The following is a 288,358-nucleotide window of genomic DNA, read 5'->3' as shown; positions in this document are numbered from 1 at the left end:
TTATGGGAAAACTGTTTTCAAGCTCCCTCCTTTTTGAATGAAAACACAGTGCCCCTTCTCTTGGGAGCTCCTTAGTGAGGTATGATGCACTTCATGGCTGAGAGAGAGGAGGTCGGGGAACATGGGCTGATTAAGATATCCAACTGAGGCAACAGGGAATCAAAGGTCAGTTTTCTAAGTGTTGTTTGCAAGCACCATAACTTCAGTTCAGGCCTCCTACAGAGCGATGGGGGAAAAGTCCAAGGCTACGTGGTTTATTTTGCTGTCTTTACTTCAATAATAAAATATCAATTATATTTTAGTGGAGAGTTTCCGATATACCTTTGAACATGTTGCGCTTTCATCCTGGACTCTATAACTTGTGAGAAGATGCTTGAGGCCAATGCAAGGGCTGGTAAAGGGATGGACTTTGTGATTTTTATCATTGAGTGGTGAAAAAAAAGTTGGTTCTCTTTGCATCCAAAGAGCATTTGCTTCGTACACATCGCAGCTGAGAAACTGACAGGAATGGGGAGAGGAGCTTCTGGCTGCTGTAGTTTTATGGAAGTTTTCATCTTTTAAATTATTAGAATCTCTCATTTAACTCATGGGCTATTTTTTCTGAGGAACACTTGAATGTAAGAGTGGTATCTCTGGAGTAAATAGAATATACTTTGTGGAATAGGTTTGGGGTTTCTTCTTTTTTTAACTGAAGTATAGTCAGTTTACAATGTTGTGTCAATTTCTGGTGTACAGCATAATGTTTCAGTCATACATATACACACATATATTCATTTTCCTATTCTTTTTCATTATAGGTTACTATAAGACATTGAATATAGTTTCCTGTGCTATACAGTATGAACTTGTTTGTCTCTTTTAAATATAATAGTTAGTATCTGCAAATCTTGAACTCCTAATTTATCCCTTCCCACACTGTTTCCTGCCTGTGAACCATAAGTTTGTTTTCTATGTCCGTGAGTCTGTTTCTATTTTGTAAATAAGTTCATTTGTCTTTTTTTTTTTTTTTTAGATTCCACATATGAATGATATCATATGGTATTTTTCTTTCTCTTTCTGGCTTACTTCACTTAGAATGACAATCTCCAGTTCCATCCATGTTACTGCAAATGGCATTATTTTTAATGGCTGAGTAGTATTCCATTGTATAAATTCACCACAACTTCTTTATCCAGTCATCTGTTGATGGACATTTAGGTTGTTTCCATGTCCTGGCTATTGTAAATAGTGCTGCTATGAACATTGGAGTGCACGTGTCTTTTTGAATCAAAGTTCCCTCTGGATATATGCCCAGGAGTGGGATTGCTGGATCATACAGTAAGTCTATTTTTAGTCTTTTGAGGAATTTCCATACTGTTTTCCCTGATGACTGCACCAAACATTCTCACAAACAGTGTAGGAGGAGGGTCCTCTTTTCTCTACACCCTCTCTAGCATATATTGTTTGTGGATTTTTGAATGATGGCCATTCTGACTGGTGTGAGGTGATACCTCGTTGTAGTTTTTGATTGCATTTCCCTAGTAACTAGTGATATTGAGCATTTTTTCATGTGCCTATTGGCCATTTGTATGTCTTCACTGGAGAATTGCTTGTTTAGGTCTTCTGCCCAATTTTGGATTAGGTAGTTTGTCTTTTATTACTGAGTTGTATGAGCTGTTTATATATTCTCGAAATTAAGCCCATGTCAGTTTCATCTTTTGCAAATATTTTCTCCATTCCCTAAGTTGTCATTTTGTTTTGCTTATGGTTTCTTTTGCTGTGCAAAATCTTGTAAGTTTAATTAGGTCTCAGTGGAATAAGGTTTGTGTCAGCATCTTTATTTTCTGTGTGGCATGGTGGACTTTCAAAGGTCTTTTCTTTTTTTAAATTTCTCTTTCCTCTCAAAACCATATACATTAGAAAACAGTTGCTTCATAGTATCTAAAAATCAATTACAATAAAAATACTAATTTGTCTGAGTCTCTGCTTTCTCACTTTTCAAATGGGATTGAACCCCTGAACTAACATAATATTATAAATCAACTATAGTTCAATTTAAAAAATGGGGTTGATGGCCCCACAGCATAAGGTTATCAGGAAGAATAAATGAGACAATATAACCACAGCTCTCAGCTCCGGAGTTTAACAAATAGCAACCCTTCCATAAATTGTTCTCATCATTGTTATAATATTATTGTAACAAAGAGAAGGAAGAACACTAAAGAGTTCAAGTCATAGCTTTAAACAACAATTTAAGGAAGAAGTAGTTCCAAAGACATGAATGGTCAAAGAGAACTCGAGCTGGTGGAGGTTTTGTATCAATTTGTACAACTTTCAGATTCAACCCAGTGAAGTGTCATTGCCCTCCCTTTATTATTCAGTAGTGAAATATCATTTTCTTAAAGGCAATTAATTGGTACACTTTTTAACTTTTTACTTAAAAAATACTTTAAAAAATAAGTTTCTCTTTAAAGAAATAGGTTATGCATTAATATGGTTCAAAATTCAAATGACACAAAGGGTGAACAGCAACAATTCTCCTGTCCTCCCTGCCCCCACCCCCATGCCTATTTGGAGGCAATCAGTGCTACTAATGTCTTAATAGTCTAGTTATATACAAAGACTTGTGTATATTTTCCCCTTCACACAAATTGAAGCACAGAGCACTTGCTGTTCTGTATCTTCTTTTTATCACTTAGCAAATTATATCCACAATAATCCTCATTTTTTGTGGTTGTATATGATTCTTTTTATAGATGAACATAATTTATGTCTCCCATTACTGAACATCAAGTTGTTTCCATCAGTTGCAATTGTAGACAGTGTTGCAGTGAATAATCTTGTGAATATATCATTTCTCGCAAATTCGAGTTGACCTGAAGGATGAAGTCATGAAGAGTAATTCTGATGGGAATTGCCAAAGTGCCCTCCAGAGCTGTTACATCAGTTTTTACTCTTGCCAGCAGTGTATGTTTGAGCAAGCCTGTTTCCCCCACCTCCACCAGCACAGTGTAATACCAGGTGTTCATCAGCTCTGCTATTTTGATGGGTAAAGTTTTACTTTGTATTTCTCTTATTATGAGTATAATTGAACATCTTAAAAAATGCGTTTAAGAGCCTTCTCTGCAAACTGTTGGTCTTCTTCTTTGCCTATTTCTTTATTGAGCTGTTGGTAAATTGGGATATTAAAGCTTAGAGTATACAGGGTAGTGGAAAGGAATAGATCTTAAAGTTGGTGGACCATATTCAAATTCTGGTTCAATCTTTTATCAGTTACGTAAATACTTCTGTGCTTCAGTTTCCTCATCTCTAAACTGATGATAACAATGCCTTCTTCACAGGGCTCTAGGCAGGATTAAAAGAGATTATTATGTAGCACACTTAGTACAATATCTAGCCCTTAGGGACTCAATAAATTTAGAAGTGTCTTCTTTTTTCTCCCATTATTGTATGGAGATTACAATAGTTTTCATACTCCTGAGGAGTCACATATAACTTCTCAAAAAGAAAGAAAGGAAAAATGTATGGAGAGGGAGGAACAGAGGATGGGACAGAGGAGCCATGTGGCTTGGTTGGGGCGTCTTCAATCCTTTTTTATCGTGTTGCCTAGCATGCTTCTGAAAACACTCCTTCCTCTGAAGGTGATCAGGGAATACAGGCTAATTTTAATATCAGCACCAGCAAAACATAATTAGGGAAGTAAATCTGCTGTGCCCAGATGCACATTATGTGTTACAAAGTCAATATGTAATGTGGCTTTAGAAAGTCACTTGTGGCCTGGCATTATTTGGGGAGTTATTGGGGCTTGAACAATAACCTTGCAGTCAGCTCTCCAAAATGTTTGCTGCACTGACTTGGTTCGTTACTTCTTTTCATTAGCAAAATAGCAAGAATGTCATCTTCTCAACTCTTCCCTGGGCAGATGTGTGTTATTATTCTCTGTATCACCAGTGCCTAGCTCAGTCCCAAGCACACAGGACAGGTTGAACCCAACTGGATTGTGGACTGAGACTGTGCTTTTGAAATTCAGTATGAATCAAGGTTAAAACCCGAAATGGAGAATTATAAACGTCTCTGACGTTCAAGAAGGACAGCGATGCACTGTTCTGCTCTATATCTATTTCACATGCCAGTTTTGTCTAGAGAGCCGTGAGTTTCACTATTTTTTAGTTCACAACATTTGATTTTTATTTTATTTCAGATTTCTTCCCTCTGACTCGCCAGATGTGATCTGCTGTATATTCATTTGAAATAAAATTAATTGTAAATCTGTTTTGTGAATTCCTTAATATCTCATAGGGTAAATGGAGAGGCCATAAGGTGCTGTGAAATCTGATGGAAAAATGATACTCTGGAGACGCTGGGATGTGATATTTTAATAGCTTCATAGGCGAATGAACGCGGAGGATGACTTTCACATATTTTCTCTTTTTCTAAGCATTTAAAAATCACTTGCTCTGTACTCCATAGGCCTAGGCTGCAGTTTAATGTAAGTGAACAGGGTGTGTGCGTCAGCCATGCATGGTCTTCAAGCTAAGAATCAAAGGTTCTCAGAAGCCCCACCCTTACTTCCTGAAATTAGAGGCTATGAGCTCTGTGGTTCACCTTAGAGAGAGCTCACGCATTGCTGCAGAAGTCTCATCCTGGCTTCTGGCAGCTTGTCTCCTGGCCTATGGAGAGCCACTTCCTCTTTGTGTGTGTACATGTGCGTGTATTTGCGTATGTGTGTATATTTTGTGTGTGTGTGTGTGTGTGTGTGTGTGTGTGTGTGTGTGTGCACGCATGCTCATGCACCGCTCACATACCCCTCCCTCTTTGCTGCGTGCCCCACCCCGACGCTGCGGAGGAGGGTGGGGAGATGCGGCGGCTCCTCTTAGCGCAGGCACACTGAGCTCTGAGGTCTGAGAAGGCAGCGGGAATGAACCCCCGGTCTCTTCCTATGCTTCAGCACACTCTAGCCTTAGGAATATCGGTCAGACTTGGAAGGAAGGTCACCTGTGTATAAAACATTCCTGCCGGGACGCTGAGCCCGGAGGTGGAGTCTAAAGTACCAAGTGAGATCACATTCAGTCCTCGTCGCTCCGGAGATTTGCTGTTCAGTCGTTGGCCCCTTTCTTCCTCCTTATTCCCGTTCTCATTTTTATCCAAAAGGGACAGTCATTGATGTCTTCTTCAGGAGTGTGCAGCGGTGAGCAAGGCAGCACGTCCTGACTAACTCTGTCCCTTGTTTGTTGATCTGGAGAAGAAGGGTGAATCTCAGGGCCGGAATCTAGTTCGTGGTTCAGCATCAAGACCCCGGCCCGCTCCTGAGACCCATAACCACGGGTAGTTGAGCGTTAGCAGCGACGGCCTCGTTAGGCTTCTGGGGCTTGAACACACCTTTCAGGACAGGAGCTGAGCAGGAATTCTCAGGAGGAGGAGTTTGCCAGGAGGGGAGAGTGACTCCGCAGGGGCTACGGGAGCAGGATGCTAAACGCCGGCGGCCTGGCTGAGCAGCCTCAGCGAAGGCTATCTGAAGGCGTAGGGGACGCTCCAGGGACAGCGGTCAGGAGTGCGGCCGTTCAGTCCACAGGCTGCTTTCCTCACCCTGGGCTTCCTTATTTCCCTCCTGCAAGTTGTGGTTTCAAAATCAGCAACAACGTCCCCTCACAACATTTAGGGACTGCAAGTGCACGTGCGCACACGTGAGCGGTATACCTGTGATGTTCAAGTGTTAGACAGCTAACGTGGCGGGATGTGTCGTGTAACTTGTCTGCTGCATGAGAAGAATCCAGCAGAATACAGTCCCGAAGCTTTTCTACTTGTCCTCCTATGGGTGCCTGCGAACACACTTGGTCAGAACTCTGCTTAAAGTGTCCTGAATGCATCTTGCGTTGCCAGGTGGTTCTTTGGCCTCTTGTTACCTTTCTGGGTTCTCTTATCATTTATAATAGCTTTTCAGTGTTTCTGTTGTGTTTTCCAAATATTCATCATATTGAAAGGACATAGTGGAGGTTTAAGTTTCTCCTTTCTAACTTTTATACTTTTAATTTCATTTCTTTCCTAAGTGTGTTTATTGCAGTACAGTGTTAAATAATAGTGATAGTAGGTATCCTTGTCTTGTGGTTTTTAAAAGCATAGCTGAGGCTGCAGTAAAATGCATACTCCTGTAAAATGCAGCTGTAAACATCCATTGTTCATATCTAGTAATTTTGTGTCTAAGAATTTAGTCTAGAGACATACTTAGAGATTCAGACGATTTATTGTTTATCTGGTTCTTCATAGTAATAGTATTTATAACGATGAAAAGTTAGAAGAAATCTAAATTATCAACACTGAATTTTGGTCTGTTCTTATGATGAACTAAAGCTGTATTATTTAGCTATTCATATGTAACAAATTACCCCAAAATTCAGTGGCTTAAAACAATAAATATTTATTATCTCACACAATTTCTGTGGATAAGGAACCCAGGGACATCTTAGCTGGATGGTTTTGCTCCAGGATGTATCATGAGGCTTCAGTCAAGATGCTGCCCAGGGTTGTGGTCATCTGAATGCTTGTCTGAGGCTGGAGGTTCTGCTTCCAATGTGGCTCACAGGCATGCTTGCTGAGTTAGTGCTAACTGTTGGCTGAAGGTCTCAATTCCTCACCCCGTGGACCTCTCCATAGGACTGGAGTGTCCTCTTGTGACATGGCAGCTGGCTTCTCCCACAGTGAGTGATCCAAGAGAGCAAAGTGGAAACTGCAATGTCTTTTATCAAGTTGCACTCTGTTATTTTATAATATCCTATACATTGCACGAATCGGCCCTATCCATTTTGGTGGGGGGCTAAATAGAGTCATGAATACCAGGAGACAAGAATTCCTGGGGGTCGTTGGGGAGGCTGGTTACTGTAGTCTGTACTCTGGCCCCCAGTGATTCATATCTCTCATGCATGCAAAATACAGTCACCTTTCACAAGGCCCTGAAAAGATTCATCCTGTTTCAGCATCTGTTCTAAGTCCAGAACCTCGACCAGCTAAGACAGGTGCAGGCGCAGATGAAGCTCTTACGGTACAGTTTCTTCAGTATGTAGTTCCAGGCACAGTTCAAGTGTAGTTTCTTTCAATCCGAAAACCTGTGAATTACAGAAACAAGTTGTCTGCCCCTTTCCACACCCAACATATGCTGGTGGGACAGCCTTAAAATAACTGCTGTAGATATTCCTATTCAAAATGGGGGAGAAGAGGAGGCATACAGAGGTCACCGCTTCATAGGAATTCTAAAACCCAGCCACGCAAATACTGAAGGTTCCTTAATTAGGGCTCCGGTCTACTCTTCCCTGAGAATGATTCTCTGTGGCTCGTGGCCCTACCCTCTGAGCTCTTGGTTCTGCCCTCTGATTCTTCCTTCCTGCTCCATGATTTGCAGCTAGAGAGAGTCTCAGCCTGCTTCCTGCCTATGAGAGTTTGGGAGTCTGAAAGTCTCTTTTCACTTTGTATGGTTTCTGTCCACTCAGTCCAATCTGACAGTGCTTCTGCCAATATTAATTTAAAAAAAATTTACAGGTCACCTGCAACAGGGCAGTAGGTGGATTTCATTCTGTTAGACAAAAGCCACACCACAAATCTCTTCAAGATAAGCTTTTTCCTACCTTGGGCTTTTGTTGAGACTGTTGAGGGACAATGCCAGTAAGCTTCTCAGAAGCCCTGGAGTTCTCTGAAGTACTCCCTGAGATTTTTCTTAATCATTAAAATAGGATTTTACAGTCACAACCTCAGCTTCATCTTTAGACCATGTTTTCTTGGAAAAGCGCTGGATTTGATCTTTGCCTGGAAGCCATTTTACAATTTTACCATTTTCTGTCATCTGGAAAATTTCAGAAGCAGAAAGTCTTGACTCCTTTTTATTTAACGGTTCTTCCTTTAGCTTATCTCTCCTCTCCCATTTTGCTGTAAGAAGAAACCAAGCAGCCCTTGCAGCTCTCTGCCTGGGAATCTCCTTAGCCAGAACACTTATTTCATTAGATATATTTTCTCCCCACCCCCATATTTTTGCATGTGATAGTGTTGCTAAATTCTTTATCATATCTAACAAGAATCTCTCATATTCTAAGTTCCCAGTAATACTTCCCAGATTTTCCTCCAAGTCTTTACCAGTAGCATCCTTGAAGGTCACCAGACTTCTGCTAAGTTTCTTCAGTGCACCATATGCTTTTACTTCTCAGTCTTTCCTGTCATGAAGGCACCCTCGCAGTTTAGATTCTTTGTTATGGTAGTGCCCCACTTCTGGCACCAAAATTATTATTATTTATCTATGTGCAACATGTTATTCAAAAATTTAGGTATTTAAAACAGGGGAGGGTATAGCTCAAGTGGTGGAACACATTCTTAGCATGCAGCAGGTCCTGGGTTCAATCCCTAGTACCTGCATTAAAAAGGAATAAACTTAATCCGCCCCCCCAATAATAAAATAATACAACAAATAAATAAAATATTTAGATATTTAAAACAATAAATATTTATTAACTCACATAATTTCTGTGGGTCAGAAACCCAGGAGCAGATTAGCTTGGTGGTTCTGTCTCTGAGTCTCTCATGAGGCTGTGGTGTGGACCAGGGCTGCAGTGACTTGAGAATTTGGCTGAGTGGGAGGATCTACTTCCTTGCTCACAAACTCAAATACCTGGCAAGTTGGTGCTGGTTATTGGTAGGAGACCTCAATTCCTTACCATGTGGACCTCTCTCTCTCCGACCCTATCTCTCTTTAGGGATGCTGGAGTCCTCAAGTCCTCGTCTTCTCCTATAGAGAGTAATCCAAAAAAGATGAAAGCTGCAATGTCTTTTATGACATAGCCTTGGAAGTCACATTGTTATTTCTGAATATCTTATGAGTTACACCAGTCACCAGTGTGGGATGGTCCTGCACAGGGTCATGAATACCAGGAGGCCATGATCATTGGGGACCATCCTGGAGGCTGGCCAGCACAATAACGGATAAATAATTATGGTAGATATCAAATAAGGTATTTGAAAGATCTTTAATAATAGGTTAAATAAAAGAAAAGATTCAAAACTTTTAATTCAGTGTAATGTAAAAGTTATTGACTGGGTGTGCCTCTTCATGCAGAAAAGATAGACCAGAAGGAAAACAAAAATGTTAGCATTATTTATTTCTAGGCAAGTGACCTATGAATTTTAAAGTTTTCTTCATTTTTTTGTGTCTTTGAACACAACACTATAGTGTACATAAACAATTTTATAATTAACAAACAGGGATTTTGAGGGCACAATTAGAATAATTATTTTAAATTGTTATTTTCTTTAGGATGCAAACAATATCATTGTCCCTTAGTTTAAAAATTAAAATTTCAATACTCTTTGAAAAAATTAATGATGTTTTTAAACGGCAGGAGCTGTTAACTCCCAATATGGCAAATTGATGACTTATTAAAAGAAAAATCATGCTGCCAAATTTTATTTATATTTATTAATATTTGTATTAGCACAAATGGAATATGTTTGCCTGTATTCATGACTGTGTTCAATAGGAATGATGGGAAAAAAGACTCCTTTAAAGATCATTCCTGAGAGTCATTGCTTATTAAAATATTCTTTGTGCTATTTAATATTCAGTACTAATTAAAAAGTACAAATTTTCATATTTTCTCTTTCATTTAAATACCTACCTCCACACTTTCTCCTAAAAAGATGAAATTTAAAGATGAAATATAAAACATTCCCATAAGATTGTTTGAAACAGAAAGGCAAAGCAAAGTTTAATCAAGCTGGATATGAACTTCCAAAAATATACCAGGCTTGAGATTCTTTGAAGCTCTTTCTGAAAATGAATGCAGAAGTTACTTTCTTTTCTTTGGATGTGAGGACAGCCCATATTCATGAAGCAGAGCTCAGGATGCTGGAAGTCTTTCCCAATTATCTCTGTATCCACTCAGATCAGAGTCACTGTGGCTGTTTCTGTAGTTTCATTGCACAATGAGGGCTGGTGGGGCTGAAATTCCAGCTCACACGTACTTGTCCAAGCATCAGCTATGAGACGGAACGTCGTGTTCCCCCTCCTATTTCACAGAATGTCTTCGGATGGGCTGGGAGTGAGTTCTAGCACTTCTTTGTATTATGAACCCTAGGAAAATGTAGGCATTTTGTCTTTTCTTGTGATCTTCCAGGCATTGCTGTGTAATTATCACTATGGCATTTCACTGTTGTATATTTTGCTTTCTCAGCTCCTTGTATGATCCTTGATGCCAAGGACCACGTCTCCTATTTCTGTTGTTCCTCTGGGTGGCTACTAAGATAGCAAGTGGCAAACTTTAGGTGTGATAAGAAGGCATGCAATTTAAAGTGAATGTTAGACACCAGGAACTGAAGTCTCTGAAATGTTTACGCCCTTGTGCTTTGTGTTATTGTTGCCATATAGTTTATATCTCCACAAATTGTAAATGGCAAAAATAATTTTAAGAGTTATTTGTCTTTTAATGTAATTAATAAAAGGGAAAAATGAGAACCCTTTATATATACCAACATATTTCCATTTCCGGTGCTCTTCATTACTTCCTCCAGATCCGAGTTTTCATCTGATGCCATTTCTGCTCAGCCTGAAGAATTCCCTCTGTCTAGCATTTCTTGTAGGGGTTTGCTGGTGATGACTTCTCTTAGTTTTCACATACTTGAATGTCTATTTCACCCTCATTTTTGGAATGTATTTTCACTGTGTATATATTTAAAGATTGACTTTTCCCCCTTTTAGCCCTTTAAAGATGTCTTTTCTTTCTTTTTTTAATTTCAGTTTTTAATACTTGAAATACCTTCCCACTTCTCTTTTTATGTACTTCATACATCATAATATATTTTTTATTGAGATAAAATTGACATATAATGTTATATTAGTTTCCAGTATACAACATATAAGTCAGCAGCTGGGTCCTCTTGAGATTCCTTTCTTTTGATTATGGGTCATATTTTCTTGCTTTTTTGCATGTCTAAAGTTTTTATGTGGTATGCTGAACATTGTGGTTGTTATTTTGTAGGGAGTTTAAATTATGATTCCTTGTTGAAAGGATTTGAGTTTTGTTCTGATAGGTAGGTGAATTACTGGGAGATTCTCTAAATCCTTTCCAGCTTGATTTTAGGTTTTGTTAGGGTCGTCTATTTTTATATTGTTCTTATACCTATGGTGTGGCCCTTGCTCTAGTATATGGTCATTATTCCTAAAGTGTGGCTTTTCTGGGATCTCATTGGAATACTCAAGATGCTATGGGTCTCTCCATTCTGGCTGAAACAGAACTCCAGTGTCTTCTAGATCTGTACAATCCCTGGTAACCTTGTTTAGCTCTTAAGCCCACTCTCTGCTAGGCCTCAAGAAGTCTCACACTGCCCACATGCAATTAAGAACCTAAGGTGAATGCCCATGCAGACTTCCATGGCCCCTCTTCTGTCCAGCTTCCTCCTGTCTGGTTCCTTGCCTGAAAAAGTCCAGCCACACTGGCAGCCCTGCACTCTCATCTCTGCCTCCTCAGGTCACAAGGCCATGTCTCTTATCTTGGTCTTCATAATCTTGCACTTTGGTTTGGAAGATACCGCTAGGCAGAAAGCAGGAGTGAACATAGTACTCACTTTTAACATGTGCCTTTACCTCACAGATCTAAGTTCTTTGATTCTTCTTTCCCCCTGCCTGAAAAGTATTGCCTCATGTATTTTGTCCAGTTTTATGGTTGTTTCCAGTGAGAGGATAAATGCAATACCAGTTATTCTTTCATGGTTAAAGCAGAAGTCATCCAAGCCTAGAATAAAAGCTATATGAACATGATTGTATCATGCAGTTCATTATTAAAAACAATATATATGGTTCTCTGGAAGGAAAAAGAAATTATGTGAGAGGAATAGATAACTCCTTTAGGTGCGTGAAGCCTCTTTCTATGAATTTTGAACAAAGTGAAGGAAGAGTAACTTTCCAGTCATCTCTATCAAGGTGAACTTTAATGTTAAAAAAAAAAAAAAACTTCATAAAAGGAAAAAAAAATCATGCATCCTGGTATTCTTGTATTTCCTCTGTCCTAAATAACCTCCTACAAACTGATTCTACTCTGAGAAGTAGAATGTGTGTTGAAGGAGCATTAGACTTAATATCAGAAATCCTGGTTCAAGTCACTGTTTTGCCACTTTCTGTCATTGTGAATTCTCTGAGTCTTAGTTTCCATTTGTAAATGGAGAAAATAGTATCTTCCCTGTCTATGGCACAGGATATTTGTGATGCTTAAAGATATGTGAAAAATCACTTGGAACATTTATATTTCATACTCCATATGCTGAATTTAAAAATTGAGTTTGTAGTGGTACAGGTTTGTTACAAGGATCAAATAAATGATTTATGAAAGAAGCATAAAAGAGTGCTTGGCATATGGAGAATGTGTAATAAATTAATATTGTTATCTATAGCAGTTAGCTATTGCTATGTAACAAGTAACCCCACATACTTATCATGGCTTAAAACAACAACTGTTTCTCGTAAGTCTATTTATTGGTTGTCTGGTAGCTCTTCTGATCAGGATTGGGCTCATCTGTGCTCAGTCACATGTGTGGGGCTCATCTGGCTGTCATCTAATCTATGATGGCCTCAGCTATCATGATAGACCACAGCTGGGTCTGCTACATGAGTTTCATCCACCAGCAGACTGGTTCTTACATGATGACAGAGCACAAGAGAGGAGGTAGAAACATGGAAGGATCTTTTGAAGCCCTTACTTGCATCAACATTGCACAACCCCATTGACCAAAGCAAGTTATGTGACAGAAAGTCAGTGTGTGCAGGGCACTACCAAAGAACATGGATATAAGAAGGTGTGAAAGATTGGCTCATTAGTGCAATCAATATACAACATTACCCTTATCACTATATTTTCATTTAATGTTGCAAATAACTCACTTATAAGTTACACTAGTAACTTTCTTCTACATCTACTTTTAGGGCATGTCAGTCATCTCAGAACAAAATAATCTAGGAATGGCAGACAGCACACTGTCTACTCTAATTTTTTCTTGAAAGAATTGGGTCTTATAATAAGTGACGCATATAGTAGCAGAGCAAAGGATGAAGAAAGTGTGTTTTACTTTCTCTCCACCACCTTCCATCTCCGCCAAATTCTCATTAGCAAGAGACAACTGCAGATAAGAGTTTAGTATTGCTGGGGTATTTTGGGGCAATATTTTCCCTCGTTGTCTGTCTATACCATTCCCTTAATCACTGTGCTATATAGCTTATTTATTTATTTTTTGTAGGTAATAAGGAGATTGGGAAAATTTCAGGGACAAGAGCATGGTAGAAGAATTACAAAAACTGGTACTAAAATATAGGGAGTAAGTAGAGGTCGAAGGGAGATAAAAATGCTAAGGATTTGGTAGCCAATTATAGATGGTTCATGAACTCATATGGAACATGAAAAAAAATGAAGTCCTGCATTTTCAGTATAATTTTATTTGGTTTCATTTTTCCCCATTGCCCATCTTTTGAATAGAATGTACTGGCAGAATAGGAGGGGACAATTTCTTTTCAGCTGCTACTTGTATTTCCATTTTCATGGTACCAGAGCAGAGTTCAGCACAACAGAAACAGATGGAAGAGAAGTTTTGGAAGAGATGGGGTTTTAAAACCACCAATCAGTGAGGAAGCACCCTTGTTTCCTCATTTCCATGGAAACACGACTTTGTGGGGCTCTGTAGACATGACAGAAATCCATGACTCCTCTGCTGTTGCTGCCCTCTGTCTGTGTCCAAGGAAATGGATTTCAGATCATGCTTCCATTTGATAAAGAAGATACCCAGTCATTCTTTTCCATGCCCTTCTGCCCGCCATTCCTTTACTGATTTTGATAGTTTACTGTACCATGTTAATTATCTTTTGGTCACAGTTCTCCTTAGAGTCAGAGAACACTGGAACTGGAACTTCCACAGACATCATCTAGCCCAAGTCAAAAACAGCACATGACAAAAAAGGAAGCCTGGACAAGTGGTGCTGAGGTAAAGGGAGATGAGAGCTCTGGTTTGCAGCTCCCAGTCTAGAATGTTTCATATCAACGCTGCTTTCTCCTTGTTCACTTCTGAGTTTCTCATATCTCAACAGCTGTTCAGGCACTGACACCACGCACCCGCCAGGCACACGTGTCCCAGCCCCTGTTTACTCCTTCAGCCACAAACGGCTCTTCTTATGTAAATTGTTAATTCCAAGGACTGCCTACCACTCAGCAGTGAGTTTGAATCCCATCTGGGCCCTAGGTCAGTCATCAGCTATGGTATCCTGTAATGGGACATAGTGTTTTATCTGGAAATCTCATTACAGGCATCCTTTGTTTTATCATGCTTCACATTATTATGCTTCACATTGTGTTTTTCACAAATTGAAAGTTTATGGCAACCCTACGTCAAATAAGTCTATTGGTGCCGTTTTTCCAACAGCGTTTGCTCACTTCATATCTCTGTGTCACATTTTGATGATTCTCACAATATTTCAAACTTTTTCATTATTTTTATGGTGATCTGTGATCAGCGATCTTTGATGTTACTGCTACAACTCACTAAATGCTCAGATGATTGGCATTTTTTAGCAATAAAGTATTTTTAAATTAAGGAATATACGTTGTTTCTTTAGATATATGCTATTGTACACTTACTAGACTACAATATAGTGTAAACATAACTTCTGTATGCACCGGGAAACCAAAAAATTCGTGTGACTCACTTTTTTGTGATATTTGCTTTATTGTGGTGGTCTGGAACTGAAGTCACAGTATCTTCCAGGTATGCATATACAAGAGTATTGGGCCTTCTTTTCAACAACCTTTCTTTTCACTTTAACCAAACTTTATTGTGTTTCTATTTATGTCAAAATTTCCCCAGTCACAGTTTAACAAAGGTGTTTTCTGCCTCAGTTAAAAATGTGACATAGGTGGGGAGGGTATAGCTCAGTGGTAGAGCACATGCTTAGCATGCATGAGGTCCTGGGTTCAATCCCCGGTACTTCCACCTAAAATAATAAATAAATAAATAAATCTAATTACCACCCCCTCCAAAAAAAAGTGTGACATAAATTATAACTCAGTTCATACTTCTGTAGTTATTCAAAGGCTGTGATTAGTTTTAGGGTGGTTAACTTAAACTCACGTTTTAGGATGTTTCTTGGTATTCTTAGAAAAAAACCACACCAAACATCTGGTTTGATAGTAAGACTGTAAGTAGCTTAGAGTTTCTCTAGCTTAGGGGTCTATAGGGTTGGCAGGTTTCTGACCCTATTTTGTTTAGGAAGAAACAGGTTTCATTAATAGAATGAACTCAGGAAACTCAGGGGATAGAGTCAAAGTGAAATTTTCATTTGGACTCTTTGTTTATAAAAATATAAGCCCATATTCCAGTGTTTGGGAAGCATAGGAATCTGAACATGGTTGGGTCTAGGATGATTTGGGGTCTTGCAGAGCCTGAGCGATATCATTACTAGAACCAATGAGCTTTATGGAGTGTTTTGGATATTAATGTAGACAGGGCTGAATGGTATTGATCCCAAGATGTAGCTGGTGGGTTGTTTTGTCTTGAAATATAAATGCTTGATGTCAGATCATTTTTAAATTTATCTTGTTCTCTGAAACCTTCAAGCCCAGCAAGCCTGTTTTGAGTAGAGCCGCCAGCCTCTGGTTCTGATGGCTCTCAGGGAGCCACCACAAGCAGGAGCCCTGGGTGGGTTCTGTGCTTATCTCTCCATCTTAATTAAAGGCCATACCGAAAGGGTTGTGGGAAGCAGGACTGTCCTATAGATGTGAAAGAACAGAATCTACTTAGACCAACTTCTACACCAACAGTCCAACAGAATTTATTCCTTTTAATTTTCAAGGTTTCTAGAAAGTATGAAACTCAGGACTACCCCTTCATCAAGCTCAGATTCGATGCACTATGACAATCTGCTGTGATCAGTGGAAAGCTGGTGAGCAGACATGCAACCTGCAGATGCCATTTAATGATTAAGACATCTGAAAGAACCAGACTCTTTGAAAATAGCTTTTTTTTAAAAGAAGTATTGATATTTAAAAAACTTTATTTTTTTTGATTTATGTTTTTTTGGGGGGGTAATTAGGTTTTACTAGCTTTTTCTTTTTTACATTGAAGTAGGATTGATTTACAATGTTGTGTTAGTTTCAGGTGTACGGCATAGTGATTCAGTTATACACAAACATACATATTCTTTTTTGTTATAGGTTATTACAATGTATTGAATATAGTTCCCTGTGCTATACAGTAGGACTTTGTTACTTATCTATTTTATATATAACAGCATGTAATATGTTAATCTCAAACTCCTAATTTATCCCTCCCCTACCCTTTCCCCCTTTGGTAATCAGAAGTTTGTTTTCTGAGTTTGTGAGTCTATTTCTGGCTTGTGAATAAGTTCATTTATATCATTTTTCAGATTCTACATATAAGTGATGTCATATGATATTTGTCTTTCTCTGTTTGATTTACTTCACGTAGTATGATAATCTCTAAGTTCATTCATGTTGCTGCAAATGGAGTTATTTCATTCTTTTTATGGCTTAGTAGTATTCCATAATATATATCTTCTTTAAACATGCATTTGTTGATGGACATTTAGGTTGCTTCCATGTATTGGCTATTGTAAATAGTGCTTCTAGGAGCATTGGAGTACATGTATCTTTTCAAATTAGAGTTTTCTGTAACTAGCTTTTGGATCAAATTTTGACCAACTTTATTCTTTCACTTATTTATTTATTCATTTGTTCAATGAATGAATCATTTATTTAATAAGTACTCAGTGAGTGCCTGCTTCAGTGATCTTTAATCAAAGGACCTCAGCTCTCTGCTCCACACACGTTTCACACATGAGCTATTAGATTTTGGTCAATGCATAAATTTAATTTTGATACAGATGAGAGCATCTTATTATTACAGTGATGTTGGGTCCCAAAAGTTGAGCAGGTCCTAGTACAGGACAGCCTAGAGTGGGACACAACTTGCTCAAGGGACAACAACTGAGAGGAAGAGTAAAGTCAGTGCCTGAAAGAGACTGTTTCCTGCTCACAGAAGAACTTTGACTTTGAGAGTATGTAAGAGTGTTACCAATGGAGGAAGGACTTAGGGAATGTGGGAGGTGGGGTGGGAGAGGCAGGACTCAGTGTAGTTTTGTGTGTCAGGAGATCGTGGCTGGGTCTGGTGTCTCACAGCAGAGAACATGATGGGCTGGGAGGAGTCAGCCTTGGTCTTAGGAGGCCTGCAGTGAGGTTTGTCCTCTTCTCCATTGAAGAGGGTCCTGCCTCCAAAACGAACAGCTAACTAACTTTAGGGCTGGCCTCTCACAGCCTTGCTCCTGAATCACTGGCCATGCATGGTTATATACACCACTCCCCTGCTCTTCCTCCAAACCACCCAGCTTCTCATTTTGTGATTCATCTCTCAGTTGATAGCTTCATCTTGTCCCTTGAATTTCCTTTGTGAACAAGCTGTCATGTCAGCTTGCTGCCTTGTACCCCTTGCCCTTCACAGAGACCCACCATTGAATACACACCACAGACCATGGGCCACACTTTGGTGGAGCACTCTTGAAATTTATCACTTTTTGTCAAATTTGACAGGTATTCTACTTCCAGGAAGAATTAATGGGAGAATTTCCCCATCCATATCGAATTTTACTGCTATGTTGTTAACAAACTCTCCTGTATTTACTCCCTGCTGGCTGTGGTTGACAATTTGGAAAATTACTTATTTAGAGAAAATAAGGGCTTGAAAACATTCTATTTCCAATCATCAGGAAAACAGCACTTTTTTTTTTTCAACTTTCCTATCAAACCTTTAACCACTCCAATTCTAAGAAATTTCTACAACCATAACTCTTTTGCTTGGTGATGCTGAATGTCAGCTGTCTGTGTTTCCACAAAGGTAAACTATTCATTATAGCCCCATATCACTGCTAAATCCATCTCCCCTGAGAGATTCATTTTCTACCCTTCTCCACCAGCTCTGTGCCCTGGGAGACTGACCTGCATGACTGCACCAGCAGGCTCCCTTGCCCTCTGGCTGCCTGGGGGATTCGGCCAATAGGAGACCCTGGCAGGAGACAGAAGGGGCAAGGAAAGTACAGCAGGGTGTTTGTCCCCGTGCTCCCTCCCCACTGGGCTGCTAAGGGTTTGGCTGCAGACTCAGGAGCACCCCTCTCCCAAAGACCACAGCTCCTATCAGGTGGCCAGACCAGGTATCCACTCAGCTCTTCTCTGGGCGTCAAGTTCAGGTAACTGCTCCCTCCCTTCATTTCTTTTCTCATGGCACTGGCTCCCCACTGCTACTTTTCATGGGGAACTGCACCTTCCCTTGTTGGTTTCTCTAACTCTGTCCCTCACTTTTGTAGATTGCTCCTTTACTAAACTGCCCTCAGTTATCTAGTTTCAGTGTGCCATATGCTTCCTGCTGGAAAGTTGATTGGTTCAGTGATTAAGCTAGAGTTGTATATAACGCACCACAGCACATGGACGCTGGAAGGGGGCTAGTGCGTTAGGCGTATTCGCTTGGTCTAAATGACCTGGTTCTGACCAGGGGCCCAGCTTCACCTCATATATTTTTGGTCACTTCTGCAGGGCAGAGGACTAGTTTGTCCAACCTTACTGTGGGCATGGCCCTGGAACACATGCTGCTACAGGCACAGGAACAAATGTCTCTCCTCCCCACAGAGCTCTCTTTCCCCAGGGAACTTTGTTCTACCCCTCTCTCCCTGTTTCCCTCAAACCCTCCTTGCATCTCTCTGTCTCTGTCATTCATCCGTCCATCTATCCACCCATCCATCCATGTGCCTATACAGACAAATACATATATACATGTGGATATAGAATTCTTTTTTCTGAACCAATTCTTTTTTCTGAAGGTAAATTACATATGGTGTTTTGCCTTTAAATATTTCAGTGTGTGTTTCCTAAGAATAGAATATTCTCTTATATAACGACAGTACAGTTATCAACTTCATAAATTCACATTGATATAATACTTTCATCTAATCTGGCAGTCAGACCCCGATTTTGTCAGTTGATCTAATAATGTTCTTTTCAGCACTTCATTCTCCTCCAGCACAGGATTTGGTCCAGGGTTGGGTTCCTGCATTTAGGTGACATGCTCTTCCACAGCCTTTCATTGTCTTTTGTGACACTGACATTTTGAAAAATAGAGTCCCACCTCCCACACAGGCACCCTTCTTTTTAAAAATAGAACAGTCCTCATTTTGTGTTTGTCTGGTGTTTCTTGGTGACACTGTTGGGGTTATGCATTTCTGGCCATAGTGCCCCACAGGCGAGTTGTGTCCTTCGCAGGGTGGTGCATCAGGAGACACACACTGTTCATTGGTGAAGGCAATTCTGATCTCTGCTAAATAATTACTAGGTTTTATTTTCTCTCTTGAACTAATAAGCAGTCCATGAGGAGACATGTTAAGACATGTATGTATCCTGCTCCTCATTAAAATCTCCCCCTGGATTTAGCATCCATTAGAGTTTCTTGCTGACCTACTCTTTACTCCGTGGCTGCAAAATGTTTTTCCCTCTCCAGCACTCCCTGCACGTTGGCCATTTGGCCCTCAGCATTCTGCTGCAAACAAAATAACCTTCCCCTTCGTTTATGCATACGTCTTTTAAAAATGGCGACAGGGATTGATTTTTTCAACCTCATTTTTCACAAGTTTACTACTGTACTTAATGTCTTGGTGCTCCAGTTGTACCTGATCCGGCCAGTGGGAAGCCTTTGAGCTGTCTCCCTGGTCCTTGTAACACGCTCCACTAGTTTTGTGTTTGAGTGCATTTCTTTTCTTTCTGGCTTGAGATTTCTTTTATAAAACGCATTCTTCTTCTTAGTAGGTATGATGGTTAATTTTATGTGTCAGCTTGGCTAGGTCACAGTACCCAAGTATTTGGTCAAACACTAGTCTAGATGTCACTATGAAGTTGTTCTAGGCTCATCTTGTACCTACCCGCCCTAGCCTTCGAATCAGCCTTTTTCTGAGTAGTCCTGGTCAGTGTTTGTGAGGAACATGAGAGACCACCATCTGGGCACTAAATGTACTCATTGCTGCTGCTGGGGTGTATTTGCTTGTTGGTACTTTCAGGATGGAGGACTAGGGTGTATGAGCATGTGTATGCACTTATCCATACATGTACACACACATTAATGCACGTACACAGGCACACAGACACGTGTATAGACATTGACATATATATATTTCAGAAGTCCTGAGTTTGCACAGTACCTCCAGTTGCCATCCATCCATCCCCATGGCGTTCTTGCCTTGCCCCATTCCGTTTCTGTGCAGCCCCTCGTGCACAGCAAGAACCCAATGAGACCAACACAATTGTTCTTCTGCTCACATCTGTATTACATCTAAAATATTTCCCAAATTGTTACCCATAACCCTAAATTTAACAAATCCACTGTATTAGTCAGGGTCCCCAGAAAAGCAGAGCAAACAGAAGGTGAAGAAATAGAGATTTATGTAAAGCAGTTGGCACACAAGATTGTGGAGGCTCGCAAGTCCAAAATCTATAGGGCAGGCTGGCAGGCCAGAGGCCCAGGGAAGAGTTAATGTCACAACTTGAGTCAGAATTCCTTCTTCTTTAAAGGGCCTCAGCCTTTTTCTCTTAAGGCCTTCAACTGATTGGATGAGGCCCACCTACCCACACTGGGGAGGGTCATCTGCTTTACTCAAAGTCTACTGATTTAAATGTTAATCTCGTCTGAAAAACACCCTCATAGTGACATCTGAACTGGTTTTTGATCAAATATTTGGGTACTGTGGCCTAATTAAGTTGACACGTAATTTTAACCACCATACGTACTAAGAAGTATTTTTTTTAAAAGAAATCTCAAAGGGAAACCTGGTATGTAACATAGAGGAATTGGGAACACCCCTATTTAAAGGTGAGGGAAGGGGTAGAACACGTCCTCTGCTGGCCTTGCTTGTCCTGAAGCCCCTAGAATTGCATGCAGCTCAGACTGAAAACTACTGCATTAGCCCAAAGGGGTCATTGATGACGGAACTGAAGGCAATGTCACTGGGGAACTCCCTTTGGGGAGGAGGGGTCAGGGAGACCTTTCAGACCTCACCCATGCCTCTGCACTGTGAAGCAGGTCCTACCCACAGTTCTCATGGCTTCTCCTTTTCCCGTGCTCAGGTCGGGGACCAGGACACACACTGGACAAGCTCTTTTCAAATCCTCCTCTCCCCTGACACTCATACACTTCCTCTGAGCCATAGAAGGCAAAGAAATACACACTGACTTTTTTTCCCTTAAGTCTGGGGATGGAGAGTCGCTGCTGATATGGAGTTCCCTAGGAAATTTTGTTATCTCAAAGTACATGGCTACAGTACTCCTCAGATAAAGGCTTCTCTCCTGGGTAAGGAACAGTATTCCAGATAACCGTGCCTCCCACAGCCCAGATCACACGCTTATCTGTGCTGTGCGACCGTGTCGGTTTTGCTTCAGTAGAAGCATTTTATTCTGCTGAGACAGTGGGGAGCAGCTGTTTGATCCTTGACCAAAGATAACCCTGGGGATGTTCTGTCTTACATGCTGGGAATTCTCAGTGAGATGGCCATCTACAGAATCCTGGAGAGACAGGAGGGCCTCAGTTCCAACCTAAAGCACATCGTGGAGATCTGCACACATGTGGTCACCCGGCAAGATTCTTCAGTGCTTGGCGTGGAAGGGAGTCATTGGATTGGAGCAGAGGGACCCACGTTCTTCCGTCCTTGTGCACTTTGGAAGGGCTCACGGGCACAGCCCAGGCTGCAGCTGTTCTGAGTCTTTGGGCATCACGGTGACCCATGGTGGGCAGTCTGTGCCAGGGCATTCTTCAGGGGCCTGGAGCAACGAGGCATGCCCACCGTTGTCACAGGCGGTTAGTGACCTGCTCGGAGGAAAAGAGCTGCAGAAGCTAAGAAAAGTTCCTGCAGCTGTGGGGAATGAGGGAGGGAGGCTGACAATAAAATTCTTTCCCCAGGGCTGGCTGTTCTTCCCAGGTGCACGCACTGCCCCTAGTAGGACCGGGTAGATTGTCGTCTGCAACCCAGATTCAGTACATCTTTCCCCTGATCAAAATTCTTTAGGATATGGCCCAAACTTGTCTCTAATCTGTGTTGTTTGGCCTGACTCTGGGTCCCTTTCCAGACCCTCTGTCCCATAAACAATATGCGTCTGCCGCACCGTACTGTTCTCTGTTCAGGAAACGTGCCCTGTTCCCACGGGAACGTGCAGCTTTGCGCTGCGCTTCCTTTTCCTATAGTGTCCTTTCACACCCTCGTCTGGTAAATGCCTCTTCTTTAAGACCCAGTTCAAACCTCACTCCCCCCCATCACTCTCTCTGACTTCCCTTCCCTAAGTCCTTTTCTGGGCTCCGTGGCATCTAGGCGTGTCCTCCCATGGCTACAATTACTCATTACTACGGCTGCCCCTGGCTGCCCGGCTGCCTGGCTGCTGCCTCCCCAGTGTGTCCATTTGTCCTGTGAGGCCCTGGGACGTGAAGCCGGTTGGCTGGGCCGGGGCTGCTCAGCCAGACCCTGTGCCCCGCCGTGTTCACAGCCTGGGTCTGAAGGACCCTCTCTGCTGCAGCTCATGCTGACTCGCTGTCCTGCTGGGGGCCTCTGCACCTCCTTGCTTCCTACTTTGCCCTCCATCCCTGGCCTGCTCTTCTCCTAGATTTGTGGCTGGGTGTCTTTCCTTCAGGACTAAGCTTAGATTTTAGTTCCTGTTGGTACTTGCCCTTTGGTTGTGATTGCTTTTGGCTCCTTTAAGTAACATCTGTGTTCATTCCAATCTGGCCTCCAGCATCAGCTCCCAGTGTCCCTCCTCTTCCCGTTGAGGGACCCTGACCCCAGAGACAGAAGCCAGGCACCACCATACCGTCAGCTCTAGGGTTGGAATAGCATCTGCATGGCGGCCGGCACAGCGTCTGGCGTGTAGTGGGAATCAGTGCTCGTTGCGTAAGGGAATAAATAAATCCTGTTAGTCTCACATGATATGATTTAATACAAAACTCTGTTAACAGTACGTATCTCAGAGGAGTGATTACAGAGAGTTCAGGGGAGAAGAGGGAAACTAACATTTTCATTCTATACCCTTTTCTACTTTTAGAATGATTTTTTTTACCATGAATATCTTTTAATTAGCAATAACAACCACAATAAAGCATTCAGACAACCACAGCATCAACACGGTGCCTGTGCTTCCTGTATGAGTTGGCTACGGCTGCCCTAACAAACACCGCAGACTGGGTGGCTTAAACGACAGTTTATTTTCACCCAGCTCTGGAGGCTGGAAGTCTGAGATCAAGGTGTCAGCAGGGTTGGTTTTTTCTGAGGCCTCTCTGCTTACTTTGCAGATGGCTGCCTTCTCACTGTGTCTCCAGATGCTCTTCCCTCTCTGTGTGCTTGTGTGCTAATTTCTTCCTCTTATAGCCACACCAGTCATATCAGATAAGGGCTCACCCTCACATCTCTTTAAGGACCATGTCCCAGTACAGTCACATTCTGCACTGTGGGGGTTAGGGCTTCGGCATATGAATTTTGGGGCACAACGCTTCCCAGTGGAAATTAACCCCCTCCAGTGGGGAGCAGGCATGGGAGCTGACTGTAAAGCCCCCCTCCTCTAGCCTGCCCTGTCTCACCATCAGTAGCAGCACACCTCCCTGCCTCCCTGCTGCCTGGAAGACCACCTAGCAGTTCTCACTTGTGCTGGTGCAGCTAAGCCAGCCTGGTGTTCATTCTCCATTCTGGCTGCACCCAGAATCACACAGGAAGATTTACAAATTCTGATGTGAGTCTAACGTGCAGCCAAGGTTGGTCATCATGGGTGTAGACCCTCTCAGCCAGGCCTATGGACGTGGGTAGAAACTCAAGGTACACGCAGCCGCTGCCCTGCTCACTCTGTTGCCAGTGGTGATTTCAGGCAGGTGGAAGCCACGACCGGGTGCAGGTTTCTGAGGCGAAGCTTTCAAATGAACTCTGAAGTTGCTCAAGTCTGTGTCTAGAGAGTAAAGAGAGGAAATCCAGAAATTCATCTTTATAGGTCTTCTATTTAGTAATAAAATTGCAGATGCTTGATAAAAGTTTGTTGAATAAATGGACAAGGAGGGGAGTGAACACAATGAATGAATGAACAGTCATCTCCCAACTATGCAATACTCTTCACTAATTCCTTTATAATAACATCTGCCAGGTATGGAGTTCTGGCGTGAGTCTGGATGAGCAATTTCTCTTTTCATCTCCCCTTTTCTGTACCTCTGAAGACCACCGCTTACAACACTGTTACTTTAGACAGGGTCCAAGGCCATCTATTATGTAACAGCGTCCTTTAACTTTGTAGTTTCTCTTCAGCCGTGGCCGTGGGAGTTGGCAGCTACCTTGGATCAAGCAGCACAGTCTGCAGTTTTTACTCCTTCTACTTGCAGTTTCTTGAGACTGAAGTTTCTTCTGGTTTCTGTCCACTTTGGGATGCTTCCAGATGTTTCACATATTGTTTTCCACTTTGTCCAGTTTGTATATGAATCTGCTAGGGGTTTGCATGACTGCTTAACTCCTCGTCTACTAGTGACGCAACTAGTATCCAAGCTGTTTGACAAGTAATAACAACTAAGCTAAGCTTTTAATGAGCACATGGGCCGAGGTAGTCACTGGACTGAATTCTTTATATGGATTGTCTCCATTTTATTCTCAAAATGACCCTATTCTGTGGATCCTTCTACTATCCCACTTGACACATATGAAGACAGAAACTCAGGTTTCAGCGTTTACCCCAGGTCACATAGAATAGTTGTCAGTGCCCCTCCTGTGTCTTAGCCACACAAGAAGCCCTTTTATAAAGAAAAAAAAAAGCTTAGAGCCCACATAGTTATAAGGTTATTAATTTAGTGTGCAAACAGTAGATTACAGCTACCGTTTATAGATAATGGATTCACAAAGCCCTGGCAACAGCCCTTCACGGTGGTTTTGGAATCTCTGTTATGATGTTGACTTTGGGTTGAGCTATTGTTATGCAAATTGATTTATCTACCAATTTGCAAATATCTTGGTGTGGCTCACTCTACACTAGTCAGTTTTGGTTAGTTTTACCCCCAGCAGAAACTACAGAGCTCCTAAATGAGGAGCTATCACCCCACACGCGCTAGGATGGCCAAAATGATAACACTGATAAGAATACCAAGTGTGGATGAAGCTGTAGGGTGACTGGAACTCGCACACCTTACTAGAGAGCAGTCTGCCATGGAGCCATCGGACCCTTTAAACCATGCTCATGGATAATTTTGATAAATATCTATTTGCTCTAATTCTCCACATTAACATTTTATAAAAGAAAAACCATATGGTTATCTCAAAATTTAACCTAAGAAGCATTAGATAAAGTTGCATATACCTTCCTGAAAAAACCACTTAGAAAACTAGTAAGAGAAGAAACTTTCTTAACCCGATAAAGGGTTTCTACCAGAACTCACTGATAACATCCCATGTAATCATGTACAAGAAAAAACATTTCATTACAAATCAGGAAAAGTAAAAAACCCATTTTACTGTGTCTATCTTATCATATACCCTATGAGTGTAGTGAGTTAAAAAAGAAATAAAAATAAAAAGAAAGGTATGTAGGTTGCCAAGGAAGAAGCAACACTGCCATTGTTCACCATTTACGTTTACATGGAAAGTCCAGGGGAACCTACAGGCTAATTACTAGGACTGACCAATGAACTTGGCAAGAGTGCTGGATACAAATGCATAAAAAATCAATTGGCAACATGGACGGACCTGGAGATTGTCATTCTAAGTGAAGTCATCCAGAAAGAGAGGAAAAAAATACCATCTGTTATCACTCATATGTGGAATCTAAAATATGACACAAATGAACTTATTTACAAAACAGAAACAGACTCACAGACATAGAAAACAAACTTATGGTGACCAGGGGGGTAAGGGGGTGGAAAGGGATAAATTGAGAGGTCGAGATTTGCAAATACTAACTACTAAATATAAAATAGATAAACAACAAGTTTCTACTGTATAGCACAGGGAACTTTATCTCATAGTAACCTATAATGAAAAAGAATATGAAAAGGAATGTATATGTGTGACTGAAACATTATGTTGTACACCAGAAATTGATATAACATTATAAACTGACTATACTTCAATTAAAAAAAATCAATTGTATTCCTACACCCTGGCAACAAATGTAAAAAATGTAATTAAGAAAGACTCTATTTTAAACAGCAACGAAAATACCATAGTACATAAGAATAAATCAAAAGATATGCAAGACTGCTTTGGAGATAATTATAAAATGTAGTAAAAATTAAAGCCAATCTAAGTAGAAACATATATCATGCTTTTGGATGGGAATGCTCAATATCTTAAAGCTATTAAATGTCCCCCAAATTAGTAGAATCAATCAATGCAATTCCAATAAAAACTCAATGAATTTTTTCCTCTTTTATTGAAAGATTAATTCTAAAGTGTATGAAGAAGTGTAAAAGACCAAGAAGAGCCAAGAAAATTCTGGCAAAATGAAAATTCAGGGACTCACTTTATCATATACCTTATAAAAAAATCTACAGTAATGCAGGGGGAGGTATTAAAAACAACATAAATAGACCAGTGGAACAGAATAAAGAGCCAGCAACAGATTTATGAATACGTGGAAATTAGATATATGACACAGGTGATTGTAAATCATGTTTTCAAATCACTCTTAGGTTTAGTTTTTACATATATAACTTTAATTTTCAGTATAATAAGTGTAAAATAACCATGAGCCCCCAAGGCGCTGTGTAAAGGAAAAACTCTGTTTTGTCTTCTATTCTCATACTCAGTTCTTCTGGCCACCAAATGTGTGTATGTGTATGTTGGGGGGTTTCCCACACTAACCAACTGGGTGTCCTACAACTTTGACTCAGATCTGACACTGTCTGACTTGAGAGCACGTGGTCCCACAGGTTAAGGCTCAGGCCCACAAGACTGCATCCCAGCTTCAGACACCAAATGCAAGTCCAAGTTGTCACCTGGACTTCTGACTGATTGGCTATAAGTCATTGTTAGAACAGCTCATGGAACTCAGGAAAACAGTTTACTTACTTGATTACCAGTTTATTACAAAGGATATAACTCAGGAACGTCCAGATGGAAGAGATGCACAGGGCAAGCTACAGGGGAAGGGGCAAGGAGTTTCCATGCCCTCTCCAGCCACCTTCCCAGCAGCTCCATGTGTTCACCAAACGAGAAGCTCTCAGTGCTCTAGAGATTTTCATGGAGGCTTCGGTATGTAGGCAGGATTGATTAAATCACTGGCCATTGGTAATCAAATTCAGTCTCCAGCCGTTCTCCCCTTTCCAGAGGTGGGAAAAATGGAGCTGACCATTCCAACCCTCTAATCACAAGGCTGGTTCCTCTGGCAACCAGCCCCACCATTAGGGGCTTTGCAAAGGTCACCTCATAAACTCAGGTGTGGTTGAAAGGGCTTATAAGTAACACCTTTCTCTCTCCTTATCACTTGGGAAATTCCAAGGTTTTAGGAGCTCTGCATCAGGAATGGGATGAAGACCAAATACGTATTTCTTATGATAAATCACAATATCACATATTGTTTGCTTAGAAGTCAGTTACCTGAGTTCCGAGCGCCTTCCCAAGACAGCATCCCCCATCACCCAACACTCACGGCCAAGTCTTCTCTTGTTACATTTTATGTATGAGCTCAGTTTACTTAGTTTCAAATGTTGCTTATTATTTTTATAAACTTATTTTCATTGTCCAATACCATTGAAGTATTCTTCTGTCAAACTTCCTTAGGTATCCTCAGTTACGCATGTCTAATACCTCTTCACATTAGAAGTAGTGGAAAGATTTTATTCATCTAACAGCTTTTCCCTAAGCAGCAGGGCTCTCGGGAAGCACCTGTCTGCAGCAAGGCAGAGAAGGATATCTCTTGGTCTTTTTCTCTAGATGGCAAAGAAGTCCTATCACACTTGGAAGGCAGGAAACAAGATAAAGAGTAGAGGAGAAAAATAGGAAGAATGGGAGAATCTGGGACAAGAACAAAAGACTAGCATCTTAAAACAATGAAGAGAAAGCATGTTTTCATTACAGTTCCCTGACTGAAGGACCACTGCTGATCAAGTGTGTATTTATGGAACTGAGTTAGTATTTTAGCATCACAGTGTCCAGGAATTAGGCTGACTGTATCAGCAGGGATTGAAGCAAAGCATCTGTGGGGGATTCTTTCAGCTGAATCTTCCTTAGTTTGATGACAAGTGGTTTGTCGCAAAGTTCAACCAGGTTCCCCTCTACCCTCCAACCTAATGTAAAAGATGCAGCTATTCAAAAATGTTCTTGGTTTTATGAGGCATATGCCTCCCACAAAACAGCTGCTCAACAGATTGGACTAGATAACAACTAGCATTATTAGTAATACGAGGTAACTGGATGACTGAGTTCTCACCACATGCTAAGTGCTCCACGTGTACTTTCCCACTGAATCTTCACTACATCATCACAAGCCCAGTACTATTATTATCCCACATTTATAACTGAGGCCACTGATGACACATTAATATGCCCACCTGGCAGAGTTGGAACGTGGCATGGATTTCAGTCTGGCGTCAGGTACCGCCATGGCTTAGAGCTGCCTCTTGGGAAGGAAGGATGGGTGATCCCAGGAGCCCACATGGCATTTCTGAGAAGACATTCCCAGGACTCAGGGTGAGAGAAAAGCAGGGAGAAATTCTGCCTTCTGTGGGTCTTAGCCATTCAACCTTTCTTCTTGGGAGACTGACTGGTCTGTTTACCTGAGGTTGTCCCCTCCCTGATGGCCATCCTCCTGATGGAGGATGGTGCTTGGGAAAAGGAGAGACAGGAGAACCAGGCTGCAGAAGCTCCAGTGGCTGTGGTGGCAGGTGTCCCCTCTGAGGGTGCAGGGCCAGTTCCAGGCAATGTGGTGACCCAGGGATGTGGACCTCTGCCATTTCTTGGAAATGGCCCCCTATTGTCCTACCAGAACGGTAGACTGGGGACCAGCTGGCCGAGGTTCTGATCCCAGCAGTCACCACCTGGATAAGTACTAACCATAGGTGAGCCTTTTAACCTCTCAGAGACTCAGTTGCCTCTTTAATTAAATGAGGATGTTGGACTAGGTAAATTTGAAAGTTTCTAATCATTTGATTCTTCACTCATAACTTTTCCCCCATATATCTATTAGTGGATTGTAACAGTGATTTTCAAACAATGTTCCATGGAGGTGATTCAGAAATCCTGCAAAGAATAAGATGTTTTCCACTAAGCAAGGAAGCCATTGAAATATCTATTTCTATACTATTATTTCTAATGAGATTTTACTTGAAAAGAGTTCATTGCTATTCAATTTGAAAATCATACAATGGAAACTCTCAAAGACAAGATGAATTTTTAAGACCTAAAGGATGACTTTGTAATACAGGAATTTCAGGCTGAACAGGATGCATGAGAGTTCCACCCCCGACACACACACCCCGTCCCTTAGAGGACCCCATAATTATGCCACTTGAGACACTTCTTCTGCCCACCCAGAGGTCAAAACTCCCTGGCCACCCACTCAGTGGGCACCGTCCTGCAGGAAGAAGTTTTCCATAAGCAAAGAGCCTCTTGTTCCAGAGGTCACTGGCTGACTAGCATGTTTGCCACCCCCCGGGGTAGTGGATCTGCCCATGCCTTCCCTAGCACATCAGTTGACACGTATCTGTTGAAGAACATCTTACAAGAAAAGAAATAACACTACATTAAATCAGTGGTGAGATGCATCCCAATTTCAGAAAATTAAAAGGTGGAAGATGAGTCACTGAAATCAGGGTTGCAAATAGCTTTCTTTGCTGGATTCCCTGCTGTGCTGTCAGAGACCAGGGACCATTTCCTGTGGCATCTTTTCTGTGGACCCAATCATAGATCTGAGCCTGTGTCAGGAGCTCACAGCCTCTCACTAAGTTTCTGAGGTTTGTGTGGGAGCGGAGTTTACTTGCTGCTAGGATGCTGCAAATTAGCTACGCCATCCAATTAAGGGAAACTGCTCACAATGGCCCTTTGTGACATGTTCATCCCACTCCTTGTGAAGAAATTGGCCCTGCATTACTATGATGACACTTTTTTTTTTTAAACCACATCTTGTACAAAGAACAGGTATTCCCAGGGCTCCTTTTGAATAGACAGGAGTGGTATTTCCACTCCTGCAGTCAGTCAGTCAAACACTCTGGCCTGGGGAGCATAGTCAGCTGGTGTTTTTTACCTTCTCCCCATCACTCTGTTTACCTCCACCAAGTAGCCTGCAGGACAGGTGATTGATTCATATTAGTCAGTGAGGGAAAGGAAAAGAAACAGGAGGGACAGCTTGAATAGATGTCGCTGATGTTGAAGAATATTTCCCTCCCTAATCCTGAAAGTATTTCATTATGGAAATCTTAGCGTGCCCTCGTTCTGGTCAGATCTCCTGTGATTGAAGGAATTCCTCTGGCGATCCAGAGGTGCTGTGCTGTTGTAAAGGGGCTTGGTAGGGTGATAGCTCCTTGAACTTCAAATCTCTCCTGCGCCCTGTTTTCATTTTTCTAAAATAGAGATCTGAGCATGACACTCCCCAGCTCAGAAAACCAAGTGGCACCCCAACCTGTTCCCACTCCGTCTTTCTCTTCATATCTCATTTCATTTATATATGAATATCCAGGAATATGTCTTTTTCTTTTTAGTTTCCTTTGTCTTTGCTGTGTCTTGAATGCCCTTCCTTACTTGGTAAACCCCTACTCTTCCTTCAAGACCCAAATCAAATGTCAGAATTCACTTTCATCCTCTGTTCCCCTTCCTTTGTGTTTCCATAATTATTGCTATCATTGCTCTTTTAAAAAAATTTAATTGAAGTATAGTTGATTTACAATGTTAGTTTCAGGTATACAGCAAAGTGATTCAGTTATACATATACATATATTTTTCAGATTCTTTTCCAATATATGTTATTACAAGAAATTGAATATAGTTCCCTGTACTATATGGTAGGACCTTGTTGTTTATCTATTTTATAAACTATCACTGCTCTTAAATCGTCCCACTGCTTCTGCAGCCACCTGACAAGTCTCCTTGCCTTTTCCTGCCGCCCTCTAATTCATTTTCCACACTACATTGTTTCTAAAGCACTAATCTAATCACGTACTCTCCTGCTAATATCCTTCACTGTCTACACTGTCACACAACAGGTTCATCAGAGTATTGTCTCTTCATGTTAGGTGCTCTGCTCTGCTGAGATATCTGCAGTTTTGAGGGTGGTGTGCTCTTCCTCACCTCCCACATTTGTGCAAATCACGTTGCCGAAGCCAGGAATGAATGCTCTCCTTTGCCACCCCTTCAGCTTCAGATCTCAGTTGTCTGATTTGATTCCTCTAGGTCTTGGTGGATGTTCTCTGGTATGTTTTTAGAGCTTCTTAACTTTTTCCAATGTAGTGCTTAAACCTCTGAGGTTTCACAGATTCTCTGAAGTTTCTTAAGGACAAGGGCTGCTTTTTGTACAGTGTTGTAACTCTGGCACACAGATAGGATTCAAATGTTTGTAAAATATGATACCTGAGTTGATTCTTGGGGGATAAGCTGTAGGGCTTGAAGACAGCCATCCTCTCAGCTCTTTGCAATCTTGGTTAAGCCTTAGTTAAAGCTTAGACCTGTAAGCCTTAATTTTGCCTTAACCATCATTTTTAAAAGTTTCTAAAACTTTTGTCATTTGTGGATTATTTACGTTGAGTATGAATCACAAAAATCACCAACAAATATAAACGTTTCCAAAAGATTCATCATAATTTAAAAAGTGAAACTTAAGCATAATATGTTAATGTATCACTGTTAGCGCTATTTAATGGTTTCATATCAGAAAGAAGGATGATACTTGTTTACTACCTTTCACTAAGGGATCTGCAGATGCTTTGAACCATTGGCCAGATTTCATATCCAATTTATATTTTTCTTTGTTCTATTAAATTGTTACATTGTCGCAATGAAAGCTTTGAGAGAGAGTCAGCAAGCGTGTGGTGGATCTTTCCAGTGCTTATGGGGAGATTCTGCGAGGCTTCTCACCAGAGCACTTTCTCCACTCCATTGGCGGTAAACTGGAAGCTCGGGGCTGGATGTGTCACCTTGGGAGACAGAGATGGATGGATTATTAAATCCATCTGAATGAGTTCAGCTTCCAAAAGTATTTCTTCTTCTTCTCCCTTCTTCCTCTTCTCCTTCTCCTTCTCCTCCTCCTTCTCCTCCTTCTCCTCCTCCTTCTTTTTTTTAAAGCATTTTCTTAAAGTTTTAAAATACACTCATTATGTAGAATCAGTTTATTTTTCCAGTGAGTGAAGAAAATCAACCAGGATTGGAAAAAATTGAAACACTGAGCAATCAAACCATTTATGTCATAATTTAGGCTTTTAAAGGAATCTCAATAGCTTATTCTCAACATTAACATTATATTTCATCCCTGAAGTGATAATTTTATGCTAGCTATTTAATATATTGATAATATTATACATGTAATATTCAAACAAGTCACTTGAAATCATAGGGATAGTTTTTAATAAGATAACATATGTCCCTGGGACAGTTTCAGTTTATGTCTATTATCCCAATAAAACCATTAAAAGTGCATCCTTTCATTCTCAAAAGTGTCCTTGATCAGACAATAAATTAGATGGTCTCCCTAGTCCTTCCTGGCATTAATAGTGCTATGAATGTAGAAATGTTTCTATATACGGTCTCACGTGAGTACTTTTGAATAAAATTAAATTTCTATGTATGGTCTCGCACTCACATTTTTTCCTATGACAGTGTGCAAAAGTGGACTTTTTAAAGTTGCTGCCTACTTTTTTCCCCTCCACACAGCATGCTAGACAGTTTTACCGTTAGTGGATATAATTTGATTATATTTTTACTTGCCATTATTTCCTTCAACTCAAAATCAAGATCAAGAGTCATTCAGCATTGAGTGCCAATGAATGAGTGGAACAGTGTGGGGTCAGGTAATCCGGAGCAAATTCTGTTTGTCCTTTCCTGAATGTTCCCACTTGTCAACACTGACCCAAAGGTACTTTCCCAGTCCATATCCCTTTTCACATAGGAGTTTGCAAGTAATGAAAAATCTCTTCTCTATAGTAGCATGGGTTTCAGTAATAAGTGGAACAAATACCATTACGCACTTCTCCCTCATAGATGGACAGCCCATGTGCCAAGTGTGGAGTCATACTCAACATATCAGAGGTTCCATCCAACTGAGAAGAACACACACACACACACACACACACACCCATGAACCTGTTACAGTGCTTCCACATCATATGTCATTGTCGTTATGTGACATCCAATGGTTCCGTTTGATAAAGGAGTTTTATCTAGTAACTCATTCTGTTTCCTCTCAAGCACTATATTTTTATCTACAGAAGTTTTATAAACTTAAAAATAGTATGACTTGTGTCTAATTTTGTAATGAGGAATAAAACTATGAATCACATTTTAGTAATACTGGTGTATGCTTTTTGTGATAGAATGTATCAGTTGTCTCTTGAAATGCATTATGTAGGGCTTGTACTGGAAAACTTCCTTAGTTTACTATAGAGGTCACTCTTCTTTATTTAAAAATTTTGAGGAAGTTCTGCTGACTTCGATACATCTGTTCGACAAAATTTCAAAACAGTGTATCAAGGAATAGGGATAAATGGATTATAAAGCCAGTACATTTCAGTTTAATGTTTCATCACAATGTACTTCCATTTTGCATTTTATTTTTAGGCTGCATGTGGGAAATTATCTCATTCGTAGATCACCTTAAACCAGAGCATGTAAGTTCACATTCTATATTTACATTGAGTTTCTGATTACTATTTACAATTATAACATTTTTATGAGTTCTTATATTTATGATACATTTTATCATTATTTTATTTTTATTTTAGTTTTTATTGAAGGATAGTTGATGTTTAATATTTTATAAGTTACAGGCATATAGTATAGTTATTCACAATTTTTAAAGATTATACTCTATTTACAGTTATTATAAAATATTGGCTATATTCCCCATGTTGTACAATATATCCTTGTAGCTTATTTTATACATAAGAGTTTGTACCTTCTTAATCCCCTACTCCTATGTTGTTTCTTTTCCTTCCCTCTCCCTACTGGTAACCACTAGTTTCTTTCTTATATCTGTGAGTCTACTTCTTTTTTGTTATATTCACTAGTTTGTTGGGTTTTTTAAGATTCCACATATAAGTGATATGATATAGTATTTGTTTTTGTCTGTTCTACTTAGCAAAATACTCTCAAAGTCCATCAACTTTGTTGCAAATGGCAAAATTTCATTCTTTTTTATGGCTAGATAGTATTCCATTATATATATATATATCTCACATCTTCTCTATCCATTCATCTGTTGATGAACACTTAGGTTACTTCCATATCTTGGCAATTGTAAATAATGCTGCTGTGAACACTGGGAGGCATGCATCTTTTCAAATTAGTCTTTTTGCTTTTTCAGATATATACCCAGGAGTGGAATTGCTGGGTCATATGATAGCTCTATTTTTAGTTTTTTGAGAAACCTCCATACTGTTTTCCACAGTGGCTACACCAATTTACTTTCCCATCAACAGTGTATGAGGGCTTCCTTCTCTCCACATCCTCACCAACGTTTGTTATTTGTGTTCTTTTTGATGATAGCCATTCTGACAGCTGTGAGATGGTATCTCATTGTGGTTTTGATTTGTATTTCCCTGATGATTAACGATGTTGAGCATCTTTTCACATGCCTGTTGTCTATCTTCATGTCCTCTTTGGAAAAATGTCCGTTCAGGTCCCCATTTTTTAATTGGCTTTTGTTTTTTGATGTTGAACTGTATGAGCTGTATATGTATTTTGGAAATTAACCCCTTATTGGTCATATCATTTGCAAATCTTTTCTCCCATTCAGTATGTTGTCTTTTTGTTTTGTTGATGGTTTCCTTTGCTGTGCAAAGCTTTTAGGTTTAATTAGATCCCATTTGTTTATTTTTGTTTTTATTTCCTTTGCTTTATTTCCTTTGTCTCCTAGACAGATGGAAAAAGATATTGCTATTATTTTTATGTCAAAGAGTGTTATCCCTATGTTTTCTTCTAAGAGTTTTATGGTTTCCAGCCTTACATTTAGATCTTTAATCCATTTTAAGTTTATTTTGTGGTGTTAGAAAATGTCTAATTTCATTCTTTTACATGTAGCTTTCCAGTTTTCCCAGCACCATTTATTGAAGAGGCTTTTCTCCATTGTATGTTCTTGCCTCCTTTGTGGTAGAGTCATTGACCATAAGTGCATGAGCTTATTCTGGGCTCTCTATTCTGTTCCATTGATCTATGTATCTATTTTTGTGCCAGTATCATACTGTTTTGATGACTGTAGCTTTGTAGTAAGTCTGAAGTCAGGGAGCATGATTCCTCCAGCTCTGTTCTCCTTTCTCAAGATTGTTTTGGCTATTTGGGGTCATTTTACCATTATTTAAATTTTAGAAATCCTAGAATTTTAGTCTGTGGTCCATTTTTATCAATTAGAGAAATAATAAAATGAGTCATAATGTTAGATTTGAGCTGACTCCTCTGATAAAGCATAATGCAAGTTTTAATAATGAGTTGGTTGTTGAGACTATAATAGCTTTTCTGTGAAAATCACAATTAATCTTTTATTTCAAATTTGTGAAATGTACATTGAACCAAAATCTCTTTGCTTATCCCTGTGAACCTGCCAGGGGACTAGCCATGTTCTGAAAGCACAGTTTTAGAACAATGCCTCAAAGTTAGGTCCACCAGTTGCCTCCACATTGACTTCTGTTGGCCAGAAAGGCATAAAAACTACATGACTGTTATTTTCCTGTAAAATAGTACTTTAGCACAGAGAAAGTGATGTTCTCAAATATGGATATTTGAGAAATCAGGAAAGAAAATCATCTGAGTTTGTTTGGTTACACCAGTGTTGTTTCACAATTCTTGCAGCCTGGAAGTTCTTTCTACAGTGCAAGAACACAGAACATTCTACCAGACAATGATGTTAGTCACCAATAGCAACCAAGGGACATATGAACTACAGAACTCTATGAGATGTAACTACAAAATAATGACACTAGTATTGCAAAGCCATACATGAAAACTAATCTTGTTACATTAATTATTCACTTATTCATTCATGTATTGATCCTTCAATGAACATTTACTGAATGCCCATTTTTCTTGACTCAAAACACTGTAATCTCTGCCTTTACTCTCTTTACCTCACACTATTTACATCATCAATTAAGTTTTTGAACCAGGTTTTGAGTCTCAGCTGTTAATCTTTTTTAAAATTGAGGTATAACTTACATATAGTGTATATACAGATTTTAAATACACTTTTGAGTAGTTTTGGCAAGTTAATACCAAGAAGCAGAATAGGTCTAGAAATTAAGTTTTACATGACAATTATTTTTTTTGTATGTAAAAGCCTTTTTTGAATCACTTAACATCTACCTGGTCATATATTTAGGTCTCTTAAATAGCACATTAGACATGACTGAAGAGAGAGTTACTGAAGTAGAAGACAGATGTGAAAAAATTACCCAGAGTGCAGCATATACACACACAAAGCAATGGACAATGTAAAAGGGAGATTAAGAGATACTGAGGCTAGGCTATCTTTGGATAAGCCTACCTTCAGCTCTTGAAGGTGTGCCTTTGCGTTGCTAATAAAGTCTTTAACTGCTCTGGAGAAAAAAAAAGAAATACAAAGAACTCTTAAAAATCAATAATAAAAAGAGAACTCACTCTAAAAATGGACAAAGAAGAGACATTTCCCCAGTGGAGGTATACAAAGTGGCCCATAAGCCACATGATAACATGCTCAACATCATTTGTCATTAGGGAAATGCTAGTTAAAGTCACAGCCAGGTATGACTTCCCACACACCAGGATGGCTGTAATAAGAAAGATGGAAATAACAAGTATTGGGGAGGATGTGGAGACATTGGAACCCCTATGCATTGCTGGTGGGAGTAAAAATGGTGTAGCCACTGTGAAAAAAAGTTTGACAGTTTCTCCGAAAGTTCAATATAAAGTTACCTCATAGCCCATCATATATACTCCTAGGTATACACTCAAGAAAAATAAAAATATGTTAAGTCTTTACAAAAACTTATATATGAATGTTTATAGCAGCAGGCTATTCATAACAGCTCCAGAGTGGAAACAACCCAAATGTCCATCACTGATGAATCGATAAACAAAATGTAGTGTTTCTATAGAGTAGAATATTATTTGGCCATAGAAACACATGAAGTGCTTATATATGCTACAGCATAGATAAATCTCAAAAACATGCTAAGTAAAAGAAGCCAGTCACAAAAGATTACATTTTGTATGATTCCATCTATATGAAATGTCCAGAATAAGCAAAACTGTTAAAAAAAAATAGATTAGTATTTGCCTAGGGTAGTGCTGGAGGTGGAAAGTGATGAGGAATAGGGAGTGACTGCCACTGAGTACATGATTTCTTTGGGAGATGATACAGATGGTCTAAAATTAGACTGTGGTGATAGATGTCCAACTCTGTGACTATACTCAAATTCACTGAATTATAAACTTCAAATGAGTGACTTTTACATATCTCAATAAAACTGCTTTAAAAATATGATATTCAGAACATTCAAAAGAGGATCTTAACCTTACCCAAAACTCTCTTAGTGATCTAGCTTGGTGTGGTCCAGAGAATAAGAAGAGTCAGTGGGAGAGAAACCTGCCACACTTGATTGTAACAGTTACATGCTGACAGGGGAATTTTTAAAAAGTCACATCAGAGTACTCCGCTTCAGTGGTCTCATAGGTAATAAAAACCAAGATGTAATTTCATTTTTACAACCTAGATTTGAGCATTCTTGCTTTGTTGAGTCTGATTAGAAACAGAAAGTCATTCTAAAAGATAATCAATTCTGTTCTTCAGTGGTTTCTCACTTATTTGTATATTATTACCCTATCAAGGGCAAAGAGCCCAAATGTGCAGCAAGGGAAGAGGAGAGAGGACTTTGCAAAACAAACAACTCCCCCAGACATGCACATTCACATGCTTTTATCAAAAAATAGATAGATAGACAGACTGTGTGTGTGTATATGTATATGTGTGTGTGTGTGTGTGTGTGTGTGTGTGTATATAAATAGCAACTTCCTTGTTTATAATTTGATAATAGATTAGTCTGGGTTGAAATTTTTGAATTATGTTTGGGAATAGTGAGCCTGGAATGCTAACCACTTAGAAGATGATCCTAAATCTACATAGATGCATATATATATATATATATATATATATATATACACACACACACACACACACACACATACACACACACACACGTATTTTATATATATACATTCTAAACTTAAATGTGTATGTTGAAAATTCAAGGTATCTGATAATGATAGGGCCCTGCACTTACTGAGCAACTACTGACAGCTTTTGTTGCTCACATATACTAACTTAACCCTCACAGCAATCATGTGAGACAGGTTATATTATTATGCTCAATGGCAACACATCTAACGTTTAACAAGCTCAGAATGGATCTCCTGCCTGCCCCCACCACTAACCTTCCTCATGGAAATTTTATCCTTGTTGCTACACCAAAAACCTGAAAGTCACCTTTAATATTCTCTCTCTCTTCCTCCCAACACGTGTGGTTGTGCAGGTTGCACACTTCACAAGGTAAGGCATTGCCATTCACACTGTAGGCATCACAGTTTGTGCATTAAGTACAATAATTTCCCAGCAGCTGCCAATTCTAGTAAAATAACAATTTTCTGCGAGATGGAAGGAAAGCAGGCCATGAGGCTTCCTTTCACCATCTATGCTGAATTATTACTGTGGCCTCCTCACTTCCACCCTGGTCCTCATTCAGCTGTTCTCAGCACATCCTCAGCACGAACCTGTAAGGTCAAGTCACGCCTTCATGTAAAACCCTCCAATGAGCCTTCACTCAGAGAAAAGTCCAAGACCGTACAGCAGGTCTCCGAGATCGTCCGGACACTGCTCTGACTTCGTGCTGTGCCCTCAGCTCCCACGCTGGCCCTTGTTCTTGCTCCCCTCTGCTCACTCCTTTCCACTTTCAGGTCTTCACACAAACCTCCCCTTCTCGCCATGCCTGTGCCTGGCCACCCTACTTCAACTGCAGTCCTGTCCGCTCCCCATTTGCGTCCTGCCTTCTCTCTCAGTCATGGCACTTGTCACTGTCAAATTTTTTGAGCTATTTTATTTGTTCTGCTAGATTTTATTTCGACATTGTAAACCCCATGGGGGTGGGGATTTTTGTTTTATTCACTGTGGATCTCAGGTACCCAGAATGATTCTTGGCACAGAGAAATCCATCCATCTTGTAAAATGAATACATCTTTGTTTTACAGATTAGGAAAATTAGACTCAAATCATTAAGATACCTTTTAAAGACCAACAGTCAAGAATGGATCCTGTGGGTCCATCCGGTGGTGGAAACAGGGTACAAACTCAGGCACAGTTGAACTCTAAACCCTGTGCTCTCTGACCTCTATGCTCTACTGCTGTACATCCAACAAGACGCCTCTTTAATGCTGATAATGATGATGATGATGATGTTGGTGGTGGTGATGACATGGTAACCATAGCTAGTGTGCCTACTTGTGCCGTGCGCTGTGCTTCACATGTATCATCTCATGTAACATCTAATTTAATATCCAGGAAACATCTCACCTAATTCAGGTCAGAGTCCTTAAACTTTTGGCAAATGAGCCATCATGTCATTGAAGTACAACTAAAGGTGAACAAGACCTTATTCCCAAACCCTAAAGATCAGCACACACGCCCCTTCTCCCTGTGGGGAAGGCAGGAAACTAACAACTTCAAACTGCACATGAGCAAGTTGGAAGTTGTATCACTATGAGACAGACCCAGTGTAATCATCCTATTTTGGTTGGGTTTTTATGCTCAGTTTATTATTCATTTATTCACTCATGCATTTATTTATCCACTCATTCAATAAACATTTATTGAACAATTGCGGTGCGATGTACTATGCCGAGTTCAAAGGCTACAAAGATAAAGACTTATCCTCTGCCCTCGAGGGATTCTCAGCCTATCAAGAGAGACAAATAGGAGAGCAAGTAATTCTGCTGAAGGAGTAAGTGTGATGTCAGAGGATCAGCGCAGAATGCCGTGGGAGCCCAGAGCAAGAAATGCCTGCCTAACCCTGTCTGGGGAGACATGGAGTATTTCTCAGAGAAGGTGACACCAGAGGAGTTTGTCAGGCAGGATGGGGGAGAAGGACCTTGGAGCCGAGGAAGGGGTTTGCGAAGGCATGGGGGTACTGACTCATGCGGGCATTCAGGGCACTGTGTACAGCTCAGTATAACTGGAGCCTGGAAGCCATGTGGGGCTGGGGTGGGAGAAGGGGAAACAGGAGCCAGAGCGACTTTAAATACAGTCATGATTAGATGAGATTTTCATGTTGTAAAAATCCCTCGGGAGTCTGGATGAAAACTAAATTAAGGGGGCAAGGCCAGTCAGAAAAAGGCAGCAGATGCTTGACACTTTGAAGCTGCTGCTTTGATACAGGTGTTTTGATTTGGGGATATTTTGAGGTGGCGTAAAAGTAATTACATTTTCAGCTCTTAAAAATTACCAAGTGACGTGCAGAACAGCAGTATCACCTCATTGCAGAACCTTGCCCCACACCAACTCCTGAATCTGTGGAGGCTGGGGATGGGGTAAGAAAGAGGGTGAGAATTAGACAGCATCTGGCAAATAAGCCACATACAACCAGGAACCATGTGCTTCCTGCAGGTTCTTATCTCAAAAAGAGCCATTAACATGCAGTGAAAAGCCTGCTCCTTCTCTGAGAGTTCCCTTGTGTTTTGCAAGAGCTGCACCTCAAATCCCCTGGTTACATCCTTGTGGTTATAATTTTACCAATGATTTTCTTTTCGTTAATAAGTATTATTAAGTGCTTTAACTAATATGTGTTCTATTTTCCATCAGAGAAATCTCAAGAATGGAAACCTCCACTTTTGCAGGCTTCCATATAATGTTCAGTTTCTTTGGGGGGGGGGGTTCATGTCATACCCTGGAAGGGGAGTTGGAGAGAGGGCATATTAATTTGAAGTAGTTTCATTGTAATTTTTTTTTTAGAGTCATGTCTCATTGAACTGAGGAGTCTGGAATGCAGCTGACTTGAGGCACAGCTGGATTCAGGAGCTCACTGTGGTGGTCCCACTTTGAGACAGGCTTTCTCCACATGGCAGGCTAAGGAGTCACTGAGATCCCAATGCTCATATCCAACCAACTGAGCAAACCCAAATAAAAGAGAATTTTTCCAAAAAAGTCTGTTCCAGGAAGGACTCTGATGGGCTAGCTTGGGTCATATGCTTATCCCGAAACTGCAGTCCCAGATGTGAGCTGTTCTAACTGGCCACACTGGAGGCGTGTGTCTGTCTATGGAGGTTGAGGCTTGAGGGAGTAGCAGGTGGTGTTCAGCCCTATTGGAATCCCATATTATGGGTACTTTCCAAGCAAAGGAATCCTTCTACAAGAAAAAAGGAGGAAGTTATATGAGATGTCCATTCTAAGTATAGCGATGTAACGTTTATTGCCCAAGCTGGATAAATAATGACTATTCCAGGACACCCCAGGCATGGACTGGAACTAGAACGCTCCTTGGTCACTTAGGAAGTATGGTCACCCTGCCCATGGGGAGAGGCTTTCTGGGCACAACATGGTTCTTTATTTTTCACTCCAAACTGCACAGAAAATCCTCAATGAAATTTCTAACAGTTCTTTCAGTATTCTTATAATATATACAAGTTGTATTTAATAACATCAAAACTCATTCATGGTCTGATGACTTTGATACCCTTTTATAGGCTAACTTTGATTTATCAGAATTTAAAACATCATTTTCCTCTGATTATAATAGTCATCTTTTCAAAGGACTCGTGAAAAAATAATATTAAAGAATATAGATGTGATCAAAGTATAAAGTAAAAGTTGCTGTAATTGGGGAACCAGGAAATACTTAAATGTCAGCTATAGCTTTTGGTAATACAAAACCAGTGAGTTCTGACCAGGCAGTTTGACTTAGATGCTTAGAGGTCAAAGAGGAAGTTACCCTAGGAATCCATGTGTGAAATAACCAGTCAGGGTCTCAGCTAAGGTAGTGGTGGTGGCTTTGGAAAGAAGGCATGGAGTTGAGGGATTTACTTAAGAGATAGGACCCAGGACTCGGTGATCGGACCTGAAAGTGCAAGGGAGAGATTAATGTCCAGGATTCTGGATCAGATAACTCCCCAGAAAGGGCACTCATTGCAGGAGTAACAACTATTGGAAGACAAGAAGGACTAAAAGATGTGAAAGAAAGATGGTCCCAAACCTCTTCTGGGTCTGATATAACTTACAACCTCATTCTGGGAAGAAATGAAAAAAATGCATAAGCAATTTTCTGATAAACTTTAATGGAATTAACACTTATTCTGAGAACCAGTCTCCCTCTACTTAGATGACTATCAGTCGGGAGTCTTGGGACCAATAATCAAACCTTCTTTTCTTTCTCTTCCTTGTTTAACAATGATGATTTGACATTCTCTTTACCTGTAAAATGCCTTGCCAAGACTTACTCTTTGAAATGACCTCAACAGGCCTTTTCTTTTGCAGCAAGATCATGATGAAATTCCAAAATTCCAACGTGCTTGTAACTTGGGGGTTGTAGAGGAGAGTAAATGCTTCATTTATAGATATTTTAAGCCTAGTTCCATGGAGCCTTGTAACATGAAAATAATAATTAAAAAATAATTATTAAATTAATACATGTCCGCAGATAATAGAAAGCATATGAATCTTATTTTCAAGTCATCTTTATGCATTCATTTTTTTCCATTATTTGTATTTCTTTCTGTGAATTTCCTGTCTTTGACCATTTTTCTGTTGGTGTGTTGCCTTTTTAAAATTAAATCGTTGTAACTTTTTATAAATTCAGGGTATTGCTCTAGATGGGTTGACCTTTCTAGGTGGGAGCTTGCTTTGTGACTGGGACCTCTGCTTAGAGTTGGGTTCTCTTGTAGTTCCCATCATTGACTGGTTTAATCCTGTCAAAAGCCAGCCGGCCCTCAGCAGTTGTTATGCATCAGACACAGTTACGTTGGCCTCCTGAGAAGAACCTTCTCCTGCTGCAGCTCCGGGGATGAGCACTGCGTCTGCCACATGGCAGGGAGCAAATACCTGATGGATAATGATTGCAGTTACGTTCTTCAGCGATGAGATTTGCCAGGAGTTACTAAGCATGTTGCAAGCATTGTTTCATTTAAATTCCTCATAATAATTCTATGAGGTAAATGCAGTTATTATCATCATTCTACAGATGAGGAAACTGAGCCTAAAGACGTGGGTAATTCATCTGAGGCCTCACGGTAAGAACTGAGATTGAAACCCGGTTCTGTCTTACTTTGAAGTTTAAACTTTTAATTAGGATGCTATCGAGAGAATTGTATCTAGAAGGGGAATTTTAGCAACATGGATGGACCTAGAGATTATCATATTAAGTGAAGTAAGTCAGACAAAGACAAATGTCACATGATATGACTTATATGTGGAATCTAAAAGTAAGATACAAATTTTATTTATAAATCAGAAATAGACTCATGGACGTAGAAAACAAACTTATGGTTACCAAAGTGGGGGTGGGGGAGGGATAAATGAGGAATTTGGGATTAACACACTACTATATAAAATAGATAAACAACAAGGACCTACTGCATAGCACAGGGAACTATATTCAATTTCTTGTAATAAGAAAATTCACTGAGCTGTACATATTAGATTTGTGCACTTTTCATGTCTGTGTTATGCTTCAGTAAAAAGGGTTTTAAAATGAAAAAAAAATGACAACGGAAAAAAAAAATTCCATCTTACTTACAAGTTTCTGTTTTTAATTATGATGCTATCGAGAGAGTTGTATCTAGGAGGGGAATTTAATACTTGAGGCATGGACATCTGACCCTCTGAAGTATTCAGCTTTAATGTGGTCCTGCATCACAAAATTTATCCCCCAAAGTTATTTTGAAGCAGTTTTTTTTAATGAAATTGAGAGCATTGCATTATACAACTAGCAAAATCCCAGATCATAAATTTCATGTTTCTCAAAGCTCTTGAATTATAACATCAGGGAGAATTTGGCAGGGAAAAGACCCAATGGAGGCTGAAAAGACCCCACAGGTAGTAAAATGAGCTAATGATCCCGACTAGCGTCATGAAACTACCCACAAATGCAAGAGGCAAATGGTGGAATTAGCTCTCACTTTGTGGAACTTTCACTGTAGCTCAGACTGAAACCTTGGTCTTACATTACAACCAGTTTTTGTAACACAAGTTAGTGGAGATCATTATGAGTGCTGATGTATAAAATCCTCTTCCTATAGGTAGAATCAAATTCCTAATTGACTTGGCCAATTGAGATTGAGTTCCCTTCTGTTAGCAGAAGACCACCTTCATGGTCACATGAAGATGTCATCCGATGTAGCCCACCTGCCACTTTCTTGGCTCAACACAGACTGACTTGCTGATGGGGACAAGCAGAGAGAGGCCAGCTGACTCCTGTTCCCTGGGAGACTCCGGGGAGTGGCTCCACTTGCAGGGCATTGCTGTCCTGGGGGAAAAAGTGGTAGTCCACACTGCCTGGACCTGCAAACTTAGTCAAAATCAGGAGTGCTGCCTGGGCTACTGACAAAGGCTGCATTTTGCCCATCTTCCTTTCAACTCATTTTCTTTCTCTTTTTTTTTTTTTAAACATTTTTTATTGATTTATAATCATTTTACAATGTGTGTCGAATTCCAGTGTTCAGCACAATTTTTCAGTCATTCATGGACATTCAACTCATTTTCTTTATTGCTAGTTGGTTAGAATATATTTTGTGTTTTGTGGAAAGAGCACAGGACTATGACTCAGAAGATATGGGTCCTTATCCTGCATGATTTAGGACATTTCCGAGCCTCAGTTTCCTCAACTGTAAACTAGGGGTAATCAGATCTTTCTTGTGGGATAATTGCAAAGATCAAGTGAGGCAGTGTTTGAAAATGCACCATAAAGCTCTATGTGCTTATGAATTTGTTTCACACAGAATTTTACACCAATTTTACAACCAAGGATCTTAAAATTTTTGAGATTAAGGCCATACCTCTAATATGAAAGAAGACAGGGATTTGAACTAAGTCTAATTCCAGAATCTCCAATCTTTTTTTTTTTTTAACATGCTGCCTCCTTAAACAAATTCAAATTGTTATCATGAATATAATTTTTTTCATAATGTATGCTGGAAATTTTTAACCCTGGTTTCAAGAGTCCCATACAACCCTCTGCAGGACTCGGCTCCGGCTCTCCCTGGTACCCAGAAAAGAGAAGGTACCCAGGTCTAGAACTCTTTTGATTGCACACAGATTTCTCATAGACCCCAAAATAGGGCACAACATACATGTGTAAATGCCTGTCACTGTGGCACTGGCGGCCACCACTCAGTGTGCTATTTTAACACTAAACAATTCAGAGTGAAGAACATATCCTGTGTTTATTCTTTGCCCATTGTACTCCCGAGCCCTACAAATCAAGGTCATGTAACAATATATGGTTGCAGGTGGCTTTAGAGTCCCTTTTATCAAGATGATACAGTAGGAAGCTGCAACCTTCTGACCCTACCGAACGAAGGAGAAAATGCTTGTTGTCTGTCAGATGAAGTTACTAATGAAAAATATTATCTGTTAGGTAACCCTGAAAAAATAAAAAACTTCAAAGGGGGAGGAAAAGAATGAGATGTTTTCCTGCTTTCTTGCCTGAGAAATCTCGAAGAGTTGACATATGTCTTGAATTTGGGTAATCACAGTTCCTTCACGAGGAATAAACACTTCTTTGTTGATTTACAGTTTCTCATTTGGTATTTTTCTTGCAACTGGCTGTAGAAATTCTATTAATTAGCTGACTCCTTAGTAATTCCCCAGTTGCTGCAATATGGAAAGTTCTGATCAGAACACCTAGAAATAGCAGGGCAGGCAGGGTGGACAGGCAAACGACTCAAACATGCAGCGTCTAAAATGTAAAAACCTGACGTAGCGCAGTCTATCATCGTGTTCGAGTGCCTTTGGGCACCTCCTTTTCCTGACTGGTGAAGACCTTAGCTTTCCTTCTGGCCCAGCACTTGGTGCCTGGCACACCTGAGAGTTGCCCAGACCTCCTGGAACGGGGCTGGAGATAAAGGATGCTCAGAGGGCAGAGCAGGACCCTTTGGTCAGCCCAAGGACTTACCATTGATTTCCAAGCTGCTTAAAATTTAGAGTCCAAACTAATCATGGAACCACTAGTCCACTTCTGACTAGTTTTTTCATAGACCTGGACTGGGGTTACTTTGTTCTCTTTTATTACTATTTTAAAATTATCTTTTCTTTCTTGTATGTGTTGTATGCTTGATGCAGACAGAATTTCAGCCAACAGCAGCAAAAATACAAAAAGAAACAGAAAACCATCCTTTCACTCTCAGAGAGAACTTTTTATTGTGCTGTTTCAGCTCCCCCACCCCCACAATAATGTGCTTAATACTACCATACCGCACATGTAATTTTAGCCTTAGTGACAGGCTGGACATTTTCCATGCCCACAAGTATTCATCTGCAGAATGATTTTTAATGACTGGTGTTTTGGTCTATAGATATCTAATAATTGATATAACCAATCCCCTCTTTTTAGGTATTTAGATTATTTCCAATTTTTCACTAGTTTAAACCATGACATGATAATTATCCTTGTATAACATTACTTCCTTACCATAAATCCATAGAAGTGAAATTGCTGGGTCAAATTAGTATGTTTTAAGTTTGTTGGCACATATCACCTGCTTGCCATCCAGAAAGGCATCCATTTCACTCCCGCCAGCTGGGTAGATGAGGGCTGGTCTTCCCTTACCATTGCCACTCTTATACTATTCTTTTTAATAGCAGTCAATGTGTTTGGTTTGAAAAGGGTATCTCATTGAATTACTTATAAATTTTTCTTGATTTTAGATGAATAGTGAGGTTGAAATTTTTTGCATATTTTAATTTAGTCTTTGCCTTTTTTTTTTTCCTGAGAATTTCTCCTTTATGTTCTTGGTCTATTTTCCTATCGATGAGTTCCTCCTTTCTTTGTTAATCTGAAAGACCAGTTTTAAATTTTAATGATAGCCATTTTTCACATATGCTAGGAAGGTTTCCCCCTAGAATATCAGTTAGCTTTTATTTGGCATGTGTGTGTATTTAACCAACAAAGGCTTTTAACATTTAGATTGTGAATCTTTATTAATCTTTCCTATAATATTTTCCTCCTTTGTTGTTTTGTTTACAGTGGGTTTCCCTGTCCAAAGACTGATTGCCTGTTATTTTACGTTTTCATTTTAGACATTTAATTTATTTGGAATTTATTTTGGATTACACTTTGAAATAAAGATCAAACTTCATTTTTTTCCCAAAGAACTAACCAATTTTCCCAAGATCACTTATTGAACAATCTACTTTTGTCACACATTAAATACTTACGACTGCTCAGGGTTTTTTTTTTTAATTGAAGTATAGACGCAATGTTGTGTCAATTTCTGGTGTTAGGTTTGTTGTTAATAGAGGCAAAGTGGGGAAGATAAGCCCTTTAGGACATGGCAAGTGTTGTCACAGTCACGTCCGTTCCTATGGAGTGTGACTATGGACTAGAAATGAAGGCATGAAAGAGGTATAATTTAAAAAGGTAGATGATGATTTTTCAGAGTCTACAAGGTCCTGAGATAGTTTTCTCCCAATTTTTTGTTGATGTGTTGGTTTTTAAAATGCGATCCCAATTTAATGATTACACATAAATTACATATACACTTTAAAATTCTTTTTCTTACTAGTCCACACTAGCTCTCCTCAAAAATAATGTATTATTAAGAAAGCTATTTTACTTCAGTGTACTTGATTACAAATGCATAGCAGATACCTACATTAAAGCTAGAAGAACCATTATTGGGATTTTTTACTCCAACTAAAAATAGGGGAAATGTCCTTTCTTCCTTTGGTTGGGACCAGTGCTAAACTATCTAGTAACTAACTGACAAGCTGTATTTTAGTGGCCCTTAGAGAAGATTCCATATCCTCTATTGATATAATCCATTTCAATATTTAATTATTTTCATTAATAAAGATATCTCATGCAGCAGTTTAAGTTGTTTCTCCTTTTTTAAAGACAAGCTATTGAGTATAATTCTCTGTGCTATATAGTAAATCCTTGTTGTTTATCTATTTTAATATAGTAGTGTGTATCTGTTAATCTCATACTCCTAATTTCTCCCTCCTCCTCCCTTTCCCCTTCGGTAACCATAAGTTTGTTTTCTGTCTGTGAGTCTCTTTCTAGTATGTAGAGAAGTTCATTTGTATCATATTTTAGATTCCACATATAAGTGAAGTGATATTATATAATATTTGTCCTTCCCTGACTTACTTCACTTAGTATTATAATCTCTAGGTCTGTCCATGTTGCTGCAAATGGCAATTTCACTCTTTTTTATGGCTGAATAATATTCCATTGTATAGATACACCACATCTTTTTTATCCATTTATCTATTGATGGACACTTAGGTTGCTTCCAAGTCTTGGCTACTGTTAATAGTGCTTCTGTGAAACTGGGGTGCATTTATCTTTTTGAATAAGAGTCTTCTCTGGATATATGCCCAGGAGTGGGATTGCTGGATCATATGATAACTCTATTTTTTGTTTTTTAAGGAACCTGCATGCTGTTTTCCATAGTGGCTGCACCAATTTACATTCCCACCAACAGTGTAGGAGGACTCCTTTTTCTCTACACCCTCTCCAGCATTTATTATTTGCAGACTTTTTGATGATGGCCAGTCTGACTGGTATGAAGTGATACCTCATTGTAGTTTTGATTTGTATTTTTCTAATAATTAGCAATGCTGAGCATCTTTTCATATGCCTGTTGGCCGTCTGTATGTCTTCTTTGGAAAAATGTCTATTTCAGTCTTCTGCCCATTTTTTGATTGGATTGTCTGTTTTTCAATATTGAGTTATATGAACTTTTTGTATATTTTGGGGGGGAAAAAAGCCCTTGTTGGTCATGTCAATTGCAAATTTTTTCTTCCAGTCTGCAGGCTATCTTTTTGTTTTGTTTATGGTTTCCTTTGCTGTGCAAAAACTTATAAATTTGATAAAGTCCCAAGTCCCATTTGTTCATTTTTGCTTTTATTTCTTTTGCCTTGGGAGACTGGTCTAAGAAAATACTGCTACGATTTATGTCTGAGATTGTTTTTCCTATGTTCTCTTCTAGTTTTATAGTATCATGTCTTATATTTAAGTCTTTAAGCCATTTTGAAACCATTTAAGCTTTTTAAAAAAATTTAATTCTTCATAGTGACTTTCTTTAGGCTATTGCCCCTCAGACTTCACTTCTCCAGACTGAACAATCCCAACGCTATATGCAGACCAAATCAAGATACTTTCTTTTATATTTATCTGGTGTTCAAGAACATCTGAGCAACTGGTGACACTAACTGAGGACCACGCACACACACATACACTCACATATGCACATGTAATACTCCCTCATTTAAACAATATTTAAAATTGACTCCAAATTTTCCATTTTAATTTTGGCAAAGTGTCTTTTACTTGGCCTAAACAAAGGCCAACTGTAATACAATAAGTTGGCTTTTCATCATAGTGAAAATTTTGAACACAGTCCAAGAGGACCCCTCAGTGTAGAGGGGCCCTGGAGCTGGCTGTTGGGAGGCCAGGACTGCCAGGCCATGTTTGTGGTGAACATAAGCTTCTAGCCCTCACTGTCATTGTGCATGGAGCTCAGCTCTGAGCCTGCGCTTTCAGAAGGAGATTATCTTTTCCTGGGGAGAGAGAGCAAACAAATGACACATCTATGTTACTAGATAGGACAGATATACAAATAATGAATGACAGCTGCAGTGCTAGGTGCTCGGGCGTAGGAATGGCAAATGCCATGGGGCAGAGTTCATGCATTCTGAATTGAATTTGTTGTAAAGACAGATTTTGTAGGTTTGGGGGCTATGTTGTAGGTCAAGGGACCTCAAGGAAATAACTGGGCACAAGGGAGGTTGGTCACATTTAGGCTCTCAACAGGATGCCTTACCCATGGCCCATATACCTTGCCAGCATCTTTGAGAAAGGATTTCATTCCCTAGGCCTGTTTTCCTCCAACTCATCTCTTTACCCATAGCTATCTGCCTTCCTAATTCCTACTGGGGACTTCAGGGGTGGTGCCCAGAGACTCTGTGTGGAGCCAACTCTTCTCAGGTGGGTCTTGGCTGGAAAGAGCTGATACCTAGGGTAAGAGAACTTGGGAGTTGAGTAACCTTACTCTCATTGCCCAGTGAAAATTGGCGAAGTGACTGCACAGGTGTCCTGCTTCCTCTTTTTAACTCTAAAGTAGAGATTTGCCTTGAGATCTCCCCACTTACACCCACTCCCCAAGAGGAAGGTCTGGAACCAGGACACTCGAATCACCTAGTTGAAAAACTGTCCAGATGAACAATGCTATCTCCCCAGGATGAACCAGTCGAAGTTCCAAGATGGCAAACTCCTAAGGTCCAGGGTCTTAGCCAAATGTGTGGGTTTCTTGGCAAGCTAACGTTTTGGCACTCCTTCAACTAATATTTCAAACATACTCTAGACTTTTCAGTTCACTGGTTGAGGGAGATGCCAGAAGCTCTGGCAGAGAAGGAGGACACGGGCTGCAGGACTCAGCCTCTCCTCTGTTGACCCAGCAGTTCTGCTCTGGCCACATTCCACCAGGGAAGACAAGAACTTAGTAATTAATTGCGCTTGTCTTCCTTAGAAGACAGTTGGTTAGAAAGTTAGACAGTTAGTTAGTTAGTTAGTTTCTTAGAAGTAGTTAGTTGGCCGACTGTTTTTATTCAAGGATGCCTCGTAGAGGTTCTCATTCCCAGCCCAGGTGGCTATATGAGAACTTTATGCCTTTGAACCACATACAGCACTTTCCTTCTCCGAGACAAGTTTGGTGAGTACAATTTTCACCCTGTCACCATATTCCCAGTGTGGTTTTTTCCCCACACATATTCACACACGGACAGATTGAGGCTCTTGGAAATCACCCTTTTCGCGTCTTGACGTAATCTGCGTGGGCAGAACTCCACGTGGGTCACCTGTTGCTCTATTTTTGAGTTAGCTCAGTGCAAACAGAAAAGAATACTAGAACAACTTACTTCCTAACCAGTTCAAAGCAATCCACAGGGCACTCAGTTCCAGGTTTTGTTCTCAGATTACATCAGACAGGCAGGAGGTGCTTTTGAGCAGGTGGCTTAGGTTCCGAGGGACTGTTTTCTTTTAGGAAACAGTCTCTTATCATCAGTAAGCTCGAGCAAGGCCCTAGAAAGGGTCTTTGTTACTTTAACTTGGGCACGTTGTGTTTGTCCAGCTGCTCTGACCTTTCCTGGTGCGAGGGGGCCAGTGGGGAAAGGGAGAGGCAGCAGCCCCTGAAGGCAGGCCTAGGGAGCCCTCTGGGAGGGGAAGCAGCCTCTGGACAGAAGCACAAAGAACAAAGGGTGCCTGCGTTTTCACGTCCCTAATGGATGAACCCACTGCGTGCTAGGGACAGCAAAAGGCCACCTGGCCAGCCGTCTGCTGCATGGTCTGCAGGGAGATCAGGAAGTTGTGTGGGCCCCATTTCCTCAAGAGAAGGACTCAATACTTGGCCAGATCTCCCAAGTGAACCTGAAGGACAGCCGCCCCCACGGATGGAATGGATGCCAGCACGTATCTCCTGGGCTGTGCGGGTCGTTTTCTGGGCTTTATGGTTCGAGCTTTTCAAAAGCATTTTGTGTAAACCAACACTGCAAGAGAAGGTCAAAAGTATTTCAAGAGGGTCAAAAATTCCTTGTTCAGGCAAATCAGTTAGTGGTCCTAAATTGGTGATCAGTGGGGTGAATTCAGTGATTGGTTTGGTTTGCAGGATGCTTTAGAAAAAATTTCAAGCCCTGCACAAAGAAATAATAATACTCTAGTGGGGGAGGTCTAGCTCAGTGGTAGAGTGTGTGCTTAGCATGCACGAGGTCCTGGGTTCAATCTTCAGTACTGCCATTAAATAAATAAAGAAAGAAACCTAATTACCTCCTCCCACAAAACAAAAAATGAACCCCAAATAATAATAATACTCTTGTTGAAGTTCAGGATTTCGGTGGAGGCCCACAAGTGGTTCCTTGAGGAAACACACGATGGGGCAGGCTTGCTGGTAGAGGGTTGTTCCATTGCGCTAAGAGCAATGGAACATAAATCACATAACTGAAGAGCAAAGGGCCCCACCTTCTGAGTGCTTGAGCCTCTCCCCTCCTGAGTGTGACTCAGAGCAAGATGTGGAGAATGGCGTGTTGGCATCAGATAAAGGAATCAGCGGAGGCAGGAGCAGCGGAGGCCTTGCGGACATTTACATAAGCCTGCTAGAAGTCGGGGCTCAGAGGCCCAGGCGGGACAAAAGGGCACCAGACCGAAAGAAAACATCTGTAATGAGCTGTGAGAGCGAGGGAGCTGCAGAGATTGCAGCAGGCGCCTCCCCATCTACAGAACAATCCAGCAGCTGCCAAAGCAAACCTTTCTCCAGTTGGGATTTCTTTTATTGTCATTCCTCCCTTCCTGATCCTCAGTGTGAAAAGCTGGGAGGATGCGCACAGAAGAGGTCCTTTGAAAAAGCCTTGGGGAAAGTGGCTAAGCTCGGCAGGGAGTAATTGCAAGGTGCCTAGGACAAGAAGTCGGAAGGCCTGTGGGAAGACCTGAGGTGATGGAAGAGAGACTGGGTGGCTGGTCAACTTAGCCATGGTGGGGCTTCTTAAAGCAACAAACCCCACAGTCCCGCCCCTGGGGCCGCATCCAGCACTGTAAGTGTGGGTCCTGCTTCAGTGTGGAGGCAGAATACTTGACCTCAACGACTGTACCCCCAAACCACAGAGGGTCCTTTAAAAAGATCCTTTGTTGATCTACTTCGTGAATAAGCAGTAATTATTTGAACACTTAACACTAGCAAAATCTAGCGTGTAAGGTATAGGCAGCAGAATAATAATGAGGAATTCAATCTTAGTTCCTGGACCACTCTCCCATCAGACTCAGAAACGTGGGGCTTACATTTGCTCCACCGGGGACTTGCAAGAAACACAGTAGAGAGGCAAAGAGAAAAGCAACTTTAGCCTTTTAGGGCAAACATTGAGGGCTCTGCTGTGACACTGGAGAGATTCACAAAGCAGGTGTAAGTAGAATATTGGCCCTGCCACTAACCCCGATAAAGAGCTTTGAGCCTCAGAGAGGGTGAAGGGTTTGCAGTTGAGGAAAACTATAAAAGGTAGCATGAAGTCCTTGTAATGTGCCCCATACTCTGAAATAAACCCTGTACAGAGGGTGACATGACAAATTGTTTGTTTGGTTTTGTTTGGGGTGGGGGTAATTAGGTTTATTTATTTATTTATTTTAGTGGAGGTACTGGGGATTGAACCCAGGACCTCATGCAAACTAGGCACGTGCTCTACCACTGAGCTATACCCAACCATGACCGGTTGTTCCCTGATGCTTGGGGGATCCAAGAGTAGAGACAACTCATGCCCCATCCTTCATTTGGAGTTTTGACGTCTGTATGGAGAGGGCCAACAGGACAACGACATGGAAAATCTAAGCAGGAGAAAGCCATAGACTGGCCCCAAGTTTCTGAAGTGGGGTTGGAAGGGGATCCAGAAGATTCGCAGGTAAAGAAGTTAACTGAGAGAAAGAGAGGGAGCATGTCCGCTCCAGTGCAAGTGAAGGACCGGCAGAAGGAGGGGTAGGAGGCCTCTGCCAGTGATGGGCGAAGGTCACTGCTGCAGTCTTGGCGGCATCTCCAGCCCCGAGGTGCTGAGTGGCAGCAGGATGGGGACCCATGTGTAGATGGGCTCTCACCGTTTCCAGGAGAGAGACCCTTGGGTGATGTGCCAAGAACTAGACTGACCTAGGTTACCTGAGGAGGGGGAGCTGCTATAGAAGGAGCCCAAAGTGGACCCACTTTCCTTCCCTAATGATCCCACTCAGTACTTTGTATAAGCCCCTGGGAGTTCATGGTAGCCATCAGAAAGAGGAGGTAGAAAAACCCTGAGGAAGGGGAATTCCTAAATAGAACTTAGTTCCCAGTTAGATGCTACTGAAAAGTCATTGGCCAGGGCTAAGAAGACCCAGAAAGTCGCTCTGAATGTGACAATGAGAGCTGGCTCAGCTCTAGGACTTAGACTCTTCAGGGTCTTGGGGCAAGTGGAGGAAGTACTTAGTAAGAAAAGACAGATGAACCTGTCAGAGTCTTCTATTAGATAGCTCTAGTGCAATAGATTCTTGTGTAATGAAGGATTATTTAGTAGTAATGGCAAGTGCCCATTTTCTTGCTTTTCTTCAGATTCTAATTCAGGGATGCGAAGGTATTTACAGAGTAGCACAGAATTTGTGACAGTGGCACACGACGAGCAGGGGTGGTGTTGCAATATTAGACAATTCACATTACTCTTAAATTAGTGGTTCTGGGGACCACTGAAGTCCCAGAGACCTTTCCGGGGTCTAGAGGTCAAGCTATTTTTTTTCGTAATACTACTAGGACTTTATTTGCGTTTTACATTCTCATGCATTCTCAAGTGTACTGTGGAGTTTTCTAGAGGTTGCAAGACATGTAATGTCATCACTGCTCTGAAAGCTAATGGGATTTTCTTTCCGGCTTACTTCACTTAGAATGACAATCTCCAGGTCCATCCATGTTGCTGCAAATGGCATTTTATTTTTTATGGCTGAGTAGTATTCTATTGTGTACACACACACACGTGTGTGTGTGTGTGTGTGTGTGTGTGTGTGTATTTACCACATCTTCTTTATCCAGTCATCTGTCAATGGACATTTGGATTGTTTCCATGTCTTGGCTATTGTAAATAGTGTTTCTGTGAACATTGGGGTGCATGTGTCTTTTCAAATTCTATTTTTCTACGGATGTACACTCAGGAATGAGATTGCTGGATCACATTGTAAGTCTATTTTTAATTTTTTAAGGAACCTCCATACTGTCCTTCATAGTGACTGCACCAATTTACATTCCCACCAACAGTTTAGGAAGGCTCCTTTTTCTCCACAACTTCTCCAGCATTTATAGTTTGTAGACTTTTTAATGATGGCCGTTCTGACGGGTGTGAGGTGATATCTCATTGTAGTTTTGATTTGCATTTCTCTGACAATAGTGATGCTGAGTGTCTTTTCTTTGCTTGTTGGCCATCTGTATGTCTTCTTTGGAGAGATGTCTTTTGCCCATTTTTTGATTAGGTTGCTTTTTTTTTTTTTTTTTTAATGTTGAGGTGTATGAGCTGTTTGTATATTTTGGAAATGAGTCCCTTGTCAGTTGCATCATTTGCAAATATTTTCTCCATTCTGGAAGTTGTCTTTTTGTTTTGTTGATGGTATCCCTAGCTTTGCAAAGGCTTTTGAGTTTAATTAGATACCATTTGTTTATCTTTGCTTTTATTTCCATTACTCCAGGAGCTGGTTCAAAAAATATGTTGCTGTGATTTATGTCCCAGAGTGCTCTGCTTATGTTTTCCTCTATGAGTTTTATAATATCTGGTCTTACATTTAAGTCTTTAATCCATTTTGAGTTTATCTTTGTATATGGTGTTAGAGAATGTTCTAGTTTCAGTCTTTTACAGGTAGCTGTCCAGTTTTCCCAGCACCTCATATTGAAGAGACTGTCTTTTCTCCATTGTATATTCTTGTCTCCTTTGGTAGATTAATTGACCATAGTGCATGGATTTATTTCTGGACTTTCTATCCTGTTCCATTGATCTATGTGTCTGTTTTTCTGCCGGTACCATACTGTTTTGATTACTGTAGCTTTGTAGTATAGTCTGAAGTCAGGGAGCATGATTCCTCTGGGGCTTGAATTCTATCACAGGTCTGTTTTGGATAAGAACCTATAATGACTAGCAGTTAGACATTTGTGTGGCAAACGAGTAGAATCTGGGACACCCCAGAGGGTAAGATGTACATCACAGATGGTAGGTTTTTTTGTTTGTTTGGTTGGTTGTTTAAGCATTACTTTTTTCTGAGTATTAACTAAACTAATATATAGCTTACAAAAAAAAAAAAAGTCAAAGGAAATTTCAGAAAGAAAAGCTGCAAGGTCACCTATAATCCCACCATCTAAACAGAACTACTTTAAAAATTGCAGGGAAGCGGGCATTTCTTTCCAGAGGTTTTTCTCTGCTTTTGCACACATGAGCAGACACATGCACACTTTAAAAATTGTGATCTGTCTCATAACCTACATCTTGTACTATTTTGTGGCCATCTTTCCATGTGAATAAATATAGACTTACATTGCTATTTAAGGATTGATTAGTATTCTGCTTTTGTAGATTTGCTGTTATTTACTTAACCTCTCCCCTATTGATGGTTATTTAAACAGTTTCCAGTTTTCACTCTTACAAGCAATACTTGAAGGTCTTTGTGCACTTGTTTGATTATCTTCTTCAGAAAAATTGAAGATAAAATTTGTGTAGCACATTTTAAGACTTTTGATATATTCACCAAATTGCCCTTTGGAAGCATTGTCCAAATTATGTTTCCACTAGCAATGCTTGCAAGTGTGTTTCCTCAAACCCTTACCAGCTCTGAATATTCTCCTTCTCTTTAATCTTTGCCAATTTCATAGACCAGTGTGAGATGTCAAGATTATTAATTTATATTTCCTTGATTGATAGTAAAATTAAATATATTTTATTATGCCTGTTGGCCATTTTTACTTCCTTTATGAACTGTTATTTTATACTCATGTCCTTTGCCTATTTTTCAACTGGGATGACAGGCTTTTTAAAATTGATTTTTAAGAGTGTTTTCTTCTTATAGTTACTGCAGCCTTTAGCCTACTTTAAAGCTTTGAGTTTGCTTTAAAAAGATGGGTGTTTTTCCTGATAAGCAAATTAGTAGTATGTGTTTATTATTGAAAATTGAAACCTAGAAAATACAGAGAAAGAAAAGTAAAAATGGCCCATTATCCCACCCCATCTTCTTTTTTAAAATGTACAAAGTAAAAAGTGAATGTTTTCCCCCTCCTCCCCTACATCACAACTCTGTCGACCTTCAGAATGCATCCTTTTAGACAGAATACTTATTTGCATATTAAAGATAAAGATAAGATTATAATTTTCTTTCAACTTTATCACTGGTATCATTATTATGACCATGAAGGAATTTTATGATCATTTCTACTGGTTTTTTTCTGTTATGTTCTCTGGATTTTCTTAGAAAGCCATTTGCACTCTCAGGGATAGATAAATATCCAACTCTATGTTCTTTTGATAATTTTATGCCTTCATTTTTTAAACTAATTAACCCTTTAATTCATCTGGAATTTATTCTGGAATATGGTATGAGGTAGTAATCTAACTTTATATTGGTTAAATGGTTATTCACATCATATATTGAATTACCCATCCCTTTTGAACTAATTTTAAAAGTCACATTCATTATTTAATTTTTTTTACATGCTTTTGACTTTGCATTTTGGCACCAGTTTTGCACATTTAAAGATCTGGCCAGGCAGTTATAATTTATTACTCTTGTTTTTAGAAGTTTTTTCGCTATTCTTACTAGTTCATTTTTCAGATGAACTTTTATTGATAATTATGTTAATTGTATATATTAATTTGGGGACAACAGTAATGACCGTCCTTATGCAGGAACTCAGATTTCTCTCCAATAATTAAAATCTTGTATGATTCTCAATAAAGTGAGTCTGGATGTTTCTTGCTAAATCTTTCCCTGGGAATTTTGTCATTTTTTTTAGGTCTTTTTTTTTTTTCTTTTCTGTCAGATATCTAAGTGATAATTGTTGGAAAGAGACGGCAAGTGTTTTGGAGGAGTGACTTCAGGGATGTTAGTCAAAGGAAGTGGAAGGGAGCCAGGGCACTGTCACAAGCGCGTGTAAACACACCTTGCCCTGTGCACATCCTGTTATTGAGGAAAGGTAAATGCAAGCTTACTGGAAAATGAAATTTATGTCCTTCTAATCTGGGCCATAAGCTTCCAAAAAACCCCAACTTCTTTTCCTGTGTTCTCTAAAGCATAATATAATTTGAAAAAAGGTTTCAGGTCTTCTTCGGGGCCCAAGACTGTATTTTTCAGCAATTTCTTTTCATGCTGATGAGAAAGAACTTCAGATCCCCGGATGTGGTAGCCCCCCAGGAACCCCCCAGCCCCCACCCCCACCACTGCTGTGTGTAGATTGCCCTGAAGGTTTGTTTATTTCCTTTGGCCCATCTCATGCCTCATCCCAAACTTTATTGTCTCAAGAGTAATGACATTAGCAAAAGGAGGATTGTGTTTATCTAAGAAGAGTGGGAAATATGCATCATTTGGGTGAGTTTTGTCTTAGATTAAATTTCAGGATTATATCATTTAAAACTTCTATAGACTAAAGATACCACCAATATTTCTGAAAATAAGTCACAAACAGGAGAGCATATTTAAAACTTACATAATTCAAATATAGATTATAAGACCATATATGGTACTCCTACAAATCAGTAGGGGATAAAAAGTGACCAGTTATAAAAAAGGGTGAAGGATTTGTTAAGGCAATTCACAGAAGAGCATACCTTAAGGGTCAAAAAACATTTGAAAAGATAAAATTCTTTACCAACAATCTTGGAAATCAAAACCGTGAGCTACTATTTCACACATCATTTTTATTAAAGAAAAAAAATATGGCAATATCAAGTACTGGGTATTCTCTGATATTCTGCTGGTGGTGATATAAATCAGTTCTGTAACTTCAGAGAACAATTTGACACTACCTAAAACAATTTAAGATATTCATGACTCCTGATCCAGCAATTCCATTTTTAAGTATATTGCCAAGAGAAACTTGCAAAGGTGCTCAAGGAGATATGTATAAGGTTGTTTAGTGCAGCATTATTTATAATAATGAAAATTGAAACTCATATGTTCATTGAGTATCAAAATTGTGTATATGGGGTTTTTTTCCCCACAGTAGAATACTGAATGGACTACATCTACATTTAGATGTTGATGACTAAATGTCAAACACATAATAATGGATAAAAATGTTGCAGAATTAATTCCTACAGTTTGATACCAATCAATATTATATATTGTTTCTGTGTATGTACCTCTGTAGTAAAACTAGAAAGATGCAGATAGAAAAGATACACACCAGCTTCAAGATACTGGTTGACTCTATGAAGCAAGGAGCCAGCTGGAATCAGATAGGAAGAAAAAGAGGCTTCAACTCTCTCTAAAACTTAATTTCTTAGAAAAAAAGATTCAAATATGAAAATTTAGAAACACTTGCTAAATATTGGTAGTGGAAGCATGGATACTCACCATTATTTTCTGTACTTTCTTATACGTTAATAGTATTTCTGTGGTGAGAACACGTCCTGGACTTCATCCTGTGTGACAGATAAAACATAGCCTTCCCCTTGCTACTCTACCCTTTATGTATATGACACACACCCAGGATACTTCTCTTCAAGTCTTTGATTTCATCAGTTCAGAAAATATTCTCTACCAACTCAGAGGAATTGTAAGGCTCTGAAGGACTGCTCGTGCCAGGGGGTCATTAGAAATGATTATGTGAAGATTGATTTTTCATTGTCTGAAAACTGGACTTCACTAGAAAAATATGCTAATTTTCTATTAGACTCCAGGAAGAAAAAGCTCATCTTACCTAAAAACTAATAAATTTTCTTTTATTGGGCACTAAGAACTGCACAATTCAGATTCCCTTTATGCCTGGGCTTTTAGGAAGCTGGAGCTAATGTAACGCTAAGTTGAATTTACCATCTTATTCTTGATCCTGATCCCAGATAATTGCTTTCCCATTTCCCCTATATGGTTTTTGATTTTCCTTTCTGATTATTCTGATTTATTTAACTGCTATATTTGCACATGTTTGTAAGTGTTCTTAGATCCATCTAGAAGGAAATGCATTTTAAAGTAGTAAGCAAGTCAATTGATGGATACCCAAATGGACTGATTTATGAACCATAGATTTAATTTACTCTGAGAAATACGACTGCCAAATAGACCAGCATATTTTGTCAGCTGCTCAAGGTACTTGCTTACCAGTATGAGAGTCTACAAAGGAAAAAAATTTCTAGCAAGAAGGTTTCTCAGTGAGTGCAAAGTCAGTCTTTCCCACAATAATTTGTAATATGTGACTGCCAGATTACTTTTCCCCACATACAACCCTAGTCTTATTATATTCCCACTCAAAAACTTTCAGACATTCTTATAGCCTCCTTGGAATCAAGTAGACATTCCCCACCTGAGCATCTTATATAATACTCACCAAACACTCTAACTTCTGTGTCTTTTGTTCCTAATGTATACCCTCTGCCTCAGCCAAACTGGAAAACCAGTAGTTTTCTGAGCACCCTCCACTTTCCCATACTTATCCTTCTTGAATACTGCTTCAGCCACTGACACACCTCCCCCACCGCAGAATTTTACTCATACCTAAATGTCCATCTCAAGTTGCCTGGTTGGGGGAGGTTGTAGCTCAGTGGTAGAGCATGTGTTTAGCATGCACGAGGTCCTGGGTTCAATTCCCAGGACCTCCATTAAAAAATAAATAAATAAATAAAAATGAACCTAATTACCTCCCCTTCCCCCCTAAAAAAAGTAAAAAAAAAAAAAAAAAAAAAAGAAAAAAGGTTTTAATCCAAAGTTGCCTGGTGATAATAACAGCACATATTCATGTATTAACTCATTTGATCCTGATACAGTTGTGTATATAAGTATTATTAACCCCATTTTACAGATGAGAAAAACTGAGGCACAAAAAGGTCAATACTTTCCCAGAGGCACACAACTAACGAGAGATGAAGCAGGGGTTCAAACCCAGCCAGCCTGGCTCTGGACTCCACCTTCCCATTGATGAGGTTTGGGATATAACATCCCAAAATATGGCACCTTGGCATATTGAATATTTCAAGCTGAGGGAATCTGAGATACTGCTGGTGCAGGAAGGACTTTCTGATTTTCCCCAAAGCATATCATAAGACCTTCATGTGAATGGTGCCTTTCCTATACCTGGAGGAAAGGACTATCCTTATCTCTGAAGACTGAAAGATTAGACAAATCTGAATGAACATTTCAAACCTGGCTCTCTTTCACTGTTTCTTGCCTCAGGGAATGTTTACCAAGATCTAACGTCCCTGCCTACCCCACTACCCCTGTCTGGCGCTCATCTCCCTTCTCCATCAGTGCTCCAGTTCTGTATCATCTTCTGGTTTTTCGAAGTTCTACTCCACCCTCTCCTCACTGCCTTTGCACATGTGGTTGCCTCTACCTGGAATAAGCCTTCCCTCTGACCCCCCACACTTACCACCCAGGGAGCCATTACTCAACCTTCAAACAGGCTCAAATGGGACTTCCTCAGAGAGCTTCCCTGACTGACCCTATAGGCCTAATCAGCAACTCCTGCCTGCACTCTTAGAGTTCCCTGTACTTTTCCTTCATAATACATAGCACAGTTTGCAGTCATATGTTGTATGTCCCAGTTTAAAACTGAGGACCCACATGGTCCAGTCCTAGCACAGTCACTTCCTAATAAACATCAACACAAAGCATGTAATTAAAAGCAATTCATTCTTTACTAAAGATCAGTCAGAGAATACCAAGGGAGCCAGTTAATAACTCAGTTATACTTAATAACATCTATTTTGCCATTCCTCTCACTTTCAATCATTTTGGATTACTATCCCAAGATTTGTCTGTCTTGTAGCTGGTATGGACTCTGGGGTCACACCACCTGGTTTTGAACCCTGGCTATACTGCTTATTAAATGTGTAAACTTGTACAAGTTACTTAACTTCTTTATGCCTCCATTTTCATATCTGAAAAATGGGGATAAAGTTAGCACTTCTCCCATTGTTTTGGGGAGCACTATAAGAGAATACTAGTAAAGCACATTGAACTATTCTTGAAATATAATAAGGTACTCAATGGAAGTTATAAAAAGCAATCGCTTAGACATTTTATTTTATCTTTTAATAAATAATTTCCATCGGCCTCTGTTGTTTCTTTTCTTGGACAAATTGCTCACCCTTACTTCTAAAGTCTAGTCTTTTTTCCTGTCAGTTGGATTTGGCAACAGAACAGCTCAGGAACCCAGCTGACAGAAAAAGAATTTTTCATGGAGTGAAGCAGGGGAGGGAGTGTGATGGGAGAAGCTTAGAAGAAAAAAGCAGAATTCTCTTTGATTGTTGAGTGAAGGAAATTGCTAATATTGTAATTAACAACTTTTTTTCTTTTCCATTTATCACACTTTCCTGATTATTTGATTATTGTATAGCATCCCCACTGGGCTAAGCTCTAGGAGAAAAGAACCTGTGTTTATTCAGCTCACCATTGCATGCACAGTTCCTGGAACACAGCAGGTGCTCAAAAGTCTGATGCATGAGTAAATGAGGGAAGTCATAATGGTTAAATGAAATCACTCTGATGAAGCACTTGGTACAGTGCCTCGCACACAGCGCTGAACACATATTCATTTTTGGTATGTTCTTCTTTTAACATCCACCTTCTTTATAAGAAATCTTTCCTGTGCCAATTTTACACCTAATCTATTTCCAAAGCTCATCCTCAGGCCCTCTTCTCAGGAAGCTTTCCCAAAATACCCCTTCTTAGAGTTCCCTGTAGTTTTCCTTCATAACACATAGCACAGTTTGCAATCATATATTTTTGTTTGTTTTTTTTGTTTTAATGGAGGCACTGGGAATTGAACCCAGGACCTGGTGCATGCTGAGCATAAACTCTACCACTGAGCTATTACCCTCCCCCGCTGCAATCATATGTTGTATGTCCCAAATTAAAGCTGGGGGCCCACATGGTCCAGTCCCAGCATAGTCACTCTCTAAGAAACATCAACTCAAAATAAGTAATTAAAAACAATTCATTCTTTACTAAAATGAGTCAGAGAACACCACGGGATCCAGTTAGTAACTCACAATTATACTTAAAACATCTCTTGTGCCATTCCTGACTAGGAGTTCTACCCAGGTGCTCCCACAGCCCTCCTTGGTTCTCATTATCTTAGGATTAGCCAGTAACATGTCACTCTCGTCACCAGATTGCAAACACCCCAGGGGTCAGTGACCATGTCAGATTTGACTTGGAATCTCCATTGCCTGGCACACTGCTTGAAACATAGCAGGTATCCAGCAGATGTGTAATGAATATTATTACATCACAGTTTCTCTTAGATATGTTTCAATGTGGTTTCTATTAATTTCTTTACAAAATTTGGGAAATACTACTTTTATTAGTAATATTTGCAGACCAACTCTGAGAACTACATTACTTCAGCATATGGCTAATATTCATTTTATGTTAAATCTTTCTAGCTTCAGAATGAAAGATGATATATTCTGGTGACCTTGTTACCAAGTGTGGGAAATCTGGTCTTCTCTCTGCACTAGCTAAACATTTTAACTTGGCTTTGAGAATTCAAATACATGGGAATATAGAGTTGAAAGGGATTTCCTTCTTGAATAAGTTGCCTAAACTACCCAGAGCTAATGGCTGTTGAATGTAATTTCAAAGCTCTCCAGCGATGGAATGACAGAGTTTAATCACCTTTGCAGCTGAGTTCTGCCTTAGGTCATGGAGAACTCTCTTGTTGCATTCTAATCCAATTTTGTCTGGTTTTCATCTCTATAGAGATGGAGAAAAGCCAGCTAGCATCCTCCTCCAAATAAACCATCCTTTTCTCGAAGAAAGTTATTAAATCAGTCCTTGGCCTGCAATTTTCAAGGCGAAGCCAGTTCAGAGTCTTTAACCTTTCCTCAGAGGTCTTCTCCTCCCTTCTCTTAATGGTTTTTGCTGCTTCTCTTTGGACCTTTTCCAACTCCTCTACAGCTCTCTAGATATTCCGAAACCAAAACTTGATTCAACGCTAATAGGGGCCTGACCAATGTTAAATACAGAAAAAAATTATAGGTTCTCAGCTTTTGTGTGTCACACTCTGTCAGTCCGTGTCAGGGCAGGAGAAATTCATTAATCCAGACATCACTAAAGCATCATTTGCGATATTCTAAAACAAGGTTGAACAAGGATTTACCACTTTAAAAATATCTTTTTCTTCACAAATAATGTAAAGGGATGCACAGAAAGATATTTTAAATCCTTACAAAAAATACTATTTCAAAGATTCATTAACTGAAAAAATACCCAATATCACATATTATAAGCTGTTTTTAACTTTTTACTAAACCAATTTGTCTAAGAACCCTTTTAAGCATTGGTTTAGTAAACCAGTCTGTATTTCTGTGAGTATCTGAAGATGGTATTACGTTTTCTTTCCTGTTTTTAAGTTTTAATTTGCTAACGTAAAGTCCGGTAAAATACAATAAAAAATTAGGTTGCATTTCATTATTATTATATAGATTCAGAAATATAAAGAGAAGTAATATATCACCTCCTTCCTACTATAAAATCAACTTAAAAGATGATATTACGTTTTGACATGCAAATACATTTTGTACCTTGGAGTTTTTATTGATTCAATTGCCTTCCAAATGTCTTAAAATTAGTGATTTTTCTAAATTAAAAATATAATCTGGTATTTATAAAATTTTTTAAATTACTTATTTTTCTGATTTTTTCCTCTTTTTTTCTTTTGGATCCTTATCTGTAGAAGACTGTTCCCAGAATGGATTTTCATGTTCTAGTTCCCTAGTGTCACCTGGAGATAAACGATCTAGTGTGGAAAAGTAACTCGCATTTGTTGGCGTCTCTCTGAAGAGATGGTGGGGTTAAGGGTACCCCACATGTGCCTTTCTGCTTCTCTCTAGCACTGCCCACCCACTTTTTCACTTTTTCAGCTCCCAGGTGGATAAGAAGTGGATTCAGAGACAACCAACCTCTCTTCTATAAGATTTCTAAATTTCCACCTCAATTTCTTTTGTTCTTCCAGGGATGACTACCCCCCCCCAACCCCGCCCAGTATTTCTGTTACCAAATCCCTTCCTATTCTTTTAAAAACACTGTATATAAGTATATCATATTGCAAAGGCTTTGTCTGGGTTCATGAAATAATTCCTTTAGATATGTGTTTCCTTAAGTCAGTTACATTCTGCATAGTTTAGATTCTCTTTTAGTTCCCCTAGAGGAGTTTTAGTTCCCCTAAAGGAACCCAAGGAACTGCGTGCAGGTGTTTTGTTTGGGAGGTTATCCCAAGGAGTAGGAGGGAGGGAAAAGGGAGAGTGGGGCAGGGAAGGAGGGAAGGTCAATGTAAGGTGTGTTACCAAGGTCTAGCTGCAGGCAATACAGATTCAATTTCTGAGATTCAAGGACCTCTGAGGAACATACGCTTCTCCTGGAATTTTCCCCTGAAGGACAGGAGGCTGGAGTGTATGTCCATTAGTACCCATCCCTTCTTCTTTGAGGGCTGCTGCCAGCGTTGTTAAGTCCCCAGTACTCGTGGGCTGACAGGCGCACAGGCAGGTGTTCTGTGGCAGGTATTGGGACGGGCCCTGAGGATGCTACAGGTGGGTACCGGAGCGGGGTCCAAGCCTGCGTGGAACTGTCCATTGCCCCTGCACTTGAATTAGAGGTGGGATGAGGTGATGTGATAGAGGGCACAGGTCCCTTACCTTATCAGGCGTTCCATATCATGAACAGGTGTGAGTCATAGGAACACTAAGAACGAGTGGGGCCACTTGATGGGACTCTGTGCTCATGATGGGCCCCTTAATGAACAATTAACTACTGGGAGTTGAAATTTGGGGAATGACTTCTAATCTCTTTAGAATTTAAAAAAAAAATCAGCTTTAATATGAATCTACACCAATACGAGGGTACTTTCACCAACAATGCCATGGACGTAAACCTGATTTGCCTCCTCCCCCCACGTCAGCATAAGGAGCAAGAATCAGGCAACAACCAAAGATGGTGTTCAGAGAGACCCCTGGGAGAGAAGGAATGCAAGAGCCAGCTCCACCAAGCGACTCAGGCTGAGACCCAAGGAGCTCGCAGGGGCTCAGCTGGTGTCCTGGATCCCCTGTGGCTCCGTGCATCTGGGGCACCATTTTTGAGAAGGAACATTTTATTGCAGTCACATGATGAGAATATTTTTCATTAGAAAAAAATGTTAGATTTATTTGTATAATTAAATCAACCAGTCAGTGCTGGTGGTTTAGAGGACTGTATGTAAAGAGGGACGGTCAGTGCGTCACTTTATTCTTAGACAGTACTGCTCAAACCCTTTTGGCCATGACCCACCATAAGGCCTACACTGTACATGGTGACTCAGTAGACACATACATAAGTATATAACTGAAACAAGCGTTCTGTGAGGTAATAATCCTCACCGTGTACTCTGGTATTTTCTATTCTATTCTTTTCTATTCTGTCCTATTCTGTTTGTTCCATTCCATTTTTAAAATGCTAGACCCACTAAATTGTTCACATGACCTACGAGCAGGTCACAAACTGCAGTTGGAAAAACACTGCTCAAGGGCACCATAGCTTTGCACTCACAGTTCCTCAACTGATTTGTTTCCTTTCATGTCATAAATCAATGGACATATAATTTGTTGCCTGCTATAACCGTGGAATTGGTTTCCTATCCAGCCTTTCCCCCCCATCAAACCTTTTTCCTCCAGCCAAGACTGTAATAATGTAGGATATATTGTTTTGTACACATTGGAAACATTTCTAAATCCTTTGGTACTTCATTCTAAAAAGAAACCTGTAAAACTGTAAAATGTACAAAAGTGGGTCCTGGCTCAGGATGCTTTAGGTTGTAAGTAACAGAAATGCTGCCTTAAGCTGTCTTAAATAATGCACCAATAAAATATCTCATAATCAGGAGGTTCAGCGCTAGGCTTGGTTGACTCAGTGGCTTCTTGGTGTCACCCAGGATGCTGGTTCTTTCTGCCTCTCAGCTCTGCCAGTCTCCGGGTTGGCCTCATCCTCAGGCTGGTATCAAAAGGGTGCAGAAGTTCTAGGTAGCATATCCAGGCACAGCCAATCCAGAGAGAAAAGAGACTCTCTTCCTGTGGCTTTTTAATGGAGACACTCCCAACAGATGTCTTGCCATATCCCATTGACCATAACAAGGGTCACATGTCTTTTCCCAAGTCAATAACTGGCAAGAAGGATATGATTACCCTTAAACAAATCAATTTACAGAGAAAAAAGACACCTGTACAATTAAGTCAAAATCCCTGAAGTTATCTTGGATTCCTGCCCTTTTCTCATCTCCATATTTAATTTGTCACCAAATTGTGCTGATTCTTCCTCTAAATGATTCCAGTATCAGGCCACTCCCCACTGGCTCCTTTGCTTTCACCCTGTCCAAGTCGCCATCATCTCTTGCCTGGATATTGCCATAACCTTCAAACTGGTTTCCTTTCTTCCTCTCTTCACCCCCTCAGGTCTCTTCTCAACACAGAGTAACCTTGTAAGTACAGCAAGTCAGGTCATGTCACTTCTCTGCTTAGAGCTCTCTCATTGCTCCTCAGCTCAGTAAGCATGACCTAGAGGCTTTATACCAAGAGCCGGACCTGGAGGAATGTATGAAACAGATGTGAAAGGTAGGGATATACAGAAGCCAATTGAATATGTAGCAGAGTAAATGGTGATAAGTGATGTGGATAAAAATAGACAAGTCCCTGCCATCACACAGTTTATATTTTAACATACTTGAAGGACCTGGTACAGAGTAAGTCCCTGATATGTGATAGCTCTGTTAGTTACCCTTTCTTTCAAAAGTGATGAGTACCTAATTCATACCAAGTTAAGCAGATCAGGAGAAATGCAAAAGCAGGTCCAGCTCCAAGCACAGCAAGATTCAGAGGCTCAAACATCATGTGGAGCCTGTCTCTCTCCACCATCCCCGCATGCTTTTCACCACCTTGGCTTCGTTCTCAGATACACTGTCACCAAATGGGGGCAATGATGGACCACGGCTCCAACCAACATCCTACTGTCCCAGCAACCTGGTGGGAAGAGAATCTATTACAGAGTTCTAGCCACATTTCAAGCCACACTTTGGAAAAACACAGCTCCAAATAACTGATTAACCTTTTCTGTAAATTGAGGGCATTAATAATAATACCTATTTCACAGATCACTGTAAAGAAAATTTGCTTAATGTCTCTAAAGACAACTTGTATAGGATTTAGCCAAAAGTACACACTTAATATTGACTCATTGTTAATTTGTTTTCAGATGTGAGTGAGTTGATCATAATTTCTGCTTTAGGGAGCTGTCAGAAATCAGCAACTTTTTATCAATGTTTAAAATGAATACTTTGTCATGTATCATCCTGCCCTGTGGCTGTTTCAGGTTTCTTCCTTTGTACTGCAAAGTCTTCCCTGTGAAATAAGGTAGATAAGAGATGAATTTGGTATCTGAAAAACCTGGGTTCAAGTCCTGTTCTGCCACTTAAAACTTGTGGGAGCTTGTGCAGCTGTTTACCTTCCATGAGACTCAGTTTGCTTATTTGTAAAGTGGGGCTAGTGATGCCTGCCTCACTGGGGTTGCCGGAAGGATGACATGAGATGATATTTATTATTTCCTAGCACCATGGCGGGATCAATATACAGTAGCTTGAAGCTAAGAGCCTAGGATGGTGTCCCCCACACAGTGACTGTTCAGTAAATGCATACTTAGAATTAGATGCACATTCTGGACCCTCGTGTCTGGTGAACATGCCTGGACTCTTGGCGCAGCGCTGCTTCCCCAGATATTTCTGCAGACTCATTCTTAAGAATGTCCTTGGACACAAGTTGTAAACAGTCAAGTTTTCAAGACACTTCTTTGGTTTAATAACTATTCCCAAAATGCGATTTTACTCTAGTTTTTCACAAACTAAGTTTGATCCCACATCAGTAATTGTCCTCCTCTGTCATTTCTCTCATAGTCTGCTCTTCATTTTCTTTTTTCTCAAGTAAACTAAGAGGCTATTTCTCAAGGGGCCCCGGGGTAGAGAGGGGCGAGGGGCAAGTGTACTTGTGCTCTCCCTCCTCCTGACCTTTTGGTTTAGGCGAAGTCATGAGCGGGTGGCTTTGAAGAGGGGAAGAAAGTGATAAGATGACGTTTAAGGACAGCATGTAACTCGTGTGTGGACTGTGTGAGGAAGGGCTGGTGTCACCAGGTAGAAAAGCAGCAGACATTCTGGCACCAACTGGTGATGTCGTCATCACCTCCTCCATTCACCAGGTTTCTCTTTTTGTCTGTTTTGTTTTGTTTTATTCAAAAAACTTTTTGAGCCTGTATTATATACCAGGCTATGTACTAGATGTGGGCAACACAGAAGCACAAGGCACTGCCTCTGCCCTGAAGAAACTTAGCGTTCTCGGAGAGAGTTGACAGGTGGGTATGGGCGGAAGGGGATTCTCTGGGAGAAAGACCTGGAGGGCGCTGCTGGGCATGGGGGCCAGTGAACCCGGCTCTGAGGTCCATGGACTGCAGGAAGGGGAGTATGAGAGAACAGGTTAGACAGCAGGGTGGCACCAAATCACGTGTCAAGGAGTTGAGGCTTCCATAGTGCAGATCCTACCACACGGGTCTCAAAAATCATCGATTGCCCCACGGAGCCGCCAGGGCTATCGCCTTGATGAAGCTGCGCAGGTGACAAGCAGGGGCTGCCACAGCTCTTCGAGGGCAGCCAGTTTGCCATCTGCTGGGGCTTCATTCCTCTCGTGATTTACTTGGGGTGTAGGAGGACACTTTGAGCTTCTTTGGTTGTGAAGGACAATTTGATCATCTGGATTCGGAAGCGATCATTGAACAGGAGCAACGTGGAAGGTGTGCGCTCTGACTAGGATGAGAAACAGCCCATCGTTCAAGTGCCCACCACCTGGATGGTGCAGGCATCTTGCTTTATAGACGCATCTGTGAAGGAGCAGAACCTCTACTGACTTATTTACGGTAGAGTCTCCAAGGCAAATGTTTTTAACAACGAAAAACGAAATAAAAACCCATCCACCCAGCCTCCCTGTCTTCAGGGTAATAAGAAATTGTCTCCATTTGACTAATGAAAGCAATGAAGTTCAGAGACAAATGACTTTCCCAAAGTCACACTTGCTTCCTTGGGTCTTCTTTGGGAGCGTGAAGCGTCCCTCAAAGCCACATCTTTAATATGGCTTTGTTCTAAGAGAAAGGGTCCCTCTGAGTTACAATGGGATTTTTATAACCAAGTTGACCAGTAGATTTCATAAATAGTGACAACTACAAGTATTTTCATATTTCTTTTAATCTATTTGCACTCAGCTCAAGGAATAATAATCTGAATAGAGACACTATTTAGATTTCATTCATTCATAAACACCCATTACATAGAAAGTTCAGGGCTGGGATTCTTCAGTAAAGAATAAACAGTACATGCTTTCTCTTCTTGTATGCACGCTAATATAATCCTAAAATGAGTTCTGTACTCCATCAAGGTAATAAAAGCTATCCATTTTGACATTGAGCTGTCCATTATCCAATACAAAGCAAGTATTTTTTAAATTAAGACAATTTTTTTTAAAGTAATTTTAAGTTCACAGGAAAATTAAGGATAATGTACAGAGATTATCCCATATATTCCTTGCCCCTGCACACGCACAGCTTCTTTGGTTATAAACATCCCCCACCAAAATGGTGCATGTGCTGCAAGTGGTGAACCTACAGTGATACATCACTATTGTTGCTGCCAGAAAAACAGGTTCACCTCTTGGTGGGTGTGGAGCCAAAAGACACAATCAAGCCGAATATCAGGAGAAGGAAGGATTTCTTACTTGCATCAAGTAAGGAGATCTTTCTCAAAGCAGTGTTTCCAAGAACAGCAAAACTGGAGAAGTTTTAAGCTGAGGGTACATGTGTATTCATGAAGATACCTGGGCATAGACCAGAGCGTAAGCTTTAGTTGATGGTTGACCACTTCAGGCTAATCTTCACCATTGAAACAGAACTGAGAGTCTTTACAGCTGATATGTTCTTTGATATTGTTACTTCACTTGTCTGATAAGTCATTTGTTTCTGCATTCTTTTGTCCATGAGACCTGTTTAAGGACAAGCATTGTGACCAGGCTTAGATCACAAAATGGCTTAGGCCAAAAATGGTCTCTTTTCTGTCAAGAAAGGCATGCCTGGCTCTCTTTCTCAGGGGACCTCATTCCTTCTCTGCTTACATTATCACGCAGAAGTCCAGAGTTGACATTAGGCTTCACTCTTGGTGCTGTGCATTCTGCGGGTTTGGACGTATCCATCATTATGGTATCACAGAGGGTATTTTCACTGCCCTGAAACTCCTCTGTGCCTCGCCTATTTGTCCCTCCCTACTCTCAACTCCTGGCAATCAAAGATCTTTTTGCTGTTTTGATAGTTTTGCCTTTTCCAGAATGTCATATTGTTGGAATGATATAGTTTGTAGTTGTGATATTGTGATTTATAACAAGAAATAGCTATTTGTTTTTCATCTGCTATTCCTGGCACAGAGCTCCTAAAGCCCTTGGAATTTGCTAAGTGATAAGAGCCACAAAGGTGTCTTTTGTTATGTTAATGAGGTGCCCCTTGGACTGCACCTAAGGCTGATTGCCAGGAGAACCAACCATGTGATTAGAGGGTTGGAGCTTTTATTTTTTTGGTCTTCTTTTTTTTTTAATTGAAGTATAGTCAGTTTACAATATTGTGTCAGTTTCTGGTGTACAGCATAATGTTTCAGTTGTACATATACATACATATATTCTTTTTCATATTCTTTTTCATTATTGGTTACAAGGTATTGAATATAGTTCCCTGTGCTATACAGTATAAGTTTGTTTATCTGTTTTGTATATAGTAGTTAGTATCTGCAAATCTCGAACTCCCAATTCATCCCTCCCCCGGCCCCGGTAACCATAAGTTTGTTTTCTACATCTGTGAATGTCTTTCTGTTTTGTAAATAAGTTCATTTGTACCTTTTTTTTTAGATACCACATATAAGTGACAGCATATGGTATTTTCTTTCTCTTTCTGGCTTCACTTAGAATGTCAATATCTAGGTCCATCCATGTTGTAGCAAATGGCATTATTTTATTCTTTTTTATGGTTGAGTAGTATTCCATTGTGTGTGTGTATGTGTGTGTGTGTATATATATATATATATATATATACTTTATCCAGTCATCTGTTGATGGACATTTAGGTTTTTTTCATATCTTGGCTATTGTAAAGAGTGCTGCTATGAATATTGGGGTGCATGTATCTTTTCAAATTAGAGTTCCCTCCAGATATATGCCCAAGAGTGGGACTGCTGGGTCATATGGTAAGCCTATTTTTAGTTTTTTGAGGAATCTCCATACTGTTTTCCATAATGGCTGTACCAAACTACATTCCCATGAAAGCTGTAGGAGGGTTCCCTTTTGAGGTTTGGAGATTTTAGTCCCACCATGACCTCCAGGGAGGGGAGAGGGGCTGAAGATCGTATTCAGTCATCAGTGGTCAATGATATAAACATTCATGCCTATATAATGAAACCTCCATAAGAAATCTCTGAAGTACTAAGAGCTTCTGGGTTGGTGAACATGTGGAGAGGCTGGGAAGGTGGTTAGAGAGGGCATGGAAGCTCCTCGCCCCTTCCCCTATAGCTTGTCCTATGTATCTCTTCCATCTGGATGTTCCTGAGTTATATCCTTTCATAATAAACCAATAATCTAGTAAGTAAACTATTTCTCTGAGTTCTGTGAGCTAGTTGCTCTAGCAAATTAATCAAACCCAAGAAGGGGGTGATTGGAACCTTCAGTCTACGGGTGACAACCTGGACCTGCGACAGGCATCTCAAGCAGTGAGGGGACAGCCTTGTAGGACCAGTCCTTAACCTGTGGAATCTGATGCTGTCTCTAGGTAGTATCAGAATTGAGTTGAATTATGGGATACCCAGTTGGTGTCTGGAGAATTGCTTGTTGGTGTGGGGAACATCCACTTACCCGCACGTTTGAATTGGCACCAGAACCTGGAGTAGCTTTTTCGGATTGGCTTCTTTCCCTTAGTAATATGGATTTAAGATTCCTCCATGTCTTTTCATGGCTTGATAGTTCATTCCTTATTAGCTCTGATAATATTCCACTGGCTAGATGTACCACAGTATATTTATCCATCCACCTACTGAAGAACATCTTGGTTCCATTAGTGGATAGAGAGACCCATAAATTAGGAGGCCCAATACTCAGCCATAAAAACCGACAACATAATGCCATTTGCAGCAGCATGGATGCTCCTGGAGAATGTCATTCTAAGTGAAGTAAGCCAGAAAGAGAAAGAAAAATACCATATGAGATCGCTCATATGTGGAATCTAAAAAACAAAAAAAAACAAAAACAAAGTGTAAATAAAGGACAGAAATAGACTCACAGACAGAGAATACAGACTTGTGGTTACCAGGGGGGTGGAGGGTGGGAAGGGATAGACTGGGATTTCAAAATTGTAGAATAGACTACACTGTATAGCACAGGGAAATATACACAAAATATTATGATAACTCACAGAGAAAAAAATGTGACAATGAGTGTGTATATGTCCATGAATAACTGAAAAATTGTGCTGAACACTGGAATTTGACACAACATTGTAAAATGATTATAAATCAATAAAAAATGTTAAAAAAAAAAATTAGGAGGCCCAAAATGTGGGTCTTTACCACTGTCCGTGAAAGAATTCACAGCAGAGAAAGAGGGACAAAGTGGATGGCTGCTTTATTTCTCAAAAGAGGAAAAGGACTCGAGTAGAGTCACAGCTCCAGCAGTGGCTTGGGCCACGTGGACATTTATAGGAGGCTCCCACCATCAGCATCTTCCTTTCAGGTGTGAGCCAATCACCTTGTCTTCTGTCCTTGTATGGATTTTTCCAGTTGTTGTCATGGCAATTCTCAATTGTCATGGAGCTGGCAGGTATGTCATTTAGCATGTTTATACATTACAATGAGCTTATAATAAGTCTCAGGGTCCACTGGAAGTAAAATCTTTCACCATCTTGGTCTCAGTTGATTCTAACTAGTTCTTGTTTCTTCTCTTTGTGGTTGCCTCCTGGGACTTAGATGAGAGTAATTGGTTTCTGTTTGAGGAAGGGGCAGGAGTATAATCCTGGGGGCAACAGCCTTGGTAACAAAGAGGAAAGTTGCTTTTAATCAGAATGCTGGCAATCTGGTAGACCCAGTTTTCCCCAAAAAACCATCTTGGAAGATTCTGCTTAGCCATAAACAAGAGGGTGGGGGTGGGAGTGGGGCTTGAGGAGGAACCAGGACCCTGCCCCAAGGCTGCACTATTGTTTCTTGACAACTTCTCCCTTGTTTCTGCATTCTCCCTTCCCAGATTAGCAGCTATTTGAATCTGCTAATTGGAACTCACAGAAGTTCAAAGGGGCTGAATGAAGCCTATTCCCTACAAATCAGAAACAGGAAACATGGAAAGATTTGTACCAAGGAGGACCCCACAAGGTCCTGCGTGGTATGAGTTGCTTCCCAGTTTTGGCAATTATGAATAAAGCTGCTATAAATACCTGTGTGCAGGTTTTTGTGTGGACATAAGTTTTCAGCTCCTTTGGGTAAAAAGTAAGGAGCACAATTGCTGTATCGTGTGGTAAGAGTATGTTTAGTTTTGTAAGAAACCGCCAAACTGTCTTCCAAAGTGACTGTACCTTTTGCATTCCCACTAGCAATGATTGAGAGTTCCTGTTGCTCCACATCCTCAACCAGCATTTGTTGTCAGGATTTGCACATTCTAATAGGTGTGCAAAGCAAGTTTTTATTTTTTATTTATTTTTTTTTAAATTGAAGTATGTGAAGGGAAAGCCAGGCTGGGCTAACAAGATCACTCACGAGTCTAGGAATGTGAAGGAGAGGCTGGGCTGGGCTAACAAGTCTAAGTTTTGGAATACTGATCTGAGTTCTGCTGGACTAACTTGTAAATCTAGGTTAATTAGTGTTGGTTTGCTGTTCATGTTTTTTTTGCTAGCCAGCTGGATTTTCAAAGAGATATATCTGCCTTTGGAATGTTGGTTTGCTGCCTCCCTGCCTCCACTTTTGTGATAATGATGCTGCTAAAGCTGTTCCATGCCTATTGGCCGAATACCCCAAGCTTGTACTTTACCCTATAAAACCTCATGCGCATGTCTTGGAGGTGCTCAGAGCTTCGGAGCAGAAGCCCCTCTGAGCCCGCCGGCGTAATACATCTGAGTACTCCAACCCTCCAAGTGGTGCTTGTTTCTTGGCTGGCCTGTCGTTTCCGTAACAGTATTGTTGATTTACAATGTTGTGTTAGCAAAGCAAGTTTTAATATAAGGAAATCCAAATTTTATATAAATATATATATCTCCAATGGTTTAAGGGCAAAAAGATAAACTTAGGAATCTGACTGGTAAGGATCCTTGCTCCATCACTTCCTAGCCACGTGGCCTTGGGCAGATTATTTAACTTCTTCATTTCCTCTTTTACAAATGGGTCATGGTAATAGCAGTCTCATAGCATTTTGAGGATATTGTGTGAAACATATGTAAAGCACTCAGCAGCGTCCAGTCACACAGCAAGCACTTAATGAGCACCCGTCTTCATCTCCCCTCCGGAAAACACGCGGTCATCTCTCTTCATTATGACAGCCCTTCTCTGTTATCTCCTCACTTACTTAGTCACTTACCAACATGACTAGACTTGAGCTTCTGAGTTTTCAGGATATATATTTAATTCATTTCACAGAATAATGGTGAACTTAATCTAAGCTACTGCCTTTCACTTCACTAATTGCTACGCAGCACATAGGAATCCAGTATTTGATGCTCATTTCACTAAAATGTTCTTTTGAATGAATTAATAATCAAATTCTCTAATTCTGAGAAGCTTCTAGATTATTAAGAACCCACCAAGTAATAACATATTATTGTCCTAACAGTTTATGATTCCTGCTTAGATCACCTATCCTGGAACACATTAGAACTCAGATTTTTAGGTTTCTGTTTTTAAATGTGATATCCTTCAAAGGGAGATTATTAAGTTGTTTCACATTATGAACATTACTACTAAATGAGTTATGCCCACCTGCAGAATGCTTTCTTACAAGAGCTGCAAGAGGCCTACCGGAAACGATCAGAGACCTTCCAGAATCACAACAAACCATTGGAACAAGCATCGTTGGTGACATAGAAAAGGGGGGCAAAGGAGGAAACAGAACTTGGAGATTTGGTTCAAACCGCAGGCAGAGGAATTAGGACACTGGAAACCTGATGGTACAAGCAAGATTTGCCTTTGTTTATTTCTCAGATAAAAGTAAAGGAAACCATGAACAGTGGGAAAATTCCTTCCACCTTCCCAAAGGGAGATAGAAGGGGCCTAGGAGGGCTGTCACAAGGTTCATAAATGAGAAACTGAAACCCAGCCAGCTGTACGGCCAGCAAAATGTGAGCTCCTTCCAAACGTTGCTAATGATGGGCACATTGAGCTAGGACAACTTAATTTCAATTCCAGAACAAACACATCAAATGCTTGTTTGTTTTTTTTTAATCCTGCTTTTCTGTTACTGCCATAAATGATGGAAATAGTATATTCTCTTCTCTGGGAAGAATAACAGGAGTGACTGTGGTTTGTTTTTTAACTCTTCTGTTTGGTTGATTCGCTTGACCAGGGAGAAATCTGCCAAACGTATAACATGCGAGCAAGTCCGCCTGCAGCTTGGGGCTGTGAGTTCCTTGAGGGTAAGGACCGTTCTGGCACTGCTTCCATGTCCTTCAGAGTCTCTAGCCTGGGGACATGGGAGCAGTGCCCTTAGAACCTGGAATTTGAAAGAGAATTAGGGAGGGGTTCCTAGAGGCCTGGGACCATCCTTACCCCACAGATCACAGAGACTTTTTTCCACCAAATGAAGGAGGCAAATTAACATGTGGAGTAGAGGAAAGCCCCTCCCTCATTTGTACACCTCACAAGCAAATTGCAGGAAGGAGGTGGTAACTGATACTTCACAGAAATCCTTTCCTGAATGTTGGCACCCTAGGTATGATGACATCCTCTACGCATTAGACGTTTAGAACGATTTTCACTGACTTTTATGCCTTGGTCCACTATGTGGCTGGGTGTGATCCTGGGCCCACCATGGTGGCAGATTGATACCCTCTTTTCCTCACCCCTCAAAAGATCCATCTTTTGGGCTCTTTCTTCTCCCTTTACCCCAACTCTTCTTTTTCTTCCTCCTTTCCCTTCTCCTCTTGCTCATTCATCAAATTCAGCATTGCCATTCACTATTTTTCACTTAAGATGCATCTTCATCATTGTACTCTCATAATCCAATTGGACTTTAGAGGGGTCTCAACAGATCAACAGATCAATGACAGTCAAAGCAACTGTGAGAAATTAGTCATTTAATATGGTTATATAACCACCTCTGGTGGCAAAAAGAATAAGTTGTGCAATACTACTACTAGTTAGCATTTTTTGAAAACCTAGTAGGTGCCAAAGAGACAATGTAGTAAGTGTCTGTCTGTATTATTTTTTTCCAGTCCTCACACCATGTGATCAATTAGCTACAATTATTCCTATGTCACAAATGGAAAAACTATGGCTTAGTAAAAAAGGTGAAGCCCAAGGTTATGCGGCCAGTAAGTGATGGGGCCAGGTTTGAATCCTAGAATTTTAATTCTCTGACTTAGACTCCTAATTACTGTGCTATGTGCTGCATTACTTCCTTGGGTGGCAGGGGGTTGGGGAGAAGGGTACCATTCTTGGTTTTTTCCCTCAAAGTTTCAGTGTTTTGTGTTCAAAAGTCTTGTCACATCAATTTTTTTAGGTACTGTCTTGTGAAACTTCTAGGAGTCTGAAAAGTTGTCTCAAAGTCCTTTAATTATGAAAAAAATCCTTGTTTGAGGATGCAATTCTGTGAATCTTTTCAACAATTTTTTTGACTTAGCTATCTTATTTTATTTAACTCAACATCTATAATTTAATACTCCTCTTCAGCTTCTTCTTAATGTTCCATAAACTGTGATGATTGTGAGGACAGAAACAGGAAGAAAACTCAGGATCTTAAAATTGTTTTCTTTGTCACATGAGATGAATCAGACTTGCAAAGTCCACAGCACAAAAGCTCCTGATAATTCTAGTTCTGTGGAAGCTCTGCACACCACCCTCTTTTTTAAAACAAAACTTCCTTTAGATGTTTGTTCTATTTGTGACAGATTTTCCAGGTTTAGACTAATGTTCTCATTCCTTACTGATGTGTGAGTAGAAACTCCATTAAGTCCTAAAAACTATGACAGTCCCATATCTATCACTGGGAGACCTTCGGGAGTTAACTTAATTCTTTGAGCCTGAATGCTTTTATTTTAAAATGAAGTGTGGTATAATGAAGGCACCTCTAGATCCGTTCTCCCCCTTTCTTCTCTGGGGTCTTTAGGGACTGTATCAATGGATTCTCTTGCCCTCTGCCTTCCAGTTGGGTTCAACCAATCAGAGGTACCAGCAGAAGAAGGGAGGAAGTCATATTTATTTGGCCAGCTCCCTTCCTGTCGTGGCAACAGCCACATTCCTCTACCAGAGGTCATCGCCTCTCCAACCACAGCTCTTAAGTTCCAGTGACCATTCCCTCCCTTCACCCTTCCTCGTCCAGGTCAGCAATGGCTTCCTGCCTAAGTTAACCCGATCCGCACCCTGTCTGATACAGAAGATAGAGGTTTAGATAAACTCTAAAGTTTTTTAAATTCTAAAACAGGTAGCATCTCCTTTTTATATGTCCTAGAAAAATCTTTTCCTTTTTGAAAGGAGATGGTTGTGATGTTTAGTTGATAAAATGTACTCTCATAGGAGCCAGTGTATGTAAATGAGAGGATACTGGACCGGGGGTCAGGAGATCAGCACTACTAAATACCAAGCAGGATACAACTTTCTTTCTCTTTAAAAAAAAAATGTGGTAAAACACACATAACATAAAAATCACCATCTTAACTTTTTGTTGTTGTTGATTTTGTTTTTTCTTGGGGGGGTGGATAATTTGGTTTGTTTGTTTATGTAATGGAAGTACTGGGGATTGAACCCAGGACCTCTTGCATGCTAAGCATGCACTCTACCACTGAGCTATACCCTGCCCTCCACCATCTTAACTGTTTTTAAGTGTATAGTTCAGTGGCATTAAGTACGTTCACATTGTTGTGCTATCATCACTACCGTCCGTTCACAGAACACTTTTCATCTTGCAAAACTGAAACTCTGTGACCATTAAACAATTACTTCCCATTTTCCCTCCCCACAGCTCCGGGGAATGATTGTTCTACTTTCTGTCTCTTTGAATTTGACAATTCTGGGTCCCTCATGTAAGTGGACTCACACAGTATTTGTCTTTTTGTGACTGATTTATTCCACTTAGCATAATATCCTCAGAGTTCATTCATGTTGAGCAGAATTTCCTTACTTTTAGAGGCTGAATTATATTCCATTTTACATACACACCACATTTTGTTTATCCATTCATCTTCTATGGACACTTGGGTTGCTTCCACTTTTTGGCTACTGCAAGTAATAAGGCTATGAACGCGGGTAGCCAAATATCATTGTTAAGTCCCTCCGTTCAATACTTTTGGATATATTCCCAGAAGTGCAGTTGCTGGATCATATGGTAATTCTGCTTTTAATTTTTCAAGGAACCACCCATCCTGTTTTCCACAGTGGCTGCGCCATTTTACACTCTCATCAGCCATGCACAAGAGTTCTGATTTCTCCACATCCTCACAAACACTTGTTATTTTCTGGTTTTGGTTTTGGGTGTTTTAAATAATAACCATCCTGTAGGTATACAACTTTGAGCCAATATTCATCCATTCACTGTGTCAGGTATGGTGAATGCAACAAATAGACCCTGCTCTAAAGGAGCTTATAATTCTAGGGGGAACAGCAGACAAAAACAAACAAATGAAATAAAATACTTACAAATCTTGATAAATGCTGTGAAGGAAACACAGAGATGAGACAGATAATGATGGAGACATAAAAAATAATATTTTATGAAGAAGTAACATTTAAACAAGAGATATGAAAGAGCTAGCTAAGTGGAAAGGAAGAATATAGAAAAGAGCAAGCCAGGCAGGGGTGCAAAGTCCTCAAGGCTAGAAAGAACTTGGGGTGTTCAAGTTGGGGATGTGACGGGATGGTGGAGCAGGAGGACGCAGACATGGAGAGAAAGGTGGGGCCTTGTGGTTCAAATCTGGGATTTTATTCAGCGTTCAGTAGGAGGCCACTGAGGTTTTCTGTGGGAGAATCACATGCTCTGAGCTTTGCACTGAACACTGCCCTTCCAAGCGTCCGGGCACTGGGTGCCTTCCCCGGAGCCCTTGCGGCCACTGGGCTGTGGGTCTCGGGCTCCTGGAAGCCATGTTGTGCAGGGTCAGAGCGCATGCTCCATGGTCAGGTGTACTTGGATTCAAATCCCATTTCTACCGCCTACTGGCCGTGTGACTTTAAGAAGGTTACTTAAACCCTCAGAGCCTCAGTTTCTTCATCAAGGAAATTGGAAAAGTGGTACTTTCCTCATAAAATTGTTTAAGGATTAAGTGAGAAAATATGTGTGAATCCCCTAACACAGTGCCCAGCACACATTAAATGCTAATAACATTAGCTGTAATAATTATTATAATCTTTCATTCAACAAGCCTTTATTGAGAGCCTATTATATCCCTGGCTCTGAGCTAGGTGAGAGGGATGAAAAAACGAGACCATCCAAGTAGCAGCAGCAACACATCTAATTAGAACACGGAATGCTGAGTGCAATGAGAGACGTGTGGATAGGATATTATAAATGTACGGAGAAGGTGCACTCAGCCTAGACTGGGGACGAAGAGAGAGAGGAGTTCCCCAGAGCAAGTGATACTGAGCCATGTTTTAAAGGATGAGTTGAGTTGGGTGAAGGGCAGCTAGGCACGAGTGAAAGCAGGGAGACAAGAAGCAGCATAGGATGCAAGAAGGGAGCTCGCTGCAACTCAGGGGCTGCCAGGACAGTAAGTGTTGGGATATGTGGCTCAGGAAAGCCAGATGGGGGCCAGATCATAGAGGTCCTTGTATAATGGGTGGAGGAACTTGGAGTTTACCCTGTAGGCAGTAGTTTACCCATTGCAGGATTTCTAGCAGAGGAATGCCCTGTCCAGATTTGAGTTTTAGATAGTTCATTCTTGGCATGTACAGAAAATGGATGTAATTGGGAAAAGAATGAAAGCAAGGAGAACAGGTAGGAGGCAACTGCAGTAAACCAGGCAAGGAGACAGTGTGAGACTGAATAAGGTCATTGGACGTAAGGATGGAGAAGATGAGGCAGATTTTTCAAATTTATCTGAAAGACTAAATTGGCAGGACATGGTGAATTACCAGATGTGGAAGTGGTAAGGGGTGGAGAGAGTCCAGGATGACTAGAAGCTATAAACTTGGATGTCTGAGTGGGTGGCAGGCACAGAAACCAGGGGGAGAGCCTGCAGTGGATACTACAAGGCGGTGCACGGTCTTCAAGGTGGACGCCGTCACTTCCCCAGCCTCCAGGGTGATAGCCGCGGAGGGCTCACAGTGCAGTCCTCTCTGGCCCAAGGGAGCTACTTTGCTCAAGGGTGTGCTCCCTTGTCAGGGGAAGCCCATATTCAATAACTGGTTGACACAGAGACACAAAAACCAGGTCTCCTTTTCTCTATTCTGGAAAACTTTGAAGGGCCAGTCCAGCTGCAGTGCAGAGCTCTCCAAAGACCAGCTGAGGCCTGTGTTGTGTCTGCATCACACTTCAGCTCCTCCTGGTGCCTGGTCCTGCTTCCCTCACTGGCTTCAGGTACTGCCCCCAGCAGCACTCCCCAGGAACTCTCCTGCACACAGACACCTGTCTCAGAGTCTGTCTCTCAGGGGACCTGACCTTAGACAGAGCGGGTGATACTCAGTTTTGAATGAGGTGAGCTTGGTATGTCTATAAGACATGCAGGCAGAGATGCCTAGCCTGCTTTGGACAGCCCAAACTTCCATATAATGCTACAACCTGGATGAAGATTTGATTTATATCAGCACATTGGTGGCACTGCTCTATAATCCCTTACTTGCAATTTCTAAATCCAAAAAAAAGTCTAAGAAGCAAAAGTCTTTTTAAAATTCATTTGCTGCTTGCAAAACCTGACGTAATCGGAGCATTTTTTACATGAAGACATAACCAGAAGGTACATGAAAACTATTTCTAGCCCCTTTACAAACCCTACTTAGTGTGACTATTTCTGTGTTTTTTGCTACAGAAATACTCTTGTATTTGATTAAAAGGTGTTCTACTGAGACCAGCATGTAATTTTCAGTGTGCATTCCAAATAACCTTTCCAAAATCTGAAAAATTCTGCATTCTAAAGCCACCACCTAGCCCCAGGGCTTCAGATAAAGCACTGTAGACTTGGAATTTGGAACGTGAAAGAAGATCATCTAGGGAGGAAGTGTAGATAAAAAGCAAGCAATAGACGGGCAACAGCAGCTCTGTGGGCTAGCCAGAGGAAGTGTGGCCGACAGAGAGAGAGAAGAAATGTTCACAAGGTATGGTTAGTTGGAGAGCAGAGAGTCACGAAGGCTGAGAGAACATGTTATCGAACAAAAGTTCTTGTGCCTGGAATATGGGATTTTGGAGCAGAGAAAGGTTTATTGCAGGGCCCAGCAAGGAGGATGGGCGGCTCCTACTTGGAAAACCTGAACTTGCCGTTGGTTTTGAGGGGAAAGTTTTTATAGGCAAAATCTGGGGGGAGGGCAGCAGGGTGTGTGACATTCTACTGATTGGTTGGTGGTGAGGTGACAGGGCGGTGTTCCAGGAATTTTGTGCTCATCCTGAAGTTACCATCCCTCACCTGGGTGGGGGCCTTAGTTCCTGCAGAAGAACTCAGAGATAATGTTATGTATTTTCCTTGAGGAGTAACCAGGACCCTGCCCCAAGGCTGCACTGTTGTTTCTTGACTGTTCCTCCCTTGTCTCTGCATTCCCTCCCTTCCCAGATTAATAACTGTTTGAATCTACCCTTTGGAGCTCAGGGAAGGTCAGGGAGGCTGAATGATGCCTATGCCCTACTAAGAAGAAATGGAGCACACAGGGAGGACCCCACAGGGTTCTGCTGTTTCAAACAGAGAGCTTTAAGAAAGAGGAGTGACATCACATGCAGTGACTTCACGTGCAGCAGGGGTCTAAGAGCCAGGAATTAAGACTTGCCCTCCAGACTTGGCAATTGGTGCTTAATTGAAAACCATAGTGAGCACAGCTTCAGAACAGTGATGGGGGCAGTGGCTCACAGGCAGTGGATTGTGAAATGAATGGATAGTGAGGAGAGAGAGAACACAGTTGCTGATGGGTAAGGACAGGTTATTTTAGCCTGAAGAAAGCCTTGGGCATGTTTATAGGGAGGTGGGGAGGAGACAAGAGTGAGGGAGAGTTGGATGATAAAGGAGAGGAAGGAGAACTAATGGGACAAGATCTAGGAGGAGGCAGGGAGAATGCAGGTGGTGTTGGGGTGGGCATTCATTTAAATAAAGGGGGGATGGGGTTGGTCTAGAACTGAAGGAGGGACCTCTCACCTTCTGAGATTGGAAGAAAAGGAATGAGAGAGGGATTAGATGTAGAAAAATGGGTCTGTAGAAAGGGATAACAAGGTTGATCATCTCTGATGACTTCTATTTCTCATTGAAACAGACTGGAACATCTGCTGGAAGCAGAGGATACAGGCTGAAATGGGATCTTGGGGAGAGGTGAAGGTTTGATGTAAAGAGGGAGTAACTAAGGAAAATCAGAAAGATGAGTGATTGGTGGTATTAAAAAAATTCAGCTGAGTAAATTTGAATGTCTAATTGGCTTTGTTAAACAATTCACACATATCAGGCAGCATCTCATTTAGCAAAGAGATGTTCCAAGGAGTTATACGAAATGAAGGCTTTTATAGAAAGAAGGGTGGGACAAGGAAGTCATTAGCAAAAGAAACATGAAAATTCAATGGGGGAAAGTAAGAGTTCAGGGTAACGATGGCTTCTCATTGGCCAAGCTGTGGTGTTTTTCATTGGCTCAGCTTGTTGCTGGGTAAGAAGGAAATCTTCCTGCCTTCTGAGGTAGTAAAGTAGAGACACTTTCCTGTTGGATGCAAGGTGCTTCTCTTCCGGTTTGGGGTAATTGATGACGTGTGGCAGGGCATGAGAACTCCTCTACAGGCCTTCCTGACTCCAATTTTAGTTGTGGTTTCCTTCATTAATTTTCACAGTTGTCTAAAGTTAGAGAGCATGGACAGGCATTAATGGACACAGTGGTATTTGGCGTGATTTTTTTTGCCCCCAAGTCCTCAGCTTTATGCACAGAGATGTTAATTAAACAAAATATCCATGTAATTATGAAAAGTTGTTACAAAGAATATTTAATGGCAAGGAAAAATGCTTAAGATACACTGCAGGAGATAGTGCTGGCACCTTCCTCAGGAGCCCTTGGCATTCATCGCTGTTCAGATCTCTGTTCCTGCAAGTCTGCCTGCTGTGATCACATGAAACTGTCTCCCTGAAGCTTTCCCCTGGCCAAGGAGCATGCTTAGAAGTCACTGCTGGGGAAATGCCCATACATCCCTGTGGGAATTATTGTTCCCTCCCCAAACGTCCCAGCCCTAAACAATTACTGATAGGCAGTTGGTGGTTAAATACTTCAGCTTCCTCAGTCTTCCCAGGGGACAATTGTGAGATGTTTTCTACACTGTTTCCAAGAGTTCTTCAGCAGAACTCAGCTCCCATTGCAATACAGTGCCATTTGGATTTATTACATACCACTTATTGGCTTCTTCCTTCCTGCGGTGATTTTTTTTTAAGGCCCTGGATTCTTTGGCGTTTTTCCCATTAAGTTGTAGAGTCTATGTCCCCTTCCCTTGTGGGCTTGTGACAGCTTTGACTAAAAGGGTGTGGCAGAATGGACACTATCATTTCCAAGGCTAGACCACAAAAGGCCATCAGCCTTCATCTGGTTCTCTTGGGCATTCACTCTTGGGGAAACCGATCACCAGGTAGGAAGTCTGACTCCCCTGAAGCTGCTCTAGAGAGCAGATGCTCCGGTGGACCACCCTAACTGAGCCCAGGGTCCACCGTCAGGCCCAGGCTGTGTGAGTGGACCATCTGGAACATCTAGCCCAGCAGAGAGAGCCTTCAAAGGCCTGCAGCCCCAGGGGGTATCTCTCCACTGAGCCCTTCCTAAATTCCTGACGCACAAAGTTGTACGCAAAATCGAATGGTTCCGTTGTTTTATACCGCTAAGGAGCAGCTTGTTACTTAGCAATAGTGACTAGAACATTCCCTTCCTCTGTATCTCTTCCCCGTTTTCCATCTGGTATTTCCTGGGTTTGCCTTCAAAATAAAGTACGTGCTCTTGAATCTTTATTTTAGAATTTGTTCCTGGAGAACTCAAACCAAGAAAAATCATGTTGCAAAAGAATGATTATAATGTCACCACAACTATGAAAAAACCACAAGGGGGAAAAAAAGTGTTTTATATATATATATAAAATATATAAAAGTGTTAACCAGGTTAATTTCTAAATATGAAGATTGAGGTTGATTTTTATTTTAAATATTCTTTTGTGTATTTTCTAAGAATTATAAACTATGTATATATTTCTTTTTTCTTTTTAAAAAATATTTATATATTTCTTTTATCAGAAAAAAACTTTTCTAAAACATTGGAACGTGACTAATATATTATGAAAAAATATTTCTACGAAAATCAAAATTTAACAGCTGTCATAGTTAATGTAAAATTTATGTTCTGAAATTTTTATTTATGGTAGAACTCCTCTTTCTAGCTTAAGGGGCCCTACTTACATTTCTTGGACAGGGTGATTCTAGTATTATGGGACCCACCTTTGCCAATTGCAGCCTATTGGACCAGGGTTGCTGTGGCTGACCCTCAAAACACCAGTCCATAACCTACCCCAAATCCAGTCATTTTCTCTCTAGAATTTGACTGGGAAATGCAGTGCCTATAGTGACAGGGCCACGGAAATTAGACCTCTGAGGCCCAGTAGTGTCAGGATGGGGGCTGGCCTACAGTCAGCTGAGGCCACATACAAACTGAAGTCATATGGAGGGGCAGAAGCCTTGAGAAAGAGAGGACCTTGAACTGCCAAGTGGAGAAAGGGCAAAAGCAAAGAGAGAAATGATGACGAAAAAACTCTGTGTGTTTGTGTGTGTGTGTGGACATGTAGGGGGAGAGACAGAAAGACGGATGGGTTTCCAGTTCTTACACAGTTTGGCTACACTTCCTGTACGACAATTCCCTGAGAGTCTACCATATCTCCTCATTATCCTTTTCACTTGACCCTTTTCGAGGGGTTTGTGTTCTTTGTAACCAGTAGAATCCGATCTAAACAAGTTCATTTCCCAAGACCAAAAAGCTAAAATAACACTAAAGCTGATATTAATATTGTCTTGGTCCACTGGGGCTGCACTAACAAAAATGCTACAGACTGGGTGACTTAAATGACATGCATTTCTTACAGTTCTGGAGGCTGGGAAGCCCAGGACTAAGGTGCTGGCAAGTTGGCAAGTTTGGTGTCTGGTGAGGACTTGTTTCCTGATTCAGAGACAGCTGTCTTCTCGCTGTGTTTTCGTACGGTGGAGGGGGTGAGAGAGCTCTCTGGATCTCTTTCATTAGGGCACTAATCCCATTTATGAGGGCTCCACCCTCATGACCCAGTCAGCTCCCGAACATCCCATCTCCTAATACCACTGCACTGCGGGTTAGGATATCAGTATTTGAACTTCGGAGGCACACAAACATCTAGCCCATAACAAATATTAACACTAATTGCTTAACAGAGAAGTATTAACCATATCCCTGTTTCACATATGAGACAGCTGAGACATCAGGACACTTGGCAAGGCCCGCAGTCCCATGGCTGACAAGTGCAGGGCGGGGTTCGCACATGCGCAGTCTGGCTCCAGGGCATTTAACCTCCATGCCATTCCATTTCCACGCTCCTATGATTTCACACACTCTAGCTTGGGATGGGGGCTGAGGCCGTGGCTCTCTGTTGAGAAGCTCATTACAGGGTGCTGAGAGGTGAAGATTCAAGGCTCCCCAAACCGCACAGCAGGTTGGGGGCCACCTTAGGATACCAAAGTGCGCAAAGCGTGGTGATTGGCAAAGACAACGTGCGTGGCATTTCACTCTTCCTCCGCATGCTTCCACTCTTCAGTGGTGTCTGTTCATTTTCTACCATCACCTGACCACTTAAGAATATTGAGAATGAGAATTGAGAATATTGAGAATGAGAATAAGAATTGAGAACGAGAGGAAACTACAAACCGCAAAATGCCCTAGGCTGAGAGAAAGACAAGGCAAGCTAAGTGTGGGACAGAGCTTTGTGGGCACTGCGCCATCACCCGTTGAAGATGCAGGAGCGCTTAGCTGTGCTTGCCGCCCCGGGTTCAGGGACTAGGCAGGAGGCCTCAGTGCTTTCATGAACATTCTCTCATTTTACCCTTGCCAGAACCCTGTGGAGTATCATTAAACTTATTTTAGAGATGGGGCAAATGAAGTTCAGAGAGGGTGAGTGATTTGGCAAAGGACACACAGCGAGTAATGGCAGAGCTGAGAGTCTAAATTCCATTTCCATTTCTGGATACTGTCTTTTCAGTCTGAGCTGCTCTACATTCGATTGTACCCTTCTTCTTAACTCTAAGATTACTGGCATGTGGGCTCGGGTAGCAATCTGACCCTAACAGCACTAAAACATAGGTAGTTGTTTTCAGTATGAACCTCAAATTGTGCCATGCACTGACCAATTGCCCCATCTGCTAGCATGCAAGGCCAGCATGATCAGTTTCTTACGGAAGCACAAATTTTTTTAACGTAGCGGCTGCCAGTTTTTAAATTTGTAAATTGAGAGCTGTGGCTAACCAACTCAGATGTTAGTAGGGCTTTTGTACCTGTTACTAGCCTTACAGGAAGACAGACACAGACAGACAGACAGACACACGCTCACACACACACCCCCCAAACAAGAAAGGACATACTAAGCTAGGAGGATGATCAACTCATATCTGATAGCACCGGTTCCGTCACTGGTTAGAATAGTTCATCTTTTTTCCAAGGTGTCCAGAACACTTTCTCTGGTTTCTAATTTTTTTTTTTTTTTTTTGGCAAGTAACAGAAATAGAATCTCAAAAACATGTAACATTAACGGGTGAAAATGGAAATTTCTTTCCAAGATTTATAATGAAGAGATAGATTCTCCACATAAATAATGAGCCTAGCATTTTTATGGCGTGAAATGAGGTCAGTCGTTTGTAAAAGACATGTCGTTTCATACTTCAGCAGCTCCCTGGGCCATTAAAAATGCAGCGCACGACCTCGCGTTAACGCTTGTACAGGATTGTATATCTTTTAATCCAGCCTGAAAGTCAGCCCTGAAAGCACTGCATTTAACAGGGGACATCAGTGGCTCATGAACGTTCAGGAAAAGGAGAAACCTGCTGACATGCATGTTCAGGGAAAAGAGAGAATGCAAAAAGAGACTTTCTGACTTTTTTTTTTGGCAAGCAGCGACAGTGAAGGGAAAAGACAGGCCAGAGGGACAATGGGGGAGGGGAGTCCCCAGCCCCTCCCAGAATGGTTTCCACAGATCTGTGGCCCCAATCAGCTTTAAGACAGAAGAACTTCTGAGGTTCTCTGACAGGCACAGCCAGCCCCAGCCACAGAAGTACAACTTCTAAGAGCCATATTGTGGCCCCTGGGTATGGTGGCTCTCACCTTTGAACCCTCAAGACCCACAGAAGACTGAGAAGTTTCTTGGGGATGGGAAATTCCTGGGGACAGGAAGTTCAGTGTGGCGTAGTGGGGAGAGCATGACTTAGCTCCAGACAGCCTTATGTTGAAATCCCGACTGCACAACTTGCCAGCTGTTTGGTGACGGGAATGTCACCAGACTCAGTTGAGCCTCAGTGTCCTCATCCATAAAGTTCACCGGGCAGATGTTTATCCAACATGCACCCTGGATGTTCTGGGCTGTCCCAGGTGCCGGGGATGCAGCGCTGCCCTCAGAGAGTATGCCCTCGTGATCGCAGATTCTTTCAGGACAATTTCCTTGAAGAATTGTGAGAATTTGAGCTCATGGCGGGGAGTTTCTGGAACTCTATAGGTGGGCTTCCTAGACATCAACTCTTTTACTATGAGCAGTTGCTCTGAGGGTCATTCTTGGATCTCACTTAATGTCCAGTGTCGGAGCAGGCCCCGGGCCTTTGTGCTCAGAGGTGGAGCTTGGCTGTCTTCTGTTTCAAGAGGAGGTTACAAACTACTCCTATAACCCTGACTGAATTGTGGGCTAATATATATGCAAATCACTTAAAACAGTGCCTGGATGGATGGATGTGTATAACTGAATTGCTTTACTGTACACCTGAAACTAACATTGTAAATTGACTACACGTCAATGAAAAATAAGAATTAAAATATAAAAATAAAAATAAAAGACAGGTACACCCTTCCCCCTTCAAAAACAAACCAAAAACAAAACCACAGTGTCCGGAATGCACAAATGCCACATAAGTGATTATCATGCTGTTGAGTCTTACTGAAAGGGAAGTCAGAGTGGTCTCTGAGGGGGTGCCACTGGAGCTGAGACCTGAAGGCTGAGGAGAAGAGGGAGGGTTGGGTGGTGTCTGATAGCAGGGCTGTCAAAGGGGTGCCACTAAGAGAAAACAATAGACTCATTTTGGTTATTGTTGTTTTGTAGAAACAATGTTGTGAATTGAGGACCTTCTTTGTGCTGGACACCATGTTGGACATTGGAGATACAGGGATGGCTGCCTCACCCTCCCTCCCTCCAGGAGCTTACTACCCAGTAAGAGAAGAATGACAGGTGAGGAGGCAGGTGCATGAACTGAGGGCTGTAGGGGCACCAGGGAAGAAGCAGTGAATTCCCTGGGGTGTGATTTAATGATGGTGTCACAGAGGAGGTAGTGGTGATGGAGGAGGTGGTGGTCGCCAAGTAGGGAAGGCAGAGGAGGACGCTCCATCTCAGGCCCAGGGATCAGTGCGGGCAAAGGCGCAGAGGTGTGACTCATTGTGGCACGTTTAAGGACCAGTGAGGATTTTCAGGGGACTGGAGTGAGGAAGGGTGTGGGACAGATGCAGCTGGAGTGTGAGGCAGGCTTGGTTATCCAGGGCCTTGGAAGCCAAGCCACGATGTTTGGATTTCATCCTGGAGAGAGTTTAGAATGAGCACTCTGGCAGCAGTGTGGAGAGATAAATTGATGGTGAGACAGGAAGCAGAGAGAAGCATTAGGAGACTGTTGCCACTGTCTAAGCAAGACATCGTGAGGGGCTGAACAAAATAAGGGAAGGCGGAGTGAGGAAGAGGGAATGAAACCAGAGGGAGATCCTACCTGGTGACTGGAAGACCGAGGGCCGACTCCAGGGCCTCGTGGGGTGGCTCAGTGCCTGGAAGCTTATTCCACAGTGCAGGGCAGGGTCTTCGTGACCCTGGGGAGGGCTGGACAGGCACAAACCAGAGAGAAGGTACACCTTCTGAAGGGCATAGCCATGCTTACTGAATGAGTTCTCTGTTTCTGCATAACAAATTACCCCAAAACTTACCAACTGAGGACAGCAAGTATATATATTTTCTCAGTCTATATACATATACATTATGGGCCAGGAATCCAGGCATGGTTTTGCTGGGTCCTCTGGCCCAGGTTCTCTCATGAGACAATAGTTAATGTGTCAGCTGTGTCTGGGGGAGGACACACTTCCAAACTGATGATGTGGCTGTTGGCCGCAGGCATCAGTTCCTTGCCACGTGGGTATCTCCTTAGGGCCGCTCACAACAGCCTCCCTACAGAGCAAGCAAAGAAGAAAGAGAAAAAACAAGATGGAAGTTAGTTTTCTGTCACCTAATCTCAGGAGAGCTGGCCTACCACTGTTGCTGTGTTCTGTTCATTAGAAGTGAGCCGCTAGGTTCAGCCCACACTTGAGGGGAAGAGGTTTCACAGGGGCATGCACACCAGGAAGTGGGGTCACTGGGGACCATCTTAGAGGCTGCACTACATTATTTGCCTTCTGGGAACATTATGCAGTGTTGCTAGTGTTTGATGTTTCAAGAAGAGTTGAAAAGTCAAAATTTTGTGTGAAATCTTTCCATTTTTAAATACTGGCCTTTCATCCAAAAAAAATTTTTAATGCTATTGGTCAGATAGAACATCTCTCTCAAGCATGACCCATGGGACACTGTTCTGAAACCACCATCATAGAGACCACAGTAGAAGGAGCAGGATTGGAAGGGAAGGAGCAGAGGTTTCCCCCGTCCTTTTATTTGGAAAACCAAGTCATTGTTAAAATGGTGAGAGCTTGAGAAGTACAAATGCCAGTCATTTGATCCGGATAACTGTATTCATATAAATTCTACAGTCATAGTGACAAAAATGACTTGTTTTCATTAAAGGCAAGCATTTGATCCCTGATCTGAGGGCTGCACATCTATATAAAATGAGACACTTGGACATCCACAGCTCTGATCTCAATTGGACAGGTGATTTCCTGCACACTAATGGAACAGAAAGACAATTGAGCATTATTAGATAGGAGAGAATGTTCTCACACACAGGAAAACAGCTTTTTCCTTTGGAAAAAGAAACATGATAAAGAACAGAAAATGACTGACAGAATCAGAGCTTCCCAAATGTCAGAAGAGCTGTTTCAGCCACACTCTGGCCTCTGTTAGGGAAGATTAGGATAGTTTTTAGACAAGTATTGAACATACCTTAGCATTAGCTGACTCAGGGAGCAATTTGCTGGTAAAATAAGCCTGCTTTTGGAGCGTGTCAAAAAGCTAAGATGCTGCTTGGGCTTTTTGTATTTAAACAAAGCAAACACTTCGGTAAAGCTTAATTTGTACATACTCCCAGAAGAGTTTAGTAAGCAGAACCACTTTAGTATAAAACCCTCCTTCCTTCGTTATTCAACAAATACCAACCCAGGTGCTGGACGCTGAGGGGGTTGTGGGAAAGACAGCCAAGGTCACTTTAGCACATTGCTTTACAGACCAGAGGACAAAACAGACATTAATCTCATAATGAAAATACACTCTGTTGCATGTTGTGTCGGAGGAGGTTGAGGTGCTGCGGGAGCTTCACCCCAGTGACTTGAGGAAGGCACTCAGAGAACCAAAAATGTCTAGCAGTTCACTAGTTCAAGGTGGTGGGCTGGGAGCCGACTTTGGGCTGTTTATTACTGAAGTGATAATATAAGAATTATTTTTCACACAGTTCCAATCCAGGTTTGGATTCCCCTTTCACTTTCCAAATTATTATAGTACACGCTGAAAAAAAGTCAGCTTACAGTTGTAGTAGAGCCATAAAGTAGAAGAAAATAAGCATTTCTTAGAACATAGTAATAGTGGGCTCTTTGGCCCAAAGTGTAAATCTTGTGTTCTCATCTCACTTCTTTTGTCACATAAGCTATTTAAAGCCAAATAATGAGAGTATATGGCAGGCAAGGTTGTGGTCAATATGTGGAAAACAACCTGGCACTTCCTCAAATGGCTACACATCAAGTTAACATATGACCTAGTGATTCTGCTCCTAGGTGTATAACCAGAGAAATAAAAACATAAGTCCACACAAAAACTTACACATGAATGTTTATTCATAACAATCATAGTAGCCAAAAGGTAGAAACAACCAAAATGCCAATCAGTTGACATTTGGATATACAAGTGTGGTATATCCATACAGTGGAGTATTACTTGGCCATAAAAAGGAACAAAGTACAGATACATGCTACAGCATGGATGAACCTTGGAAACACTGCTATGAAATAAGCCAGACACAAAACAACATATTATATAATCCATTTATATGAAATACATAGAATAGGCAAATCTATAGAGATAGAAAATAAGATTTGTGCTGGGCGGAGGAATAGGAGGATGCAGGGGGGTCATAGTTAAAGGGCACAAAGTTTCTTTTGGGGGTGATGAAAATATTCTAAAATTGACTGTGGTGTGTGGAGAAGGTAAAGCTCAAGTGGTAGAGTGCATGCTTAGCATGCATGAGGTCCTGGGTTCAATCCCCAGTACTTCCTCTAAGAATAAGTAAGTAAACCTTATTACCTTCCCCCACAAAAAATAATAATAATAAAGTAATAAAATTGACTGTGGTGATGGTTGCACATTTCTATGAATATACTGAAAATCATTGAATTGTATACTTTAGATAGGTGACTATTATGGTGTGTGAATTTTATCTCAATAAAGCTGTTAAAAAAAGAAAGAAAGAAAAGAAAACAGAACACATGGCAGGCACCCAGTTCTTCCTCACCAGGTGTTGGAGCTGGCCAACCTGGGAGATGTGGGCTTTGGCTCATGGGGCGGGAGCACGGCCCTGCTCTTCCCCGTGAAGGTCTTTGGCATTTGCCTTCTTTTCCTTCTATTCATTTTTTTAATTCTTCCCCCACAAACACCAGGAATACTTAGGTGTCATTTTTCCCCCTTTGTTTTAAACCTTTATCCATCAGTCACTGATAATGTATTTGAAGTGTAATATTTTTAATTTGGTTTGGAATTGCGATGCCTTCCCTTCTGTACTACAACCTGAGACCCTCATTTTCAAATTTCAGCACTGCTATTAACCATCCCCACATGTTTACATTTCAGCCTTTTTCCCATGACTTTAACATTGTTCCTCCTCCATTTATCTATGGGAATCAGCTCCATGGAATGGTTGATAACTCATCAGTCAGCCACGATGATTAGTCCCCCTCTCCAGGGACCCGAGATGGGACTGAGGTCAGACGTGACTGATCTGATGATCCCAAACGAGTCAGTGACAGCAAACATTTTAGATGTCAGAAAAACTGGTGAAAATTAATATTGGTGTTGATACATAGACATGATCTAAGGGTTTTAAGTAAAAAAAAAAAATCAAAAATTTACAAAACCACACAATTATTTGGCCATACTATCCCATCCCCTCATTTAATATAATGAAATTAAAATTTTTACATCTGGCTTGTTCAGCAATCTTGGCAAGTAACTGCAAGTTAGAGGATCCAAAAGTCATAAATGTTTGATTTTTTAATGTATCCCATTTGTGGCCGGAGATTTACCTTTCTGCTCATGTAATACGTATCTTAATATTAAATTGTATGCATTCTATAAACATACAAGATTGGTGGTGGGAAGTCAGCCAAGAGTAAACGAGGAGTTCATGGGAAAATCTCCTTACTTTCAAAATTTTGCTGGAGCTAATTTGCAAAGAGAATAACCCACATGTGGATTATTGAGGGTTAGCTCTGTAATCCCCAAAGAACAAAACACTGGGTAATGATTCCTATTGAGAGAGATATACTGCCAGTTTCTGTATTTAAGGGCTTTTGCATATATTATCTCAAATTCTTAAACAAATGTACAAGGTGGGTGAGAGTCTCCACACTTTCTAGATGAGGAACAGGCCCAAAGAATTTAATCTGCCCAAGGCCATAGAGATGTCACAGACTTGACAGACCTGGGCTTATCCACTGCACAACATTGGCTCCTTTGTCCATTCATTCATCTGTTCAGTCATGATTGTAGTGTACAAAGAACTGCCTTGACTCTGGGATAGTATCTGTGGGTAACAATTAACAAAACAATTTAAAGGAAGAACAAGTTAGAGGTTAGCATCTTGATTGTAAACAGTTTAAATGGCAAAGCATAAAAGGAAAGGATTACTTAGCAGAGGCTAACCTCTATATAAGAAACAATCATTTCCCCAAATCAAAGATGTCTAGTCAATAGGTGACAGTCTTCCAGAAAATCCCAGCTGGGTCTCTGAGTTGCAGCTGTGACATCTCCGTCTCCACGCCTGCCGAGCTGCTTTAGATGTTAGTCTAAAAGAAGTGATTTTTCTTTGATATGTAAAGTTCAAAGGAACTTTGTTAGACTGGAGTTTACTTACAAGCTGAATAACAGCATACAGGTGAAAAGAATTCTGAATGACTGATAAGCAGTGGTCCCACCCGAACTGTAAATATTTGGGCAAAATCAGGAAAGCACGAAATGACAAAGGAGCAATGAAGGGAAATGGACCACCCGGGAGCCTGGAAATGGACTTTGATGCCCTTTGTTTTTCTTATATAATCAGCCAAGACAAATAATAACAAAGTAGAATTATTTTGTCTCTTGGTCTCATGTGCAGGCTTGATAGCCATTCAACTCATATAAGATACAACCCTAGAGTTCTTCCTAAGAGGCGAGATCTCACCAATGTCTTTTTATTATTGTTATTATTATTATCACTACAGGTTGTTTGTTTTCTTGCAGTTTGTTTTATTGAGCTTCATCGATAATGCATTTTTTACAAATTGAAGGTTTGTGGCATCCTTATGTCAAACAAGTCTATTAGCACCATTTTTCCAACAGCATTTGTTCACTTCATGTCTCTGTCACATTTTGGTAATTCTTGCAATATTTCATACTTTATTATTATTATTTATTATGATGATCTATGATTAATGATCTTTTATGTTACTACTATGACTCACTGAAATCTCAGATGATGATTAGAATTTTTTACCAATAAAGTATTTTTTAATTAAGGTATGTACATTTTTTAGACATAATGCTGTCACACACTTAAGCTACAGTATAGCATAAACATAATTTTAAGTGCACTGGGCAACCAAAAAATTTATGTGACCCACTTTTAAGTAATATTTGCTTTATTGTGGTGGTCTGGAACTGAACCTGCGATATCTACGAGATATTCCTATATAATAATAGTAATTATTATTATTAATTTTAAAAGAGAAAAGCCATTCCCATCTACCTCATTCTTACACCACCATGTTGGAAAACCTCTCCCTTTGATGGATTAAGAATGGAGATATTCCATGAAATGTCCCTTGCAGAAGAGTGGGAAGGCTGCTGAACCTACCTCCCTAGCTTCCAACTCTACATTCTAGGCTAGGGAAATGTGGTTGGCAGAATAAAGACCCCCCCCAAAGATGTCCACATTTTAATCCCCACAACTTGTGAATATGTATGTTACCTTACATGGCAAAAGGGACTCTGCACATGTGATAGAGTTAAGGACTTTGAGCTGGGAGAGTATCCTGGGTCATCCAGGTGGGCCCTGAAAAGTGGAGAACCTTTGCCAGCTGAGATCAGAAAGAGACGTGCTGATGGAAGAAATGCTACATTGCTGGCCTTGAAGATGGAGAAAAGGGGACATGAGCCAAGGAAAAATGTGGGCACCCCCTAGAATCTGGCAAAGGCAAGAAAATGAATTCTTCCCTAAACCTCTAGAAAGGAACACAGTCCTGCCGACACCTTGATTTTTTAGCTCATGAGCCCATGTTGGTCTTTTAACCTACAGAACTGTAAGATAATATGTTTGTGCTGTTTAAGGCCACCAAATTAACGGTAATTTGTTTCAAAAGCATGAGAAGGAGAGAACAAATCAAGGCAGTTAGAAAATCTGACCTCTTTTAAATTTTTAGATTTTTTTTTACTTTTTAAATTACTTTATTTTATTTTTTAATGAAGGTACCGGGGATTGAACCCAGGACTTCATGCATGCTAAGCATGTGCTCCACCACTGTGCTATACCCACCCCAATTTTATTTTTGTTTTTTGAATTTAACTATAGTTGATTTACAATTCTTTGTTAGTTTTGACTTAAGATTCTTTTCCATTAAACGTTAATACAGGATATTGAATATAGTTCCCTGTGCTATATAGTAAGTCCTTGTTGTTCATCTGTTTTATACACAGTGGTTTGTATCTGCTAATCCCATACTCCTAATTTATCCTTCCCACTCCCCTTCCCTCTTTGGTAACCATAAGATTGTTTTCTATGTCTGCAAGTCTGTTTCTATTTTGTAAATAAGTTCATTCATATTATATTTTTAGATTCCACATATAAGTGATACATATAATATTTGTCTTTCTCTGTCTGACTTACTTTACTTAGTATGATAATCTCTAGGTCCATCTATGTTGCTGCAAATGGCATTATTTCATTATTTTTTATGGCTGAGTAGTATTCAGTCATGTTTATATATACTACACCTTTTTTTAATCCAGTCATCTGTCAGTGGATAGGTTGCTTCCATGTCTTGGTTATTGTGAATAGTGCTATTATAAATGTTGCTGTGAAGGTATCTTTTTGAATTAGAGTTTTTGTCTTTTCTGAATATATGCCCAGGAGTGGGATTGCTAGACATATGGTAACTCTATTTTTAGTTTTTTTAAGGAACTTCCATACTGTTCTCCATAGAGGCTGCACCAAACTACATTCCCATCAGCAGTGTAGGAGGGTTCCCTTTTCTCCACACCCTTTCTAGCATTTATTATTTGTAGACTTTTTCATGATGGCCGTTCTGACTGGTGTGAGGTGATATCTCATTGATTTGCATTTCTCTAATAATTAGTGATGTTCAGGATCTTTTCATGTGCCTGTTGGCCACCTGGATGTCTTCTTTGGAGAAATGTCTATTTAGATCTTCTGCCCATTTTTTGATTGGGTTGTTTGTTTTTTTGATATTGAGTTGTATGAGCTGTCTGTATATTTTGGAAATTAAGCCCCTGATAAGTCATATTATTTGCGAATATTTTCTCTCATTCAATAGATTTTATTTCCATTTTGTTTATGATTTCCTTTGCTGTGCAAAAGCTTAAAAGTTTGATTAGGTCCCATTTGTTTTTGCTTTTATTTCTTTTGCCTTGGGAGACTGATCTATGAAAATGTTTACTCTGCTTTACATCAGAGAATATTTTGCCCATGTTCTTTTCTAGGAATTTTATGGTGTCCTGTTTTATATTTAAGTCTTTAAGCCATTTTGAGTTTATTTTTGTGTATGGTGTGAGGGAGTGTTCTAACTTCATTAATTGACATGTGGCTGTCCAGCTTTCTCAACACCACTTGCTGAGGAGACTGTCTTTTCTCCCTTGTATATTCTCACTTCCTTTGTCGAAGATTAATTGACTGTAGGTGTGTAGGTTTATTTCTGGGCTCTCTATTCTGTTCCATTGATCCATATGTCTGTTTTTGCGTCAATAACATAATATTTTGATTACTGTTGCTTTGTAGTATTGTCTGAAGTCTGGAGGTTATGTTCTTTGTTCTTTTTCTTCAGTATTGCTTTGGCAATTCTAGGTCTTTTGTGAGTCCGTATACACTTTAGGATTATTTGTTTTAAGTCTGTGAAAATCTCCTGGATAATTTGACAGGGACAGAGTCACATTAAATCTGTAGGTTGCTTTGGGTAGTATGGCCATTTTAACAAAATTTATTCTTCCAGTCCAAGAACAGGATCTATCTGATAATCTGGTGTCTTTCTCAGCATATCCCTCCACCCTATGGCTCCAGCAGTGGCATACTCCTAGATGAGGAAGAACACTCATGTAATCTCTAGCTTCTCAGACTAAAGTCAATACCTGTTAAAGTCCTTGTTACTTTTTTTGATTTATTAGATTGTTTCTTTGTTTTCATACTCACTAAAAATAGATCACTTGTTAATGCCTTTGAAATTTATTTATTTGCCTTTCCTCTATCTGAAGATCTAAGAGAGTAATTTAATTATTAACCAGAAGGTTGCTCCTATTTTTATAAAGAAATCTACCCAGTAAATAAGGGGCTGCTCTTACCTTAACACCAATGGCTTCAGTTGAACCAAAGAATACAAAACCACACAGAATTTAGTAAGCTTACAAACTAGCATAATCATTATTATCACTATGACAAATACAGACTCAGACATTTTCCAATTTATTATCATCAATACTAAAAACAAACCTTGTGTACTTTCCATTTATAAATATGTTAAGAAAATCCTTTGGGCTGAGGCCTACAGGAAAATCAGGTACAAAGTAACAGCTCAAATTAACTTTTAGTGGGTAGGTTCTTATCTCACAGACCTTTCTGGATTGAAGAAAACCAAGTTCTCTGACTTCCCTCAGTTAAATAAATCAGGTAGACATTATCTTGTCTTTGAGGATCATCTTCTATCCTTTATGTTAGACACACAGGGCAGAGAAAATGCTTGTATTTTGTACTTGTAGCTTATTATTTCCATCTTCACTACCACGTCCCAACTCTTCTAATGATTCCTCTCATTTACTCCCTCTTTCCATTTCATCACAGCCAACCATTGCCCCAAAGGGTTGTCTAAACTTTATTCCTTACTGCCAAAGTATAAATGATCAAAAACCAAATATATAAAGACTACACCTGTAATGAAGCTTTTGATCATTCATTTGGCATCCTGAAAGTTAGGTTTACTGAGAAAAGAAAGAAATGTAAGCTTCAAGGTCCCTCTCATGAAGGGATCCTCTTATGTGTGGGCTCCTTCTAAGGTCCTGGGAAGGATTCTGACACATTCACACAGTTACAGATTTTTGTAAACTTGGCAAAAGTAAAATACTTTTATTTATCACACTGCAGTCAGGTGGTGCTTCCGAGACATGAGCATTTTGGAGGTCTGATTAGGGGGAAGTTGAGTTGGCACAGTAAGTTTTGCTTTAGTGGGATATGTTTATGAGGGTCCCAATCACTCCTTCATATAGTTAAGCTACTCCTGGCTGACTTGGGACAACTCACCAGGTGTTGTGACTTGAAGGACCAGGGTCAGAGGTCATGTCGGGATAAGAATGTGTCCTGCAGTACCTTGCACTGGAAGCATGTGGGGAGTAGAGAGAAACAAGGTTTGCAGTGATTAGAACCAGAAGTAATTCTGTGGAAATTTCCTCCAACCATCAGATGTGTAAAATTATAAGCAGAGGATTCAGTTATCATCAATGCCTCATCAAGGCAGAAATTCTCTCCTGTCAGGAATATACTTAATAATACATTGTATATAAACTCCAAATACATTTTTATGGAAATAATCTAAAATAGATTTTATTAGAATTCCTGTCTTACTGGTTCACAATCCTGTAACAGCAAGTACATCTGTGTGTGAAGCTGCGTGTTTTATGCGTCCTGTTTATCAATAATGAAACAGGAATTTTGACCAACCACGCCAGAGGAAGATAAATTTCTTTTCCTTCTATTGAAAACCATGCTGCAAACTTGGTGCCATATTGAGAGGTGATCAAAAAATGTGCAGCCAAAATATGTAGGAAAAAAGCATTATAAAAGGATACGAAATAATTAAAAAACAAGAATGTTATATATTTTTTGATTTAGGGGGATAGATAGTGTTCATCATCTTTCTAATGTTTGTAGTTTGTTTTAATTTCCTTTTATTCCAAGTAAATATTTACTTCTGTACCTAATTTTGTATTTATAATTTTACACTTTTATGTGGGGGGTAATTAGGTTTATTTATTTATTTAATGGAGGTACTGGGGATTGAACCCAGGACCTCGTGTATGCTAAACATGCATTCTACCACTGAGTTATACCCTCCCCTGCCCTGATACTTTTAGAGAAGATTAAATAAACTTAAGGCCCCATGAAGCGTAGATCCATTCAGGCATCCCATTCTAATCATTAAGTACTCCAATTTGGCAATCTAGGATGGAGACCTTTATTGTTCATTGAAGGCCTTTGGGTTGCTTGGTTATCTCTTATGTCTAAATCCACTGGGAAAATAAGAGAAGATAAACTAACAAAACATTGTGATACTTCTGAGAGCAAGGTTTACATCCTGTGCACAACTGTCAACAAACATTAATTAGCATCCGAGTCCTTTTCTCAATCTCTGCTTTCAGGGGAACCCAAAGTAAGAAATACGCCTGTATTAGTTTGCTCTGGCTGCAATAACAAAGTAGCACAGACTGGTGGCTTAAATAACAGAAATCCTTGTCTCACAGTTCGGGAGGCTAGACATCTGAGATTGATGGGTTGGCAGGGCTGGTTCCTTCTGAGGGCTGGGAGGGAGAATCAGCTCCAGGCCTCTCTCCTGTCTTCTGGTGGTTTGCGGCAATCATTGGCATTCCTTGGCTTGTAGTTTCTTAGCTTCGATCTCTGTCTTCGTCTTCACGTGGCATTCTCCCTGTGTATGTGTCTTTGGGCCCAAATTTCCCCTTTTTATAAGGATACAAGTCATACTCCATTAGGGCCGACTCTAATGACTTTGTCATAACCAATTACATCTACAAAAACCCTCCTTCCAAATAAGGTCACATTCTGAGGTAATGGGGGTTAGGGCTTTAACGTGTCTTTTGGTGGGGACATAATCCAACCCATAACAATGCCTAAAATTTTTTGTTCTTTTCTTCATTATAAAAGCAAGAACAATGATACCCAATGCTGATGAGAACACAAGAAAGTGATCATTTGTATGTACTGCTATCAGGAATGTTAATCAGATCATTAGAAGCATAGAATTTAAGTTCATACTAGAATGTGAACTCCAAAAAGTCAGAAACCTCGCCTGTCTTCTTCTGTACTGTGACTTCAGCTGTGAAAATAGAGCTTAGCACACTATAGTCACTCAACACATATTTGTTTTAAATTAATGTATGCTCTTCATATGCCTGTAGTGAACCATTAATTTTGATAATGATTAGTAACCCAGACCAAAGTATTGCCAAATGCCAGCATCTTGACTAAATAGATGGAAAGGGTCCATCCAGCCTGAAAATCCATCCAGATGAATAATTTAGGTCTTTATAAAAATAATAGAATTTATTAAATATGATGGAATTCATACAATGGAACAAAAGCTATAATCATACTTAATTTCACTGTGTGGGAAACATATGTACATTATATATTCAGTAAACCAAAAGTAAGTTTTCCAATTCCTTCTCCACTAAAGAATTGGTAAAAAATTTTTAGCCTAGCTTAATCTTTTTCACCTTTCAAATTTCACTTAAAATTTTGAATCCCAGAGAAACCTAAAGGATTCTCTGATCCTCTGAATTAGGTTAGGTTCTCCTGCTACTTACTCTCACAGACTTCAAAACTTCTCTTTTGTTAGTACGTATCACATTTGAACTTAAATAATAATTTGTGTTATTATTGTTTCAATCTTAGCTTTGCTACCATTATATGTTCTATGAAAGAAGATCTTCGTTTTTTTCACTAAGGTAACCCCCAATACTTGCTTTGTGCCTGGCATATATTTGGTGCTCAATAAATATTTGATGAATCAACTGATAAATTAATGAGAGAGTGAGTGAATAAACGAACATGCATGGAAGTGTGACTTAGTGGGCAGTCTCTAGTCTGGTCTAGATTCCTCTGTTCTGCTGCTCATCTTCATCTGCTTCCTATGCTAGTTTTGCAAGAATGTCATTTTCTGGCCCTTATTTCTCTGCAAAAAGTCTGTCTTTGCTTTGAGTTTGCTCAAAATAATAGTCTTTATCAATTTCATAGCAAAGGAAACTTTGTTTTCCTTCAGTAAGCTCTGCAAAATGCCTACCACTGCTTATTTATTGTCAGAGGAACCTCCCTTTCTATTGCAAGACCTTGAAGCTGTCTAGTCCCTTAATCTGGGTTCTCTGTGTTCCCTGATCAGTGGCCTCTAAGTTCTGCCTACATTGTGTGGAGAAAAGCTAAATTCTTCTCTTGGTGGACAGAGTAACTTACTGATTGGGGTCAGAGCTACAAAGAGATCTCCACTGGGCAGAAATATACACACAGTGAAACTGCTTTTGTAACGTTAAGAATTATTTCTGGCTGTAACAGGGAAGGCTGTTTTCTAATTTAACCACTTCAGGTCCACTGTATCCAAAATTTTTCTACTATTTCCATTTTGAAGCTTTTATAAATTATGATATATATATATATATGTAAAAAGCTTTCTCCATGTAAGAATTATTTCTTTAATCTAGTCTACAAGTGGAGATGCTGGGCCATCCATTGAGCATAGACTTTTTTTTAAAAATAAATCATTTTTTAAAAATTTAGTTTAGTCTTTTCTGGGGAGGTTGATAATTAGGTTTATTTATATTATTATTTTTTTTAATGGAAGTACTGGTGATTGAACCCAGGACCTTGTGCCTGCTAAGCATGCACTCTAGCACTTGAGGTATACCCTCCCCTCAAACATGGACCTTTTTTTAAAGGATCTTGATACAAATTCAAGTTGCTTATCTAAATGTCCATCAGAGCAAAAGAAGTACGTCTTAAAGACGTATTGTATGGTATCGCTTACATGTGGAATCTGAAAAATAAAACAAACTAGTAAATATAACAAAAACCAGACAGATTCACAAATACAGAGAACAAACCATGGTTACCAGTGGGGAGAGGGTAGGGTAGAGGATGAAGAGGTACAAACTACTATATATAAAATAAATAAGCTACAAGGATATAGTGTACAGCATAGGGAATATAGCCAATATTTTATAACTATAAATGGAATATAACCTTTAAAAATTGTGAATCACTATTTTGTATATCTGAAATTACATGATATTGTAAATCAACTGTACCTCAATAAAAAAGGTAGTAAATAAATAGTAAAAAAAAGATAGTGAAAAAGAGTCCTCTCTATTGAACTCTTCTCAAGACTGTATATTATGATTTTTAAAAACTAATCTTTAGTAATAGTACTGGTGAAAAATTATAACAATTTGTTGTATTATTTCTTTGATAATTATCAAGAATGAACATGGTGGCATATAAGTTGACTAGCTGGCTTTTCTCTTTTGGGTAATAATATAATTTTTTAAATACTCTAATGACCAGTTACCACTGGGGTCCCATTGCTTTTCTGATTAGTTTGCATAAATTTTTTATGTAGAAAATATATCAACTTTGATGTTTTATTGAAAATATTTTCCTGTTTTAATATTTACCACATAGTTATTTGTGCATTGAATTTTTCATTTTTATTGATTCAAAATTGCTTGTCTTTTGCTTTATAATTTCTTCTGTTATTTCTAAGCTTAAGAAATCTTCCCCCTTGTAGAAGTTTTACAAATAGATGTCCATATTTTCTTCAAATATTTCTTTTGTCAGAACTTTAAATATTTAACTTTTTAATCAATCTAGAATTTACTTTGCTGTGTAGAATGAAGTGAGAGATCAATTTTGTTTTCATATGGCTCGACACTTGTCCCAACACCATTCATTGAATAATTTGTGCCTGCCCAACGGTTTAATATGCTTCCTTATGGCATGTAGATTCTCCTAGGATCACTTTATGAGTATCAAAAGGAAAATTTCTTAGACGTATTTTTCTCAAGCACTTGCTACATTTTATTAACTTGCTGCAAGGACACCAGCCAGGTGACTGAAACAAGTACAAAAGAATAAAAATGGAGAGGTTGGATAGTGGGAGATAGAATGCTTACACAAGCATATAGATTATTTTTAAGAAAGAAAGATTTCATTTTCATTTTATAAGATCATAAAAACATGTCCATGTCATTTGTTACAAAAGAAAATGTGGTGAGATGACCCATTATCCTAGGTGTGCATTAAGCTTTTCTGGTATGTTTTAGAGTGATATTGTCAGTTAGTAAAAATGAATCATTGATACTTGGATGGGAGTTATATTAAACCACTTATTTGGCTTCTGAGACTCTCAGGTTCTCTCCTGTTTTACTAGCTGCCTCCTTTCAGTCTTCTCTGCAGGATCTTCTTCCTTGTCCCAAACTCTGAACATGGCATTCCCTAGGCATCTCTCTGTGTATTCTCTCCATAGATGACCTCATCCAATCCTGTCTTTACATTTCAGCCCCGTGCTGATGGACCGAGAAGCTCCCCTGAGTTTCAAATTCATGGGAACTGCCTGCTCAATGTCTCCACTTGGTGTCCGATAGAAATTTCAAATTTGACATGTTCAAAACCCAGCTCTTGATTTCAGTCTGCCAACTCCTGCTACTTTTCCAGTCTTCCTCGTCTCATTAATTAACACTGTGATCCAACCAGGTCTTCGAGACAAAAACCTGGCGTCCAACCTTGATTCCTTTCTTTCTCTTACTCTTAAGTAAGAGGATACTTAACCCATCGGCAAATCTTTAATGTCTGTCTCTAATCTGTATCAGGATTCTACTTTTGATTTCTCTACCCGACTCCCCAAGAACAAGCCTATTTTTTCCAGCCTGAATTATTGAAATAGGCTCCTAATTGATCTCACTATTACTCTCTCACTTCTACCTTATCTATTCTCGGCTCTGAGACCAGATAAATCTTTTTTAAAAAATGTAATTAGATCACATTCTTACCTGATCAGAATCTTCCAATGGCTGCCATCAGACTTAGGACAAAAGCCAAAGTCCCTATGTGGTCTACAAGGCCCATAAATGATCTGTCTCATGTTTCTTCTGTCCTCATCTCCTGCAATGATCACATCACTTGCTCTGCTTCAGCAACGCTGGATCAGTTATTATTTCTGGAAGACATCAAACATGATTCCATGTCTGGGCCTTTGCATTTGCTGTTCCCTCTGCAAGAAACACTATTCCTCCTGACAGCCACATGGCTCTCTACTGCACTTGATGCAATTATCTGTTCAAATGTTACTTCTTCAGAGGCCTTTCCTGATCCCTCTGTTCTAAACAGCATCCCCCTCCTCTCATTCTCTCTCAACCCTGTTTAATTTTTATTCAGTGCACATATCATTACCTGACATTATATTAAAGCAAGACTGTATTTGTTTGGTGTGTCAACTCTGTAAGTATCTAAACACCATGCAGGCAGTCTTTGTGTTTTTGGCTGCCCGCATGGTTATCCTCAGTACCTAGAATTTTGTTAGGCATACGGTAGGTGCTGAATAAATACTTGTTGATGGTCTTGATTAAACCTATGGAATTTTGAAAATATTTAAATATTTATAGCAATGTCTTCCTGATCAAGAACACAGTATATTTTCCCATTTTCTCAATCTTTAATAATATATATATCTCAATAAAATTTTGCTCTTTTCTTTGAATAGGTGAAAGATACCATGCCTTAAGGCTAGTTCTAGGATATTTTATATTTTTCGTTGTTACTGTGTCTGGGCTCTCTGTATTCATTTTTTCTCACAACCATCTCAAAAAAATTTTAGAACTACATGTAAGTATGTATTGTAAAAGTTTCTAGTTGATTATTTCAATTGTATTGAAATGCTTTTGATTTCTTACATTCATCCCCTGTGTTTAATCAATTTTAAAATTATTTCTTTGTTCTAGTTATATAATGACTTCATCTCCCAAAGAGAGATATCATTTTATCTCTTCATTACTAATAATATACCTCTAATTTTGTATTATGTCTTATTGCATTGACTATAACTTTCAGAACAATATTAAGTAATATTCCTCCTTTTCTACATATTTTTAATAAGGATATCACTAATGTCTTACTATTAAACATAATACTGGCTATTGGTTTTACTCTTATACTTTTCTTATATTAAAGAAATATTTTTTTCTATTTCTACTCTCAAAATAATGTTATTAGGGATTGGTGTTGAATCTTATCAAATACATTTCAAGCGTCTATAGAAGCAATTTTTTTTTTGTATTTGATGTTTTATATTAATAGCCCTCCTATTATTTAATGATTTCTACCTTCCTGACTGTGGTGGCTTATTCCTTTATGTACTGCATAATGTAACTTGATAATACATGCACTGCAAAGTTGTGGCCATTTTATGTCTCTTGAATATATTGCTGGATATTTTAATCCGAATTTTCTTGCTCCTTTTTCTTTCTTTTCAGGCTTTTTGCCATTTCACTATTACTACCAACCTTTATTATTATTGGCCAATAGATAAGAGGTAAGAAACCATTACTCTGTTTCAGAGTCTTGTCTCAAAATTTAAAATAGCCCTATCATCATCTTATTGAGTACAAAGGACCAGGTAGTGGATATCTATCGAGGAAGGTTCCCACAAGGCTCGGTTAGCAGGACATCACCTTCCATTGTAGAAAAGCCTGTCCAGCCCCCATCTGACAGTTGCTAACGGAAACTACCATTTGTTGAGAGCCTTTTTTTGTGTCAGACATCTTACACATTTTATCTCATTCAAACTTCACTTGAATCCTAGGAACTGGATGTTAATATTCCCATTTCACAAATTGGGAAACTGAAGTAGGGAAGGGCTAAATAATGTGAACTAGGTCAAACAGCTGTTGGATGGCAGAGCTGGAATTTAAACAGAAGGCTCTCTGGCTCCAAGTCCACTCTTTCTATACAGCTGCAAGGCTCACAGGGCAGTGCTCTGAAGAAGCAGAGGCTCAGGAAAGGGGATGAGATACAGCCATAGATAACCACACTCCAAGACAGGATGTAATGACTGCCATGAAACATGGTCAAGCACAGTGTTTTCCATTGTGCTTCAGATTCATTTGGAGACTGTAGGGAGCCTTTAGGAAGGGAGGGGCATAGAATGGGGAGGAGGGTCTTCTAGGCTGAGGGAGCAGTAAGGGTGAAGGCGTGCAATCAGGAAAGCCTAGGACATGTTTACAGAAGAGCTCTTTAGTTGGTGGATTGTGTTCATGCTGCTCTGTAATTAAAGATGAGGCTGGAAACTTAGATTAGGTTCCTACTGTGGAACTTAAAAGATAGATGAAGGGGTTTATTTTTTAAGGTGGGCTACAGGGACCCATTGAAGTTTTTCAACAAGGGGCTAACAAAGTCAGATTAATATAGATTGAAGAGGGTAAAGTCGGGAGATGAGAGTCCCATAAACAAAAAATGGAGCCTGGTTGAGGAGTGGCAGTAGGAATAAAAAGATGAGACCTGATTTAAGGACAGATACAAGGGTAGGTTTGTTAAGCTTGTGCAGATAGGATGCTGGGAGCACAGGAGTGGCAGAATCAAAGATGCCTTCGGGTCCCTGGGAGCCTGAGACACTGGAAGAAGCATGGGGCCACTGACAGATAGATGGATATTGGAGGCAGGGCTGGTTGGTGGGCGAAGAGCTGAAACACCCAGATGGAAGGTGGACGTCTCTCGAGAGTTGCACTTGGAGTCGTCTGCCTACAAATGATAACTGGCCTGTAGGAGGTTGTTGATGTCTTTTAATAGAATAAATAGTCTTAGTGAAGGTTGGAGAGCTGAAGCCAAGCAGAGATTCTCAATCCTAGTTACACATCAAAGTGACCTATGGATCTTAAAACCAAACCAAAGTGAAATAGCTGAAAAATTTCTGTTCCTACATCTGTTGACTCAGAATCTCAGGAGCCCAGGCCCCTGAATAGTTCCATGGGCGAATCTGTTGGGCAGCCAGAGTTGAGAACAACTAGGTGAGGGGTAGGCATGTGCTGGGAGAAGGGAAGGAGGAAAGAGTGATACAGCTCTTCTCCCCGACCTGGAAGGGAGATGTGTCACCTGGGTTCTCTGTTTCCTCTTTCACATCCTCCAAGCATCTCTTCATTTTGCAGATTCTATCAATATCTAGTGAATACTTTAACTGACAACCTTCTGGTGTCCTGAGCAGGCATTCGGCTCTCTTATTGTTGAATGTTAAAGAATCAGAGCATGTAAGAGCTGGAAGGAAACAGTTGTTTTAGTCCAGGGGTTTGCAAACTTTCCTTGCCGTGGGTTACCTTTCAGAAAATGAAATCTTATGTAAAACCCCAATGTGTAAACAAAACAGAACTGTTCTGAGAGAACCACAGCCCAGAACCCACTTATTTTTCCCACTTGCCCCAAGCAGGGACTTTGGAGAGTTCTTTTAGCTCTCTTTTTTTTCCCCCTTTTTGTGGGGCAGGTGGAGGTAATTAGGTTTATGTATTTTTAGTGGAGGTACTGGGGATTGAACCCAGGACCTTGTGCATGTTGGGCATGTGCTTTACCACTTGAGCTACACCCCCAGCCCTGACAATTCTTCTAGATCAAGATCTCTAGCCCACAAATTCAATCTAACCTCCTCCCTTTCAGATAAGAAAACTAAGGTTTTTAAGAAGTGAAGTAACTGATTTAAGGCGTCAAGTTAATTAGGGTAGATTTCCTAAGCCCTGGTACAGTTTTCCTCCCTTTGCAGGGTGTTGCCTCCCCCTCCATCAGTCTAACGTCACCTGAAAATTCATGTTCATTTCAACAGAGAAAGGCGCTCAGGGAATTAAATTACCCACCACAGCTTTGGTACAAGGTTAAGTGAGGGAAGAGGCTGCAACTCCTGACTGCCCTGAATTATGTGGTTTATCTGCAGGGATCTCATTTGCCTGTGCTGCTCCAGTTTCAATTCTCTCGTAATTCTGAGTGGCCTGTAAAGTCGTTATCTTGCCAACTCAGGGAGATAAAAAAGCCTTGTTAGTTTGAAAGGGAAAGTTTCCGTGATTGAAATTTTATCAGCAGGATAGGCATGGAAAAACTTTTTTTATACATATCTGAGGAAGAAGTAATAAGACCTAAGGAATTATAATTGAAAATGAGAATTGTTAAGTGTCTTTTGCATATTTTATGTGACTGTCAAAAGAGGCTATTCAGAGGCATATTTGATACTGAATACACTTTTGGCATCTAATAGACTTCCTATTTACCCCAAAGCCATCTCCTGGCTGCAACTCGACTCCTTGGGGATGTTTGTCACAATGAAAGGAGCCGCAACTTCTAAAGAGGCTAAGATACATTTCTGAGCTTGAGGAGCGTTAACTTTGAATTCCTGTATCTTTTAAAATTTATTCAGAAACTTGAAAGAATCTTCCCAAACAATTGCAGCTAGGAGTTCTAACTGCTCTACTCATCATGCTGTTTATTTGTACAATGTGCCTTTGCTGAGTTGAGTTGCTAATACTTAGCTGTATAATCATGGCTTCAGATGAGATCATCAGTCCAGGGATGGGAGGTATATAGTTCAGTGGTAGAGCATGTGCTTGGTGTGCACGAGGTCCTAGGTTCAATCTCCAGTGTCTCTGTTAAGGAAAAAAAAAATATTTTTTTAAAAAAAAACACCAGTACATTTCTCTGCTACTATACAGGAATATATTCAATCACAGAAGACTGAATTCATCTTCTTGGCTCATATTGTTTGTTTTATGAGGGAGAGGTAATTAGGTTTCTTCATTGATTTCTGCTTGGAGGAAATCGAACTCCTGACCTCTTGGGTGCTAAGCATGCGCTCTACCACTTGAGCTATACCCTTCCTCCTGAATTCATCTTCTTAAGGAGACTTGGAGCATGATTTTCCTTTTCTTAGTGCCAGGTGATTCTACAGGCCACTATGTAACTCACAACTTCTTGTTCAAGTCTCAAATAAATGATCTCCTAGCACCCTATCAGAATATGCATTTCTTTTACATCTGGCATCATTGCAAATTTTCTTCCTCAGTATTTTAAGGAAGGGCCTGGTCTTTGTGTACATGGGGGAGACAGTGCTCTAACTACAGATCCATCTTTAATTTATGATAAGTCAGCAGCAAAACTGCCAGCATAGAGACTTTTCCCCAGCTGTGGCAACCTCATGGAATGACGAAACCTCACAGGCACCCAACTTTGCATGGCGACCCATCATATAGGTGCTTATCTTAGCACCAAGTTGCTCCTGAGAGCCCAACTCACATTTATTCACATAGTAGTACTAAAAAAAATTGGCAGTTTGATAAATGAATAATTCAGCTAACACATTCAGTCTTTAATGTCTGGAAAATTCATGCTGTTTGCATTTCTCCCTGACTCTCCCTCCTTCTTCCTTTACTGCATGTCAGCAGCCAGAGCAGCTGTGGATTGAAATACACGTGTTAATTTCCAGGCTCCAGCCATTGCTCCTCCTCCTCCTCCCTTTCTCCTCTGCCTTTGGCCACTCCTCATCCTCAGAGACTGGGGCTGGTCACTTAGCCCTGTGCCTTGAGGAGAAGCTCACCCCAGCTATGCATATTGTCCTGGTAGCTGGGGCGAAAGGTATAGAATTATGATAATGATGATATACCTTGGGTTTACAGAAATACCCAGTGTACAAAGCACACTCACCTTCATTTTCCCCATAGATGACAAGGCTTGAATCCAATCTACACAGGGCACCTCCCTCCTACCATGAGACTCTCTGGAACAGTTTGAAAATGTGCTGAACTCAGTATTTCCCCAAATTCCCCAGCATAGCACTTGTTAAAAATTCTGATTCCTGGACCCCAAATAGACTTACTGAAAATGAACGTCTAGGGAAAGGACCTGGGAATTTATGTTTATGTCAATAGCCCTAGATGATTCTTACCACCAGACAAGGCTAGAAAACAGTGCTCTGGAAAACGTCTATGGTTCTCAATGGCTCAGTGACAGCAGTCCTGGGAGGGCCCAATGACCAAAGTGCTGGGCATTTCTGTGCTGCCAGAGATATATCAATAGCAGGGTGCCAACGGAGAGCCTGGGTACAGGAGAGTCCTCCTAGGCTACATCCTTGGTCCTAGAGAGATACTCTAGATGGTGGTGAGTCTTGTGGGGCCGAGGAGTCAAGAGGAAGGGACAAACCCACTCTTTGTAACAGCAGTTGACCCCCTCTTAATAGTCTTGGCCCAGACCTGGTGTTTCGACTGACCTAGGTGTGCAGTTGGATGTGTTCTTCCCTCCAGGAGGGTTGCCTGGTCCATGAGAGCAACAGTATACAGAGTTGTTCCTCTGCTTCACAGAGAATCTTCCCTGCTCCAGACAGTCTTGGAGAGAAGGCGGTGGTGATGGACCAGTGGGAGCAGAGGGGCAAGTGGAAGCTGAGGTTCCAGAAGCTGCAACTTGAGACCTTTCCCATTTCTCAGGTTATATAAGGCAGCAAGGTGCTAGGGTTTAACCTATGGTACTTTGGTTATTCCTAATTCATCATACTGAGGGGTAATAGTTCCTGTTCTGTACCTCAAACTTTAGTTTCCCATGGTGACATTAGGTATTTATAGAGCAAATCTGAACATATAATTTTAGAATCCCAATTATCTTATGCCTTTTTTTTTTATGTTTAGAGGATAAATGATCATTGACTTGAAATAAAGCAAAAATGAGTTTTTAGTTATAAACCATTACTGTGTATTTTATGCCTAATAGCTCAATCATGTCACTCTGGGATCGATGAATTTGAAGAAACATGGAAATTTATTGGCTGTGGCTGTGAATCTAGCGATGTGGAGATGCTGCATTTATATATGTTAATTTGATTCATATGCAAGTCAAAACATGCATATTTTTAATCAGCAGATGGTTTAATATGCTTTCCACACTTGTAAAAAATGAAAAGTACTGTGAGCTATTTTTTGCCTTGTCATTCATTCTGTCAACAGCATTTATTGTGAACCCAGTGAATGTGGTGCATTTGGGTACAAGGCAGAGTTACAAACACAATAGAAAACAGGTCCCTTTGTAGGAAAAGATAGGATAAGCGTGGACACAGATTTTGCTCACTTGATGCTTTGAGGATTGTTTCTCTTTAATTGTATGTGTCACCTGAACTTTTGTGACGCAATTGGATTTCTTGCATATTAGAATTTCAGAGCTGCTTTGTAACTATTTCTGTTTGACCTTTCATTGCCATTTTATGCTAAAGTTATTAATGAATTCATTCATTTATTCAGTAAATAATATTATGCAGTCAGCACTTGTGGAATATTTGAAAGGTAACACACTACAGAGAAAATCTGATTCCTGCCCTCAAGGAGTTCGCAGTCTCATAGAAAAGGTAGCTGACTGACTAAAATGAAAAACTCAGGCCTTCAGCTGAGAAGGTAGCTAAGGCTCTCACCACCACATCCCCATCACGTCAGGTATATGGGATGCTCCCAGGAGGCTTGAGAGGGGCCAGAGCTCCTCTGGGAGGAGAAAAACACAGGCGGCTGGTCTCCTGGGTAAGACTGTGTGCTAAAGAGGGACCCCAGCTTCCTGACATCTCTTTCCAGAGCACGTATGCACTCTCAACAGCCTTTGTTGGGTTGTCCCTGATCAATTAGTGAACAATTAAGTTTTACTGGGGAAGCTCCTTGGTTAAAGGAATACTTGGGTAAATCCCTCTGTAAAAGGGAGCCTTTTATATGCAATCATCTCTACTTTCATTTTTTTCACTTCTGTTAGATTTCTTCAAGTGAGAACATACACAACTCGTAACCTTGGAGTGCATATATATTGGACATTTAATTTTGATCATATTTAGACTTGTGCAAGCAACTTATTTCTGTGTTTTGAACTATTCTTCAGCTTGTTATTTGTTGTAAATGTAGACTGTTTAATGTGCTAAAATATAGAGACCATAAAATGTAGCATTTTAACCAATTCTAAGTGTACAGTTCAGTGGCATTAAGTATTGGCCATGTTGTGCAACCATCACCACCATCCATTTCTGGGACTTTTTCATCATCTCAAACAGAAGCTCTGCACCTATTAAACAATAACTCTTCATCCCCTTCTCCCTCAGTCCCTGGTAATCTCCATTCTACTTTCTGTCTCTGTGAATTTGCTTATTCTAGGTACTTGTCTTAAGTAGCTTCACACAATATGTGTTCTTATGTGTCTGTGTCTTATTTCACTCAGCATGTTTTCAAGATTCAGCCATGTTGTAGCATGTATCAAAATATTCCTTTTTCAACCTGAATCATAAACTATTGAATGTAAGCCATATTTTGTTTATCCATTCATCTGTTGATGGAACTTCGATTGTTTCTAACTTTTGGCTATTGTGCTGTTATGAGCATTGGTATACAAGTATCTCTTTGGGTCCCTGCTTTCAATTCTTGTGGGTTATATACCCAGGAGTAGAACTGCTCAAACATCTGTTAATTCTGTTTAACTTTTTGAGGAACAGCCAAACTGTTTTCCACAATGGCTATACCTCTGTGGTTAAGTATAAATCTTAAAGGTTATTCTTTCAGAGTCTTGAACTGATTCAAATAAATGATTCACGTATAAGATGGTCAGTCTTAAAATGTGACAATGAATATAAGTATGTTCATGTATAACTGAAAAATTGTGCTCTACACTGGAATTTGACACAACATTGTAAAATGACTATAACTCAATTAAAAAATGTAAAAAGAAAAAAAAAGACGGTCGATCTTTGTAAATGGAACTAGTTTTTGTTCCTAGTAGAGTTGCACCTTAATGTTACTATTACAGAAAAGTTAAAAAAAAAAAAAAAAGAACTGGAAGAGGGTTTTTTCGTGATTCTGTATCACACTGTGCTTTGCTGGAATTGTAGCGCTTAGCTCATTTCAATATTAGAGCAGAAACCATGACTGCAGATGTGTTCAGTGGGAGATGTGCTCAATAAATATTTGTTGTTGAATCAATTGATTCTTCATAATAAAACCTAAATGGATATCTGATGAATCTGCTAATGTCTATTCCCTGTTTCTGGACATTAGGTTCAACGTTCCACCAATTATAGTTCCATTGGAAAGAGATACATCACAGAAGCAAAGTTTTTAGAAGGTAAGAGAAACCAAACAGTGAGAGAGGAAATTACTGAATATGATTAGCATGCCTAGTGTTAAATGGGGGCAGATTTTATAAGGCGTTGAAATGCTTAACTGCAAAATAATTTGATTTGGTGATAGACGGAAGGAAGGGTGGAGTTGGTGGGATGGAATGGCATTTTGAGATTGTTTGGAAGAGGAGTGAGTTAGGAATGTAGGGGAGCATGCATGCATGTTTGCCTTATCAAAAAAGGAAACAAAGACTGATACGAGGTGGAAAAGCAAATCACTTAAGGGTTAGCGATATGGGGCGACGAGGTTAGAATCTTGACTGGTATCCACAGCCGGGAAATTGAGTGGACTTGCTTCTACTCTGATGGAGGAATTCTCTATGCCAGTTTTGGGCACTGGCAAACAGAAAATATGATGGGTTTAAGTTTTTTTCTCTGCAGAATGAGATCAATCATACAAAAATATTATTGAAGAAAATATTCAATACTGATAGTAGTTTTCTTTGGAAATGTTGTCATGGGTGATTCTTTAATAATGTCTCCAGTATTTTCTAAAGATTGCAGAATGAGAACATCCTATTTTGGAAATCAGAAAAAAAAAAGTTAACATTTGTCTCTGAAAAGTGCAGCTTCAAAAGTTCACATAGTATTGACTAGGAATTTTATGGTCTAAGCCATAAAACAGGCACTGAGTGATTTAATCAGAAGGCAGATTCGCTAGGAGGAAGGAAGCTAGCTTATGGGACCAGAGGAAGGGCAGAAGACCCAGGAGGATCCCGAAGGTGTTAAGGGTGGCCTCAGACTTGTCCGGGGGCTGCAGTCAGTGAACTTGGCAGTTTTGGGGTTTTTTTCCCCTCCCCCTGCGCAGTATCATGAAAGGGGGTTTCCAATTGACCGAACGTGTGTCATGCACTTGCCCTAGTGAGGTGAGAGTTGGGCCTGGCACCTTGAGTCAGAGGCCTCACTATTTCCAAAGCAAGAGGAAACTGAGGTGATATTTCCAAAAGAAGGTGGAATAAAAAAAAAAAAATCAATGCCTGCTCTGTCATATTTTGTAAAAGAATTCATTTTATTACACAAGCAATTATAATTGATTTTAAAAAGTAAAACAACTGTGTTCTACATATGCTTGTTTAATCATATTTATGAGTGAGACATGCTTTCTTTTTCTGTTCTTCCTGGGGCCTCCAAACTAGCTTCTTTAATGGGTATGTGTGGGCGTGGGGCCAGAAGGGCATAGGCGTGGTACTGATTGTGGGGATCCATTGTATTTTAGAGAAATCTAATAGTTTAATCTACTCCCTTTTCAACCAAAGAACAGTAGGCACAATATTTAATTCACTAATATAACAAAAATTTACATTATGGCCAATTAAAAAATGTTTTAAGTCTACTTCATTAGGTAATGGATTTGAGGTGGGAGGACCTGCTGTTTTAATCAAGGTTCTTTGATTTCAAATATGAGATGCCTGTGGCAAAGTAGCTTGAGCCAAAATGGGATGCCATGGAAGAATTCTATCTAAAAACCTCATAAACCTCAAGGATAGGGTCCTCTTGAAGAAATCCAGAAGTAGAAAGCCTTTAGCAGGGCTGAAAGCTTTTCAGAGCACAAAATGTACAGCCCACGCTGTCAGAGACTCTGACCTAGTCTCTCTCTGTGTTTGTGCTTCCTTCCTCTTTCTGCAGAGAGAGTCTTGGCTTCCTCCTGGGAACACAGCACTCCCCCCCTCACACCTCTTGAAAATATCACCTCCATTTCAGCCATGTGCAGGGATCCCTTTTCTAAGGAATCTCAACTGGAGAGAGACAGACTCTCCAGCTGGCCCCGCCTGGATCAACTCTGACCTGTCAGCCATGATGTACAGACGTGGCTGGAGGTGGGGAAGCACTTTGTGGTTGAGAAAGCGAGAGAAAGGAGTGGGTGTGAACTGGTCAGACTGTGCTAAAGGTTTCCCCTGTGTAGTTGAAGAGAGACAGGAACAGTTGGGGAAGAGGTGGGGGAGGGATAAGGAGAAAAAGAGTGGTGCTGAGAGAAGCATGGAAACCCTGCTGGTGACTCAAGAAGAGAAAATCAAAGGGTCGGGGGAGAACACCAGAAGGAGAGTGTTTAAAACAGAACACTTTGAGCTGCAGGAAACAGAAAACCTCCCTCAGGGTGCCTCCACCAACGCATTCTCTCCTGGGACAGGAAGCCCTGAGGTAACAAATCAGCCAGGTGATGATGGCTCGGTTCTTTTCATTTCCTCACTCTGCCATCTTTGGAGTGGTCTTTATGGTCATGCTGTAGAGGATCCAGGTGTCACATCCAAACACAATTAAGTCCAATGCCGAAAAGAGGACATCTCTTTGACTTGAGGAAACTACCAGCAGATTCTCCTCATTGGCCAAAGTTGTCTCATGCCCATTTCTGGACCAGACATTGGCAAGAGGCTGGGTTTGGCTCAGAAGGTCAAGGCTCATTCACTGGAGTTGGGTCTTCCCAAAGCATGTGGGTGTGAAAAGAGTGGTGATGCTGGAACACCACCCGGGATCTGAGAGGAAGGAGGCATTGGGGGTGGGTAGGCAAACACCAGGGCTGGCCACAGAGCAGGAAAAGGAAAATAGAGGATGAGAGTTGCAGAGAGACAGAGAAAGAAAGGGAGGAGGGAGGTGGAAAGGTGGGTGGGAAACACAGAGACTGACAAGCTCATTAAATTTGGTGTCTTAGGTTAACATGCTGTTGTCATATCTTGCTGTCTAGCTAGGCAACTATTAGAAGAACATGCTTTACCTGCTCTCACTGCCATTTGAAAGGCTGATTAACTTTTCAGTAATTAAACTTATTAACCATTTTTTCAACCTCAGAAATATAAAGGAGATGGCTATAACATCTCCAGGGAGAAAATTACTCTTTTTTTTTTTTTCCCCTCCTTAAAATAGGTCAGAATTGATTGAGTCATGAAAAGTTATGCTGAAATAAATAGAATGATTCCTTAGTTATTGGTTTATGTCTTTATTGATAGTTGTATCCATGTAATTGTAAAAGCAATATAACCATGTTAAAAAAATGGAAAGCAGAAACATGAAAACGAAATCCCCCACAGTCCCACCATCTAACAACTGTTATTATTTGGCAAGAATTAACTCCTAACTTTTTTTCGTATAATCGCCTACAGTTTTGTAGGTTGACTTCTTTTTCAAAACAGGCATATTATATACATGTACAAAATTTGTACACATACACGGTACAAATTTTGAAAACAGAAGAGTATATTAAAAAAAAAAAAGCAGTAATCTCATCGAAAAATAAAGCGGGTCTCCCTCCCATTATATCTTTAGCCCTGCGGTCTGTACTCCCCAATCCCCTAAACTATTACTACATTCTTTTGTTTTCTTCCATACGTAGCCTACCCATTAACAAGGAAATATGCCAACACACTTTATTATTACAACTATTTTTTACAAAATGGTAGCCTACTATGTATACTGTTTTGTACCTTGCTTTTTTCATCTAATTTTCATATTACTTTGAGATAGTTCCACATATAGTACCTTTAAAAATTAACATTATAATGTATTCACACATTGCCACATCCTCTTTATGATCAGCATCCTTAATGTCTATCAAAGGTCTGACTCAGTGATTCATCCATATTTTAGATAAATATTTCTCAAGCACCTGAAACATGTGCAGGGCGCTCGTGATTCTAAGATCAAAAGGCGATAGACCACACCCTTGAAGGAGTCGCAGTGGAGTGGAGGAGACCAGCAGGTAAACAAGTAATTACAGGTCGTCTCCAAGCGCCAATGCAGAGAATGTAAGAGGTGTTGGGGGAACAAAAGACAGAGCCTTTAAATGCGGATCAAAAATGTTGAGGATAAGTAAGAGAGCCCAGCTCACAGACACAGGCAGGGAGGCTGCTTCAGGCAGAGACCAGGAATGCTCTGGGCAAAGCAGAGAAATGTGAAGCCACATGGTGGTCCAGGTGGCTACAGGAAGTTGGGGATAGCCCCTACTCTAGGGTTCCAGGTGGCTACAGGAAGTTGGGGATAGCCCCTACTCTAGCCTCTTGTAGCTGTGGCCAAGTCTTCAATATAAATAATGCTGTGACGTACAACGTGCAGGATATAACTTTTTCCCTATTTTGAAGTATTTCTTTGGCTAAATTCCCAGAAGTGGGACTGCTGAGTCAAAATGTAGGGGAGCACTCTGACCTGTAACATACAGCCAAAATGCTTTCCAAATGGCCAGTATCATTTTACAGTGCCATAAGCAATGTATGAGCAAAGCATGCTTATTGTCTCTGTATCTTTATCAGCGATTTGTTTTAACATCTATTTCTTTAATTACTTTAAGGTTACTTTTCACCATATATTTACTACTATTTGGTTTCTTTGTATGTGATTTATTTGTTTTCTGTTTATACTCAATCATTGAGATTCTGTATTTTACCTTACCTGTATGAGCCCTACTTATAATACAGCTATTCATACTTCTTTCAAATTTGCCATCACTATTTTTGTTGTTGTTGTTTGTTTTGATTTAGGTTGCTGTTTAAAACAATGTTTGACACAGAAGTTTTAAGATATTACCCAGACATATCCATTGATTATTTTCTTCTGTTGCTTCTAAGTTGAGAAATACTTCTAGCCAGAGTCCAGAGTGCTCACCATTACATGGAATGCTTCTAGCCAGAGTTTAACAAATAGTATTCTATTTTCTGGTTTGCTTTAAAAAGTATATTTAACTCATAAATCCTCCTAGAACTTACTTTTTATTTATTTTTATTGATGTATAGTCAGTTTGCAATGTTGTGTCAATTTCTGGTGTACAGCATAATAGTTCAGTCATACATATACATACATATGTTTGTTTTCATATTCTTTTTCATTATAGGTCACTACAAGACATTGAATATGGTTCCCTGTGCTATACAGTATAAACTTGTTTATTTTATATATAGTAGTCAGTATCTGTAAATCTCGAACTCCCAATTTATCCCTTCTCAGCTCCCTTACCCTCCGGTAACCATAAGTTTGTTTTCTATGTCTGTGCATCTGTAGAACTTACTTTTGACATATGAAATGAGAATTCAACTAGCTACCCCCTGCCCTCCAAATTACCAGTGAGTTATCTGAACTTCCCCTTCTCTGTTGAGTTTTATTTTGAAGATAAATCCTGCTTAGGGATCAACTCAGTCATCAGCTGGATCTAATTTCTAGTCCTTTTCTAAATTGTGTCACATCAGCTTAAGATAGACCTTTCCTCTGACTTATCTGGGAATCTGCAGCAACTGTTCTATTTATATATGGAAAGAATTACAATATAGCACAAATAGACTTAGGTAAACCTTGCCAGTGCCTTCCTGTTAGTAGGGAACCTGCTGCTGAAAGCAGACTTTACCTTTGAAGTCTACCAGATTGGTGGTAGTATGCTGAGTGTTTTGGGTAAGTGGAGGACACTTGAGGGAGAGAGGGTTAGTTTATCCAAATGGCTAAAGTTACTGTTAGCCAGTGTCATAGTTCTGGGGTATTGAATGGGTCAGATCTCCTTCCACCTTTGTGGGTACCCTGGCTCCTATCTGTGACCTCAGAATGGCCCCAATCCCTTGCAAGGACAAGCCTATCGACGTGTGGTTTATTGCAAGAAAAAGTAACTTCTTGCTGCTCCATAAGGTTATCAACTAGCTAGCTAGTTTTTGAGAAAAGTTCTTACTTTTAGTTAACTAGGGAAATCCTATGCCAAAGGTTCTCAAACTTAAGTATACTTAAGTATCACCTGGGGACCTTAGGAAACATGCAGATTTCTGTCCCCAGTACCAGGTTACACGAGGTGGGGCTGGAAATTTTTCCTGATCTCATCTCTTTCTAGCTTTCTGAAGCCTTAAAAAAAATTCCCACAGATGTTTACAGAGTTCTGAGCGGTTCTTCATTCTTTTTCCATGAAATACTGGTACTGGCTTGCCAGAACCCATGAAACCCTCCAGGAGGTGGGCAGACACGCAACTCATGGGCAGATCTTCTCGGGTAGGGTTACAACCCAATTTCCAGCCACGTTCTATCTTTCTCAGAGGTCAAAAGCTTAATCGGTCATGAGCTATAAACCCAATTCAGATTCCCCAGAAGATCGTCCTTCAACTCCTTCTGGATTCCTCCTTAGAGTTAGGACCGGTCAAGTTCCTTCGGGCACTATTCCATTTCGGGGCGGGGGGTGGGGGACTCATTTGCAGCTGGGTTTGTGTTGTTGGAAACAGACCTAGGGCGAGGATCGTGTCCCCGGTCAGGACTCCTTTGGGCCATCTCTCCTTCCTCGTCCCCATTTCTAGGATAAGCCTCTTCCTCTCGCAGATAGGGAGGTTGGGATGGAGCCACAGCACTGGGATTCCGGGGGCTTTCTTGTGCAACCCTCCAGATTCGCTCTCCCCCCCAACCCCTCTCCGTTTCCCGTCTCTCTTTTCTCCCCCTTCCCTAACACCTTATCCTTCCCCTTTGCTCCCAGCAAAGTCTACGACCCATTTCCTCTCCGGTTCGGTGGCCCGGCGTGTTCTCTTGCAACGTAACCGGGTGGTGGAGGGGGCGCGAGTGTGACTACACCCAGATGGAGGCTTGTCGGCTGTGGGACTCTCACTCAGGATTGCTACTCACCCAACCCTCTCGCCCCGAAGCCACCCTCTCCCCCGCGTCCCTCCAGAAGCCGCCTGCTGCTGCGAGTGGCAGAGGGAGACCCACTGCTTATCAATCCCGGTCACTCCTCCAGGCTGCTCCCAATGGGCGCTCTCCTCTGGTACCCTTCCTTCTCCCTTCTGCCTGCCTTCCTCCCCACCTACCCCGCTGCAGTGCCCGGGGGGTCGGCGGCGCTCAGAGCTGGCCGGAGAAGGGGCGGGGAGAAAGGGTGCAGGAGGAGCGCAGAGCGCTGGAAGGAGGGGCGGCGCGGCTACGTGGTGCACAGCGGCCGCCCGGGAGCGCCCGAGCCCGTGCGCGCGCGCACCTCGCTGAGGCTTGGGCGGCAGGCGGCGGGCGGCGGGCGGAGCTGCAGGCGGCGCGGGCGGAGGAGCTGCCGGCTGAGCGGGCGGAGCGATCGGCGGGCGGAGCGAGGGGTGGGAGGGAGCGAGTAGCGTCTCCACCAGCATCTGCCGCGGCCGCATTTGCCCGAAGCCCGGAGACGGACCGACGGACAGATCGCCTGGCAGAGGGACTTAGGAGCTCGCCTTGTGCTCGAGGCCAGCTTCAGCGAAGCTCGGGTCTTGCAACGCGCGCTTCCCCGCCGGATCGCGGCCACCCCGGCTCCGGCGGCCTCGGCGCGCGAGGGGCTGGAGGTGCGGGAGCCGCTCTGCGCCGGTCGGTCCCTGCGCTGCTCAGCCCCGGCCGCCGCGCCGCGGCCCCAAGCAGCGTCCCTGAGCCCCAGCTTCCCGCCGGGCTGCTCCGAGCAACCGTGCTCCGGGGCTCCAAACTCGGGCTGCCGGGGCAAGTGTCTTCATGAACCCAGAGGATGTCCGGGAAGCATTACAAGGGTCCTGAAGTCAGTTGTTGCATCAAGTATTTCATATTTGGCTTCAATGTCATATTTTGGGTAAGTTGGAGCACTTCTGGGATTTCAACTATTGTGGCCGGTCGATTCGCGACGATTTCCCCCACGTTGCTCGCTGCCTTTACTTTTCGCAGACCTTTGGGAGCTTGCCGGAGCACTGAAAGGCATTTGCCTTCCGCTTTTCCAGCCTGCGCGTTGGAGAGATAAACATTTAATCCTTTCTAGGAATGAGAAGAGGTAAAAAGAAAAATCGAGCCGGAAAGGGGGCACCCAGGCCTTGGGTTGGCTTTTTAAGGGACGAATAGCAGGGATGCAGATGAAAGAAAGGGCTCGGCCGTTTGAGAAATGAGCAACCACTCGAATGAGATTTGCTCCCGGTGGGATATGGATGTTGGTCAGAGCGTGGTGTCATAATAGGGAAGGCTAATCGGGTAGAGCCGACCCTCAGGTCCACCTTCTAACAAGGATCTGATTGGACAAGGGCTTGGCTCCGTGTTGCCGCGGCTGGTCTGTGCCATGCTCAGCGTGTATCTTCTTGCACCATCTCAGGCTTTGTGTAGGATGCAGATGCCGTGGTATATGGTTCTGTAATGTGTACGTAAATAACGTTTACTGCACGCTCTTCCTCTTCATATGGAAGGCGCTCCTTTTGCATAATGGACTGAGCAGTGGGCTTGTGGGGTTGAGGGATTTATTTTTCTCTTTTATATTACTGTCAGGTTAATAAGTCACCATCAACATATGTTTCAATGTGTTCGTGCCTCACGTCCTCCTTTTCTGAGGAGTGACATGGAGCGGGGCCGTTTGGGGGAAACCTTGGAGAAACGCAAAGGAGAAGGTGTATGAGACATGCTTTAGGGGGCTATCAAGAGAGCAGATGCTTGAACGAAAGATTCAAACCATGCTCTGCTGGCACTACAGTGTGCTGGGCACCTATTGTAATTAGGCTGGGACGCCTACTCTTTTGTTTGTTTCTTTTCCTTGATCTCACAAACATGTTCAGCAACCAGACAAAGAGTTCACAGGACAAGGGGAAAATGTTGGTTCAAGGACCTTGTTATTTTTCTTCTCCATCTCATCCCATCCCATCCCATCCTCTTCCTTACTGTGCACTCTTCTCCCCGTTCTCCTCCCATGGAAAGTAAAGATGGTGGCTGTCTGGGGTTTGGAGGGTTCTCCAAGTTGCTGTTCAGTATAGGTTCAGTATGAGATAAACAAAAACCCAATGGTGGGATCAATAATAATCCACAGCAGTCTGAACACAGGGGGTATTTATTTTGATTCTCCTTTAATTTAGGCCTTTGCTGTAAACATATACATCTATGAGAACAGTTGTCAATATAGCTCTCTATATTCTTTTTTTCCTACCACGCATTTACCAGGCTATTTTGTTTTCATTTTCTGTTTTCTGTAGGAGCATCCTGCATTACTCACGCATGTTTTGCGAAAGGAAGTGGAAGGGGTTGGAGATCACTTTCTGTATCAATATGTCATCCGGCCTCAAGGACTGATAAAGATAATGAGGGGGGACACGTGAATAAATACCAGATTCAGTCCTTCACAGGCAATTTTTTGTCAGGGATGAGACATGATTCCTGTTAGCAGTCACCCCCTCCCTGCAGTCAGACACTGCTACAAATATAGGAAGAAGAAATTATTTCTTTGCTTTCTTTTTTTCAGTCCCTCTTGGGAATGTTTAAAAGTGGTGGGTCGTCACATTTCTGAGTGAGGCATTTTGATTTTATTTGAACTTGAAACTTTCATGACTTTGAGAGTCAGGGACTACGGAATTGGGGCCAGATCTTGTGAGGGTAGTGAGTCCAAGCCTCTTGGTTCTACTTGAACACTTCCAAAAGTTGCACATTTCAGCTACCAGGCAACAAAGGCACCCAGGGGCTTTCTCTGCAGTTTCATAGCAAGAGGTGGAAAAGAAATAAAGGGATTTGGGCCTGTTTCCCTGACAGTTTGGTGTAATTTTGTAGTGTACAGAGGCACATTTAGTATTTTCTGTGGACTAGGTTGTAGCAAAACCTCTAGAATTGTGGAGAGCTTCAAAGAATTGCAGCATGCTTGCATAGAGAGTTCCAGAAGAGAGTCTGATTTTGAAGGTCTTCATCTCTGGAGGGGAGTTTTATGGGATGCCTGAAAGGAGATTTAGTCTCTGGAACGAAACCAGCTGCCCCAGGTGGAATTATTTCATAGATGCCTTTGTTATTGGGGCCCCTCTCTTACTTTGCTTTTTACACACCTTGTTCCTCCTTTCTGTGCCTGAAGCCTTCCACTCCCATAACCCTTTACACCTTCCCTAATCTGCTGTCTGTTTCAAAATTACCCGATATTTGAATCTCTCAGTTTGTCAGTACCCTGGTCTCTAGAGTGACAGTCAGCAGGCAGGTGGCCATGCTATTTGATCACAGTTATTCAGACTAAGATGTTAGTGACTGAATGACTGGGGTCAGTAACTGCTAGGCTGCTTCTGTACAGTTGCACGCCTCTGCTCTGTACAGAGTCACCATCCTGTCTGCGACTGCCAGAAACGGCAGACTCAGGGCTACTCTTACAAGATTATGAACAAGAGATTGATCACAGAGAGCATGGTTTCCTAATTTTCCATTTTCACATTGTGAAATTCTAGGCTAGAAATTTAAAAACATTGAAGACATTTTGAGGTAAGGTTCTGGGAAAATAAAAATTGAGAACGTAGTAGCACCAGCACTAAGAGCTTGGCTCTCTTACTAATGAGTAGTTTGACTTCTTGCTAGTCAGTTAACTGCCCTAGGCCTCAATTTCTCAGCTGTTAAAATGAAGAGTTAGACATGTTGTAAGGTTCTTTCTGGTTCTGAAAAAGAATGAGTCTACTGAGCTCTAATATGCAGGGAAGAAAAATAGAAGAAATGGGCACTAATATATCATGAAAGAAGTATATATTGGGACACTTATTAAATTATAGACTTTTTCTCTTACTGAGACTTGTCTGAAGGCCACTTTTTTTTTTCTCTCAAAGATCCTTTCATTAAAAAGAAAAATCTTTCCCTAATTTCTTCTTGGCTTATTCACTTATTGGCATAATATACATTCTTTCCTCTCCCCACTCTGAATCTCAAATGTAGTCCTGTGAGTCATTAAATATATTTTTATTATTACAGTTTCATGTGCAAAATCTGAATACTTTTTATAATGGTTGTAATGATATTCTAAGTAACAAAGTCAACATCTTGTACAGATTCCTTTCTCATTAGTTATCAGGGGGAATGGGGAAAATCTTATTTTCCCTATTCTATATTGGAAGAACTCAAGCCAGAAGGGAATTGATTTCATTGAGAGTGTCACCATATTGGGACATTTCTCAGAAAACCCTGAGGCTGCTCTGGGGTGGGGGAGGGAAGAGAAAGGCAGTTTTATTTTAAAATTGCTTCTTTTGGGTACTGAACCCCCACATCTCATTACTCACCATTAATAGATGTTTTGTTCTGGAACTTTTTATATTCTGGCTCTAATACTTCACTGTTCTTAGGGAAGTAAATTGATCTCTCAGTATTCTGGTTATCTATTGCTACATAACAAACAACCCCAAAACTTAGTGGTTTAAAATAAAATTGTATTGTATCTGATAGTTCTGTGATTTGACCAGGCTCATCTGGGTGATTTGCACTTGGAATCTCCCATGCAGTTGCAGTGGGCTGGGACTGGGCTGGAGTTACCTGAAGGCTCACAGGGGTGGGATACCCAAGATGGCGTACTCACATGACTGGCAGGTGATGCTTGCTGAGAGCTCAGCCAGGGTTGTTGGCTGGGGCACCTAGACATGGCTTCTCCCTGTCTCTGAGACTGGAAGGAGAAACTTCCAGCCAGTTAAGGCTACTCCCGGAACTGGCCCAGTGTCACTTTTATCTCTTCCACTGTTTAAAGCATATGTGGAACCTGCTCAATTTCGGAGGGGCAAAGAAAGCAATTCCTTCTTTTGTTGGACAAGTGTCAAGGTTGTGGGTTGTGACCATCTCTGGAAAATACAGTCTGCTGCACTGATCCTTAATTTTGTTTATAAAGGAAAGATAACATCATTCAATAGAGTTGTAGATTCAAGGATGCAATAAGGTACGACTCAGCACAGTGTCTCAGTATTTAACAAATGGTGAATATGGTTTGTGTCATTGTCTCCAGATTTCATACTAATTTCATCCTGGCTATAGAATTTCTAGAATACCTTATTAGCCTGGTACTCCGGCATCCTTACTACCAGGTAATAATGCTCCTCTTAAGATGTGCCAAGAAGTTGAGGTGAATGGATTCAGCAGATTTAATCTTATTTGAAAAAAGCCCAATGGACCAGTGGAAGGCTTGAATGACTTGGGAGATCAAGTCATTGTTCTCTTTTCTTTGCTGTACAGAGTTTAGAAAGCCTTTGATACTTGAGGCCAAATTTCTCTTTGATATGCTTTCAAATATTACATTGTGTCTTTAAGTGGAGGTTTATCCAAGTTTGATGGCAGAATGTTGCATCTAATTTGTTTCCACAGGGCTTAAATTCAGAGGAGAGAGATTTAGGGAACCTTGCGGGAGGCATCAAGTGGGAAGCCTTATCTTATGATTCACTATAAATTGTAAGATGTTCTGGGATGATGATACATCAGCAGTTTATAAGTCATAATTTTTGTTTTAATTTGCTAGACATCTGTTAGCTTCGATGGCAACCATATGGGAGTCTAAATTGCCTTTTGAATTACAGGGAGATGGTAGGAAGAAAGCTAAATATGGTTATGAAAGTGTCAAATGGGAAAAATGTAAGAAGGGTGTAGAGACCTCAGTGGGGAAAGGAATTGAGTACTGACTTACTTGGTCTGGTTGTTCATTCTTGGGTCAGTGAGAAGGCACTGAAGCATTCTCACTTGATGATATGCCCGGAAGATTCAAACGAAGCCAAGGCGAAAAGTTGGAAAACCAAGTAAGGTTCCACCCACCATAAAATTGCCAAGGTGAGCTCATTTAGATGGATCACTCTGAATTAATACGTCCACGGTAATAGTTAGTCCCAGGCCAAGGGTATAAGCAACCTGTATTTTAACAGAACTTTGTAATTATGATGTCTTTCTTCAAAGCATCTCAAAGCAGTTTACAAGCCTATTATGACATCTTCGCGACAGACGACGAAATTGGAGAGCAGGAACGTGGAATGACTTTCAACGTGTTGAAGAACATATCAGGGTTCACTTCTAGAATGTTAAGTCTCTTGCATAACTATAGCCCTAGCTTCTCCTTTGAAACTTATTTTAGAAGATGCTTGTTATTCTAAAATAAAACATCAAGCAAGTCATTTACATCTGTTCATAATTGAAAAGTGATAAAGATTTTGCATATGCCTCAGTTAACACCACCCACAAGCGCAAAAAGCTAGGATGAAAATGTTGTTAAAGAATATGATAGAATAATAAACTATTGTGTAGTCACTAAAAGTTCATAAGTGAAAAATGGAGTATTAAAGACAGTGTTCTTGAGTCACATGCTTTTTTCTATATGTAATACTGATGACTGTCTTAAAATTGTAACAAGACTTCTGAATCATCATCCTTCACTGGAATATAAGGGCTTCAACTGCAGAGACTCTTACTCATTTTCGTAAGCTCATGGTCTAGCAGATTGTCTGAAACACAGTAGGTTTTTAATAAATATTTGTTGAATGAATGAATAATGAAATCATTGGAAAGTACAGAGGTGTCGTCTTCTCTCACTTTCTAATCAGTGAGGCACTTTCTCTGTAACATCCTGCCAACCTTTCTAAGGATGGATCTGTTTTGGGACCACTTTAATCACTTGAGAGTTTCATCAATCCCTCACACTAGATGTAACCTTTTCCCCCAGATTCTATCTTCCTAATTTACTGTTGTTGATTTTTAATTTTTATTTTGAAACAATGTCAGACCTGCAGAAAAATTGCAAGTGGTACAATTTGTTTTTTTCCGGAATCATTTGAGAAAAAGATGCTAGCATGATGGCTATCACACCAATACTTCAGTGTATATTTCCTGTAAATTAGGATATTCTCCTAGAACACCACAGTACAGCTGTCAAAGCCAGGCGATTATCACTGATACATTACTACCATCATTCAGGTTTCCTAGGTGTTCCAATCAGGTCTCATAAAGCAAAGGAATTCAGTCCAGAAGACACATTGTATTTAGTTGGGTCTTTTTCTCTTTTAGTCGTTCAATGTCAGGTTCTTGACAGTTTTGAAGATTTTAAACTAGTTATTTTGTAGAATGTCCCTCAATTTGGGTTTGTCTGCCATTTTCTCATCTTTAGATTCTGGCTGTGCTTCTTTGGCAGGAGAATTACAGAAATGTTGCTGTGTTCTGCTCAGTGCATCCGTCAGGTGGCAGTGATTTCTGTTTGTATTTGTTCCATTACTAATGATGGTTACTTGATTAAAGTGTTGTCTGCCAAGTTTATCCACCTTAAAGTGACTCTTTTCCCTTTTGTAATGTATACATATTTTGTGTCATGTTACTGTGAAACTATGTGAATAGCTCATCCCTCATCAGATTTTCGATCTGTTAATTACATCACTAAGAACTTACGATCTTTTTTTTCCTAGTGTGTTTTAATTAAACTGTTATTCTTATTACTTCCTTTGGCATTCCAGTTGGTCCCAGGTTTGGCAGTCCATCTTTTCATGCTGCCTCTTGTGCCCTTTAACTCCCATCATTCTTCGAGCACTGCTTTGCTTTCTGGCAGAATAAGATGTTCCAAGCTCATCTTGAAATTTACTGCTGTCATCTTTTGTATCATGTATTTCCCCAAGAAGTCCTGGTTCCTTTGAGTGGAGGATGGTATCTAGAAGCCAAGATCCAGTCACAAAGTGTGCTTATTGCTCTGAGTCTATCACCACCCCTGGGGCCTCTCAGTGGTCAGAACTATGGAATATGTGTGTGCGCATACACATATGCACATGTGTACATCTGCATTTTTATACGTAGCTATATATTTTGAAAACTATGCATTTACAGTGGTACCTCAGATCCCTGTCTGATGCCACAGGGTTTATTTTAGGTTTTTCCTTTTCCATATTTATAACTACCTTCTTTGACAATGAGAATTCTGGCTCCCATTATCCTTAACAATGTACTTATTTAATTAAATCTCCCCTTATGTAGCCAGTCTTCCACTGCTCCCCCTGCCCCTCACATGGTTGCCCTCCTTACCTGCTGGTGCTCCAGCCCCACATCCCACTGTGGACACTGATCAGGCTCTGTTACGCTGCTCTGGGCTTCCACATCCTTCCCCATGTCTTTCCCTGCATGAAGGTCTACCTTCCTGTGCCCCCACTCGTAACTTGAGGACTGAATTTTTCGGGAAGGAAGAGTGGAAGGGCCTAGGTTAGTCCTGTATGATACCATACGACTTGTCTTCCTTCTGCCTAGCCCTGTGTTATTAAAAAAATGGCTGTTATTGCCATTCCCAAACCTTCTGTTTTCCATCTTTAAAGGCTCTTAGTTTTTCCATTTGATCTTCATACACTATTTCCAGATTGTTCTTTGTCCTGGTCATGGTACTCGGCCTGTGGTCCCATTTGGACACACCTCCCTTAATGTAGCAAACAGAAGGGAACACATTTTCACACACTGTTCCAACCTTCCAGAGAGTGGTGGGCGGTTATTTTCGAGCTCCCCCTTAAGTCTCTGGGCCATGCTGGACCTGGAGGCAGAAGCCTGGGTTTGTCCTGGAGTTAGTTATTCTGACATTCGTTCTTCAGTTGCTTATCTAAAATGTGTTGAATGTAATTCCAATAGCTTGCAGAGTTGATACCTAACATTAAACAGGATCACGCATGTGAAGGTACTTTCTAAAAGGAAAAATGTCTCAGTACAAGTAGTAGTTCTTAACCCAGGCTGAACCACACATGCTTGTCCTGGCAGCCAGAGAACATTGTTGGCTCAAGTTGAATTTCCAGTGAAATGAAACCTTCATCTCTTTTTCAGGTGAACTTCTGTTAAACCCGTTTCCCTGCGCTAAGCGCTAATCAGAAGCCCTAACCCTCCAGTGCATTACTTGAATTTAGATTTAGTGCTATGTATTTATCCCATTGAAATGTCTTATTCTGGCCCAGTGGCTTTCAAACTGCGCTTCCAGCAGCCCGGGGCTTCCCTGAGGTGTGCCCGGGGCTGAGTGAGAGGTTCTCTGCCCTCTCTTTCCCCTGCAGAAGCTCAGCCATTAAGTTTGATGTTTTGGGATACCACGAAGAGTTCTGCTTGAAAAAAGGGGTCTACTGCTTAAACAAATGATTGAGAACCACCATTCTAGCCTTCAGATAATTTTAAATCTTGAAGGTCAAGGCATGTGTAGAAAAAAATATTTCTCATCTGGGTTTTTCTTCTGTGGGCTTTTCTTCAAGCATAGGAGGTCCCTCTCCCTGATAAGGGGTGACTTCTGACGGATTAGTTGATATTTCACCCCTTTATGGACACAGCAGTGTAATCAGTCAGTTGTTAGGAAATTTCAGTCTTCCCACCAGGAGGCCTAGGATGGGACCCTGGTATTAGTGGGGTGTTTTTGTTTGTTTTTGGTTTTTTTTTTCTAATCCCTGCAGGTGATTTTGATGCCCAGCTGAGGTTGAGGAGCTCTAGCTTGTTTTTCTTGGCAAGATGTGGCATCTCTTCCCATTACTCTCTGGAGGGTACACTGGGGGAGCTGGGAGAGGGCGGCATAGGGCTATGACCAAAGGGTGACTGATCTCATCAGCACATGAAGCTGGTGTTCTTTGCTTACGAGGAAAAAAAAAATAGTGTGGCCTATTTTATCCCTCATGGAATTTTTTATTAATCCAAAGATGCCAGTTTATTTTTAAACCTGAAAGCCCCGAAAACAAAATGAGAAAATCTCTGCTAAAGAGACTCTCTTGTGCTGCAATTAGGATGCTAAAAATTAGCATCATATAGGGATGGAAGCTAGTTATTTATTCGACAGGAACAATGAAGAAATAGGCATTTTGTTCTTTTGCCCTTGCTGTCCTGCACCCTTCAGTGCAGTGGACTGGATCTAACCATAGACGCCGGACAGGACAGCGCACTGCCCTCCCCTCCAAAAACCAGCCTCCCTGTCCAAGGTGCTCTTCCTTTCAGGCTCTGTTTCTGGAGACTTCCTCCCGTGCCCTCAGCCCCAAGTGTCCTCCCCTGGAGGTGGGGAGGTGGGGAGGAGGGGAGGAAAGGAGGAGGGGAGGAAAGGAGGAGGGGAGGAGGGGAGTTGCTTTCTGAGTCTCTGTGGCTGTTTCATTGACTTCCCTCTGCTGTCAGGTTGAGGCGGGGACATTTCTTCTCTTGTATCCAAGTTTACAGCACTGTCACAAAGGGCTGACAGTAAAGTGAACATCGGAGACCCAAACCTGATATTTGTCACTTTTCTTTAGCAGGAAGAGTTTCAATGTTGAATATTCAGAGTGGGCATAATGAATTCTGCCCCCTACCCCTAGACTTCTTCCTTTCCCCTGCCCCCTTTAGGAAAAAAAATAGGTATTTGATTATGGCTGAGCTCCTAAATTGGTAATCTTTTGAAAGAAATACAATTTGGAATAAAAATCTCTTACGAGGGGGAGGCTATAGCTTGGTGGTAGATTGCATGCCTAGCATGCATAAGGTCCTAGGTTCAATTCCCAGTATCTCCAGTTAAATAAATAAATAAACCTAATTACTGCCCCCCACCAAAAAAAAAAAAAAAAAACAAAAACAAAAAAAAAAAACCCTCAATTATTTCTCAGAGGTATTTTACTGGGGCATAGTTATCAGCATTTCTAAACAAACACACCCAGAATGGCATACCAACCCTGTGGTTAGCACTGTGATATTATCTGTATGTACATAAACGAATGTTAATCATGAAATGTAAGGTATAATTTTTAAATAATATAATCACCAACCTCAATAACAAAATAGTATTTGGACATGGTGGGCAAAACATTTTGGCTCTTCTCATTGAAAAGGCACAGTGATGTTCCACACCTCTTCCAGCTACTGTTTACTATTTGGATAAGTATTGCAAGACATAGGGCTCTTTTTACTTGTTGAATTTTTTTTTTCTTCTAAATTATACTTGGCACCAAGTCTTGAATTTCTAAAAATCTGGAGGGAACAGCTGGTGCTCTAATAAATATTCAGGCCAGCTATTTTAATGGTTGGTACTTAATTAAGTAGTCCTACTAAAAGAGGAATACTTGACTTAAGCATTTCTCGAAGTATAACGTTTTGCTTCCAACAAAAATTTCCCTCAACTGTTAATATTTCCCCCGAAGCAGCCTTAAAACTTAATTCTGCCAAGTGAGTAAGTAGTTCTAATCACTCTTGAAGCATTTAATGCCAAAACTTAGTTTTCCTGTTTTAAGGTATAGTCGTATCAATATAGTGCAGTCCCTTAACCTTCGAAGATTCCAGTCATTGAGCTTTTGGAAGGTTCTTTACAGGGTCCGGCATTAGAGGGTGATGAAAGGTGCATCCTCAGTTGGGCACTCTAGTGCTCTGGTGGAAGGCAGGTGGAAGAGCCTGGTGTTAAGGGGCTTGGTTGGAGTTGGAGTATGTCTGGATTTTTACCCAGTGCCATTCCCAGGCTTGTGTCCTTAGACAGGCTACTTACTCACCTTGAGGTTAAGTCTCCTCATCTGCAAAACAGCACTCTCTGTAGTAGTATTGATGCTCTTCACAGTAGTATTAAGACCTAACATCTATCTCAGAGTCAGGAGGATTGGAGGAGTTCATATATATAAACTGCTTGGAATAATCAACAGGTATTAGCAATTATTCCTCTATTTTCCTCCACACCTGTAATTTCATTTGGGTTTTTCTTGACTTCTTTTAGAACCATTAAAATAATCTCCCATTGTAATATATAGTTTTTGTTCTCTGTAATGTTCTGCCTACATAAGTACATTCTCAAAATAACTAAAGGGAAAAAAGATCTAACAAATGTTCACAATGTTCTTTTCATTGTAATGAATGGCATGTAATTCTTATCACATATACCAGACCATGAATTCAAGTCTATTGTTTGTTGTTAATTTTCCTATTCTTCTTTACCCCTTAGAGTCACTCTTCATTTTCTTTGTAAAACCAGACTGTCTCACATTAGTGTTTTGTACTGGGAAGTTGAGTTTCTGATGTTGAACTCTGGTGTTAGGCCTAACACCTGGGAGAAGTAGAAACACTGTAGTGGGGAGGGTAGAGCTCAGTGGTAGAGCACATGCTTGGCATGCACTAGGACCTGGGTTCAATCCCCAGTACCTCCATTAAAAATAAATAAATAAACCTAATTACCTCCCCACCGCCCCAAAAAGATCCTTAAAGAAAAGGAACACTTTATTAAAATCTGTTAAATCTAGATATTCTGGAAATATCTAGATGGCTGTAATGCTACATTTTTAGCTTTTAAGGTATCACAAGCCCTGCATATTTTGGTCATTGTTTTACGCTGTATTTCTGACATGTTCTTCCAGCTGTGAAGGTGAACACTGAGTCAGCTATACAGATCATTCAGGCTTTCCCCTTGGATGTCTGTCCAGTTGACGAAGACGTAAAATTTTGGCCTGAACTACTGGATCATTGGCCACCCATCTTGGTCTGCCTGGCTTCTCCTTTGAAGCATCACTGGCGTGCACCAAGAGCTGTGCTCTTTTGCTTCCAGGACTGCCACCTGATGCAGTAGACCCAGGTGTTTTTATTTCCAAGCATAATTATCTCTCTGACTGGGCTTAGCTCTGGGAGAAAAGGCCAGGGCATGCTAATTTAGTACGTGTGAGGAGCCTGGGCACTCATTCCCATGCTGAAGGTGTGCAGAAAGCCCTGGCCTTCGAAGAGGGAAGTGGAGGGATGAAGGGGACGGTTAAGTAGAATTTTTACTATAATATTCATTAGTAAAAAAAGATGATCTGTGTCACATGACAGGGTATTATAAGAGCATATTTAAAGCCATTTTACCTTACCCACAACACCCCCAACACCACTGGTTTAGATTCACTCACTGACCTCACAATCCACTGATGTTTGTGACTCCCAGCAGGAAAGCACTGGAGTTTCCTCCCTGTCCTTCTGACCTCCACTAGCTGATTTCAGTGAGTGCCTGGAGGATGGTCACCTGATGATCCAAAGCAGCGAATCCCAAAACAGTCATTTGCAAACTGCCTGCATGGTTTTGGACAAACTTTTGTACCACCCTAGAGTTTCTCAAATTTAACTCACGTGGGGATCTTATTTAAAATGCAGATTCTGATGCAGTAGATGTAAGAGGGGCTGAAGATCTGTTATATTAACACGCTCCCAGGTGAGGCTGGTGCTACTGGTCCACTGAACTCATTTTGAGTTGCAAGGATCTAGACCATTTCAAACTTACTCTTTTCTTTTAAATCTACTCCGTTTTTGTTTTTGTTTTTGATGGACTGGGGGAAGGTAGTCAGGTTTGTTTGTTTGTTTATTTATTGGAGGTACTGGGGATTGAACCCAGGACTTTGTGCCTGCTAAGCATGAGCTTTACTACTGAGCTCTACCCTCCCCCCAAATCGATTCTGTTTTTGAACCTTCAACACGTTTATTTAAAAATGAAACTTAAAAAATATCACTATTCAAATGCATGCAACAATCTTATGGCTTGTTAACTTCTAGGTAGCCCTGGGTTGGAGGAGCTCATTTCCTTTGTTACAGTGGAGGTTAACAAGTGTACAAAGTGTTCAACATCCTGGCATCAGATGGAGACTTTCTTCTTGATTAGACCAGAGGATTAAGAGAGAGTTGAAAAGGATATGACTTTCTTATTCAAGATGACTTAATGCTGTATTCTAAAATTGTCTCCTCTGGCACCCCAGGTCACCAGGGAGTCTCACTTTGGGGAACACTGCTTTTAAGTAATTTGCAGGAAGACCTGCATTTATAAGCTGAAATCTATTAGCCAGATGGATGAATCTCTTGAGGTAAAATGTTTGGGAGGATGTGTTAAAATTTTTCCCTATTCCAGGTTCTATTTCCTATTGGGAAGAAAGAGGGGTACCCCCATTTCTGAAAAGTTGCTAACCCTAGCGCCAAGTGAGTAGTTACACTGTAGGTGTAAAAGGAAACTGCTTTGGGAAGTTGGATTTCAGGTGAACAGAAAGTCAACCTTAAATACTTAGGAATTCTATCTCAGTGGGTTTCTTCTCCTCTGTCTCTTCTTCCTTCAAGTTACTATTATGTTCAATTTGGAATGAATCCATTTATTTGGTGCATTTTTTAGAATAGGGTACTTTCTTTACACTTTTCTATTGTAAAAACAATGCAGCAACTTTAATATACCTTTTTTTTAAGGAAAAGAAATTCAACACAATCCCAGTAATTTCTCTTGGTTCAATTACATTAAAAGTAGAGACTTAGTCAAATGCTGAGAGCAGCAAACACCCCAAAACAAACAGCCCACTTTAGAGTTTCAGTGGTAGTTACAATGATTTGGATTTAGCAAACCCCGGTTACTTAAACTTCGCAAAGGAAGTATGCTTTTCCATCACTAGCTTTTAAGCATTTCTTCTGACTTTACCAGTATCTACCCCCCTCAGGATAACATTTAGAATAAGTGTTTCAACATACAGAACAAATACCTTGTAAATAAACATCAATTTCACACAACTCCCCCCAAATCAATAAATCTGTGTTGGGCATTTGAAAAACCCTACACTTTTAAAAGAAGGTGTTAAAGCTTTAAGTAACTGAAAAACAAAACCCCAAAACCTAGGCTCTTAGCTTTAAATGTTTTTTAACATGACCTTTACTTGGGCAGAAAAATGTAGCTGGCAACTTTCTGAATACCTGTTTCATTGTTGGTACCCTGTGAATTCAAGGATGTGCAGAAACTGCCCACATGACAACTCATGTGAGAAATACTACTTAGGTTTGTTTTTTTTTTAAACGTCATCACTGGAATCTTAAAGTAGTGTATTTTGGTACCAGTTCTTTTTAGCTTTGTTGGTTTTTGAAAGAATAAGTTGAATGGAGTGGCTAGATGATATTATTATATGTGGCACTTTAACTCTTTTCCCTGGTCTGCAAGATTTAATACCTAATATTCCTACTGTCTGCTTTAAGAGTTTTAAAGTTGCTGTCTAGTCAGGGTCTGAAATAATTGTGTAAATTTTGAAAATAATGTTTTATTCATTTTTTAAAAGATATAGAATCAATATTTTAGAAATGAAAGAATTGGTGTCACTAAAAAGAGGATTGGAATAGCTTTTATATTTTGTAAAATACATATATTCCATTTAAAACTGATATATATCCTTGGATTTTTAAAGTATATATAATCAGGGAGGAGGGTATAACTCAAGTGGTAGACAGCATGATCACCATACACGAGGTCCTGGGTTCCATCCCCAGTACCGCCTCTAAAAATAAATAAATAAACCTAATTACAGCCCCCCACCAAAATAAATACATAAATAAATTTAAAAAATTAAAAAAAAATATGATCAGTACATAGCCTTTCAGTTGTGGAGGTGAGCATTTGAGCCAGCGATACAGATCATTCAGGCTTTCCCCCGGATGTCTTTCCAGTTGACAAAAAAGTAGGATTTAAATTAAATATTGTATCTAAACAGGAAAAAACGCCATTCTTGTTTTCCGTTTGCTTGTTTGTTTTTGGTTGGTTGGTTTGTTTTTGGTTTTTAGATGAAAACTAGAAAATAAACTCTTTGAACTACAAAATTACTGTATCTTAGCTGGAGGCCCCAACAAGTCATTAATTGTTGCTAAGAACCTTTTAAAATGCAGTTTTAAAATTTTAAGCGTCCTTTCTGTTGAATCCCGCCCCACCCCCTTTTTTCCTGTGAAGTTAATTCCAGAGTTGAGAACACAGGTTTTTTTTGTTTTTTTGTTTTTTTTTTTTTTTTGCTTTTGCTTTTGAGGTAACAAAATCTGTTGCTCACTCTTTGAGAAGGTTAACCTGCTGATGAAAGCACAGAAGGTTGGAATTATTTGGAACAGGAATGGCCGCGCACACATTTGAGTGTTCTTTGGAGAGTCTTTTGTCTTTTTAGTGCTCAGGTATTGGAACTATCCTCTAATTGGTCTTTTGCCGTCTTGATAAAATCTCGACTTCCATGTTGCGACCTTAAAAATCTTTTAGGCCTCTAGTTTTTACCACCTTTTCTCCCCCTTTTTCCCCTCTTCATAGTGAAATCCTCCCCCCTCCCCCATGGAAACTTCTCTGCAAAACCCCCAATTGGTAAAGTTGGGACAGCCGGTGCTCTTAGCGCGGAGCGTCTCCGTGGGCGGGAGGTTCTGCGCTCGGTGCTCGGGCGGAGCGTGCGGAGCGGGAAGAGCGTGCGGGGCGGGCCGGGCGTGCGGAGCCGACCACTAGAGGCTTTGAGGATTTGACGTGGTGCTGAGCGCGGTGGAGAAGGTATCTATCTGTTTACCGCTTAAACGTTGATCCAGGCTGAAGCCGGCATTTGGTCTCTGCTGTCTGTAGGCTGTGTACTTGCTGAATTGCCCAGGTTTCCAAGACCCAGTGCTTTGACTCCGTTTGGTTCTACTAAACAGTTTTGGCTCAGTCATTTTGATTAACATCAGCCTGACTTTATGTTAAGTGAGTATTCAGATTATTTGTTACGCATTACTCTTGAGCTTTGGAATGAGCAGACTCAAAAACTCCTGCTTCATATCGATTCCATATGTGGCTTTTAAGTTACCAGAGAAGCAAAGGCCTCCAGTTAAATTGCACGTAAGGTTTTGTATTGAACAGATTAAGCTCGATGGCATAGGTATTATTTGAAGTTCTTTGTCATTTCTAATATTGTTCATGTTTCATTTAAGCTATTAGGTGTTTGGTGATTCCGTGTGATGAACTTAACCTATGATTTCGCTTGTGACCTATTTGGGGTTTTTTTTGGGGTTTTTTGTTGTTTGTTTTTGTTTTTTTATTACTCAACGCAGATACCCATGGATTTTGTTATTTGTTTTGCACTGATGTGCTCCAAATAGTACGAGGTGATACATATTTTTTAAAAGGTACATTTATTCTTTTTCTCTCCTCCCTCCCCAGCCCCCCTCCCCCATCCAAGCTAGGCAGAGAATATTGCAGTATTTAAGATAGTCATTAAAAGTGAGACTTATTGGGTTCAAATACTGGCTTTGGTACTTTCAAGCTGTGTGACTGTGAAGAGTTATGTCATCACTCTGAACTGTTTCTTTTGGGCAGAAAGTGGTAACGGTATTGCCCACCCATAAGGATAATTGTAATGATTCAGTGAGATGAAGCATGCGCAAAGCTTGACGAGGGGGTTGGGGGTGGTGAGTGCCCCGTGAATGCTGATATTGGAGTCGGGTGTGGAAGGGATACCTACTCAGGACAGGTGCAGGCTTTTGATTCATTATTACCTGGGAGAGGTGATGTCAGAATCCAGGAATGTCAACTTTTCCTTACTAGGGAATTGCACTCTGTATAATAGCACTTTTCACTCACGCCAAACTTTGCTTCTTTTTGTCCTTCACCTACTGGAGGAGTTTGTATCTCCATGCTTTCCTTTGACAGCTGGATCTGAGAGTTTAGTTTTCTCGCTGGGGCAGCTGCTCCGTTCCCCAGTCTCCTGGACCCTGCTTTCTCCTCTCACAGCTGCAGCTGTTCTCCATGTCCATTCCTGCCACGACCTGATCAGCCCTCTGTGGCTTTATCACAAATGCCAGCATTTCTCATGTATTGCCTATAGGGTCATTTTGAGGCCACATACCTACCTGTTTGTTTTTTTAATGGTAGTATATGCAGAACATTATAGTTCCAATAAAATAACATAAAGAAATATGCCTAATAATTAACAAGTATCCAGTAATTATTAATTGAATTAAGTTAGTTGAAACTAAAGTAATTTTCTCAGCTTAGGAACAAGATTAGCATCCATCTGGGCCCTTCTGCAAAAATTTGTTATGCACAAGGAGGTGTGTTTATGAAATGTGGTTTATTATATAATTGATTGTAATTACAAATTTTCTAATTGAATTTATATTTAGAGTCTCACAAGTTTTTGTTAGTGTTATGGGCTGTTGAATTTTAAGGAATCTGGCATTTTAAATTGTTCTTCACTGTATGGGAATGAAACAGAAGTCTGAATCAGTGATGTTATAGTAAAAGAAAGCAATGTCCCTCCCCAAAGTTAGTGCCTTTCAGAGTGTGAGCGTTTATCAGGTGGACTTGTTGCTTTTCATTTTCTGAGCTATGGCAAAGTGGTTTCTCTTCCTTCAGCTGTACAGGTGAAGATCCCTGGAACTAAAGTTTTGCCCAGATTGAGACCAGCCTCTATCCTGTCCACTATAGATACATGTAGATTTTATACGGATAGATGTGTATAGGTATGTGTGTATATGTTTATTTTTTGATTACTTGTGCGTTTCTAAATATAGGTAAGTCTCCAGAAGTGGAGGAGAAGCAGCAGAGGTGGTGTTAGGCCACTGAATTGACGGAGGGATGCTTGGGGGCATCCCAGACCGTGCCGCTGAACAGCTACATTATGGGGTGTTTCAAAGTACCTTTCCAGGGAGCGGCATAGTGCTGCTGCTTTTGTAACTCATGGCATGAAGCGTGGAGGGGGCTCATGTGGAGGGGTTGTTGAGACCATGAACCCCATCAGGGCCACCGTCTAAACTGAGGAATGTACACAGTTTGTTTGGAGACAGTTCTCTGTGGGTCTCTTGTGCTTCTCCACGTCTTGCCGGCTGTGCCAAAAATGCTATTCACCTGGACTGTCCCTTAGGGTTGTGTTTGTGGCAGCAACCCTGAAGGGTGAGGTAACATCTCTCCCTGGGACAAAGAGCAATCTAGCTTCTTACTATGAAGCAGCAGGTTCCCGAGGCACAGGCTGCACAGCTGTGACCCCGACGTAAAGCAGCACGTGCACCTCCCTCCGGGGCCCCTCAGAGCCACCTCTGTGGACTTTGGTTAGAGGAGGGCTAACACCCATGCTGCGGATAATGCCAGGAGTCTCGAGTCTTCGGCCAGCTTCCATGAAACAGTACTGAGGTGAATGCGTTACCTTGGAAGGAGGGTAAAAGCAAATTCGGAGCAGACACAGGTGTGCTGTGTACCCGTTGAGTGCGTAGCCAGTTAAATGTGTTCAGATGTGTCCTGTTTAGAGCATAATCACCTGGGCCTCACCTACAAAGAGTGTAGTTAGGAAGGCGAGGGTGGGTGGCTCCTCGGAGCTCAGATTTCCGCGACCTGATGGGGGCTTCTCAGGCACTTCATCACAGTGCCACTGGCCAGTGTGACACCAGGGAACCGAGAGAGACCAACGCGTCTTAGCAGGCACTGTTGCGCCCTGAGTGAGGTAAGACATAGAGCTGACACATGAGGGGCTGATTTTGAGTGTCGAGCAACAGGGTCCATGATTATTGGTGGCAGTGGAGGAGAGCACAGAACATTGGGAGCCTCGGCAGCCCCGGAGGGCACAGACAGGGCTGGGTGCAGAGATGGGCAGACATCTGGCCCTGAAGGGAGAGAGATGGGCAAGTCCAGGCCAAGGCAGCGGTGGACCAGAGCTAAGAAGGAGCAGGGACAGTTCGTCTTAGAAGCCGCCTGGCTCTTCTGCACTGGACTAGGGAAGAGACTTTGCTTGCTTTTTGATACTTGTGGAATGAATTGTTTTCAAACAATCAGTTAACCAGCCTACTGGAGAATGACACTGAGATCACCTCTAAGCTGCTATAGGCAATTTAGAGAAGCGTTTATAATTGACAGTTGTGCAGCTGATGAAAGCTAAGTAAGAACATTTGTTCAGAACATTGTTTTGTGAGTGTGTTTTTAAAAATATAGCTGTAAAAATGTATTTACCAGTTATCTGCAATAGATACTTGCTTCTTTCCTCATCAGAGGAATAATATGTCTACATGGTAATCAGGCCAGACATTAAGATTCTAGACGGAGAGAGGGCTCTCAAGGCTCAAATACACAAGATAAGATGTAGAAACCCCACTCCTGTTGTTTTCAGCATGAAATAAATAAATACTGTTTTTCATTCATTTAATGATATGTGAAAATTATTAACTTCCTGCAGCCATCAATTGAGATCTGTGATGACTGCAAGAATCTGGGGATTCACAGGTTATGTTTAAAAGAAAAAAATTCAAGGATCGGGAAGTGGACTTTGATGGGGAAGCATCTGTGGGAGTGACCCCCTACCCCTGAGGGTGCTGCCACCCATAGTGACACAGGTTGTGGACCTCACAGCTCCCTGGGACAGGCGTGCGGCTTGGTCCCCGGAGTTGTGTAGGGTGGCATCTTGTGGGCGTTGGGCAGTCATCCAAAGATTTAAACAAGTGGTGTGTTAAGTGGGTGATCCTTTTAAATTGAATGGTTCAGACTTTTCTGTCAGCGTGAGTAGGCACCACCTGTGCCTTTCACCCCTTGAAGAGGAACGTGATGGTGAGGGTGGGGCTTCTCAGGGGGAACTGAGAGCGCCCTGACAGGGGGGAGGGTCCCCCAGTCCGACAAGGACTGCTTAGTGGCCTGAGCTAAGAAACCTGAGGCCAGAGTCTGCTGTCGTGCTGGCTCCCACTGAGCACAGGGAAACTGAAAGGCCTGCAGGTGCTGAACCTCTGTGTCTCCTTGGGGTCAAGCAAGCCATTTGTTCACGTATGTTAATAAATGAATAAGCTTGCTCGCTCGTGCTGAAAAGAAAGGCCCTCTTTGGTTAGTAGTAATTTTCTGCCGTTACTAGTTGATTCTTGAATCCAGTACGTAATCAAAATGAAGAGGCTGCCAACCACATTCTTTTTAGTTTCTTAATACAGTTTACTTTCTTTTAATCATATGTGACATGTTAGCTAGTTTAAAGGCACAGATGGGTAGAGGTCATTTTTTATATGGAAAGTTATTTTATTGCATACCTCTGCAAGTGATTTCAGGAAGTAAAGACTGTGTATTAATATATAAACCTTCTTCACCATTCTGAATGCATTCTAACACAAAACTTTAAATTTTGCAGGGTGGATATTACGAAAGACATGGGAGTAGACCTCTCCCCCACCACATAGAGATACCCCTATGTTGCCTTCTACAACAGGCTTCTGTTCCACCATTGGAGTTTTAAAACATATAACTAAAGGAGAACCTTTATCTTTAGAGCTAGGCAGAGTCACCAGCCCCTAGTATGTCCCTCTTCCCTTCCCAAGTGAGCTGGTAACCTCCAGGAAAGCCTGGAGGACCTATTTCCCACCCCTATCCCCTCTTGCTCTACGGAAGTCCTTGTGTTCTATGTAAGAAGATTTTGAATAGTGGAGGGCAGTAAGGCTTAGCGTCATAAGGTCTGGGTTTGAATCTCACTTCCCTTACCTTCTAACTGTTTTAGCCCAACTCATCTTAAGCTCTTTGAGCTTTAGTTTCCTCATGCATAAAGTGAATATGTTGGGAAACAGTTCTCCATCAGTCTCATGTTTCTGTGCTGCTTGCAAGCTGAGGTACTAACTGCCTTTGTTCTGGACCGTCTTTTCAAGGCTGTTTGTAGAGTGAGAAGTCTTGGAAGCTAGATGCACATGAGAAAAATACTTGGGCTCCCCGAGTTCAAGGGTCCTCTCTTGTGATGAAGTCCACTGGGTGAGCCGTCTTTGCATTGTCCAGGGGGAACTGTTGCTCAGGGAACCGGTGCAGATGCTGATACTGTGGCTGCTGTCTTGCTGTGAGTAATAAACCATCCTTCGTCTCCGACCCAGGAATTGTGCGGGTCCTGCCAGCAGCTGTGAAACCGTGGTTAGCTTGCAGGTAGGTTAAAATCGCGGACCTTGCACAGTGCTGTCAGCAATAACACCTGTTCAGTCTTAATCAGTGTGCTCTCACCTCCTCCTCTCCACCTCCTGACCCTGCCTTGGTTCAGGCATTGCCATTTTTCCCTTGCAGTGTTGTTGTACCCCCACTCCTTCCCCAACACTCTATTCTCTGCGGGGAGGATTTGCTAGTGGTAAATCTGATTGTGCCATACTGCCTGCTTTAAATACTTAAATGGCTTTTAACTGGGACAGGATTAAAGCCGAACTCCACGGTAGAGACCTTGCCTGTTCTCACTTCTCATCCGCATTCTGTTCCCCGGCCACAGGAATAGGCATATGTGATGTCTGTTATATAATATCCAGGATCTCTAAATTCAGGATCCTCTGCTGTGATGCAGTCGGCTGTGTAAGAGGTGTCACTGGGTTCTCTCCCCGTCACCCTGTGGGAATGGGAGTTTGGGAACGAGCCCCAAATTGTGAATTTATTTATCTTTCCTGACTTTAATTTTGCATTTACCCCTGCTTTCAGTGCTGTGTCTGCCATTTCTGTCTACCTTCTCCCGAAGGTATGGTATCTGCCATACAAAGTTGTAAAGCACAGAGGCCGTGAGTGCAAAGCACTTCTCTCAGGGCCTGGTTGGCTGCTGGTTCCAGAATTACAACCTCTGGGAACTCTTTGCTGAATTTCCTCTACCCCGCAACCCCACCCCGCCATTTAGCTCTACCCCATTTAGCTGTTCTGAGCTTCAGCATATATTCCTTTATAGCTCTTTTACAGACATATTTTTAAAAGCATCAAAAATACACCAAAATATACTACAATACTGAAAAGAAGGAGCTTACAGATTTTGCTTCTGGCTGGTTGGTTGGCCTCTATAGAGGGGGCTGTGGAATGTTCTAGCAACAGAGTGCCAGCCTGTCTCTCCCCCCTCCCCTTTTTAACACCCTGTTTTTCACCTCATGGTCTTTGATTCACAGCACACTTTTTTAAATGGTAAGTCAAAGGTGGGTTGAAATGGTTAAAATACAGGCTGGCTATTGTAAGTGTTAGCAGCTGTCAGATCACATGGATCAGGTTCTGTCTAGCTCGGTCCACCCTTGGAACCATTTCCATTGGTGGACAGATAAAGACATCAGGCAGTAAATCTCTGCCTTGTGTAGGAATTATGTTGGTGGATTGCGCCTCCCTGGGGCGCTTGCCACAGTGGTCATCTTGGATGCGGATTCAATTAGAAGGCCCATTTCCACTGGCCTTTGAGGTCCTTGTGGGCCAGGACCTGAATGGGGTTTCATTCCAGGTCTTGACAGGGCCTGGGTCCTAGAAGGCATTCCAGAAATTGTTCTGAATGCGTGAATGACTCAGAAAATGTGAGAGTGCTTAGTTAACTGTAAGCCATTAGCCCAACGTGAACTAACTTGTTCCCCCTTCTTGGATATGGAAAGATGTGCTGGTGCGGGAGCGGCGGGCTGACAGTGGAGATTGAGGGGGATGGAAAATGCCTATTTTGCTTGGCTTTCTCTCTGCTTGTACTCCTGCCTTTTCTCACCTCTTCCCAGAAAGCTTGGAGAGGCTGGCTGTGGAGCGAGTCCTCAGCAGTGTGTGGTCCTGATTTCTGTGACCCGTCTGAGCTCAAACCTAGAGGGCTTTCCAAAGATTGGCTATCTTTTGTCTCTTCTCCCACCCCCTCCTGATGGGTTTATAATCCTTTTATTCCCTTAATTCTCTCCACCTCCCTTCAGCTCTTCACCATAAAGACTCACCTCTGATGCAGTTTTGCGTATCCAGGAGAATCTCTCTCCTTCCAGAACCACAGACCCCTCCTTTGTGTTCTAGGGCCTTTTTGAGTGAGGTGGGGGTATGTCTGGTAAGATAAGAGAGGGGTGGCTATCTACTTTTAAAAATTCAACTTGGGACAAAATGTCTACAGATTTTTTCCCCCTATTTATGGACTTTTGTAACAAACATTTTATAATAGCATACAAATTAAACTATTTAATGAATTATTTTATTTTAAAGAGTACACTTAATAAGGCAAAAAAAAGTCATGTATGTGTGTGTCAGTTGATGATACTTGAATATTTGAAATCTGGATCATGGCACTCTCAGGTAGGGAAACTTTATATACTGTAATCCAGACTTTGGTCCAAGACAGTTTTCCTTTGTTGGCTCATGTAGGGCCCTTGTGACAAATCTTGATAGTCAAGTGCACATTCGCCTGCTTGTGCTTTCAAGGTCACTGAAAATAGAGCTTTGCAAACTAGAGGGTATGATATCAGTTGTAATTTTTGCTGTGATTGATCATTTTTACTTATGTGCGTGGGGATTCTTGGCATGCAGGAGAGGCTGGACACTGTTCTGTTTTCTGCTTGTGATATATTCACGCAAGCCTAATCTTTAGGGGTAGGGGTACAGGGTGCTGTAGCCACTGTAATCATAATGATTCCTTTCCATTTATTTATCAGATTCTCTCAAAGGGTGACCATCAATCCTCTTTAGTTCTGTTCATTGAAGTGATGCAATAAATGGGGACCAGATATTTTTAAAATTCAATTTATTTTTTAAATTGAAGTAGTCAGTTTACAATATGTCAGTTTCTGGTGTACAGCATAATGTTTCAGTCATACATATATATATTCCTTTTCATATTCTTTTTCATTATAGGTTACTACAAGATGTTGAATATAGTTCCCTGTGCTACACAGTACAAACGTGTTGTTTATCTATTTTATATATAGTAGCTAGTTTGGGACTAGATATAGTTTTTTACAGATTTTCACTTCTAGAACGGATTTTCAATTTGAATACCATCTCTGAAGATGGAAGGCAGACTTCCTGTATCCCTCAGAACTCTTAACTTCATTTTCAATTGGATTATTGGGTGACATAACTGAAGAGGTCATGACAGACCCTGAGAATATTGAGTTGTTTAGGTGAATCTGTCTTGTTTAGATTGTTGAAAAATTCATTGATTTGTGGGAGAGGGAAAACTGGCAGGGTAGCTTTCAGTGTTTCATTTTAACATTATGTTGCGTGGGGTTTTTGAGGCTGCGTGAACAAGATGGCAAGGCAAGCTTAGGCAGTTTAGGAACTGGGCAATGTAAGGAACTGGCTTTGCTGTCTTACGTTCAGGCCCTTTTTTTCTGGCTGAGCCAGAAGCTTGGCAAGCTTCCTCCCCATCAGTGGGGTCATTGGACGTTGCATCTCCATTTCTTTCACATCTGCTCTTGTTAGTCCACCTGTGCAGTCATTGCCCTAGTCCGAGCCCTCATCCTCCTGACTGCATGGGCCTCCTGCTGTCTTTTTCCTCCCTGTGGTCTACTCTTGACCCTGGGCCAGAGTGGTCCTGTCCTGGGTCTGATCATGACTCTCATGCTTTGAGTGATCTCCCCGGCTTCCCACTGCCTTTGGTCTTGCCTAAAATCCTCCCTATCCTCTTCCTCCTCCAGTGCCCACCTTTCAGCCATATCCCCTCCTTCCTTTCTTCCTCCTCTCCCACTCCAGCTCTGGTCTTACTTTTCTTTCTGGAATTCCTCCCTACTTCACATCCTTGACATGTGCTCTGCTCAGAGCATGTGGGATTCCCCCCAAATCAGGTTAAGCCTTGGAATATTCTGTTATAACACTAGGACTTTTGAGCACCCATCATAATTAGGTTAGATCATCATTACTTATTTGGGTGATTATTTGATTGTATCTTGCACTAGTCAATTTCAAGAGGGTTGGGGCTACCCTTTAATGCCACTTTGATGATAACCTCAGCACCCAGGGTTGCATCGTTCAAGTGCTTAATGGGTCTTGGTCTTCTGCAACAGTTTTAGCTTACACGTGTAGTCTCAATGTAATGATGAATAGTGTCCCCTTTCACTTTGAAAATTATTCATCTTGGATGACAGCATACACAGTGATTGTACTTAAAGCCCAGGGATGTTAAATCACTCTGGTCGAGGGTTCCACTGCCTGGCTCTCAGAGCAGGAGGCTCCCGCGTAGGGTGGGGGTGGGAGGGAGCTGTTGATAAATTTCGATTCTAGCTGAAGATAATTTATGTTGTTAAAACTCTGGCAGCACATACAGACGTGCATGTTAACATTTTGAAGAGGGGAGAATGTTGCCAGTGCACCTGGGACTTTAGAATATGATAGTGGATGCATCACGACTGTTAATGAAGTGGAGGGTAAAGCATCAGGTCGGTGCTTCCTTCAGTCCAAGGCTTGCAGATTGTCGATGGGAAGGGGTTGAGGATGCTGTTGCATTTTGTTGGGCCAGCAAGCATGGTCCTTGCCTCTCAGTCCAGGGCAAACCCATCACTGGAGGCAGTGTGTTTTGGGGGGAACTGGTAGGAGGCACAGGGATAATATATGCTCCCATTTCCCTGCCCACCTGTGGACTCAGAGGTGATGCGGACAGTGCCAAATGATCGTGTTGCATTAAAAAAAAAAAATCTAAAAGGCAGCATGAGGGAGGCCCTGGTTTGCAAGGTCTGTAATGGCCCAGGCCCCCAGAGACTCAGTTTCCTTCCCTCTGACTTGGAGCTGCTGCGCGTCTGCCTCAGGGAAAGCTCTGAAGACGAGAGCAAGAACATACTTTGCAAGACGCTTTCAAATTGCAGGGTCCCTTTGGGGGAAAAGGGCTTTCTGTGACTCTAGCCTGAAGATAATTTTTCATCAGATTCCATAGCCTGAGGTCTCAAAAACAACAACAGCTAGGAGCCCCTCTCAGACCAGGCTTCTGGGCAGTAGCCGGGCTGAGTCCTGAAGAGGTGGATTCCTTCACGCTGGCCCGGCACAGAGGCCCAGGCAGGCAGAGGAGCTGAGAACGAAACAGACAACAGAACCACAGATAAGAGCACTGTCTTTGCCCGTGTGCAGGTGTGATCCTTTCATAGACGCAGGCACGGCCAGTCAGAGCCAGGGATGGGGAATGCGGGCTCAGGCCCCAGCCTCCTGGGATGTAACCAGAGTCCAAGATAGGCTCGGTGAAATTAAACACAGCCTGCCTTACTTTCCCGCCATCTGTCAGTTTCACGGTTGTGTGCTGAGGTCTGTGTTTACCTGTCCAGTCAGCTCAGGCCTGAGCATCAGAATGTGGATGTGAGGCCTCGTGAAGATTTTGCCTATCCGATGATTCAGCAAAGCATTTGCAAGGTTCCTCTAATAGTTAAATAGCTACAACAGGCTGGATTTGGATTGGCTGAAAAAGAAGGTGAAATGAGGTAATCAGAATTATGATTTGTGTGTGTGTGTGTGTGTGTGTGTGTGAGTTCTGGCATCTTGTGTTCTCTGCCTACCAGGAATACTCCAGCAGAACCGTTGATAATGCCTTTCACGTGCTAAGCCTTCCAGATGGCGGCTTCTCAGCCAGTGAGCAGAAGAGGGCGTGGAACGTTTGAGATTTACGAGCGAGTTAATTCCCTCCCTTGGTATGACCCAGGGAGCTCTTCCTCGTTCGCTCTTTGTACATTGTCCTGAAGCCCTCCGCCCTGCAGGGTCTTTAAAAACCACTACCCCTCATTTTAAAGGGAGGAGTAAGTCTTCACATTCCTGGGAATAACTGACTCTGGATAGAGCACTTAAGAGGCTTTCTCACAGCTCTTTGTAACCTAAGCGGACTCTAAGTTCCTTGAGGACAGGGGCTCTCCCTTCTGCTCAGCAGCGCCATGAGCGGGCGAGCTTGGCACTGGGATCCGTGGGCTCCACCTCAGTGCCTCACTGTCTGGATAAGATCCCTTCCCCTGGCTGAGGGACCCTCCCTGTCACTCTCTCCAGGGATGTTTACTGAGTGTGCAGGCCTGGGACCACAGTGCAAGATGGTTTCAGATTGTTCTTGGACTTGGGGAGCTCTCAGTCCAGTGGATGGAAGACATGTAAAGAAATACATCAGGGGAAGCGGTGTGTAAGGAGTGGTCAGGGAGCGCTTCCCAGGAGGCAGAGTTGCTATGTGTTTTTAGGGGTATTAGGGATTTACTGAGCAGAACAACACTTGCTGTATTTTTTTTTTTCCAACAACAAAACCTCCGCCCCCTTTGCCCAGCTTGCCGGGGTGCAGCCTGGGTAATGCGTGTTACACACTTGCTGTATGCAGCCTGGTGGATGGAGACAGCTGTGGCGCTGTTACGCTGGCATCTTCTTCCCTTGTCTGGATCCCGTTCACTTTGAGGGTACTTGCAGCGTGCCCTTGGGTGCTCCTCTCTGTGAACTCCTAGAGTGGATTGGATACTCAGGGGCTACCACTTGGTTTGTCTCTGTTAGTTTTGTTTCCCACCTAGATTTTAGACTCACTGAGGGCAGGGACCACCCCATCAACATTAAGCCCAAATGCATCAGTGCATACGGAAAGCACCGAGGGAACGCTGGTTGAGTATTTTCCTATGTCATTATCACCTTGCTCTGTAAGTATGAAAAGATAGTTCGACATTGACTCTTAAGTACAAGCAGTGTCTTTTTTTGTTTTTTTGTTTGTTTTTAGGGAAAGCGGAAGTTTGTGATCTGCAGCATGTCACCAGTTGTGTATTGATTTATTCTTTCATTCATTCGTTCACTTACAGGCTCTGCCTTTAGGGGATGGTGCTTACCTTTTCCTGCATTGATGGTTTTTTTTTTTTTTTGAATGCTGCGTTTTTAATGCACTGGGAATTTTATTCTTCAAACTTGATGATTGTTTTGATAAATCTATCACTTGGATACTGGTTTAGAGCTAATTCTTTTCTATTAAGTACTTCGTAGAGAGGTTGACCATAAACCATTTGAGAAATCACTACTTTTATTAATGACTTTGAGATTTGACAGCCAGTTAAATTGATAATAATGGAATGTGCTCTGAGTAGAAAACTGTAAGACAGTGTTTGACTCTGCAAACCAAGGCAGAGATGAAGATGGTTCTGACAGAACATAACTTATCAGTAATTTAGGTCAGTGTATCAAGTAATACAAGGCTGGGCAATAGTGATTGTTTCTTTTGCTGTTCTAAATCCTGCTTGTGTGTTAACTCATTTAATCTTCCCAGTGACCCCATGAGGTGTCCGTGCTGTTCTTCACCTTGTTCTGATGAGGACACTGAGGCACAGAAAGTGTGTGCCTTGTCCATGGACATGGTTGTGTGTCCACAGGTAGTCCCTCTGGGATTGAAAATGTTCTGATTACGTATAATCCGGTATGCAACTAGGAAATTGGGAAGTATTCAGAAAAAAGTTAAAATATTCATTATTTTGACAATTGAAGGCAATTATGCTTATTAAATTGTTTCTATTACAGTACATGTGTGTTTATGATGGTTATTTTTTTCTCATATTTTCTAATTCGTGGTGAAATATACACAACTATGATGATTAGTTTTGAACTGATGTAGAGGGCTTCTGAAACAAACAGCTGCTCATTTTGATAAGCAAAGATACTTTCAAAGCATTCCTGTTTTCCCCAGCAAAGTGTTTTCAGTTAAAAATGATAAACTTTGCCTGTGCCAGTGATGCTTGTGAGAATGCCTTTGGAAGAATGTGAATGTAATTTATTATACATAATGTTATTAACGTGGGCTTTCTCTTTGAAGTCTGATTAGAGCAGAATGTGTAAGATACAGGTGAGAAGGGATAAATTGGGAGTTCAGGATTTGCAGATACTAACTACCGTATATAAAATAAATAACGAGTTTCTTCTGGATAGCAATATTAAAGGTATTCAATATCTTGTAGTAACCTATAATGAAAAAGAAGGAATATATGTGTATGTATGTATGATTAAAAAACCGAATGCTGTACACCAGAAATTGACACAACATTGTAAACTGACTATACTTAAATTAAAAAAAAAGGTACAGCTCAGTATTGGTATCCTCCTCGCAAGTTGGGTATTTTGTTGTCTCTCGTCTTGTTTTGGATTTTTTCCAAGCTGGGGTTGCAGATCCCTCTGCTTAGAGGGACCAGGCAGATGACGAGCCATTGAGGGTCGGAGGGGAGTGTGGTAAAGGGTCAGCCATGCTTTCGCCCAGCGCAGGGAGAGCTGCTTTCCTCCAGCTGATGCTCGGCCAGAGGATATGAGCCTGCGTTGCCAGATCTAACTGTGTTCCAGGAGCAGCTGGAACTTCACATTTTTAAAATAAGCCATTTCTCAATTTCACCACTGTGGAAGAAAATCTAAATGAAAACAAGCCAATACCAGAGAGCATGGTGGACCCCACATACAGAGGAGCGGAGGGAACTTGGAAGGTGCTCTCTCTCTCTCTAGACCCTCGCTGTGGCATTAAACTCCTGCTTTCACTTGCCTGTTGACGTTTTGGTTGTACAGTACGGAGCTGTGTCCCTGAGAAGTTGTATGTTAAGCTAATTTTGTTTCTTGCCTATATTTTAAAAATGGCCTTACACCTCACCATGGAAGACCAGGGGACTTCTGATGAGTCCTTTGTACCGTCGGTGTATTTCTTTTGTATGTTGTTCTAATGTGTTTAAAATGGGGAACGCTGTGAGCAATTGTACGCTGCTTGAGTTACGGGGTCATTAGCTAGGCACGCTTTGGGTTACTCTGAGATTCTTATGGCTGTGGTGTTTGTTGTAATGATATTGGACCTGTCAGCGGAGCTGCAGATGCTTGGAAGAGAGTTTGGTCCTTAATACTGGTATCTAAATTCTAGGCATGTTGCCTGTAACTTCCAGTTTCAAAAAAAAAAAAAAACTATGTCAGTCTGTTTCTCTATACCCCAAGCTGTTTCTCCTCCACCCGCCTTATTTTATATTTAATCATTCTCTTTGGCTCACAACAGCAATCCAGTCCAAAGATTTACTTTTTCTATCTTCAACCCCATCATTATTTTTATGTAAAAAGTATGTTTTGAGTTACAGCAATTCACGGGGCTCAAGCTTTACTCTGTAGGGAGAAGAGAGATGTCATTTACTACAGAGTTTATGCAGACAAATGTCCTGCTGCGTGCTGTGTTTCCACTGTGATCCAGGGGGTTTGTGTTATACTTAAAGAAAAATGACCATATTTGGCCTGACTCTAAGCCAAGATGACATAGGCCCAAAGTTTTTCTTGGAGGAATTGGGGAGCAAGGGGAATAGAAACGTTTGAAAGAGATAGTCCTTTTTCCTCCTATTTTATTCATTGGGCATTTAATTCACAGATTATTTAATGCATTACATTTACTCATATAATTCTGATTCCTTTTCTGTTTTCTGACACCCCTTGCCCCCTTTTTCTTCTTTGGAAACAATTTCAAACTTACAGGAAAGTTGCAAGAATACTACAGAAGAACTGCTCTATACCTTTCTTTATCTATGGCCTCCAGGTTTCTCCAGTTTCCCCAGTAATGCCCTTTAGAGCAAAAGGATCCAGTTCAGAACCACACACCACACCCAGCTGTCACGTCTTCCTGGTCTCCCTCAGTCTGAAAGATTTCCTCATTCTTTCTGTGTCTTTCGTGACATTGACATTTTTGAAGATTGCAGGCTAGTTGCCATGTAAAATATCCTTCCTTTTCTAAGAGACTGTTTTCTGTTCTTCCTTCAAAACCCAATTTGTGTTCGCTTCTGTGAGGGGAGGTGGGCTCTTCCCATGAGGAATGGGTAGTCTGTCCTCTAGAGTCCTACAACACTCCACTGGTGCCTTTATTTGAGCATTTATGATAGTCAGTCATTCATTCATCCAATGAGTACTTTTTGATGTCTGTGTGCCAAGTGGTATACATTTAAGAACAAAAGAGATTGAAAAAAAACCCCTGCTTTTTCTGAAGCTTATGTTTTAGTGAGGGTAACAGACAACTAACAAGATACGTAAGTAAACTGGTAACTATTTCAGATACTGGTAAGTCCTAAAGAGGATAAAATCAGGAAAATGTGTATCTGTGTGTGGTGGGGGAAGGGGAGTGGCTCTTGATAGGGTGGCCAGGTAATGCTGGAGCATGACTCCCAGGGAAATGAGGTGCAGGCCATGAGATACCTGCAGGAGAGCAGTCCGGGCAGGGGACCCTATGGCCACAAAGGCTGTGCCTCTGGCGGGCCAGGTGTGGGAGGAGGCAGCACAGTGATTGGCACCACGGGGAGGGGGACGTGGCAGGAAAGGACAAAGTGGGAGATCATTCAGAGCTGTGGCCATGAAGGGACATGAGAAGCCTTTGGAGAGTTTTGAGCAGAGAAGTGGGCATGATCTGACTTACACTTTGAAAAGGAACCCTCTGTTGTATAGAGACTAGCGTGTGTGTGGGGATAGAAGGGCAGAACCAGGGAGACCAATTAAGGGGCTGAGATAAGCTCTTTGAACAGCTGGGATGGTGGTACTCAGACTTTGGGAAACATGTGCACAGTTTGTGAGCGATGCAAAATTCTGCCCTCAGAAATGAAATTCATTAGGCCTCACCTGTGTTCACAGCCACCTCTGGGCGATGCTCATGTGGATGGTCCTTGAACCACGGATTGATAGAGTAACAAGTGATTTTGGAATGAGTGAATAATTGGTTTATGAAAAATCATTTAGAGATATTTATCGATATGAAGTGTTTCCACTCTAATTTTTAAAATTTTATATTGAAGTGTCATTGATTTACAGTGTTAGTTTCAGGTGTACAGCAAAGCAATTCAGTTATGCATACATATATTTTTTTTTCAGATTCTTTTCCATTATAAGTTATTACAAGAAATTGAATATAGTTCCCTGGCTACATAGTAGGTCCTTGTTGTTTATTTTATATATAGTAGTATGTGTCTGTTAATCCCCAAATCCTAATTTATCCTTTCCCCTTTGGTAATCATAGTTTTTCTGTGTCCATTAGTCTGTTTGGTTTGTAAATATAATTTGTATCATTTGTTTTAGATTTCACATATAAATGATACCATATGGTATTTGTCTTTCTCTGACTGACTTCACCTAGTATGATAATCTCTAGGTCCATCCATTTGCTATATTGCTGCAAATGGCATTATTTCATTCTTTTTAAAAATTTTTTGGTTGAGGGGGGATAATTAGGTTTACTTATTTATTTTTAGAGGAAGTACTGGGGGTTGAACCCAGGACCTTGTGTATGCTAAGCATGTGCTCTACCACTTGAGCTATAGCCTCTCCCTATTGCGTTCTTTTTTATGGCTGAGTAGTATTCCTGTGTATATATACCACATCTTCATTCAGTCATCTGTTGATGGGCATTTAGGTTGTTTCCATGTGTTGCCTATTATAAATATTGCTGCTATGAACATTGGGGTGCATGTATCTTTTCAAATTAGAGTTTTCTCTGGACATATGCCCAAAAGTGGGATTTCTGGATCATATGGTAAGTCTATTTCCACTCTTATTGATTTATTTCTTATAAACATATTACTCAAAAAATTATATGTGGTAGTATAAATTTCTTCTTATGACTTATGTAGTATGTAAAGATCTAACTAGACAAGACTATTATTTTTTAAAGAGAAGATGTGTATTTTATGAAATAAACATAACACTCTAACATGCTATTTTCCTGCCTCCTAACATGTGGTTTCAGAAGGAATGAATAAATGGTGCTAATAGGATTCATTCACAAAGAAGCTATTAAATGTATTCAAGAGAAAATTGGATTCGGGGAGTAGTAGGTTGGATGAAGCCATTAAAGATGTGAATGAGTATTTGAAGTACAAATGAGTGTTTTAGAGCCGGAATGGGCCAGATATGGCTTGGCATTTTATTGTACCAGAGGTCCAAGGGACCCGTGACAGAGGGAGCAGTGGAACACGGTTCAGTGCAAAGCATTAGGGATTTTTGTTTCCTCTCCTTGGTGAAGTAAATTCAGTCTTGCGTAGGTAATCCTGGGTTGAACGTGAAAACAAGTTGTGCCTTGTTTAACTGTATAATGTTGTGGCCAAGGGCGTGGACTTTGGAGCCGGACTAGCTCCAAATCCTGCTCTGAACTCTCAAGGTGACTCTGGATTTACTCCCATGCTGCCGTTTCCTCTCAGGAGAGTAGTAGCACCTGCCTCACAAGCTCATTGTGAGGGGCGGCAGTTAACGCCCAGCAGGTGCTTAGAACAGGTCTGGCATGTTGCACGCGTTCAACAGTTATTAGTATTTCTCCTCCACCCCCTGCGATTATTGTTATCATTATTAGTACATTTCAGTGCTTTCAAATCATATTTTCCCTTCTGGAATACTACAGATTTTCAATGATTATTTTGGTATGAACGTAGTTATTGTGTCTAAAATTAAGCTCATCCATATCTCTGATATATATGAGGAATTTAAAGTCTTAGTGTAGTGTTTATCCTTTGTATTTATGACTAACACTCTCCTGGAAGTCGGTTGCCATCACTTCTGTAACATTGGGGTTTTTCCCTCTGTAAAAGGGGGATGCTCATACTTGCTTCAGGGACGTGTGTTGAGAATTAATGGATACATTAATGGTTGTGGCTCTACTGTGTGAAGTACTGATGAGCAGTGGTTACTGCTCTTGTAATCTAAGTGTCATCATCAAACTGGGTCTCTGAACCAGGGGCACTGGGAGGACTTTTTCTTATGAACTGTGGGGAAACAGTGTTTTGGAACACCTTGGCTGTTTTATTACTTCCCGTGTCTGAAACAACATGAAAATGACTCCCCATATCTAAAATTCTCATACCTCCCCAACACCACTAACAAAACTAAATCAAATAACTTCTTGTAGAACTCTTAGTAATAACATGTTACTTATTAACTGAGTATTAAGTATATTTTCCGCTGGGAGATCACCATCTTTCATTTCTGACTTTCTTTTCTCATCATTATGCAGCAGTTGCAACTGTACTTAGCAATAACATTCTAAAAATTCCCACATCAGGTCTCTGAAGGCTTAGTCTGGTGGAGGCAATTGTAGTAGTGTGGTTTAAAAAAAAAAATAAAGTACATTTCAATTCTGTGTCATCAGAGGCAAGATTGGGAGCTTCGGCACTTCTGGACCTTTGTCCGTAAAACAGGGATAATAATACCTTTGGAATAACATATGTCAAGTACCAGGCACAAATACCAGCCTGTGTGACTGAGTGTGGCTAATGCTTGCAATGATTTTTATTACTTTTCCCAGTGTGATTCAGTTTTCTAATGTAACTGGAACCAATTTCATAGTTTCCATGTAAAGCAAAAGAAAATATCTTTTAGGTCCAAATGTCAATTGGGTTTTTGCCTGGCATGGACTTGCCTCAAACAGCTAATTTCCAAATTTACTCTGGGAGGACCCCCCTTCTATCAGTTGATAATATTATCTGTTGCAAAGGGTATGAATATGGAGTGAATACAGGGTTGCATATTTTATTCAAATAAAATAAGTCGGTGTAGTGCAATTTTACATTTCCTGATTTTTATTAGTGTTGCGAGTCACTAAAGGAGTAGACTAACCAAGGACACAGGTCTGTATCTAAAAAGGACCACAGCCTGAGTGGAGATTGGTTCCTGTGCAGTGTTTCTAAAGGCAATGTTTATTTAACCCCAAAAGTCCTTTGTTCACACAGTTGCAAAGTTAAAATTCAATTCCTTGTAATGTAGTTTTAGCTGCACCCTTGATTAATATGTAAATCTCTGGATATGGCTTTTGAGGAACAAAATAATCTAAACTATAATTTTGAAATGGGACAGAAGATGTCATTACAGGTTTATTCTTAGGAGTCTCATCTTTTGATTTGCCTCTGTAATTAAATACCTACTTGTTGGCCAGGAGGGTGTGCAAGGGAACGGTTTTCCTCCTGCTTTAATCACTGTGGATTTCTTACTTTGAAGTGGCATGTGACCGTCTTCCCTGGCTCTCAGACGCTTTGATGAAACAATAGGAACTTGTTAAGTACATAACCAGACTCTTTTCACGTGGCTCCCTTACGGGAGCTCTGTTTTAAGCTAAATAGGTTTGATGTCCAGACTGAAAAACGTTTATTCATCAGTTCTGATAAAAGATCAAGTAGTTTAACCTCTCACAACATTAAGAGTGAGGGAACTAAAATGAGTTCCTCTCTCCCTTCCAAAAAAAAAAAAAAAAGAAAAGAAATAAAGGGAAAAATGGAGGAAGAGTAAAATGGTGCATATCTGATTCTTCGTTAAAGTATCAGAATTTAGACCCTTTTCCCATCTTTTGTTTCTTATTACAGTTTTTTTCTGTTTTCTTTGTTTTTTTCCTGTTGTTTGGCTTTTTTTAATCTTTTGTCTCCTTCCTCTTTCTTAATCGACCAATTTTATAATTTTGTGACATCCTGTTTATCTTGTTCCTTTCTTCAGACTCCATTTTCCTCAATCCCACCTTTCATTTGGATCGCCTAAAAGATCAGACCACGCTTTTCTTTTTCTCCATTCGGTGCTTCCTCTTGAGGAATCTCGGACATGCTCCAGGCTGCTGAGCCTCAGATTTTAACTCTAGAGCCGGCTGACCTCCTTTCCAAACCTCTCCTACCTGCTATCCTGCTATTCCCACTTGAATTTTATTTTTTGATTTTTTTTTTTTGGAGGGGGTGGAGGTAATTAGGCTTATTCATTTAAAATTCATGCATGCTGAGCACGCACTCTGCCACTGAGCTATACTCTCCCCGCTACTTGAATGTTTTAGGACCCATCAGTCCTAAACCAACTCAGATACTTTCACACAAGCTAATTCCTCTTGTTTTTCTTTTTCAGAGCGCAATTCTGATGTTTACCCTCATTGGCTTATAACTTGCCAGGGAGCCCTCAGACATTGCTGGTAGGAATGAAAATGGTGCAGCCACTGTGGAAGACACATTGGTGTTTCCTCAAAAAGTTAAAGATAGAGTTGCCATGTGACTCAGCAGCTCTACGCCTAGGTAGAGGCCCTAGAGAACTGAAAACAGGTGTTCATATAAAGGGTGTCCAGGAGTGTTCAATAGTACCTTTATACATAACAGCCAAAAAAAAAAATGGAAACAATTCAAATATCCATCAGCTGATGAATGGATGAATAAAGCACACTCGATGGAACATGATTTGGCTGTCTAGAGGAATGAAGTACTGATACATGTACAACATGGAGGGACCTTGAAAACGTCATGCAAAGGGAAGGATGCAAGACACACAAGGCCACATACTGTGTGATTCCATTTATATGAAGTGTCCAGAGTAGACTAATCCACAGCGATAGAAAGGAGATTAGTGGTTGCCAAGGCTGGGGAGAGAAGGGAACAGGATTTCCTTTCCAGGTATGAAAGTGTTCTAGAATTAGATAGTAGTGATCATTACACTATATATATATTTAACACATTTTAAATTTTATTATTAAAAGTTTAAATTTTTAGGGGGGAGGTAATATTTATTTATTTATTTAACTTACTATCATTATTATCTTTTTATTTAACAGAGGTACTGGGGATTGAACCCAGGACCTTGTGTGTGGTAAGCATGCGCTCTACCATTGAGCTGTACCCTCCCCTGACACTGTATTTTGAAGATACTAAAAATCAGTGAATTACATACTTTAAAGTGTTTTAAAATGGTGACAGTCTTAGTTCCCTGGGGCTGCTGTAACAAAGTACCACAACCTGGGTGATGTTAAAAGCAGGAATTTGTTGTCGCAAAGCTCTGGAGTCCACAAGTCTGAGATCAGGGTTTTGGCAGGGTTGGTTTCTGCCCCAGGCCTCTCCCCTGGCTCCTGGGATTTGCTGGCCATCCTCTGCATTCCTTGGCTTGTAGACCCATCACCCCAATCTCTGCCTTCGTCTTCATATGCTGTATCCCTGTGTGCTTGTCTGTGTCCAAATTTTCCCTGCTTATAAAGACACAGTCCTGTTGGATTAGGACTTAACCTAGTTGCCTCATCTTAACTAACTACATCCCATCCCCCATGACTCTATTTCCAAATAAGGTCACACTGTGAGGGACTGGTTTTGACGTCATATGAATTTTGGGGAGATATAATTCAATCATAAAAGTGACTTTTATGTGAATTTTGCCTCAATTAGGAAAAAAATCCAAAAAACAAACAACCGTCCAGGAACTTCTGACTGCTGTCACATAAGAGACCAGAGCCCTGAATGTGGTCTGGCCCCCGTTACCTGGTCAGCCTTGTGCTCTTCTCTCCCTGTGCTCTGCCCAGCCGGCCTCTTCCGGCACCAGCCATGCTCCCTCTGACCGCAGGGCCTGTGCCTACAACCTACTCTTATGCCTTTTTGACCATCCCCTCCCCTTCCTTTTGTTGCAAGCCTTTTCACCCCTTGGCTCTCAGCCCCAGCCTTACTCTCACGTAGAGCACTTGTCTGGCCAGCGTACGGCAGGCTGCTTTATATATACACCACCTCTGATTGGGTTGTTTCCCTGGGTAGCGGAGCACTCCACAACTTCCTGGTGTTAAACAACCATCCTGTTATGCTCTGGGATTCCATCGGTCAGGAACTCAGACACGCTGAAGATGGCTTGTCTCTCCTCTGTGATGTCTGGAGCCTCAGCTGGGAAGATTTGAACAGCTGGGGGCTGGAATCATCTGGGAGCATCTCCACTCATGTGTCTGGGGCCTGGATAGGGGTGGCTCAAAGGCGAGGCTCAGCTGGGACTGTTGACCAGAGCTCCTACTCAGAGTTCCCTCGTGTGGCTTAGACTTCCCCACAGCCAGGGTGTCCTGGGGATGGCCAGACTTCTTAGCACGCCAGTGCACGGCACCGAGATGGAGTATTCCAGCAAATAAAAAGAAGCAGAAGGCAACATGGCTTTTGTGACTTAGCTTTTGGAAGTGACATAGCATCATTTCCACCCTACGCTAACTATCAAAGCTATCATAGCCTACCCAGGTTCACAAGGAGGGGACCTAGACCTCACTTCCTAATGGGAGAAGTATCAGAATTTGGAGCCATGTTTAAAGACTGCCACAGTACTTGCCAATCTCTGTTCCTTCTCAGTGCTCCTTTGTAAATCACTCACTCCTTTGTGTCCTTACTTGATTAATTTCTGCCTTTTCAACCAGGCAGTATACTTTGCTCACCATGATATTTCCAGTATCCAGCACAGCGGATGGCACATAAGTGGTGCTTGATAAGACTATGAAATGAAAGTTGACTGTGAAGAATTAGACAAGGTAGAGAGCAAGGCAAGACATTGGCCTCTGTCGTAAACATCACAAGCACGTGCCGCTGAACCGAGCACGATCACCAGTAAGTACGCCCAATGGCCTGTAGCTTTATCGTTCCATCCTTATGATCTTAGTTGTTCAGCAGTAAGTCTGTGGCTGCCTTGTGCCTCTCGATATTACATGTGATGTCTGAGACCCGCTACCCAAGAGAAAGTCATATTGACGCCCGCAATAAAACAACAACAGAAGTATAAGCAAAGCCAAATGTTTGCCGAGTGAATCCCCCAAAAGAAAATAAACAGAATGAAAAATTTAAGGTGTAAATAGGCTAATACTAATAGGGTTTGTGTGTGTGTCCATGGGTTTCTGTGCTCGCTAGGTGAAGAAGGGAATGTAGTGAAGGAAACAGTTTATTTTTTCATTTCTAACAGACTGACTGTCAGAGCTGTACGGGGCCTACTATGTTCATTTAACATTCTCTGCAGAATTTAGAAGTAGATTCTCCCTTCCATCTCTTTGGCTTCTCATTTCTTTTAGAAATTTCAAGTCTGAGACAGATGCACTTACAACTTTGCCGGGCACACGGTTCACTTGTTCCCCCACAGCTGCTTGCATCTGTGCTGCAGACTCGGTAGGTGAGTGCCAGTTTCCCTCCCTTGCCTGTAAAATTTTCAGGGCAGTCATTTACACAGGACCTCTTAAAATGCAGAGGGATGTGGTTCAATGAAAAACGCAGTTTTAGTGTTTGCTTCTACACCAAAGATCCCAAGCCAGAGTGAAGTCATGTTAAAAACGGCTTTGGGGTCATGTGGACCTAGGTTTGAACCTTGACTTGGCTGCTTTTTGTTGACCTTAGGCAAGTTAGTTATCCTCCAGATGCCTCTTTCACTTAAAAAAACGAGGAGATAGAGTTGTTAGAAGAATTCAGTGAGATCATACATTGAAGAATCTCATGCAGTCTGGCACATGGTGAATGCTCAATCAGTGTTAGTTCTTATGACTATTATTATACAAATGTAGCTGCTTGGGGTTTACTTGGAATTTAAATATAATAATGGAGTGGCTTTCAGAGAATGCTCAGTTTCATTCTGGTTTTGCTCTTAATTGAAAAGTAATTTTATGCTGTTTTAGGTCTGGGATATTAGTATATTATTAGTGTGGTTGTTCCTACTTTGTATTTAATACTTGCAACTTGTGCTTCAAAAAGTGTCTATTAAAGAATAAGTAAAATGTGCATTGAAAGAGATAAATGGTCCAAGATCCTAAGAGTTGAGGAAATTGAATGTATTATCCTAGCATCTACTGTCATTAATGCCCTGAGACAGAATACATGGAGGTGTTTGTTTCAGGATGTCGGATCTCAAACTACTGGCTCCTGTGTTTCTGGACGAGGTCCTCATGGGTGGCATCCTCTCCAGGGTCACCCCGGAGAGCACCACAGACTTGGTTCCGAAGGCTCTCGCTAACTCCCACTTGTGTAACCAGGGATGGTGGCAGATGCCGCGGTGTGTTACGAAGTGAAGTGGGAGGAGGGAGGGTTTTGTAACAGATGGTTTCTTGGATATCTGGGGCTTGTCCAGCTCTGAGCTTGGAGAACGATGGGCTAGACCCTGAACAGGCGCAGATGTAGTCCTGACTGCCAGAGCAGGAAGTGAGGTCCGCGGGCCGTGTCTTTGGGCCAGTTGCTGCTGCTCAGCTGGTGGGCTGGCACGGCAGCACCGGCGTCCTGAGGTTTGGTGAGGTAATTGTGGTACAGTAACAGCAAGGAGGTGGGAAACCCAGCCTGGAATCTGAGAAGGTCGTAACCACTTTTGAGCTATTGGTCTGTTTTAGAAAGAGTGTCAGCTACTGTGCCTTATGGGACTCACGCCACCTTTGGATGAGAATGTGTGAACCGAAGATAGATGCACTGATTAGCACTGATCAGCCCCGTGTTCCAGCTTGTGTGGAACAGTAAGCAATGCTTTGTGGGAGGGCTTGGCTGTCCTCTTTGACATTTGCCTGTAGAGACTAGGAGCTTATCCCAGACTGCTAGCATCCTCTGATACCTTTTTGGAATGAGTAAATTATTCTTGGCTGGGTTCTAGTGTTTGGCCTTCCTCTCACTAGCTGGGTATCCTTGGGCAAATTACTTAATCTCTTTGTGCCTAACTTTGTTTATCTATAAAATGGAGAGGCCTGGATGAAAGACTAGATGAAATCATACATATGAGATCTTTAATGCCCAGCTCTGATTAGATCATTTCAATGTATCCATTTATTTTGGTATTTGCTTTTTTGAGTAGAGGGCTCCACAAATTTACTTTTGTACAAAGTACAAAAGTACTTTTCCTCTTAAATTCTTCCTTATGGATTCAGGTGGTGCTTCTCCATATCTAGTATTCAAGAGTTTGGAAATTAGAATCTGCATCATTATCTTACAGAAAGAGAGGGACCCAGATTTTCTCTTTCTGCAGCCTGGAAATAATTGCTTCCCATATGTGGTTGGGACAATGCTGGTCATAACTGTCATTGGGGAGGTAAAGTATGGAAAGCATGGTGTAGAATTATAGAAGCATATTGTTGCAATGGCAGTAGTGGCCATCTGGTCAACCCTGTCATGTTGTGAGAAGAATGGGGCCTGGAAAGATTTACCACGTGTCTGTCTGAGACTGTGCAGCTGGACCCCATGAGGAGCGAAGTGAGCACATGTACTGTACTCTCTTCATCTTGACATCTCCACTGCCTCTTGGGCATCCCATCCAGCTGATTTCTTTATCGGTGCTTGTCGGAGTGACCTGAGGTAAAGATGCTTCACATGAATTCTCCCCTGACCCATTCAGTTCTGAAATGTCAAATCACCCATACTCCAAAGAGTAATTTCAAGATGGAGAAAATTCCAGGAGCCTTGGATTTCCTCTTCAGTATGGTCTGTGTAAACATGAGCTGCTTCTCTGCAGCTGGGCTCAGGCTCTGCAAGTGTTCTTTGTGAGAGGTCACTTCTTACCTCTTCCTCCCACAATTCCTTTTTCTCTGGGGTTTTAATTTGTAAGAGGGAAGCAGAGGTACAGTTCTGAGGGGTGATGCAGATTCTATGGAATGCAAGAGAAGCAAGAGCTAGGTGGGTTGGGTTAATGTGGAACTAAGAACCATTGTGGGGGTGAGAGTGGGGGTAGGGGAAAGTACAGCCAGAAAAGCCTTCCAAGTCTGCCTGGTGTTTGGATGGAATTCGTCTGCACAGCTCTGGGAAATTGGAAGCATTCTCTAGAGACTGCGTGTGCATCACCTAAAGTGAGTTCTAGTGTCTGTGTCTTGCTTCCTTTTGCTTCTCATTGTTCTACTACTCACCTGGCTGCAGCCATCACACGCCCTGTGTGACGTTTCCTAGAACTCTGCTACCAGCCCATTTTGGCCATTTCTGCTTTAATCCCACCACTTCTCCCTAATTGAAATAGACACACTTACCTTATTTTCTTCATTCTAAGACAGTTTTTAAAAACCTGTCTGAAATCCTGGTGAGTCTAAGAATTGATGTGTATGTTTAATGTAGTGTTTTTCTTTTCCCTAAAAGCACTGTTGGGAAATTTCTGCATCTAAGAATTCGGAAATAACAAGAATTAAACGCTGGACTTTCTTAGTGAAGAGATTGAAGCTGAGGGATTGAGAACAAATCGATTAGAAAGAAAGGGCAAGAAAACCATAAAGCTGGGGATGATGTGTTAAGTGAGGTGGAAAAGCACTGTGTTCTGCTGGCCCCCTGAGGTTCTCCGGCTTGTGTAAATTTTGCACAGGGGCAGCCTCTCAAGGATTTGCAGGAAAGTTGTGGCCTTAGGCTCTCCTGTTCCCAAGGCATGGGGGTTATCATGCAGGTTACATGTGGCAAGGGAGACAGAACCTCAGGACTGTCTTACGGATACAAACGGTGTCCCAGGCCTCACGCGTACCAGGTTGACAGGTTGTTTTAGACCCAGGGCAGCACTGGGGATGTTGTCAGTGGGAGTTTGTGACTGACTACCACTTCCTCCTTGAAACCTGCTAGGATGACTTACTGTGGGTGTAGCTAATTACCAGCATCTCTGTGTAAGTAGCACTTTTACTTAAATACGTTGTCCTCCATTGCTGCAGGGCATCAGTGTGTGTGTGTTGGGTCAGGGAGGATGGTGGAGGTTGTTGGCTGCAAGGTCATTTAGCTCAGGCCACACATTCATGAAGGGCCTCACATTTATTCCTTTAGTGCTATCTCCACATGTGTTTAAACCTTCAGTAACAGAGACAAAGTGGCAGGATTGAAAGAAGATGGCATTCATCATCCAAATTTAAATTTGTTTCTCATTAATAGACATTCTGCTTGTAGTGCCCTGTGAATTAATATGTTTTATAAATCTTGTAACTGTCTTATGAAGAGCATAATTAGTCATAAGTGTTTGAGTGTTAGAAACGTTAACGCATTCAATGTAGGCATTAAAAGGGCTTGTCATTTCTTTATTTTTAACCTAACGGGGAGTGTTAACAGTTCAGAGTGGCTCAGTCCTCTTGAGTCTAAAACCGTGCTGAACCGTCTTCGCATTGGCTGTCCTGGGTCATGTGCTCACTCCTGGTCCAATCAGCTGGGAGTGGGGTGGGGCCACCATGTGATACCGAAGACTTTGCCTCCTGGGTATGTGGACCAGCCTGGGACCTTTTCCTTCAGAAAGCGCAGTGGGTGTGACAGGCTCGCGACAGAGTTGAAGTTGGGGAACCTGAGAGTCCGACTTACCCGATGGAAGAGTAAGCAGAACCCTGATTTCAAGCGTGAGATTCCAAAAGTTTTAGGCGGCTTAGCTCCTTCCTCTGCTTCTACCCTTGGAAGTTACAGATGAATGTCACCAAATTTCTTTGGAAAACAGAGGACTGTAAAACTCATTTGTGCTCTGAGATATCAAGCCACTGCTAAAATACTTCCTTAAAAATGAAGTAATTGTTTTGGTGGCTGGCAGTTGTTTCTGTAAAATTTCAGAGTGAATGGCTGTATGAGAAAAACAGTTCGAGAAATAAGAAAAGAATAAAGAGATGCAAGGGGCCATTTAGCTGGGGAGATGAAGGCTGGAAGTGATAACTGGTTGCACTTAGGAAGGGATAAAATTAGAAAGCGGTGTGAAAATGCAGCTTGAGTCATCGATGGGGGGAACTCTGAAATGAAAATCTGGTATTTAGTAGTAATAGTGACCATGCATTTTAAATTCATAAGCCTGCCTCCACCCCAACTCCCCCTTTCTCTTTATCAGCCTGTAATGATTTCTGCTGTAACCATCACCAATACCTTAGTCAGGGCTGGATTGCATCAGTCACCATTGTTGTTGTTGTTACACCAAAACTTTTTTATTTACAATAGGAACTAGAAAGCTTTATGGGGAAGGATCGGCATGTTAACAGACGTTGAGGTAAAAGCAGTCTGGGACTTTGTTGCATTATGAGGGAAGGGATTTTGGACCTTGGTGTTTTGCAAAGGTGCATTTGGATGATTAGAGAGCACAGAATTATTTATGGGCAAAATGGTTGTAACTGCTTAACTAGCCAGTATATGTGGATTCTTGTGCCTTCACAAAATAGCTTTTCTGTGTGCTTGTTGAAACTGTAACATCCTGGATAGGTTTTATTACAGTCACTTGTTGGACTGTCAACATATCTGGAAATAGTAGAAGAGAGTGGAGCGTAGGCAGCATTTGTAAGCCTGCTGCTTTCTGGACAGATGGTGCTTATCAGAAATTGTTGCATTACTGTAAAATTTTCTTCAGGCTTCTTTCGTATAGAGCGATCGACTTGATATTTCAGTGCATTATTTTGGCAGGAAAATGCCAGGTTAGTACTCCTCTCCATAGGGCACCGTGCGTCTCAATCACCTGTGGAACTTAAAGGAAAATCTGGATCCTGGGCTCAGCAGAGAGCTGTTTGAATGAAACCTGTAGTGCTTGGCCTGTCATTGTCCTTTTGATTCTCATGTCTCTTCCAGCCTCTGTTCCTTCAGTAAATGAATGCTGAGCTTGGTGGCTGTTACTGAGCTGGTTATAAAGTCAGGAACAAAACCAAAATGATTCTTGACTTCTTGGTGTTTACGTCTTTAAGGGAGCGGGGAGTAAGGACATAAATACTACAGGAAGCAAATTTATAAATTGCAGTAAGTGCTGTGGAGAGAGAAACAAAACACAGGGGGCAGTGGAAGAATGACGGAAAGACACAGTTCAGGTGGGAGGGAAGGCCTCTCTGAGGACGCCCTCTGGCAGCTGTCCTGTGGGACGGAGAGGATTATTCCTGTGAGGGAGGCACTGCCTGGTGGAGCAGGCTCAGGAGGTGGAGGAGCTGAGAGGGGGGCCTTGTGGAGGGAGAACTGGGAGGGAGAGACAGGCAGTGGTCAAGCTGTGTCTCCTCTCCATTCCCTTGGCCTTGTGGTTACAAGATGACTTGCCCGAACGTCCCCTTAAAGGCAGAGGGGTCCTTGCCAGTTAGAGCGGTGTTGCTGTGGAGGGCCGCTAAGCAAAATTCTAGGTATCCATTGGCTTTGTTTTGGGAGTTGTAAGTGGATTTCACTTGAGAACATTACAAGAACCGAAAGATTAGTTTAAGCAAAAGAACTTAATTGAAGGACACATCATTGTTCTTGCAAATCCTTTGATGCCTGGCCACTGTCTTCTCACCTTTTCATTCAGTGTTCATTGTCATCTGCTTGGAATACTGGGCTGTCAGCCTTCACCTCCAACCTGTCTTTTTGTAATGCTTGCAGCTTTCCTTTTTTATTTTTCCCTCTTCCTTTTTTCCAGCACATGGGAGATGGGAAGGAGGGTTGCCTTAGCTTTTCTTTGAAATGGAATATACCTCAGTTTCCAATGAAGGAATGCTGATGGATTTAGTGACAGGTAGTGGGTTCTCTCCGGAACTGAGATCCCCAGAAATGTGATCTACTTTATTGATAGTAATGCCATATGCACTTTAAATTTGGGACACTGCCCATATACCGTTGTAGAGTGTTTTTCAGCAAAAGGGCCCTGGGCGAGGGTCAAATGCACTGAAAGGTTGCCCACTCTCAACGTCCAAGGCCACGGAGGTGGGTCAGCCTGGAGGAAGGAGGTACCCTTTTTTTATTTCTTATGAAAGCAACTTAGCCAACTGAGCCTATTTCCAAAATGCCCCAGAGGTGCCATAATGGCCGTTGGGGCCCTGCCTGAGAGAAACCTTAGGGGAGCTCTGGGTCCTGCCCTCCTGCTCGGGAGCGCCCTGCGCAGACCTGGTGGGGTGTGCTTAGAACCTCCTTTGGTCCTCGTTACACCACACAGGGCTGCCTTGCTTTCTCTCCTGGTGTGTCACTGGTTTTGATGGACGTAGTTGTGCAGTCATTGCCTACAAATCATATTTGTAAGCATTCAGTATGTCTTAAAATATTTTCATCATCACACGAAACTCCCCTGTTAGCTTGTCCAAAATAGTAGTAGTCTGGTATAACTCAAACTTAGTTTCCTTCTGGGCAGTGCTTTCCACCAGCGTGCAGTGCCCTGGTTGTGGTTACATCAGATTTGTTCACAGAGGCTGCCTCACACAACTTTCCAAAGCATATGCACTTGAATGATTTGCTTGATTTTTCTTAATCTTCTTAAATAACATTGAACAGGTACTTTTATCCCCAATTTATACAGGAGGAAATCCTAGAAGCTGGGAGATTAAGTGGCTTTGCCCCAAACAAATTAGGGGTTGGAGTCAGGGCTGAAGGGTGGGTTCTCTGCTTCCGTGTGGAATTGCTCATGGTGTGGATTGATCTCCTGTTGTGACAAGGGTCCCTTCGAGTACAGTGGTCCTCAGATCCTAGTCCAGAGATGAGTGGGGAGGGCTGGAAGGGTGGCTCTGCCTTCTTCCACCCCTGGCCCAGGTGGCTACATGCGCCACCGTGTCTCAGCCAATGGTGCGAGTGGCTTTGTCCTTAAGAAAGTGACCGAGAGTTGACTTCTCACTTTAAGTCATATCATACCACTTAGAGTCACAGGAGCTTACCTAGCTTCAAGAAAGCCTGGGAAATGTAGTCTGTGTGAGACAGGGCCACATGCCTGGTTACCAATAGGGAGACTGGGGGAAGGGTATATAGCTCAGTGGTAGAGCGCATGCTTAGCATGCATGAGGTCATGGATTCCATCCCCAGTACCTCTGTTATATATAAATATAATAATAATAATAAATAAGCCTAATTACCCCCCCAACCCCAACAAACAATAGGGGAACTTATTGCTAAAAGGAGCAAGAGGAGGATGCTGGGAGACTATCTCCCACATTGATGTATAGTTGACTTATAATACTGTGTTAGTTTCAGGTGTACAGCACAGTGAGTCACTATTTTTGCAGATTATATTCATTATAGGTTATTACAAGATAATGGGTATAACTCCCTGTGCTATAGAGTATATCTGTGTTGCTTATCTATTTTATATATAGTAGTTTGTGTTTCTTAATCCCATAGTCCTAATTTGTCCTTCCTCTTTTTCCTCTTCCCTGTGATAACCAAAAGTTTGTTTTCTATGTCTGTGAGTCTGTTTTGCATATACATTCATTGTCTTTTTTAGATTCCAAATATAAATGATACCATGTACTGTCTTTGTCTGACTTCTTTCATTTAGCATAATACCCTCTAGAGCCATCCATGTTACTGCAAATGGCAGCATTTCAATCTTTTTTATGAATGAGTAATATTCCATTTTGTGTATATGTGTGTTTATATATGTATATGTTTTTGTTTTTTTCTGGATATATACCCAGGAGTAGAATTGCTAGATGATGTTTTTAGTTTTTTAAGGAAACTCCATACTGTTTGCCATAGTGGCTGCACTAATTTACATTCCCACCAACAATTTATAGGAGGTTCCCTTTTCTCCACACTCTATCCAGCATTTACTATTTGTAGACTTTTTGATGATGGCTATTCTGACAGGTGTGAGATGATACCTGGTTGTGGTTTTGATTTGCATTTCTCTAATAATTAACCATGTCGAGCATCTTTTAGTGTGCCTGTTAGTTGTCTTTGGAAAAAAGTCTATTCAAGTCTTCACCCCTTCTTGATGCAGCATTAGGGTGAGTGAGGGACACTAGGTGAGTGGTTACTGATAGATACAGATAATGAAGGCAACAGAACATTTTATGATGGTTCTACTGTAGCTTGATCAGACTCCTTTTTGTACATAGGGTTTAATGTGCTTCTTGGGGTCCAGTTCATTCACTCAACAAATACGTGTTGAGCACTGACTCTTGGCCCGAGCAGTCCAGGAATTGACGGTACCTGTAGGACCGCCTGGGCCAGCCCTGCTCATGACCCACCAGAGAGGTCCTGCTTTTGCCGCTAATTTCGAACCCTAGACAAAGTCGGAAGTTGGCTTACCTGTCAAGTTTTACAAGAAAGGTATCTGTGACTGGTAGTACCTGAGTGGAGCTGGAGCAAGAGGGGGCCGTGCCGGCTCAGGGCGTCTGCTGTGCAGGCTGGGCTACTGGCTGCACAGTCTCTTAGCCTGCTGGTGTGGACTGAGGGCCCTCCTGCTGGCTCCACGAAGGCAGGGTGCTCACAGAGCCACAGGCATCGGTTAGCCAGCCTCTGGCTTCCCTTGTGCTGTCCTTCTGCTCAGAACCCTTCAGCGGGGGCTGGTTGTCACGCTCACTTTCCCTCGGGCTCATCTCTGTCTCCCCTGCTCTGTCCCAGGCCTGCGTTTGTGCGGGCAGGGGCCCTCTTGCCTCACTAAGGTAGGGGATCAGTTGTGCCTTGACCCTTCAGGGAAAGGGGTTTGGGGCATTAGGAACCCTCTGAACTGAGAGGTGATGGTAGCGATGGTGAACAGCTGCTGGGAGTGATGTCCTTTAACACACCCGTGAGTCAAAGGGACATCTGCACCCAGACCCCGAGAGGGATGGAACCTGGGTTGGGGGACATGTTCTTGTCCCCTGTGCCAGCTGGGTTGCTGTCTGTCCCTACTATCGCTCGGAGAACAGATTCCCTTCAAAGACCTGACTTTGTGTCTACTTGGTGATTGTTACTGAGAGGACCAGCAAAAAGGGACACGCAGAGACACATCTAATTTTTCCTTCCACATTCCAGTCACCACCTCTGCTTTGGCCCTAACTCTCTCCTGCCCGCCACTTGCCCCAGCAAAAGGGCTGGGTTGGGTATTTTTCTGCTCTAGCCCCACAGTGGAGTAACGTGGTAGCTTTAAAATATCCAGTGTCCAGCTCCCACTCCAGCAATTCTGAGTTAATTAGTTATGAATGAGGCTGGCAACAGTATTTCTTTTCTTTTTTAAGTTCTTTTCAGTTGAATTTAATGTTACGACTGGGATTGAAAATACCGGTCTACTTAGACTATTTACTGTTGGTAATGATTTTCCTCCCTCCCTCCCTTCCTTCCTGTTGGTGATGATTTTCCTTCCTTCCTCCCTCCCTCCCTCCCTCCCTCCCTTCCTGTTGGTGGTGATTTTCCTCCCTTCCTTCCTCCCTCCCTCCCTTCCTCCCTTCCTGTTGGTGGTGATTTTCCTCCCTTCCTCCCATTGTGATTTCCTAGTCTACCTTAATATGCTATATAAAACCCTCTAAATTTAAGTCCTACACAAGGGAGTGATGTAAGTCTAGATTTATGAGATACCTTGGTCAATAAAAAGAGATTCGTGTCATTTATTGGTAACTGCAATTTTATCTGGGGGAGCAGCAGAAAAGATTTTAAGTCAGTAGTGTGGAAAAGAAGAAACATTGGTCTTTGAGTAGGTTTTGGATTTAGTGGAAAAAGGCCTTAAAAATTCAAATAATTGTTGAATTTTATCAAGCATTTAAAGAAGAATTAACACCATTCCTTCCTAAATTCTTCCCCCAAATTCCAAACTCATTTTATGAGGCCAGCTGCATTGCTGGGCGTATTGGGTGCAGGAAGGACTCCATGTGGCTTCCTGAAGTAGAAACTGACCACCTTCCCTGCCATTCCTCTGGCAAGAAGGAACCCAGATGGGGCAAGGGGTTTGTGAACACCTTATAAATTATGTGTTAAACATTGTGCGTGTTTGTTTGACTGTGCGTGTTTTTCTGGGGGAGAAGTCCCGTGGCTTTTAAAAATCAGAATCGTAAAGGGGTTCCACTGACTGTAAAAGGAAGCAAAGGATTCCTATCACAGGTGTGTTTGTCTGTGATGGGGGAAGGGGATGTCTGTATAATGGACGAGAGAATCCTTTGAATTCAAACAGGGGTTTTTGTTTGTTTTTTCGTTCATTCACACTCTGGTAGCTTATATCTAGCTTGCTATTCCATAATGGATGAGGTTTCCAAAGTTAGACTTTTTCTGATGATTTCTCAAAAAATGCCATTTTATTGATAGCTACAGCGTATATAAACTTTATGTCAGGCATTACAAAAAAATTTTTTTAAACTGTACTCTAATTATGGGCAAAAAGTAAGGAAGTTTATAACAAAATGTAAATATAGACAATAGGACTAATAAAATACAAATAAATGATAAAAACCACTTAGAAGAAGGGGGAAGTAATTATATCAAATAACATAGGTTGGTGAAGTTACTGTAAATGAGCATTACATTTAAATCTGAGCTTCCTGCAAACTAAAGTAAAAACAGAAACATAGTGGGTATTAGAATTCTTTCTTAATGAAAGAAAGCAAATTATTTCAGTAGGTGACATACTGTCTGTGGCTAACGTCTAAGATTTCATCGCTTGTCTCCATGTAGGGGCCATCCTCTGCGCTTCTGCCAAACACATGGAGATGCTTTTCCTTCTACGTCACCAGTTGTTTTATAGGGGAAGTCTTTGCGTGGGATACTAGCTAGTGGGGTCCCAGTGTGTGTGGGTCTTTGAGTTTTCTCTCCCCTCTTTCTGAAAACTTAGTTGTCTTAGCTGCCAGCAGTTGTAATAGCTAACGACGCAAGATTATATCCTGGGACTGCCCGGGGCTTGGATAATGAGGAAGGCCGTAGTGTGCTTTCCTCAGGACCCACCCGCAGCAGTGATGATTTTCTGCTGTGGGAATTGAGAACCCTGGAACATCAGGAAGCTGCGCTGCAGGAAGGCCCTTTACTGCTCAGTCTGGCCCTTGTCCCTTACGAAGAACTGTTTCTTTCACCTGCTTGTGGAGCACATTCACTTCATGACTGTGCATAAATGCCCCTTTAGTTTGGAATGTAAATCACAGTAAAGCCTCTTTAGAATCAAATTATATTTCTTTACCGAACTGCAAGGTTTTCTGCTCTTTTTCCTCCTCAAAAAAGTTATAAAAATTCAGGAATAGAGACGGCTTTTATTGAATTCCTCATTTCTTTCTGTATGTGTTCAGCAGTTGTATAAACTTTCTCACTTAAGCCATAACTAATAATAGCTTTTATGTTGTTCTGGAAAATTAAAAACAAAGTTTCCAAATACATAAATACTTCAAAATATATTTTCTTGGTAGTAGTGTTTGCTCTGGGGAGAGGGTAGAGAATGAGGTAGGGAGAAGAAAATATTTAAATACTTAGATAGCGTTTAAGAATTCTGTCTCCATTAGGATTTTATCCAGAAATAGTGTGTGATGCAGACAGATTTCCTTATCTTCCTGGAGTAGTTCATGGGGAGAACCTCATATTGCTTTGGAAGGTTTTGTCGTCTGAGTGTTTTGTGTTTGTCCTATTTTCTTTTGAAAAGTACACATCCGAGCATGAACCTTTCAGAATTGGGGGGGAAGCTAGAATTGTACGTGACCAGTTGCTTTGTGTAGCAAAGACTGTTTCAAGGGTGCAGGTAATCTGCAGAAATAAAATCAAACTTGTTTTGGTCTGTTGCTGCATCACATGAAAATGGTTCAGTAGATTTTCACTTGATTTGGAGAGTATATTTAGGGTGTTCTGATGTAAAATGTAGGCTCTTGTGATGTGCATAATTTTAGATGGTCCTGATTGCCCAGAGCAGCTGAGAGGGCTGTACAAAGAGACATGTTTAATTGCCCTCTGGGAGAGATGTACCATAGGCATAAAAATGCCGCCGACAGAGACAACCCACAGTGTTTCACTGCAAGCCCCACATCGGGTCACCAGGGCACACTCTGCATTCCAGGGGCAGAGGTACAGTTGAGCTGCTGCTTAGGAGGGCACCTCCGTGAAGGCTGCACAACAGAGGAGCTGGAAGGTGTGCATTTCACAGTGGGGCATGATTTTCCTGAGCAGCCCTGGGTAGGCAGCTAAGATGTAGTTACACACACACACACACACACACACACACACACACACACACACTAACTTAAAATGGGTGAATTTTATTTTATTTTATTTTATTTTGCAGTTTTTTAATTGAAGTATAATCATTATACAATGTTGTATTAATTTCTGGTGTGCAGTGTAGTGATTCAGTTAAACGTACATATATATTCCTTTTCATAGTCTTTTTCGTTATAGGCTATGACAAGCTATTGCATATAGTTCCCTGTGCTATACTGTAGGACCTTGTTTAAAAAATGGGTGAATTTTAAATTCACACATGCGCATCTCTATTGGTAGACTGTTTAGAAGTCATTGAAAATTGGTTCTTCCTATGGTTACTCACAGGGATGGAGTGCAGTACTGTGGTACTACACCATCCGCGGGTGATTGAATCCGCGGATAAGGGGAACCGTGGATATAGAGAGCTGACACGGGCTTTTTTGACTCCACAGAGGGTCGGCTCAACTAACCCCAACCTTGCCCAAGGCTCAGCTGTATTGAGGGAGATTAGCAGTTACGGGCTGAGCCATTTAAAGGCTGTATAAACACAAGGCATTTAAAGTTAGCCTTATAAATGAACTACAGTCTCCTGTAGAATATTTTGCTTAAACATTGTATACCTGTTGTCTTCTGGGCATTCTTTGGGCTAAAGGCTCAGGAGAGTCACACAGGAGAGCCCAGTGAGAGCGGCTCCCGTGGGAAGACGCAGGTGGGCAGAGGGACCTTTCCGCTCTTCTCACCTGCAGCGGTTGTATTCTGGGGGCTCTGTCCACAGACTGGTCCCGGTACCAGCTCTGGAAGGGTGATGATGCCACATCCTTTTTGGTGAATTAACTCACGCCTCCAGTACTAAACTTTAGCCAAGCCGTTGCTCGATTATTGACATATTTTTCCCTGAGATGCTGATAATCCAGTTACTGCTTCAGGGTTACTTAAAATGTTTGTTTGACTCTCTCAAGCCTCAGGGTTTATGATGATGTCAGTAGACCACCAGACTTTGTGAAACAGTTCTTTGATTTAACAACAACAAAAAATTACCAAAAAAGAAAACCCCAGAAGGAAGGAGCATGAAGAAGCATAAGTAATAACCTGCTCTTAATTGTTAAATCAAGAACTGTCTTCTTTTGTGGGAATAGTTATTTAAAATATTTAACAGATTACATAATATGTAAAATGTGGAGCAAATGGAGCATGAATTCAGTTTTGGATCTGCTGAGTTTGCCGAGTCTGGTAGCAGTTGAATACGTAAGGGTACGTCTAAGTGGGAGAGAGGGTTGAGGAGGCTAGTTAGGTATCTCTGGGCAAACTGCTTCATATATTTGAGCCTTAGTTTCCACGGTTTGTGCAAAAGGCATGAAACCTGCTTTTTAAGGTGGTATTAGAGATGAAATGAAGAGTCCTCTAAAGAGTACTAGGAACATAATATGTGCTCAAGAGATACTCTTTTCCATTTCCCTTCTCTCTGGGTTTTGAGGATAGTTGTAAAACTTTTTTACACGTTTGGAAGCACATCTTTCCCTCAATGTAAGCCTCCTGGGCTTGTCCCAGTTTGTTCACCTGTCTTGAAAATTGGGACCTCAGACGACATTTGGAACCTCAGATGACATATGCTATTCGAGTACTAATCCCACTGCCTGGATTATGGTAGGGCGGTGACTTCACAGTCCTTCCATGCCTTCTTCCTGTTGCTCTGGCTCATGTCATGTTAGCTGTCTTATAAGTCGATTCATTGCTGATCCATCTCAGCTCTTCAGTTCCAGAGTGACATGGTGTCCAAGAAGCATTGACTGTTGTGTTGATGAGATGTTGGAATGATTTTCAGGGTAAGAATCTGCTTAGCATTACAAAACGTTCATTTTTGTGGAAAGAAATCTTGAGCAAGCCTAGGAATTGACTAAAGTAACTTTTTTTGTTTCGTGTTAAGCAGAGCGCACATTTGAAGTTCGTGTGACTGGTGATGGGGAGAGTTATTATATGAACCCGAGCTTTGGCCTCGTCTTCTGGAGTGACAGTAGTGAGCTTGCGTCGTGTGGCAGCACCACCTACTCGCAGAGCACCCGGAGCTCACTGCAGTGCTGGGTGATGGAAAGTGCTGATATCCCCTCTCTCTCTTCATCCTGGCTCACCCTATTTTCATACAGTTCCCAAGGCTAAGTAAGCATCAATCAGGGACAAGGAAATGGCAGGCGAACTGAGTGGTAGTTCAAAAGGACCAAACTGTTCCCGAAATTCAAGAAAGTAATTGTTTCTCAAGTGCCTATTAAGATTGAGCTGCCTTAGAGTCTGCACAACTCAGAAGTGATTAGCGGGGCTTTGTGGCTTTTCTATTCTCTAATGGCTGGAGCTGGTTTCAAGCTCCAGAGTAAGTAGCAGGGGAGGGAGATAAGAGATGCTGAGGAGTCAGGGTGGCACTGGTTGTCATTCCACTACGAGGGAGAGCTGTGTCTGTGACCTGCCGCAGGGTCCACCCACTGAGTTACACTGGACTCTTGTGCGGTACGGTAACTTTACATGATTTCACTGAAAGAGTTCGATCCCCATTGAAAGTGTGTGTTCCACTAGAACTCTTAAGACAGTTGCATAAGCCACAAGTGGTTTATCCATTTCCTGGCTGATATCTAAGTTCTCTGGGTAACTTTACTCATGAGAGTTGAGATAGTAGAAGACAAAATCCAGTGGCAGTGATGTATCAAGGCACCGGTTCTCTTTTTCTTCCCTGCCCTAGTGCAAGGTGGCTAGCTCATCATGGTTTTAGGCTTGCTGTCTACCGACAGCAGACTTGTTTTGATAATAAAATTGCTTTTAGGCTTGAGTTTCTGAAATCCGATCTTTTGTAATAGGCCTTGAGGAACATCATGAAAACATGTGATGTTAATGATGTGGCTGGGGGATTCTTCAGCGAGGTGTGTGTGTATTTGTTGCTAGGGTTGAGAAGGCCATAGTACCAGCAAAGTGCCTGGCAGGGTGAAGTCGAAAGGAGCTAGTAGGCAAAATGATTGTTGAAGATCTGATTCTAGCATAGATGGCAACATCCAGCTTACAAATGATAGATATCCTATTGCCACCGCCATGCTGGCCATTACTATGGGTTCTGATGTACAAAGAACCTGAGACTTTTTGGAGAATTTGTGAATTCAGAGGTATAGAAGAAGGAAAGAAACTGTGAAAAATGGAAATAACTTTGGTAGACAGAGACTGTCACAAGGCAGGTCTAGCTTACAAACACAGTGAACTTTCTATCCTAAAATGAGAAAGTAAATCTTCTCCTGCCTTACCTTAGACACCCACCTTTCATTATTTCACTCTACTTGATTGCACGGCTGTATGTCATACACGTTAGGGACTCGTGTGGCATAAGAGCACTATTGTGAATTATAGAGACAGTCATTTCTTTAACCTTTATTTGAACATCTTCATTTAAGGGTTACCAGTCCTTCATCCGAAGGTGCTTTTAATCCGATTGCCTTCCTGATTCCTAAACTTGAACAGTAAAACAGAGGCAGAAGTTTTGATTTGTAGGAGAGGAAGGGGAGGGAAAGAATCGTAGCTTTAGGAAATGGAACACTTTGGAAGAGAGACAGGCTAGTTCTGTCGCTTCCTCAGGGATTTGGAATAAGGTTAGTGTGAGGGCTGTGAGCACCGAGGCATCTGTGGAGACTAGGGGAGTGAAGGAGAGGTGCATAAGTGGGGCTTTGTCAAAAAATTTTGAAATGGGCAAAGTGTTTCTAGTTTTGCCAATAGAAAGATGGCACAGGCTTTTTTTTTTTTAAACCATCCCAGTAGTGATAATATCAGGCCCACAGCAGACTGAAAAGACATTTGTGGGTCAGCTTTTAAACTTTAGCATTAATCGCAATGTAAAATGGCACAGGCACATTGGAAAATGACTTAGTTCCCTAAGATAATTAAAACATGTGTCCACAAAAAGACTTACTTGTGAATGTTCACAGCAGCATTATTCATAAGAGCCCCAAACCAGAAAGAATCCAAGTGTCATCATCCAGTGAAACAAACGGTGGTATATCCATACAACAGAATCCTGCTCAACAACAGCAAAAAGGACTGAGCTATGGGTATACACAACGGCACGCCTGAGTCTCAGAAACTCTACGCCCAAAGTAATGAGACACAAAGGAATACATACTGCATGAATCCATTTATATGAAGTTCTGGGGCTAGCAAAACTAGACTGTATTTTTAGAAAGCAGATGAGTGGTTGTCTGGGGCTTGGCATGGGGGGATTATGCCAATGAAAGAATTTTTTTTCGGTGCTGGGGTTGTTCTATATCTTGAGGTGGAATGATTACATGGTGAATATAATTGTCAAAACACACTTAACTGCGCATTCTAAACGAGTGTATTTTAAATAAATTATACCTCAGAGTTGCTTTTTTAGATGTATCTGTTAAAAAGTAGACATTTGTAGTTTTTCTTTAAAAATATTACTACTAATTATTACCTTGTTTCTGTAGACAGGTACTACTTTCTAAGTTTAAAAGACCAATTAAAAATGACTTTTTAGATTATCTGTATGAAATTGGGAATATCTGCACTTTTATATTATTGGTCCATTTTGATTCCTTCTAAACAGCCTTCTGGATTATGTGCTATTTTCAGAAAGCTTTTAGAGATTTTTTGAAGTGTATGTTTAAACAGGATTTTCCTGTAGATTTTTGGCAAACTTTGTACTTTATTGTTTGAAAAGCATAAATAACAACAGGACAGAATTATTTTCTGGCACATTTTCCTTCTGTCCTGATGCTTCTATGTTAAATAACTTCAGTTCCTGTTGTTCCTGCTTTTGAACTTAGAAAAACAGACTATCTCTCATCTACCTGAAATAAAGGGAAAACACAAAATACAGGAGAAACCTGGCAGGGCAAAGAGGCTGGTTTCTATTAGGCTATCACTGAAGACAAAAAACGAGGGAAGTTGATTTCCTGTGTGATGCACACACAGATATTTGAGGTTTACTGAACTACCCAAAATGTATGTTCCTTCTAGCCTTCTTTGTTTCCTGCATTGATGGCTGGTTATTTGAAGAACTCATGGTTCAAGATCTCAAAATTTCAGAGCTATTATCTTGTCAAGGTAAACCTAAATTTGATGAAACCCAAATTAAAGGGAATTGTCCGAAGAAATCAGTATATTGTATGTTTGGCTTGCAAAACATGAATTGAAGTGGTTGAGGATGGGTTGTTGGATTTTCTAGGGGGTGAGTTCTGCTTGGAATCCAAGACCAAGCCCCACTGTATTGGCAGACTGCTTATGGCCTAGAGTCATCCTGTCCTCAGAGAAACAGATCAGATCACAGACAGTTCTAAGCTTCTTAAAGATCAGCTGTAGGCTTTTCTTAATACTGGTCACTAGGTTAAACCATTTCCCTTGGTTTAGGTAATAAGTAGAAATTACACTAGACTTGGAGTTTGACCCAGCGCTGGCCAGCAGTGTGACCTTCGGTAAGATAATTTATGTTTTAAGCCAGTTTCCTCATCTGTAAACTAGGGGTATCCACTTGACAGAGTTTTCTGGAAAATGAGATAAAAGGAGGGGCAGTGCTTGGCGTTGTGCCTGGCACATAATAGGCACTTGGTAAACCTGAGTGCATTTCCTTTCTTTGTTGGGTAGCTTCCTGGTTCTGGTCTGTATTACGTGCATATGACTGTATGTCCGGTAGCACCATACTCATTTTATACAGTGCTTGAACCGTGAGAGTGAGGCGAGGAGAGTTTGAGGCCACGTGCTAAATGTTTGTTAATTCCTTATACCTTCTGAAATGGAGGTGGGGCCCCTTCATTTCCTGGCCTGTGTTGGGCGCCTTGCCTTCAGTATGCAGCCACGTGCCTGGAATTGCAGACAGCAGGCTGGGAGGCTGAGAGTAAATCTGATTGGCGAGGCTCATTACCTTGTGATTGCAGCGAGGGAGAGAGGAGGTGTGATGTGTGAATGGAGCTTGATGTGCTATTGAAATCATAACTCAGCAGATTCTTAAAAGAGAAAGAAAAAAAAAGAAGAGGAAAAAATCCCCATCTTTGCAACAACATTTTCTTGATATGTTTCTGTGGACACTGTGACGCCAGATAGAGATTCGGTGCATTTTGCTCCAACATTTTACACTTGAGTCAGAGGAAACACTTCACACAAGGCAAGAAAAATTTTTGTGCCAGGGTAAAGCATTTGTAAAAAGCTTAATTATTAAATATATCATCGGTGTTTCTGTTTTGAGTCTAATTCTGGTAGTCTGCATGTGGATAGTGAGCCAGTCCCCAGTTGTGGGTCTAGGCAATTGAAGAACGGAAGCAATTATCCAGCTAATATAAAGAAATCTGCTAAGGAGGAAAGAAAGGCGCCCCTCACCCTCTCATCAATTACTCCAAATTGGTGTTTATGGGGAATTAAATTCTTTGATAATTGCCTCTCTTCCTTTGTCTGTTAGTGCCATCATCAGAGGCCTCAAGCGAAAGCCCTGGGAGTATTTCGGCCTCTTCTCTAAGTCGGGCTGTTGATCTGCCTGTTAAACACCCTCTTGGGTTGGGTAGGGGGTGCTTCAGTGGTGCTTCCAGGCCAGGATTGGTTTTAGTTCCAGGAAATTAGTTGACCCTTAAGATATAATATATTGCAAAAATATGCCCACCCCAATTTGCCAACCAGCGTTTACTATGCCGGAAATTACGCTGTGGTGGCCTACAGATGTCTGGTATTAAAAGTAAGATATGTCTTGTTTCCAACATGGACTGGTCCAGGGGGAATTTCGGCTCACGTAGGGAGCATTGTGCAGGAGTGTTGCAGAACCAGCACTGGATTAGGGGCCAAGGGTGTGGAGCCTAGTCACAGACTCCCACCTTGTAGCTGTATATCATTTTCCAGGCCTCTCACCTGTTCTGGGCCTCGCTTTTCTCATCTGTAGAGTGTGATAGTAGTAGTTTACTTTCCAGCAAACCTAGGGTTTTTATCAAAAAAAAAAAAATGTGATATTTATAATGATACATTATAAATGAAGACACATCACAAAGCACTCTTGTGCTTTGATGTGAGATGTTATTGTAGGTAAATTCCATGACTTGGTTTCAGGGCTCACGTTGGAGCAACAGCATTTGAAGTCTTCTGAGAGCATACAAGTAATTGGAAAGCTTCAATGTCCCTTTGGTGAGGCTCTTTTAGGACAGCTCAGTATTCCCCAGGACAGACTCATCTCTATGAATATCATGACTGGACTTTCTTTGGCTTTCTTTTTCCATTGTTTAATCCTCTTAGCTTTGTCCTGTATTTTCAAGCTTTGGGAATAATGGGAAAACTGGAAGGTTTTTACAAAGAGTGAAAATAAGTTGAAAGACCCCTGTAAAGAGAAAAGAGGTTCAAAATTGTAGAATAGATTACACTGTATAGCACAGAGAAATATACACAAAATGTTATGATAACTCACAGAGAAAAAAATGTGACAATGAGTGTGTATATGTCCATGAATAACTGAAAAATTGTGCTGAACACTGGAATTTGACACAACATTGTAAAATGATTATAAATCAATAAAAATGTTAAAAAAAAAAAAGAGAAAAGAGGTTCTTTAAAAATGGGCAATGGTAATTTAAAAATTTCTTTTTTCAGAAGCAACAGACTCAGGAACAGAGTTAAGAAAAAAAAATTGAAGTCAATACCCAGCACTTCCCTTTCTTTACTTAGTGAAACATATGGTGGAGACAGATTTTGTGGTTCCCTGTGCTCTGTCACCGATCACCTGTCGGTGTGCCGTTGGCACCACTGGCTCAATTAAAAGCCTCAGTGACGTCTTAGAAGCCTAATGGCACTCTGTTTTATTTTTTCATCCTTCAGGACATGATGAAGTTAATTCCTTTTCAACTCTGAGACATGGCCACTTTTACAAAACAGGAAAATGAAAGGACTCCTAAAAGTGGGACACAGAATATCCAGTTTGCAGAGTAGACAGTATAGGCCTGTGCTCGGCTGGAGGACGGAAGGCTGGCCATGGGTTTCATTTAAGAACTCAAGGTAAAAGGACCAGGTGGGAAGTGTAGGGAGCACCTTCAGGGAAATAAATGCCAAAGGGGCTGATTATTATTAGAAAACATGGAAATGGCTGGGCCTTGTGGACTGGGGTCCAAGTGCCGTGGTCTTTAAGGAGATGGCGTGAGTGCCTGGCCTCTCTGAGGTCTGCACGGAAGGAGTCCCTCTTCCTGCCTTGCTCATGTCTCCCCCATCCCTGCCCACTGCCTTCAGAGTAGCGAAATATGTTTACTCTTCAAGGAGCTGAGAAAAAGGCAGACAGCCGAGGAAGAGACTAATAATTAGGCCTCTTTGGAAGGTGTGAGACAAATTGGCAGCAGGGCTGCCCGGGAAAGCACAATGGGTCTTTGTTAGCAACTCAGAACAGTAGAGAGCCTGGTGTCCCAGAGCGTCAGGCTTCTGTAGCTGCGGGAGCCTGGCCCTGCCTGTGCCAAGCCGGGCTCTCTAACTGGACCACTGGTACACACGAGTGTTTCTTCTCTGCCCGTGTCCCTCCAGAGCATCTATTTGTTTCTGTTACTGCAGTATTCAGAGCTGACCCACTCCCCCAGCCCCCACCCCTCCTTTGGCTTCTTTCATCCTTCTTGAAGGAAGGCTGGGAAGCAGCTGCTGGCATGTGCGGTGGGCAGTGCTGCATGCTGGCCATCGGAGGATGTCTGTCGGAGTAGAAGCTACCCTTCCTCAGCCCCTTCCCCTTGGCTTTTGATCCCTTCTGCCTCCCAACTGCCAATGGGTTCAGTCCCCTGCCTTTGTCCAGGCGCTGGACACAGCACCACCTCCTTGGCTTCCCTTCCCCGTTTGGAAGCCAATGTCACCCCTCCAGCTGGGGAACTGCCAGTTTCTTGTGCACACCACTGGCTTGGTGGGAAGATGAGGGTGGGGCTTCTGACCGCTGATCGTGGGGAGAGTTGGCCAGGGTGCATGTGTTGTGCCATTGTTGGTTATCTGTAAGGGAACTGCAGGGACAAGTGTCTAGAATTAGGTCCAGTGCTCCAGGACCCCCCATTCCTTTTTCCATTTAGACTTTTCTCAACAGAAGCTCCTTTTCGCCTGATTAACTGTAACAAACTCTCTTTGGAGTTTTGTGTTTTGGAATCCACGTTGCCAAAGGAGAATCATTATGTCTGTTGTAAAAGCCTCTGATAAATCCCTCCTAGTATAAATGGAGGCGAAAGAATAGAAGGCTTTAATCTTTTGCCTTGCCTATTAGTGAAATGCTACTGAGTGACCTAGTTCATCTGCATATTAAATGTGCTAGACCTATCTCTGCTTTTTTCTTTTACTTGTTACCTTGGAAACGATGCCCTGGCTCAGAAATTGCTTAAGGCCTGCTGCAAATCTTCAGCATGGCTTCTTCACGCTGAGAAGGCAGTTAATGGGGAAAGGTTGGATTTTTCCAAAAACGTCTCCAGTGGTTCGTAGAGAAGAGAGGAAGGAGAAAAAGTGAGAGAGATTTTATTCTTGGAATAGTTCCAGGATACTACTTTTAAATTAACTGCAAGCGGTTTTATCTAGATTTCAAAGGAAAATCTGAGTCTGGCCTCCGATGCCTTGAGACTGCTTTTAAAGAACTTCCCTGATGCCTTTGGCAGCACCAGCACATGGGAAGACAGCTACCAATTGACACTGCATTCCAGTCCTACCACTAGGGAATCTCGCCTCTCACTGCTTTGTTTAAAGCACCGTTCTTCCAGATTGTTTTGTGGCCTCTTAGTTTCTCAGGCCAACTTGTTCAGGAGACTGAGAAGCAAGATTTGAAAATAAGGTTCAGTCAGCAGCCAGAGAGCAAAACTTGCTCGTTGTCCAAGCTGAATCCGGAGGCTGCATGTCATGGTGCAGCAGTGAACTCTCACTATCTTCTACAGTCTTACCAGCCAGGTGAGGAGACCGCCCAAAGCATGCCTCTCTTGTGGGCCGAGTCTGGACGGAAAATCAGATTTCTTGACTCCAAGTGTAGGGCTCTTTCAGCATCAGTCCTGACCTGTTAGAGGTAAAGGCATGTGAAGGAAGTGTAAGAGGAATGCTATTCTCTTGAGTGAAGCCAGCCACCAGCCACCAGTCAACTTGGGAAACTGGACTGGGGAGGCATGACGTCCTCAAATTCTAACTCTCCTCTTCTTGGTATTTGCTGTTAATAGAAGGAATTAGATCCATTCTGGATCCGTGGGTGCTCTGAGGATAAGTTGTCCGAAGTGTGCCTTGTCATTCAGGGCACATTGGTTCTCTTGGTACCTCCAACTTTCTGAAGTCCTGTATGTCTTGCTTCACAGCCACCATGGACCCCTAGTACGAGGAGACAAGATGTCCTTTAGGCTTTTTTCTTGAAAACTTGGGATATGGACAAGTTAGCCTGAGGCAATCACAGCATCTTTAAAAAGAGACTTTAAGCTAGGAAATCGTTTTTTTCGCTAGGACACAGGATTCTGGACATTGGTCACTGACTTTGAACTGGAAAGTCTGCAGGTAAAAGGGAAAACCGTGTGTACTTTCTGCTGTGTCTGTTCCTTGTTGATAAATGTTTTCTTACCCGCTGCTTATTTGTGCATTCAGCAGTTACTGAGCTTGTATTAAGGACCACATACCGTGCAGATGCTTGGGAGGCAGGTCTGAGTGTTATACATCATCTCTGGCTTCAGAAATACTTAGACATACGCCTGTTCAGTAACTGGAAAACTTTAAAAAAAGAGATGAGCATTTTGACTGCTTACATTTAATGTGAAGGATTGATTAACTTTTTGTAAGATGGTAGTAGTTCAAACATCCTTATTATACGAAAAATAATTCAGAAGGTCTTTAGAAGGTCTCACTTCTCATTTTCCTCAAAACAAGTTCAGGTGCCAGAGGGTATACGGGGTTCCACAGCCTTTGGCTCAGGAGGTTGTTTGAGAGGGGAAGGTGGGGGCGGGGAGGGAGCTGTGGCCAGGAACGGTAGCGTCCCTGAGTCTGCCTGTGTGTAAATACCACAAAGACCTGTGACTGTGCAGTGGGTGGGAAAGGGCGTGGGGAAGCAGTGCATAATAGTGATATTCCATGCACTTTACTATAACACCTGCCAAGACCTGGGCCCCTATAGGCACTTTATATGTATCCTCTCACTTATTTCTCTCAACAACCCCGTGATGGTGGTCTGGTTGCCTATTCCCATATCGCTGATGAGGACACTGATGCTGTGAGGACACCAACATGGACAGGCCCTATGGCAGCGTGGTGGAGCAGACCTTAAATCTGGGGCTCTCTGCTGTCCAAGCCCACCTTGCCTTGTCAGGACCATGCGGCTAACTTTTTTCCTCCTTTTACTCATTAAAATGGGATCTCTGTGGTCCCTAAAGGGGAAACAATCTGAAGGAAAATTGTATTGAGTGTCAAGAGTAAAAGTGAGAATCAAGGACCAAACTGGTAAAAGGAAGTAGAAGTTAAAGGAATCACATCCATAGCTTTGACTTCCAACTCACTTTGCCTTAATTACGTTATTTCATTTGAGCTGAATTTGGGTTAGGGTTGCGGGGGGCATGGTGGGAGGAGGAGCCCGTGAGTTCTGGATAAATACAATATTCCGTGTTCTAGGTGTTAGTAGGTCTGCCCCTCTTTTTGTACGGTACCAAGAAGTGTGTTTTGCTTTCGTCTCACGTAGGGACTTCATAATTAACGGCAGTAATTTGGCCTCTTTGGCTACCATGCACACTTCTCTTCATTCTAGGGACTGTGCTTTGATACAGTAAAGCCAACATAATCCCTGCCTTCAGAGAGTTTGCAGGGGATGCATGATTACAATATAGTGGGATTAGTGCTGGGGAGGCACCGATAAATGTAGTGTGAATTCATATTTAAACTTTATTGATGTGGAAAACAAGCCAATGGAAAGATATTTTGGACTTCATTTTACAAGGAGCTTGAGGAACTCCTGGAAAAATTGTTTTGCCATTAAGACTTGTGATTTTAAGTTGTGATTTAGTGTTGATCATGGCGAGATTCTTGTCAGTGAGGCTTCTGTTCAGATCTGTGTGTGGCAGGTCAGCATATGGTGGTTGCCTTCCTGCATTTCCTGTCAGAGTTGCAAGCAAGTCTCTTCATACTTTTCCATCTTATTTTCTTTGTTAGTGCATGTGTAGGGTGCATTTATTTTCCTTGCAGGTTTGCGTGAATTTGATCCTAGATAGCATCACAATTTGAACCAGATTTTAGTGGTAATCACTCAAGGCATCTGAGTCATCCTGGTCAGCAGTTGAGTTTTTCCCTATTGGGCCCCTGAGGGACCTCAGCTTCTAGTCAGTTTTGTGAAAAATAGTGTAATTTGGTTTCATGTGGCAGGTCTCTTAGGCAGAAATCACATTTATAGGCAAGTTTACTGGCTGCGCAGGTTACTTTGAAATATTTTCAGTGTTTTAAAAAAGATTCAGAAAGTCAGTGGAGCTGAAGGCAAAGGGAAAGAATTATATTTTTCTTTTTAATGTGCAGCAAAATATGCACTAATGATGCAGTTACAGTCTATGAAGTTAATTCAATAAATACAAAAGTTAATCCATTTTGGACTTTATTGTGTTGTCCTTGTTTGTGGAGTAATGTAATTGGGACTGAGTAATTAATACCCTACAGAGGGATTAGCAGTAAGATGGAGATAAAAGAACAAGGAGAAAAGAACCGAGTTGTCTAGAAGACGGGAGTTTAGAAAGTGCTGAGGCATAGAAATTCCAGAGGGTGATCTTTAGCTTTCCTGACTCTAATTATACATGTTCACATCTACTAGGGATCACCAGCTGGGGAATACGGGTAAAACGTGTCGGGAATACGGGTAAAACGTGTCGGAAATGACGGAGTTCCGAGATGCATCAGCAAGAATGCTGTTCCAGCTGAGCCTCCGGCCTTTGCCGTGTTATCAAAGGCTTTCTCATCTCCGCAATTTACATGGTTTTGTTATTTTTGTTATGAAAATATCTTTTTGGTCATTATTTCATCTACACAAATCTTAGAAAACCAGGAGGAGTTCCCCCGAACAAGTACTTGGTTTTATATCAGAGCGTGGTGGGCCTCTCAGGGCCAACAGATTGTTCTGGTTCATTTTTCTTGCCCCTTTTATTGGCTCTGGAGTGTTTGATGGTCAGCCTGTGCTTCCAGATTGAAGTCATTAACTTTGACCCAAATGAAAGGGATCTGAGAAGAGAAGGAGGCAGTAGAGGGGAGAAAGTGGAGATAGAACTGGAATTCCTTGTTTTCCACAGAAATAATTGCAGTTGGGAAAAAACTTTAGGAACCAGATTAGGTGAGCTTTGTCCTTCTTCTCGGCTTCTGCCCCAGGCAGCAGGGAGGAAGTTCTTTCCATATACTTGGCTGACATTGTAAATTCTCTCAAGTGGCAGGCAGTTTTCTCCTTTTTGAATTGAAAAATAGGCTTCCATATTAAATTAGTAAAAATTCTGTGGTTTGGCTTTGAAATCAAATCATTTGTTCATAGATGAATTGGACATGATTTTTAGTTTGCTTTTCATTGTTTGTCGTCCAGTGTTGTTCATCTTGGCCTTTTTGGCCGTCGTCTTGGTGTTCATGGGTCTGCTCTCTTTGTCTCCTCGACTTTGCTCTGGGCGGCCTTGTCCAGGTTGGTGGTCGTGCTGTCCGCCGCTGCTCTGCGCAGGAAGGCTGGAGCAGGTACAGATGGGGCTTCTGGCCTGCCCTGGAAAGTCTGAGCCCAGGGTGATTTTACCCTCAAAATCTTTCCACCGTTGCCATCAGCGTCAGGGAGGTCAGCGAGACAGCTCGGCCTCACTGGACCTGAGCAGTCTGGGCCAGGTGGTGTTTCCATGGGCCGTTTTCTGGGTCAGATGGACTTGTCTACAGAGCCAGCATCCTCAGCCCCCATCTGCGTGAGCCCGGTCCTAGTGGGTGGTCACTACCTGTAATATTTCTCAGAGACCTCTGTGTGTAAAGCCTACATCCCAACGTGTATGTTTGCAACTGTGGTGGGCAAGAGCTTATTTTTCTTACAAAGGGTAATGGAAATTTGTTTCAACCAGTGTTTCTATTTTCTCTGGGCAAAGAGGTAATTTTTTTTTTTCCCTCCTTGAGAAAAACCTGGAGGGAATCACGAATAGAAAAAATGCTGTTGCGTACTGTTAAAATGTCACAAAGCAGATATCCTAGCCAGGCATCACATAGACATACAAATTCTTTTAAAGGATGATTTAAACATCCTTTAGGATTTATAGGTTTTTCTTTTTTAAAAAAAATGTTTACCTGGCCTCTAAATACAAAAGTATGAACAATTTTACATAAATTCTCACATAAAATTTCACATAATGGTCACATCCAAATTATTTTCCTTTTTATTTTCCTTTTATGTCTGTCTTTCACATTGTTTATGAAGGTCTGACTTGAATAAACATAACCATGGGAACTTTTGCTTTCTGTAGATAAGCCTGAATGTTGTCCTGATGCTGCATAAAATAGCTAGGATTAGAAGAACTCTTGAAAAGCAGGATTGGTAATGGGGAGTGATAGCTGTGTGTGAAAGCCTTAATGTTGAAATACATTCTTGTAACGCAATTTTCTTGTCCTCCTTGTTATCTTACAATTTTAGTGGGAAAACTAATAACAATGTTATTTCAAAGAAGTAGTTAAAAAATAATCAAATTTAACAGAAAATGGAGCTCTGGCCTTTGGTTAAGCATTCATTTACTCAACCTTCTCTCTCAATGCCTCTCTCCCTCTCTGTCTTTTTTTCAGACAGAACCACGAACCCTTTTTTGCGCAGTTTCAGGGGTTGGTACTAACTCCTCCTCGGGCTGCTGTTGGTTCAGGGTCTAGAGGTTTCACTCGCTCCTGGTTCAGGTGTGAAATGCTGCACTGGGGTAGGTTTGCGGAGGTTTGAGAATTTATCTTCTTCCTCCGATTGAGTTTATGGTGGGTGTGACACAGGAAGAGGAACTTGCATGAAGATGCTGGAGAATGCCAAGATGAAGCCAGGAGTGTGGAGGGACCAGAACCAGCTTTGGCCCCCTGGAGAATGCCGTACCACTGCGATGTTATGTGACAGTTGATAGTGCCCTTTCTAGGGACCTAGGGAAGCAGCTGTTCTGCTTCGGCAGCTTTATGGGGGAGAAAAGCCGCCCCCCTCCCCGGCCCAGCACATCTCCTTGTTTTCTGGACATTCATAACTGTATCAGGGATACACCGAGGACAGTGTGGTATGATGTGGGGCATACACAGATGGAAAACAGACCATCCTCATCCTCTAGTAGCTTTCAGCTTGTGGGTGTGTCGGGGGAGGTGAGCCTTAAGGATGTGCTATATTCGGGTTAGAGGAAAGGATTCCTGAGATGATTGGAGGAGGTGAGATCTTACACCAGATCTGGAAGGAAGGAGGTGCCACTATCCACCTGAGAAACTGGTACAGAAACAATTTGCTGTTTCTTCCGTAGTCTGATGGGTCCATGACAGAGGGAAGGGCTCCCTTGCTCAAAGGGAGGACTTGGGATGAGTGTCCGGGTGCGGGTGGAGGTGTAGTTCTGTTTGCTCCTGTGGATGCAGTGTGCCTGCAGGACCCTTTTGTCAGTGCTTGTCTCATCCTGTGCCTCAGCAGTCCTGTCTTGTCCACGTAACTTCACATTACTCTGAAGTGAATTTTTAAAAACTCAAATCCATTGGGTACGGATTTTCTAAATAAAGGGGAAATTCTTCTCAGCTTTCAAACAAGGGAAGGGACTGTGGCTCTTTTGTTTGTATCCTATCCCCAAAGCCCAGCACAGGGTTTGGCTTATAATAAATGCTAATAAATACCAGTAGAAAGAAGGGGAAAAGTCTAGGGGTTATTATTTGGGAAAGAGCTAAGAGGGGAATTCATTTTTGAGGAGAGAAACTGAATATAATTTCAGGATTATTTTCTCCTCAAGTGTAAGCATTTGGGGGGACTGTGGATAAACTTCCTTTGCAGGTGGGGTTGCTCCGCAGGGATGAAGGGGGTGGGATTCTCAGCTCATGTTCCAAGTTCATGTCTCGAGGGGAGGCTCAGTGAGACTAGGGACTGCCTCCTGACCACACACCTTTGCATAATTGATTAACTCTGCATAGCTGTTTGCATTTCTTTTCCTAAAATAAATATCATTTTCTAATGAACTCTCCAGAACTAATAAGTGCCAAAACCCAGGATGTGTGTTGAATCTTGTGATCTGATGCAATACATCCACAAAAGCTACAGTGTGTGATCTTGAATCTCAGGGCATTCTTAGTTCCCGAGGTGGTAAACGGGCCTCTGAAAAAGCTAGTGTTTATTGTTGACCATGGGCCAGGCGTTGTACTGAGGGCTTCACCTAGTTACCTCCTTTGATGATCTTTTTCTAAATCATCATAAACACTAAGAATTAGCACCATGAGTAGTAGCTCCATTTCCAGCTGTGGGAACAGATTCCTGAAGTGGCAGTCACTCCAGGTTGACACAGCAGTGAATAGTTAGTAGGACTGGATTTGAGTTGAAACAGGTTCCTAAAGGCCAGGTGACACAGCTCCTCTCTCGTGGGTGTTCCCGTTCTCCTGAGTGCTTTCTCATTTCCACTGTCTGTCATCCTCATACTCTTGTCAGATGTGATAAAGGGCATTTTGAGTGGGTATATCACAGATCCCAAATAAACAGACCCAGAGGCCATAACACAGGTTGAGATTTTTGGCAAATCACATCACTTGCGTAAAGGTAGGTGGCGATCACGCAGGGCGTTGGAGGTCAGTTTTGGAGCAATGCTGCTAGGGATAGATGTGTAGTTTATACCGCAGAGACCTTGGAGCTGGGAGAAACCACATGATGAGGGGACTTGCGGTTTCAGGGGGGAGAAGATTAAGGATTCTGGTTGGCAAGTCTCTTGGAAAATTTAAGGGCAGTAAACATTTTACATTCAGTACATGGGTACCTTTTGGATGAGGCGATCCAGGTACTTGGAAACACTTAACTATAGTGAGTGAGCATTGTGGTTGATAAGCGGGGTTGACACTGATTTTCTCTTCTGTGTTACCAGAAACATGAAAAAGACAGATGAATTTTTTTTAAATTGAGTGTTAGGTTTTGGTACAAACAGAATATAAAATGATTGAATACCTGGATAGAAGACTTATTAAAAAGGAATAGCTAAGTTTATGCTAGAAAAAAATCATCAGTCATGACACTTTTTGGATCAAAGTGTCATGAAAATCAAAGATAATCAGTGCCTTCAGAAAATCTAATTTGATTGATGTACAACTGTTATTTTCCTTTTCTAAAAAAAGACAAATTTTGTGGATATTAACTTGGCAATACAACTTTACATAACTTTTGTAGCATTACAGGTTGATTTTGAGTTAATTGAACATTTTGAAGTTTTAATATCATTGGGAAAGAAGATATGTGCACATGAACTTAGATGAAAAGAAAAAAATTAATACTGTTTGGTTTTTTAAAAAAGGTTCTTTTGTAAATAATGTGAATCTCTGTTATGAAGAAATATACTAGGCCTTCAGAAATAAAATAACCTTTCTCCTTTTTTTTCTTTCAAGGCAGATGAATGCGGATGCATTGTTCCCATTCATCTGGATAAAATGTTCAGGGTGTTGTTTCGAATGAAAGAGAAAAAGTTCACAGAATATTGTGTTAAGGTGCTGATCATTTAGGAAAAAAAATTTTTTTTTAACTCTCAGGAAATTTTTTTCATTAGTTAGGACATGTGGAAGAGTTGGAATATTATCCCTGACCCTCCCTTTCTATCTGAAGAAACTCAGATAAACCTCAATGGCTCTGACTGGCAAAATCGCTCAGTAAGTAATCACAGATCCTTGTCTTAAGTAGGAAGAGAAGAAATTAAACAGAAGGAGCTGGGGAACAGTGTTCCCTAGGGGCTCACAGACATTTGTGTGTTGGAGAGTTTCAGTCTGAAAGATGAGCATTTCTGTGTCTCATTGGGAAAGGGGGAGTATGGGCTCTTTCTTCTTTAAAAACAAACTCATCCCCTTCCCCCTGCCCCATCCCATTACAGGTACACTGTGTGTTCCAGTCATTCCCCCAAACTTAGAAAACCTGTATATGAATATGAAACAGTGTGTGTGCATAATGCTTGTCCCTGCTGATTTTTATATAATTTTAACAATTTCCATATTTTTTGTGTTTTCCAAAAATTTGTGTCTGTGTATCCACACCTTTTTCACGTTTAGTTTGTGCTTTACTTTTTCATCTGCCGGTACCTAGTGAATTTTCCTCTGTACCACTAGATATTCCCTGCAGAGGGGAGTTGTGGGCTGAGAGCTTCTGTGGCTTTAGCGAGCCCCGACTTGTCCATCTCCATTCGGCACTCTGTGTTCCAGTGTCTCCTGTGCTCTCAGCTCCTGCATCATGTTCTGTGCTTTTAATCTTAATGGTAGCCTCCCCCCTTTTAAAATTTAGATGGATTTTAATGTATTGGAAAGTGGGCAAAGACCATTTTCACTCGATTACAAAGAGGAGCCTTCTTTGGGCTGAACAATCTCTAACGTCTTCAGTAATATTATCATTTATTGTGTGTCTGTTGTGGGGCTCAGGCCCCTTGCTAAGCACCCTTCCTGCTTTCACATTGTATTTATAGCTACCCTGGCTGGGAGGTGGTGTTCTTGTTTTAGAAAAAGATGAAACCAGGGCTGAAAGCAAGGTGTGAGGCCAGGCCAGGACTGGAAGCCCCCTCTGTCTCTCTGACCTTTTACTTGCGACTCGCTGGGACATCGTGGTGGGCAGCAGGGGAGAAATGTTGGTAGGCACTTGGTGAACCACTGCAGCTCTGCTAACCATTAACGGGGCCCCGATGGACTGGGAATCGGATTCATTAAAAGACCTAGTCCTAGAGGTCTCTGGGAGAATGTTCAAGATCTCTGAGGAGGGTAACTGTTAACAATCTCCTAAGAATTAGTCTTAGGCTACACGCATGCGAGGAAGGTAAATAACCTTGACGCAGACAGGAGAAGAGCCTTTAACAAAATCTCTCATCTCTCAGGAGGAACCCTACGTGTCATTAGCAGTTGGTAAGTTTAGACAAAATAAAAGAACTGCAACTCAACTTCAGGAAGGCAGTGAAACACGATGTGCTAAAACCTGTAAAGGTTTGAGAGGTTGATTGTTTTGGTGACAGGGGTCAATTTAAGGATTAATGAGTCAAGAGATCTACAAAGTTAAAATTTCCTTTCTTTGCACTATTCAGTTCTGTTCAGCAAATACTTCCCCAGGCCAAATGGAACCATTAGCCTGACTTCTAGCCTTCTTTTAAATGATGAAATTGTGGCCAGCTTTGTGAATGTAATTTCTGCTTGACTCTGGGGACCATGGGTCAGATGAATTTTCTAATGCCTTAAGGGAAGTTGGTTGATGAAGAACTGGTTTCTCTGGGTCTCACCCGTGGTGTTAATGACCCATTTCTACCATGAGATTCTGATGTTTTTCAATTACCGAAATGCGTTAGTGTTCTCTGTCATGTAATTTTAAATCATAGGCACATTTGGGGGATAAATTTTATTCATATTTTGCTTAAAAAAATAAATGAAACCAAACTAAATCCAGAACATTTTGTACGGCTGCTTCTTATTAAGATTGTTTAGTCATTGGTGGGTGATGTGAAGAGAACAGTGCTCAACAATTTGAGAATTTTCTCATAAATCAAAAAAAAAATAGCATTGGATGACAGTTTTTGTATAGTTCCAAATGGTGATTTAAAATCATTTGCAGTTGTTACCTACTTGAGAGTGGAGTTACTCTGATTGTAAAGTTGCTGTTTGATGACCTCGAGTACTGAAATGCCATAGACGAGATAGGCAGAACCGCGTGTAAGACAGTGTGCTTGAGTGTGCTTGCCTTCACGTCGTCAGGTTAGACCATCCGAGAGAACTAAAATTCTGGGGCTCTGAGCGTGCTCACCCAGGGTCTCTTGGAAGAGCCTTTACAGAAATGTCTAGAAATTGTTAGGATTGTTTGGGTTGGTAGCCAGAGACAAGCGTAAACAGAACAAAATAACAATTTTTAATTAAAAAAATGTGGTTAAGGAGAAGTAGGTGTCTGCCCTCCCTCCAACAGCCCCTGCACCAGAGGAAAAATGGGTTTGTAGCATTTTTGGGGGGGAGGAGTGTATGTTACTGTAGTTCAGCCGTTGATGAAAACAACATATGGTTAGTTTTATGAGGACTTAGAGACAGATGGTGACCTATGGGCTAATTATGCAGTGGGCAAGATTCTTTAAACAAATCACTGTGATTGTGGCATGGCTCTTTCTCAGGAGTTAGACAGTCTGGACTGTTTATTGTCACACCAGGTAAACACGTTCCAGGTGAATGGGGAAGAGGCGCTCCGTGAGGGAAGTATATGAACAACTTCTTTTCATCTCCATGTTCATTTTAGTGGCTAAAGAGAAAAAGGAAGAAAAGCAGTCAAAAGAGGCAGTTACAATAAAACTCTTGCTTATGCTACCACTGCACTATTTCGGACCGCTCGCTTTCTGCAGAGCAGAGGGTTTGGCCCTGTTAAACATCAACATTTGACTTTTCGTCACTTTGAATGAAACCCTCTTTGAAGGAGCGAAATAAGGTCTGAGATGAGCCCGCGGGCAGGGCTTCCACCTGGGAGCCTTCCTGCTTGCTTCTCCCGCCCCCGGAGCCGGCCCTGCTCGGCTCCCCAGTTCCCTTGGGCCCATCCCCGTGCCAAGGTTGCGCCCTCTTCTGGGCTCTCCCTCTCCCTGACTTCACTACACTACACTTTGCAACCATCTGACAGATTATTATTATTTTTTTAACTTAAACATTTGTTTATTCCACATTTCTTTTCCCACAGGAAAGCCTCACAAGGGCAGGGGTCTTAGACGGCTCTCTGCTGTGACCTCTGCGCCTGGAATAGTGCAGGCACAAGAGCTTTTAAATATTTGCTGATACAATTAACTGACGGATGAGAACTCCTTTAATCTTCACTGTGCTGCACTGGGGGCCCTGTTCTCTCTTGCCTGTGCCCTGGTCAGATGTACCGCTCATGCACCACTCCTGTGCTTAGGGTTCTTGGCATTCAGCTCACTGTATTTCTAATGCCTTTTCTGGTCTTTCTCCCCCATTGGACTGTCTCATCTTTGACAGTGGACATTTTAGAGGTTTTCCATGTTGTTCACAATGCCCAGTGAGACTTACTGGCACTTGTTTATTGACCGCATGAGTAAACGAATTCCCCAAGGAACATAGTCACTGCCCTGGGCTCTTTCTTTCACAAAACCCTTTGAGGTAGATGGTTTCATGCCCATTTTACAGATGCTCAACTGAGAGAAGCAGCCATGATTTGAATCCAGATTAGCCTGACTTCAAGGCTCATCTTTGAATATGCCCATCTTTTCACACCTAAGGACTCTTTTCTTCAGTGTCAAATTTCTCAAACCTCACACATCATGACAGATTACTTTGTTTTTATTTTTTGTTTAATGTTGTTTTAAAATACTTGATTTTTTTATGGGCAGTTTTCTGTTGATAAAATTGAGAAGATGGGGCAGAGATTTCCCACATGTCCGTTGCTCCTCACACACCTTTTGATAACCACCTCCATTGTCAGCGTGACTCACCAGAGCAGTACATTTTTCACCAAGGATGACATATCACCCAAAGTCCATGGTTAACCTTGGGGTTCACTCTTGGTGCTGTACATTCTGTGGGTTTGGACTACATATAATGACATGTATCCATCATTATAGAAGGTACATATATTTTTTACTTATCTGATTGAAAAACTGTACAATAGAAATGCTGTAAGAGTAGCAGTGCTTTTAGTTAAGAGCTTTATTAACTCTACTAATATACATTTGAAAAATAGCCGGTCCGCTACGTGGGAAGCCTTCTTATCTGTGATGATGCTCGGTGCTCCCTGGAGCGTCAGCTTCCTGTAGTAACTCCGTGTCCCCTGGCAGCCCTGGGACCCCTCTCAGGCACCTCTGCATCCCCTGTGTGTCCTTCCTTCTGTGAGTGGCTGCAGGCTTCTGGATCCGCTTCATTCTTTGCTCCACCCTTCAGGATGTGATGTCTCCTTGACTGTCCGTATAGCTCACAGCCAGCCTCATTTTTTCCTTCTAATTTGCTGCTCTGTAATAAGCCTCTGGTTCAGAAGTCAGGTGATCCAGCCTGCTGAAACTTGTCAGAATGAGCAAAAGGGACAGGTGGGCACTGAGTGAGCAGCAGAAACCTGGATGACATGGGGTCTGTCCTGTAGAGGAATCTGGCTATGGTCCTCATCAGGGTACCTGCTGCTAGGCATTGCCCGGGCACTCATTGCACACGAGCCAGTGTCGCTCAGTTCTGTGGGAGGTAGGCTGTGGACTTAAGGGAGGTGGGGTGGAAAGAGTAGAGAGGAAGAAAGGATAGGCAGGCAGGATGAAGAAGCATGGCCATGGGCAAAGGTGAGGACTCGAGGGGCAGGTCGGCTTCATGTCAGGGCTGCCTCAAACCCCCCTCCCTCTGCGTGAGCTTCCCTGGTGCAGATGCTGTGTTGTGGCTTTTCACAGTCATGCTTTTTTCTTCTCACCCTGCAGAGGGCTGAAATTTGCAGTCAGGATTTGTCTATGCTCTATAAATAAGGCAAATTAGGGGTACAAATAAGATGCTACAGGGGACCTTACTTAGCCTTTCTACTATAGAAGAGTGGTTGCTTTTGTTTTGCTTTATTTTTTATCACAGATTATAGTTAAAACTGCTATTAATGTGGGAGTCTCTGGGGGGAAAAAAGATACAAATGAACTTATTTATAAACCAGAAATAGACTCACATAGAAAACAAACCATGGTTACCAAAGGGAAAGGTCGGGGGAGGGAGAAATTAGGAGTATGGGGTTAACGTATACACATTACTGTATAAAACACATAAACAACAAGGACCTATAGCACAGGGAACTATATTCAATATCTTGTGATAACCTGTAATGGGAAAGAATCTGAAAAATATATTTATAGAAGTGTATAACTGAAGAATCACTTCACTATACACCTGAAACTAACAACATTGTAAATCAACTATACTTCAATTAAAATTTTTTTTAAATGTGAGTCTCTGGTCTGCACCCAGGATGTACCACGTCCTGCCTGGGGTATCTCTAGCCATTTTCTATTGTTAGTGCCCTTTCCCCATGATTTGGTTGAAAAGCCACCACAGAAATATGAGATACTGATCTAGTTCTTCACCTCTGTATCAGTTTGCTCATCCATTTGCCCATCCCGTCATACCCTAACTTTTCCAAAAATAAAATTTAATACATTTAAATATATAAAATATAAATATACAATATGTGATATATGTTATAAATACCTTACATGGTTTAAGGAGTCATAAGGGATGTGTGGACAGGGTATGATATTAGAATGTCTAATAATAAGCACTCAATAAATATTTGCTGTTAACTATTACACTTTTTTGTTTATTGTTTTTAAGTAAATTAGGAGAATGTGTGAAGGGAAAATCAGGGATAAAAGTAATCTTTTTACACTGGTGAGCAATTCAACTTGCTGAAAGTGTGCTGCAAATGTTTCCCTGAGCTTCCTGTTAACCAGTGCAAAAAGGGAAACACGTCAGCCTCATGTTACAAAATACACAATACTGCTTAGAGAAGTCATGGGGCCTGGTAGAATGGATACTGTGTGATAGTGTAAAACAGCTTTAGCAAAATCCCTACAGTAAACACCATGAGGAATTTTTAGGGCAGCTTCCTAGGATATTCCTCAGTGTTGGCCATTGGGACAACCAAAAAACGCATCTCAATAGAGTAGACCACCAGGGACAAAGCTGTTTTGAAGGTGTATTCTATAGAATGTGTAATGGAAATACTTGTTTCCTAATCTTCCAGTCTCACTCTTCTGCAAACACAGCTAGTATATTATACTAAGACTGGGTGGATTGTTGGGGTGAGGGGTGGGGTAAAAAATGTGAGCAGGAGGTATGAGCTCTAACTAAGACCATCTTTCTTTCTGCTTTTTGATATGTCTCTGCATTTTATAATGTCTGTCTTTCAGTGCTCTTAGTTATGTATTTTCCTGTGTACCTCTGTCAACACTGACATGGTGACTGAGGAAGATCCTATGACTTTCCAAATTTTCCAATTTTTGGTGACCCTAGAATATTTTCTTTGCTTTATACTGGACATCATTACTTTTTTGGAAAATTCTGTTGGGTTGCAAGATAACAATATCTTGGAATTGTCTTGCTTTCTAATTTTGCTTTTCTTATCAACTCTGTGATTTTGTGATCTCTTAAATTCTCAGTGAGTGGAAAATTAAATTGTTAATATGAATTTCAGTTTTGGAATTTTATACTAGATGAGAGTGTGGTCATTACATAGGCAGTGCCTCACAGGTTTGGTTTTGGCCTGAGTATTGAATGTTTGCCTTTTCGTGGGTTGTCATAGACCTGGCTTCTACCTTTATTTCATTATTGGGAGTTTTCTACAAATGTTGCTGCAGTCTCTCAGCTAAAGTCATATTTTTCAATCTTCTTGCTATTTCTTTTTCACCACTTACAGGATGAAAGAAGGTAAAATTAGATATGACTTGATGTCTGATTTACAATCAACGTTTCAGTGGATTCAAAAATTCAAGAAGGTGAAAAAACAACATTGATTCTTCTTTTTAGAAAATCATTCATCTCTTTTGGCTGAAAAAGTTTAGTTTTTCTCCCCCATGGTGTTCATTTTAGACATTCCCATTGTACCCTGTGCATACCCCCATCATAGCACCTATATTTACTAAAATAGTAAATTAACCTGTCAACGTCACTAGACTGTAGGCTCTTTGAAGGCAGGGCTCCCTGGTGACTGGTGGCGTAATATCTGGCATGTTGTAGATACTTGATAAACCTTTGTGGAATGAAAAGAGTGACCAGCAACATAATACCTTTATGGTCCCAACTGGTCATTGGACTGGGCATAGCTACTATACTGTCATCTCCAAGGACTGTCCCAAGCTAAATCCAGTTCAGTAAACCTTCTCTCTGTGTTTTAGAGGTAGAGGCCCTACTCTGAGTCCTTAAAATTGAAAATCTTAGTCATCTTTGCATTTCTTTGTCCCCTTGATTCTCTCTTGTATTTTCTTTTTTTGTACCCCCTCTGTTCCTATTGCCTCTACTCTAGTTTACACTTTTCGTCACCTAACACCTGTGGCTTGCAAGCTAGCTTTGCTGACACGAGTCTCCCTTGCTGGCCCTGCAGCAGGCAGACTGGCTGCCTCCGACATCCCTCCATGAGACCCCGTGGAGACAGTCAGTGTGGGCTTTCCCAGGGAGCTTTGCAGAGCAGCCTGTTCCAATAGGCGTCCTCATTCCCTTGGTGACCCTCCACTCTATGGGCTCAGAAACGGATTTGAGGAGCATAACAAGAGTTCATCTCTCCATCTTGTTGACTCAGTTCAGGAAATGGATATATAAAAGCGAATTGCTAGCTTACTGATTTAAAATGAGAAGAGAACTGTTTCTACTTCCATTTCATGGCCTGGAATTCCAGTGTGGGAACAGCGGGGACATACTTTCTTCCTGTGGCCAGACCTGCATGGAAAGCCAAATCATAATCAGATGCTTAGTTGGCCAGCATGGAATAAAAACAAAGAAGTTAAGTTTCAGATGGCATCAGGGTAAGTCGGAGGCGTCCATTTCACGGTCCGGAGGCTTGCCAGTGGGAGTACCCAGAGGGAGTTGGCTCATCTCCGCAGGGGCACTGACTTGCCCCAAGGTCCTGAACCCTCCAAGGACTAAGGATGTTGCCCGTGGCGCTCTCCCCCTGTCTGTTGCTCGGAGCAGCAAGGCCACTGTGGCTGTCTTTAAATCTCCACTCGGAGCGGCAAGGCCACTGTGGCTCTCTTCAGATCTCCACTTTCAGGTCCGACCAGGCCTGGTCTGATGGACATTCTTGCACCTAGATTCAGTACTTTCAATTTGGGGCTTTAGAGTGGTTTCTCTAGGATGTCTTTGCAGATCTGGACTTTTAAAGTTTAGCTCTGAAAGCAGTATTATTTCCATAATTTCAGAGCCTTACTGTTACCTACCACCCCTACCTCATCTCTCTTTTCCTCTAAGACCTCATTAGCTCCCTGACTCTTGTTGGAGGAAGTCTGAATTTCTCTGCCTAGCCTTCAAGCTCCCGCCCACCTCGGCTGCACTAGCCAGTCCTGATACCTGCTTTCCTCCCTGTTGAATAAGTGGCCTAGAGCAGAAGCCTCAGCACAAGTCATTCGTGTCTGCTGGAGTTTTTTGAGCCCCCAAAATTTGTCTTTGTCTCTTTCATAGGATTGTTGTCAGGGCCAGATAAAGTGATGTATGATCGTTTATTTATCGGTGTAGGATTCTGCATGGGTAGGGTGACTTCTTCTTTTAAGTTATCATATGTTGAGCACAAGCACTTCATACACATAGTTTCACTTAGTAGGTACTATTATTATCCCCATCTTACAGATGAGGTAAGTAAAGCTCAAAGTCTCAGGACTGATAGGGGCTGCCTGATCTGTCCAACTCTTTTAATCCACTCTGAACTTCCAGTGCCCTCTGTCACATGAGGCTGGACTCTTCACTCACCTCCAAAGTAGCCCCTCCTATTTCTTGCATCTCTGCCCCTCCAGCCTGGCGAAGACCCACTCACCTGTCCAGGTCTCCTTCAGGTTGTACCTTCTCTCACTCCTCTTTCCTCTCCGGCCCTCTTTGCTCATCATTATCCCTGAACTCCTATGGTGCATGAGGATGTACTGGAGTCAGACCCATCTGGGATTACATCCAGGCTCTGCTGTGCTGCTTTGAACAAGCTGGTTAACCTCTCTGAGTCACTGAAAAATTGGACAGTTCCCTCATGGGGTTTCTGGATGATTCCTTAAAACAGTATATGTGAAAGTCCTTTGTAAATGGCTAAATGTTCCTGGCTTCCTCAGTAAATCAGCTGCTTTCAAACGTACTTTTACTCTGATCCACAATAAGAAGTATATTTTAACTTCGTGACTTGGTGGTGGTGAATACACAGACTTGAATCAAAAGTTTCACAAGAGTTTTCTCTTATTCTTGTATGTGTGTATGTGAAAACCAGTGCTGATTTTGATCCATTTAATTGACTTCGACTACCCACTATGGAAGGCTAGCCACAGTTTGGGGAAAAAAACCACCTGGCCCAGATGGCGATAGCCCTTTGAGGGCAGAGAGATTATTTCCTCCAACTGCATCCTCACAGGCCTAACAGGTTTTGAGAACCTTGGCAGGTTCTGGTTGATGGGTTTTCGTCTGGGGGGTAGAGGAGACTTGAGCCAATTATACAGTCATTTATCGAGTGCCCTTTTGCACGAATCGGCCAGCAAGGCCCTGGGGGCGGCTTTGTTTCTGCTCTGCTCAGGAGCCTGCACCCTCTTGAGGACATCGTGCTGGCGTCCCCGTACTTGGCCGCATAGCTGCAGCACAGCTGTTTCTGCGACAATCGACTTCAGTGTTTGATTCCTCTCTCCCGGCCAAGGCACGTCTGTCGCCCCCCCTCCCCCCTGGGGTTGAGGGGGGATCCGCTGCGTTGGATCTGCCCCTGCCCCGGGCCACGCACCCACCCGCTTCAGAGGCCAGCATCTCTGTTGGCATCGTGTTTTCCCTGCTGTGCTGGCTAGGATGGCCTCCCGCAGCCTCCATGAAGCTCAGCTGTGTATATGCCGCCTGCCGGCCTCCCCAGCATCCAGGCTTCCAGGGTAAAAGGCTCTTACAGCTTACATCCTTGGGCCGGAGAAAACAAGCCTGCCGCTTGTGGTGCCTTAGCACCAATTTGTCACCCACTTCACTCAGCGCTGGCCCCCAGCTTCTCCTCTGTATGGAATCTTTCTTTCCCATGGCTGCTCCAGCTGGGCTCCGGCCTGACATTGGAATCACATGTTTTGGCTCCAGCCGTTGGCATTATTCTCAAGGTTGTCAGCACACATCTCTGCTGCCATCTTTTTCTGATGCTAAGGTCTTTTCATTAATAGATGTTTTTTTCCCTGGGAGACTTATTGAGGCTAATACTCCCCTCACCGCCCGCGACAAGGGTTTTACCTGCCAAGTCAAAGACTGATTTCCAGCCACCTTCAGAAAAACACCGGGGCTTCACTTTGTTTTTCAGCCCAATCAGCACACATAACTTTTCCTTCTTCAGTTACGTTAAATGTCACTTGCTTCTGACCCTAGAGAGAGTTTAGAATGACAAGTTAAGGTTCATAAGCACTTGTAATCTCAGGAGCCAGAGTAAGGAAAACCGGTTTCCACCATTTCCCCCAAACGGACCTGGCAGACAGCTGGTGCCCCACCTTCCTTCTTATTTCCCATCCAAATGTGTCCAAGATGCTGTCTGCATTTTTCCTTCTGTCCTCACTAAAGCCAAAGAACTTTCCCTTGTATTTCCTTTCAGCTTCTAAATTGCTCACTTGGCTTTTTATCTGAGCTCATATTAAATTGCTTCATGATTTCATGCCTGGAGAGCCTTTGGCATAACCTGGCTCAGAGAGAAGTGTTGTTTTTTTGTGATTGGACCGCTTCGCTGCTGCGGCCTCTGCTTACATGTGAGTCGGGCATGCAGGTGAGGCTAGTGCTCTGGGCCAGGGGAAAAGGAGAGACCACAGGCACCCAGGCTGACTGTTGGCAGCTGTGATTTACTCAGGAGAGATGTTACTTCTGTGACTTGCAAACAACCCCTGGGGGCCTCAGCCGCTTGTGATAAGGGCTGCAGAAAAGCGGGAAACTTCATTTCCTTGAGTACGTAACTTTCCTACCTTACAGCAGGCTGAGTTTAATGCAGAGCCATGGAATTAGATGTATGTGACTGATGTCACGTCAGCAACCACATCTTGAGTCATTACTCTTTTCAACAATTCTGCTTCAAGAGGATTAAGGGAACTGAGGAAATCCATGTGGGGAAAATTTTCTCAACTGTAAATGTGGGGTCTACTATGTATCCGTATCCTTCTCAATTCTTTAACACCCCTGAAATGGGATGAAAAGTTGCTCAAAAGTTCTCATGCAAAATCATAAGAGCAGGAGATCTGATCCACATGGAGATATATTAGGAAATGATCAGATAAGTTTCTGAAATCCTATTAAAATGCTCAACAGTTATATGAAACATACAAGTATTAAGTTATTTAAAACTTTAATTGGTATGGCGGAATGGGATGTTCCTGTGATTTTTAATAAAAAAATTCAGGGCACAAGGAGAAAAAAAACCCTTAAACATCAAAAGGGAAAATGCCCTTTATCTACTCATGAAAACAGTTCCCTTGTTCCTGGCTGTCACAAAGGACACGACAAGCCGTATTGTGCAGGGTCCAAGGTTCATGAGAAGCAGGTCTGTAAGTGGCAGGTAGTGGGAAAGTGATTTATGTTCCATGAAAAGCCGTTCAGTGGTTGTAACACTCCCAGGACATCTGATGCTTAAGGGAGCTATTGTCTTAACATTGGCGGGACAAAGGCCTCAATTACCGGAGGGTGCTGGTTTGGGGTAGCGATATCCTGCCTGCTCTTCCAGTAAAGGCAGGAGCATGATTATCTAGGATTCTTTAAAAAGAAAAAGCTTTTGTTCTTTCTCAGTTACAGTGGAAATTAAAATAGAACCTTAAAAATTAGGAACATAGTCAATTTTAGTGGCAGGATCTACTAAGCACATTGGTGAAAGTTAAATCAGATGCCTCCTTATAAAACGTGTGAACAGTATTTACTTTCATTTAAATTTAGGAAAACAAATGACTGGCTATTGAAGTTAGGCATGGGAAGCAGTAGTTAGTAATGGGATAAGAGGACTCAGGAGTGACATTAACTTAGATCACCTATATTTAGCTTCCACTTGTATTTCATTCTGTGTGGTTTTTTCATTAATCTAAATTTAACTTTCAGAATTGCATTACTCAATATGTAGAACAGTGATCAAGAAGTGTTTGTATTTCATAGTAGACCATTATTTTTTCACATTTCTGTGACTTGGAAAATAATAATGGAATTTTACATAGAAAGATTTGTTTATTCTTTTTAAAGATTTTGTTTGGGGCAGAAACTTGGTATATTCTATGAGAATTTGACAGAAATTATAGCGTTTGCTTCATCAAAAAGCACTTAAGCTGTATACATCATTTAAGTTTCCAACCCTTCTTACTGGCTTTTTTGGTAATCGGAAGTGGAAGCCTAAAAGGAAGGCAGCGACGGCAGGAGAAAAACGTAAGTGAAATTGTTGCCCAGTCCTTCAGTATGGTGTGGGAACTGTCTTCCATTTAATTTTGTCTTATCAAACGTTTTGGGGCATCAGAAGTACGTATTGGTCCCAGGCTTCAAGAAGCTTGTAGTTTAACAGTTTTCTCCACCTTGACACCACCAACATTTGGGCTCAGCGGATTCTTTGGGATGGGGGCTGTCCTGTGCATTGTAGGATGTTGAGCAGCATCCCTGGTCTCAACCTACCAGGTGCCAGTAGAATTCCCCCCACCCCCAGACTCCTGTTGGGACAACCAGAAATGTCTCGATGTAGTTAAATGTCCCTTGGGGAAGGAGCAGAATCATCCCATTTCAGAACCACTGATCTGACTCAGTGCATCTCTCTGTAGAAACTCAGTGGCGTTGTATGCCATTCCAGGCTTCCAGTTACTTAACGTTTATTCCTAGTTTGGGAAAAGCCTTTTGGAAATGCCCTAAAGTTAATTTCATTCTAGGCCAGAGGAAGATTGTTCACTGTGTGTAGGCGAGTGTGTATGCATAGGGGTGTTTTCTTCATCGTCATCACCATCATCACCAGTTTACAAAGAAAATGGAGCCCTGGAACCTGTGAGCCGAAGGAAGACCCAGACTGAGATCTCACGAGCAAGCAGGCTGAGGATTGTTTGCCATGAACTCCTGCCTGCTCAGACCATGAGAGCTTTAGGGGTTAATACAGCTTTTGCAATCTTCAATGTAGAGGACAGAGAACATTTTATAGATCAGTTTTGAAATGGAGCCTAAACAGAATGGATTGGCTTTGCCCCTTTTCACCCTGACCTGCCTTCTCCCTTTTTCTCCTCTTTCTTTCCTCTCACCTCTGCTTGTTCAGGAATAGCTCTTTGGGCAAACTTGTTGCTTATCCACACACTAATTTTGGTGAATTAGAAAGAGATGCCCTTCTCTCCAGATAATTCATTACAGTTATCTACCAGAAAAGTGCCATGATATCTGTACAAAATGGCAATGACCCAGGGCACCTGGCACCTTGGGAGTTGTGCAGTGCACAACTTCTGCAGCAGTATGTGTTGGCCGTGTTTGGGCAATTTCATTCATTCCCATAACATTAGCTGTTACTTGGATGCTGCTGGTTTCTTCCAGTTCTGAGCCAGACAAGACCTTTTCCTGGAACATCACGCCGATGTGTCCAGATGCCTTTTGGACATTTCCTCTCGTGACTACCTTCAACTATCCCAAATGTAACGTCTGCAAAACTGGATTACTGTCATTTTTTCCCAGCCTGCTTTTCCTTAAATTTAGGAGTCATCTTAAAAACTCTTTTTTCCTATATACAAAATAATCCTAAGTCCTCCCCATAGTGTTCCTGGATCTGTGATTTTCATTCTACCCCCACTTCCCCTCTTACCTTATTTCAGTTTTTGTCTCCTCCCACCTGGGGCCTGGGCCATCGCAGTCATCCCCTAAGGATCTCCTGTGGTGACACACCCCTTCACGCAGATTTCAGCCAGAATGCTCTTACGAAATGCAAATCTGATCTTGTCCCTGGCAGAGCTCTCTGATTCCTTCTCTGTCCAGTTCCTGCCTCCTCTCCACAATGACTTCTAAACTTACCCTCTTTCCCCAAATCTGACATTTCCGATCTGCCCTTCCTGCAGGCTGGGTTCCAGGCACTGGAGACCCAACATGAAGAAAACAAAATCTTTGCCTTCTTGGGTCTTACTTTCCAGAGGGCTGAGCTATTTGCAGTTCCATGAATTCACCAGGCTGCCTAAGCGTTTGTTCCTCCCCTCCCTTTGGAGCACCACCCCGACACCCCGAGAATCTTCTGGAACTTTAGGATCAGGATCAGCTCTAGCATCACGATCCCCAGTAGAGTTAGCACTCCTTCTCAAGTCTCCTTTGCATCCTGTACTTCAAGATTTCCTCAAGAAGGGCCCAGCCTTACCAGGCTTTGTGCCTTTAGCACCTTTGGTAGTGCCTGGCACAGGGTAGTTGCTTAACACTTGTTTGCTGAAGGAAAGGTACTCAAGTATGGCCACTTTTTTGGGTCACGTCCCTCAGATATATCCTATATTTTCTTCTTCTCTTTGCTCATGCCCTTTATTCTGCTGAGAATCTCTACCCCTACACTCCACCCATCCCTTGTAAGTCACTCACTCCATATCCGTATGGTGAACCCTTGCTCATTCCTTTCCTCAGTTTCCTTTGAACAGAACTTACTGCTTTTTTCACTATTTCAGTAGCATTAATGCTAGGAACTTGCCACTCACTAGGAGTTGTGCCCTGGCTTAGGGCTGTGAGGATGAAAAAGGCCTGATCCCAGTCCTCAATAAACCCACAGTCTAATAGGAGACAGCGTTTTGTTCATGCCTTGTTCAGCGGATGGCTGTCCTCATGCAGCGATCCGGGGGCCCAGCCCCGCCCCTGTGGCTCTGCTGACCTCACTGGGCTCACTTTGTGAAAGGGAAAAAGGAGCATGGGGTAGACACGCTGGCTTCTGAAAGCTTTGCCTCAGAAGTGACACGTACTGCTTCTCACTTTCCATTTGCAAAGACAAGTCACGAGGCTACCTGAATGGCAAGGGCAGCGGAGACCTGTGGTGTCCCTGGGTGCCCGGGAAGAAGGGATGGGGTTTTGGTAGACAGCTGGCAAACCCAGCCACATACCCCATAATGCTGGTTGCAAGTTGTGTTATCATGAGTTGCCAGCATACTGATTAGTCCTCTCTGTCTAGAACATTTGCAAGATGGGCTCCCACACCACATTTAAATCTCATCTGAAAGGTCTTCCAAGTGTAGGGCCACCCAATCTTGAAAAGCTTCCCAGCCCTTTAAACTGCTTTTTTTTTTTCTCTTTAGAGACCCTGTCACTCACACTAGATTACATATATATGTCAAATATAGTTTTATTATTATATAGAATTTATCATATTTATAATAGTTTTAAAATTTTTATTTGAAGTGTTGATTTACAATGTAAGTTTCAGGTGTACATATACATGCAGATATATGTATATATATATAAGCGATTCAGTTATACATATACATGCATATGTATATTATATAATATATAGTTTTAATTTGTCTCGCCCATCTCACCTTTGGCTCACCTTCTCTAAAATATATGTCCCTTGAGGGTACTAGGTTTAGTTTGGCTCACTTGCTGTATCTGCAGAGCCCAGAATAGTCCCTGGCCCTTCAAAGATTATGAACTCCTTGAAGACAAGGATTTGTCATTCACATTTCAGCAAATATTTGGTGACAGTGCCTTGTGCTAGGCAGGCCTTGGAGACACATGCTGAACAAGGGATTTAAACCCCTGCCCTCCTATACCATGTAGTTTATTCAGTATCTCTTTCGACTTTCTCATGTGCTTAGCATTCAAGAAAACATGTTTAAATATGTTTGTGGAGTGAAAAAATTCATTAGCAGCATACCTGGAAAAAAAACTCCCTGTAGTAAATATCTTATTTAGTTTTAGGAAATAGTAATAATCTAAGTGAAATACTTTGTAGATCATGAGAAAAGCTTGGATAAAAATCCACTCTGCTCCAGCCTTTGAAAAAGGCTGCTTCTAAGTCACTCTCTTCATTGCTAATAATACCACCAGTGGGGAGGGGGGGCACTTGAATAAAGAGGCATTTGTCACCAAATGGTAAGTTAACAGCATGTCTTGTTATCTGGATTGGAACACATAGTCATTAAGTGGCATTTCGACTAAATCTGATTAGAATTTAGAATCTACTTGGAGACAGACAGATGTTTCTGCTTTTTTCCACCTCAAATGTTTTGGGTTATAAAAAGATTAAAAGTAATTTTTAAGGGAATGCCTGTCTTAGGATGGTTGTATAATGGTGGAAATTCTTCAGGGGAGTGACATCTCAGGAGAAGGAAATACAAAAACAGCTCAGTACAGTCAATTCATTTTTACTTTGAGGAAAAAATAAGTGAAACTGCTTGTTGGTTTTCTGCAAGCTGTAGCAGTTGGTTGACTCAAAATTTTACTTCCGACCAATTGTGAAAATTTAGCCTTCATTTAAAGAGTGCCTGAATGTTCATGTTCGTTAGATACAAGGGTTAAGGAATACAGCTGTGGCTTGTAAGTGGTTAAATTTCTGCAAATGCAGAAAAGCTTTGGAACCTGCTTATCGTATTCTGAAGTATTTCCAGTTAATGGTTATTAAAGTAGTTCAAGCAAAATCAGTATCTAATGATAGTAAAAAAAAAAAAAAAGTTAAAAAAAAAACTGCTTTAAAACAGTGTTCAAGAAAACAGTGTGTATATGATAATTTAGCATATGTAAAGCTTTAAACTCTCTTGTGAACTCCTACTCATCAATTCCTATATTATCCTGTTTTAATTCAAATTGATAAATTCTTCCTTTCTGGATAACAGCAGGAATAAATAAGAATAGACAAATTCTATCCCCCTTCACTAAAGTTTAAAGTTATTCTCGATGGTTCCCAAATTTGAGAGACTGGGAAGGAAGATTGTAGCCCGTTGGGCATTTTATCTAAACAGTGATGCCCTTTTGCTGTAGAGAACATCGGAGGGACATGGTATTACCGTCTTTACTGATGCTGCTTGAATTCTAGAAGGGCTATATCCATGTGAGTGCTGCTGTATTATATTTGGGGAAGGGAACATGTAAGCCAGAAAGAATACAGGTTTGGGGCCAAGAGGCGTGGGTTAGAATTCCGGTCTGCCACTCCTAGAGGGAGTTACTTCTCGTGGCTGATTCTGTGTCATTAAAGTGGGGACATTTAGAGGACCTACCCCATACCAGTAGGTTTGAACAGGACAACAAACCGAGACCCCTAGCACAGGGTAGGCTGGAACTTTTGTCCTGCTGCTAAAGAAAAGGAACGAAAGTTTTCCATTTGTTTTTTTTAAATGACAGTCCGGAAAATCTCGCGATCCTCAGTTAGACCCTGGCCTGGTCCAGTCAGATGCGCTTGCCCGCGTGGCTCGGAGAGAGCGGTCAGAAACGGGGACGGCTAAAGTAGAAGCTAGAAAAAGCGGAAACTACACATCAGAACTCAAACCTGCCTCCTGGAGTGTTCAGATGATAGAGGGAAAAAAACTTTAAAGGCACTTTGGAATATTCTACGTGTGTTAATCAAGAACCTCAAAAAGTGAGTGGGCAGAGCAGATCTCTGAGGTCGCCCCACTTTAAAATCCCCCGCGGGGACTGTGCGTGTTAGCTGGCAGTGGTGCGTAAACGCTCACTTCTCTGCAACTTCCAAAACTTTCTGCTTAATAATCTCAGTTCTACACTCAGTCTGGACTGACTTTGTCAGGAGATTGAGATCCCGAGGCATGGATTTTAATTGCTAGTTTCATTAAAAATTACTTTTTCAAGCCTTTTTTTCCCCTTTGAGCTTTTTTAGTTTTCTAGTCTTCACACTCCAGTAAAATTGGAAATGCTTTTAATGTTTCAATGGCTTTTTAAATATTATAGTGTTCTACGAGCATGAAATTTGAGAGAAAACTTTTTTCTTTTAAGTTTATTATGCTCCGTTCTCTGAGAAAAACATACCTTTTATTTTTATTAGCCACCCCCCCCAACTGCTAGGTTTTAAAACTGGTATTTGAGCAATAAAATAGCCCCAACTCCAAAAAGGATTCTAAGGCAGGTTCCTGTGTCCTATTCAGGGATTCAGCCAGCTGAAAAGTTTGGATAAATAAAACCCTTCAGCCAAGTTCAATGGTAGACATCTTACAGTATAACTACTGCATTGTAATTGTGCTTAGAACTGCTAGGAAGGAAGGAAGATGATTCCTTTCAACATTTTTAAATTAAATCTCATGTTTTGGAGTGCCATGCAAACCTCACATCTCTAAACTTATTTGATTTTTTAAAAATAAAATCTTTCTGTTTAGTGAAGAAATCAAGTAAAGAAGGATACATAAATTTAAGTAGAAGAATGTTAAGTTTTCACCATGTGCCCCTGTTCACACCTCTTCAGTTGTTCTTATTAAGTCTTCCGAGGATCAGCTTAGAAGGGAACTATAGGTCCTGATTCTTGGTTGAGAAAGATTCTGTTCTATCTGCAGTGACTGATCCACAGTTTCCAAAGAAAACTGCCCTGGAGTACAATAGCTCTTCCTTCCAAATTCAAGTCAGTAATCCTATCTGCTGGGTGCAAAGCAGTGAGAAGATAGACTCTTCGTAAGATTCTCTTCCTCCCAGATGAAGGTACATGTTATACCCCCCACCCCAACTTTTTAATTGTAAGCTTAGACAGAAAAGTGAAAAAGTAAGATAGAAATCCATGTGCTTCAATAACTAAAAATAATCCCTAGCAGTGAACACTGTGGGCTGGGCAGTGTCAGGAAACTAAGAATCCCATGGGTCTTGGTTGCCTTGGGGAAGGGGGCTTGCCCTTGCCAGAGAAGGCTTTTACAGGAGCTGTGTTAAGAGCTGTGTTAGCACCATGTTAACACCATGTTGAGAGGTATGTTTCCCCAAGTTGCACCATGACACCTAGTCCCTGGGGATGCCCCTCCCAGCCCATAAGTCTTCTGGTTGAAGATGTTTGGAAAATGATGCAAAGTATCATCCTCTTCACTGTGGCCATTTGAATTAGAGACCCTAAGATGTTCACCCACACAGGAACCTGTTTGACCTTGACTTTACTAAGCTTGCCAAGAGATTGTGGCATGGAATTTGCCCACCAGACACCCACACCCCTGACTCTTCTCCACCAGCATTCTGTGGAACTGGCAGCCCTGCAACAGCTTTGTACAGGAAGTCGGGAGATGCCACTGCTACCTGAGCGGGGAGTCGATAAGAACAAGCTCTTCTTAGACTTCCTTTTGTTAGAATCTCTCTTGTTTTCATTCAGCGTAGAACAATCACCTTCTAAACAACAATGAAAACAAATTTTAAAAGGGTTTAGAACTCTTAGCAGCATATTTCTACCTTGTTTGTGTTCATAAGGGAACTGAAACATGAAACTCAGCTTTTAAAATAAAGTTCATTTTTTAGAAGAGTTTCAGATTTACAAAAAGACTGCAAAGATAGTACAGAGCCCCCTTCTACCCCTTACCCAGTTTCCCGTTATTAACATCTTATGTCTCATTGTGGTATATTGATTACAGTTAATGAGCTGGTATCTATACATAAATATGTGTAGACACTAAAGTCCATACTTTATTCAGATTCCCCTAGTTTTTACCTAATGTCCTTTTCTATTCCAAGATCTCATCCAAGACCCCACATTTTCACTTAATCATCGTGATTTGTTAGGCTCCTCTCGTCTGCAACAGTTTCTTAGACCTTTGTTTTTGATGACCTTGACAGTCTTGAGGATCTTCTCAAAACCACTGAGGTATTATGTAGTGTGCCTCTCCATGAGGGTTTGTCTGATGTTTTTCTCATGATTCAACTGAGGTCATGGTTTTTTGGGGAAGACCACAGAGGTAAAGTGCTGTTGTCACACCACTACATAATACTACTATTATCAGCATGACTTACCATTGCTGACGTTGGCCTTGGCACTTGGCTGATGGAGGGTCTGCCATGTTTCTCTGCCGTTACTCCTAACCCCCTCCCCTGCTATACTCACTGGAAGGAAGTCACTATATAAAGCCCATACTAGAGGAACAGGGAGTTACGGCTCCCCTCCCCTTGTGGACAGAGTATCTACATATATGATTTGAAATTCTTAAATACATTTCTAAGTGTGTGACTTTAAAAACTACTTGGATAGGACGGTTACTGCTGTATTCATTATAGTTACCTGCTGACTTTTTCTGATAAACACGTTATTCTAAGAGAAAAGTCGGCTTCCCAAATTGAAGCCACCCAGCTTTGATCAGAGACTGTCGAATTTGTGTGCCTGCCAGTGTTTGTTCTTACTAGCCTGCCAGAACTTCCAGATGCTGCCCTCTCTTTTTTCTGTGTCAAAATTTAATCCTGTTTGTGCATTTTTCTTCTGCTTCAGTTGCATTGGTGTCATTTTTGAAGACCTCAGACCTGTTTGTGCCTTATGTCACTGTCAAGCGTGTACCCTATTTAGAAAAGTGCTATTATGACTAAACTTACTATGATGTCTTTATGTATTTTGAAGACATTACCATCAAACACATCCTTTCATGTCTATTAGTTGCTTTGACTTTAGCCACCCCCAGTAAAAGTATGTAATTAAAGATTTTCTGTGTAATCAGCTTTCAGATTACTTCATATTTAACATTTGTGCACATCATAATACAGTGTGGTTGTAGGGATTGTTTTGCTTATTAGTTCTTTCAAAATATTGGTATAATTTTTAACAAAGTTATTTTAGAATAGCCATTTCAGTTACCTTTTGATAAGAATAAACTTGGTGAGAATTAGAAGTTTCTTCCCAGTGTAGAGTGTATATATATTTTTCTTATGTTTATTTTATTATCTTTATATCAATATTAAAGATTAAAGAAAATATGTTTAATATTTTATAAATATAAAGATGAATATATACATATATTTACTTATTTTTAGCAAAGGGTGATAGTAACTGGACTTTAGAAGACTTCCCTTAAGGCAGTGATTCATAGATGTTCTTCCAACTCAGCAATTTTATTGCTAAACATAGCTAATCACCTATCCCTATCCACAGAAGAAAAAAAAAAGGGTTAATAGAAATAATTTTTTCAGTTGCAAGTTTTTCTCTTGCCAACTTTTCTTAAGCCTTTGGCATCAGCTACCACATACCTACTGAATATTAGCAGACATGAGTGTAAGTTGCAAAAGATTATTAACGAAAAAACTCAACCAGCCAATGAGTTCAATAACTCTGTTATTTTGTTGAGCACACACGGTTTTAGGCTGTGGTTTTACATTGCATTCATATTCTGCCTCTTCTGCCAGAAAAAGTGTTCCTGATTCATAAGAAGAAACGAAGTATTTCATGTTTTTCCTCAATGGGCAGCATGACTGCCAGGTGCTTCATCATCTCAAAGTTTGAAGCCGGCTGCACTGAGGAACCGGAGGCGATTAGAGAGCCTCTGGGAGCTTCCTGAGACAGGAAGGCATGGGTCATCCTGAAGCTGTGTAATGATTGTCCATATATCCTTCTGCAGGAAGGATAGAATTGGCTTTCCCACCCACAAATTTGGCATGCAGTGTCTGTATCTCAGGCCAAGGGTGTGTATAAGGATTATGGAGTCCCCAGTGGGTTGGGTTGTAGCTGGAGATACCAGTCCAGTGCTGGAGAGCCCTTCCCGGCAGCACTGTGTGTGTGTGTGTGTGTGCACGCAAGTGCCTGAAGTGATTTTCCAGTCTTTTTACAGGAAGAAAAAAATGAATTAACAGGATTGTCTTTTTTTCTAATAACATCCTAATAATGTGGTAGATCTTTTTAAAGGGTAGGTTAAACTTCTGAGTAGCTGTTAGTGTGTTGTTTTGTCTTCAGCATTGTGATTCCAGTGCTGGTGGTGGTGAGTAAAGCACGGTATGTGGAAGCAGTCTGAGAACATGGTTTTTATTCTGCTTCATTTCAAACTAATTCTTAATTTTAACTACTTGTTTTTTTTTTTTCATCTACCTTTTAGCATAATAACTGGGACATTTTTTGATGCGAGGTACCATTTATTCGTTCAGGCAACTTGCTTTTGAACACTGATGTTCAAGGCCTTACGCTGGGGGAACACAAGTGGAAAAGATGTATTTGGTCTCCATTCTCATGAAGCATACATTCTAGTAGGGGGAACGGCTGAAAAACGACTACAAATGCAATTAAAAGATAATTGCAGGACGTGGTAAGTGAGATGACAGGGGAAATAAATAGGTGACGTAGTCAAGACTAGCAAGGGTGGGCAGAAAAGACTTGTCTGAGGAGATGTCATCCAAATGAGCCCCTGCATGATGGAATAACCACTCTCTATAAAAGGAGAAGGCACAGGTTTACTAATCCAGGGCTGAGGTGGGAAATTGCGTGGTGTGGTCAAGGAGTAGAAAGTAGACCTGTATTGCTGGAGCGAATGGTGAGAAGGGACATTGAAGAAGACGTGGAGACCCTTGTGGGTTATGAAGTATGATGTGCGTACAGAAAAGTGCTTCTCATGGTGGGTTTCCACAAATTGAACATAATTGTGTGACCAGCACTCAGATGAGAAAACTGACCATCTCCAGTTCCACTGGGAAGCGTTGTGTGTGGCTATAACTCACCCTTCTTGTTACTTTCTCATGTGTGTGTGGTCCAGTCAGGTGTCAGGGGCTTGGATTGAGGAAACTTCTGGTTTTCACAGGCTGTTTCTATTATAACCATCCAATGCCTAAATGCTTCTAGCAGAACACAGGGTATTTTTCTATGGGGTTTCATAATAATGCCCATAATCCACATGTTCCCTGCAACCCTCACTGTGAACATGGGCATGGAATTATTTGGTAACTCAGATACACATGCGTTCTCCCAAAGTCTTTTCTTTAGAAAGCAAGACTTGATCTTTCAGAGGATTCTTTCTCATATTTGTGGATCTGACTTAAAGGTCCAAGCTGAAACTTTTGTTTTCATTTGGAATTCATGCATGTTAACAGAGTTTATATCGGTGGTGATGGAATATTTTAGGGCTTGTTGCCTCATTATACTTAAATAAAAAGCCTGAGGGGGCATTTAACCAAGTTTAAGCTAGAAATAAAGATAATATAGTAATTTCAAATAGTTTTGTGTGTTCGAGATGAGATTTTGAAGCGATGATTCCACAGTGAATTTTAATGATGATTGTGTATAATGACGTTTATGGATGTTCCATCACCATTCATTTTAATGAATATAATTAGTATGTTAGATTATGGATTTGTAATGTGAAATGAGAACTTTTAATAAACTTTCTCTATAATGGTTCATGCTGCAGGCACACAAAGTGTGAGACACTGAACTTGACTAAATCATAGCAGGGCTTTCGGAATCAGTAGGCTCATGTTTCAAATCAAGATGAGTTTCAAATTTTGAAAAATGCAGCTAAAAAATTAAAAGGCAGTTACACAACCAGATACTTTATATCCTTTTGGGGAAGTTGGGACAAGATGTTAATTTTTATAACGCAAAGAAAATTTTACTTTTGAAGGGATCAAGTAGAAAATGGAATTGAAGTTACACTTTGAGTAAAACTTGTTGATTGCAAGATCTCGTTAGCATTTTTAACATATCACCACAAATGCTTTTGACATTTTCTTTGGGAGACTTTTGGAGAAGAACCAGCCAAAGTCTGAAATTTGTTTTGGTGTAGTCTTGCCCAAACTGGCAGTGAGTTGTTTTGACCCCCGATCTGGTGATCCCCAGAAGCTTTCTGGATACGTACCTGAAAATACAAGAAATGCCAATTTCATCATTTAAAGTTTTTTTTTTTCCCCCGTAAAAGGATATGAAAAAATTTTTTTATGAAGTGTATCCATTCTTACAACATTTTGAAGGAGAAGTATGTTATTATTTTCAGTCTATATCATTAGCTGGTCTTTAATTTTTTTAAAGCTCAATTTTTTCCCCCTTATCAAGACAGTATGATCTGGGTAGATAATTTGGGAAAGACACAAGATTCATTTTGTTCTACTTTTCTGTAATGCCGCCACCTGGGGATAACAGTTTTAAAACTGTCGAGGACTTAATGTCTTGTTTTCACTTCTTTAAGATCCATTTTAGTGTTTTAGCCTTGGACTTTAATTTTTTTTTTTCCCTCTTGGAGATTTAGGTTGGCCCTAAAATGCTATCATGTTGTTTCAGCTTTTACGTAATTTACTCTATTACTTTTAGACAATAAATCAGATACTTTCATATTTCTAGTGTTATCTAGCAATGTTTTTTCTTACTGTTACATTTTAAGATGTTAGCTCAGAAAAAAGTCTTTCAAATAAATCCGTATTAAGTAAAATGTTGAGAATTCATGCCTGTAATTAAATAAAGACCATTGTTTTGTTGACTAGTATTGTAGTGGCATCAAGTAAAGTAACAATAAATGGGTCGTTGATCATTTTAAATCTGCTATGTTACAGGACAACTTAGCAAATTCCTGGTGGTGTGAACTAGTGATAGGAAAGCGGGTGGAGAAGTGTAGAACCTGAAATTACTGTGGTGACGGATGGACTCCATGAGGTTGGAGCTTATTAACTCATACACTTGAAAGAGCTTCAGCTACAGCTGTATCCAGTGATCAAACTACGTCATAAGGGATCTGTCCATTTCTTGGCTCTGCTTTCTCTTGGGTTGATGTCATTCTTGGTCAGGGTATCCCCATATGGTTTCAAGATGGCTACCAGCAACTGCTGGCATCTTTCCTGCATTTAATAATCCTAGCAAATGAGGGTTTCTCTTGCCAAAGACTTGAGCAGAAGTTCCAGTACTGAGTCTCATTGGACTCACTTTGAGCACTTGCTATTTTCAAACCAATCATTGTGGCAAGGTAGGTGGAATGCTGTGATTACCAGGGTTGGGTCACATCCCTCCCATGTCACCCTAGGGCACAGCGCATTCCCCCAACAAACATCAAGATGATGTAACCAGAAGAAAGGAAACAGACTCTAAAGCAGAAAAGCTTCTGCGTGTTTGCTGTGAAGATCAATGAAAAGTAAGGTCTAATTCCCATTAAACCTTTAGCTGTTGCCACATGAGTTAGCATGTAACTGTGTGTGGACTTCTTTTTCTACCATTGCTTCATGTTTTGGTTTTGTTAAGATGGAGGACTGAAACTTCTCTTTTTTAAAAATTTCTCTTTCAGCACTAAGCATGGTCCTAAATAACTGAATATTGATTTCTGAAGTATACTAGAGTTAAGTAGGAGATATTGACACCACTGTTTTGTTCATTGTATCTTTTGGGATGTGTTTGAGAGAAATCACGTAACTCTATAAGTGCGCAGGTTTTTTTTTTTTTTTTTTTTTTAGTATAAGTATGTGGGAAGATTTTTTTGCTACAAATATGTTTAATACTATAAAAGGTGATAGAGATTAGGACTGAGAATATTAACCTAGGGTTATATTCTTTCTAAGAGACCATGGAGGGCTTTCTGGATGTCTATGAGCTCCCTAAAATCCTAGCAAAATCTGTATACCTGTGTAGTTTTCTTGAGAGAGGGCCTGTAGGTTTTATTAGATACTCAAAGGAGGACCCATAACCTACAAAAGGTTCAGAACCACAGGATCTAAATACCTTATACGAACCAGTATTTCCTCACTTGACGAGGTTAAACAGCTTACTGTATGGGGGAGAAATTAATAATGCAACTTTGGAGACACACGAGGGAATTTAAGCTCTAGGACGAATTAAGTCATGCTAACCAATTCAGTCTGTACAGGGTTCAAATAAAATATATTATGGATGAGCCTGTAATAAAATGAGCTTCCTCAGTGCTGCCAGTTCAATGGTTAATGACTGGAAATGTGCAGCCAGCTGATTTTTGGCTCAAGGCTCTGAAGCAGGCACAGGCCCCCCTCTTGCCATTAGGAAGTAAAGGGAAAGTGATAAAAGATGTTACTTTGCTCTCATAAGCGATTTATGACAACAGTTTAATAAAAGTTTAAGAAGTTTCCTCCCCCTAGGATGAGGAGGGGAGCCAGTCAGCCTCCGGGGGAGTTTCATGTGGGATGTGAAGCCCCTTGGCATCTGCGTTGCTTTACCCCGGGAACCACGCAAGGAACGAGGGAGGAAGATGGAGCCTGATGTTTCTCTAACCCAGTCAGGGCTGCTGCTGTGCTTGTCTGTTTCTTTCCCCTGCAAATGCAAGTTGTCCCAGTGACTTTAAGCTTCAGCCTCACGTCTGTGGTGCTGCCCAGGCTGTGAGCCTCGCTAGTTTACACACAGGGCGTTCTGTTTTAATACCACCACCATCACTCTTTTCAGCTACATAAACATCATCAGAGATTGAGGGTTTTGTGAAGGGATTCATGGTCTCTAATATTTAGTGAAGGAACAAAAGTTCTCCCGGGGAGTCCAGTGGGCTCATTTAAAGGATTGCTTCATGAAGATGTATTGCAGTGTAGGTCAGTTTTAATTTTCTTCAACTTTTTTTTTTTTTTTTGGAGGTACTAGGGATTGAACCCAGGACCTCACGCATGCTAGGCACCCACTCTACCACTGAGCTGTACCCACCCCCCAAATTTCTTCAACTCTTGAGGCCATCTCGTTTTAATGTCTGCCTTCCTCCCCAGTCCTGACCCTGTGGGTCCCAGTGTAGGTGGTTTTACAGCCAGCATGCACAGAGCCTTTTGTTTATTAACGGCTTAAAAATCTTTTGACAGTAATCTGTAGTAAGATATGTTTTACGTCATGACCCAGTATATACATATATCAATGGGTATGTAGGCATAACAAAAAAGGTTTTGCAAAGCAATATTTACTCTTATCCACTGTGTTCTGATATTTTATTTTCTATTTGGTCAAAGGACATACTGCTTGTTCCCATTCATTCAGTTGGTTTCATAGCCCACTTACAGTTTGCTCCCTGCAGTTGGAAAGCCACCTCTCCAAGGGCTACTCCATGACGTGTTGACATTTGTCGCTGTGGTGAGGGTGGCTCAGGGCACCGCAGAGCGGCTGAGCCTTTGTGTGGCGTGGCAGAACCGAGCTGTGTGTTGTCTGTGGCACATGGGATCTTCTGGAGGCAGTAGAGCATAGTGGTGAAGAGCGAATGTTCTAGTTAGAGTTAGAATATTCTAGTTTGGTTCATTCTTTTTAAAAAATTTTTATTTTAATTTTTTGTTGAGGGGGGAGGTAATTGGGTTTATTTATTTATTTTTAGAGGAGATACTGAGGATTGAACCTAGGACCTCGTGCATGCTAAGCATGTGCTCCACCACTTGAGCTATACCCTCCCACCTAGTTCGGTTCATTCTTGCTCTGGGACACCACCATTTGTCTCTGGTTCTGGGCAAGTTTCTTAAACCTCTCTGAGTTGGTTTCCCCATATTTAAAATAGAAATAACGAGACTACTTCTTTAAAACATTGTGAAGGTTGAGTTATATAAAGCATTTGGCATAAGCACCTAGTGATGTTCAATAACTGTTTGCTATTAATGTTGTCAATATTGTATCATAATAATCACATGTGTCCCCAGTTGGATTGCATTTTCCTTCTGCCTTTTGGAATAATCTGGGCTGAGCCCACTAAGGCTATGAGGCTTACGTGTAGGGATAAATCCTGTGTTCCACAGCATGGATTGTAAGCAGTATAGTTAAATGGAAGCAATATATTACAGCCATTTACACCTTGAATTGGTCAGGACTAATTTCAATGACATGAAACCGAAACCTTAATCAAACTGGTTTAAGCAAAAACAGGAAATTATTGATTCATATAATGGAAAAGTCTAGGGGCATTGCTTTTGGCACTGGCTGTATCCAGCTGCTCTGACGATATCAGAAATGTCTCTCCCTTTCTTGCCCTTCCTTTCCCTGTTGGCTTCATTTTCAGGCAAGCTTGCCCCAAGCAGAAACAGCCACCAGCTTCTGTAGTTTTGTATGAGATACCATCTCACACCCTATAGGATGTGAGCAGAAAGAGGAAGCCTCTTTTTTTTTTTTTTTTTAGTAGTTTCAACTTAGTTCTACATCTGATGGGCATTGACTCAGATAAACTCAGTCACCCCTCCTGACCTCTGTGGTCTTAGTCACTGAGTCAAAGGAGGCAGTATTACCTACCCTGGGTCTATACCTCCCCGTCCCACTCAAACCACACGGGAAGGACTGGGCAGGGCTGCTGCGTGGGGCAATCACCACAGATGTCCACCGTGCACCTCCACCGTTCCGTCTTGGAACATAGGACTTTGTGCATGAGACTGCCTTGGAAGAATACAACTGAGATCCATGTTATCACTTAGGTACTTCTCATTCCAGACTACATTTCAGTTCCACTGTATGGCACAGCTGTGTTTGAAGACGTGCCATCTCTTCAGAAATTTTCTGATCACCGCTAAAAAAGTTCTTTTTCCTCCATCCCATTTTTTTGTTGCCACTTAGAAGTTATAATTTCCTTGTGTCTTATTTTGTGCCTCCATCTCTGATCTGCTTTCTCAAGCTTTTAACACTTGTTGCTTTCATTACCAACAAAAAAAATGCAGAGATGTGACACCCCACCTCCTCCGTGGTCACTGCCATTCATTTTGTGGTCTGGCCAGTCTGAGGGTCAGACTGTGTTGTGCAGTGCCCTTTTCATCCTTTGGCCGTGAATGAGGATCTCCTATTTGCTGGACTCCATCAGGTTGGATCTCTGAGTTGTTGGACAGCCCCTGACTTTCCCTGTACATGCATGCATGCACACACAACACACACACAGCCATGCACACAGACACAGATGGGGCTGGTGACAATGGGCACTGTAGCTTCAGTGGAGGCTCCAGATGGTGATTTGTGTCAGCCAGGTTGTTTAACAGTATTGTGGGTCTGGAGCCAGCGAAGTTGAACACACACCCCAGAGCCTTTCATCTGCCATGTGCAAGATGCATTTAGCCCTCTAATTAAATTAGAAATAAGGAAAGCACCATTCTATTCTTTATTGTGTTAAAATACACATAAAATTTACCATCTTAACCATTTTGTAAGTGTACAGTTTGGTGGTATGGAATATACTTACAATTAGGTAATCATCACCACCATCTATCCCTTCACTCTTTGCATCTTGTGGAATTGAAACTCTGTACCTATTAAACAATAATTCTACATTTTCCCCTCCCCTGGCCCTTGGAAACCACCATTGTACTTTCTGTCTTTGTGATTTTGACAGTTCTAGGTACCTCATATAAATCAAATCATGCAGTATTTGTCTTTTTGTGACTGGCTTGCTTCACTTAGCCTAATGTTCTTAAGGTTCATCCATATTGTAGTATATTGCAGAATTGCCATCCTTTTTAAGGCTGCATAGTACTCCATCATATGTATATACACATTTTGCATATCTGTTCATCCACTGATAGACACTCGGTTGCTTCTATGTTTTAGCTCTTGTGAATAATGTTGCAATGAATATGAGTGTAGAAATATCTCTTTGAGACCCTGCGTTCAGTCTTTTTGGGTATATACCCAGAAATAGAATTGCTGGGTCATATGGTACTTCTAGTTTTTAATTTTTGTAGGAACCTTCATCCTATTTTCCACAGCAGGTGTACCATTTTACATTCCCACCAATAGTGTACAAGGGTTCCAGTTTCCCTACATCCTTGCCAACATTGTTTTTTTTTTGGGGGGGGGGGTTTGGCTGGTAGCCATCCTATAGGGTGTGAGATGGTATCTCATTGCAGTTTGATTTACATTTCCCTAATGATTAGTGATGCTGAGCATCCTTCCATGTGCTTAGTGGCTATTTGTATGTCTTTGGAGAAATGTGTATTCAAGTCCTTTGCCAATTACTTGCTCTCCTTTATCTTTAAAGCCCAATATTGTGCTTTAATATTCTATAACTATATAGGAGACACAGACCAAATGCTATGAATGTATACACAAAGGTACAAATTCAGTTATTCCGAAAGTATGTATTATTTTAGGGACAAAATTAGGAAACTCCCTAAAGACATTTAAAAACTTTTTAAGTCTCAAAGTTTTTATGTGTAAATTTATATATATGTGTGTTTATAAAATGTAAGTATATTAAACACCAGGCAAGGAACAGATGTGATTTGCATATATTATCTAGTGGGAGCTTTGTAACTCCATTGAGCATGTCCAGTTGTGTGAAAACACGAGCATATGCAGAGTTGCAGCCCTGTTGTGAAACTGAGTAGGACTGGCGACTGGATAACCTGAAGGCTCAATTAAGATGATGAGGATACATGATAAATGACCCATACTTTAGACGTTTTATTTTAAATGAAAACATAATTTCTGAGCAACATGTTGATTAGCATTTTGATGTTTCCCAGCAAGTGATGTGCACATGGAGACCCCGATATTTTTCTCCCAGTGGTTTGTCACTTGCTGTAAAATTTTGAGGACCAAAAATGTTCTGATGTCGGCCCAAGACCTTCAGGAAGGATCCTCTAACAGAAGTATTTTTCTTCTATAAACTCAGCCATAATTTATCACCATTTGTATTTCTTTAAGGCAGATCTAGAATTTAGCAATACTTGCAAAATAATCTACGTTCAGGATCCTTCCAGAATTTTCCTAGTCTTTTATACTTGTCTCTCCCACACCTGATTCACCAGCAGACTTTTTTCATGGTTTGCTTTCACTGAGCTTTTACAAGGCATTTAACTTAGTTTTTAGAGAAATGTCTCCTTTTTGACATTCATAGTTAATTGCTTTTACATGGTGCTTAGCAAGTATAAATGCAAAGCAAATATGATTGGCCTAGAAAGGAACCGCAGCTCACCTGGCATGAGTGCGCAGCTCCCTTGGTGGCAGCAGATGCGAGCAGGTGTGCTGGCACTAGGAGCACCAGTGACGGACACGTATGTGGGAGTTGCTGTGTGTTCTAAGCTCTTTACATACATTGACTCACTTAATCGTCACAGGACCCCTATCAGGTACGGCACACTTATTTCTTTCTCACAGATGAGGAAAATGATGCACAGAGAGGTTGGGAGACTTGCCTAAGAGTAGCCTGCTAGCTGTCAGCCTCCAGCCTGCCTTAGTCATTTTGTTTTGCGAAGGGAATGAGAATATTTTACATGGAGGTAAATTAAGAGCGAGGAGAGTGAGAGCAAAACTGTGGCAATATCTATCCCTTAAACAAAAACCCCGTCATAACACGTAAAGCCTTCTGAAACTTTCTCCGTAGCACCCTAAATTAGAATCTAGGCTTTTAGAGGTAGAAATGACCTTTATAATCATTTATCCCATCCCCAACACATCCTGACAAGATTACCAAGGCCCAGAGGGGTGAGATGATTTGCTTTACAAGGACCCAACTCGTTCGTGGTGTGTTCTTTGTGAGATTTAGCTTCCTGCCTTACTTCACGTTTCTTTCCAGGAGAAAGGGATGCATGTCTTCCTGAGAGGATCATTCAGGAAGTGAGTCTCAGAGTCTGCCAAGAGAGAAGGAAGGTTGGTGGATATGAATCCACAGCTATCTATCTCAAGCCAGTGTAAGCCTGTACCAGAGAGTCTTATGGCTAGAAAGGGTCTAGGAATGTGGTTTTCTCCATTCTGTCTAGAAAAGGAAGGAATGCGGCCAGCTGCACACCTCCAAGGCAGGTGGTGCTATCACTACTTTATGGGTGAGGAAGCAGAGCTTCAGAGAGGTATAGTGATTATCCAAAGTCACACAGCCAGAAGGAAATGGAAGCTGGTTATGAACCTCTACTTGCTGAAGCTGAGGCCCATTGTCATTGTGCCACCTCGTGATGCCACCCAGGGGCAGGGTAATTGTTCATCCCACGTGGTTGTGTGACAAGTTTTCTTGGCAAGAAGTTCTTTGAAAAGCTAATCCTAAATATCTCTTTGATTTAAATCTATATCCTCTGCAGCCCTCAGTCAACAATGAAAGTAATAATAGATCATAGTATCTTGGGTAATAATCTATATGTATATATTTAATTGGGGTGTAATTGACAAATAACAATTGTATATACTTAAGGTATATAAAGTGATGATTTGATATATGAATACAGTGTGAAATATTTTTAAAAGTTTTTTTTCTGTTATCAAACTTTTAAAAGTTGAAGTAAAATTGATTTACAAACACTGTGTTAGTTCCTAGTGCATATCATAGTGATTTGTTATTTCTGTACATTACAAAATGATCACCACAGTAAGTCTAGTTATCATCTGTCACCGTACAGTTATTACAGTATTATTGACTTATTCCCCATGCTGTACATTTCATCCCTGTGATTTAGTCTATAACTGGAAATTTGTACTTCTTAATCTCCCTTACCTATTTTGCTCATCTCCCATACCCTTCCCCTCTGGCAACCACCTGTTTGTTCTCTATATCTATGACTGTTTCTGTTTTGTTACGTTTGTTCATTAGTTTTGTTTTTAGATTCCACATATAAGTGAAATTATATAGTGTTTTGTCTTCGTTTCACTTAGTATAATACCCTTAAGATCTATCCATGTTGTCATAATGGCAAGATTTCATTTTTTATGGCCGAGTAATATTCCATTTTATATATTTATATATGTATGTGTTATGTATACACACACCCACCCCATACATACAGACATCACATCTTCTTTAACTTCATGTATTGATGGGCACTTAGGTTGCTTCCATATCTTGGCTAATGTAAATAATGCTGCAGTGAATGTAGGGGTGCATATATCATTTTGAATTAGTGTTTTTGTTTCCTTCAGAAAAATACCCAAAAGTGGAACTACTGGATTGTATGGTAGTTCTATTTTTAGTTTTTTGAGGAAATTCAATACTGTTTTCTGTAGTGGTTTTGATTATATTTTCTGAGTGAAATTGCATCTTGGATAGATTTTTTTGAGGAGGGAAAACAAGACCGGTTGGGAATGTTTAGGTGTCAGTAGAATCTTAGGATCGAAGCAGTCTATTTTGAATCACCGTTATCCATGCTCACATCTGCTATGCAGCATCTCCATCAAGCCTGTGCTCTGGATGGTTTTCAGCCCAGGAATCAAAAGACATGAGACAGAGGGAATTTACCACATTAGACAGCCAACTCCATCTTTGCCTGGGAAGTCATGCTCACACATAGCCTTTTACAGGATGAAGGTTTTTAAGACATTACTTTAGACTCTGTTTGCAAAAGTAAATGATGTTTGTCATGGAAACTTTAATAACAGAAGAAAGCTCAAGGAAGACTATGAAAACCTATGTATATTAGTTACTTATTGCTGTAGAACAAATTACCCCCAAACTTACCCACTTGAAGTGGGTACTTTTATTATTTCATGTGATTGGAGAGTCAGGAATCTGAGAATGGCGTAGCTGGCTTGATGGCTTAGTTCTCTCGTGAAGTTGCAGTCAAGCTGTGAGTTGAGGCTGTAGTCGTCTGGAGACTTGACTGGTGCTGGAGGGTCTGCCTTCAGATTCACTCATGTGTGGGTTGGCAGGAGGCTTCAGTTCTGTCCTCTCTATAGGGCTGCTCACAGCATGGCTTCCCTTAGCACCGTGTTGATCTGAGAGAGAGAACTCGTAGCAGCAAGTGACCAAGATACAAGCCAGGATCTTTTATAAGCTCATCTTAGGCATGACAGCCCACCACTTCCATTGAATTCTGTTGGTTTTGTAAGCAACCCAGGTATTGTGTTGTAGGAGGGACTGGACTACATGAGGCTGTGAATACCAGGAGGTGGGGACCATTAGAGGCCGTTGTGAGGCTGCCTACCACGGTTTGTCAATTACAATTTTGTTTGCATAAATTACATAAGTTTTTACTCACTGTTCTTTGTTCCCCCCAAGAGTATTACAAAATACAAAAGGTTGTCAGGAAAAAGAAATCGGAAGGGAACATGATGTTGAGAGATGAATGACCTGTAAACTTTTTATTGCTCTCCCATCCTAGACGTTGCCAATTTTACCCCATCTGCCATATTGAGACCCGTGTGGTTTGGGGAGGAGTGGACTGATGGCAGTCATGTGAATAGAAGGATCTGGATGTGCCTTGATCCCAAGGCTGTTTGTGTTTTGGGGAACCTCAGATCCCACTGCCTCTGAGATAGGATAAGGAGTTTAGGATTCTGTCCAGGCAGAGAAGTCTGGGAGAGGCTTTTGGCTCCTGGACCTCTTCCCTCTGCTGTTTTGGATGCAGTATAAAAAAACAGAGATGTGTAAGAGATACTCTAATTTTTACAAATACTACAAACAGTTATTTGGGAAAAAAGGTGTAAGTACTTCAAACAAATGTATTGAAAGTGACTTAAAAGTGTTTTGTGGGGATACATGCACCCCAGTGTTCACAGCAGCACTATTTACAATAGCCAAGACATGGAAGCAACCTAAATGCCCATCAATAGATGACTGGATAAAGAAGTTCGTTCTCTCTCTCTCTCTCTCTCTCTCTCTCTCTCTCTCTCTCTCTCTCTCTCTCTCTCTCACACTCTCTCTCTCTCACACTCTCTCTCTCTCTCACACTCTCACACACACACACAGGAATATTACTCAGCCATAAAAAAGAATGAAATAATGCCATTTGCAGCAACTTGGTTGGATGTAGAGATTATCATAGTAAGTGTAGTAAATCAGACAGAGAAAGAATAATATCATCTGATATTACTTACGTGGAATCTAAAAAATGATATGAAGGAACTTATTTACAAAACAAATAGACTCACAGACATAGAAAACAAATTTTTGATTACCAAAGGGGAAGGGTAGGAGGAGGGATAAATTAGGAGTTTGGGATTAACAGATACAGACTACTGTATATAAAATAGATAAACAACAAGGACCTACTGTACAGCACATGGAACTATATTTAGTATCTTGTAATAACCTATAATGGAAAAAAATCTGAAGGAGAATATTTATATGTGGGTGTATTACTAAATCACTTTGCTGTACACCTGAAACTAATACAGCATGCAAATCAATTATACTTCTATATAAAAATTTTTTTAATTAAAAAATGTTTTGTGGGGGAATTTTGTTTATGCAAAAATTATACTGAAGTCTAACAGGAAATCATAACATCTGGATAAACAATAATATTGTATAGCCCTCCACCAACTATTAAGTCATACAGATAATATAGGAAACTCATGGGTACTTAGTAGGTAATACATTGATAGATATGTGACATTTTAAATCACATATGCAGAACTTTAAAAAAGCACACACCTGTATAGTATTTTGGTGAATAATGGTAATGCAAAAGCAAACTGTAATATCAAATAAATTCGAATGAATTCTTTTATAGTCAAAGGAAATTTATCAGTAAAAATTGGCACAAAACAAACAGCATAATGGAATAAATTTGAATAATTCCTGTATAGGCAGTCACAGGACGTTTTGATAAATATTTCAACATAAACTGATACAAAGTGTAAAAATATTAATTTAGAAGGAATTCCTATGTCATGCATTCCAAAGATGCTAATGTTTCACTGAACAGTAGTGTGTGTGTGTACAAAGCCAGCAGCGGGGGAGACTGACTAGTTTATGGCTGTGTGTCTGCTGCTTGGAGCTGCAGGTTGCAGTAATCATACAGATGTGGATCTTAGATGTGAGGGGAAAGCCCAGACCAGTGGTCCTTGGCCCCCTCCCTGCCCATCTGGGGACCCTCTAGCAGACAAAGGAGCTAACATAGCAAACTGGTGTGACCTCCCCATCCTGTCTCCCTCAGCCAGAGGCAACCCCTGGGTTTCTCTATCCCAGGCCAGACCTGTTGGTGGCCAAGAATGCGATAGTAGGCAGGATGGCCATGAAGTAGCAACTCTTGCTCTTTGGCTGGACCCTGAGAGGGGAAGTGTGCAGAGTCATTGTTTTGAAAATGGAGCAATTTCATAGTGAACAGTTGCCTCTGGAGCCTTTGACACATCGTCCCTTTCAGGCCTTGAGCTCTGTGGCCTTGGAACAGTCTGTGTTCTCGGTTGGATCTGAATGTGGTTGGCCTACGAGTGTGAGAGGCCCAAGCCTTCTGGAGAGTGTGCTTTCCCCTATTGCTGCTCATGCTCTAGAAAAAATCCATGCTGGGCATCACACTGAGCCCCTTACAGGTGGCCACGCAGCCCCCAGGCCCCTTTTGTCCTGCAGTCAGCTGGAATCCAGCTAGCCTGGCCCAGAGCACAGGAGGTCAACCCCCGACATCTCTTCCTGGGGAGCAGTGCTGCACTTAAATCACAGTGCCACGGAGGAAATGGAACTAGAGCCAGGTGACAGAACACAGAGGGATCTGGCTGCGGATGGGGTTCTTACCCACTTCTGGCAGGGAGAGACAGCATTGGAGAGACAGACCTGAGTGTTGGTTCGGGCATTAGCACATTGGGAGGGTGGCGAGGGCTTGGTGGGGAGCACAGGATCTCGCAGTGAAAGATCTAAAATCAGTTACATAACCTCCTTCACACCTTAGCCTCCTCATCTGTTAAATGGGGCACCTGCCTAATGGGGTTGTGGCAGGATTAAATTAGATAATGTATTAAAAGCACTAAGATCGTCGCTGGTGCATCATAAGGGGTCAGTAATTCTAGTAAAGAATATAACAGCTGTGTAATCCCGTGTGACTCTAATAACCCCTCTAGTTTAATCTGCAAATGGAAAGACAGAATCTTTGTTGCTTCTAAGTATCTCTTCCTCAGATTAACCCCCATTTCCTTCTTCCTAAGTCCATCCCCGCCCGTCGCCTTGCTCCCACTCATGTACCCTGAGCACGGCTGGAGAGAGTGCAGCTGGGAAAGTGGAAATGGCTTTAAATTCTGTCTATTTGAAGGGTACAATTATACCTCAGTAAAGCTGGAAAAATGCAGATTTTGGTAATACTGCAGTGCTACCTCTGAAGTGAAGCAGAGAGCTCTGTAGTTATCATGACATCTTATTATAGTTGGCTGACTTTGGGTTAAGTATGAGGCCTGATCATCCCAATTTGGCCTCTGGGTTTTTGGCTGTTTTATTCAACATACTTACATACACAAGTGTTCTCTACATAAACATTTATGAAAGTCAAAATTGCAAAACGGATTAAAGATCGAACCAAGTAGAGGCTACAGCAGTGTTTTAGTGGCAGCAAAAAACGTCATCCATTAGATTTAGTTACTGTGACTAGTTTGAATTTTTGTTGGTTTGATAGTGTTTGGAGTTGATTTATAAATGTATTGGGGATTTTATACCAGTTTTCTGTTTCTGTTTCAGGAGTATTTTAGTAAAAGTAAATTAAGTCAACACTAAGAGTCAGTTTTTTTCTTTTGAAGAAGGTCCATATGTCAGTCAAGAAGCAGCGACTAGATGAGAGTGTGCAGAGCAGAAGCCTGTGCTCCACTGATTTTTCTGATTTGCTGGCTACTCAGTACACATTCTCTGTCCAGCTCACACACTGGGCAGAGAAACACTTACCATCCTGGTTTCTCCAAGCCGTGGGCAGCCGGGTTGTTTGGGCTTTGTGGACAGCTTCTTCGATTCTTTATTGCTGTGCTTTTTTCGCAGAAAGGGAGAAGCGCATTTTCTTTCTTTGACCGCTCAGTACTCCTACCGAATTCTATTTAGCAGATATCACCACTTACAAAGTCTTAACTTTTTCCCCCATTAAATTAGACACACCGTTACTCTACCTACTGTTATTTCTTTTTCACATTTTTATATTAGGAAGTCGACTCTTGGCAAGTTCTCAGCACCAGCCCTCCCGGTGGTAATATCCGGGCTTTTCTCCAGCCTGCCTTTCCCTGGGAGATCTGTCCTCTCCACAGATCACACCATTCGTCATCACAGTTGTCCCCGAGGTAGGTGGGATCAGACAGCGCATCTGAGTGTGAGAACAGAGGGCCCGAGTGAGTGAGTCTGAGGGAAGCAGTGGGTTGCTGCTTTTATATTAGTTAGCGTTTTTCTGCTTTAGGCAGACTTATGCATTTGCACCTATTTTTGTATTTTCTTCAAAGAATTTTTCAAGTGATAACAGTCATTAACTTCGTTGCTGTGGAATGAAATAAAAGGGCTACTAATGGAGTGTTGAGAAGTAAGAACCTGCACTCAGATCTCTTTAGGGTCATTAAGAAAGAGCAGTTTTAACTGTGGATTTTGGTGTGATTTTCTCCTGAGATTGTATTTAAATGGGTCTTAAATTCTGAAACTGAGTCATCAAAAAAAACCCTCTCATAATGTAGTTGTCTAAAGTCTATTCAGTTTAGCTGTTTGAAGGTGCAAGATTAATATGCCTAAAGCCTAGCTCTGATCAGTTCATAATTTTGGTTCGTTTCTTTTTAAACATTAAGAGCTTTGAAGTGAAAAGACCTGGCTTCATTTTATGGACTGGTTATATAATCTGTCTGATTCTCACTTTCCTCCTCTAAAATGGAGATGATAATACCCACTTCAAAGGATGGTTGTCACCATCAGGTGAGATCGTGTGTGTGAGATACTAATCACAGTAGGTGTCAATAAAACTTAAAAATAAAAAAAGTGACAGGCTAAAAACCTATAATGACTTCTCTGTCTTTACAACATAAAATCCAGATTCTTTGATGCCATGTTCTAGACCCTCCATAGTCTGGCTTAGAGTGACCTCATAACCAAGTTGCTGTTTTCTGGCCAGCCAGCCAGTTTCACGCTTCATTTTCCATAAAACTTTCAAACTTTTTGACCAAGACCCTCAATAAGAAATACATTTTACACATGAAACAAAAGCTTCTTGAAGCAGCACGTCATCTCGCCACACGAGATACAGTCTGTCCTGTGTAGAAAATACTGGTCTGACCCACTAAACTTGCTGGTTGAAAACCCATGGATCCAGAAATCTCTCCATCTGTTTCTTGAGATTCTCACCCTCCCTTGAGACCCGTGCCCCCTCATGAAACCCTCCCTCATCTTGGCACCTGGTGGCCTTCTCTGAACTTGCCATTTTCCTTCAGTCTCATTGATGGCTTCTGCTGCAAATTGGCTTGTATATCAATAATTGATCCCTATCATCTTTGTGACTAGATGGCACGTGCCATCAGGGCTTGGTCCCTGTGGTCATTTTATCAACCTGTGCGTGTAGCAGGGTGTCCTACCCATCACTCTGGGACCCAGACTCCGAGGTGTTTGTTAAGAAATTGTATGGTGCCTTGGGTGCTTTGCTGCCTTTGTGCTGACATTTGAAAGCTGTGAAATTAGGTTTGTGTGTGGACTCTTGGGAGCGGGAGCTTCTTGCTGTGACCACTGCCCAGATCAGAGGTCTTGGTCGGCTGGGCTGCCTTGGACTCCTGTGTGTCTGAGAAAGGATAGTACTGGGTGGGCATTGGGATTCCAGCTTCTACGTGGAGATCCTCAATTTCCTGTTTTCCGACATGACTTTGATAGATCTGAGGTTCCTTTCAGCTCCAGCTGAGTATGAGCAGAGATCAGTAACAGCTTCCTCTCTGATTAAGCACAGCCTGGTACCTTTAAACATCAGCTCTTGAAGCATGGAACAGATAATGATTTTAGCCTATGAGACCTGCATTTTATAATGGAAGATGTTTTTAGATGTGTTCCATGGGTGTGTACACCGTTCTGTAGATCCTCTGTGTGAGGGTATTTATACACAGCATTACTCATGTAGAGCCTTTCATCTACAATGAAAAATATGATATAAGCCAGAATAGAATATTTATGTCTTTACTATACACCCTGTCTCATGTTTGGAGCCCAGTTCTGAGATCCTGACTACTGATGAAATTTAGAGGAATGTAGGACCCATTTTATGTTTACACAAATCATCTACCCAAAGGTTGACCTCATTTAAAGGGACTGATTTAATTTAGGAAAGTTATTTCATTCTCCTTTAAATTGAATTTAAGACGCTTGACTGAAATAATAACAGCAGAGAACTGTCTGTGCAGCAGTATAAACCAATGGATCTAGACATAGTGAAATCCACGGATAAAATGCATAGCAGAAATACCTAGAGGATTATGAGTTAAAAGCAAATTACTTAACACCTAGTGATACAAACAGTGAAAAGATAAATAACCCACTGATCACTGAATAATAAAATCTAGTAGAAGTTACTGATGCAGTTTTTATAATGACTTTCTTTTTTGAAAGGCTGATGGATACTTGGGTTTGTATAGTAAATCTGTTCATCCATAGGCACATTTTTCTCTTTTGAGCATCAGACACTTATCAGGGACTTGGGAAGTGAGTTTAGTTCAATTCGGTGCTCAGAGAGTTTGCACACAAGCTTCCTTATTTTGATTGTTCCCTATCCAGTCTGCCATTTACCATTTAAATGTATGTCAAAGGAAGCAGGATTTGTCTTAAAAGAGATTTGGAGAAAAATCTTCCTTCAATATTTAAAGTGCTCAACAAAGTCACGTTCACACAGAAGTCAGTTTTGAGATGAGGAAGTTAAAATCAGGCAGCTTCTTGTACATTTCTGGCTGAAAGCCTGTCTGATGCGATTGACATGGAGCACTAATGAATCACCCAGGGTCTCTTCATTCACTAATTACACTGCATCAAACTTCCCTGCTGGCTGAGGCTCAAGGGCAAACCGTGGGCTTCTAGCCAGCTTATTTTTCATAAGCATCATGCTACCTCTGTAAATTAGTGTGAACCTACTGCATACTGTCAGTGGTTTACTTTCCCATGGCGACCCTCTCCGGTTAAACAGCTTTAAATGAAAACTTACATTGAGAATGAAAAGAAGTTTCTTGAAAAGGAGGGGAAAAAAAGAGAAAGATTTAAAATCAGTTTTGTAATCTTTTTTTCCCACAGTATATAGTATTTCGGTTCCAGTAAAAAAAAAAAAATCTGCTAGATTAATTGACTAATGCACAGATGACATGATGAATACCTTTTGTTATCTGAAAAGTGAGCCTCTCTGATGCTTAAGAAAGCGGCTTTTTCCATGACGTTGTTAATTGCAATGATAACCTGTTTATTGAGTTTCTACCACACACAAAACACAGACCTTAACTCAAACTCTCACATCAGTCCTATAAGGATGTTATTACTGCCTCCATTTACAGGTGAGAAAGTTGAGACTGTCAACTTGTATCTAGTAAGTGCTGTGATTTGAACCATAGTTTGTCACCAAAGGCCGTGCTCATTTAATTGTGTTACTATTCATGACTCATTGAGTTCCTTTATATGACCCCTTTTCACTTGAGGAAAATACGAACGGTCTTAGTCTTTAAAAATATTCCTATTTCCATATTCCTCTTTTACATTCTTCTGAATTAATAAATCACTTTAGAAGCATGTTGATCTCTAGCACGTTGTTATGTCTTCAAATTATTTTAATGTCATGCAGCTTTTGTTTGGAGAACAAAAAGTTGTGGGCATCTTTGAACCAGAGGAAATAGGTGCGGTGTATTCACACATCATTCACGCTGCTGTTCATCTTGAGACACTTCCAAACAGCTCTGATAGAAAAGGAACATTCCAGAGTGCACATACATGGATAGTTTCCAAGGCAGTGTCTGTTGAGAACCCGGCCTTCCATCCTGAAGCACCAAATGGTTTGGCTACAGCTTGTCCTCTCTGTAAATTAATTTGCAAGAGCTGTGGAATAAACTCTTACATAAAAGAACAGTACAAAAGAGTGATTTGTCAAAACCCAATCCCCCTGTTAAAAATACCTAACTAGAGAGAGCAGGTTGATAGTCAGTGGTTCATACGGGTACTGTGTTAAGCCAATACTCTCCTCCTTAGTATGCAGGGCTGATGGTCTTGGTTGAAAAGAATCCATTCCATTTCTTTTTATAGTGTCATGAAAAGTTGGAAAGAGGAAAAACTGAGCTGAACATACAGAATAAATAACTAAATGGTGCCGGCAGTCTGCCCTTTTGTTTTCAGACCTTCTCCCTCCCCATCCTTTGTGAGTCATTGAGCCAGTGAGATGGATCAAAGACGCCTCAGTGTATGGGACATTTTATGCGGAGTTTTATTTGTCATCCCCAGCAGAGGACTCACTGCCGGCCGCCTTCGACGGATAATCAGTGGGTTCGGGTCTCCGGGGTGTGTTGCCTGTATCCTGCATTCATCTTGCAAGATGTTTTAGGTTGCGGTTGAATATAAAACGTCAGAAAGATGATGTCAATCCAGGGAAAATATTAAGGGGATTTTATTTTATTTTTTAAACAACTTTTTTGTGGTGTAATTTCTGCACAGTAAATTACACGTATTTCAGATGTGCAGTTTGATGAATTTTGATGGATGTGCACACCCATGAAACCACCACCACAGTCCAGATGCCGAACAATTCCATCACTCCTGAGGGGATTTTAAACATGAGTGTGGACATGTGAAAAAAGAGCTTGAAGTGAAGGTACCTAGTGTCATTCTTTTTGGTGCTTATTTAATTGGATCAGAATTCTAAGTCCTGTAATAGCTGTTAAGAAGCCTTCATGGCATTTGTAGGATGTGGCTTATTTCTCTTAGAACTTACTTAACATTTCAAAGACCCAAGGGGAGAAAATTCAGTTCTGTTTTAACATGAACTTGTGGTTCTCAAAGATGATTTCTTGAATGCCTTTGTTATGAATATTATCAGTAAGATTTCATTTTAAACATTCTGAATTCTAACAAGAGGTCAGTGTACTCTGAATATAGTTTTCTGTAGTGCCTTTGCCTGCATGTGGTGGGAGGAGGGTGTGTGAGAGTGGGTGATGGGGGCAGAGGGGGAGGCACCACCATTCCGCTCATTCTGTGTAATGCTGGAAAAATTGAAGTTACATTCCCCTGGGATTCTGTAACATTTATTTCTAACTGAGGCACCATGTTTACCGAAATTCACCTGAAATATGCAGTTATTTCTTTGAAGTGTTTTTAATATTTACATTTAAATGAGAACATTTTTAAATGAAAGAATTATACATTGACTCATGTAAATTATACATTGACTATAATGGCAGCAATGTTTATTTAGTAACAGAGTCGCTTTTTCCCCCAGAAAATATGTAAATGTCACTGTAATTCTTAGAAAAGAAAGTAGATTTTACTGGCCAAGCAAATAAATTTTTTAAAAAAGACAACAAAATTTAAAAAAACAAAACGGATACACAGGCACAGACAGTATTCTTTTCCGTTATAAGTTATTACAAGATAGTGAATTTAGTTCCCTGTGTAATACAGTAGGACCTTGTTTATCTATTTTATATAGAGTAGTGTGTATCTGTTAATCCCAAACTCCTAATTTATATCCCTCCCCTTTCCAGCACTTCTATTTGTATGTCCAACATTCATCCAAGTGGTAACATGTCTAAAACTGAACTTTAAAATTGATCTTTCTCCTGAAATATTCTCCTCGACCTGTATTCCTAACTTACAGAAGGCCACCACAGCCTATCAAGTTGCTTCAGCTAAAAGCCTAGGAATTTTCTTCAATTCCTCTCTCTTCCTCATCGCCCGCAACGAATCCACTTGTTTATTCAACAGACACTTACTTAAGATCGACTGCAAAACACATGTTCTAAGGTTGGGGGACACGGGATGAACTCAGCAGACAAGAGTCCTGCTCCCAGGGAGCTAGTTTTCATGGACATGAATATCCCCATTTTATAGATTTGGAAACTGAGGAATAGAGAGTAAGGGACTTGCCCTTGGTCACATATTTAGGGTTCAGATCCAGGCATTCTGGTTCAGAAATCCATGGTCCTACCCTAATGCCCTGTGCTTCCTGCCGCCCAGTCCCGAGTCCCCCGCAACCTTCTCTTCTGTCCTCATCCTCCTGCCATTGCCTCTGCCTTTCTGGGCCGGGGTCACTGTCACCAGGATCACTGCAGTAGCCTCCCAGCTTGTCTCATGGCCTGCAGTCTTGCCTCTCTTCAACTCATTCCCTGTGCTGTCCTGGAATGATTTTTCTAAAATGCAGTCTGATCCTGTCACTCACTGTTTTGCTAAAAATCCTTGGTTAGCTTCGAGTAGCCTGGGTGGTGCCTTGGTCCCCAGGACACACACTGCTGCCTGCCCTGATAAGGCCCCTGCTTAGCCACCTCTAGCCTCGAGGTTCTCAGACTGGACTGTGCATCACCATTAGCTGGGGCGCTTGTCAAGACGAGGCTTGCTGGGCCCCACCCCCAGAGTTTCTGAGGAGGCAGGTACGGCCGCTGAGAATTTGCATTTCTACCCAAGTCCCTGGGTGACCCGCTTGCAGATTCCTGATGGACGTGTTGTTTCAGGCTTTGATCCTTTGGTACAAGCTGTTTCCTCCACAGGAGGTGGTCTTCCCCTCTCCTTCCCTTTAAAACACGGTTCAAGTGTCACTTCCTAGGAAGCTTCCTCTGACCACCCCTCCCTCCGCATCCCTGAGCCTCCCCTCTGAGTTTCTATGGCAACATGTCTCTGCAAAGACGCCACCCCTTTCTCTCTGCCTGAGCCTTGGTTTTGCTTATCTCTTCCCACCCACTGCCCCGCAACTGTTAGCTCTTTAAGAAAAAAGATCATCTGTTATATTTTTCACCTTTCTGTCCCTGGCACCCCATAGGGCCCAGTATATATTGAAGGTATGTACTTATTAAATGACTTGAAATATATAATCCTACTTGTGCTTTAAAAAAGAGTAATCCTATTTTAATTTTTATTTGCATTAACCTTTAAATCTTGCCTAGGTTGTTTCTGTAAAACCTGAAGACGTTTCAACTCAAAAACAGTATACATCTGAGGGCATTAAACTTTCAAAGCTGCCATTAGCTGGAGCTGCACTGTTTGGCTGTTTCATGCAGACAGCAGGAGCTTAATTCCCACAAAGGCTGATGTTTGTCTACAGATAACTTACTTCTCATGGCTCTGGTTTGAAATACTTGAATTATCCCTCTGTCCTCCTCAGCCTTCAGAACATCTCTCTGGTCTGTTCTTGGCCTTGGTTTATCTCATCAGAGAATCACAGATGGAATAGCCTGGGCAGCATAAGCCTGGCTTTTCCTGAGACAAAGATCCGTGGGCCGTCAACTTGCAGCCTCCACGTTTCCATCCCGAACTGTGTAATCCCCCACGTTCCTTTCTGTGTGCCTGCATTGCCTGAGTAATTTCCGAGAGGCATACAGGTTTTATTGCCTACATTGCCCTCCCCTTTTCTCTCCCTTCCCACCTCAGATTGCTAGTTCTTGCCAAAATGTTAATAAGCTCCAACCTCTAGCAAAGGAATTTCCGAACAAGACTGTCCCCTCATCACAGACATTTCTTCAAGAGGTGCTCTGGCCTTCTCCCGGTGCAGAGCAAGCTCAGAGGCCTGGAGCCCCTCCATCCTCGGGGGACCAGGAGGAGAGAACACGGGTCCACAATGCCTAGGGGCCGCTGCTGCTTCAGAAACCATTTCTTGGGTTCTAGCTGTATCATTCTGCTTCCAAAATTCAACAAGCAAGTAGGGGGGCAGCCATCTCTGTGAGGTAGAAGTGGGCTGAATTATGTGTAACTTCTCACACCAACTCACAACCGCTCACCTGGTTGTTCAGAACAACGAGAGTCTCTCCTCACCTACTTGGAAAGGAACTGCCTCTCCATCAGATCGTTATTAGTCTCTAGAGCCCCACTGTGCTCGCTCCTGTTCGCATGTTTGATTGTTTACCATAAACTTGTCACAGGACTAAGCACAAAGGAAATTAATCTGCTCTCTTGTTTCTGTCTTAGGACCCTCTTGGTTGCAAGTGACAGAAAGCCCCCAAGGTAGCTTGAGGTAAAATGGGAGGGGAGGAGGGGAGACATCCAATAAGGACCCAGGGGCGGTGCATGGAACGCAGGATTGGGAAATGGGACCAGGGGTCCTGGGGATAAGGAGCAGAGGGTTGTCGGAAACAGAAGTCCGCCTTGGTCTCTTCTAGGCCATCGGCATCAGCGTGCCCTCCCCATAGCACCCAGACTGTTCTAGCATAAGGGAGACTGAAGCTGACCAACACCACCATGTCCAGAACCCCATTTCTGGGCAAGAAAGCCTCATATTTAGTAAATAGCTCTTCCTGAGTCGTGGTCCTGCCTTAGTCTCCTCCTCAGTCTACAGAGGGTTGAGAGGGAGTGGGCTCTCCTTTGCGAATGTGGCTGCAGGGGCCCACCCTTCGTGGGGCCAGTTTTCCCAAAAAGGGGGGGTGATATATCCCACATTCTTCCAAAAAGATTGTGTTTTTTTTTTAATGGATGTAACGAAACCAAAACACATCACAGAGGATATAATATAAAAGCAAGGAGTTATAATAAGGTTAGGGAGAGGGGAGATACATCAAGAAGCCCTGATGGGGAGAAATTTACTGTAATGTGGGATTTCAGGATTATTGGGCCAGTAAACACCCGGCGTTCACGAACCAGATTGCTAAGATTAGAAACGGAAAAGACCTGAAGGTAAACATGATCTCAGCATTTTGATCAGGGCTGGTTTCTTGTCAGTGCACGGGGATGCTTGTATCCACTGTTCCTGGAAGGAGCCTCCCGCCTGCATCAGGGGAAGGGACATGATTAATTGGAGGGCAGGTGCTGCTGCCCCTTAAACAGGCACCTGCTGTCCCTGCGGTTCACACAGCCCCCACCACTCCTGGAGTCCGACCCAGGGCACGTCACTCCCTGACAGTCCTGTGCGTGTAAATGTCAACTAAGGGTCCATGCAGTGAGTGGTGCAGAAGGTGAGACGAGAGGGCCCTCTGGTCACTGTGAGTGAGGGTGCGCTCTCATCCCAGGAGAAGGCAGGCCTGGAAGCAGGGTTCACACTGACACATGGTGGGTCTGGGAGGGGAGGAGGCAGCTGAGGACGGGGAGGGGAGGGAGCGAATATGTAGGAAGTACCGCTATTCCAGGCATGTGATTTGATTTGAGAACCTCAGCCGGTCCTCACATTGTCACATTGACCCCTTCAGTTGTTTTGTGCGTTTCCTTGGGTGCCCTATTACCTCCATCTGACAGATGAGGACCAGGGGGCTCTCGGAAGTCAGGAAACCCTCCAGTGGTTCTTTCTCTCTCTGGGAGAAACCAGCTGTCACCACGGCCTTCTAAGCCCAACCAGCGTGACTCATGTTACTCTCTGCCCTGTGGGCTCTGTCCTCAGGTGGCTGTTCTTCCAACGGACCTGCACACCCGCGCCTTAGGGCCTTCACCAGGCTGCTCCTTAGCCTGGAACACAGTTCCCCGACACCTGCCAGTCAGCTCCATCTCCTTCATCATTTTGCTTATCTAACTCTTAATGGAGACTTACTTGGTCCCTCTATTTTAGTGTCACAAGCCCTCCCTCCGCCCTGGGCCACATTTCAGCCCCCTTGTGCTGTTCTCTTTTCCCGCAGTGCTTCTCGTCTTCTAAAATTGTATATTACCTAACTCACTTGTTTCTTTTTATTGTCTTTCCCTCCACACGCCGGACTAGAATGTCAGCCCTAAGGGCAGGCATGTTTGTCTGTTTTGCCTCTCGGTTTATCCAGAGCCCCTGGAGGGCTGCCTGGCTCTTAGTAGATGCTCAGTAAATACGTGTTGAATAAATGAAGAGCCTTTCCCGAGGTCACCGAACCACGACGTGCCGGAGCCGGGCTTCCGCAGGCTGCACGTGTTCAGGCCGCGTGGAGGAGGCCATTCGGGCCAAGCGAAGTGAGAAGTTGACCCTGGCTCAGATGGGGAATGTCCGGTTTACAAGTTCGGACTTTATCTGCCGTGCCATCTTATCATGAGGATTCCAGGCGGTTTGAGTGTACAAACTGGGACGTGGGGACCCGGTGGCAGAATTGAGATTGCCTTTCTGTGTATTGAATTTTCCACCAGCCCATGTTTACTCCTCTGACGTGGCAAGAATTGTGCCCACAGGCATTTTGTTCCTGAAATCACCCCTGCTTTATAAAAACAACATGGGTTTTGTTAACATAAGTATTTAGCCCACTTGTGTGGCCTGCTCCACCTCACCCACCCCTGCCAGGCCTGGAGTGGTGGTCACAAGTGTCTGAAAGCATCTAATAACACGTACACGTGTTGCAGCTTCAGGAAAATACGTCTTTCCTCGTGGCATTCTTTCTCTTTCCTCTTTTCTGTGCCAAACATTTTAAATGAATCTCTCCTGTTTATTCAGGCAGAACTTAACATTTTAAAAACAACTTTATCAGAATGATGAAGGAGTAACAGTTCTTTCCATTGTTACTTAGGATAATATTTTTGAGGCTCCAGTTCAGGTGGGAAGGATTGACCTGGTTTTTATTTTCCTCTGTTGTGTTTACCTTGCTGCCTTGTTATTTTGAGTCTATTCACAGGATGCTGGCAGATGCCGTTGACGTAATTGTTACTTTTTAAGCAAAACGGATTGAAAATGTCCATTTGAGAGTTGCCTGTGGACTTTAATGTCCATGTAGACATTACTACTTCCTTCTATGAATAAAAGTAATAGGTGGTGGTGGACGTGTGTATAGATTTTACATAATTTATTTTTTTTAAAGTATACAAACTGAAATTTGCTTCAGAGAGAATTCAGACAGCAGCCCAAATGCCCACGAAAGAAAGCTGTCCTTCAGAAATGTTGCTAGATCTCAAGCTAGTTATGAAACTGACACCCGAGAGTTATTTCTGTCAGAGAGGACGAAAGATGGATTTTGAAGAGCCATGGTCTCCATGAAGAAGATGCCAGAAACACAGGCATTACCCTTATCCCCCCCACACACACCTTCTCCATATTCAGGCATCGCTGAAAATGTCAGTGTTACTTCTGAATACTCTCAGTTCCACCCACTTCTCCAGCACATTCAGTCCAGGACACAGTCAGGTCTTGTCTGCAGGACCACAGATGCCTCCTTCTAGCTGCTGTGCACACACACTCAGCTCTCTCTCACCTTTTCTGCAACTCAGATCCTCTTTCCAAAGCCCAAATCTGATAAAGACCCACCTCCTCACCCCACCCCAGCCCTCTACCACAGGGGGCCCTTACATGGCTGCCTGTCACTTGTAGGGAGATGACTGAATTCCTTAAAAGTGTTTCACGAGGCCCTGCATGGGTTGGCCCTGTTTGTATCTCTACTTGAAAACCTGCCATCCCTTCCCCTCTTACCAGTTCTCTGTGCACCAGCCATACCAGTCACTGTTTAGACCCTTTTACTTGCTGTGCTTCTCTCACTGAAGGGCCTTTGCACATTCTTGTCCCTCTGCCTGAAACACTCTTCCTTCCTTCCTTTGCCTGTTAACATCTTCTCATCTTGCAGACCCCAGTTCCTACATCCCTTACTTCGAGAAGCCCTTGTGGACCACTCTCTGGGTCCCACTTCCCTCTTATGGTTTGTATTGGCTGTATTTTCTTCTTTAGAGCACTGTCAAGGGCTGTGTCTGTTACACTTTGTCTGTTTGTCTGTCACTGTCTGTTACACTTTGATTGAAATCTTTCTTACTGAACTGCAAGCTCACTGGGGGCAGGAACTGTTCCTGTTTTCTTCCCTCCATTTATCACCAGAGAAAAGCAGTGCCTAGCACAAAGTAGGAACTCAAGAATATTTGTTGAAGGTTGTAGATAGATGGATGAACACCTTGAAATATCCATTTTTGCACTGTTACGGTGGAGCGCTGGTCCATTTCTAAGATGTTGGAGGCTCAGCGGGGATGAAAACAACAGATGGGGGAAGAGATTCCCTACTTGTGCCCCTCCTAGCCCTGGTCACGTCCCAGGGCCATCTTCCTCTCCAGCGTTTGCTCAGGGTCAGCTCCGCAGAATCTGGTCCCGCCAGGCTTCCGTCAACGTGCCGCTGTCCCAGCTTCCACCTAGTGCCACTCTCACTCCCAAGCAGGAAAACACACCTTTGCCTTGAACACCTAGAAGTTAAAGGAGCAATTTTGAGTCTTAGGACATGAATTTCAGGATAATTCTCTATTTCTTACGTGGCTGGACAAACATTGTAGGCACATTGGCAAAGCACTGTGATAGTTTTGAGCTTGGGATGAGGGGTCAGGTCTCCTGGGCAACCCGGCTCAGGCACCTGTGTAATCTCAGGAGGCTGAATTCATGTTTTGGAGTCTCAATTTCCTTATGTATAGAATGGGGATAATACTGTTACTACATGGGATTATTGTGGGGTACTTTAGACCAGCGTTGTCCGTTAGTCATATAGGGTGAACCGTGTGTATAATTTAAATGTTCCAGCAGCTGTATTTTAAAAATTACACATAAAATAAATAAGCTTCAAGGATATGTAAACAGCACAGGGAAATATAGCCATTATTTTATTGCTTTAAATGGAGTATAATCCATAAAAATATTGAATCACTATGTTGTACACCTGAAACTAGTATAGTACTACAAATCAACTGTACTTCAATTAAAAAAGTAATGTGAAATAAGTGAAGTTAATTTTAATATATTTAACCAAATATGTTCAAAGTATTATCATTTCAACATCAGAATCAAAAATAAATCAACTGTTAATGAGATCTTTTACATTTTTTTTCTCTCATAGAGTCTTTACTTTTTAAAAAAGATTTCTTATTTGGGGGGGGGTGATTAGGGTTTTTTTTTATTATTATTATACTGTTTTTCTGTAATGGAGGTACTGGACATTGAAACCAGGACCTCGTGCATGTTAAGCATGCGCTCTGCCACTGAGCTACACCCTCCTTGCAAGCGTTTGTTTTTGAGACATGACAGAAAAATCTTACAGGTACACATGGAAAAGTATTACATTTTAAAAATTCATATTGTCTTTAAAATCCAGTGTATATTTTACACCTACTAGCACATCTCAGTTTGAACTAACCATGTTTCAAATTCCTGCTAGCTGGGGGCTACAGTATTAGGAAGTGCTGTTTTAGCTCATTCATGTAAAACCCAGTACTTAGCACAGTACTGAGTTCACACTTAGCATTTGACAAATTTTGGCAGAATTAATATTCATTTGAAACATCAAAAGCTGGGTGGACAAACATTTGACTACGTGTTTGCATATATTGCCACATGGGAAGATGCCTCAGATCTGGTTTTGTTTCTGTTTTAAAGGAACAAAGAGCTGACTTTAATGTTCTCAATCGTTCCCCGTAAGGTTGCCTCTGGGTGTCAGAATGAGGTCAGTTTGAAGGTTTATGGTCGCCTTTTCTTCGGGAGGTGGAAAAGGGGAAACTCGGTGTGCTTTTAGTACTGCCTGCCTGTCTCATTTTTTGGCTCGTCTCTGTTTAATTATTTGGAGCTGGAACAACTTGATTTTAAAACAAAACATATGGGCTGAGAGAAATTGGGAGGACATTTGCTGGTGATGGAGCACCGAAGGTATGTGCGGGCTGAGGCCCCGCCTGGCACCATTTGCTTAGCTATTGACCAGATTCAGTGTCCTTTCTCCAAATTCTTAAACCATGTTTGGAAAGTCACAATTAAGGCAGGAAATATTGGAGAAGGATTATATAGGAAATTGTGCGTCTTCTTTTAAGTCCTGATTTTTTTTTTTCTTTGTCGAAAACTTGGTTTCCAATCTGTTTATGTGATTCAAAGTGCCAGGAAGAGAGAGGAGAACTTTATACCAAGAGGAGAAAGTTGACCCACCCTGAATTTCTGTGTTTTCTACTTTACTCCATCGCTGACACCAACACAGGGCATGTCTGTCCTAGAACCAGTTCTTAATGTGAGGGCAAGGTTTTCATCTCTTTTTACCTCCTCAACTTCCCTTTGCTTCCTGGGGAGGGAATATATGATGTCCTCATCAGATCCCACATAATTCTAGCCTGAATGCCTCAACTTTCTGTCCTATGCGGGAAAATGGGGACTTATCTGGACTGATAAGAACATGTACGTTGATTGCTGTTAGACTCCTCTTGGCTCAGATCTCTGCTTCTCCACTCAGAAGCTGTGTGCCTCTAAACAAATTAAACTCTCCTAGCCTCATTTTGCTTTCTTACAGTGGGGCTAATAATAGTGCCTATCTTAAAATAAAATTGTTGTGATGCTTAAGAGAGACACTGCATAGAAAGCACTAAGCATAGTGCTTGGCAAGTAATAAAGAGAAATAAATGTCAGCGGTGAGGCCGGGGCCCTCAGCAGTACCACGTCCACCCTCTTCAGCATCAAGAAGGACAGCTGATCAGGATGTCCTCTGCCACAACATCCCACCCACTGCTTGTGGTGACGCTGATTAAACACCGCATCGGGGACATGACCGAACATTTGTCTGCAAAGAGCTTTAGCATCAGAAAGTCATTCATTTCACTGTGCTGAGTTTGATTGTCAATGTGGATGAAGTCAAGGGCTCCATGATTTCTGGGTCTGATGGGCTCCTGTGTGCGTTCTTGTCCCTTGTTACCCGGTTGTGGCTGGAACCTATGAATATGAGAGTGACACGCCGACTTGCTTCATTTTTGTACTACAGAGTCCCAAGGACCTTTGAGTCATTTGAGGGACTGATCCATTTCTGGTTATGGATTGGAACTGTAAAGTGAAGTGGCATTCTGGCTAGGACGGCAGAGAGGTGGACCATACTGGTTTTTTGTTGGGATATTGAAAACAAATTTTTTGAAACATTTTTCAAACCTCTGTGAGCCAGGTTAGGAAGAAGAGGGAGGGTCCTCCGTTTTTGCTAAATCAAGGGCACACTGAAGCTTCTTTGTGTAGGGGTTCAGTGTATTGAGGGCTGTCTCACAGCAGTGTCAGATAATTGCCAGGGGATTTGGGAAGTTCTGCTTTTAAAGACACCACCACTTTTTCAGAGCAGTTGTGTGTTTTCAGACCCTGCCTTTCCCTCTGCTCCTGCTGTTTCCCAGCCCCTTTTCAGATTTATTAGCCGCTGCCTGCAAAGTGTCAGTAACTCCCCACTGAGAATGGCGGAGACCTTGCCAGGTGGACGGTTCTCAGATTTCCCTGAAACTGGAAAGAGTAACCACCCTCACTCTCGTTTTCTCCACCCACCCCCCTCCTGCGGACAGCTTCCCTGACACTTAACTTGATCAAGATGTTAGTGAAATAAACAGCGTGTGCTGCTGCCATCGGACTGAAGCTTCTCCTCAACCTGTGACCCTCTTTTCAGTGTCTGGAGAGAAGGTTGAGAGTTGCTGTTGATGATAAAGATGAAGACAATGATGTGTCTTTCTTCGTGGCCAGTCACACCCCGTCCTGACCACTGAACTCTTCGTGGGTGGACAACCGTGTGCAATGTGTCACCAAACCTGTGATAATCTCACTATTAAGACTCACTATTATTTTATGTACAATCAAGGGGAAAAAAAGCAATTAAACTATGAGATACCATCGATTTTAAGACACATCCCAATTTCAGAGATGTTAAATCGTGGTAGAAAAATGTGTATCTTAAAGCAGCTGGAATACAGTGAGAACTAATTAAAATGGACCCCCCCCCCACCCTGTTACTGTCTTCTCCCCTCCTCCGCCCGAATACTCAGCGCAGCTGGTGGACGGCTGAGTCTTCATTTCAGTCTCTCATAAAAGTGTGTTATCTGTGTGCTCCGTGTTGTGCATGAAGTTAGGGTACTGAGTTGAGACTGGGCTGAGTCATGGAAGCCCTCTCAACTACAATATAAGTAATTTAAGTTTCTGAAAAACAGAAGAATCCAGGCATTTTCTTGGGGTCACCTTGGACTTGATAAGATTCCTGGTCCCTTTTGTTTGTTTTATTGGTGGAGGAGGTAATTTTTTTTTTTTAACAGAGGTACTGGGGATTGAACCCAGGACCTCATGCATGCTAAGCACACACTCTACCACTGAGCTATACCTTCCCCCCTGCCATAGTCTCTTTTGAAGAGTGATGAAGAGCTTGCTGAGGGACATCAGGGGCGTTTGCATGCTCTCCCAGACCCAACCCGTTCCTGATGGCGTGACTTTGAAGAGAAAATCACCAGCTCTTCTAAATTCACGCCCGCACTTACCCATTTTTAGTGAATGCCATGCTTGAATTTGTTGGATAGGGGACTCCCTGTTTCCTCTCCTTCCCAAAAAGGCAACATTAAACTTCACTGATGACTTTCATTTTACTCAAGATTCTATCTAATTCTTCTCCGTCATCTGAATGACTTCTAAGCAAGTGTCCCTAACCCTTCTTAATGACAATAATAACTTTAATCAAGGAGATGATGGTATTTCTTTCCCTGTTACAGACAGTCTGATTTCAGAGAAAACTATTCCTCAGCCCGGTAAAGTAACAAAAGAATTGATTGAAAACTTTATTTGTGTTAGTAAAATCATGGCATTTACCCTCCTACTTACCCCACTTTCTCCCTTTCTTTCAGTTTTTGGGAATCGCATTTCTTGGAATTGGACTGTGGGCGTGGAATGAAAAAGTAAGTTAAACATCATTAAATGCTCACGTTTTGGTTGTTAGAAACTGCACAGTGTATGCTGTCTTCCTCTTCTTCTTTGACAACCACAAGTAAACGGAAACATGACCCTTTAACAAAAAACTATTCTTGGAAGATAATGTAGTTCAGAGACTTAAATTGGTCACTGCTCCAAAATAATTACAGAAGTAACAAAACACGTGCATACTAGAGAATGAGTACTGGAATTTTCTCAGTTAGCTAGAGAGATGTGTTGCTTTGGAATGTTTCCTCATGCTGACACAAGAATTTCAGTAATCATTATAAATAACACTAAACCACCTGTAACCTTTTTTTTTCCTCTTTTACTAAAAAAAAAACCTTTGGAAGATTACACAAGCTGTAAAGATGGTATTTTCGTGTGAGCATTATGTGCAAGGCTAACACGTTAGCATGTGAAGGAAGCTAGAGGTAATTCATGTTTGAATGTCACATAAACTTGTCACTAATGCTAAGAATGGAAACACGTGTCTGCTGATTGAAAATGTTAAGGCATATTCAGTTTGTGATCGATTACAGTATAAGGGAAAATCTGGAAACGTGGAGAAGCATATTCTAGGCTGCAGTGAAGACAGTGCGTTCTGGGTAGTTTATCCTGTAAGTAACACACTCATGACACCCCTGCCCCGTGTCCACCCCTCCTCCGCATGTCTTGCCAGCCATTCCTTTAAACTTTCTCTCTGCAGCTTCTCCCTCTGAGGCCAAGCACTGGAATTCAAAATAAATCCTGACTCCTTTTTTTTTTTTCCCCTTCTTTGGAAGTGAAACCGTTTGGCAGCATTTTATCTATTCTGGTATTTGGCTACATTGTAAAGCTTTATTATCTCCCACCTGTGAGAGTGAGCGAGCGGCTAGATTGGTTAAAACTTGAAAACTAAGAGGTTAGCTTAGATTTTCCCAGAAGAACATTCTCTTATCGCTTTGGTATTTCACCCTCTGAGTTTGACCAAGGCCTGAAGTCAGGAGTTCCTTTGAAGTGTGTTAGGTAATAGGAAGGGAGAGAGAAGCTAAGAAAGTCCAGCAAACAAAAGACCCTCAGATGCAGGAAGGAATTTCCACATTTAGTAAAACAATGTTTAGATAGACTGCATCAAAGAAAATGCAAAGTAAATCCAGAGTTTTGAAACTGAACCACCCTCTGTGTGTTTACAAAATACTTCCACAGAATGTGAAATGTTTTATGGAAAATGGACCACCTTCCAGCAACCTTATGAGGCAGGGCAGTGATTGTACAGGAAGGGAGACAAATTAAGTTCCCCAAACACAGATAATTTTATCTCTAGAAACTTTTATGTTGAAGACTGGTCTTCTTTTGGATTATGATGGGCTTCTGCCTCAATCCCTTTGTAAGCTTGGAGATTTGTATTGGTGGAATCTCAGAAATTCCACTTTTAGAAGCCTTCTCTTTGGTTCGATGCCAGATAATACAGCTTTTTATAACTCTCCTTTAATCAGAGTCCATTTCTATCTGCTTTGAAACGACGCTGGAAGGCATTATATGAACTAATTGTCTGTTCTAGCAATAAATAGACAATTTGTTGTTTTGAAGGATTTTTTTCTCTTTGTGGAATATAATTATCCTTTTGTTTCATCAGTTACCCCAGATGTCTCTTCTTTGATAAAAATGGCAGTGTCATAGAAATAGCAGAGCAAGGGGATGACGTGGTCTTTAGGGAGGGATGAACAGCAGTTCCCTCTTTCATCAGGGCCACCATCAGTACAGGGTAGTTTCTCTGCAGACTTGAAGTTACGCGGCCAAGGTTACCCAGCTTCTGTGTAGCAGAGCTCTGTGAGCTGGGACCAAGCAGAGGTGGTAGCTGGTAAAGGACACACAGCAACCCAGTTTGGTGCGCACTGGCCACGTGCCTGGGACCTGGCATGGGGATGAGGATGCAGCAGTGAACGATGCAGGGTCCTGCCCCGTGGAGCTTACGTTCTAGTTGGGGTGTAGGTGCACTGGCTGTAAGCAGTTAACTAGCCAAGAGTACACATGCAGGTATGGGTGAGTGCTCCTGAGAAACGTAAGGTGTAGGGTGAGGCTAGTTACACAGCGAGGGGGCAGGGGTCTCGTTTAGATAGAGTAGTTGGAAGAGGCTCCCAGAGGAGGTTGCACTGGAGCAGAGACTTGGATAAAGTAAAGGGGGGGGGGGGTGGCCTGCAGAGTCCTGAGGGAATAGCGTTCCAGGCAGAGGGAATAGCAGGTATGATGGCCCTGAGTTGGGGACTTCATGATTCCAAGGAACAGGAAGACTGGCTGGTGGGCCTGGAAGGGTGAGAGCCAGAGCAAGAAGAAGTAGGGGTGTGGCGGGAGAGGCAGGTAGAGCCCAGAGTAGGCAGAGTCCTGCAGGAATTGGATGGGAGGAAGTCACCAGGGCACTTTGATAAGGGAGTGTCCTGATCTGGCTTTTGTTTGAAATCGCTCTGGTTGTTGTGAGGAAAAAAAGCACAGTTCTGGGGCTGAACAAACTGGAGTTCAAATACTGACTCCTCCATTGACCATCATGTAAAAGTGTGACTGGGCAACCTCATTAACTTCTCCGAGATACCCTTTCCTCGTTTATGCAAGGGACAGTAATGTCACCTCATAGGATTGCTGTGAGGATGGAATGAGATGGCTCCTAACACAGTGCCTGGTATAAGGTAAATGCTCTCTAGAGACCGGGTTTTGTCCTCTGGATGCTTTACCATAGTATGTCCACTCCTAGGTGGGGACACGAGCAGAATGGTGGCTTTGAAAGCTGCCTCAGAGTTTAGGAGAGTTCTGGGCTCTGATCCATGAACCGAGAACTGGCTTTGTTTTGGGTTCTCTTAAGGAGCATGGGATGTGCATTGATTGACTTGGTAACTGCAGAGGCTGCTCTGTTGAAGTCCTTTGGGTTAACTTCTAAGCTAGACCAGGCCTCTGATGGGATAACGTTCTGAGGTGAACCACGGCCGATCAAGTGTGGCAGGCAGTATGCACCTGCAGGGCCAAACCAGCCCAAGAAACAGTAAATCCCCCCAATGGAGATGTGGTGACATTTAATTGAAAAGAGGCCTAGAGGGTAAATCCCCAAACTGGGTCACAGCTGGAAGATCAGATTTCTTTCATAGACGGGGCTTTGCACATTTTTATGTGGACAACAGAAACATTGGAGGCAAAAATTATTACCGCTCATACTTAATACCAGGCTGAGCTTTAAACCTAGGACTAATATTACAGTTGAATATTAGATATAATAATTAAATAATTCATTTTATCTAAATTTCAAATTGTCAAGATGCAAAGGATGAGTGTGTCTCCAGGGGATGGTGTGCAATTTTTCAGAAATCATAGAATCTGCTGTTTTAGAAGGAACATTAATAATTACATACCATGAATTACCTCTACAACAGGCTTGGCAATGTCCATCCATAATCAACTCATTCATTCAAAGAACACTTACTGGGTGTACAGAATGGGGCAGGGCTTGTGCCGAACTCTGGACATGTAATTCCTCAGGGAATTTATGTTCTAGGAAGGACATGCCTATATATAAAATATATGCATACATACATAAAATAATACATTGCAATCAATGCTAATTTGAAGTGTATGTAAGTAACAATTCCCATAGCAAAGTACTCATCACTTCTCTCCAGTTTTCTCTGTTAGAAAGACCTTCCTCCCACCAAATTAGAATCCTGTCCTACTAGTTTTCATTCATTGAATGTGGGTCTACCCTGTTGGATCCCACAGTAAGTCCTCCATATCAGCCCTTTGGGGTATCCAGGGTGTAGTTCCTTCTGAGTTTCTAGAGTAAACACCCGCTTCTCTCTGGGTGGAGTCCCTACACCATCTTAGTCTTGCTCCTTTGACCTCCCTCTAGGGTGTCCTCTGCATCAGGGAGAGAGTGCTTTAGGGGCTGTAGAGGGTATGGCTGGATCATGTGCCTTCGCTCCTGTCTGCTCTCCATGCAGCAGCTTGAGATCGTGCAGTTGATCACTGAGAGTCCCAAGTGGATGCCCCAGTGCCACCTGGGAAATTCTGATTCAGAAGGTCTAGGGTGGACACTGGGAGGCTCCACCCACCACCACTGGAGAGGGGAGGTAATTAGGTTTATTTATTTATTTAAATGGAGGTACTGGGGATTGAACCCATGACCTCATGCATGCTAGGCATGCACTCTACCACTGAGCTATACCCTCCCCTCTGGGAGGCTCTGTTTTAACACACCTCCTATATTGTTCTGATTAAAGTCAAGTGTAGTTATTACTGATAGAAGCCACTGATATGTTGAGCAGGCCAGGGACAGAACCCAATGACATGTCACTAGAAATTTCCATTGGGGTTGACACTCATTCACTTACATGTGCCCTTGGGTGTCATCATTCAAAGAGTTTCTAATCCATCTTCTTGTCATTACATCAGATTGTCTTTCTGCATCTTGTCTTTGTCTCTGTTAACCAGCAGAAGACTTACTTGACCCTGGCCCTTGTTGAATCCATACTGGGTCCTGGAGCACAGCATTTTCTCATCCAGGTACCCAGAAACCTTTATCAGTAAAGCAAGGACTAAGGCATGGTTTATCATTCCTCCCTTCAGGGGACATATTCCTCACTTGGCTTCCAAGATATCACACACTCCTGGTCTCCTACCTCATAAGCAGTGTCTTCTCACACTCCTTTGCAGGGTCCAGCTTGCCTCTTGGACCTCTGAATTTTGGAGTGCTCCAGGCTTGGTCCTGAGACACCTCCTCTGTCTTCACTCATGCTCCAGGAGCTTTCATCCAGGCTTGGGGCTTTAGTCACCATCCATCACTTATGACTTCCAAATTTAGGTCTTTGGTCTCGACCTCATTTGACCCTCAAACTTGTCATAGCTAGAAGCCTACCCAGCATCTCTGCTTAAATGCCCCTCGGGCTTTTAACGATCCAGAACAACACTCCTGATTTCTCCCCTCAGACGTGTTCTTCCCAGTTGCAGGAAATGGCATGTCTGTGCTATCAGCAAATACTGTCAGCTCTGCCTTGAAATTACATTGAGAATCTGATTTTTTCTCACCACTCCACTGCTATACCCCGATCTAAGCTGCCACTTCTTGCCTGCATTAGTGGCCGAAGCCTCGTTTGTTTCCCTGCCTCTGCTCTTATGCCCTGACTCCCACCACAGGCCACCTCCCCATAGCAGCCAGAGTGATTCTTTTAAATGTGGGAGAGATCCTGTCACTTCTCTACTCAAACCCTCCAATGAACTGTCTCACTCAAAGCTGTATATGGTGCCCCATTACTTCTGAGACCTTTTTCCAACACTGTCCCCTCCCCCGATGTACTCTAGCCCCCATTAAGCAGCTTGGTGTTCCTCCAACATCTAGATGTACCCCCGACCCCAGGGCCTTTGCACTGCTCTTCCTCTGCCTGGCATTCTCTCCCCCATAGGTCCACAGTGGCGCTTTCCTTTACTTCTTGGTCTTTGCTCTAACGTCACCTTTATTTGTAGGCCTTCCTGGCCTGTTTAAAGCCACTCTCACACCACTCTCAGCACTTTCTTCCTCCTTTCCTGTGTTTTTCCCCTCTGTGTTTTCATAGGACTTATTACTTCTTTGCTAACGCGGACTTTTAAAAACAAATATAAATAGGGACCTTTTTTTTTTTTTAACTGCTACACTCTGGTACTTAGAACATTTACTGGCATATAGTAGATGATCAAGAAATAATGAGGATGAAAGAATGAATGAGCAAAGGTAAGATGAAAGCATTTTTTAAAACCCTGGCTGTATCATTCAGTATAGAAGTCATTAGTCACCTCAGATGTCAAGTAAGCATACTGTATTAACAGTTCTTACAGTCTAAAAGGAAGTAAAATTACATGTGGTTTCTGACGTCTGATATGATAACGGTACAGTGTTAGAAACAGCACATTTCTAACATCCATTAATTCTGGATATCAGGGGAAAAAACACTTATTTTTGGGATAAAAGTGGAACTCTATATATGATTGTCTTGATTCATGGAAAAATTAGGGGTATCTTTCCTTTTCTGTTTTGCCCAAGGTTTATGCTTATTACTCAGTTCTTAGGCGGGGCAAGGGGCAGAGTGATATGGCACTACCTACCGCAAGTGAGGGTGCCGCGGCAGAGCTGGTGGAGGGCGGGGGGACAGCTCTTCCCTGGTCCTCAGTGTGAGTTCCTGGTTCCCGTTGCTCCTGCTGCCACCTCTAACACAGCTCCAGCCCCGGCCCCCCTGGGCGGAGGGTGAAGTGGGCCTGGCTTGTCTGACCGAAAACTCCTTGAGGGCAGGAGCCTGTCTTCGTCACCCCTTGATGCTCAGTTCTGGCACTTCACCTCCTGTGCCGTGGATGCCCTGGTATTTGTGACTGAATGAATGGGAACACGCAGGAGAGCTTTATACATCATAAAAGACTCCATGGGGCCTCCATCCCCAAGCCCCCTCCCTGGTTCCCCATCGCGCTCACCCAGCCGGGCTCTATAGGGAGCAGCCAGAAGGGAAGGGCTGGGGCACCGCCCTGACCCCAGGAGTCGCAGTGGGAATGAGAAGAGCTCCAACGCGTGTTGCTCTTCTCCCTGGCTTTCCTGGGGACAAGGATGATTCCTCCCTGGAGGCTTTCCCTCCGGCCACTCTCTGTAGTTATCAGTCTCCCTTCAGAACTCTCCAGTGGCTTCCTGTCATGATCATAGCGTAGACGCACCTTGGAAAAACTTTCCGTATTTTCCCAGGAAGGAAAAATAAGGCAAGGAGAATCAGTGATTCAGGCATTTGGAGCAGGGGTGGTCAAGTTTCTGGAGCCAGGGGGCCAGGGTAGGTGGCAGTGCTTACCCAGACAACTCAAACAGAAAACATATGCCTCGGCTGAGAGGCTACTTTAAGACATTTCTGAGATGCTGAAGATACTTTTGAAGGTTTCCTTTTATTGACTGAAATGTAGTAAGCTTGCATCTCTCTTTTTCAATTGTCCATGTCATCTCCTCATGCTCTCTGTTGCAGCTAAAAATTTTATCGAAGTACTGGAAAGCGTACAGTCTGACGTGCTGTGATCAGTATATTCAGCAGACATGGGAAATAAGTTGACAAAAAAATCAACAACTTTTTTTTCTCTTTTTGAATGTCCCTGTAAACTTTTTTCAGAGGAGTTTCTCTGGAATGAAAATTCAGGTGGGTCAAAAATGCAGTGCCTTTGTTGTTCACCCTCAGGTGCCAAAGTCCTGCCTTCATTTTGAGGGACAAGGCCAGGCCCAGTTATTAGCCAGGGCTCGACAATGATCGCAGCCCCAAACCTCACTTTGCGTTAAAATACTCCCCTTTGCCCAGCTCTGTCAGCCTTGGGCCCCTGAAGGGAGGAAGGGGGTGAGGCCTTCGCCCCATGCTTCCTCCTGTCACCATGTCCCCGCCCCCCAGAGCTTCCTCTGCCCACTTCCTGCCAGGGAGGGGTGGGGGTGAGGCTTTCCCCTCCAGGCCTGGCAGATGGTAAAGGGGTGATGTCTTGGCCTTTCTGAAGCTTCCCTGTGAGTCCCTTCAACTTGATGGGCATCACCATTCTGGGTGGCTGCCTGGTAGCCGTGCCCAGACCTGCCGTCTCCCTCAGCCAGTGCTCCTCCGATCTCTGCCTTCTGAGGTCTCTTCTTCTCACCCCAAACTGCCTGTCTGGTGCTGCCCTCATGTTTTCTCCTGGGCACGCTCATCTGGGGGTGAGGCCAGTCCCGCCAGAACAGCCCTCGTCTGCCCTGGCTCCCTCCTCGATCCCTAAGGCAGGGGTCAGACCTCAAGCCCACAGCCTCCTTCCTGACAGACGCAGGCCCTAATCGCGATGTCTCAGAGCTTCCTCAGTGGTCCTCCTGAAACTCTACAGTGGGTTTTGGATAAAAAGAAATCGGCTCACTCCCCGGGGAGTGGAGTCACACAGTGCAGCAACTGCTTTCCCCAGAGGAATCTGCTCCCTCACCGAGTCCTCCCTTCAGCCACTTTTTATCCCCCTGATTTCGCTGGGGTCTGCAAGAGAGGGAAGTTTTGTCTGTGGGGGCCGTGGGGAGAGGTCTTGTCTCCTACTCGCTTTGGTTTTCAGATCGTGATCAGTGCGGTCTGAGGTAAGACTATCGCTCTGACATCACTTTTCATACTTAACATTTTAGGACAAGTTCATGATGTTGCGTTGGAAGTCAGAATCCTCTTGCCCACTGCTGCCTGCTCTGGGGTCAAGTGGCTGGGCTCAGATCCCTGCTCTGCCACGTTCTCACCAGGATCACCTAGCAAGTTACTCCATCTCTGGGTGTGCGTCTTGCCCTGGGTAGCAGTCCAACCTGGAAGTTTTACTTGGGGGGAAATAATCCAGGTCTCCCGGTGCTGGCATAGGGTCAGTGTTCAGTTGTGTCGCTCTCCTGTGGTTTTTGTCTGGCTTTTGTTCAGCCCTGCCCGCCCACATCACCACCTACTGAGCCAACGGCTGTTTCCTTAGCACCTACCTGCTGCCCAAGGAGGAGTGAGCTTTCTAAATGAACAAATGACCTGGGCTGCCTTCTGCTTGAAATGCCTTCAGATTCAATCCCGGCCCTGCCCTGCCAACCACTTAGTCTCCTCTGCCCACATGTCACACTTGCACATAGACCCCTCAGTGGTCCAGGTCCTGCCACTCTGTCTCCGCACTTGCTGACGGGACCTTCTGCCCCTTCCCTCTGCACCCCCATAACACACATGCCGATACCTCTGCCCAGCACTCTCCTGCTTACTTACCTGACTCCCCTCTGAACCAGCACCTAAGGGCGTCTCCATACGTTCACTTAGTGACCCGTGACTAACACAGCACCTGGCATCTCTCAGGTGATCCCCATGAGACCCTTTGCTCAATAACTGAATGAGCTGTATATCTCTGAAGCCCCGGAACATGGTGATCACCTGCCACTAGGGCTAGACTTCAATGTTTTTCACTTTAGTTTATAGGGACACCACGATCAGAGTCTCTATTACATATTTCAGTTTAAACTTCTCACTTGGGAACATTCCTGAGTCTACCTCTCATCTTTTGAACATGCAAGTGAAAATGGGAGTGGCCAGGAACACGCCGGACTTCTGAAAAGTGACGCTTGCAAGGGGCTGTGTTTCCTCGTTCAGAGAGGCAGCCGTTCCCACCGGGCAGCGAGGCGCTTCCCTGGCCTGAGACGGTGCCCGCGAGGAGCTGTGGCACGGCAGGCCTCCCCCTCAGCTGCCTGGTTGCAGGACTTCATGGAGACCTGAAAGTGACCGCCCTCCTCTTCCAGCCTCTCCACAAAAGCAGGTCAGGGCCATGTTTTATCTGCAAGAAAGGGTTCCTTGAATCTCACCAATGACTTAAAAAAAATTGTTTCTAATGGGGGTACTGGGGATTGAACCCAGGACCTGGTGCATGCTAGGCATTCACTTTACCACTGAGTTATATCCACCCCTCTATCCCTACCGATGACCTTTTTGACAAGAAAAAAAAGGGAAGCCCCGTGCATCGAAAGCAGCTGGTCTTCCTTTAACATTGCATCTCTTCGCCAGGCCGTGAGTCATGTGGCCCCTGCGCCCTCACGGCTCCCTGAACTGCTCAGGGCCCAGCGAGCTCCCGTTTTTCCATGTCCTCTCTCTGGATTCTGCAGCAATTAGAATTGCCTAGACAGATGGATGCTTTGGGGTTTGCAGAGTGGCTTTGACCTGTACCATTCTTAGAGAATCTCTCATGAATTGTTAAGGGGCAGATTTCCCTGTGGCCCATCTTGGTCTTCCAGTGGACACAGTTTTAAACCACATCACCCGCTCTCCAGGACCACCCTTCCCTCCCCGTGTCATTTGTTTTCTTTAAAATGTTCTATCTTGTCTTTCTTTCTCAAGTAGGGAGATGCCTCTCTCCCTCTTACTGTAGGAAAACTGTTGGCCAGTTCCACCCAGTAGGGTCTAGTTTAGGGAGGGTGGGTGAATCAGGACCCAGGCTCATAAATCTCGAAGGGGTCCATCTCGCCTGGCTTCGGGTACACATTCCATATGCCTGTCTCTGTTTCTCGTCCAGCCGTTGGAAGGAATGTGCGTGTCTACGCCAAAGCAGAAGAGTCCCAGACCTCAGGGGCTTGTTAATGCTATTTTTGCCTTTCTCTTCTGTGTGCATTGAGAGAGAAGAGGCTGAAGCTTGCCAGGTGGCACACAGGCCGCTCTGCGCTGGTGGAGAGAGCCACAGACACCCCCGAGGTTTCTCTGTTTGAAACCCTTCTGGAGCTCTGTTTGCCTTTTGGTGTCTGCACGTGTGGAGAGACCTCTTTCAAGAAGAACTAGTTACACCCAGAACATAGTCCTTTATTGCAGAACCATGGGGAGAAGCTGCTTCAATTCCAGAGATTGTCAGATGAACGAGGTGCCAATGAGGAGACAGAGGCTGGAGGGACAGTGGGCTGGTTTCTCACATCCTTACTGAGATGTACCGTGTTCATCACACCATGGAAGGGTGAGCCCTCACAGCGAGTAGGACACGCTGTAGTACCTGGAAAGTCTTTCAGGAGTCGTGAATCTTCAGTGACCGGAGTGCCTAGTCAGTGTCTTGGCAGCAGTGAGGTCCCTGGCCTGGTTCAGGGGGCCGCGGGCACGGCCGCACGCTGCTGACTGCTCGCTGCTCTTGCCCCGCTGTACCACTTCTGTGCGCTCTCAGCTTCCTCCCCCTCACGGCTTCTGCCTGCTCCTGGCTTTTGCTTACTCACGGCCTTTCCCTCCTGCCTTTACTCTGAGTGCCTCTTAGGTGATTTCCAATTTGTCAAGAAAGAAGATGGATTGGCAAGTTGGTGACTGCCACCTCCTTTAGGCACAATCATCCAGTGTGGCCATGGCTTCCTTAGAAGGGGGTCCGGCAGGGCAAGTGCCAGAGCAAAGTGGATTCCTCTCCCATGGTGCTGGGTTAGAAACCCCTCCAATGTGCTTCGATAGCATCTGATGTCTTTCTCTTGGTCCAACATAATAGTGATGATAATGACGATGATAATGAACTTTGACTGAATTCTTGTTATGTGCAAAACAGCATAGTGTTTGCATTTCTTGGATTATTTCCTGTATCTTCATAACAGCCTTGGGGTGTAAGGTACCATTTCACAGATAGGGAAATTGAGGCTTCGGCAGGTTTGATAACTTAACCAAGACCACACAGGTAGTAAGCAGTGGAACTGAGATTCAAGACAAGTTAGTCTGTATTGCAGGATCCTGTCTGTCTGTCTGCCCACATCTAGCGCTTGTCCAGGCCACCCTTTTTCTGGATTCCAGGGAAATGGCAGGTGAGCCAGGTGGCTTGAGAACAGGATGGTTTGTGCAGGAGAAGGCTGACTGGAATGCTCTCTCTGCCAACCTCTAGAGCCGGCTTCCCTAAGTGGCTGAGATTTCAGAGTCTCCCTTGTACAGTAACAGACGCACATCGATACCTGTCTTGTTTGTTGGCGCTCTCAACTTCTGTTACGTGATACTGCCTGAGACGTGTTTCATTAATATGTCTTACTTCTTCTTAGATGCATATTGGTCTCCTTGCTAAGTTCTGAGAGATCCTGTCTAGTACCTGGGGGATCTTGGGAATCTATTTTCACTAGAGGATCATCTCTTAAAGCCTCCAGATTGATATGCCGAGAGCTAATTGTCTAATAGCCGATATGTGGAATGGCTAATTTTCAGAAAATACTTGTTTCAACTTTTTAAATTGACCGCTATTCATTTTGTCTCTCTACAGCACTTTGTTACGGTCAGTTTGTTTTTGCCTCTGCTGCCTGCTGCAGCAACAGCTGCAGACTTCGAGGAGATGACTGAGGGTCACGAGACTAAACATATAGGAATACTCAGTATGAACAGAAAGAATTCTTATGTTCATTTATGTGAGGTTTTCTTAATATAATCTTTGTTACTAAAGAATATGTGTATAGGAAATCCTCCTATATTCTCGAGTCTGTAGTTTTTGAATATATCCTTCTTGTGACCTGCTGTCTTGGTCTCTGGCTCTGGCTCTCATTCTGACTCTTTCCCTTTCTGTCCCTGCTGCTGCTGTTCCGAACTCCACCTTTATGTCACCTGAAACAAATGACTAAGGGAATAAGGACCTGTGGACAGTGGCTCCACGTCTTACTCATTTATTCTTATTCCAGCTAGATTCAGCTTCGTAGGATGATATTTTCTGGCTTTACACACCAAGTCCAGCACCCTTGCCGTCTTTAACTCCCAGGGCTCTGCTGCAGGATTCAGGTGGGAGGAGAAGGGCTTACTACCAGGGTATAGACAAGGCTCTGTGTGTGCACCTCCCAGAAGCAGCAGGTTCTGGGTACAGAGAAAAGTGGCCAAAAGACAAATTGCATTTTGTTCCCAATCAGTTTGAGTCCTAAAAAGTTCATTAAACCAAGGAAATGAACATTCACGTTAATGTGGAAAACTGGACCTTAAATCATGTAAGAATTATCAGCGATATAGACAAAACACCTAAAAGTTCCATTCTGAACGGATTGTTTCACTGGTGATGCTGAACAGATAGTGAGTCAGCCTGAAGGGAGTCATTCACATGGACTCAGTTATTGCCTGCAGATACCAACCAGTTGAGTAACTTATTAAATAAAACTTCCCTCTGCCCCTCGTCTGCTTCCCACCCTACCCCCAACACTTTTTTTCCAGCAGAGATTGTGAGCTTTAGTCTTGGGTGAGTGTGTGTGTGTGTGAGAGAGAGAGATGCCTACATGCCGCACTAAAGCATAGTTATCCAGACTCCTCAGATGTAAATGCAGATCCAGACTGAGCCAGTCCATGCAATCCTGAGGTCTGAGGATCCTGGAGTGGCTCAGAGCACCCATGCTCAAGCCAGGGATTCTAACACTGGCAGGATTTTCTCTCTTCCCCCCTTATTCTTTGTTTCTTCCTAAGCACTGGCTCCCCCTCTCACTGCAGACTGACTCTCTCCACAAGGTGAAAAACTCACTGCGCGTGGCTCCTGAGTGGGGCCTTTTACAGCTTCAGCCACTAGAGACAGACCCTGTTCTAAGTCCTAGTGTCTGAGGATGGGAATTTGGGGCTTCCCAACTCTCCCCGGGGCAGTGGGGTCAGGTGAGAGCTGGCAGCTCTGAGGGGCTGATGGAGCCGATTTGGGGAGAGGGAGTCCTTACAAGAAGGGAGAGGGAGGTGCTGTTCCCCGAAGGAGAGGGTGGTGCCCACAGGTTCCCAGAAGACGAGGTGTCTGCAGCCGGGTGCTTACGCATTCCTGAGGATTTACCACGAATCTGAATGTCTATTTTAAAGCACTTGGCAGACTTAACTGTAATCTTAGATTTTTTTTTTTCTTCCGGCTTCTTGTCAGCTACAGGCTTTAATTATAATTCTTCGCCAGCCGGCATGTTCTGGCACTTCTTACTCATTTGTCAAGTTGAGTTTAACAAAATTAAGAAGTCCAGTCAAAGACCCCATCTTTGAGACAACTGAAGGTCAAACTGTCAACTCCCCATCATTTTTGTAATCCAAACTCTTTGTTGCCAGAATTATGTTCAGCATCTCTCTCTCTCTCTCTCTCGCTTCTCTCTCTCTCTCTCTCTCTCTCTCTCTCTCTCTCTCTCTCCCTCTCTCCCTCTCTCCTCTCTCCCTCTCTCTCCCTCTCTCCCTCTCTCCCTCTCTCTCCCTCTCTCTCCCTCTCCCTCCCTCTCTCTCTCCTCTCTCTCTCTCTCTCTCTCTCTCTCTCTCTCTCTCTCTCTCTGTAGTCAGAAACAGTAAGACTGCTCTTCAGTGAATATTTGGAAACATTGCACAGGTCAAAGAGTAAGGTTTTGGTTTTTTTTTTTTGGTCTCCGCCTGGGTAAGTAACCCTAACCCAAAAGGAAACAAAAGCGGGCATTGGGCATTGACGTCCACATTTTGTGTTTGAAGATTCTAATTAGTTTCCAATGGATAACTACCTGTGTAGATTTGGAATCCATTAAAAATAAAGTTCTTGGTAGTCTTTTCCATGCTCTGCAGAATACTACAGGCTCTCAGTATCTCTCTCCAGCCCTATCTTTTGCTGAATGTAGGATTAAATGAGTAGAATCTGCAGTCCAGCTCGGCCCCCAAATGATGGTCGTTTCCATGGAAACCGTTGAAGGCCTCTCAATTAAAACTGCCCCTGCAGGCTGGGGAGACTAAAAGTATGAAAATGAGTTTGTCTGAGAAGCCAAATTCTCACCCTCCAAATTAAGCCCAGAGAGGACCGTGATCCAGGAATCCACTGACAGTTGGGCTGGTCAGGCAATCAAAGGCGATTTTTTTTTTGCTTTTGGGGAGGGAGTGCTCGGTATTTCAGGCGCAGGTGTGTTGTTGGTTTGCTTGTTTTGCTGAATTCCCCAGATAACTGTCCCTGTTGTCCATGGAGCTCTTTGTGTACAGCCAGGGATCACAGAAGAGTGTTTGGAAACAATCTGATCTTTGCGCGGACTTCAGTGTGAATCACAAACAAAAAGCCCATTAAAAATGGATGAAATCATAGAATGGTCTTGAAGTTGGAAGAAACCTAAAGGTCACTGAGTCCCAGTTTCCCATCCACTTTGGGAACCCCTCCTGGAGCAATGCTGATGGAGGCTCACAGCCTCGGCTGCCACGAGGGAAGCCCATGTTTCCTTCTGTGAGCCTCCTCTGAGCCCTGCTGGTATTAGAAAGCCCTCCTGAGGATGGAGCTGATGTCTCTTCTGTCACTTAGACCTCTGCTGCCTCTTCTTGGGGCCAAGTAAATTGAATCTACTTCTCCCATAATTAGGTTGACTTTTTAAAGTTTGAGAATATCATGTACCCCTTCTCCTGGCTGGGCGGGTCCAAAACATTGAGATTTTAAGTATTAATACCTCGAATGTTCAAAGGCGTTCTGACGGGAGAGGTTAATTTCCTCCCAATGCTGGACCCTCACCACTGTCGCTTAGATTTTGTCTGACTCCTCTGGCAATATTCCTTTCCACAGCATCATTTTATATAGGTGGAGAATTGGTAACAGTATTTCTGTGTTTTTCTTTTCCCCCTAGAGTATTCATAATTCAGAGCTTGGAAATCTAAGAAACACAAGGTTGGGTCAAACCATTGGTCTGTGCAGTCTCGTGGAGGGTGTGGTTGCCTGTATACTCTCACCCTAGACGTTTGCGAGTACACCCTGCATTCCTAAGTGTTTAATAATCTCTCAACCCTTCATCTGTGACTTTATTTAAACCCTGGCCTTTTTCATAGGGTTTAAGTTGCACATTTCAAGAGTCCTTTATTCCTCATATGTGTTCTGTTGTTAATATCCTATGATTGTTCTTAAGGTGATCTGCCTCCCAAAGAAGCAAAAATGTTACAAACAAGATAGCCTTGTTCAGTGTTCCTACAGCCTTAAAATGGGTTAACGCATAAAACTCCTAAACTCGGGTGTCGGTTAGTGCCGACTGGGAAGTGCTGGGAAGCGAACACCTAGCTTCCACTTGGTAGAGGAAGATGACTGAAGTAGACATTCTCTTCTGGTTCCAAAAAATCAATAGCGGTGTGACCTTCAGAAGTCACCAACCTCTCTTTCTCAGGTGTAAAATCAGATAAGTCCTTTTTATTCTTCCAGGTTGTTGAGAATGCTTTGGAAAAAAATTGTTAATATTAAGACCTTATAGCAAACTATACTATGGTACTCAGAGGGTATTTTGAGAGCTCAAACTTAATAAGAAAATAAAATATTGATGATGCTGGGTATCTAAGACTCACATACATCCACAGCTTTAAAATAACAGTAGCTGGCCTCTGTAAGAATGAATGGTAAATATATACTTTCCATTTTAGAGAAAAAAAAAAAAACCTTATAATTTCTAACGTAGGTTCTGGGTGATATTTGATATGGTATCGCACTTAAGGGAGAAAAGATTTCAGTAAAGAAGTGGCATTATTTGTGGATAAATGAAATTACTCTGGGTTCTTTTGGCAGGAGAATAAAAGGATTGTAAGCCAGGAAGTAACCTTCGATCTGTAAGTCATTTAAATCCCAGTTCTTAGAAAAAAGGTGGTAAGGAAATACCCTAATAACTCAGTGTGGGGCAGCCATCAGCCCAAACCACCCACGTGGGCTTTGGGGATCTGAGCCTGATAGGGTGTCCCGCGAAGCTCAAGGGAGGACCTGACGTGAGTTTTTCCCTGGAAAACTTTTCGAGGCTGTGGCTGGGACTGGCTGTTGTATTGGCGTTAAAGATTCCAGCTCTACCTCTGTTTCCTGAGAAATGCCAAGGGCTTAAAGCAGGCCCTGGTCTGGTATCTGCCTGCACTGAGGATGTAAGGATGACCCCTGTTGGGGGTTGAGAGGTGTTTTTCTAACACATCTGTTTTTTGCTCAAAACCGCTTATGTTTGGAGGCACAGAAAGCAAAGGTAACATCCATGGCTGCTCCATACAGGATCTGATGACAGTTTCTTGGGGTCATTTCTTTGCTTTATATAGTTTTACCAAAAATAGGAACCAATCTAGACCTTGGAAAAAAGGTAGTTTCCCTCCCCTCCCCTTGTCTTTTCTTTTCTTTCTTTATTTTAATTTTATTTATTTTTATTTAAATTTTTAATTTATTTACTTATTTTGCAGTGTCTCTTGAGTATTAATCACACATACGATGTGATTACCTCTGAAGTTTTTCTTAGGGCGGGGCAGGGAAAGACAAGGGTGATCATCTTTTCTTGTTGGAAAACTGACCCTGCCTCCTGGCACCCTGTTGTGTGTTCTTTTCCGCGCCCAGGGAGTTCTGTCCAACATCTCTTCCATCACCGATCTCGGCGGCTTTGACCCGGTTTGGCTCTTCCTTGTGGTGGGAGGAGTGATGTTCATTCTGGGATTTGCAGGGTGCATTGGAGCTCTACGGGAAAACACCTTCCTTCTCAAGTTTGTAAGTACCACACTCTGCTCTCAGGTTGAGAGCCAAACTCTCAGCTCACGTCAGGAGGGCACCCTGTCTACAGGCAGGAGTGAGCAGTACCAAAGGCACCAGCAGGAATGCGGCCGGGGTGATGCTCTTCCTTTAGGAGGGCTGTTTAGGTTCCACCCCACCTCCACCCCCACCCCCGTCTCCTTAATAATACAAGTGCCACCCCCACCCCGAGCTGTCCATGGAGGTTCTGTACATGGATATCACACGTTTGCATTCCATCCCTAAAATACCTTTAGGACTAAGGTGGGTCTATATATGTATATAGCTTTCTTCTTTTGAGTGATGTGTGCCCCTTCTTTTAAGCACATAGTCAGTAGAAAGCTGTTCAGGTAGTTGGTTTAGAGAAACCAGACATAAGCACAGTGGTTGTGGCATGTCTGTCTCAAGTCTATTAAGCAGTAGGTTTTGGCGAATATAGAGAAACAGTCCCTGCACATCCCCTGTGCTCTCTGCCAGTGCAAAGTCCTCCTTTGTATGACCAGTGTAGTTTTTAGGTCCCTCGCAGAATATTTTGGTGTGATCACTTTTAGCATGAGTATTTTTGGAAGAGGAGTTGTACCAGGGGGTAGATAAGGATTAGGTCGAGAATGAAAAGTAAAAGCAAGTGCTTACGCACATGTGCACGTGTGTGTGTTTGTGTGCATGTGTGAGAAATCCGTGTGGTAGGTGTAGCCGGTGGTCAGCCGAGTGTGCCTGTCTGTCTGGAGCTTGGTGGGCGTCTGTCTCACAGCCCTCTGTACGACAGCATCCACTCTCTCTCCAAGAACAGAAAAATGATTTGAAAAAACCCCGCCCTCCTGTGGTGAGATGGTAGGACTTCTAAGAAGAGGATTAGTGTAATATTACCTTTTCCTAGGATGATTCTCAACCCTTGTTGACTCATCATCACCTGGGGACATTTTCATTTGAAACAAGAGCATCTCCCAGAACTAGTCCCCACAGCCGGGCAGCACGTGATTCTCTTCCCCAGCATGTCTGCCGCATCTCCCCTGGCATCTTTTCTTGAAGTGCCCTAAGAAGAGCAGACTCACTGCCCACTCACTGTCCCCCAGGCTCTCTGCTTTTGAATTGAGGTGGCTCTGCCTCAGACAAAGTTCTGGAGGCTGTTTAACCCAGAAGTTCATATGACCCATGCTAATGGGAAACCCAAGGGATGCTTGGTCCTGCGTGCCATTTAAGGAGCAGTTGGTTCTCTGTTCTTTATACGTAGGTGTCACACACACACACACACACACACACACACACACACACACACACACACACACACACACACACACACACACACACTTACTTCATTCTTCACCTGTGGAGCTCCCAGGAGAGCTTTGCCTCTGATTGTGACCTGCCAGGCTTCATGGTATGAGACACTTAGGAGTGGCACCTGATAAAGCGGGGAGTTGTTTCATGCTGTGGGGTAGGCATTGCGTGAAGTGATAGGATTTTTTCTCTATCTTTTTTTCTGGATTGAGGAAAGCTAACTTTGAAATTGTTGGTACTACTGATGATAATTGAGAACTATTTAGGTGGTGTATAGCTCAGTGGTAGAGTGCTTAGCATGCATGAGGTCCTGGATTCAATGCCCAGTACCTCCATTAAAAAAAGAAAAAAAGAACTGTTTTAGATTCTGTTTCTAGTGAACTCATCATGGACAGATAACCAGGAGCTCTTTGCAACCTGAGGGGCTGAGCTGGAGGGTCTAGAACTTGGATGTAAGCCTTGGGGTCCTAGACTTTGCCAGGCACTTATTTCTTCCTTCCACCCCTCCCCTCAGGCCCATCCTCCCAGAGTGGCACTTGGCACCCTGGAGAAACACTGTCAGATACACTGACATCTAGTGTGAAACAGCCTCGCCCAACCCTCATGTCCTACCCCATCCCTCAGTCACGAAAGACTGAGCTCTTTGGAGGCAGAGCTGTGGTCTTACTTATCCTCGCTTCTGCAAAGCCCAGCTAGGCCAGGGCCTGATCTGTTGTGAGCTATTCAGTAAATATTTGCTGAATGAATAAACGTTTTTTGTCTTTTAATTCTCACAAGTAACTGTACTTTCCTTAGCACCCCTGGCCTATGTATTTGTCTCTCGTTTGGCTGCTTGATGTCTCCGGCTGGATGTGGAAACAGCAGGCGGTACTAGCCCCACTGCCTCTTCAGCCACTCGCTGGGCAGCAGCCTGTAGGAGCTCGGCTGAGCAGGGGGCCCAGTGTCATCTTTTCTGCCCTTGTCGCCAGAAATTTGCTTGCACTTTTTACCCTCTGGTCCTTCACAGCCTCATTTCTCATAATCTGTGTGAGCAAAAAAGTTTGAAAAGGGTGAGAATGTGGGGGTGGGAGGAAGTGGAAAGAACCATGGGTGTGAGTGGGATGTCGATGTGACTAAGATGGGGCACTTCTTGTGGGTGAAAGGGACATTTCTCCAGACTGATGGCAGCCATACATAACCCATGGCCTTTAGCTTCCGTCCTTCCTTCCTTTTAAATGCTTGTTGTCTCCATCAGCCAGGAGTCTTCCTCTGACTGTGTGTTGATGTTGTTTGAAATATTTCCGAGCCTGGTGCTTCACAAAGGAAGGCTGGCACAGCTCACATTCCCGAGAAAAGCCCTCAACCCAGTGGTTTCATTTTGTTTTCATGATGGGAAATTATTTTCATGTCACAGCTACCCGCCCCACCCCCCTCCTCTTTGACCCCTTCATCTCAGATGAACACATCTGCTGTTGTACCCTGTATAGCAGGGGCAAAGGGGAATTAAAACAGTGTCTGAATCCAGGAAAGGAATATATTGCACACAGAATCAAGGCCACAGTAACAAATGACAGGCGATCTTAAAATATTGGGATAGTTTATCTTTCAGCATTACAAAAGCTTATTGGAGGTAGGGGCAGGTCATTGTTCAAGCATCTGAGAAGTGCATTAATCAGGAGAAATTCATTAAGCCTTAATGTGGGTCTAATGAGAAATTCCTATTACCCGTGTTTGCTTATGGGCTTTGTTGGTTAATTACCAAGTGAAACACCAGAGCCCCTAAAAAGTGATTATGAAGTGATTTTTAAAAATCATTTATTGGAGTGTGATATTGTATCAGTGACTCTTAAGAAATTGATGGTTATTTGCTTTGGACATGTGTAACAGCCCAGTGTGATTACAAACCTTTTTAGAAAGAACCATTTAACTATCTATGTATGATCAAACTAGTCCTCATAACTGTTCTCTTGTGTGTGTTCTTTTGTCTTAGTTTTCTGTGTTCCTGGGAATTATTTTCTTCCTGGAGCTCACTGCCGGGGTTCTGGCATTTGTTTTCAAAGACTGGATCAAAGACCAGCTGTATTTCTTTATAAACAACAACATCAGAGCGTACAGGGATGACATTGATTTGCAAAACCTCATAGACTTCACCCAGGAATATGTAAGTTTGAATTTGGTTTATTTTCAAGTTGAAAGCCTTCTCAGAAGGATGACCCCAATGAACACTCCTCCTGGCTTCTGTGTCTGCCAGCTGGAACCTACCTCTCACTTCTCCACGTGGTTTTTTGTTTGTTTGCTTGTGTGTTTATTATTTTCTGACTTGTTTTATGACGTAACACGATCTGTACCCTAATTGGAAATGTGTTATTTTCACTTATCTCAGTTTCTACTAAGAGGAACCAAGAAGAAAACTCTTGACAAACGTTTAGGTTATCATCAAAGCTGCCCATTCCTGTTGACATTGAAGGATGTTTTGCCATAGGTTTACCATTTTATTTGGTGTTAAGTTTGGATTCTTTCCTATATTCTTTGCCCCTTTTTTGGTTATCCTGTATACTTCATAAAGCTCATAATACTGTACTTATCAATAGAATGTTTATCCACAAAGTTCCTAAAGTTATGCCCCTCCAGGTATTTTTAACAGCACCTGCAGTTAAAACTGAAAAGCGAGACACTTCTAAGCCTGGTGGCTTCTCACAAGTGAAGAATCTGTGGAGCAGCACCACTCCCATTGAGGTTTCTGGACATTGCTATGTGACGGCCTCTGCTACACAAACGAAGTAGCAGCTGCCCTGTTCTGCTCAAAATGCACAGTGGTATAAACAAGGGGTCAGAAGACACAGAACTAGTGCCAAAATCTGCTTAGCCAAGTGACCTCGGGTTAACAGGACCTCGAGCTATTTCCGCAGGAGTAAAATGGAAACCCTAGAAGCTGCTGTTTAACTCATGGGGATGTTGACGCGCTGATGAGCTGTGCGTGATTGTATTAGGCTTCAGGTGTTACTGTCCTACAAGCGGTCAGGCCTATATTGCACGCACTGAAAAGCTGGGTACGGTGAGCAGACCTGGACAGTGACGTCCGTGACATTCGTGTATATGGCAGCACCGGAGGGCTGACAGAAACCCAGCGGACCAGGGTCTGTCTCTTGGTTGGACAGCCTTCCAGAGTGAGCTGAGGTCCTTTGGTGAAGGGAGGAGAGGGCTGCCTCGACATTCACCCTGAGGGAGCTCCCCCCACCTCTGCCCTCACCAGGCATGCAGAAGTGAGCTGAGTTGTGTTGGTTTTGTTCGGTGACAGCGTGACTGTCCTGGAGCCTGCTGTCCCTCAGGTGTGAAATTAAGCCCTGTTTCGTCTCCTCAGCAGACTTGACTGTTTTGTTAGGTCATAATGGATGCAGGCTCACCTCTTGCCAAGTATTATTGCTGACTAGTTGGCGTGGCAAGTCTGATGGAGCTTTGTAGGCAAACTGGAGGTGCACAACCCAAGCCCGAGGAGGACCCAGCGAGTTGGAAGAGCATGCAGATACACATTCTCTTGAGATGCTGTCTGCTTCCTATGGAAATTCTGTTATTTCATGTGATTTCACTTTTCTGTCATGGACTTTTAATATTTTGAAGTAGCTGTTGGTCCTGAAACTCTTAAAATGGTCAAGGCTTAATGTGTATTAACTCGCAGAAGTCGAGCTGGTCCAGCATGGGGGGTGTCAGAGGGGCTTATTACGGGACCCCTTTTGAATCAGGCCTCGCTGAAGACTCACTGAACTGAACAGCTTGTTTTATTACGTTTTAATTAGATGATTGAATTTTTTCAGTTGAAAATACACATACATGCTCTTGCTTTAAAAAATTCAGAGTAGAAACATATAATGAAACGGATTTATAATGCAAAAAGTAAGGCTCTAAAACTTGGGGTGATGGGTATCTTCAGTATCTTTTGATTGCAGTGATGGTTTTACCACATATAAATATGTCAAAACTTATAAAATGGCACACTTTAAATATGTACAGTTTATTGTATGTCAGTCAGACCTCAATAAAATGGATTTTTTTTAAAAAAAATCATTAAGGTGTAGAGATCAAAATTTAAAAAGTAAGCCTCTGGATGTCCCGCCCATAGTCCCAACCTGCCTCTGTCAGACACTACCACTGTTTGGTGTCTTGTTACTCCTTCTAGAATATTCCACGTGTACTCGAGCCGAGCAGGTCTTGTTCAAACTGAGCCCTGCTGTACGGCTCCCGGTCTGCCCACCCTCCCCGGACACCATGGGCCTCGTCAGTGGCTCAAGTCTCATGCAGATACATCCTTCCAATTCTCCAGCCTTACCTTGGAGGCTTTTACAGGGGCCCCTTAGGTTCAGTTTGGTTTACAGATAGATTCTGAGCCAGAAGAGAAGGCAAGAGCTGGCAGCAGCTGGGTGTGGGTCGTTCTGGCGGGTGTGAGTGTAGGTGCCTGGTCGCCTCGCCGCCGGGGTGTTCTAACTCTCTCCTGTTTGCTCTAGTGGCAGTGCTGTGGGGCTTTTGGAGCTGATGATTGGAACCTAAATATTTACTTCAATTGCACAGATTCCAATGCAAGTCGAGAGCGATGCGGCGTGCCCTTCTCCTGCTGTACTAAAGACCCCGCCGTAAGTCCCCACCCGCGCCCGCGCCCAGAGCGCGTGGGCCAGAGCAGAGCGGGCTGTGGAAACCTCTTCTTAGTCCTGACGGTAGCTCCTGCTGGAGGGGCGGGTGTGGGTCAGCGCCCAGACCTTCTGGAGGAGTCCTAATCACCAACGTTGACTTAGCCGTGCGGGCACTGCTTCCTGTTCTAAGCCTTTTGTGTGTTGGCACATTTAAGTTGGGAGCACTCCGACTGGCAGGTACCGCCACTGTCTTCCCTTTTCAGGTGAAACCAAGGCCCGTGGAGTTTAAGTAATTCTCCCCAGCTCCCACTGCTTGTGAGTGATGGAGCTGAGCTTTGGACCCAGGCAGCTGCCGGCACTGCCTGTTATTCCTTCTTTGTGAGAAGGACGGGCTCGTATGAGCGTGCTCTGCAGTGTCTGGGGTTAGTCACGCTTTTCTTCCTGCCTTCATGCTCGGGGAGTGTTAGGAGCAGGAGAAGAGCGTGAGACCAGCTAGGGCTGGACTCCTGGTAGGAAGACTGCAGGTGTCTACTCGGTCGTGATGACTACAGGAATGGCAGTTTGTATTTTATTTCATACATATACATACATATGTGTGTATATATATGTGTGTGTATGCGTGTGTATATATGTATATATAAAGCCTGTTCGTAGGCCACTATTTTTGCCCCAGGTTTGATTGTATTTTGAGTCAAATCATGTGCCTGGCATACAGAATGGCTTAAAATGCAGCTCTCCTGCTGTAAATTTAAAAGCCAGAATTGAGTGTTAGAACAATCCATGTGGTAGAAAAGGCATCCTTGCACTTGGCCCTTCGGCACCCTCCAGCCTCTCTCTGGCCAGTTAGTCCCCAGCAGCCCTCCCCAGACCAGCCCTTCCCGAGGAGGAGTAGAGCCCAGTGGGCGCTGCGGAGTCCAGTGGCCTGTTTCCCCTGAAAGGGCGGGGGTGCGGGGCCCTTTACAAGCGGCCATAGTTACTCTGTAAAAATAATGAATCACAATGCTGGGCCCCTGAAACTAATATAATATTGTAAATTAACTACATGTCAATTTTTAAAAGTGAAAAAAAAGGAGGGGTAGACCGTGCTCTCAGTTGGAAAAGCCGAACTTGCTGCAGGCCGCCCCTCAGGGGTCAGCCGGGGATGTTACTCCTGGTCTGAGGGAGACTGAGAATCAGAGGACCACGCAGCCCTGCTGAGACCTCCCCGGGAAAGCCAGCCTTTCCCACTGGCTCATTTCTCCCTTTTCTCTGAGGGGACTGAAGGCAAGAGAGTGCCTGGCACAGAGCCCAGGCAGCAAGTACAAGCTGGGCTCTCTCAGTCTCCAGCCCCTGCCCTGAGTGAACGTTCCATCGGAAGAATTCTGAAGATTCTCAGAAAGCATTATGCCCCCCTTTCAAGTACAGATCCTCTGGGTAGAGATACCTCATTCCATAAATGCTAAGCTAATAAAATCTACCCTGTACCCTGCAGAGGGGAAACACAGACAAACCTAAAACAGCGGAGCCCATGTTTCTGATCAGGCCTGTGAGATGTCAGGGCATCTGTCCACCTGTGATGTGGTCAGGGTATTGCTTTAATTATTAAAGTAATACATTCTTGTTGAAAAACCATTTAAATAATACACAAGTATATAGATTCAAAAGTAGAAGCCCCCCCCCAAAAGAGCATAAATGAAGACAGTCATTATAAAAAAACAAAAACCCTTTAACGATGGTTTTTGTTTGTCTCCAGTTCCCTCAATCCATAAGCTTCTTGAGGTGTCAGCTTTGAATCTGGAACCTTCTGCATAATGGAATTGCTAGACTTTCTGATGTTTCCTGAGTTTCAGTTTTCCTCATTTGGAAAAGGACTGTTTAATACTTTCTGAGAATCGTCATAATAATTACATGGGATTATATATAAAAGCATTTAATGAGGTGTCCGGGACACCTGTGTGCCCAAATATACATTCTATTACCAACATTTGACAGGGATCTTCTGCTAATTCCTAGGTGGGCTTCCTGTCGAGCAGGACTGGATTTCACTTTTCTGTTTCCTTTCTCCCCCAGGAAGATGTCATCAACACTCAGTGTGGCTATGATGCCAGGCAAAAACCAGTAAGTGGAATCTCCTCTTGTCACTTAGCGCATTGGAGGAGCTTTTGAACTTGCTTGGTGACACTGTGCTCTCCTCTTCCCTTGTGAAGGAAGTCGATCAGCAGATTGTGATCTATACGAAAGGCTGTGTGCCCCAGTTTGAGAAATGGTTGCAGGACAACTTGACCATCGTGGCTGGTATTTTCATAGGCATTGCGTTGCTACAGGTAAGTCCAGGCTCCGTGGTGGGTGTCACAGGGAAATGACATCCCAGGAGAGCCCTCACCAGGGCAGGAGCTTTGCTCATTCACCTTCACGTCACAGTTTTCAGGACCCATTGGAGAGTTGGGGAACAGACCTTAGCTGGATTTGGTTTGGATTTTATTGAAGCTCTGATTTTCAATGCTACTATCCTCAAATACTTTAGGAAACCTGCTTTCCTTTTCAAGTTGGAGAGATTGGCTGGATCAGACAGGAATGGTCAGATGTAGAGCCTTGCCCAGTGGCAAGGCAAAAGCTTTTTGGAGCGTCACAGACGTGCTATGCCCCACCCCCCTCTCTCTGGCCCATCTTGCCAAAGTGCTAGTGAGGGAAGGGAGCATCCACTCTTCCTCCTAGGCAGTCCCGACAGCTGGGCTTTTCATCTTGTGGAGATGTGATGCTTTTAACTTAGAGGGTCGCAAATGGGGCACAATGGTTGAAAGAAATTAAAGAAGACCATCCGTATTCATGGATTGGAAGATTTAATGTTTTTAAGGTGGCAGTACACTTCAAATTGATCTACAGATTCAGTGCAATCCCTGTCAAAATTCCAACTGCCTTTTTGGGCAAAAATGGACAAACTGATCCTAAAGTTCATATGGAAATTCAAGGGACCCCAAATAGTCACACAAAATTGAAAAAGCAAAAAAAGTTGGAGAAATCTCACTTCCGGGAGCAACACTTACTACAGAGCTGCAGCAATCAAGATAGTGTGTACTGGTGTAAGGTTGGACGTGAAGATTAGTGGAATAGAATGGAAGGTTCAGAAAAAACCTCCACATCTATGATCAGTTGATCTATTTATTTGACGAGGGAACTAAGACCATTCAATGGGGAAAGAGTAGTCTTCCCAACAAATGGTGCTGGACCAACTGGATATCTATGTGTGAAAGATTGTATTTGGACCCCTAATTCACACCACATAAAAGAGATTAACTCAACGTCAATCAAAGACCTAAATGTAAACGGTAAAGCTGTAAAAGTTTTAGAAGAAAGTATAGGTGTAAATCATTGTGACATTGAATTAGGCAGTGTTTTCTTAGATATGATAGCAAAAGCACAAGTAACCAAAGAAAGGATGGATCAATTGGGCTTCATCAAAATTAAAAACGTCTGTGCTGAAAATGACACTGTCAAAAAAGTGAGAAAGACAAGCCACTAAATGGGAAAAAATATTTGCAAATCATTCCATCTGATAAGGATCTTGTGTATAGAATGTACAAAGAACAACTCAACAAGTAGAAAAAGACAAACTCTGTTTAAAGGTGGGCAAAGGATTTGAATAGACATTTCGCCAAAGAAGATACACATTAGCTATTTGTAATGACGTCATTCATTGTTGGGTAAATTCAAATGGAAACCACAGTGAGACACCACTTCACACCTACTAGGATGCCCGCAATAAAAAAGATGATAACAAGAGCTGGTTAGGATGTGGAGAGATTGGAACCCTCATATGTTGCAAAGGGGAATGAAAATGATGCAGCCTCTTTGGAAAACACTTAGCAGTGCTGAGAAAATGAAACAGTTACCATATAAGCCCGCAGTTCTACTCCTAGAGTACTGAAATGTGCCCCCAGAGTACTGAAAATATGTCCACCTGAAAACTTGTACCCAGATGTTCATAGCAGCACTGTTCACGGTAGCCCCAAAGTAGAAACCATCCAGATGTCCGTCGTGTGATGAGTGGATAAACAAAATGTGGTTTATCCATATAATGGGATATCATTCAGCCATCAAAATAGTTGAACTGCTGTTACGTGCTGCATCCTGGATGAACCTTGAAAACATTTTGCTCCGTGAAAGCAGACCGACACAAAAGGCCATGTATTACATGACTCTTTTTATATGAAATGGCCAGACTAGGCAGATCCATAGAGATAAGAGAGTAGATTCGTGCTTGCCAAGGCTGTAGGGGTCGGGGCACTGAGGATGACTGCTCTTGGGTACAGAGTTTCTTTTCGGAGGGATGAAAACATTCTGGAATTAGTGGTGCTAGTTGCACATCCTTGTGAATACACTGAAGATCACTAAATTGTACACTTTAAAAGGATGAATTTTATAGGCTATGAATTGTATCTCAATTTTAAAAATCAGTTTAAAAAAATTTAAAATATATACACAACAAGTTTATACTGTATAGCACAGGGAACTATATTCAATATCTTGTAGTAAGCCTATGGTGAAAAAGAATATGGAAACGAATATATGTATGTGCCTATGTGACTGAAGCACTGTGCTGTACACCAGAAATTGTTACAACATTGTAAACTGACTATACTTCAATTAAAAAAAAAATCAAAGATTTTTTAAAAAACAGGATTCGGTAGCCAAGGAAGAGCCCAGAGTACCTCTGTTTGACTCTCTTTTCCTTCCCCTATCAGATTTTTGGGATCTGCCTGGCCCAGAATCTGGTGAGTGACATTGAAGCTGTCAGGGCCAGCTGGTAGAGCGCCCACCACAGCTGCATCAAGACACTGGACAGACCCAGCCTTCCTGCCCCACCGTGTGCCCAGCTGATAGCCATGCAGCACGGACCCTAATCACAGAGGCACCCTGCAATCCCACCTGATGGAGCTGCCAAGAACTCGTTCTTTGGGGGGTAAAACTGGGAAATGCTGCTCACTGACAGAATTAAAAAGACAAAAACCAGTATGAAAGTCGTTGCGCCGTGAATCTCTACTGTGGCCGTGAATTTCTGGATGTTTGGATACTGACCAAAAGAGAAAAAAGGGAGGGTGGGGGGCCCAGATGTACTGAATTTGTGGAAAAGTCTCGTTCTCTGCTTCGGTGACTGGAGGGCCGGGGGAGGCAGTCTTGCTGGTGTTCGTCATGCCTTGAAAGCACGGCCTTCTGTTCCGTGGCTGGAGGAGGTGCGCCTTTCCTAAGAAGGCTGTGGGGTTTGGGCATCCCGTCACTGTACATTTCAAGAAACTATTACAACGATCACCCCGAGAAGAAAGCAGCTTGCCTTTGGGTTCAGATTTTTGTGACCACGTTCAACAAGTTAACTTGGGCGGGCACATCTGGTCTCTCCTGGAGTGTCTCCGTGTAAGAGAAGTTGTGTGTTCTTTGCGCACTGGGCATGGGCTTTGGAACACTTCATGATGCCGAGTTTTAGTGGGACAGATCTTTTTTCTAAGTAGGCCTGAGTTTTATTTATCAGTGCAATCCAAGGAGAAAATGAGGTTAACGAAGAGGTATTGAATACCACAGCCCACCAAATTAGTCGTTGGACTCTTTAGAATTCTCTGGGGTTTTGTTTTGTTGTGGATGTTTTCCTTCCTTCCTTCCTTCCTCTTTTTTTTTTTTTTGTCTTCCAAAAGTGAAAGCTATGGTACAGTTTCTCTTGAATTTTTAAGTCTTCTCTTACTTGGCTCGAATATTAATTTTTTTCTATAATCTCTCTGCATGACCCGCGAATCTGAATCCACCAGCTCTTTGTCCTGTCATCTTTCCCACAAACCTTTATAAACGTTACCTGGTCAGCATTTATTTCGGAGGTTCCCAGTCTGGAGAGGTGTGGCGTGTCCTCCCAGCCTGGGAAGGGGCCAGCTGGGCCATCGCGGATGCTTGCACGGACTCCACCGGGAGGTCTGTTGGCTGGGTCTGGGGATTGATCATCGTGGCCTCTTCTGCAGCCTCCCCCTCTTTCCTTTAAATGGAATTAAACCAAGTTCTGAAATGGTGTTGATACAATCACAGGGCTTCTGATGCTTTTTTTTTTTTTTTCCTCTTCTGGTTTTAGTTTGTTTTTATTAAAAAGAAAACAAAAAGGAGTGCACGGCCAGAGGCCCTTCTGCTCCCTCAGTGCAGACTCACCATCAGCCTGGTGGCAAAGCACAAATACTTCAGAGGGGAGAGCAGGAGGGGGGCAAAGTGTTCTGTGACGCAAGGTGGGAGAGTGCACCTCCAGGCACTGCCCCCGCCCCGCCACCCACTCCAGATGGGAGGGACGAGTTTTGCCCCCAGATTTTTCCTACTAACAGGTGTCTACCAGGATGTCGCTCTCCGGGGGAGCAGATATTAGTCCGTGGAACACCGGGAAATCCACAGGCATATTTGAGAGTGATGACACATTTGCAGCACATAACTGGGCAGCCAGCCTGCGTAGTTTGTGGAAACTTAGCAAGGTTTTCCATTTCAGCCCCGCGTTGCATCGCCATGGCTGATGAATGTGTCGGTCTGCTCAGAGAAAGGACAAAAGTTCTCTGCAATTCTAGTCTCCAGAGGGAGGGCGTGTGTATGACTCTGCATGTTTGTGTTTTCGTGTCTGTAGGCTTAGAGATGTTGAGTCCATCTGCTGGCCGTAAGATTTTACTTCCCCTCTGTCCCCACCACTGTGGTCATTCTGCACTGTCATTCCAGTGTGGAGGAGACTTGAGCTCTCCAGTTGGCCTTCTTGTCCTGTTTGTTACCTCATTCTCCAGTGAACTCCACCTGACCAGTTGATGCAGAATCGGGCGAGATTCCCACCCTTTGGCACATCCAGTGAAAGGCCAAACAGCAAGTCCAAGTGAGTTCTAAATTTTAATTAATCACCCTTTATTTTTTACACTTGAGAGTGGTTGTAATAAAGGCTGTCATTAATAAACTTGGTTCTACCCTACATGGAGTTATGTCTTGGCTTCATTACTTCTCTCTCGAAATTGTACAGTTCTCTAATTTCAGTGGTACTCAAACCACAGCATGCACTGGAATCACCTGGAAAGCTTGTTAAAACACACAGGACTGGGTTTGCCGCATCCCTGGCATTTCTGATCTAGGTCTAGAGCGGAGCTTGAGAAGGGGGATTTCTGACAGGTTCGCAGGCGGTGCTGTTGTTGCTTGTCTGGGAGGAACTTGGAGAGGCCCTGCTCTGGCCCAGTTCTCTGACAGGGGAGAAGGAGAGGAGGGATGTTTTGTGGTTGGGGAGAGAAAGATCTCTTTGTGCTGCTGGACACAGACTGATGAGAGATGGGCAGAGCAGGGGACGTAGGAAATCTCTGTCCCTGAAATCATTGTCTGCTGGTCATAGTCACCTGGGGACCGTGGAGAATACAGATCAGGCCTTGCCCCTAGCAATTCTAGAGTGGAAGAGCCAGATCCTGTATTTTTAAGAAACGCCCATGAAAATTTAATGCACGGTGAGATTTAGGACCCATGGTCCTAGGTAAATCTTAATAGCATTCACAGGTTTTTTTTTATGAGAAAATAATTTCTAGTGGTCCCTTAGAGCAGGAATCTTAAAACCCCCTCTCCTGAGTTTTTAAGATTAAAATACCAACGTAAATGTCCTTTCGTTGTGGATTATCACTGCAGAAGGCTTCTGTCTTTCAAGCTATTAAAGACTATTTTTCAAAGATCAAATGAAAGCATAGGTTTAAGGTTCACATAGTGTCAGGGTCTGAGAATACTGTGTCCCAATACTTGTTGGAGAAACAGTTTGCCTCACTTCCCAGGATATTTAAAACGAAGATAAGGAAATTTATCAGGGGTAACTGGAGATAACCAATCTCTATTTCTAGAGTTTTCTTAGCTGTGCTGTAGAGATTATCCATGCACAGGAGGTAATTGAGGATCACCCTCCTTGTTCAGAGCAAACTCTGGGCCAACAGAGGAGAAAAATCACAGCTCAGAAGTCAAAAGATGCTTTGTCTGCAAAACTCGAACTTACAGGAAGTTTCTTCCATGTTTGGAAGGTAGACTTTGGAGGGGGATTATTTAATTTCTGTTTATCTCCATTGTTTGACCGGTTCCCACAAACATCCTTTGCTTCCATGGTTTAAAAAAGGTTTAAAAAACTAACAATTTTTAAAAATGAATGTAGGAATTCAAAAGTAGAATTTCACAGCACGAAGCACTTGAAGAAGTGCCTTTCCTTGTTCGTCCTCCTCTTTCTTCTCCCAGAGAATTAACCTTGACTTCCCTTTCAGTTCCTGGTCATCCTTCTCTGAAGGAGGTTCTGAAAAGTGTCTGTGGCTTTTTCTTATTATGCAGAATGTTCCTCCATGTGCTGTGTGTGTGTGTATGCGCGCACTCGCCCAGCACTTCCATGGGGCTCCTCTCAGTGTCCGTTTCCGGCGGTTGGACTGGCGCCCTGGGAAGCCGGTGGGCCAAGCAATGAGGAGCCAGTGACCTGGCAGGCCCTCCCCCGCTCTTTGTCATTTATTCCACGGAGCCCTCCTTCTCTAGGGAAATCCTGCTGAGACCTCCAAGGAAGAACTGGGAAGAACCTCTCCATAAACACCGGCCAGCAGGGGTGGGTGGCCAGCACCCAGCAGTGAGGCCCGGGGGCTGCTTCTAATCACTGCCCTCTCAGGAGTGGGAGGCCTGGTCCTTGAACGAGAAGGAGAATGCAGCGCTTGCCTGGAAATACTCCAGCTCTGGCCTTGTCATGGTGACAGGATAAAATCTCTACACCACCACAGGCAGATGTATCTGGGCGGGGTCGGCGAGGGGGAGGGAAGCCAAACTCTAAACGGGGACCCAAGCCATTTCTTTTTTGGAAGAGTTTGTGATTAAAGTAGAGTTTATACGATTATACTTTCTAAGACTTCTTTTATTTGAGGAATCAAATACAGCTTTCCTCGGGGTGCGCGTGCTGAGTAGTTTTCCTGGGAGCTGGGCACCAGTGAGAGGGTGCGTGCTTGAGTGAGTCTAGCCTGGTGTCTTTTAACCCAAACCAAACTTGCGCCAACCAGTGCACCTTACTCCTCCACTTCTAGGAACTCCCATCAGAAGACAAGAGCAAGGAAGAGCAGGTTAGTTCCTGGGCTTTCCACTGTGTAAATTTACTCCGAAAAGAAAATGGTCGCGTGCAAGCAGGGTAGTGCTTCCCATGCTGTTGCTCATCATGGAATGTGTAGATGCATTTCTTGTGGGAGGGAACCAGATCCAAAGCGGGAGCTTGTCATCCTGTGTCGGCTTTTGCGAAACAACTGGTCTGAAAGGAACGTTTTAGTGGCCTGCCCTCTAGTGGCGATCGTGTAGGGGTGAAATCACTGTCTGTTCGGAGATCCTTGCACTTTGGAGAAACTTAAGGGTGTACAGCTGTATGTTGCTTGCTTGTGGTGGGTAGGTGTTTTATCCCTTTGACACTCCTGAAAATGACAGAGCTTGTTTTGGAAAGCTAGGGAGGCAGCTTTAAGCTCCCGTCGGCATCTCCGTCCGATCTGGCTGCTGGGAACTGCAGCGTGTGTGCGGGTTAAAGCTGGGCGCTGCCCTCCTGCCTGGGCTCAGACACGGTTTATAGAAGGGGAGGTGACGGTCTGAAACCGCTAATCTGCCGCCCCGCAGAAGGCGCTGCCTCTGTCAAAATGCCCAGCGAGGTGGGAGGTGCACTGAGCTTTTGCTCTTTCCCTTCAAGGGCACCCCACGCTCCAGGGGAGCTCCGGAGGCTTGTGTGACCCAAGGCCCTGATTTACATCTCAGTTCCTCTTCAAAAGAAGCAACTCTCCTGACATGATTAGACATTTCTCGTATTTCCTCTAAAAGCACCCATGTGGATCGCCCTGTGGAGTCTGCTTTTGAGCTGAGAATCCACAACCTTGATTTTAAAGAGTGTGAAGACTGGTAGCGTTCCCGACTGTAACTTGTGTTTCAGGAGTTGATTATAGGTTGAACTGCGTCTTCCAGAAATTCATGTGAAGTCCTAACCTCCAGGACCTCAGAATACAACCTTATGTGGAAGAAGGGTCTTTGCAGACGTAATTAAGCTGAGGTCATACTAGGTGGGTTCCTACTCCAGTAGACCAGTGTTCTTATAAAAAGGGGACATTTGGACACAGACACACCCACAGGGAGGATGCTGTGTGAACGTGAAGGCAGAGATCGGGTGATGCATCTGTGAGACAACTGCCCACGCGTCATGGAAGATAGGAGGGAGGCACCGAACCGATTCTCCCCGGAGCCTCTGGAAGGAACCAACCTTGCCAACACCTTGATTTTAGACTTCTAGCCCCAGAATAGTGAGGCCATACACTTCTGTGGTTTTGGCCACCCCCTTTGTGGCGTTTTGTTACGGTAGCCCAAGGATGCAATTGGAGGTTGTGCGTCTACTGCTGGTTTTCAGGCTGGAAAGGGTAGGACCACGTGCTAATTTCAGCTGGTCAAGTGATTAGTGTGTATTTGAACATGTGCACCTGAACATGGGACAGACTTGCTCTCTGTATCTGCTTTACTTTCTTTGAAAACAGCTTTGATATATTTTGTGGGTATTTTAAACATAAGGAATGCCTTATTACGTTATGATTAAAAATGGTCGTGCAGCAGTCTGTATTTCTTTGACATAAACTATCTTAAATGCAATTTGTTAGAGTGATTAAAGTCTTATAAATAAAATAGCTCTATTTCTACAATTGTGCTTTCTTGTTACTTTGTGACTGAATCAGGCCATGGTTCACCAACCCCGGCAGCAAGCTGGCTCCTGTGAATGCATCTTCCATCCCTTGAAATCACAGGTCACAATTACTGAAAGTTTACTGTGTTCCAGGCACTGTGCTATAAGCACTCTGCGTACATTTTTGAGGAAATGTAAACTGAAGGAGAGAAAATGTAGACTTCACCAAGAGCTTACCTGCTGTCATGCAAGGCGTTGCCAGCGAGATGGGAAGAACTTGGGGTCAAGGAAGAAAACGAGGAGGAAGAAGAGAGGCCTGGCCTGGGGCCCCAAGGGAGAGTGGAGGAAGACACTTGGGGCAGGAGTGAGGAGGTGAGTGGCGCTGGGGAGATGGGAGGCCCCAGGACTTCCAGACTGGAGGAGTGGGGAGAAGGGCGGATAGGCCATGAGACTGTCAGGTACAGAGAGTCCTGGAGCTGTGGCCAGTCTCTGGTCCAAGCCAGCTGTCAGAAACCTACGTGATGACTGAGGTTGGTAATAGAGGTGATGAGTATGAATGAAGAGGTGACTGATGTAAAATATAACCTGGGGGTAAAGCTGGATGGTGTCTGCAGGTATTAAACCCCTGCCATCTGATGGGGATTGTTTAAAAAAAATCATTCCAGGAAGTTTGCCAGAATTGTCTATTAAAAGGTTTTGTGGGAAGGCAAATAAAGTAACAGTTGCAACCCGCCTCCTTTCCCCGTGCCCTCTCAAGAAGTCACCATAACTTTACAAACCTGCAAATCAAACGGCCTTAGAGCTCTGCAGGGCTACAGGAAATGTCACATTTGATCCTTGTTCTGGAACCCACCTGTTTCCTGCATCCAATTCCACTGTCTGGAATTTCTGTGACCTGGGAGCTGGCAGGGAGATCACCGTGTTGCAGTGGGGGACACTGTATTCAAGCAGGTGGCGGTTGGAGGTGACCAGGTCCTTGCATTTGTAGCGGGCAGTTCCCCAGTCTAACTAGTCCACCACTGGTAGTTCTCAGCTCTGGATGCCCATTAGAACCGCCCGGGAGCATTCAGCAAACAGACGCAAACCACTGTGCGGCCCTACCCCGCTTCAGTTCTGAAATCTCCCAGGTAATTCTGATGTGCCACCAACCAGGGTTTCTCAAACTTTAATGCACATGAGTCACCAGGTCTTAATTCACCTGGGTCACAATTCATCTTCAATCATCTGGGTCTGATTCAGCAGGTCCTGAGTGGGGCTGAGAGTCTGAGGCTCCAGCAGGCTCCCAGGTGACACTGATGTCATCTGCAGACCACACTTTGAGAGGCAAGGACAGTGAACAAGTAGGCCTGATTTAAAGCTGTGTGAAATGAATACCTCATTGACATTTCTGGGTCATACCTTTCCTAAAACTACTAAGCTGAAATTTTCAGGTCTGGGTAGGAGAATACAGGGTAACTATGAATAAGCAATATGTGTATGTTTGTTAAATATATTTTATTCTGATTACAAAAGAAGACGTGCTTAATGCAGAAAACACAGGAAAACAGAAAAAGAAATATCTGTATTTTCACCATCTAGAGGTCTATGCTGGTATACACCGTCTTGAGGTATGTTAGTGTGTGTGTTTCCATTACTTTCTTGTTTTAAAGTCAGTAATATTGTCTATACTGTTCTGTAGCCTGCTTTTTTTTTTTAAACAGCACATTTTCGATGTCAGTGAGTATTTTATACAATAAGAATTTTTATAGTCACATGGTATTTTATTGTGTAGATCAGGGGTCCTCGAAATATGGTCAACGGAATTTTGGGGCTTCTCCAGACTTTCTCAGTCCACAGGCTCAGAATTATTTCATAACATGGTAAGACACTATTTCTTTTTTGTTACTCTTTCTGAGTGTGCAGTGGCGTTTTTCAGAGACTACGTGATGATGCGATGTCATCACTCTAATGGAACATGTGTTTGTGTATTTCTGTGTATAAACATTTCTCCCTTTAAATTTCTAATATAGTAAATACTCATAGAAATACACAAAATCTCTTTCGGGGCTTTGACCATTTTTAAAAGTGTAAAGGAGTCCTGAGACCAAAAAGTCTAAGAACTTCTGGTGTAGACAAGCTGTAATTTAATCAACCAAACCATCACTATTAGAAATTTAGGCTCTTCCCAATTAAAGAACATTGCAGTGACCTTTCTTATACATTTCTGAGACTTTGCACATAGATAGAACGCTACTCATGGAACGACTAGATCAGAGGATTAAAAACATCTAATTTGTGCCACCAAGTGAATACCTTACCAGTGACATTTAAATTTTAAAGTGAAAATTGTTCAAGTCAAGATTTGCACCCAAATCAGAAGAGGAGAAATTCATGTGTTTTATCTGCTCCAGATTTGGATTTTTTTTTTAACCTAACAAAATAGAATGTCAGTTACCCCACAAACCACAGTCTGTTGTGATGGGGGAATTAAATTACCAGGGAGGGTTTGGGGTGCAGAGCTGCGCTCCCCCATCACTCACGGAGTGTGTGAGAGCGTGAATGAGAACGTGGCTCTCCGGGGTACTCAGGCTATTTTAGGAGTGATCATCTCAAGACTCTGGCTTCACATTCTAATTTAATTTCTACTGATGCTTTCATGAGTCTGCTTCCTGGAACAATTGGTAACAAGGATCCTCAGCACACGTGTTTTGAGCCTCATGTCTATCAAACATTCTACTAAATTCTAGAGCCAGAGAGGGAAGAGTGGGAGGTACTAAAACAAGCACAGAGAGTAAGACAGGGCTCACTCTCCACCGCAGTGCAGAGCAAAGCCTGGAGGAGGTGTTGATTCCTTCAACTGGCTGTCGTGGGAAGAACTGGAGTCAAACTGGACATTGGAACTTACACCTTAATGACTCAGTCTCTAGGAAGACCTTGGGAGTCTGGTCACTCACTAAGTCAGAAGGACATCGTACAATCGATACTCAGTGAAAGCTCTTCGGCTTGCTTTAATAAAGGAAACCCCTGTGCGGGAAAGTGAGAGAGTCAAGCCTGTGTGCGTGCTGGTTGGACCCGAGCGCCACTCCGAGCCCAGCCGGTGGTCACGGTGTGGGTGTGGCCTCGGACACTGGCTTTCTCTCTGCCGGCCTCAGTGCCTCCCTCACAAGCTGGAGATCATACCTACACCATGGCGATGTTGCAAAGGAGAAAAGGTCAAACTGCTCCTCTTCTCCAAACCCGATTCACGCTTCAGGACCTCACCTAAAACGGCTTTCTCGGGCAACCCGTTAGCCCCCTCTACACGCTCCCGCAGCGTTCCCTCTGGAAGGACTCATCAATTTGAACTAACTTGCGTGGCATCTTTTTTCCATGGCATTGGGACCCTCTGTGTCTGGTACCCAGACCAGGCAGCTGCTTTGAGCATCCTCAAAAGAGGATGGGCATGCCTTTGTTTCTGGGCAGAGAGTATCTGCTCACCTAAGGGTTGGACTTTGATTCTGAAAAATATTTCTACTTTCCCGCAATATGGATTTTTCACAGAGGAACTGATCCTGGCATCTATCAGCCACCCCTGGATGGGCTCAGGCCTGTGTCCTGAGCACAGCAAGTGCCTAACCCTCCCAGGGCCCCTCCAGCTCCCCGCCTCCCAAGGCTGTTGAAGCATCAAACAGGGACGGCAAATGTGGATGAGGTTAAGCCTTGGAAGAAATTATTTTGTTCATGAGTTCTGAGTTTTTCCCAGACTTGCAGGATTTCTGAACCAACCATTTTTTGAAATAGCTACGTTGCCAGGGGTGGCATCCAGGTTAAGCTGAGAAAACGTTTTGTGGACTGCCAGATTGAACCGAGACCCTCACAAATCTCATACTTTTAGTTTCAAATAGTAGTAAGAGTGTGTGCTGGAGTAGAGGGCTACCCTTCATGTCCTGCAGAGGCAAGGGAGACCGACACTTCCAAGACAAGAGGAAGTCATGGGGCACCCGTGTACGTCTGTTAAGGGTCACAGGGACACGTGGAAAGCTGTGTGCTCCTCAGGAGTACAGCCACTCCCTTTGCCTTTTCTAGATGCTCAGGGCCCAGACTCTCAGCAAGAGGCTCCTGCTGTCTGGGCTTCCCATCAGGCGGATGGGGGACCGGGTGTGGCAGAGGATGGTCAGAATCTAGTCCAGGCAGGTTAGGGTGGCAGAAAGGTCTTGACCATTCTGGGAGATGTCTACCTGAGACCACATCTGGAGTCAGCAGCTCAGGAGGTCGGCTTGCTGTGACTGCAGTGGTTGACTTGGCCAGTGATAGTGGGTCCCTAGGTCAGAACTGAGTGGCCTCAAAAAGGAGGGAAGTTGAGGGACCATCCTGCGTCACTGGTGCTGTAAATGGCCACCCTGGAGCTTGAAAAAATTCCAGTGCCCAGGCTCTAGCTCCAGAGATTTGATTCCCTAAGTTTGGGATAAATCACGCTTTTTTCTTTTCTTTTTCTTTTTTTTTTTTTTTTTGGAGTCTGTTGTTGGTGTCTCTTGGGGACTCTGATGTGACACAGTGACATGTGAGTTCAGGAAGTGCGGAAGAGTGCACTGGGGGTTGGGGGGCTGTTTGCGGAGCAGGCTCTGTCGTGAAGGCTCTGCCAAATGAGGACTTGCCCCCCGACGTCTCCTCCTCAGGAGCCCCTCAGCACCTCGGCCCCAGCTCATTGTTCCTTTGCTGGAGCCTGCTTCTCCTCCTTTGTTCCTCCCCTTGGCTCACATCACCACTGGCTTCTGCCCCGTCACCCAACGCAGACATTCGAGAATCATCTTTGATTCCAATCCCACCCCACACAGGTATCCTAGACCTCTTCTGTCTCTCTAGTCCGAATTGAAGCACCAGGACTTTCCCTTTCTATCCCCTTCTTGCAAGCTAACAAGTTAGCCTGCCTCGGTCTCACCAGTGCCTGCAGGAGGCGTGAGACTCCTGGGTCAGAGACAAAGCACTTCATCGCTCACGGCCCCCGCAGATGCTGTGGGTTTTGTGTATGTGACAGTCCCTCGAGCCCCCAGTCCCTTTGGGGACAGTGATTCAGGAGGGCTTCTGCAGGCACAGTAGGTTTGTGCCCCAAGGAGCGCCAAGCTTCGGGACCCCCCAGCTTTACTGGGGGGTGTGTAAGCAATCGTGACCTGCCTTTGCCCTGAGGGAGGCCTGATGGTCATCATCCTGTGCAGTACAAAAATCTGCCCTTGTCCCCAGAGGGAGACACCATCTCTATCTTACAGGGCTGTTTATTACATCAGCCTCCCTGGAGAGAGTGTCGGAGACACAAGTTCTTGAGAGAAGTATAGAAACACCAGACACCCATGGGGAGCCGTCTCTCAGCACCGGGAACTCATCACAATTACCTATGACTCTCCTTGCTTTTAGTCTCTGTCTTCTACCAGCAATAGTTCTGGTTCCAGACGGAAACATAAAGCAAACATGCCAATCTTCTGTCTAAACTTTGTTTTTCTACTACGTTGTAACAAATTAAAATGTCTAAGGCCGCCTCCCATCTGGTCTGCTCTGTTTTTCCTGCCTTACCTCTTGCTGCTGCTCTGCTGGCCCAGGTGCCTTCTGCCCCAGGATGCCCAGAGCTCAGGGTCATCTCTCTCCAGAACCCCAATAACTCTGTTTATACCTCAGTTAACACCCTGACTTGTTTGCTTTACTGTAATAGATTAGTGTTTCTCATCTTCTCCCCTGATGAACCAAATCTATCTCCTCATTGTATTCACAGTCCAACGTGGTGCCTGGTGTCCACACGAACTGCTCAGTAAGTCTTTGTATGTTGAGGAGGTCTGCTAGGTCAGCAAGTCAGGCTGTTGGGGGTTTTTCTAAACTTTTAGGGTTAAAGCTGGTAGCCCCGGTCATTTCAATTCTCCAGGCTTCGTTTTCCTGAATCCTGTAGCCATGGCCTCTGTAAGCAGAACAAGTTGTCTTAGGGACATCCTGATGCTTTAGTACCTAGCCTTATGAATCAAGATTTCATCCTGTTCCAAATAACAGAAAACCTTGCTCTAGGGGTTTAAACAGGCAGGCATGTCGCCTACATTGTCTGAGGCTCCTCACCATGCGGCTGGTCCTCTGGTTCACTGATGCTACCTGGAATCCAGACTCTCCTCACCTTTCTGCCCCACTGTCCTGGAGCAGAATGTGGAGGCTTCCGTCCTCATGTTGTACCTCATGGTTACAAGAGGGCTGCCATAATTCTGGGGCCTATATCACCATTTGAGCCAGAGAAAGGAAGGAAGGAAAGGTGAAGGGTCAAAGGCCTTCTAGCAGGTTTTTGCCTTCTGATTCACAAAGGGGTGCCCTTCCCAGGACTTCTAGAGAGTGGTCACGCCCACGTGGGAAGCTGGAGAATTGGAGTATTTTAAGCTTGGTACATTGTCCCCCTGAACAAAATTGGGGTTCTGTTAATAAAGCAGAAAGGGGAGCTGGATATTGTGTAAAAAAGTCGCAGTATCTGCCCCAGAGATGAAATGTTCCTTTTCTTTGGTTTGTTTGCTTTGTGGTTTTTGTTGTTTTTTTTTTTTTGTCTTTGTATTATTCTTATTTTTCCGTCCGACCAACTTCCTGTGTCTGCTGATTTTGTGGACATTTGCGTCCTGAATTGAGTCAAATTTCTCCTTCCTCTTCCTTTTCCATGCTCTGCCTCATCTTCTCCAAGACGGAAGGCATTTTTGTTGTTTGGGTCTCTAATTGATAGTCTTCCTCTTTGACTATGGGGCGCTCTGGCACCTTTTGGTCCTGGATTAGTCTAGAGAAAACAAGGTTTGACCACTGTTCCTGTGCTGTTGGCAAACTGTAGCTCTGGGTCTGCGCGGTCGCCGGTGGTCCAAGGTGTGGAGACGTGCCTGCCCCTGGGGCTCGCTCGGGGGACACAGGGGACATGATGTCAGTGAGACATTTAGGAGCAGGATGTTCCTCTTCACAGAGGTCTTGGCTGAGAGCGGATTTAAACTTCCAATTGTATGAGCCTTTTCACATGAGGAGACTCATTTCTCAAGTGTTGGCTGCAAGAAATTGTGGTTGATCGGATATCCCGGGAGGTTGGCAGGTGTTAGAATTCCCTTCTCAAAGAGCAGTGTAATCGCTTGGGTTCGCAGGGTCCCTGTTCCACGCGAGCTCTTAAGTCATGGGAGAGAGGGGATGGTGAGGATACTTTTGGCTTCAGGAGAAAGGGTGCGCTCCCCATCCAGCCAAGAAGGCACTCGCTAAAATCCCTACAGTCACTTGAGGGCGCTGCCAGCCATGTGAGGGGACAGGCGGGTCAGCACCAGCTTCCTCCTGTTAACAGATGGAGCGGATCCAGGCATGGGTCTATGTTTCCACTTTCCTGACATTTGATAGTCAGACTGCAGCTGTCACGGGCCCTCAGAATGTCAAGTCTTCTCTGGGGGGATAAAAAAAAAATGCAAGTTTGCACATGTCATAAAAATGCCCTTGGGTCAAATATGTGGACCTCTGGTTGACATGGCCTTGCCCATAGTGCTGCTTCTCGCCCCCTTTTTAAAAGTGCCCTCCCCTCACTCCTGGGCTGGAAGCAGACAGAATGCACACAGGGTCTCCAAGGGTCAAGCCACGTGGGCTTCCAGGGACGGTGGAGCTGATGGGAGCAGGGCAGGTGGGGGCTCTAACAGGCTGGCGACTCCTGTCCTGTCCAAAGGCACAGGGTCACAGCCACATGCTGCTCTCCTGGCAGGCAGAGTGGCTGGTGCCGGCGCTCTCCTCTTTTTAAAAGAAAAGTCAAAGAACTAGATTTTTATGCAAAATCATCCTCCAAATTTTAAATGTTTAGAGCTGCTCTTTTTCATCTTTTTTTCCCAAAATACCCCGGAGAACAGACAAAGACGTAGGAGGGCCCCAGTGCGCCATCTCTGGCATACAGAGGAAGAAGTGGGCTAGCCGGGCCACAGACACCTCGGGGCATTAAATGAGGACTCTTCTGGAAGAAGAGGAAATAGTTCTTAGTAATGTGGAAAAATGCTTATTGTGTAAGTGGGGAAAACAGTGGCATAACGCTCTGACTACATAAAATACGCACTGTGCAGGGTAAGTGCTGTGGAGAGCACGCCAGAACATCATTCTGAATGCATCAGACAAAGCCTGCATGTGATGGAGGCAGGGACTGTCACATCAGGCTCTAAGCATCCACGTGCACAGGTAATATCTCCTTTCCATCACTTGCTTTTCTTGGGTCGGTGCACATCTTGCTCCCGCTTCTCATGGCTCGGGGGAGAGCCCTGTGTCTCGTAAGGATCCTCAGAGGGGATCGAGAGGGCAGGGGGCAGGAGAGGGGAGAGCAGACGTTGTGTAGATTGTGATATCACGAAGCTCAAAGGTCACTCTGCCATCTCACTTCCCCTAACTTCTGGGCACCGGGGTGTGAGGGGTGTGGGTGAGAAGAGTGGAATCAGAGTCATTAGTAACTCCGCTACTTCTCTTACCTGCACAAGAGAAGAAGTCATTGCAGGAGAGGCATGGTGAGGAGTGGGGTACATTCTAGAACCATAAACGAAGGGAGGGTGGGGTGGAGGAATCGTCTACTGATGGTAGGGTCCAGTTGAAACTAGGGACTATTTGGGGTTCCTGCAGAGATGAACCAGAAATCAAAGCTACTTGGGTTAATATTTCTTCCTGTTGTTCACCCTGATTAGGGCAGCTCTTTGTCTTCTTGGGTTGCAACCCACACGCCTTTGTTATCTGAAGAGTACAACTCAACCTTTACCTCTTTCGTTAGTTCTAAGTGATCCCAGGTATTCATCTGATGTGCCTGTGCTAGACATGGGGAGGAACCCAGCACCCAGAAGCAGAGCAGAGCATCCCTGAAGAGCGGTCAAGGTCACAGGCAGCTGACCTCTGGCCCTGGGGTGGGGGTGATGATGACCTCAGGAGAGCACTGTGAACTGTCTTAAAAGGAGAAGGGGTTTTTCATCTGAAGGCATGGACACCCAGAGGGCAGGGGCACACAGCCAGGCTCCCAGCAGGCATGGCTCTATTCTTTGTATGACAGTGCATTAAAAACCAATCAACCAGCCAACCAACAAAAAACACCATTTGGCTAGAAGGTGAGGCAATAAAGTAGATATGGTTATAAAACTCAAAGTGAGCATTCATATAGGAATTTATTTTTAACAGTAATATGAGAGTACAGTCGGAGTTTCTTTCCTTCAGGATGCCTGGGAGTCAATAAATGACTAACTACTGCATGGTAAGTAGTATCTGTCAAGTATACTTGACAATTAGATATTTTAAAAATTGAAGTATAGTTGATGTACAGTGTTATGTTAGTTTCAGGTGTACAACATAGTGATTCAACATTTAAATACATTATGAAATAATTACCGTAAGTCTAGTAACCAAAAAAGGCTATTATAATATTTTGGACTATATTCTCTATGCTGTGTATCATATTCCCACAGCTTATGACTGGAAGTTTGTACCTCTTAGCCCCTTTACCTGTTTCACCCAACCACACCCCACCGTCCCCACTGGCAACCACCAGTTTGTTCTCTGTATCTGTGAGTCTATGTGTTTTCTTTGTTTTGTGTTTCAGATTCCACATACAGGTGAAATCACAAGGTATCCGTCTTTCTGCCTGACTGACTTCACGTAGCATAATGCCCACAAGGTCCATCCATGTTGCTGCAAATGGTAAGATTTCACTGTTTTTATGGTTGAGTATTATTTCATTGTATATACAGTTGACCCTTGAACAACATGGGTTTCAACTGTGCAGGTCCACTTACACATGGATTATTTTCCCTAAACACTACAGTATTACATAGTCCCTGGCTGGCGGAATGTGCAGGTATGAGACCACGGATACAAAGGGCCAACTATGGGACTTGAGCATCTGCGGATTTTGGTATCAGCAGCAGGTCCTAGAACCAATCCCCTGCAGATATAGAGAGACAACTGTATATACTATGCCACATCTTCTTTATCCATTCATCTATCGATGGACGCTTAGGTTGCTTCCATATCTTGGCTATTATAAATAATGCTGCAGTGAACATAGGGGAGCATGTATCTTTTCAAATTAGTGTTTTTGTTTTCTTTGGATAAATATGCAGAAGAGGAACTGCTGGATCATATTGTAGTTCTATTTTTAATTTTTTGAAGAGTATTGGATATATTTTTAGAACTATGGTTGCATTTAAAGTTTATATACTGGAAATCTGAGTTAAGGCTTTAAAATTTTTGAGATAACAGAAATCTAATAGAGATCTTTTGAATTATTTAGATAAAAAAGTCCCAAACCTGAGACTAAAAGGCTTTGAAGTATGAGATTAGGTTTTAAACTTTTCTTGATGAAGATTAAAAAAATCTAGCTAGTTAATTTTCCTAAAACCTAATCCTGAAACAGAAAATTCTCTGTGACCAATACCAACTAAACACTACAAAGTTCTACAC

General features: G+C 42.3%; 1 protein-coding gene and 2 long non-coding RNA genes across 4 annotated transcripts; 1 reads left to right on the top strand and 2 right to left on the bottom strand.

The window, feature by feature from the left end:
* Positions 1-83,940: 83,940 nt before the first annotated feature.
* Positions 83,941-95,701, bottom strand: LOC116657540. Its single transcript, XR_004312661.1, has 3 exons — positions 95,506-95,701; positions 94,704-94,706; positions 83,941-83,950 (listed from the first exon to the last, which is right to left on the bottom strand). It is a non-coding gene; the product is annotated as an uncharacterized LOC116657540 (long non-coding RNA).
* A 15,779-nt stretch (positions 95,702-111,480) lies between these two features.
* Positions 111,481-127,215, bottom strand: LOC116657539. Its single transcript, XR_004312660.1, has 3 exons — positions 126,067-127,215; positions 125,825-125,829; positions 111,481-111,491 (listed from the first exon to the last, which is right to left on the bottom strand). It is a non-coding gene; the product is annotated as an uncharacterized LOC116657539 (long non-coding RNA).
* Positions 121,389-274,252, top strand: TSPAN5 (tetraspanin 5). Of its 2 annotated transcripts, XM_006191275.2 has the most exons (8): positions 121,392-121,871; positions 244,489-244,539; positions 261,254-261,400; positions 264,669-264,839; positions 267,178-267,303; positions 269,350-269,397; positions 269,487-269,603; positions 272,022-274,252. In XM_006191275.2, the coding sequence occupies exons 1-8, from the start codon at positions 121,791-121,793 to the stop codon at positions 272,085-272,087; spliced, it is 807 nt and encodes a 268-aa protein (XP_006191337.1). In that variant the 5' UTR covers positions 121,392-121,790; the 3' UTR covers positions 272,088-274,252. The 2 variants fall into 2 exon arrangements, with proteins under 2 accessions (XP_032316149.1, XP_006191337.1); XM_032460258.1 differs by lacking the exon at positions 261,254-261,400 and having other exon boundaries at positions 121,389-121,871.
* The last annotated feature ends 14,106 nt before the right edge of the window (positions 274,253-288,358 follow it).

Source organism: Camelus ferus, chromosome 2 (assembly GCF_009834535.1).
Source record: "Camelus ferus isolate YT-003-E chromosome 2, BCGSAC_Cfer_1.0, whole genome shotgun sequence".
In the NCBI taxonomy this organism is placed as follows: Eukaryota; Metazoa; Chordata; class Mammalia; order Artiodactyla; family Camelidae; genus Camelus; species Camelus ferus.
The sequence above is the reverse complement of the archived record's forward strand: the minus strand, read 5'-3'. Positions and strand labels throughout refer to the sequence as shown.

Bases quoted from the DNA above. Each gene is read 5' to 3' on its own strand.
- TSPAN5 (XM_006191275.2), top strand. From the start codon at position 121,791: ATGTCCGGGAAGCATTACAAGGGTCCTGAAGTCAGTTGTTGCATCAAG. The intron at 121,872-244,488 runs GTAAGTTGGAGC...CCTTTCTTTCAG, and splicing joins GCTTCAATGTCATATTTTGG to TTTTTGGGAATCGCATTTCT. The intron at 264,840-267,177 runs GTAAGTTTGAAT...TGTTTGCTCTAG, and splicing joins TAGACTTCACCCAGGAATAT to TGGCAGTGCTGTGGGGCTTT.